This window comes from Pristis pectinata, chromosome 8 (assembly GCF_009764475.1).
Source record: "Pristis pectinata isolate sPriPec2 chromosome 8, sPriPec2.1.pri, whole genome shotgun sequence".
Classification (NCBI taxonomy): domain Eukaryota; kingdom Metazoa; phylum Chordata; class Chondrichthyes; order Rhinopristiformes; family Pristidae; genus Pristis; species Pristis pectinata.
The window spans coordinates 100,283,037-100,571,394 of NC_067412.1; the positions used below are offsets into that span (position 1 = coordinate 100,283,037).

General features: G+C 43.8%; 4 protein-coding genes across 16 annotated transcripts in view; 2 read left to right on the forward strand and 2 right to left on the reverse strand.

The window, feature by feature from the left end:
• The first annotated feature begins 706 nt into the window (after positions 1 to 706).
• Positions 707 to 127,339, forward strand: atp11c (ATPase phospholipid transporting 11C). Of its 11 annotated transcripts, XR_007956751.1 has the most exons (31): positions 709 to 997; positions 45,494 to 45,613; positions 47,622 to 47,711; positions 49,121 to 49,201; positions 49,529 to 49,636; positions 60,485 to 60,613; positions 61,762 to 61,865; positions 76,694 to 76,744; positions 77,344 to 77,408; positions 77,647 to 77,728; positions 78,691 to 78,841; positions 79,440 to 79,637; positions 80,291 to 80,464; positions 85,699 to 85,856; positions 86,200 to 86,271; positions 89,396 to 89,469; positions 89,651 to 89,754; positions 90,685 to 90,866; positions 95,915 to 96,181; positions 97,037 to 97,202; positions 99,235 to 99,337; positions 99,998 to 100,143; positions 104,846 to 104,905; positions 106,575 to 106,702; positions 108,778 to 108,913; positions 109,984 to 110,049; positions 112,119 to 112,222; positions 113,341 to 113,494; positions 121,749 to 121,857; positions 125,712 to 125,751; positions 126,137 to 126,234. XR_007956751.1 is itself a non-coding variant. In XM_052021002.1 (30 exons), the coding sequence occupies exons 1-29, from the start codon at positions 971 to 973 to the stop codon at positions 118,018 to 118,020; spliced, it is 3,390 nt and encodes a 1,129-aa protein (XP_051876962.1). In that variant the 5' UTR covers positions 708 to 970; the 3' UTR covers position 118,021; positions 126,137 to 127,339. The 11 variants fall into 11 exon arrangements, 9 of the variants coding, with proteins under 9 accessions (XP_051876966.1, XP_051876962.1, XP_051876965.1 ...); XM_052021002.1 differs by lacking the exons at positions 121,749 to 121,857; positions 125,712 to 125,751 and adding an exon at positions 117,931 to 118,021 and having other exon boundaries at positions 708 to 997; positions 126,137 to 127,339; XM_052021005.1 differs by lacking the exon at positions 121,749 to 121,857 and having other exon boundaries at positions 708 to 997; positions 126,137 to 127,339.
• Positions 127,340 to 134,865: 7,526 nt separating this feature from the next.
• mcf2a (MCF.2 cell line derived transforming sequence a) lies at positions 134,866 to 234,553 on the forward strand. 3 transcript variants are annotated; one of them, XM_052021009.1, is made up of 30 exons: positions 134,866 to 135,262; positions 148,270 to 148,353; positions 154,351 to 154,465; positions 158,771 to 158,861; positions 175,771 to 175,890; positions 176,930 to 177,046; positions 179,943 to 180,092; positions 181,384 to 181,499; positions 184,325 to 184,439; positions 186,736 to 186,855; positions 187,068 to 187,259; positions 189,878 to 190,069; positions 193,631 to 193,793; positions 199,600 to 199,688; positions 205,541 to 205,629; positions 209,363 to 209,429; positions 209,944 to 210,059; positions 210,148 to 210,217; positions 210,308 to 210,400; positions 211,051 to 211,143; positions 213,540 to 213,665; positions 215,192 to 215,413; positions 217,357 to 217,449; positions 218,731 to 218,809; positions 221,221 to 221,272; positions 221,471 to 221,580; positions 223,682 to 223,776; positions 226,634 to 226,746; positions 229,349 to 229,449; positions 232,325 to 234,553. In XM_052021009.1, exons 1-30 carry the CDS (start codon positions 135,175 to 135,177, stop codon positions 232,366 to 232,368), a joined length of 3,315 nt encoding a protein of 1,104 aa, XP_051876969.1. In that variant the 5' UTR covers positions 134,866 to 135,174; the 3' UTR covers positions 232,369 to 234,553. The 3 variants fall into 3 exon arrangements, with proteins under 3 accessions (XP_051876969.1, XP_051876970.1, XP_051876971.1); XM_052021010.1 differs by lacking the exon at positions 213,540 to 213,665; XM_052021011.1 differs by lacking the exons at positions 134,866 to 135,262; positions 148,270 to 148,353; positions 154,351 to 154,465; positions 158,771 to 158,861 and adding an exon at positions 169,824 to 170,144.
• Positions 234,554 to 254,713: 20,160 nt separating this feature from the next.
• On the reverse strand, positions 254,714 to 273,295 carry LOC127573113 (coagulation factor IX-like). The gene is made up of 8 exons (XM_052021012.1): positions 273,131 to 273,295; positions 264,856 to 265,016; positions 263,021 to 263,045; positions 262,173 to 262,286; positions 261,671 to 261,805; positions 259,386 to 259,645; positions 258,649 to 258,769; positions 254,714 to 255,539 (listed from the first exon to the last, which is right to left on the reverse strand). The coding sequence occupies exons 1-8, from the start codon at positions 273,228 to 273,230 to the stop codon at positions 254,992 to 254,994; spliced, it is 1,464 nt and encodes a 487-aa protein (XP_051876972.1). The 5' UTR covers positions 273,231 to 273,295; the 3' UTR covers positions 254,714 to 254,991.
• Positions 273,296 to 282,035: 8,740 nt separating this feature from the next.
• LOC127573827 (tripeptidyl-peptidase 2-like) overlaps positions 282,036 to 288,358 on the reverse strand; it is a 78,238-nt gene continuing 71,915 nt past the window's right edge. The window contains 2 exon segments of the mRNA XM_052022336.1: positions 282,036 to 285,029; positions 287,068 to 287,187. Coding sequence (XP_051878296.1) covers positions 284,940 to 285,029; positions 287,068 to 287,187 — 210 coding nt within the window. The 3' untranslated portion in view covers positions 282,036 to 284,939.

Below are 288,358 nucleotides of genomic sequence, written 5' to 3' on the forward strand. Positions count from 1 at the left end.
TACCTCCTCCCTCAAGGGTCTTATAACGGAGGCAGAGAACAATGGAAACCTCTGTGATAGCGTGAACAACAAGACACTGGGTGACACGGAGCCCGCATGGTACTGCGTGCCCCGCTGGGATCTGCCAGCCTTGTTTGTGAATGAGACGCGGTGCCAGCTGAGACAGGCTGGTGAATTACAGGCACAGGAGAGGCTGCAGGCGCTGGAAACGTGGAGCAACACAGACAATGCTGGAGGAACCCAGCGGGTCGGGCAGCGTCCGTGGAGGGAAAGGAACAGTCCTGACGAAGGGTGTCGACCCGAAACGTCGGCTGCCCACCTCCCTCCACAGACGCTGCCCGACCCGCTGGGTTCCCCCAGCATTGCGCGTGTTACTGCAGGCTGGTGAACGGCAGCTGATCCGTTTGCAAGCAGGGCAGCGACCAGAGAGTTTGCATTTCGGGTGCACGATGTCTCATCAGAACCGCGGCTCGCTCTGCTCCTAATTTCCACCGCTTGCCGCTTGCGCTCGGTGCTCCCAGCGCCTTCAGTGTGTGGAAGGCGGGCGCCGGGCTCGGCTGCAGAGGCTGGAACTACACTTCCCAGGGGGCGCCGCGCGGGGCCCGGCCCGGCCGAGCATGCGCAGTGGAGCGGACGGGGGGCGCCCCCGGAGAAAGGGCGGGCTCGCTGGGGCGGGGGGAAGGTGGAGCTGGCGCCCGTCAGCGTCGCAGCCTCCGTCCGCCGTGCGAGGAGCAGGCGGCCGGGGAGGGGCTGTGGGCAAGAAGTGGGCGGGGTGAACGGCCGAGCCCGAGCGGAAAAATAAAATCCTCCTGAGGAGAGGCGAGGGCCGCGGAAATGCTGGAGCGCCGACGGGTCGTGAGGGGAGCCGCCGCCGCCGCTGCCGCGCTGTCGGATCCCAGCGGCTGAGGAGGAGGAGGAGGGAGAGAGACAGACAGACAGGCCGGGCGGCGGGAGGGAGGGACAGCGCGACATGTTCCGCAACGCGATCAACCGATGGGTGAGTGGCCTCGCCTCTCCGTCTCCCGCCCGTGCCCCCCGGGGCAGCGCGCGTCCCCGGCAGACCTCGTGCCCCCGGGGCAGCCCCCCGGGGCAGCGCGCGTCCCCGGGCAGCCCCCGTGCCCCCGGGGCAGCGCGCGTCCCCGGCAGACCTCGTGCCCCCGGGGCAGCCCCCCGGGGCAGCGCGCGTCCCCGGCAGACGTGCCCCCGGGGCAGCGCGCGTCCCCGGCAGACCTCGTGCCCCCGGGGCAGCCCCCCGGGGCAGCGCGCGTCCCCGGCAGACGTGCCCCCGGGGCAGCGCGCGTCCCCGGCAGACCTCGTGCCCCCGGGGCAGCCCCCCGGGGCAGCGCGCGTCCCCGGCAGACGTGCCCCCGGGGCAGCGCGCGTCCCCGGGGCAGCCCCCCGGGGCAGCGCGCGTCCCCGGGGCAGCCCCCCGGGGCAGCGCGCGTCCCCGGCAGACCTCGTGCCCCCGGGGCAGCCCCCCCGGGGGCAGCGCGCGTCCCCGGCAGACCTCGTGCTCCCGGGCAGCGCGCGAGCCCCTGTGCCCCCGGGGCATCGCGCGTCCTGCCCCCCCCTCCCCCAGCCCCCGCGCAGGGCGCGTCCCCGAGCCGCGGGGCAGCGCGCGAGCCCCCGGCAGTGTGGGGCACGGGGCGGGGCGCCGACTGCCCCCCCGGGTCCGCGCCCGCACTTGCCGGGCGCGCAAAACTCGTTTGTTGCCCGACAATGATAACGCGCCGCCCTGCAAAGGACTTGTTACCGCAGGAGATCGGCTCCCGGACGGAAAGGCAGAGGTGCCGGTGCACGGACCGGGTGCACGCACTCCCCGCTGCAGCACCGCCTCCATCGCCCAGGTTCTGCTCGGGTGGTCTCCCGGCCACCAGCAGCCGTTGCTAGTGCCCCCGGGGTGCTTGCCCGTATGGGTGTGTAGTTGGTGGGTTACTTGCACCATTTGCAGTGGGCTTCTGCATCTTCCGGACTCGCTTGTCCAAATATCCCTTCTCCGTCCTGACTGGCTGTGGGTCAGTTTCCTAAAGGTTTTCCAAGGGGCGTGTGATAATCTTTGAAGCTGGCTTCCCGATCAGCCTTTGAATTCTTTCCTCTGCCTATTCCCTGGGAATCTCTTGTTATGCCAGAACCCAGCATGAAGTGTTTGTGTTTTGGGGAGTCTTGCTGTTGACATGCATCCAAAATCCTCCTCCCTTGGGAGCTGGCTAAGTGTGATCAGTGCTGGGGATCTTGGCTTCAGAGTGGATATTGTTTGTTGGGATGGAGTTGGAGGACTTTATGGAGACGTTGTAGATGATAACTCTTAGGTGCTCGGGAGCATGCTGCAAGTAGTCCGTGCCTCAAGTATACATAGTTTTAAAGTGAGTGGGGAAAGATTCAAAAGGAAGCTGAGAGGCAACTTCTTCATGCAGAAGGTAGTGAGTATATGGAATGAGCTGCCAGAGGAAGTAGTTGAGGTGGGTACAATAACAACATTTAAAAGACATTTGGACAAGTACATGGATAGGAAAGGTTTAGAGGGATATGGGCCAAACATGGGCAAGTGGGACTAGTTTAGATGGACATCTTGATTGGCATGGACAAGTTGTGCTGAAGGGCCTGTTTCTGTGCTGTATGACTCTGAAAACAGGGGTCACTACCTGGTAGACAGTAAACTTTGTGCCTGATGTAAGATGTCGATATTTCAATGCTCGTTTTCCACAGACAGCCAAAGACTGAATTTCATCAATGTCTGCCTTTACTGAGAGATTGTTCCAAGATATGGAACATGATCCACACTTTCTGAGTCGCCTTGTGAACCTTTGTTTGGGGTAGTGGAAGGTGGCATGTGCAGGTTCTTAAAGGACCTTTTAATGATGTTTAGTGTAAGGCCCATTCTCATGCATGTCTGTGAACTAGTCCCTGGTTACTTGGCCTCTGAGCACATACCAAAGTATCATCTGCATAATACAGCTTTGACTGAAGTTGGGATGACCTTGTTTCTAGAGTGGATGTGATGTAGGTTGAAAAGTTTATAGGAGATTTTTAGATATTAAGGGAATTGATGGATAGAGAGTTGGTGCATAAAAATGGTGCTGAGTTAAAAAAATATTGAGTGGCAGAGTAGCTACGGGGCCACATGGTCCAGTCGTCCAATTATTTTTCTTGTCACACTTGCAGTGAGCAATTCCTGTTTAATGCATACCCTATATACAGTGGCATGCAAAAGTTTGGGCACCCCTGGTCAAAATTTCTGTTACTGTGAATAGCTAAGTGAGTAAAAGATGACCTGATTTCCAAAAGGCATAAAGTTAAAGATGACACATTTCTTTAATATTTTAAGCAAGATCACTTTTTTATTTCCATCCTTTACAGTTTCAAAATAACAAAAAAGGAAAAGGGCCCGAAGCAAGTTTGGGCACCCTTCATGGTCAGTACTTAGTAACACCCCTTTTGGCAAGTATCACAGCTTGTAAGTCCTTTCTGTAGCCAGTTAAGTCTTTCAATTCTTGTTTGGGGGATTTTTGCCCATTCTTCCTTGCAAAAGGCTTCTAGTTCTGTGAGATTCTTGAGCTGTCTTGCATGCACTGCTCTTTTGGAGGTTTATCCACAGATTTTCAATGATATTTAGGTCAGGGGACTATGAGGGCCATGGAAAAACCTTCAGATTGTGCCTCTTGAGGTAGTCCATTGTGGATTTTGAGGTGTGTTCAGGATCGTTATCCTGTTGTAGAAGTCATTCTCTTTTCATCTTCAGCTTTTTTTTTTACAGACGGTGTGATGTTTGCTTCCAGAATTTGTTGGTATTTAATTGAATTAATTCTTCCCTCTACCAGTGAAATGTTCCCTGTGCCACTGGCTGCAACACAAGCCCAAAGCATGATCAATGCACCCCTGTGCCTAACAGTTAGAGAAGTGTACTTTTCATGAAATTCTGCACCCTTTTTTTCTCCAAACATACCTTTGCTCATTGCAGCCAAAAAGTTCTATTTTAACTTCTTCAGTCCACAGGACTTGTTTCCAAAATGCATCAGGTTTGTTTAGATGTTCCTTTGCAAACTTCTGATGCTGAATTTTGTGGTGAGGATGCAGGAAAGGTTTTCTTCTGATGGCTCTTCCATGAAGGTCATATTTGTGCAGGTGTCACTGCCAGTTGAACAGTACACCATCACTCCAGAGTCTGCTAAATCTTCCTGAAGGTCTTTTGCAGTTAAACAGGGGTTTTGATTTGCCTTTCTAGCAATCCTACGAGCAGTTTTCTCAAAGTTTTCTTGGTCTTCCAGACCTCAACTTGACCTCCACCGTTCCTGTTAACTGCCATTTCTTAATTACATTATGTTCTGAGGAAACGGCTACCTGAAAACGCTTTGCTATCTTCTTATAGCCTTCTCGTGCTTTGTGGGCATCATTTATTTTAACTATGCAGCTGCTTAGAGGAGCACATGGCTGCTGATTGTTGGGACAGGGTTTGAGGAGTCAGGGTATTTATAAAGCCTTGAAATTTGCATCACCTGGCCTTTCCTAATGATGACTGTGAACAAGCCATAGCCCTAACAAGCTAATGAAGGTCTGAGACCTTGGTAAAAGTTATCTGAGAGCTCAAGTCTCTTGGGGTGCCCAAACTTTTGCATGGTACTCCTTTCCTTTTTTTCACTCTAAAGTTGTACAGAACAAAAATAATACACTAATCTTGCTTAAAATGTTGAAAAGAATGTTTCATCTTTAACTTTATGACTCGTAGATCAATTCATCTCCTACGCACTTAACTATTCACAGTAACAGAAATTTTGACCAGGGGTGCCCAAACTTCTGTATGCCACTGTAGATCAGCATGACAGTTGCCAATGGGAGATGGTATCTCTGCTTGGATATGATGGAAGTGCATTTCTTTGTCACTACATGATCAGCTGCGCAAGTTTCTTTCAGTTTATCTTCATTTCACTCTCTAATTTTGGTCCTCTGGATTTTGGGTCTGAGCCATCCTTCACTTTCGTTGATCAATACTACATAAACATTTTTAATGGTATACTATAAAATGTGCTACAGAATTAAATAAATCTCCACATTTAATTATACTGGAGACTTGTGGTTAACTATGCATGGGTTTTTACATCAGTGATAGTAAAGTCTATAAAGATTAATCATGTCAACTACCTTTATTTACGTACCTTTGAAAATAAAGTTGTGATCTGTCTTAAGAATTTACTTTGAGCATAATTTATCACCAATAAAATATTCTTTGTTCAAATTTATTTCAGAAGAACTATAATGTGAGTTTAAAAATGTGTAGCTTTAGTGTATTAAATGTGGAAGATTCAGATTGAATTTTGAGTGTTTTACTTGTAATCCAGTTTAAGGAAGATTTAGTTGGAAACAATTCTGTGCTGAATGTTCTAACTCGTGCTACAGTGTTGTGACACTGGATGTGATTGCTTATCACCTTTTGAGTAACTATTAGTTCATGGATTAAAGGTTAGAAATATCCCCACTCCAAATTTCAAGGATTCTGGTTTCAGGATTTTGTTTCTGATTGCTGTGATGCACGAGTGCCAATCATCCTCCAATATTTGACCACTTAACATTTTGATGTTTCATGGTAACTTGCACATGTTATTCATGAAACATATATGCTTTGTAAAGTTAGAAAACAGTGGCGTTTAATGTACTCAAATATTACAGGCACTAACAAACCCTGTGTGTGTTCAGTATGGCACATTTTAAGTTATAGAACTTTGGGATGTTCACTAAATTTGTCATCATTGGCTGGGATTAATTTCGGAGTATTAATCTAGTTAATTAGAAAAACAATTGAAACGTAGCACAAATTGGGATAATTTTGTGCCAACATTAATGTTCCTGTTCATTTTTTTTGCACATTGGAAAGAAATTGGCAGCCTGCACAATAACTAACACAAGTTGATACTCTCTGGTCTGGCATTCTGTGATCCAGCAACTCCCGTGGTCAGGCATGTTGTAGATCTGTAGTACAGATCTATTAATTAGCTAATTCTAACTAAAATCTGTACTATTCTGTAGTTAATTAACCAGCCAGTGCAAATTTTGTGACCTCAGCTGACAGCATTTTTAAATTGCAAAAACTTCAGGTTACAGACAGTTCTTGGAACTCTGTGCAATCTGGAGAATATCTATATTTTTAAAAAAAGTTCTGCTCAGAGGAAGATGATTAGTGGGCAATTTCTGTGATCCAACATTTTCTGTGGCCTGGCACCAGTCAGGTCCCAAGGATCCTGGACTAGAGAGTTTCAGCCTGTAGTAGATATGTGCTGTTACTTTGCATGTAGCTGGAGGAACATCTGTAAATTGAGTTTGAGATGCCAAAGCCAGTGTGTGGCACTTAAGGAGAGGGAATTTGTGCCAAGGGCAAGATTTGATGATGTAGTTCATTGCCTGTGAATGCAGTAACCCAGATCAAACAGAAGAGGGTCTGTAGTTGGCTGAAGTGAATGATTAATTGGTGTGAGAACAATGCTTGCAGTTTCCAATCTAGACTCCATTGAAGATCTTGCACACCTTAAGATTTCTGTGCCAGCCACAACCTGATTTCATCTTTGATTGAGAAGAGTTCAATAAATGTAAACTTTATAGCAATGTGCTGAAAAATAGGATAGAACAGAGAACTGAACATGGGCAATGATGCAAACAAATTCATCTGCCTTTTCTGTGCTAAATGGTTAATACATAATACATTTGGCAGAGCAAGTCACAACATGCAGAACATGTGTTTATCTTCTAAAGACACAAAGAATGAGTAATGTTCATTAGTATTAAAATAACAAATTATAAATGGAGCTCCCATATGGCAGAAGGTACAAAAGCCTGAAAGCACCTACCACCAGATTCAAGGCAGCATATACCCCACTGTTATAAGACTATTGAACGGTCCCCTAGTACGATAAGATGGACCCTTGATCTCACAATCTACCTCGCTGTGACCTTGCACCTTATTGTCTGCCTGCACTGTACTTCCTCTGTAACTGTAACACTTTATTTTGCATTCTGTTATTGTTTTCCCTTTTACTACCTCAATGCACTGATGTGATGAAATGATCTGTCTGGACGGCATGCAAAACAAGAGTTTCACTGTACCTCGGTACATGTGACAATAAACCAATTTACCAATTTTATCAATTTAAAATTGTGTTACATAATTCCAAAAATTATTACCTCTCCTGAATGTTCAGACAAGTCTATTTTTACCTTCTTCCTTATCCTGAAAATGTTGAGACAACTTTTTTCTCCACCTCTAATTTTATCGAATCAATTGTTGCTGTCTCAGCCTGTTCTCTGCTCGTTTTTGGATATACTTGGAGCATTTCCTAGTAGGTACTTAATTTGATTTTTTTACTTTCACATCTGAACCTCCACCTTTGTGGTTGGCACTGTCTAAACTTCTCTCTCAACATGTATTCAACACAATGGTGGAGAAAAATAATTTCACTCGACTCCTTTGAAAAATTGAAAATGCATCCCGCTTTCGGGCACTAAATTTACATGGTATAGTAGTAGAGAACACTTCATCGTTATTACTTTAATGGATGTGAGTGCTGTTGATGAACTTAACTTGTTGGTCAAGGGACATTCCATCCAAACTGAGCAGCTAACCAAACAATAGTAACTGTTTAGGCACTAGCATGTCAGCTTTTAGCACAGGAGCTTGACTGACATTAGAAGTGACTCTGCTTAGAAAAATATCTGACAATTTGCATCATATCCAAGGTTAGGCTGTAAAGTGGATTTATCTTGCCATTTTACCTCTTTCAAAATTGGACTATTATATATCCAAACCAAGTAAAATTAACTTGAATTGCAATGGTCTTGTTTGCCCGTTGTGGTAAGTGGTCAACAGTGTGAGGTTTCTGTGAACACAGGAAGAGAATTTTGTAATTAGGAAGTAAGTTACATTTTTAAACTATAGATATCCTCTGTTTGTTCATATAACTTGCTCAGTTATCTGAGTTTTGTATTGAAAGTTGAGTTGGAATGGCACTTGAGCCAAACAGTGATTCATTGTTTTTTTTTTTGCAGTTTGTTTACATAGATTTGCAAACTGGGCGTCTCAACAATGTATGTGTATAAAGTTGTGTACCTGGGACAACTCAAGCTGGAGGAGTGAAGGAGCAAGAGGTTCCCTGAGTTTAGGGACATTGTATATGCTGAGTGATAATGATGTGCTGCATGATAGACCCCTTCTCACTTGATGAATCTCCTTCCATAGGGCAGACAATCTTGTAAAGGGATGCACCAACCAGGAAACCACAATCTACTCGCATTGGGAAACATTTGCGGTTAACTGAAGATCCTTGAGTGTTCTGGAAGGGGTCTATAGGTTCTGGGCTAAGTCACTGGCTTTGAGCAGCATGGCTGCTGGGACCAGAGGGGGTGGGAGAATGGTGGTGTTGGGTGATTGGTAAGAGTTGAGTGGTAACGCTCTGCGTATTGATGGAGCAATCAGCTGACAGCTGGGGAAGAGGTTCAGGTGGAGATGGGTGGGCAGTGTTTGTGAATTGAGAGGAGAAAGGGCTAAGCAGGAATGATGGTGTGTAGAAATGGGGCGGGGGGGTGGAGGAGAAGAGGAATTTCGGGGAAGGGGGCCAAATGTTAGGGAGGCTAAAGCAGAGAGTAGATCAGGTTGGAAGAGTGCAACGTGCAAAAGGATATGGTCAAGATTGCGTTTCCAGTGCACGGTTAGAGTGCATCTATTTGCTTAGTGTTTTCATCCATCATTGTGTGTGGTGGGTCTCTGCAATAAAACCAGGTCTCTGATTGTCTTGTACCTTGCCATTGGACCATGACCAGGTTTTGACAAGAATGTGTGTCACCCAGGTTAAAATAATTTGCATACATCTTTCATGTGCTCAGTCCTGATGATCTGCCTAACAAGTGGCACAAGCTGTATAGTTTGCTGGCAAGTAGGAGGGTGTATGGTTGTGATGTTCAGATGGTACTCTGGACTGCTGCTTTGTAAGGTCACTCTTGTTTCAGTATTCTGTGTATCAAGGTGCTCTAAGTTGGTCATGAGATCTTACAAAGGCTAATTATTCTTGACGTTTTCTCTCAATTTGCAGTTGTTTCATTAATTTCCTCAGAGTATTGACAGATTAATGCAAGGTCAGAAAGAAAAATAGGATGATTGTTTCTTTTTAGAAAATTATTCATCTATGATTTTGCTGATTCACATTTATAAAATTTGACAGATTTCCAGCAAATTGGAATTTGTTCATTCTGACCTGGATTTTAAACCATGTCGAACTTTGCATTCAGCGTATCCTCAATAGTTGTTGCCAATAACTAGTTTTCCCTGAATGAAAGGGTCTTTGTTGGAGTGATTAAAATTAGCATCTTGGTATCTGGAATCCACTAGATCTGAGGTCTTATAATGCCCTTGCTGCAGAATTAAGTGTTTAATTCATGAACTGGTTGTAAGCAATTTTGTTCTCTTCCCTTCAAACAGGATTTTTCTGCTCCATGTTATTGGTTGAGCATGCATTATCTTTTTTTTCTGACAGGTTGAATCTTTATCTGAACATACATCTTTGTCATGGCGTACCAAAAGCTTTATATAAATGTACTTTGTTTGCTTAATTTGGATTTTATTTCCTTTATTTCCACCAGCTGGTTCTTGATTTGGATTAAATACATAAATCATATTTGATTGTGTCACTGTGGTTTGGTTGTGATGAAAGTAAGTGAATGCTGAAGATTAAAATAGGATTGCAATATTTTGGTTCTGCTGCCAGTCCTGGTTTAGGATATCTTTGCAAAAGGATATGGATCACTCCTCCAAGATAAAAATTAGTCATTGGGTGAAAGAGGCATTTTCATTGGGATGAGAACAGATCTAGCTCTTCTAAATTGGAATCAAAGCTTCTTGGGCAAACAAATATTGAACAATGGGAGACCTTTTAAAGAAGCAATATTTTGGTTAGTCTAGGTACATTCCCCTGATGGGGAAAAGTATGGAAATTAAAGGCAGAACTTCATAGATGGCTAAGAGAGTGAAAGTAAGCAGAAAGAGAAAGCGTATGACAGCTACCAGAATGCTAATGTATGAGAACCAGGCTGATTACAGGAAGTTTGGAAATGGAGTAAGTTGGACAAGAAAGCCAGAGAGAGTGTGAGAAAAGACTAGCAGCAAGCATAAAAGAAAATCCAAAGAAATTTCATAGTCATGTGAAGAAGGGGATTGTAAAATGAGCAATGGGGTCCAACTGAGACCCAAAAGAAAATTTTTGGAGGGAATTGGTGAGATGTTAAATGAATACTTTACATCATTCTTCACCAAGAAAGAAGATGCCACTGGAGTCTCAGCAAAGGAAATATGCAATGTCAGATGCACTGCACTTCAAATGCATAAAGCACCTGTGCAAATGATATATTAGCTTAGTGATGGAACCTTTGGGAGCACTGCTGTAAGATGATGATGCCTGAGTGTTACAGGGTTTTCAGAGTGACCCTGACCTATACAGGAAATCAAGCTACGAACTTCGTAAAACTGTCAGGAATACCAAGAAACAATGCCAAACCAAAATAGAGTACTAGACCACCCATCATTTGTGGCAAAGCTTGCTATAACAGGCTGTAAGACAAAGCCATGCAGTATCACTGACAACAATGTATCCCTCCCTGATGAGCTCAGTGCATTCTATACACGTTTTGAACAGAAGAATAATGAAATGACATCAGACTCTGATGGACTTGTACCCACAGTCACTGTTACAAATGTGAGATCAGCATTCTTGAGAGTAAACCCATGAAAAGCATCTGGCCTGGATGGAGTTTCCAGCCATGTCCTTGGATTGTACATGGATCAGCTAGCGGGATTATTCACAGACATTGTTAACCTCTCCCTACTCCAGTCTGAGGTTCCCAACTATCACTATCATTCCTGGTGCCAAAAAAATAAGGTAACATGCCTTAATGACTACTGCCTGATGGCTCTGACATCCAACATAATGAAGTGCATCGAGAGGCAGGTTGAGGCACACATCAACTCCAGCTTCCCAGACATCCTTAACTCACTGCAATTCGCCTACTGCTGAAACAGGTCCACAGTGGATGCTATCTCTCTGGCCCTACACTCGTCTCTGGAACATCTCTATAACACAGACACCTATGTCAGACTCCTATTTATTGACTATAGCTCCACCTTCAATACCATAATTCCAAACAAACTTATCTCCAAAATCCTAGACCTAAGATTTGGCACCTTCCTCTGCAACTGAACCCCTGACTTCCTGACCAACAGACCACAATCAGTAAGGGTAGGCAGCAACACCTCTGCCACAATTATCCTCAACACTGGTGCCCCACAGGGCTACACCCTCAGCTCTTTATTGTACTCCCTATACACTCGCAACTCTGTGGCCAGATTCTGCTTTAAATCCATCTGCAAGTTCGCAGGTAACACCACCGTAGTGGGCCAGATCTCAAACAATGACACGACTTAGTACAGGAAGGAGATAAAGAGCCTTGCAGCATGGTGCCAATACAATAACCTTTCCCTCAACATCAGCAAAACAAAAGAGCTGGTCATTGACTTTAGGAAGTGGGGCAGCATACACACCCCTATATGTATCAGTGGTGCTGAGGTGGAGATGTTTGAGAGTAAATATCACCAATAGCTTGTCCTGGTCCAACCACATAGGCACTATGGCCAAGAAAGCACCCTAGTGTCTCTACTTCCTCAGAAGGCTAAGGAAGTTTGGTATGTTCCCAGTGACCCTCGCCAGTTCTTGTAGATGCACCACAGAGAGCATTCTATCCAGCTTGGTATGCAGCTGCTCTGTCCAAGACCGCAAGAAATTGCAGAGTTGTGAACACAGCCCAGTCTATCATGAAAACCGGCCTCCGCTCCATTGATTCCATCTGCACTTCCCGCTGCATTGGGGAAGCAGCCAACGGTATCAAAGACCCTTCCCACCTTGCTCATTCTCTCTTCTTTGTTTCCTTCTCCCCCACCCCACCAAACTTCCATCAGGCAGAAGATACAAAAGCTCAAGAACATGTACCACCAGGCTCAAGGACCATTTCTATCCCACTATTGTAAGACTCCTGAATGGAGCTCTTGTACAGTAAAGATGAACTCTTGATGTCTGTCTACCTCGTCATGGCTTTTGCGCCTTATTGTCTACCTGCACTGCACTTCCTCAGTAACTGTAACGCTATGTTCTGCATTCTGTTATTGCTTTTCCCTTTGTACTACCTCGATTGTATGTGTTTGGAATGATCTGCCTGGATGACATGCAAAGCAAAGTTTTTCACTATCTTGGAACGTGTCAATAATAAACCAATTAATCAATTAATCTACTTACAGATGTGTTGGTGTCCAGAAATGTTTTTGCAATATTTTCCCTAATCAGCTTTATGCCAAACTGCTCTGATTCCAACTGCTGGATTTTAAATTGGTTGTTACCTGACAACTTGGGTCTGCACCTGATCACAGACATTCCCTCTGTTCCCTTTCTCTCCCTGGCAATTTAACACACTTTTTTCACTATTCTAGTTCTGCTGAAGGGTTTTTAACTCTATCAACTCTTTCTCTTGTCCCTGGTGATGCTTGACTTTTTGAGTGCTTCTGGAATTATCTGTTTTTGTTTCAGATTTTCAGCTTTGCAATTTTTTTGCCCCAGATTGCATTCCTCTGATCTAATCGACCAAAGGTTAATTTAAAACGTTACATAGAGCAACAAGATCAACCAGTTACATTGCCAGGTTAGTCCCCTGGTGGGATCAATGCTTTCAAGAAGCAGACTGCTGTTCTGTTAATTGCATGGGAATCAGTGACATTGATAGCATTGGTGAGGGGAGGGGGGGAAGAAATGTCAGGCATTACTTATACCCACTGTGAATGATAACAAATTGTAAGCTTTAAACTTTAAGGGGAGCAAACAGAAATATTAGGCATATGTGAATATGGCTGACCTGCAGAAGGCTTTTCAGCCCATTGAGTCAGTGTCAGCTCTCAGTCTAACACACAGCACCGGAGGAACTCATTTGATGTGTTGGGTCAAGACCCTTCATCAGGACTGGAAAGGAAGAGGGGAGAAGCCAGAATAAGAAGGTTGGTGGGGGGCAGTGGCGGGGAGCACAGGCTGGCAGGTGATAGGCGAGTCTGGGAGAGAGGGGGAAGGTGGGTGGGTGGGAGAGGGCGGGGAGATATAAGAAGCTGAGAGGTGATGGGTAGAAGAGGCAAAGAGCTGAAGAAGGAATCTGGTTGGAGAGGGCAGTGGACCATGGAATAAAGGGAAGTAGGTGGGGAATAGGGCAGGTAATGAGGGTGGGGGGGAGGGGAAAAAAGGGGTGAGGGAGCCACAGGAATGATGGAAGGCAAAAGTGGGAGGAGGAGGGAGAAATAAAAGTGGGGGTGGGGGGAGAAGAGGGGGGGGGTTACCAGAAATTAGAGAAATCAATGTTGAGGCCATCAGGTTGGAGACTACCAAGGCAGAACAGTCCATGTTCCAACCCTACACTAGTAACACTCGCCAACACTTTCTCTGCTACACTGACAACTGCACTGAGGCTGCTTCCTGCACCCATGCTGAGCTTGTCAATTTCATCAACTTTGCCTACTTTCACCCTGCCCTCAAATTTACTTGGTCCACCTCCAGCACCTCTCCCCCCTTTCTGGATCTCTCTGTCTCCATCTCTGGAGACAGATTAACCACAGACATCTTTTACAAACCCACTGACTCCCACAGTTACCTTGACTACACCTCTTCCCACTCTGTCATTTGCAAGGATGCCATCACCTTCTCCCAGTTCCTCTCCCTCCTCTGTTCCTATGATGAGGCTTTCCTTTCCAGGACATTCTATCTATCACCTCTCACTTGCATCTCCCGCCCCCTTCCACCCACCAACCTTCCCCCTCACCTGGACTCGCCATCACCTGCCAACTTGTGCTCCTCCCCTGACCTTATTCAGGCTTCTGCCCTCTTCCTTTCCAGTCCTGATGAAGGATCTCGACCTGAAACATCGACTGTTTATTTCCCTCCTTAGATGCTGCCTGACCTGCTGAGTTCCTCCAGTATCTGCAGAATCTCTTGTCTCAGCAGTCCAATTCCATTTCCCTGCAACCCTACACCTTCCTTTGATTCTTTTTCCACTTATCTACACGAAGGGATAATTTACAGTTGCCAGTTAACCTACCAGAACATCTTTGGGATGTGGGAGGAAACCAGAGCACTGGGCTTAAACCTATGTGGTTAAAGGTAGAAAATGCAAACCACACAGTATCTGAGGTCAGGATCGAACCCTGGTCCTTGAAGCTGTGAGGCAACAGCACCAGCTGCTGTACCACCATGCTGCAATATCAGTGTGACATTGTGAAAAAAAATTAATTGACACAGAAGCTCCTGTGGACTCCCAGATGATGGATGAAGAGATTGTCTCCAGTTTGATAAGTTACACTGAAGATAATTTGGCAAAGATTCACACAGCCAGCATTGACTAGGAATAAAAATTGTCAAATCAGTACATGCCTTGCTTGGAGCAGTGAAGTTTTATTCAATTGAATGATCAAGAGATAATTTGGAGAAAGATTGCATTCTCATCATCTAACAGAAACTAATCATGTGAGGACCAAGCTTCATTAAGTACTATTTAAGACAGTAGTTCGGAAGATGCTGGAACCTATTGTGAAAGTGATAACAGGATGCTTAAATCAGGCTGAGCAGAATCAAAATTGAGTTTGGCATATGCACAAGTTACATGCATAGGTGCAATGAAAAACTTTTTACAGTAATATCACAGGCACATCATAACATGATAACAGTAGTGTTGATATGGATTTATGAATATTATAAAATTAAGAATATTAGTTTTGTTATAGATAGCAGAATAGATCAAGATGGAACCAGTGGATATGATGCCACACAAGGTTATTAAAGGTTTAATTAAAGCACATGGCTTTGGGGGTGATGTGCTGCTGTTGATTAAGAATTGTTGAACAAGCAGAGAACAGAATAGGAATGAATGGGTCATTTTCAGGTTGGGAGGTGATGACCACCAGGGTGCTATAGGGAACAGTGCTGGGCTGCAGCTGTCACTCTTCGGTGCTATGTCAATGATTTGGGGATTAAGATATGGAACAGGACTTTCCCCAGCACAGGACAGGCCCTTGAGCTGGGAAAAAGACTGTTACCATCCACCTTATCTATGCCTCTCATAATTTTAAACATCACCTATGAGGTCGCCCCTCATTCTCCTATGTTCCAAGGAATAAAAATCTAGCCTGGCCAACCTCTCCCTATAACTCAGGCCCTCTAGTCCTGGCAACATCCTTATTAATCTTTTCTCCACTCTTTCTAGTTTAACCACCTCTTTCCTATAATAGGATGACCAAAACTGTAGAGACAGTACTCCAAATGTAGCCGCACCAATGACTGGTACAACTGCAACATAATGTCCCAATTCCTATACTCAGTGCCCTGACTGATGAAAGCCAGTAGCCAAATGCCTTTTTCACCACCCTGTCTACTTGTGATGCTGCTTTCAACGAACTGTGAACTTGCACTCCTAGGTCCCTCTATTCCATTACATATCCTAGTGCTCTACCATTCATAGTATAAATCCTACACTGCATCACCTTACACTTATCTGTATTGAAATCCATACTCCTCTGCCCACTTCCCTAACTGATCGAGGTCCCTCTAATCTACGATGACCTTCTTCACTATCAACAGCACCTCCCAATTTTGTGTCATCTGCAAACTTGCTGAACAAACCTTGTGCATTCGCATCCAAATCATTTATATAAATAACAAGGGTCCCAACACCGTCCCCTGCGGCACATCAGTAGTCACTGGCCTCCGTTCCAAGAAACAAAATTCAACCACCACCCTCTGCTTCCTACCTCCAAGCCAATTTTGAATCCTCCCTGGATTCTATGGGTCCTAACCTTCCAGACCAGCCTACCATGCAGGACCTTGTCGAAGGCCTTGCTAAAGTGCAAATACGCAATATCCATTGCCCTACCCTCATCGACCCTTTGGTTACCTCTTTAAAAAAAACTCTAAAAGGTTTGTCATACACACTTTCCATGCAGACTTGTCCTAATCAGACTTTGTCTATCCAAATGCTGGTAGATCCTGTCCCTCAGGATTCCTACCAGCAACTTCCCCTCTACTGATGTCAGGCTGACTGGCCTGCAGTTCTCTGGCTTGTCCTTGCTACCCTTCTTAAACAATGGAACAACACTTTATTTGCTTCATTGTTAGCCACTTTCCAGTCTCAGGAACTTCACCAGTGACTAACGATGAAGCAAATATCTCTGCAAGGGCCTCTGCAGTTTCCTGGATTTTATTTCCTTTATTTCCACAGCTGTTTCTTGATTTGGATTAAATATATAATCATATTTGATTATGTTACTGTGGTTTGGTCATGATGAAAGGAAGTAAATGCTGAAGGCGGTGGGGGGGGGGGGGGTGGGGATGACTTGCCCGGCATATCTCCTTATTGTCTGCCTGTACTGCAATTGGTCTGTAACTGTAACACTTTATTCTGCATTCTATTATTGCTTTCCCTTGTACTACCTTAATGCACTATTGCAATGAAATGATCAGGGAATGCCCTGCATCGGTGGGAAGAAAAACAATCAATGTTTTGGGTTGGAGGCCTTTTGTCAGGGATTTTCATATAACATATGCAAGATTGCTGATGTAACAAAGCTGGGTAGTTAGGCTTTGAGGGACAGAACTAGCTTAAATTGTCAAATGCATAGGGAATGGTAGAATAAAAATAAAAGTTTTTTTTAAATGGTAACAAGTTGAAAGGTGTTGGTGTTCATAAGGGCCTGAGTTTCCCTAAGTTAACATGCAGGTTCAGCAAGCAGCTAGGAAGGTAAATGGCATATTGGCCTTTTTTATTACAGGACAATTAGACATTTTGCTCCAAGTATATAAAGTTTGGTGAGGCTGAATCTAGAATACTGTATACAGGTTTGGTTTTCCAATCCAAGGAAGGATGCACAATAAAACTTCCATAATCTACTGTCTGACCATTTGGAAATCCTGATGGTTTGCCATCCGGCTCACCTAGTAATGCATGCTTGGCTCCCTTCCAACTCGCTGGAGCCCTGGTTCCTGCTCTCCCTCTGACTTGCTGGATTCATTGGAAATATTATTAAAATACTGTGTAATGTCTTTTTAAAAAAAAAATACATAAAACGTCTGTTGGGTAGTAATAGGAAAATAACATCCGAAAGTCTGGAAAATCTGCTAGTCTAGCACCACCAAAGTCCCGAGCATGCTGGATTATCGTAATTTTACTTTAGTTAAGGTGGAAGGAGTTCTGCAAAGGTTCACTAACCTATTTGCAGAAGATGCTTTCAGAAGCAGGTTTGTAGAAAAGGTCAGAAAATGCTGCACAGGTGAGAATAATAGGGTTAACATTTCAGTATTACATCTGAATGTAGAACATCACAGAACAGTACAGGCCCTTCAGCCCACAATGTTGTGCCGACATTTTATCCTGCTCCAAGATCTATCTAACCCTTTTCTCCCACATAGCCCTCCATCTTTCTATCATTCATGTGGCTATTTAAGAGTCTCTTAAAAGTCCCTAATGGAGGCAGATACCTGGCAGTGTCTCAAGAAGGCAGCATTCATACTTAAGCATCCTCACCATCCAGGACATGCCCTCTTCTCATTACTACCGTCAGGGAGGAGGTACAGGAGCATGAAGACCCACACTCAATGATTCAGGAACAGCTTCTTCCCCTCCATCATCAGATTTCTGAAAGGCCCATGAACACCAGCTTGTTATTCCTTATGCACTACTTATTTATTTCTGTAATTTATAGATTTTTATGTCTTTGTTCTGTACTGCTGCCAAATTTCATGTCACATGTCAATGATAATAAATCTGATTCTGATTCAATTGGCTACTTTAGTTTTTTTGGGGAAAAAAGTCAATTAAAAATAAAAAAAAAATTGAAATAAATTTGAACTTTTGCTTTGCAACTAGAATACACTTAAGTTTCTGGTGCCAACTGGTCACAGAATTGCCCTAGAGTCATGAGCATGAATGTAACCTCAGAAGTAGACAGTATGGATGGTTGGAACCCTACCCCACACCAGACACTGTTCCAAACTAGTTGCCCATGCCTGGACCTGTGAATGACGAACCTTGTCACATCCAAGAGAATAAGGCAGTCCCCCAGCTGACCCACCATTGCCTCCTTTTTAAAATACTCATGCCCTTGGCTGCCCATTAGATCATAAACTTTGCACTAGAGTGCAACCAAAACTTCAGGACTATCCCCCATAAAATACTGAGTAGCTGTAACCTTTTGTATCCCATGGAATCTTTTCAGACCACAGAATAGTCATAGAATTGTACAGCACAAACGGGCCCTTGAGCCCACCACGTCCATGCCGACCTTTATGCCCATCTATACCAATCCTATTTGCCCACATTAGGACTGTGTCCTTCTGTTCCTGATCCAAATTAAAATCCATTTGCCATTCCTCGGCCCACTTATGCAGCTGATCAAGATCCCTCTGTAATTCCTGACAACCATCTTCACCGTCTATGACACCACCTATTTTAGTATCATCTGCAAACTTACTAGCCATACCTTGTACATTCCCATTCAAATAATCGACAGAGATGACAAATAGCAATGGGAATAGCACCGATCCCTGGGGAAGCACCAGCAGTCACAGGCCTCCAGTCCGAAAAACAGCCTTCCACTATCACCCTCTGCTTCCTACCATCAAGCAAGTTATGTATCCAATTAGCCAGCTCTCCCTGGATCCCATGCGATCTAACTTTCCATAGCAGCCTACCATACAGAAACTTATCAAAAGCCTTACTGAAGTACATGTGGACTGCATCTACTACCCTCCCCTCATCGACCTGTTTATTTTCCTGATATAGAGCATTTATAGTATTTTCATTTTGTTTTGGTATTATCAATATGCTTTGGGAAGATGTTCATGGTTACTTAAAGTCAAATAATGCAAGAAATGGTAATTTCCTTTTCAATCAAAAATAACTTTAATGACTGTGCACAATTTAAAAGGTTTAAAGAGAATAATATAATCTTTTCTCTTCAGTATCATATTTTTCTGAGCATTTTGTACATACAGAACTATCTGGGGAAATCTTTTAGAAAAGCATACTTCTGGCTTGATAGAATGTGGCACTCAAGACATTAAAAGTTAGCCTAATTTGTTTTTTTATAACTCGGGTTAGTCTCAACCTTGATTATTGTATTCAGTTCTGTGCATCACATTATTTGTTTGGAAGAATGCCATTTCCTTTTGAGAACATGAATTGTGTGATGGTTGTGTGGAGGGAACAGAAAAACTGGGATTTTCAAACTAAGAGTAGCAAACGTTAAGGGGCAAAGTTGAGAGATTTTGATGGAACAAATAAGGGGAGGGTATTTTCAATGGCAGAAGAGCCAATGACCAGAGGGTTTAAAGTAATTTTAACAGATTAGATGAGATGCGTTCTCTTTTTATTGTGATGAGGAGTACAATACCACCCCCCCCCCCCACCCCCCGAGCTCCCTACTCTACTCCCTATACACTCATGACTGCGTGGCCAGATTCTGCTCTAACGCCATCTACAAATTTACAGATGATACCACCGTAGTGGGCCGTATATCAAACAACAATGAGTCAGAGTACAAGAAGGAGATGGAGAACTTAGTGGCATGGTATCATAACGAAAACTTTTCCCTCAATCTCAGCAAAACAGAACAGCTGGTCATTGACTTCAGGAAGGGGAGCAGTGCACATGCTCCTGTCTACATCAACGGTGCTGAGGTCGAGAGGGTTGAGAGCTTCAAGTTACGAGGAGTGAACATTACCAATAGCCTGTCCTGGTCCAATCATGTAGACACTACGGCCAAGAAAGCTTACCCTCACCTCTGCTTCCTCAGGAGGCTAAAGAAATGTAGCATGTCACTGTTGACCCTCACCAATTTTTATCGATGCACCATAGAAAGCATACTATCTGGATGCATCACGGCTTGGTACGGCAACTGGTCTGCCGTGACTGCAAGGAACTGCAGAGTTGTGGACACAGCTCAGCACATCACAAAAACCAGCCTCCCCTCCTTGGACTCTGTCTATACCCCTCGCTGCCTTGGTGAAGCAGCCAGCATAATCAAAGACCCCACTCACCTGGGTCATTCTCTCCTATCAGGCAGAAGATACAAAAGCCTGAAAGCACGTACCACCAGGCTCAAGGACAGCTTCTATCCTGTTGTTATAAGACTATCGAACGGTTCCCTACTGCGATAAGGTGGACTCTTGACCTCACAATCTACCTCGTTATGACCTTTCATTTATTGTCTACCTGCACTGCACTTTCTCTGTAGCTGTTACACTTTATTCTGCATACTGTTATTGTTTTACCTTGTACTGCACTGTGTAATGAATTGATCTGTATGAACTCTTTGCAAGACAAGTTTTTCACTACCTTGGTACATGTGACAATAATATTTCCAACTCCAATACCTGACAATAGTAAAATCGTGTGGCTCTTAAGAAAGGCATTGATGGGCAATATATTTCAAAGCTTTGGGGAAAGGGCAAGTAAATAAGACTAATCGGGTAATTAATTCTTTCAGAAGTCCAACTCAAGTTTTTGATACTGGCTGAGAGGATTATAAACTAAATCATGGAGACAAGGGATGAAAGTTGCAAAGATGTAGTAAATCAAGTAGTAGATAGAACAGAACAGTTCAGCACAATACAGGCCCTTCGGCCCACAATGTTGTGCCGACCTTTAAACCTTGCCTAAGACTATCTAACCCCTTCCTCCCACATATCCCTCTATTTTAAATTCCTCCATATGCTTATCCAGTAATCTCGTGAATTTGACCAATGTACGTGTCTCCACCACCACCCCAGGCAGCGCATTCCATGCCCCAACCACTCTCTGGGTAAAAAACCTTCCTCTGATATCTCCCTTGAACTTCCCACCCATTACTTTAAAACCATGCCCTCTTGTATTGAGCATTGGTGCCCTGGGAAAGAAGTGCTGGCTGTCCATTCTGTCTATTCCTCTTAATATTTTGTACACCTCTATCATGTCTCCTCTCATTCTCTTTCTCTCCAAAGAGTAAAGCCCTAGCTAGTCTCTCCTCATAATGCATGCTGTCTAAACCAGGCAATATCCTGGTAAATCTCCTCTGCACCCTTTCCAACACTTCCACATCCTTCCTATAATGAGGCGACCAGAACTGGACACAGTACTCTAAGTGTGGTCTGACCAGAGTTTTATAAAGCTGCATCATTACCTCGTGGCTCTTAAACTCAATCCCTCGACTTATGAAAGCTAACACCCCATAAGCTTTCTTAACTACCCTATCCACCTGCGAGACAACTTTCAGGGATCTGTGGATATGGACCCCCAGATTCCTCTGCTCCTCCACATGGCAGAAGAGAGGCAGTAAAGGATAAACATGATGGTATGAAAGTATGAGTACAAATCTTTAAATAGGAGTAAAACTGCAGTAAGGCGAGAGGGTACAAAAGTAATAATGATAATACTTTGTGCTCTATCCGATAGCACTGAGTATAGGAAGTCCCCGGGTTACAAACGAGTTCCGTTTTTGAGACTGTTCGTAACCCAATTTTGTCTGTAACTTGGAACAGTGTCGGCGCATGCGCACTTGGCCTGGGGATCGCAGCCGCGCATGGCCCCAGCCACACATGCACACTTGGCCCGGGATTCCCCGGCCACACGTGCGCACTTGGCCCGGGGTTGGGCCAAAGAAGGTGTATCGCTGCCGTGGTAGGATCGGGGGCCGGGCCCGCTTACGTACCGAAGGTCATTAAGACCATGAAGGTCGGTTCGTATGTGGAGGCATTCGTAAGTCGGGGACTTCCTGTATATGAAACAAAACAGAAATGCAAATGGAATTAAGTATGAGCTGATAGTTTTTGGAGGTAGGATGACCTAGATTAGGACCAGGGTTTTGAAGGGTGCATTTAAGAAGGACAGGATGTAGTAGCGGTTTGGGTAGAGATAAAATAATAACTGCAGGAAATCTTTTGTGGGAGTGGTGTACAGGCCCTCTAACAGTAACCATTTCATCATATGGAGGAAGAAATAATGGGAACTTGCCAGAAAGGTGTGGTGGTAATCTTAAGACTGGTAATCTACGTAGACTGAAAAAAGAATCATAGGTAAAAATGGTAGCTTAGCTGAATACTCCATGCTGTTTTTGTTGTGGAATGGTTTCATAGAACAGCATATTCTGGAGCCAACGAGGGAGCAGACTAGTGAACCGGCAAATCAGGTTCAGGTTCAGCAGTGGCAGATATTTAAGCAGATTTTTGTTTAATGCACAGATAAATGCATTCAAATATGAACAAAAAATACAGAGAAAGAAGCCACAGTCAGTGGTTGATAAAAAATAAAGATATTATCAAACTTGAACATAGAACAGTATATCAATGTATGGGCCTTCCACCCAGGATGTCGTGCTGACCTATATCAACCTACTCCATGATCAATCTAACCCTTCCCTCCTACACAGCTCATAACCCTCCATTTTTCTTACATCCATGTGCCAATCTAAGAGTCCCTTAAATGTTCCTTTTGTATCGGCCTCTACCACCACCCCTGGCAGTGCATTCCAGGCACTCACTACTCTCTGCTTTTCAAAAAAAAACTAACTCCCCTAAACTTTCCTCCACTCATCTTAAAGGGATATCCCCTGGTATTGGCCATTGCCACCCTGGGAAAAAGGTGCTGGCTGGCCACTCTGTCTATGCCTCTCATAACCTTATACACCTCTATCAAGTCACCTCTCATCCTCCTTTGCTCTAAAGAGAAGAGCCCTAACTCACTCAACCTTTTCTCATAAGACACGTTCTCTAATTCAGGCAGCATCCTCTCTAAAGCTTCCACATCCTTCCTATAACGACACAACCAGAGCTGAACATACTACTCCAAGTGTGGTCTAACCAGAGTTTTATAGAGCCACAACGTTACCTTGAGGCTCTTGAACTCAATCCCCTGACTAATGGAGGCCAGCACAATAAATGCCTTCTTAACCACCCTATCAACTTGCACGGCAACTTTGAGGGACATTTGGACTTGAACCCCAAGATCCCTCTGTTCCTGCACACTGCTAAGAATCCTGCCATTAACCTTGTCCTCTGCCTTCAAGTTTGACTTTCCAAAGTGTACCACCTCACACTTTTCTGGATTGATCTCTGTCTGCCACTTCTCCGCCCGACTCTGCATTCTGTCTATATCCTGTTGTAACCTACAACAACCTCCACTATCCACACCTCCAACCTTTGTGTCATCTGCAAACTTACTAACCCACCCCTCTACTTCCTCATCCAAGTCATTTATAAAAAATCACAAAGAGCAGGGGTCTCAGAACAGATCCCTGTGGAACACCACTAGTTACCAACCTCCAGGCAGAATACTGTCCATCTACTATCACCCTCTGCCTTCTGTGGGCAAGCCAATTCCAAATCCATGGATCCCACGCCTCATGACTTTCTGGATGAGCCTACCATGGGGAACCTTGTCAAACACCTTACTAAAATCATATACATCGCATCCATTGCTCTACCTTCATCAGTTTGTTTTGTCACCTATTTGAAAAACTCAATTAGGCTTGTGAGGTATAACTGCCCCTCACAAAGCCATGCTGACTATCCCTAATAAGACCATGCTTCTCCAAATGCTTGTAAGTCCTGTCCCAAATAATCCTCTCCAATAATTTGCCCACCACTGACGTAAGACTCACTGGTCTATAATTCCCAGGATTATCCCTATTACCTTTCTTGAACAATGGAAGAACATTTGCCATCATCCAATCCTCTGGTACCACTCCTGTGGCCAAGGAGGACGCAAAGATAATCATTGATGCCCCAGCAATCTCTTCCCATAGGAATACTGGGGCATATCCCGTCTGGCTCTGGGGACTTATCTATCCTAAAGAAGTGTATAATTCTACAAAGATTTGTGGCAGGTCAAAAGATTAGCCAAAATATTTTAAAAAAACAAATGACTCAAAGATTAATGATGTGAAAATTAGAGTATGAGATAAAGCTGATGAGAAATGTGAAAACAGTAAGTATTTCTAAAGATTTTTAAAGAATTACCTTGTGGTGTTTGTGATTCTGCAATGATGTTGTTTGAGGATTTCTCAGTATTAATCCAATAGTAAAGAAATGGTAGCAATATGTCCAAGAATGTTGGATGATTTGGAAGAATGTGGATACTGTTGAAATTCCTGAGATGTTTCTGATCTTGTCTACCTCAGTAGCAGAGTCTTGGCATATAGAGGCACTGTCAAAGTTTGTGTGACATAGAGTGGCTTTTAATGGGCTGTATGTAAGAATTTCTATAGCTAGTTGGAAAAGAGTGATCCTACAGAGAATGAGATTGGAGAATTTAAAAATGGAAAATGAGGACGTGGCAGATGAATTGTATAGGTACTTTGCATCTGTTGTCACTTTGAAAGTACAACCAACAATCCAGAAATGGCTGTAATTGGGAACTAGAAGGGAGAGAGTCAAGCAGGAAAATTACAATTACCAACAAGGGGTACTGAGCAAATTGATGGAGCTATGGGCTGACAGGTCCTTAGACCTTCACTGATTTCATCTAAGGATCTTGCATTTTTTTAAAAAATGACTAGTTAGACACTTGCCACATGGTTTTAATTTTCCAAAATTCCCCAAGCAACAGCTTGATTAGAAAAGGGAGAGAGCACAGTGGAGCCAGGTGGTCTTAGCCTCAATGAGCGGAGTTCAATCCTGATTGCCATAATTATCTGTAAGAGTTTGCACCACCTTCCTATGATGGCATGGGGTGTCTTTCTTTCCTCCACCCAGATGCTCTGGTTTCCTCCCACATCCTGAGGATGTTTTGATTGGTAGCTTAATTAGATACTGTAAATTATTCCAGGTGTAGGTAGATAGGCAAATCAAGATGATGTCGATGGGCATGTGAGAGAGAATGCATAACGGGGAAATAGTCATGCAACATGGAAATATGTCTTTCAGCCCAACTCATCCATGCCAACCATGGTGCCCACCAAGCCAGTCCCATTTGCCTGCATTTGGCCCAGATCTCTCTAAACCCCTCCTATCCATGTACTTATCTAAATGTTTTTTGAATGTTATTATTGTACCTGCTTCAACCACTCTCTGGCAGCTCATTCCATATGCACACCACCCTCTGCATGAAGAAGTTGACCCTTGGGTCCTTTTTAAATCTTTCACCTCTCACTTTAAACCAATGCCCTCTAGTTTTTAGTTCCCCTTCCCTGGGAAAAAGACTGTGCTTTCACCCTATCTATGCACTTATTGATTTTATACACTTCTATAAGGGCGCCCCACAATCTCATACATTCCAAGGAATCAAGTCCTCCCTGCCCAAACTCTCCCTATAACTCGGGTTCTCGAGTCCTGGAGCATCCTCATAAATCTTTTCTGCACTCTTTCTGATCTAATGATATCTTTCTTATAACAGGGCAACCAAAACTGTACACAATATTCCAAGTGTGGTCTCACCAACATCTTGTACAACTGCAACATAATGTCCCAACTTTTATTCTCAGTGCCCTGACTGATGAAGGCCATTGTGTCAAATGCCACTTTCACCATCCTCTCTACCTGTGACGCCGCTTTCAGCAGATTATGTACTTCTAGGTCCCGCTGTTCCACAATGCTCTCCGGAGCCCGAACATTCACTGTATAAGTCCTATCCTGGTTTGACTTCCCAAAATGCAGCATATCGCACAACTGAATTGAAAGCCATTTGCCAATCCTCGGCCCATTTACCTAGCTGGTCCAGATCCCCCCTGTAATTTTTCATACCCATTTTCACTGTCTGTGATACCATTTATTTTAGTTTCATCTGCAATCGTACTAACCATGCCTTGTACTTTCACATCAAAATCATTCATATAAATAACGAACAACAAAGGTCCCAGCACTGACCCCTGTGGCACACCGCCAGTCACAAGCCTCCAGTCTGAGAAACAACCTTCAACCATCAATTTCTGCTTCCTACCATCGAGACAATTATGAATCCAATGAGCTATCTCTCACTGGATCCCATGCAATCTAACCTTCCAGACTAGACTGCCATGTAGGACCTTGTCATAGGCCTTGCTAAAGTCCATATAAGCGATGTCCACTGCCCTACCCTCATCTATCTTCATGGTTACCTCTTTGAAAAACTCTAGATTTGTCGGGCATGATTTCCCACGCACAAAGTCAAGCAGGCTAACCCCAATTAGACCTTGTCTAGCCAAACAACACACAGAAAATGCTAAAGATGTCTATCCAAATGTTGATAGATACTGACCCTCAAAATCCCTTCCAGTAACTTCCCCTCCAGTAACTTGCCCACCACTGATGTCAGACTCACTGGCCTATAGTTCCCTGGCTGTTCTCTGCTGTCCTGAAATAATGGTACATTAACCACCCTCCAGTCTTGCAGAACTTCACCTGTGGCTAAAGATGAAGCAAATATCTCTGCAAGGGATTCCACAATTTCTTCCCTAGCTTCCTGCAAGTTCCAAGGATGTGCTTTGGCAGGCCCTAGGGATTTATCCACCTAAGTACTCTTTAAGGACACCAATACTTCCTGCCTGGTATTTTGTATGTGGTCCAAGACATCATTCACTCCTGTTTTTCTTTAGCATCCATCATTTTCTCCACAGTAAAAACTGATGAAAAATATTCAAAATGTTGATAAGACCACACCTGGAATATTGTGTGCAGTTCTGGTTGCCATACTGTAGAAAGGATGCGATTAGGCTAAAGGGAAGTGCAGAAAAGAGTCACAAAAATTTGGCCAGGACTGGAGGGCTTGAGTTATGAGGAGAAAGTGTATAGACTGTAACTGTTTTCCCTGGAGCAAAGGTGGCTGAGGGATGATCTTATAAAGGTTTATAAAATCATGAAGGACATAGATAAGGTGAATGGTGACTTTTTCCCTCCACGGTATAGGGACCATACATTTAAACTAGAGGGCATAGGTTTAAGGTGAGAGGGGAGAGATTTGATAGGAACTTGAGGGGCAACTTTTTCACCCAGAGGGTGGTCAGTATATGGAACGAGCTGCCAGAGGAAGTGGTTAAGGCAGGTACATTAACAACGTTTAAAAGGTACTTGGACAGGTACATGGATTGAAAGGTTTAGAGGAAATGGGCCAAATGTGGGCAAATGGGACTAGTTCAGATGGGAATCTTGGTCAGCATGGACCAGTTAGGCTGAAAGGCCTGTTTCTGTACTATATGACTGTATGGTAAGGGAGTCTAAAACTAGAGGGCATAGGTTTATGGTGAGGGAAAAGATTTAAAGAGGACCTGAGAGGCAAGTTTTCCACAGAGGGTGGTGGGTATATGGAATGAGCTGCCAGAGGAAGTGGTAGAGGTGGGTACAATTACAACATTTAAAAGACATTTGGACAGGTACAGGAAAGATTTAGAGGGATATGGATCAAATGAAGGAAATGGGACTAGCTCAGGAAAACAACTTGGTCAGCATTAGTTAGACCAAAGGGCCTGTTTCTGTGCTGTATAACTCTGACTCCATGAAGTTGCCAAAGCAGGAAAATGAAAAAGCATCTTTTCTAAATGGTGAGAGATTGTGGAGCTTTAAAATGTATTGGGAGTTGTGTGTCCTTGTGAATAATTTGCAAAAGGCAAGTATATAGGACATAGAACAGTATAACACAGAATTAGGCCCTTTGGCCTACAGTGTTATGCAGAACTAATTAAACTAATGATGCCTCTTTACAGTAATCCCTTCTGCCTGCACATGGTCCATATCCCTCCATTCTATACATATTCATGTGCCTATCGAAGAGTCTCTTAAACGCCTCTTATCATATCTGCCTCCACCGCCACACTAGGCAGCACATTCCAGGCACCTACAACTCTGTGTAACAAAACAAAATTTGCCCTTCACATCTCCTTTGAACTTCCCCCCTCTCACCTTAAATGCATGCCTTCTAATAACAGACGTTAGGAAAACTAACAAATTGTTTATACTAGAATGCAGTAGTTACAGGTTTGCTTCATTAAGGACATTGGTGTGACTATTTATGGACTTGTTGGGCAGAAGGGCCTGTGTCCGTGCTGTATTGCTCTATGACTCTATTGGTTGCCTTATTCAAGAATGCAAATGCTCTGGAAGCTGTTTGTGGTCAGTGCATTATGAGGAAAGTTTGGACAGGTGAGACTTATATCTGCTGGAGTTTTGAAGAGTGGGTGGGGGCTTGATTGAAACATAATATCCTGAGGAAATTTTACAGGTTGATTGTGGTGAATCTAGAATCCAAGGCGCACAGTTTAAAAATAAGAGGTTGCCCATTTGATGGATGAGTTAATATTTTTCTCCAAGTTATGAGTCTTTGGAACTCTCCCTCAAAATGTGGTGGAAGGAGGGTGTTTGAATTTTTTTTGGTAACATTTTGCCCTTCCTGATCAGGGATGGATGGGAATGTGGAATCTGATCAGCAGTGGTATTGAATGGAAGAGGAGGCTCAAAGGGCCGAATATCTGACCTGCCCTAATACATACAACAAACTTAAAAGTGTTTGAATTTTATTCTGAAACTCCCCTGCTCTCCATAGTTAATTTTCCATCTGTTGTTGCCTTAAATGGTGTCTATTTTGATACAATGATAATTACAAAATGCTGAAGTGTATCAGCATAATAAGTAGTGATCCTTTCCATCTGATAATTAATAGATAACTTGCATTGTGGGAAAACCTCAAAGAATACACAATAACACAATGCTCAGTACAAACCCTAAGCACCATATAAATTATTTATGGTGAGGAATCCTGTTTCACTGCTTAAAGTTTTATGTATTATTACATTTCTTTAATTCCGTAGGCTTGTGTCAGAGATGTCACCTCCATGTATCCTCAGGGTATTGACATTTTACTACTACATTAATATGTAGCATGTGACAGGATCCTTTAAGATTGGAAGGAGTTCTTGGAATAATATTCTAGAGAACAAAATAAAAATTACAAGTTGACCTACATCCATGAACTCTTTTCTGTATTGTGAGAGTTACAACTGCAGTTGTCTTTCTAGACAATTACAGGAGTGATGGCATATTATATACTCATGACTGTGTGGCCAGATTCTGCTCTAACTCTATCTACAAGTTTGCAGATGATACCACTGTTGTAGGCTGTATCTCAAACAACGATGAGTCGGAGTACTGGAAGCAGATAGAGAGCTTAGTGGCATGGTGTCACGACAACAACCTTTCCCTCAATGTCAACAAAACAAAAGAGCTGGTCATTGACTTCAGGAAGGGGGGTGGTGTACATGCACCTGCCTACATCAACAGTGCTGAGGTCGAGAGGGTTGAGAGCTTCAAGTTCCTGGGAGTGAACGTCACCAATAGCCTGTCCTGGTCAAATCACGTTGATGCCATGGCCAAGAAAGCTCACCAGCGCCTCTACTTCCTCAGGAAGCTAAAAAAATTCAGTATGTCCCCTTTGACACTCACTAACTTTTATTGATGCACTGTAGAAAGCATCCTCTCTGGATGCATTATGGCTTGGTACAGGAACTGCTCTGCCCAGGACCGCAAGAAACTGCAGAGAGTTGTGGACACAGCCTACCGCATCACAGAAACCAGCCCCCCCTCCTTGGACTCTGTCTTTACCTCTCGCTGTCTTGGTGAAGCAGCCAGCATAATCAAAGTCCCCACTCTCCTGGGACATTCTCTCTTCTCTCCTCTTCCATCAGGTAGAAGATACAGGTGCCTGAAAGCACGTACCACCAGGCCTAAGGACAGCTTCTACCCCACTGTGATAAGACTATTGAACGGTTCCCTTATATGATGAGATGGACTATGACCTCACAATCTACCTTGTTGTGACCTTGCACCTTATTGCACTGCACTTTCTCTGTAGCTATGAAACTTTACTTTGTACTTTTATTGTTTTCACCTGTACTACCTCAATGCACTCTGTACTAACTCAATGTAACTGCACTGTGTAATGAATTGACCTGTACGATCAGTATGCAAGACAAGTTTTTCACTGTACCTCGGTACAAGTGACAATAATAAACCAATACCAATATCATTTCCTTGTCTTTAATAGTTGCTGCTTTATTTTAGAAGCATTCCTCACCTCAGTGGGGGGGAATCTATGCCATAGAGGGAGCGAGCCAAGATTCACTGTATCAGTTCCAGGAATAATCGATTTGCCATACGAGGTTCCAGTCCACTTGAACTTTAGAAGAATGAGGGAAGATTTCATAAAAACTTGCAATATTCTTAAACAGTTTAACAGGCTTAAATGCAGAGGACATGTTTCTTCTGACTGAGGAGTTTAGGACGGGGGGGGCAGACACAATTGGAGAATGAGTGTTTGGCAGTTTAGGACTACTGACATTAAAAGAAATTTCTTCATGCATAGGGTGGCAAATCTTTGTAAGATGTAAAGGTTCAGTTACTGAGTATATTCAATACCTAGATGGTTGGATTTTTGGATATTAAGGGAATCATGTGATGTGGGATTTGTACTGGAAAGTGACGCCGAGATAAAGAGCCACAATTTTGTGCAGGCATGGTGAGGAAGGAAAAAACGACCTACTCTGCCATTGTGTTCTTTCTCTAAAATGAGTCCTTGAACTTTGTTCAGATAGACGTGTTCAAATATAGATAAATATTTGTGTTTAAAATGCTTTATAAGAGTTCAAATGTAGACTAGAGTTTCATAATCGGCCCTCCCAAAAAGAACTGAGCACCCTGCAGCAAGATATGAAAATATTGTCGGAGTTAAGAATCTATGTTGGAATAGAATGGTAAGTGGTACGGACAATATTTGCATATGAAAAATGAGGAACCTAAAGTACAGTGAATGTTTATCAACCTGCTTTAACTTGTAACCATTCCCAGTGATTACACTTGTAGTTTTTGTTGTCATTTATTGACTGAGTAATTCAATTCAGGTGTTTTTTGAATTTGCCTAACTTGATATTTTCTTATTAATCATATGTGAATACTTTAGGAGTGTGTTGGAATGATTCGCCCATTTCCTCTGTAGATGCAAACTGAATTCCTTGTGTCTCTTCAGCCTGATTTCCCAAACAATTCATAACTTCAGCCATGGAAGAATAGATCGGACCTTGTACTTTCAAGTCTACAGTTAGCATGCAATTTATACTGCAACGTGAGTTATGCATTTCACCTTCCCCAAATTGGCAAGCTTTCCTGGTACAATCAAAAACATGTATCATAGTACCTCTTCCATTTTTGCAGCTAAAATCATTGACAGTCCTCTATTAATCCAGGAATCTGGGCCTTGTATATATTTGAACAAATTAAATTTGGAAGTCTATTGTTCCACATAAACCTTTTTAGGCCATTTTGATTGACAAAATGTTTTTTTTAATGTTTTTGCTATAAACCTAATTTCAGACTGGATAATCTGTATTATATAAGTTACTTTGTGAAATTCTGGCAAATTGGACTTTGCTCCCAAATTGTTGATGTGTTGTAAGAGCTATTTGTTTGTTCTTTGTCATGTGGGCAGAGGAAAAGTGATGAAAGGGGACTTTTTTTTTACAAACTGCATAGCAACTGTGGTGTCCTAATTACCAAAAATTTCTTCAGTTTGTTACAGAAACCAGTTGATATAAATGAGCATTTTTGTTCTAAAGATGTGTAAGTCCATCAGTCAAATTTTGCACAAGTGTAATACTATGACTTTTAAAGTTTATGACAAGAATGGGTAAGAAGGATGAACTTAGAGCCTGAATCAGTACGTGGAATTATGATGTTGTTGCCATTACAGAGACCTGGTCGCATGAGGGACAGGACTGGCAGCTCAATATTCCTGGAATTTGTTATTTTAGATGTGATAGAGAGGTGCTTAAAAAAGGTGGAAGGGTTGTACGACTGCTAAGGGAAAATGTCACAGCAGTACTCAGAGAGGACATACTGGAAGGCTCATCCACAAAGGCAATTTGGGTGGAACTCAAAAATGAGAAAGGTGCATTTGCGCTGATGGGATTATACTACAAGTCCCCCAATAGCCACTGAGAGGTGGAGGAACAGATATGTAGACAGATTATAGAAAACTGCAGAAGCAACAGGGTTGTCATAGTGAAGGACTTTAACTTCCCCAGTATTGATTGGAACTTCCCTAATACAAGAGCCTTGGATGGGGCGGGATTTCTTCAGTGCATCCAAGAAGGGTTCTTGAACAGTATGTGGAGAGTCCGACTAGAATAGAGAACATACCGGACCTGGTTTTGGGAAATGAGCCTGGCCAAGTGACAGACCTGACGGTGGGTGAACATTTTGGGAATAGTGACCACAACTCATTATGTTTCAAGATAGTTATGAGTAAGGATAAAATCAGATCTTGTCGGAAGGTACTAAATTTGAGGAGGATAAGTTATGTCAGGATAGGACAGGAACTGAGGGGCGATGATTGGGAGCAGCTGCTGTCGGACAAGTCTATGTCTGCTTAGTCGGTCTTTAACCAACTTCCACATGTCAGAGTTCAGGATCAGCATGTTCTGTTAAGGACAAGGATGGCAAGGTAAAGGAACCTTGGATGACCCAAGAGGTCCTAAATTAAGTCAGGAAAGCATACATAAGGTTTAGGAAGCTAAAATCAGACTAGGCCCTTGTAGAATATAAATATAGCATGGAAGTGCTCAAGCAGGTGATTATGAAGGTGAAAAGGGGCCATGAATGTTCTTGTCAAGCAGGATCAAGGAGAATCCCAACGCATTTTTTACTTGTATTTGAGTTTTTTGAGGAGGTGACAAAGGAGCTTAATGAGGGTAAGGCAGTGGACATTACCTACATGGACTTCAGTAAGGCATTTGATAAAGTCCTTCATGGTAGGTTGCTTCAGAAGATAAAGATGCATGGGATCCAGGGTGAATTGCAAGTTTGGATTCAGAACTGGCTTGCCCATGGAAGACAGAGAGTAGGGGTGGAAGGCTTTTATTCTGGCTGGAGGTCCGTGACCAGTAGTGTTCTGCAAGGAATGGTGCTGGGACCTCTGTTTGCGATATATATCAATGATTTGGATGAAAATGTAGACAGGTAGATTAGCAAGTTTGTGGATGACACCAAGATTAGTGGAGATGTGGACAGTGTAAAGGACTATCAAAAAATACAGTGGAATATAGAGCAGTTAGAGGTATGGACAGAAAAGTGGCAGATGGAGTTTAATCCGGGCAAGTGTAAGGTGTTGCACTTTGGGAGGTCAAATGAAAGGAGAAAGTATACAGTTAATGGTAGACCTGTTAATAGCATTCAGGTACAAAGGGATTTTGGGGTCCAGATCCATAGCTCATTGAAAGTGACTATGCAAGTGGATAAGGTGGTAAAGAAGGCATATGGCATGCTTGCCTTCATTGGTAGGGGTGCTGAGTGTAAGAGCAAGGAAGTCATGCTGCAGCTATTTAAAACTTTAGTCAGACTGCACTTGGAGCTTTGTGTACAGTTCTGGTTGCCGCATTATAGGAAGGATGTGGAGAGGGTGCAGAAGAGGTTTACCAGGATGCTGCATGGATTAGCGGGTAGAAGCTATAAGGAAAGGTTGAATAAACTTTAGTTTTAGTTTTTAGTTTAAATGTTTTTTTTTACGCAGGGTGGTAGGTGCCTGGAATAGGATACCAGGGGTAGTAGTGGAAGCAGGCAGTTTGGTGGAGTTTAAGAGGCTTTTAGACACATGAATATGGAGGGAATAAAGGGATATGGATGATACACAGGAGGAAGACATTTAGTATAAATTGGCATCAAGATCGGCACAACATGGTGGGCTGAATGGTCTGTCCAGTGCTGCACTGTTCTATGTTCTAAGAAATTGTCTTCCCACGTAGTTTTGTCAGTTTTATAAAATTCTTTTGTGGTAGATTTATTCATACCTTGCCTGCTTTCCAACTCTGTTTCTTAATATTAGTGCAAGGGATTTCAATGACATTTGCCGAGTAGAAGTTATATTGAATTAATATGATTTACGTTGTTCTGATATAAAAATATTTTCTTATTTACCATTTTACTTTCATTCTAAAACTAGATATTCTAACTGTAAAATGCTATCAAAGTTTCTCCTTGTTAATCATAAAACTTTTAAAACCTTGCTCAAGTATTTCTATAGAATTCAGAAAAATAACTAAATTTCAAAATGTTGATATGTTAGGATCGTTGGAAAAGATAACAGTACAGAAAAAAATAACAGTACAGAGTAAAGTGTCACAGCTACAGAGAAAGTGCAGTGCAATAAGGTGCGAGGTCACAACAAGGTAGATCGTGAGGTCATAGTCCATCTCATTGTATAAGAGAACTGTTCAATAGTCTTATCACAGTGGGGTTGAAGCTGTCCTTGTACGTGCCTTCAGGCACCTATATCTTCTACCTAATGGAAGAGGAGAGAAGAGAGAATGTCCCAGGAGAGTGGGGACTTTGATTATGCTGGCTGCTTCACCAAGACAGCGAGAGGTAAAGACAGAGTCCAAGGAGGAGAGGCTGGTGTCCATGATGCGCTGGGCTGTGTCCACAACTCTCTGCAGTTTCTTGCGGTCCTGGGTAGAGCAGTTGCCATACCAAGCCGTGATACATCCAGGTAGGATGCTTTCTGTGGTGCATCTGTAAAAGTTGGTGAGAGTCAAAGGGGACAAACCAAATTTCTTTAGTCTCCTGAGGAAGTAGAGGCACTGGTGAGCTTTCTTGGCTGTGGCTTCTATGTGATTTGACCAGGACAGGCTATTGGTGATGTTCACTCCCAGGAACTTGAAGGTCTCAACCCTCTCGACCTGAGCACCATTGATTTAGACAGGTGCATGTACACCGCCCCCAATATTTTCCACTCAAGAAGGTTGATATTTCATGCTATATTCATGAAAAGGTTTCTGGCACTGAAACGTGGCTTCTCAAGCTTTTCTTCCATTGTAGCCAGAATATCGCCGATGAATAGAAGATGCTAGAAATGATCTGCATATTGATCAGGACTTGTGGAAGATACTGGATATGCTGAATTTTGTTAGCATTTACCTCAGAAGTCGGGATCCACAACACTTCTGTTTTTGTACATCTCAGCATATTTTTGCTCTGTCTCCTTTTAGTCCCCTAAAGTAACAACTCGTTTGCTCATCTGTGGACCTCTCGATGACTTCACTGCAGTCATGTAATCAGTTATCACATGTACATCAATGGTGGTCCTCTTTACCTACGTATATATACCATCCCTCACAACATTTTTGCAGTCTTGGAATTTCCTTCAATTAAATTGAGAAGATGTCCTTCCCTACCCTAATCTAGATCTGTCAAACCAAAGGGTTGTTGACCTCATTCTTAATTGACCTTGTTCTTCCAATCCCTTTTAATTTCTTAACATGTAGACTGTACGTTTCTGTTTCCATAACATCTGTGCATGTTTATTTGAAGCGTTGTCCATGCTTTCAGCATTAACTATTCCAATGAGTTTCTGGCCAGTCTCAGTTTTTCCCAATGCTGTAAACCCAACCCCAAAATTTGCAATCCTATTCCTATCCTTGTTAACCTACATTGGCTACCAGTCTCCCCTTTGTAAAATTTGTATTGTTTAAATTCTCTCCTTAAACTCGATTTCCAGATCTCAGAACACTTTAGTCCTGCAAGCCTCCTCATCCTCTTTGTGCCTTTGTCTGTCTTCACAAGAGCACAGACATGTTCAACAATGAGGACCGTCATTTAAACTGTGTCCGTACTAGGCCAAAAAATAGGGGAGCTCTATCAGTAAGCCATGGTATTTGAACTGCTTCATTCAGATATTTTGTTTAAATGTGGTTTATACATCTACACCTCTTTTAAAGAGACCCCACCACTTTCTGAGTGATGAAAACATTTCTTCAGTCTTTCCACCAATGACCTTGTCTATGTTCCCACTAATAAACTTCATGCACCGTGATTAACAAGGGAGATTAAGGGAAAGCAACCTTATTCTAGCCATGCTCTCCTTATTACTAAAACTCTCCAGTACTAGCAACATACTTGTGAAACACTTTTTCACTCATTTATAGGATGTGAATGTTGCTGGCAAGGTCACTGGTGCATACGGCATCCTTCCTGTAATGTGGTGAGCTGAACTGTGAACTAGATGAAGTCCCAGACTGCTTCCCTATTCTTGAATTCTGTTTTTGGCCAATGATGGCAATATCCTGAATGCTATCTTAACCCACTTTATCTCCCAATCTGTCCACTTTTATTCTAGACTATGTTGTAATCAGTCCATCCTCCCCCTACTGTGCTGTGATTGTACCTTCCTCAATCTGTCTTTTTATAATCCTGTTTGAAATAATCTCTCTTGAGCAAGCTTTTGGGCATTCCCACCTTGGTTGCTATCCATTTCTTTTGTCACGCTTCTGTGATCATTAAGGGGTGTCTTGTGCTTTAAAATGTACTGTTATAAAAGCAGATTGTTTTCCATACAGTGCATATTTTTGCATAAATTATAAACTGAAGGAACAACATTGTGTATTTAAAAAGCACCTCTTAATATAGAAAAATAATCGTCAGGGCTTTGTTAATTTGCATAGGAGCTATTAGGATAGGTAACTAAAAGGTTCCAGTATTCAATACTCCTGAAATTCCTCTAGTAATTGTACTCTTCACTTACTGACTGAAACAAGTTTCTGTTTTTCATCCTCTACTATAGTTTGGCAAAGCAACTGGGTAATACCTTGTACCAGCTGGCATGAGCTTGTTTATAGACAGATCAGTGAAGCTGCACTAACAGTTTTGTTTTCATAACAAAAATTTTAGTCTTTTGAGAAAGTTAGACAATAAAGGTGACCCCCCCTCCACCCCCCCCACCCCGAGTTACAGCTGTGCTGTTTATGGAAATTCGTCTTTGCAGAATTCATAAATTACCACCCAAGAACTTGAGATACAGAATAAAATTGGCTCTCATGGAATTTTTATGTGGTGGTGGGGTAAAGAAGTAGACAAACACAAAATTTATAGTCTTGCATTTCTTGACGCATGCGCAGATGATGCGGCTTCACGGGCCGTTTTGTAGTAACGCAACCCCCTCCCCCTGTAACACAGGGGTGACCTGTATTATGATTTGTTTTTTCTCAATTTGTTCTTTAATGTACTTTTCTGCCTTCCTGAAAATAGGCATTTTCATATGCTTTGTCATTTTTATGATCAGATCCGTCAATGTTTGATCATACCCATCAATATTTTTTAAAGAAAATGTACTCTTAATCAGGAAACTGGGCTGTAAAGGATGATGCAAACTGCAGCAACTATATTAAAGTACTACTTTCGTAATATAATCTGCAATGTAACTAAATGTACATATGGAGCCCTACTTTTTTCTTTGCTATTCCAGTCATACTTGCAGTGAATATTTAATGACAACATTAATTCTAGAAGTTTTGTATCCGCACATCACTACCTGTAGCATCTCCAGTGCACTGAGGAATAAACAGTGTCATTGGGAAATGCACTACTTTAGTTAAAATGTCAATAATATTACATCAGCTATTAAATGAAACCCAAAAACGTCATGTATAGATACAGCTGTGGGTCCTTTGATCCCTCATGCTTTCTCTAGCACTTAATAACTTAATCTGTCGGAGTCACTTCTCTACACCAAACTTGCATCCCTTGATATTCCAAGCAGGGGTAATGTAAAGGTGAATAAATACAGAAAATTTTACATTCATTTTCCTAATTTTTATTTCTGAATGAAAACGTGTCCAACCGCACAGAATGTGCATAGAGGAAAGCAGGGTTGTATTTAATGTTGAAAATGTATTGCCTGATGAAAGTTATCAATATAAAATGTTTGGTCTGTTTTTCTAAACTGATTCACCCTGAGCTGCTGAGTTTACCCAGTCTTCTGCTTTCCCTCTGCTTTTTTGCAGTATTAGAAGTTTTTTTGATCATCAAAATAATAATCCATGGTCACTCATTATTCTGTACTCCTGCAGTTTGGAGGTTCTGTACAATGAGCCTCACAGAATCTGGCAGAGTAAAATGGTAGAACACTCTATAGGATTGTACTTTTTATACATCTTTTGCTAGCAAAATCTAAAAAGTGCAGACAGAGTTGAAAGATTTGTTATTACTTCCTTCAATCATACTTTAATCATAGAGGCATTATTTAATTGTTCTACAGTATTGTCTGTGTTTCTCCATGAACAGGTATCACATTGATATGAAAGTAGAAATGAATAGCATGGACTTGTTGGCAGAATGGTGACCTTACATCCTGCAATGATGCTATAACTTGCCATACTATTAGAGATGTATCTGCTGAAAGAACACAGAAAATTGTGATTTCATTGTTTGCTAATGCATTGCTATCAAAGATGGCACCATCACAGGCAACACTGATTCCTCCTGCAGCATAAAATACCAGTGTAGAAGCTGGTTTTAGTGACTTTATGGTGTGGGATTGACTACTTAATATGTCCATTTTTTCGCATTTACTGTCTTTTATAAATAGTATTCTGAAAAATGGTCGGAGAATTGAAGTGTGATTGTTTTTTTTACATGTGGAACTTTATGGGATAACTTAAGTTTATAATTTTATGAAACAAAGATTTTTCTATGTAAGCTTTGGATAATTGCACTTCACAATTGTAATTGTCCATTAAGAAATCAAAACTTGGCAGCTTATACTGGAATTTTGTGTTTACATTTGAAGACTCTTGTATTTATATTTTCTGCTATGTTTGGTTCAGTACTACACTACTTACAGTATGTGTCAGTGAAAGAGCTTTTGAGATATTGCAGTCCTATGCCAACAGCTTTGAACTTTTTGCCATCTGTCATGCATTTTGATATGGTTGTTGATGGGGACCAGAAGACTTGATTATAGCTCTTGAAAAAGAGCTGAGCATATTTTTGATCAGTTGGAAGGGCTGTTTGGTATTGGTTTAACTTTGTCATGCGTACCAAGATGCAGAGAAAAGCTTGTGTGCCATCCAGGCAGATTGTACCATACGTAAGTACATTGAGGTAAAAAAAAACGAAAACCAGAATGCAGAGCTTAGGTACAGAGTGAGTGTAGTGCTGGTAAACAAAGTACAAGAGCCCAGAGTTAGATTGGGAGATCAAGAGTTCATCTTCAGTGTATGTGAGGTCCATTCAAGAGTCTGATAACGTGGAATAGAAGCTGTCCTTGAGCCTGGCGATACATGTTCTCAAGCTTTTGTGTCTTCTGTCCTACGGGCGAAGGAAAAGAGAGAATGGCTGGGTGGGAGGAGGTCCTTGATTATGTTGGCTGCTTTCCTGAGGCAGTGAGAAGTGCAGATGAAGTCAAAGGAGGCCATTAATATTATCTCCACATCTTTAACTTCCTTGAAATTCACCTTTTTGAATAAACTTTTTATCCTCATTTACCTTTTTTAAACTTGCCCATCCATCAGATGTAGACATTGAAAGTATGAGTAATGCAAAGGCCACACGGCCCTCAAGCCTACTTGCCATATAATAAGTTCATGGCTAATTTGGTTGTTATCTCAACTCCACATTCGCACCTACCTGCTGTAACCTTTGCCCAATTACTTATCAAGTTTCTCTCGACCTCTGCTTCCATTGTCCTTTGTGGAAGAGTTCCAAAAACCCTCGGGAAGATTTTTGCATTGTGTATCTAAGTAGGTGACTCCTTTTGCTTTTCAGCAGTGACCCCTAGTTCTGGATTCTCTCTCAGAGGACACATTCCCTCCATCTTCATCCTGTCAGGACCCCTCAGGATCTTGCATGTTTCAATCCAGGGTAGAAAGAGAAGCCTGTCTACCATTTACTCCAAAGATTACCTGCCCACTTCAGGGTTATGCTGGCAATGCCAGCATTTACTATCCTTCCTGCCATTCCCTAGTGTCTGTTCACTCTAATCCTGTTGTGTTCTGTATTCAAGGCAAGGAGTTTTTTCATCTTTCTCAATCTGAAATGGCCAGTTACATTTAAATTTACATTAAGTGCATACATTTTAACTTGCACAATTTCATTTATCACAATTGCTCATTTTATATTTTGTGTAAATGTTTGAGTAGTCAGACTTCTTTGGAAGTAAAGTGTGGTAGCATATGTACAGTAAATGGTGGGGGGTAAGGAATGTTGATGAACAGAGGGAACTTGGTCCAAGTCCATGGTTCCCTGAAATTAACAACACAGGTAAATAGTGGTGAAGAAAGCATACTGCAAGCTTGGCTTCATAGGTCACGGCATAGAATATAAAAGCTTGGGTTGGGGAGTTTTAGTTATAGAACCATAGAACAGTACAGCACAATACAGGCCCTTTGGCCCACAAAGTTGTGCCAACCTTTAAACCTCGCCTAAGACTATCTAACCCCTTCCTCCCACATATCCCTCTATTGTAAATTCCTCCATATGCTTATCTAGTCATCTCTTGAATTTGACCAATGTACATGCCTCCACCACCACCCCAGGCAGCGCATTCCATGCCCCAACCACTCTCTGGGTAAAAAAACCTTCCTCTGATATCTCCCTTGAACTTCCCACCCATTACTTTAAAGCCATGCCCTCTTGTATTGAGCGTTGGTGCCCTGGGAAAGGGGCGCTGGCTGTTCACTCTATCTATTCCTCTTAATATTTTGTACACCTCTATCATGTCTCCTCTCATCCTCCTTCTCTCCAAAGAGTAAAGCCCTAGCTCCCTTAGTCTCTCCTCATAATGCATACTCTCTAAACCAGGCAGCATCCTGGTAAATCTCCTCTGCACCCTTTCCAACACTTCCACATCCTTCCTATAATGAGGCGACCAGAACTGAACACAGTACTCTAAGTATGGTCTAACCAGAATTTTGTAGAGCTGCATAATTACCTCACGGCTCTTAAACTCAATCCCACGATTTATGAATGCTGACATCCCATAAGCTTTCTTAACTACCCTATCCATCTGTGAGGCAACTTTCAGGGATCTATGGCTATGAACCCCCAGATCCCTCTGCTCCTCCACACTACCCAGAATCCTGCCATTAACTTTGTACTCTGCCTTCGAGTTTGTCCTTCTAAAGTGTACCACCTCACACTTCTCCAGATTGAACTCCATCTGCCACTTCTCAGGCCAACTCTGCATCCTAATTTCTTTCCATGGGGAGAAATTTCTGAATTGAGGCAGGGAAATGGGCTGTTTGGCCCATTGAGTCCACGGCAACCACCAAACACCCACTTGCACTAATTTCACTTTATTCTTCCCACCTTTCCATCAACTACCCCTAGATTCAACCACTCTTCTACAGTCTAGGGACAATTTAGAGGCCAACCCACACGTCTTTCAGATGCTACCATAGGTGGTGGAGGAATCAGATACGATCACCTAAGTTTAAGAGACATTTAGACAGGTATTAGAATAGATGAGGTATAGACGGTTAGGGACCTAATGTGGGCAAATAGGATTTGTATAGATCGGCAGAAAAGGTAGTCATGGACCTGGTGGGCCAAAGAGCCTGTTTCTGTGCTGTGCGACTGACTCTTAAAAAGGAGTCTACATATTACTCTGTTGTAACCCGTAAATACTTAACCAAATTATCCTTTGCAATGTCTTGTGTTGATATGAGGACAAGCTATATGTCATAAATTTGCCATTTGTGGAGACTCACCGTCTAGTCGGGCGAACCGGCTCGGCAGTCGGGTCGCGCGGCGTCGGAGCGACGAGGCCCAAGATGGCGGCGGGCCTCGTCTTTCCGAGCGACGGGGAGAACCCGCGCGCGGGAAAGTCCTGATGACGTAGGACTTACGTCATTGCCGGTTGTTTTGGGCGGAAACATTCTCCCTTAAAGGGCCCGCGCAAGGCGGAATAAAACAAGACTCTACTCGGAGGATTGCCAAACAGAACTGGTTTATTTTCCCGCCTTGCGCGGGCCCTTTAAGGGAGAATGTTCCCGCCCAAAACAACCGGCAATGACGTAAGTCCTACGTCATCAGGACTTTCCCGCGCGCGGGTTCTCCCCGTCGCTCGGAAAGACGAGGCCCGCCGCCATCTTGGGCCTCGTCGCTCCGACGCCGCGCGACCCGACTGCCGAGCCGGTTCGCCCGACTAGACGGTGAGTCGCCACACAACCCCCCCCAGAGCCGGCGAGACAGTCCCCAAGGTCCATGGGCTGTGCCAGCTGCCGCTTAGGGGGGCGGCCTCTGTGTCGCGGCGTGGCAACCCCGACAGGCCGCGACACTCGTGACAGGCCACCAGGTCCGCTACTCAATGCCGCCAACGGTCTTTCGGCACCCGTACGCTTCAATTACACTTTGGCGGCAGCCGTTTTACCTGGACCTTTACCCTTGCCACCGTCGCCCGACCACTCCTAGGAGCCGATTTCCTTCGGGCCCACAACCTGTTAGTCGACCTGCGAAGGAAGCGGTTAGTCCACTCTAGCACTCTCCAGACCTATCCCCTGGGAGAAATCAGCCCACCAGCCCCGTGCCTGGACTCCATTTCCCTTTCTGGCGACGATTTCGCCAAGCTCCTAGCCGAATTCCCATCGATTTTGGCACCTTCGTTTACAAATTCTAGGCCCACACACGGGGTACGACACCACATCATTACCACAGGGCCACCCCTTCATGCCTGAGCACGACGATTACCTCCAGACAAGCTTCGCCTGGCAAAGGAAGAGTTCCGTCACATGGAGGAGCTGGGGATTGTTCGCAGGTCAGACAGCCCCTGGGCCTCCCCCCTGCACATGGTCCCCAAAGCCACTGGAGGGTGGAGGCCCTGCGGCGACTACCGCAGGCTGAATGACGCCACCACCCTGGACCGCTATCCCATCCCTCACATCCAGGACTTCGCAGCGAACTTACACGGGGCCCGCATCTTTTCCAAAGTGGACCTTGTTAGGGGATACCACCAAATCCCGGTCCATCCGGATGACGTCCCCAAAACTGCGATTATCACCCCATTCGGCCTGTTCAAATTCCTTCGGATGCCGTTCAGCCTTAAGAACGCCGCGCAGACCTTCCAGCGGCTGATGGACGCGGTAGGCCGAGACCTGGACTTCGTGTCCATTTACTTGGACGACATACTGATCGCCAGCCGTAACCGCCAGGAACACCTTTCCCACCTCCGCCAGCTGTATTCCTGCCTCCGCGATTTCGGCCTCACGATTAACCCGTCCAAGTGCCAATTTGGACTTGACTCTATTGATTTCCTCGGCCACAAAATCACCAGCGATGGGGCAACACCCCTACCCGCCAAGGTGGATGCTATCCACCATTTTGCCCGCCCCGACACAGTCAAAGGCCTACAGGAATTCCTTGGGATGGTCAACTTTTACCATCGTTTCATCCCTGCAGCAGCCCGTATCATGCGCCCTCTGTTCTCGCTGCTGGCTGGTAAGGGCAAGGACATCACCTGGACTGACGAGGCTGCGGCTGCTTTCGTTAAGGCCAAAGACGCCCTGGCAGATGCCACGATGCTGGTGCACCCCAGGACTGACGTCCCGACTGCCCTCACGGTAGACGCATCCAACACCGCGGTGGGTGGGGTACTGGAACAGCTACTCGAAGGCCGCTGGCAACCCTTGGCATTTTTCAGCAAGCACCTTAGACCGCCCGAACTGAAGTACAGCGCTTTTGATCGGGAACTTCTAGCGCTGTATCTGGCGGTCCGGCATTTCCGATACTTTCTAGAAGGCAGGCCTTTCCCCGCTTTCACCGATCATAAGCCTCTGTCCTTTGCCTTCTCCAAAGTCTCCGATCCCTGGTCAGCTCGTCAGCAGAGACATTTATCCTACATTTCCGAGTTCACAACTGACATCCAACATGTCTCCGGAAAGGATAATGTCGTTGCTGATGCACTTTCCAGACCAACCATCCACAACCTATCCTTGGGTGTCGACTACACGGCCCTAGCTGACACACAGCAAGCCGACGACGAACTGCCCAGCTACAGAACCGCAGTCTCGGGTCTGCAGCTCCGAGATTTCTCGGTTGGTCCAGGTCAGCGGACCCTACTTTGCGACGTTGCGACTGGTCAGCCCCGCCCTATAGTCCCTGCAGCCTGGCAGAGACGCGTTTTTGACTCGGTACATGGGTTGGCGCACCCGTCCATCAGATCTACTGTCCGACTGGTCGCCAGCAAGTTTGTCTGGCATGGCCTGCGCAAACAGATCAGTGAGTGGGCCAGGACTTGTCCGCACTGCCAGACGTCAAAAATCCAGCGACACACCAAGGTCCCACCACAGCAGTTCGAGCCTACCCGTAGGAGGTTCGACCACATACACGTCGACCTCGTGGGCCCTCTGCCGGTTTCAAGAGGAGCCCGGTACCTCCTTACCATCGTGGACCGGTTCACGAGGTGGCCTGAGGCGACCCCCCGACTGACATCACAACTGATTCCTGCGCCCGGGCGCTGCTCACAACTTGGGTCTCACGTTTTGGCATTCCGGCCCACATCACTTCAGACAGAGGCACCCAATTCACTTCCAGTCTCTGGGCTGCATTAGCGAACCTGCTAGGGACGCAGCTGCACACCACCACGGCCTACCATCCTCAATCAAACGGGTTGGTGGAACGTTTTCACCGCCATCTGAAATCGGCCTTGATGGCCCGGCCTGAAGGGTCCTAACTGGGTTGACGAGCTGCCTTGGGTCCTGCTCGGCATACGCACTGCCCCCAAAGAAGACCTCCGCACTTCGTCAGCTGAGCTTGTATACGGGGCGCCACTAGTTGTCCCCGGGGATTTCATACCTGCCCTTCGGGACCAAGGGGAACAACCCCTAGCAGTCCTACAAAGACTGTGCGAGAAGCTTGGCGACTTGGCCCCGATTCCCACCTCACGGCACGGTCAAGCCCCATCCTGCCAGCCCAAGGAACTACGGGACTGTAAGTTTGTTTTCGTTCGCAGGGGCACACCTCGGGCGCCATTGCAACGACCATATGAGGGACCGTTCCGAGTCATACGGAATAATGGATCCACTTTTATTTTGGACATTGGAGGCAGGGAACAGGTTTTCACGGCGGACCGCCTCAAACCGGCCCATTTGGATCTGCAACAGCCTGTCGAGGTTGCCACGCCGCGACGCAGAGGCCGCCCCCCTAAGCGGCAGCTGGCACAGCCCACGGACCTTGGGGGCTGTCTCGCCGGTTCTGGGGGGGGTTGTGTGGCGACTCACCGTCTAGTCGGGCGAACCGGCTCAGCAGTCGGGTCGCGCGGTGTCGGAGCGACGAGGCCCAAGATGGCAGCGGGCCTCGTCTTTCCGAGCGACGGGGAGAACCCGCGCGCGGGAAAGTCCTGATGACGTAGGACTTACGTCATTGCTGGTTGTTTTGGGTGGGAACATTCTCCCTTAAAGGGCCCGCGCAAGGCGGGAAAATAAACCAGTTCTGTTTGGCAATCCTCCGAGTAGAGTCTTGTTTTATTCCGTGGTAGCAACCGCTACATATTTATGGATAAAAATGTGTAGTTGAAATTGATTTTAACCTTCATCTGACTTAGTGTTTGTAATCATTTGCACAGTACAAATTAAAGCATTGCCATACAAATTCATTTTCACTTCCTAATCAACTAAGTATTGTCTCTTTTTTTTCCTTCTAAGTGTGCTGGTGAGGAAAAACGAGTTGACAGCCGCACAATTTATGTTGGGCATCATCAAATTCCTGGAGTAGAAACGTTTCTCCCTCAAAATTTTTGTGACAATAGAATAGTTTCTTCAAAGGTAAGCCTGTGTCTAACTTGCCTCAAAGTCTTCAAATTATTGAGTTTTAAAGACCTACGTAAGTAATAGCTGTAGGGAGTGAACTATTTAGTATAGAGTTTCTTAAGTTAGTCTGAATACTTGTTTAGAAAGATAAAAAAAAAATGGAGGAACAAATGGCATTTTAAGAATTTTTAAAATGTTGCATACAGGTATTTCTATATCAGGGACCGGGCAGAAATAAAAGCTTGTGAATGAGTTGTCCTGATTTATTACATTGAGGAAGATTCAAAAAAAGAAAACCTTTATCATTTCAAGGCTTAGCTTTAAATATTAAGGAGAGTTTACTTTTTAATTGATTTAAACTGAAAGAAACTTAAATCATTTCATCATTACTGCTTCTGAATTTTTTTTTGGCTCCATGTACAAGTGTCATTGAATATTCAGTTAAATATATATGTGTAACAAGTGCTATTAGTTTTGTCATTAGCTAAGAAGTTAACCTGTGGCTTTACTACTTTTTATTTGGACAATATCTAAAATTTGGATACAATTCCGTTTCTCTGCTGGTCGACAGATAGCTTTTTGTTTTGCTTTGGCTCAGCACACCTCCATGGAAGGTTAAAGCTCATTTTGCCAGAACCCCAGGACTACTACTATTTATTTTGTAACTTATAGTAATTTTTATCTGTTTGCACTGTATTGCTGCCGCAAAACAACAAATTTCATGACACTTAAGTCAGTGATAATAAACCTGATTCTGATTCCTGATTATGACAATGTTCAGTTATACTCCTCCTCCCACGTGACTACATTTTCCTGTTTCCAATCCAAAACTGAATTCAAAGCAATTTTAAATTGTCTAATTCCTAACAAAATGGAATATTGCTATTAAGTTGACTTGAAATCCTGTAGGTGTGATGCTTTGGGTGTTCTTAAGAAATGTATGGTGATAGCATCTTGATAGCATATCAGTCTGCATTACTTAAGGGAAATTCCGCTCTACACTTTGTATGTGGGGATTTTTGTCTATGTTAAAGGTTCTTGTACATTTCTATAGCTGTTTTAAATTAATACAAGTCAAAACAGTTGTAACTTATGTTCTTTGTGTTTAGGTAGTTAAGGTAATTGCAGATGGTTATCACTTTATGCTAAAAGAAGCAAGGAAAAAATCGTTCATTTGCAGTCAGTTGTTGCAATCATTTCAATAAAATCATGGAGAGCCGTTTTTGTAGCTTGCTTCAGCAAATGCACTAAAATGGACCAAATGTTTAGAGGTTGTATGTGGCTCCAGAAAAAATATTGGGTACAATTTTTTTAAGCTCTTTGTATTAAAACCAGTTAACAAAGTAATGTGCTTAAAAATCATAATTAAGAATTTAATTAAATCCTGCGTTGATCTTACATTTGCCTATACTGTACTTGATCTTGCAATGCTTTGATGCAATATGCAACTTAAACTATGCCAGGTCAATGAACAAATATTTTATGATTTGCATGGCTTGAGGAATTTGGGGGAAAAACTCTTTAAGAAAAAGCTCAAAACCAACATATCACTGATATATTAAATAAAACTGATATGTTAACTTTCTCCTTCCACAGATGCTGTCTCACCTGATTATTTCCAGCTTTCTAGTTTCAGCAGTGTTCTGCATTGACGTTAATGTACTATTCTGACTACTGTCACATATCTGTTAAGAAAATGCTTTAAACATAAAAATCTGCTATCAGTGCACATAAGGATTAGCATGTTAATTAAAATAATACTTTTTTTTAATAGCCTATTCAAAGAAAACGTTACATGGAGTGTGGAGCTGATGCACTTAAGATCTTTAAAGTGGATCAGTATGATAAACATTTTTCACTGATAGCAGTGTCCTAAAATTAGAGCTAATAGAAATGCAGAAGCCTACGAAGTGTATTGGGTTTGGGGAATGGTTCTGTGCTTGAGTAATTTTGCATGATTGTTTGGATCAATCAGTCTTTGAATTGCTGATTAAACTTTTTATTGTGTCCATTTTCTTCACAGTATACATACTGGAATTTCATTCCAAAAAATTTGTTTGAACAGTTCAGAAGAATTGCAAATTTTTACTTTCTTATCATATTCCTTGTACAGGTAAGGTGAACTCAATTGCACTCAAAAACATTCAAATCAGGAACAAGAGTAGGCCACTTGGCCCTCCGAACCTGCTCTGCCATTTAATAAGATTATAGGTGATCTGATTGTAACTTAACTCCATGTTCCTGTTTATCCATAGTAATGTTTCACCCCCTTCACAATAAGCTTATCTACTTCTGCTTCTGATTTAAAAATATTCAAAGATGTTACTTCTACTGCTCTTTAAGGAAAAGGGTTTCAAAGACTTGTGAACTCTGAGAGAAGAAATTTCACCACATCCCTGCCTTAAATAGGAGATCCCTTATTTGTAAATTGTGATCTGTAGTTTAAGATTCCCCCACAAGCGGAAATGTGCTTTCTACATCCACTCTTCAGGTTCTGTTTCAATCAAGTTCTCATTCATCTAAATTCCAGTGAATACAAGCCTGGTCTACCCAACCTTTCTCAAGACATGCTCCACACTCCTTTCATTAGTATGATGAAACCTTCTCTGAACTGCTTCCAACACCTTTATATCTTTCCTGAGTCAGGAGCCAGTACTCCAGATGTGCCCTTCTATAACTGTCACAACCTGCGTACTTTTAAGTGGTAGAGGCGGGTACCATTATGACATTTAAAAGACATTTGGACAGGTACATGGATAAATAAGGTTTAGAGGGATATGGGCTGAATACAGGCACATGGGGCTAGCTCAGTTAGGCAACTTTGTTGGCATGTTTTCCATGCTGTATAACTCTATGATGCTATGACTTCTGTATTCAATTTCCCCAGCATTAATTGATAACATTCTGTTGCTTTCCTAAATATTTTGCTGTGCCTGCATACTCACTTTCCAAATGATGCTTTACAGCACCCAAATCCCATTGAATCTCAAAGCTCTGAGCCAATCTTAATATGCTACCACCATGAGATCTTACTTTCTGCAGTAATCTTTGAAGAGGTACCTTATTAAATGCCTTCTGGAAATCCTAAGTGTGTTACGTCCACTGGTTTTCCTTTATCCATTGCACATAGTACCTTTTTAACGAACATCAAAAATTCGATTAAATGTGGTGTTCCTTTCATGAAGTCTGTTGACTTTGCCTGCTTCTGACATTATCCCTATGACACGTTAAAGTAACCAACCTGTGGTTTCCTGTTTCGTGTCTACCTTTTTGAATGAAAGAGTCATGTATGCAATAAAAGAGTAATAAAAATTGAAGCCTTCATAGTAATTTCTGTGAGATAAACAGTGGTTTTATTGTGGGTCAGTGTTAAAATGTATTCATCTAATTGCTGAAGCAATTATTTTTTACAAGCAGATTATACTTTTAATGTAAACGTTGTGCTGCAATTTAAAGCACTGTCAAAATTACAGATATCCTAAGTAATGCAAGTGCTAAACTATATTTTTTTTAATTCCTCAGGTTATTGTTGATACTCCAACCAGCCCAGTAACAAGTGGACTCCCCCTCTTTTTTGTGATTATTGTCACCGCAATCAAACAAGTAAGATGAAAAATACACCTACTCATAATGGAATTACTGTCGATATGCATGTTAGGATTAAATATAAAAGCTCTGGTTTAATCTTAAGAAGAACAATTTTTTTTATTCTTCACAAAACCAGCTTCTGGTTTATTTTTTTACTGAAAAGTGGGTGGCTTTGGCAAAACAATGTTTAATTGTGTTGTATATTTGAATAATATGCTGATTAATTGTAAAGTTAAAAATTTCACAGATGTGTAAGTGTTCAGCATGACCACATAATTCAAAAATGATACAATTTACTAAGCCTATTGTTTAAATTTTACTGTGGCTTTGTACACATTACAGGGCTATGAGGACTGGCTCAGACATAAAGCAGACAATTCTGTGAATAAAAGCCCTGTCTATATTGTTAATAGAGGGCATATAGTGGAAAAACAAAGTGAAAAGATTCAGGTAAAGTTTCTGATGTTTTAAAGTCTTTCACAGTGTGGATGCACCATTTAGTTTCTTAACATTTCAATAATTAAAGCAATTTGGTGTCATACAAAAGTGTTTCCTCATTTTACTCCCATTTCTTGAAATTAAATCCTCATCCTTTTTTAAAACAAAACAACTGATTTCTAAAGTTGGGGTTTTCTCAGTAATGATGAGCTTTTCTGCTATTTTGTGAAAGGGTATGGAACACTTCTTTCTGTATAGTAATCCCTAATAACTCCAGTTTATATATAGAGATGTGTACATTCCAGTTTTAGTACCTGAAGAGGTGTGCTAAAATGTATTGTGTAATAAAAATTAAGTGAATGTTTCACGTCATGAAGAGGTTATCTTAACGAAAAATTAAGCAGATTGAGCTGTACAGCACAAAAAACAACCCTCCTATCACAAAGCCAGTTTTGGATCCAGTTTTCCAACAAACCTTCTGTGCTTTAACCTTCTGAACCAGTCTATCGTGCAGGACCTTGTTAAAAGCCTTAGTAAAATCCACATATATCTCATCTACCACCCTGCCTTCATCAATTTTCTTAGTTACATCCAAAAAAACTCAGTCAGATTTGTGAGACAGGATTCCCCCTGAACAAAACCACGCTGACTTCTCCCGAATCAGTTCTTGCCTTTCCAAGTGAACATAGATCCTTCGAATTTTTTCCAACAGCTTACCTACTACCAATGTAAGGTTCATCACCTAGAGTTCAGAAGAATGAGAGGTGATCTTAATAAAACAAAAAATCCTGAAGTTTTGTTAATGTTGATACTCTGTGGATGTTTCCCCTGATAAGGACATCAGGAGGGCATAGCCTCAGTATAAGGAATTGCCCATTTAAGACTGAAGAGAAGAAATATTTCCTTGCTCTAGTTTCACTTTTAATTTGTGCACAGCCTCCTCCCATCTTGGGAGCAATTTAATCAAATGCCTCCCCCTTGCAGGGGCCTTGCAAACACAGTCCACCTACCCCTTCTCGGGAGTGCCTGATTACAGTGGTCAGACCAGAGTCTCTCGGTACCTCATCTTACAACAAAGTCCAGAATGATTAGAACCTGTCAACTTTTATAGGGCAGCACAGTGGTGAAGCAGGTGGTGGTGCTGCTTCACAGCTCCCGTGCTTTGGGTTCAATCCTGACTTCTGGTACTGTTTGTATGGAGCTTGAACATTCTCCCTGTGACTGCGTGGGTGATCTGGTTTTATCCCATATCCCAAAGATGTAAGTTGGCTACTGTAAATTATTCCTGGTGTAGGTGGATGGTAGGAAAATCAGGAGGGGTTGATGGACATGCAAGAGAGAATAGGTTGCAGGGAATGAGATGGGATTGCTCTCAGAGCCAGTATAAACTCATGGGCCAATAACCATCTATATTTTAAGGAAGTTTTAGGGATAGGTTAATGGTTTGTAATGAAGTGATATCTGCTCAGTTTATCACTTTTAAAAATTGCACTAAAGATATTCTGAGCAATTTTATGATCATCAACAAGAGACCTGCTGAGTCCAGTACTAAAACTGGAATTTTTATAGGATGATAAGATGAACAGAATTGCTAACTGACATTTTTCCAAATCTTTGTGTAGGAGTCCATATGACCCATGGAATCCTGCTCCAAAACTGTTGGCCCTATTCCTCTTCTTTGTAACACTGCCATTTTTTCCCTTAAGATACCCCCTCTTAATTACACATGCTGGTAGTTTTAGCTCCACGTTTATGGCAAATTGATTTTTATTTGGTTTGGATTTAGTGATGTTTTTGTTTATAAGCAATACAATTAGTGTGTTTCTTCCTATGCAACTGAGCTATTACTTTTCATGGAATATATCATCTTGTTCATCCCTATTACAGTTTATTTCCATCATTTTAAATCTTTCCTATCTTAATGTTGCTATTCATTGTCAATTAAGATTTATTGTTCTTATTTATATGTCACCTATTGACCAATTGAAACCTTCAAATAGAACTTCATACATCTAAATAAAAACATCTTTCTTTGAAATGTTCCATCTGTAGTGGTAGTTTCCATTTAACTTGTCATTGAGTGATTATCTTTGATGATATTTTCCAAAGAGACAATACATTGACCTTAAGGCTGATTCCAACAAACTGAGATGAATGCTTGGTCTATATTCCAAACTGACGTCATTGTTGTTTCCATTTAGTTGTCAGCTGAAGGCCAAATTACTTCCATTCTAAATCTGCTGCTTTATTGTAAACTTGCATGGAAGTCAATGTTGAAATAAGTTGAAACCATTTTTTTGCATGTAATATAAACGAATAAAAGGAATGCAAAGCCTCCCAGGCAGATACCAGTTTTGGAAAAACCCTTGTCAAGACTGTATCTAATCTTCAAAGCCTATTTGGATAAATATTATAAATATATTCTAAGAATACTCATTATGCTTTGATGTCAGCATGTTTTTGTCATCTTCAAGATCAATATTTAGTTTAGTTTCTGTTCCTTTTTTAAATCTCTTCCTATTTTGTATATTTTCTATTTATTCCTGGATCTTTAGCTTGGATGTTTTAATAGCTTTAGTCAGTTTTTGATCATGTTTCTAAACAAAGCAGTTTCAGGTGGCCAATTCTTGACATTCTGGGCTTTTCGCAAATTCTGTCAAGCAGAGTAAAACACATTTTCCGATGCTTGATTGAGTGATTTAGGCCTACTGTTTTAAATTGAAAACGCTGAAATCACCTCACTGCTGCCAAATACTTCAGCTTGTACTATTATATCTCCACCCATTATTCTATCTGCTAACTCAGACCGATGGATGTTTGTAATCAGAGTGTCACACTCGGCCCTGAGCTGAGATCCAAACCCTATATTTTATCCATTGTATCAAGATCACCTACCTCTTCAGTATTGCCATTTCCACTGTGTCCTCTCTTTCCCCCATTGCCCTTTAGAGGCTTTGGATAAAGAACTGATGCTGCCTTTTTATTGTTTTTTTTGTTAAACCAGCCATCAACTTCTGAAATCAGATTTTGATCTGAAATATTATTTATGATCATCTGAAATGTATTTATCCTTCCATCTGGGACTCAAATCTATGAGCCTAGAAATGTAGCAGTGGATGTGTCTTCTGCGCCGTGAGATTGAATTGTAGCATCAAAATGATGAATGAACATGTTTGATGCTTTTTATACTATACATAATGCATAATGACACATTTTTGCTCGTGTAGTTCTGTGCACTTAATGCCAAAATGGTCCGGATAGTGTACAGAGCTTGCAGGGATTATATTAATCCTTGCACAATGACGCATAGCTTGTGAAATTCTGTACAAACACTGTCTAAGCAATGTTGGCCAGGCACAAGAAAATAGGTTTTCCAAGCAGTAAAAGTCTCTGGGTATGTGATTTGAAGGGATTTACTTAGAAATGTAAAAGGTATGAGTGGGCCATTCTGCCCTCTGAAGGCTTTTTAGCCATTTAATACAATCATGGCTAATCACCTACATTCAGCACCCTTTGCTGCTTTCTTCCCATAACCCATGATCCATTTAGCCTGATGAACTACATTTAATTCTTTGAATTAATTTAATCATTTGGCCTCAGCTGCTTTCTGTGGTAGAGAATTCCACAAATTCACCTTTCTTTGTGGGTGGGGGGGGGGGCGGGGTGGGGTGGGTAGTAATTACTCCTTAATGGCTTACCCCATTGTCCTTGTAATATGACCTTTAGTTCTGGATCTGCCCGTGTCTGTCCAGTCTACATTTTATAAACTTAAATGAGTTGCCCCATATTCTTAACACTAGCAAGTATAAGCAGAATCGTTCAAATTTCTCTCCATATGTGAGTCCAGCCATCCCAGGAATTAGTCTGGTGAACCTTCAATGCACTCCCTCCAAAGCAAAAATATCCTTCCTCAGATACGGAAACCAGAAATGCACACAATACTCAAGGTGTGGTCTCATCAAGACCTTGTACAATTGCATTAAGACATTCCTGCTCATGTACTATAAAAGCGAACATATAATTTGCTGCCTTAATTGCCTCCTGCATCTGCATGCTTGCTTTCATCAACCTGTGTACAACAGCAGCCAGGTCTCATTGTACCTCCCATTTTCTGAATATATGGCCATTGAGGTAATAATATGCCTTATCCAGTTAGCACTCAGACTATACGTAGTTTTTGTATCTCTTTCTTGTGCAGTTTCTTGGAATTGAGGATCACAGGCTTCCACTCCATTTCTGCAAATACTGAGATTCCTGATCCAAACCATCAGACTCTTCCAAAAGGCAGGCAAGGGGTGCTTGACTGGTCAAGTAGATGGGTAGTTTGGGAAATGGTGTCTTGCTGCTCCCCTTTACACTGAGATTTATGTGTGTTTCTGAGAGATGGGCTCTAGGTTCTCAACACCACCCTGAATGCTCCTTTTCCCACTTTGAGTGCTCGTAGACCAAGGCTACCCCTGAGTCAATGGAGATGTTGCATTAATTCAAGGAGGCCTTGAGAATATCCATGAATAATTCTCTGTCTGATGACCTGTATTCTTGATGGATATTGGAAGAGTGTTCCAGGGGTCTGGTGCTGGCTGTGTGGCCTGCCCACTGAAGCTATCTGAGTGCAACTTATTGCTGTAAATGGTAGCCTGAGAGAGGAAACAGATGTTGGTTTGCTTGGCCTCCAAGTTGATTTAGAGGATATTGCGGAGACAGAATTGTGGTATCTTTCCAATGCTTTGAGGTGTTTACTGCAGGTAGTCTCTGACAGTACAGTAGGACTGGAATTACCGCTAGCTGGTAGACCATGAGCTTTGTGTCACATTTAAGGCTTGTCTTTATGTATTCTTTTCCTCAGAGGGCCAAAGGCCATGCTGTTGCACTGAAGACAATGGTAAATTTCATTTTCAGTATCTGCCTATGTTGAGAGGAGGTTCACGAAACAGTGTGTGGTGCACACATTTGTGGACCTTTAATTATCAAAGGATAGTGTAAAGTGGGGCAGGTTATTAGAGGGCCTTGGTTGCGTGGAAGATAAATGTAAAGCACATTCTCTTGCATGCTTCAGTGAGTGAGTTGACAACAACCTAGAGGTCGGCCTCCAAGCTGGCTTGTGTTCAACTGTCTTCTGTGTACTGTAACTTGGTGACTGATTGTTGGGGTGAAGTTAGTTCTGGAGTGTAAGTGCTATGAGTTGAACCTTTTTTCCATGTGTCTGGAGATCATCTTCCCCGGCAGGATGTTTGTTGGAAGTGAGGTGCAACATTGTATTGAGAATGATTGCCCCAACACTGTTTCCCAATGCCAAAGGCCTGCTTTGACATTAGGTTTGTTGTGGACATGTCAGTCAAGATCACATTATGTAACAGACAGAAGGTGAAAATTTCTTGAGAGAGAACATTTGAGAAGGATGCTTCACAGTCCCTCTTGATTGACCAAGTTGAAAGCTTTTGTGTGGTCATGCCAATATATAGTGGTTGATGCTCTTCCCCGAATTTAATTTGAAACTGATGTTTGAAGAGATGTTAATTGCGTCTCCGAGATGGATTGAATCCAGATTGCAGTTTGGGGAGCAGCTGAGACGGACATCAAAGAGACCCCTTTTGTAGTTACCACAATTGGATTTATCTCCTTTTACGGAATATGGTCACAATTGCAGCATCTCTGAGGATCCCTGGCATGTCCTTCTCTTCCCAGATGGGGGAGATGAGATTGTGAATTTGTGACTGATGTTCCCCTCCATCTTCATCAGGAAAACTGTCTGCTCCTAGTGGCTTGCATTTGGGCAGCAGTGGAGGTTGTGACCTCTGCCAGCAGATGCTGGACTGTGGTTGACTCCACAAATGTTAACATGGAACTGGTTGTCATTTCCATAGTGGTAAGGATGGCGAGCTAGCTCTGTTTGCCTGGAGTCTGCCTTTCCCATGCTTTCCCAGGCTGCTCCAAGGATCTCCGTGTGCATCCTCGCCAGCTTTCATATGAAGCTTGACCTATTGTATTCTTCAAAAGTCCTCCAGAACAAAAGCAGTAAGCGCATTGTTTTCTGATAACTTATCAAGTGCAGATCTGCCTCCACACTATCATTTTCTGTTTTCAGACTGAATGTTTGTTTGAGGTGATGCTATTGTCATTTTCATTTTCTGGCAACTCGGCTACCAGGGCTTGGACAAGTGTGGGCTTTTAGTCTTTGAAGTGAGAAAGGAACAGAATATAATTGTGAGGGATTGGTGCATGTGACAGCAAAATAGCTCAATTATGTGCATGAAGATCATAAATGAGAGGGAAGTAGGATGCAAGAAACTTTACAAAAGAGGATAAGACAATCATCAATGATCTCTGGTTCTCCAGTGGCCCTGCCCATTCCAGCAGCCAAGCCCATGGTCACAAGCATCCTCTGGTGAGTAAACTGAGCTTGTGAGCACATCAGTCCGTTGCTGCAGTTGGTGCCTGTCACCCTCTGGGTAGAGTGTTAGTATATTGCCATTTGTGTGGTATGCTTGCCACAGTTTTGTTTATGCATACATGGCAATTCAGTGCAGATGAATATTAGGTTTACCTATTGCTGACTAGAGATGTGGTTGAGTGAAGTGGACATGGAGGATGAAGCAGGGAGTGATTGCAATTGTTGATAGATGGCCTTTGGTTCTCTGTACAGAGGTTGACTATACGTAAGGTTATTAAACTTTTCTTGGCACTCGGGTTAAGGTCTTGAGAATGACTTCTTTTATTGATCTCTCTGATCTTCCTCTCGATGAGACTTAGCTAAGCCAGGAAGCTAGCAAGACTTTTCAAGTGTGCTGGATGTCCTCAACAACGTTGCCTATTTCACTCTGATGTTAACCAGTTTCTTATTGTCGCATGTACCAAGGTACAATGAAAAAATTTGTTTTGCGTGCCCTCCATACAGATCATTTTGTCACAACGGTACATTGAGGTGGTAAATGGCAAAACAATAACAGAATGCAGAATAAAGTGTTACAGTTACAGAGAAACTGCAGTGCAGCCAAACGATAATGTGCAAGGCCTAAACTGTCCGAGGTAGACTGTGAAGTCTAGGGAACATCTTGACGTACTAGGGGATTGTTCAATAGTCTCATAAAAGTGGAATAGAAGCTGTCCTTGAGCCTGGTGGTACATGCTTTTAGGCTTTTGTATCTTCTGCCCGATGGAAAGGGGGAAGAAGAGAGAATATCCAGGGTGGGTGGGCTCTTTAATTACTTTGGCTGCTTTACCGAGGCAGCGAGAAGTGCAGACAGAGTCCATGGAGGGGAGGCTGGTTTCTGCGATGTGCTGAGCTGTGTCCACAACTTTCTGTGGTTTCTTGTTGTCTCAGGCAGAGCAGTTGCCATACCAAGCCGTGATGCGTCGGGATAGGATGCTTTCTGTGGTGCATCGTTAAAAATTGGTGAGAGTCAAAGGGGACATGCCAAATTTCTTTAGCTTCCTGAGGAAGTAGAGGTGCTAGTGTGTTTTCTTGGCCGTGGTGTCTACGTGGTTGGACCAGCGGAGGTTATTGGTGATGTTCACTCCTGGTGACTTGAAGCTCTCCGCCTTCTTGACCTCAGCACTGTTGATGTAAACAAGAGTGTGTGCTCTGCCCCCCTTCCTGAAGTCTCTTTTGTTTTGCTGATATTGAGGGAAAGGTTGTTGTCATGACACCATGTCCCTAGGCTCTCAACCTCCTTCCTGTACTCTGATTCATCATTATTTGAGATACAGCCCACTACGGTGGTGTCATCTGCAAACTTATAGATGGTGTCATCTGTGAACTATGAGGCTATAAGGAGAGAACTTGGGAGTGTAAAGTGGGATGTCCTTTTTGAAGGGAAATGTACCATGGAGATGTGGTCGATGTTCAGGGATCTTATGTAGGATGTTAGGGATAAATATGTCCCGGTGAGGCAGAGAAGGAATGGCAGGGTGAAGGAACCGTGGGTGACGAAAGAGGTGGAACGACTAGTTAGGGAGAAGAAGGCAGCATACATAAGGTATAAGCAGCAAGGTTCAGACAGGGCCCGTGAGGAATATAGAGTAGCGAGGAAGGAACTTAAGAAAGGGCTGAGGAGAGCTAGAAGGGGACATGAAAAGGTGTTGGCTAGTAGGGTTAAGGAAAATCCCAAGGCCTTTTTCAAGTACGTGAAGGGTAGGAGGATGGCTAGGGTAAAGGTAGGTCCGATTAAAGACAAAGGTGGGAGAATGTGCCTGGAGGCGGCGGAAGTGGGAGAAGTTCTCAATGAATACTTCTCTTCGGTATTCACCAAGGAGAGGGGTCTTGATGACGTGGAAGGGAGTGCTGGTAAGGGTACTGTTCTCAAGGTTGTAAATATCAAGAGAGAGGATGTGTTGAAGTTGTTAAATAATATCAAGACAGATAAATCTCCGGGGCCTGACGAGATTTTCCCCAGGCTGCTTCGAGAGGCGAGGGAGGAGATTGTTGAACCACTGGTAAGGATCTTTGAGTCCTCATTGTCCACAGGGATGGTGCCTGAGGATTGGAGGGTGGTGAATGTTGTCCCCTTGTTCAAAAAAGGTGGTAGGGATAGTTCAGGGAATTACAGACCGGTGAGCCTTATGTCTGTGGTGGGTAAGCTGTTAGAAAGGATTCTAAGGGATAGGATCTATGAACACCTGGAGAATCATGGACTGATTAGGGACAGCCAGCATGGCTTTGTGAAGGGAAGATCTTGCTTCACAAGCCTGATAGAGTTCTTCGAGGAGGTGACCAGGAAGATTGATGAGGGTAGTGCGGTGGATGTGGTCTATATGGATTTTAGTAAGGCGTTTGATAAGGTTCCTCATGATAGGCTTCTTCAGAAGGTCAGAGGCCAAGGGATCCAGGGAAGCTTGGCTGTGTGGATTAGGAATTGGCTTGCCTGTAGAAAGCAGAGGGTTGTGGTGGAAGGAGTGCCCTCGGATTGGAGGGTAGTGACTAGTGGTGTCCCGCAGGGATCGGTTCTGGGACCTCTACTTTTTGTGATATTTATAGATGACTTAGATAAGGGGGTGGAGGGCTGGGTTAGTAAGTTTGCGGACGACACTAAGATAGGCGGTGTTGTGGATAGTGTGGAGGGCTGTCAGAGCTTATAGAGGGATATTGATAGGATGCAGAGCTGGGCTGACAAGTGGCAGATGGAATTCAATCCGGAGAAGTGTGAGGTGGTACACTTTGGAAGGACAAACTTCAGGGCAGAGTACAGGGTAAATGGCAAGGTACTTGGCAGTGTAGAGGAGCAGAGGGATCTGGGGGTTCATATTCACAGTTCACTGAAAGTTGCCTCACAAGTGGATAGAGCAGTTAAGAAGGCCTATGGGATGTTAGCTTTCATAAATCGTGGGATTGAGTTTAAGAGCCGTGAAGTGATGATGCAGCTTTACAAAACTCTAGTTAGACCACACTTAGAGTACTGTGTTCAGTTCTGGTCGCCGCATTATAGGAAGGATGTGGAGGCGTTGGAGAGGGTGCAGAGGAGATTTACCAGGATGCTGCCTGGATTAGAGCGTATGGAATATGAGGAAAGGCTTAAGGTGCTAGGGCTTTATTCACTGGAAAGGAGGAGGATGAGAAGAGACATGATAGAGGTATATAAAATATTGAGAGGAATAGATAGAGTAGACAGCCAGCGCCTCCTTCCCAGGGCACCAATGCTCACGATGAGAGGGCATGGCTTTAAGGTTATGGGTGGGAGGTTCAGGGGAGATGTCAGGGGGAGGTTTTTCACCCAGAGAGTGGTTGGTGCATGGAATGCACTGCCTGGGGTGGTGGTGGAGGCAGATACATTGGACAGGTTCAAGATTTTGTTGGATAGGCATATGGAGGAATGTGAGATAGAGGGATGTGCGGGAGGAAAGGGTTAGATAGTGTGAGGGTGGTTTGATGGACGGCACAACGTGGTGGGCCGAAGGGCCTGTTTTGTGCTGTATGGTTCTATGGTCCTATGGAGTTAGAGCAGAATCTGGCCACTCACTAGTGTATAGGGAGTAAAATAGGGGACTGACGCAGCCTTGTTGGAGATGTTGCTGCCTATTCTTATTGATTGCAGTCTGCTGGTCAGGAAGTCAGGGATCCACTTGCAAAGGGAGATGATGAGTCCCAAGTCTGTAGTCAATAAATGCAGGTGTTTTTAGTGTCCAGGTGCTCCAGAGATGAATGTCGGGCCAGGGAGATGGCATCTGCCGTGGACCTGTCTTGGCAGAAGGTGAATTGCAGTGGGTCAAGGTTGTCTGGGAGGCTGGAGTTGATGTGTGCCATGACCAGCCTCTTGAAGCACTTCATGACAGTGAATGTCAGAGCCACCAGTGTTAAGGTCAGCATTGGTGAATTAGGGTGCCCTTTGCAGTGGCACCTTCCACCTTTTTGGTGCTCAAGAAATTGGTTTGTGACTTGCAGCAGTGGTTGAAATGAGTACTGTAAACCTCCACCTCTGGGAGGTGCAAGTGCAATAGGTTACTTTCGGCTGAAAATACGTGTAACTAATGTGCTACTGGGTAAAGAATCTTGACCGGCATCTCAGGAGCTAAAATCAATTATAATCAATTTGTGCTAGTCACCTATTTGAGCAATTTTAAGCAATTTTAATGTTTAAGCAATATTAAGGAAGTTTAATGTTTTTGTGGGTGATTGAATTTCTGGGGAAAGAAAATGAACATTGCATAACTTCAAAATTGTCATCGTGAGGCATTTTGATCCTATTTCCTTATTTCAGTCACAGGTTGTCTCTGGAAGTCTAGCATACAGTACATCAATAAATCAAACTTGGGTGGAAGTTCGGTATTTTAAATTGTTGGATTCAGCTAACACTCAGGTTGTATTGGAACTAATTAAATTGATGTCTGTGGGCTGAAGGCAAAATAATTCTTTTCATTTCTCTTTAGGTTGGGGATATTGTATGTGTGAAGGAAGATGAGACATTCCCATGTGATCTCATCCTTCTATCTTCAAGCAGGGAAGATGCTACATGTTATGTTACCACTGCTAGTTTGGATGGGGAGTCAAGTCAAAAGGTAAAGCATATCAATTGACAAAAGTATTCTGGAGTCTAAATCTTCTATATCTTTATTCTGTTCATTGGCCATCAAGACACTTGAGGCTTTGCAATAATTTCAATGCTACGGATCCAAAATATACCAAATATGCCAGCAGGTGCAATTCATCACAGACTTTGTACAGGACGGAAAAATTGCAGATAATCAGATAAAAGAATGTTTTGCTTACCAAATAATACTCCAATGGAAAATGAACTGTTTAAAGAAAACATTAAGGAATTATCAGTAGGTAGCAGTTTGACTCCCAGGTTTTGCTTTTCTTGGCAAATTTTGAAAAGGTACTGCAAAACGTTGTTGGTTTCTACTTGGTATGAGTACATACCATGTGCAGTATGCAACATGACGTGTTAGTTTCTGAACCAGTAGTTGTCTGAAATTTCATAATCTCAGTTTCACATATGTAATTTCAATCCAGTGAACTTTAGGCTCTGGATTCTTGCTGTTTAGTCTTGCTTTGCCTCTAGCTTTTATGAAGGTAATGAAATAAGCACTTTAGTTCCCTCTTGCCAGAAATGCCACTTCATAGCAAAGTGATTTTGTCAAACAGCAAGTAGGACTAGGAAACATACTATGTATAATTAGCTTTGCGTTATCCCCACCCAATAGTTTAGCACCCCAACAATTTTTTTTGCTGGTCTAAAATGCATCTGTGAAATGTCTGAATCATTTTGCTAAATTAAGGACATTATATAAATTGATACGTGTGAAATTATCACCTTTAATGTTGTGCCAATTGCTCAGCATGTTTGCTATTTGATTTACTATAGACACATGGCCCCTTATTTGTCTGGAACAGACAAGTTCTGAAATGGCTGTCTCCTGTGCTGTAAACTTGCATGATCCTGTAATCTACCATGTGTTTTCAAATTGCTAGTCTAGCACTTGTAAATTCTCCTTGCTCTCCTGCCAGTTTTTGACCTTGAATTGTTTATTTCTTATTCTGTGATCTGCTTGATTATCGACCTGACTTTTTTTTTAATCAGGTGTCTGACTTCCAAATTTTGTAACATTGTTTGGCTTTAGTTGTCTTTCAACTTGATTAGTTTAGTTTTTTAATTATTACTTTGCATATTAATTGTTAACTACTTTAAAAATTTCTTCACTAGACATATTTTGCTGTGCCAGACACTAATGCATTCCGTACTGATGTGGAAATAGATTCTTTGATTGCCACAATTGATTGTGAACAGCCTCGGCCTGACCTTTACAAGTAAGTTATTTTACATTTGCTATACATATTCTGAAGTCGGTTTTCAGTTTTATGCACCACCTCAGGAAGATCTGACTTTGATTTGACCTTGTAGAGCACAGATTAACAAGTAATGCTGGAGCTTAAATTGGAGGTTGAGATTCATGTGTTTTTTCTGTATTCCCTTGAGGATGAAGCTAAAAGCTTTGGGTGATCAAAACATTAAAACAAAAGAAATGATTTGATGAGTAGATTTAAAGAAAGCTTTCTTCTCTTGAGGGGAAAGTCAAGAACAAGGCTACGCAGCAGAAAAATCGGAAAACGCTTCTATAGATAGGGCAGAAGAAATCTGGTGCACTGCTTCCACCAACCCATAAAAGAAATAGCAGAGGGAAACCAAAGAATTGTGTTCTGAGAAATTGTTTGCTATTACATATACAGACACAATAAGGGCCTCATGGGTAAGCTGTATAGATCTACTATGCAATGCAATTCAATTAATCTAATGAGGTCATGCCAATAAAAGTCATTGAACCTATCGTTTGCAATGGATAATTCTTTGGCTAAGTATAGTAATTTTTTGTATATTTTCTCACCACTTGAACTGTGCAGTTGGAGTTAGAAATTTACCTGGCCTTGCAACAGGACTGGTTTCATTTGCACCTACTTGCATTTATGTGGTGGGTCTTGTATACAAGAACATCCCAAAGCACTTCCCAGTCCTGATGAAGGGTCTCAACTCAAAACGTTGACTGTCCAGTTCTCTCCATAGATGCTGCCTAACCTGCTGAGTTCCTCCAGCATTTGTGTGTTGCTCCAGATTCCAGCATCTGCCGTCTCTCGTATTTCCAAAGCACTTTGTGGGAGGTTAGCGAGGCACAAATTGACTCTGAACCAAGGAAGGCGTTTCAAAGTCTGCTTAAGGACGATTATAAACACAAAGTAGCTTTTGGGAAAGAATTTCCGAACTTGGGGCTTAAGTGGCTCACAGCTCTGATACCAGCAGCAAGGTGAAGATAGTGGGTGATGATACAAGAGGGCATAGTAGAAAGAAAAAAAATTATCTGAATATTGTAACCATGAAAATCTTGACATGTAGGAAAGACCATGAATAAATGTAATTACAACTGTGCATTAAGAAGCTGAGCTTTTGCAGCAAACATTGGTGATGGGTGAGAACAGTTATAGTGTAGCCTAGGATATGGCTAGCAAAGCATTGGATGGGTTCTAGTTTCTAGGAGATGGAAGGCTGACTGGGAAAACATGACTAGTCAATTCTGTAGATGGGAGTGTTTCAGCAGCAAATGGGGTGAGGCGGGGTGGGGGGAGGTGGAAATGGTCATTACTGAAGTGGAAATAAAGGATCTTTGCATTGGAGAAGATCTGGGGTCAGAATCTGGCTATAAAGAACATAGAACATGACAGCACAGTAGAGGCCCTTCGGCCCACAACGTTGTGCCAACATTTTATCCTACCCTAAGATCTATCCAGCCCTTCCCTCCCACATAGCCCTCCATTTTTTTTCTATCATTTATGTGCCTATCTAAGAGTCTCTTAAATGTCCCTAATGTATCTGCCTCCACCACCTCTGCCAGCAGTACGTTCCACACATCCACCACTCTCTGTGTAAAAAAAGAAACTTACCTCTGACATTCCCCCCCCCCCCCCCCCCCAACCTTCCTCCATTCACCTCAAAATTATTTCCCCTCATGGGTTAGCCATTTTCACCCTGGGCAAAAGTGTCTGACTGTCCACTCGATCTATGCCTCTTATCATCTTGTACACTTCTGTCAAGTCACCTCTCATCCTCCTCCTCTCCAAAGAGAAAAGCCCTAGCTCAGTCAACCTATCCTCATAAGACATGCTCTCCAATCCAGGTAGCATCCTGGTAAATCTCCTCTGCACCCTCTCTAAAGCTTCCACATCCTTCCTACAATGAGGTGACCAGAACTAAACACAATACTCCAAGTGTGGTCTAACCAGCGTTTTGTAGAGCTGCAACATCACCTCGCAGCTCTTGTACTCAATACCCCGACTAATTAAGGCCAACACACCATACACCTTCTTAACAACCCCATCGACCTGCACGGCAACCTTGAGGGATGTATGGAGGTGGACTGCAAGGTCCCTCTGTTCCTCCACGCTGCTAAGAGTCCTGCCATTAACCTTGTATTCTGCCTTCAAATTCAATCTTCTAAAGTGTATCACTTCACACTTCTCTGGGTTGAACGCCATCTGCCACTTCTCAGCCCAGCTCTGCATCCTATCAATGTCCTATTGTAATCTACAGCAACCTTCTACACTATCCACAACACCACCAACCGTTGTGACATCAGCAAACTTACGAACCTACACTTCCACATGCTCATCTAAGACATTTATAAAAATCACAAAAGAGCAGGGATCCCAGAGCAGATCCCTGCGGAACACCACTGGTTGCCGACCTCCAGGCAGAATACGTTCCATCGACAACCAGCCTCTGTCTTCTGTGGGCGAGCCAATTCTGAATCCACACAGCCAAGTTTCCCTGGATCCCATGCCTCCTGACTTTCTGAATGAGCCTTCCATGAGGAACCTTATAAAACGCCTTACTAAAATCCATGTACACCACATCCACTGCTGTACCTTCATCAATGTGCTTTGTCACATCCTCAAAGAATTTAGTCAGGCTGGTGAGGCACGACCTGCCCATCACAAAGCAATGCTGACTGTCCCTAATCAGCCTATACTTCTCCAAATGCTCATAAATCCTGTCTCCAACAATTTGCCCACCACTGAAGTAAGATTCACTGGTCTCTAATTCCCAGGGTTATCCCTACTCCCTTTCTTAAACAAAGGAACAACATTTGCCACTCTCCAATCATCTGGCTCTACTCCTGTGGCCAGTGAGGACACAAAAGTCATCACCAAAGGCGCAGCAATCTCTTCACTCACTTTCCGTAATAACCTTGGATATATCCCGTCCAGCTTCGTGACTTATCTATCCTAGTGTTTTTCAAAAGTTCCAGCACATCCTCTTTCTTCACGTCGACATGCTCTAGCATATCAGCCCGTTGTACACTATTCTCACAAATGTCAAGGTCTCTCTCACTGGTGAATACTGAAGCAAAGTATTCATTAAGGACCTCCCCTACCTCTTCCAACTCCAGGCACATGTTTCCTCTTTTATCCCTGATCGGTTCTACACTCACTCTGGTCATTCTCCTATTTTTCACATACATATAGAATGCCTTAATCCTTAATCCTACTCGCCAAGGCCTTCTCATGCTCCCTTCTAGCTCTCCGAAGTCCATTCTTAAGCTCCCTCCTGACTACCTTGTAACTCTCCAGAGCCCTATCTGATTCTTGCTTTCTAAACATTAGGTAAGCTTCTTTCTTCATCTTGATGAGATATTCTGCATCTCTTGTCAATCATGGTTCCTTCACTCTACCATCCTTACCCTGCCTCAATGGGACAAACCAATCCAGAACCCCATGCAAGTATTCCCTAAGCAACCTCCACATTTCCATTGTGCACTTCCCCAAGAACATCTGTTCCCAATTTACGCTCCCAAGTTTCTGCCTAATAGCATCATAATTCCCCCTCCCCCAATTAAATACTTTCCTATATCGTCTGCTCCTATCATTCTCCAAGCCTATGGAGTTAATGTCAAAGTTATGGAGTAAAGGTCAAGGAGTTATGGTCACTGTCTCCAAAATGCTCTCCCACCGAAAGATCTGAAACCTGATCAGGCTCATTGCCTAGTATCAGGTCTAATATGGCCTCTCCTCTCGTCAGCCTGTCCACATACTGTGTCAGGAATCCTTCCAGGACACTCCTAACAAACTCTGCCCCATCTATCCCCTTTACACTAAGGAGGTGCCAGTCAATATTAGGAAGTTGAAATCACCCATGACAACAACCCTGTTTTTTGTTTGCACCTTTCCAAAACCTGCCTCCTGATCTGCTCCTGAGTGTCTCTACTGTTATTGGGGGATCTGTAGAATACTCCCAATAGAGTGATCATTCCCTTCCTGTTTCTGACTTCCACCCACACTGACTCAGTGGACGATCCCTCCAGGACGTCTTCCCTTTCTGCAGCTGTGATACTATCAGCACTTTCTGCAGCCCTGATCAGCAATGCTATTCCCCCACCTTTTTTGCCTCCATCCCTGTCCCTTTTAAAACATCCAAACCCCAGAATGTCCAGCAGCCATTCCTGCCCTTGTGACAGCCAAGTCTCTGTAATGGCCACAATGTTGTAGTTCCATGTACTGACCCATACTCTAAGTTCATCACCCTTGTTCCTGATACTTCTCACATTAAACTAGACACATTTCAGCCCATCCAACTGACTGCAATTTTGCCCTTTCAACTGCCTATTCTTCCTCAGTCTTTCTACACTCTTCATCTACTTCTACACTAAATGCACCAACCTCTAACCTATCACTCGGATTCCCAACCCCCCCCCCCCCGCCAAACTAATTTAAACCCTCCCCAGTAGCAAATCTCTGCAAGAATATTGGTTCCCCCTCCAGTTCAGGTGTAACCTGTCACTTTTGTGCAGGTTATACCTTCCCGAGAGGAGATCTCAATGACCCACAAATCTGAAACCCTGCCCCTTGCACCAACTCCACAGCCACGCATTCATCTGCCAGATCAATCTATTCTTACCCTCACTGGTGTGTGGCACAGGCAGCAATCCAGAGACTACTACCTTTGATGTCCTGCTTTTCAACTTCTTACCTAGCTCCCTATATTCCCTCTTCAGGACCTCATCTCTTTTCCTACCTATGTCACTGGTACCAATATGTACCACGACCTCTGGCTGTTCACCCTCCCCCTTCAGAATGCTGTGGACCCGATCGGAGACATTCCAGACTCTGGCACCCGGGAGGCAACATACCATCAGGGAGTCTCTTTCACATCCATAAGAATCTCCTGTCTGCCCCCTTACTATATTGAATCCCCTATCACTGGTGCTCTCCTCTTCTCCCCCCTTCCCTTCTGCGCCACTCAACCAGGCTCAGTGCCAAAGACCTGGTCACTGCAGCTTTCCCCTTGTAGGTTTTCCTCCCCCAAACGCCCCGACAGTATCCAAAGTGGTATACCTGTTATTTAGGAGAACAGCCACAGGGGTACTCTGCACTACCTGCCTATTCTCCTTCCTTCTAAGCTGCAGGACGCAGGGAGCTGGGTGACTGTCAGGAGGAGTGACTGCCTCCCTGTAGCTCTTATCTATGAACTCCTCATTCTCCCGTAGGAGCCGAAGGTCGTCCAGCTGCAGCTCCAGTTCCCTAATATGATCTGCAAGGAGCTGCAGCTGGATGCACCTCGTGCAGTTGTAGCTGTCAGAGAAACTGGAGGTCTCTCCCACATCTCACAAGATGATAAGGCTCTGAACATTCAGATTCCCCTGAGTCTAATGAAATCAGTGGTGGGAAGTTTAATAGGCTGAAAACAACAGTAATTGCCTGTAAGTTTTTGTAGATGACAGTAATTTCAAAAATAATACCTTTTCTCAGTAGAAATTTTAATGCCTATCCATGGCTTCAATGAAGTTTTCTCATTTGTGTTAAGATGAACAGGTCTGCTTTTTCCTGTGAGGTTACAGCCACAATCTGCTCAAAATGATGTCAGATGTTGATAGTGTTAGACATCTTGTAAATTAACTGTAAAATGTCAAGTGATAACTTGTGGCTTATGTTTTCATATGTTAGTTTGGTTATTATACTTGCCAAATTTTATTTACTTAGCATTCATCACAAAAGATTATTGAATCATAAAATCTTGATAATATAGTTAACTCGTATCTCAGATTTCCATATAATGCTGACTCCTTCCAAATCAAAAATTGTATGAAATGAGTGATTTAACGTCAAGCATGAATAAGCACAATTTTATTTGTATGGTGCCTGTTCACTGTCTCAAGATATCTTCCCAGAGAAGTTCTTTGGAAATGTATCCATCGGTGCAAAGTAATTAAAAGATTAAAGTGCTCTTTAGAGGATGCTGCTATCAACAACAATAAAAAGCTTTTTAATTTAGCCTTAAGACAATTTTAATTCTTTGCCGATAATATATCAGCGTTATGACCTAATAAATTATTTACACTTTCTATTATCCTAAACAACAAAAAGTTCATGAATAGAGACCATGCCAATTCTGTTTTTTGGGCAATGAGGAAGCAGTTCGAGATGCATCTTTCCGCTCTGTGCAATTATCTTTTTCTTTCCTCTTTGAGAACCTATTTTGATATTTGAGTTTCTTTTAAGTTTTCCATTTCTGCATTTTGTTGGTTGAAGTGGTTACACAACTGTTGTGAATGATGTTACTGTGCCAGAATTACCAGAAATTTTTCACTTTGATGTTTTTAATTTTTAATTTTGGTTTCTTAGAGGATCCTGTAAATTAACAGCTGTTTGCAGTAGTTTTCCTCTGCAGCCATATATAAATAAGCTCCCATGAAATCGTTGATCAAAAATTATATTTACATAATTCAAAAAAATTGGATTAGATGGTCTTTATTTATACTTCATTTTCGTGTTTGTGAAGCTTGCCAATAAGTACAAGTCGACATTTCTGTTCTTCTAATGAATATAATTTTGGTTTGTTTAAAAATTCAGCAGGAATTTGGATGGAATTGTTAATTTACTGGACACTTGAAAGAGCCATGTGTTTTTTTATATTTACACTAACAAAGGCACTGATAAAGACTAGCTGTAATCATGTTGAATAAGAGAGCTGCTGAAGAACATATGTGCAAAAGCAATGGAAGTATATTGAGGCATCGGGCACTGAGCCTGCTCCACATTTGAATGAGATTGTGGCTAATTCTTAAGACGAGTATATGTTCCTTCATAATTTCCCAATCCCTCGAACCCCAACAATCTATCAGTCTTGGTCTTGAATATATATCAACAAGCCTCAAGTAAAGAATTCCAAATGTTTACACCCTCTTTCGTGCTTTCAATCCCACCTCCAAATAAAGGAATTGCCTCTTGTCTTGGTTCCTTGTTGCAGATTATCGCAGAACACTCCAGCCTTAGGAAATGGTGCCTGAATATTACTTGATCAAGCCTTCAGAAGTGTTTCAATGAAATCATTTCTTCTTCTAAATTCCTTTGAATATAGACCATTTTTTCTAAATCTCTCAAAGGGAATCTATCTAGAATTTGCACATTACTTCATTTTTATAAAACACGCCTTTGCACGTGGAGAGAAAAATTGCATTGCAGTACTTCTGATGTGGTCTCATCTGGATCCTTTATAATTACAGCAACACTTTTTTTTATCCCTGCACCGCATCCCCCTACAATCAAGTCCACCAATTACCTTCCCAATTGCTGCAATTAGAGCTTTAGTTTGTTTTATGTATCAGCCCACGCAGACACTTCTGTAGACCAATGTTAACTTTTTAAACCATTCCCGAAGAAATCCTAATACTCTTCATGCTGAAAACTTTACACTTCCACATGACACCTCACCTGCCATTTTATTGCCTTGTTTGCTTTCTTTCATCCTCTTAGCTTGTTTCTTGGTCACTTTTGTATTGTCTGCCATCTTGGATAAGTTTTATTGTTTACATCTGAGTCATCAGTATCAAAGTAATTAGTTGAAGGACTAATGTCAAACTTCATTTATACACTGCAAGTGACAGCTTACTGACCTAAAAAGGATTTATTTATCCCTACTGTTTTTCATCCATTAGCCAATTCTCTCCATGCTAATAATTTACCAACAACAACATGAGCTTTTATTTTATGTAACAACTCCATTCTGTTATTGTTTTCCCTGTACTACCTCAATGCACTGTTGTAAAGAAATGATCTGTATGATGGCATGCAAAACTAGTTTTTCACTGTACCCTGGTACATGTGACAATAATAAATCAATTTTTCAAATATTCTCCCGCAGTAGAGGTATATTCATGGCACACTTTTATTTATCCTGTTAATTATGACCTCATCGATTAATTCACTCATGTAACTATGTTGACTCTGCCTAACCGTATGATTTTTCTAACAAACTTCCAGGATTCCAGGATTTTCATGACAATTGACAGGCTACATTTGTCAATGCTCTACATTTCCCAATTTTCTCTCTACGATTTCTATCTCGTAACCTGGGACTGTCCCAAAAGCTTAAGAATTTGGTAGATCGTTATTAGTCTTTGCATGATCTCTGTAGCCATCTTGTAGAATTCAAGGATGCAGCCAATTGGATGTAGGGGATTTATTGACCTTTTAAATCCCTTAATTTCTCCAGCACTTTTTTAAACTGATTACTTTGTTCCCCAGTATCATTAGATTCTCTTGCCAGTACATTTGTTGTGCCTTCTACATTGAAGGAAGATTTATTTTATTTTGCCTCTAAGGGAACCATGTTTAATTTTTGCACATGTGGAGAAATTCTTACAAACTTTTCTCTCAGCACACTGTCACATTTTTTCGTATATCAATTTTTCGGTCAGTCATTGCTGGAAACCCTCTCAATCTTTGGGCTTGCTGCAGTAATCTTCAGCTGAAACTGGATGACTTCTTCTTTTTCATTTCCCGATGGAATATTTCTTTCTGAAGGACTTGTTTAATTGTATGTCTTCCTGCTAGTAAATCTGATGATCTAATCACCAAATCTCTTTTCTCCAACTGACTTCACATCAATTTAATTGCCTTAGCTTGTGTTCAAGACTTGTTTCTTCAGTGATTTGTCACATTTCAATCATAATATGATAACATTTTGTCTCTCTTCCCCAGAGGATCTACCCACTGTAGGAATTATTTTACTAAATCGTCTCTAAACCTTGCGAGGTTTTAAATTGTCCTCTCAATTTGTTGACGTGTTATTTGCAATAACTGTCTTCTGCTCTGAAAGCTCAAATCACAAAATACTCTGCTAATTTTGATTTTTCCAATTTATATAGATTATTTTCCCGCACAATTATTGCATAATTTTTGTTACTAGCTCTTCGTTTTTGATTAATACCATTTCAAAGAATGATGCTGGCGTCCACAGGAATGGATCTATAAACTACTGCACCAGCAATTTTTGTCTCTTGTTTTCTTTTACTCCACCCATTTCTCCTGTTCTTCCAAGCTAAGGTCATTCCTCACTGCAGTCCTTGTGTCATTATTTATTATTAGGGCTGCCTTTCCTCCTTTCTCATCTTTTTCCAAAAATCATGTAGCCTGGAATACTTAAAATAAAACAGACATTGGAAATACTCAGCAGATCAGGCTGCAGCTATGGGAAGAGAAAGAATTAACATTTTAGGTTGAAGGCCCTTCTTTGGAAATAGGAAGGAGAGAAAAGAAGCTCAATAAAGTGGGGAGGGTGGGGAAGAAGATGTCTCTAGGGTAAAACTGGGGTGACTATAGTGACAAGCTGTAAATAGGATTTTCATTTTCAGCCTAGGGTATTTAATTCTTAGCCTTGGTCATCAAGCAATCCACGTCTCTGAAATGGTAATTAGATCAAACCATTTATCTTGATGTATTAATTAAACTGACTTGTTATGGACACTTCTCCCATGGGGATAAATTGCCTTTGTTTTAATTACTTAACATTTATTTTTATTAATTTGGTTTTCACTGTAGTTAACATTAAGCTGTTGTGTCCATCTGTTGTACCCTGCTTATAATTGTCCAGATTTTTTCCTAAATTTATTCTTTTCCTATAGTTTATTGTTTTCTGTCTTAAAAGCTAGTATTAAGCAGTTAGTCCATTAGCTGGAAGTTAAATTTGGCTGGCTTTTGTAGCTCTGTTTTTATTCCAAATTCCCATCCTTGCAATAGAATTATTTCATGCTGAAGAGAACCTAAACATGATTCGCCTTTCGGGAACCAATTATGGTAATGTTTGGGAGTTATGTCCATCTTTAAGAAATGCTGTTATCTCAGGGATAACTGCAGGATTAACTCATCTCCGCACCCATATACTTGTCTTTTCATTATACATTGTATTATTTGTGTTTATAACTGTTTACCATCCTTGTCTTGATAATACAGTTCAGTCAAGTCATCAGATTGTGAAAAGTGGTGTATTTGTTAGTAACGAGACATTGGTCCATTAATCCAAGTGCCTGAGTTTTTAGTGTAACACTGGGAAAGCAGGACTTTAAGACTGGTTTGAGCATAAGGCAGTCACTGTATAGGCTGAAGTATCCCAAATGCACCAAGAGTAATCTTGGTCCAGTAGCTTTGGCCCTGTTAGCTAAAAATGTAGGTTTGTCTTGTAATAGTGAATCAACTTTGATTCACTCTCTGATGAATAGCGACACAACCGAAAGCCATCAACTTCAGTCTGATTTCAAGGAGGGACCAACCAGTGGCACCTTAATTATTCCATAATGCTTCATTACACACATTTGAAATGGACCACATCAATTTCTTTACATTTCACTGTCTTAAAGATTCATCATTTTTCTTGATTAAAATTCATTAATCATTAAATGTCAGCTCTGTTTCCCTCTCCACTGATGCTTCTTATCCTGCTGGTTATGTTCAGATTTAATTTCAGATTTCCTGATGCAGTGTTTCAACCTGAAACATGGACAGTCCTTTTGCCCCAAGATGCTGCTTGACCCACTGAATTCTCCAGCAGGTTGTTTGTTGCTCCAGATTCCAGCATCTGCACTCTCTTATGTCTAGAAAAAAGGATGTATGATAGCTGTCAGGTGGATAACATGAGTGAGAATCAAACTGAATCTGGAATTAACAGAGGATTTTCTTTTAAGTAAATGATATGGTTGGCAGCTAAAATGAGGGAATCAAAAATCATCCATAGGCTTGTAAATACATGTTGGTGGGTGGTTATATCTGATTAGAAGCTGAAGCTTAGAGCAGCGGGCATGGCAAAAGTACTAAAAGAGTACTCTTAACATCTTTGCTAGGGGAGAAGATGCTGCTAAAATAATAAAAGAGGATGTAGTTGAGCCTCTGAACATAAGTTGATAAATGGGAGGTATGAGAAGGACTGGAATTAGCAAAATTAGTCATGCATCCTAGGGATGTTGAGAAAAGTTGTGATCAGAATTGAAGAGATTCTTAACCGTATTCTTCTAATTCTCCTGTGGCATTGGCTTGGCACCTCAGATAAAAAAATTTAAACAAAAAAGTAAGGGTAATTTGATCTATAATTGATGGATTTAACTTTAGTGATGAAGGAACTGTAATTGAGATCAAAATTAATAATACTTTAGACCAGTATGGGCTTATAAAGGAAATTCTAGCAGAGATCAGTTAAAGTTGGATCATGCTCAAATAATGTAAAAGCAAGATGTTGTGGATGTTAACAAGCTGAATTATAAACAGAAAATAGTAGGTGGTGCTGAAAGCAATTGACTAGCTAGTTCCGGCTAGATGATTTTTCATCCAAACAACAATGTTGAAAGGTCATCTGCTTGAAATGTTCATCCTGCTTATTTCTCCAAATGTTGACTGGTCTGCTGAATAATTCTAGCACTTCTTTTCTTAACTAACTTCACTGAGATTTTTACTGAGATTAGTGCTCAATGTTATACATATGGACTTTTAAATAGCATTTCATAAAGTGCTACAATAAGCGAGAAGGAGCTAGTAGCAGCGTGAATGTGAAATAAACCTCAGACAGGGAATTGATCAGGCGAATTATTCTCAGGCGGGAGGAAGATATGCATTTGTCTGCTCCTGAAGGCCGGTAAAAAGACCACAGATTTTCTTTGTGTATAGGATGGGCACCCAAGTTTCGTCATCAGTAAATTTTGAAATGAGGTATTGTAAACTGAGAAGAATAATGATAGGATTCTAGAATATTCACTGATGGAATATGTGGATGCATGACTGAAGCAATTTAGTGCAATTAAGTGTAAAGTGATGTTTTGGAAGAAAGGATGAAGTGGGGTGATATATAATAAGAAACGATTGTAAACTGGATGTAGGAGCACAGAGACTTGGGAGTATCTTCAAAAGTAGTTGGAGAGGTTACAAAAGTAGTTTGAAAGATCCTGGGCTTATACTGATTATAAAACCAAGAAGGTTATATTGAACGTCAATTTATTTCTGGTCTAGGACAGACGTAAAGGGTCCAGAGTGGTTGGGTGGGCTGCAGAAAAGATTTACTGAAATGTTTTCAGGGAGAGAGACGTGGAAAAGGCTGGAGAACCTGGCATCATTCTCAATAGATCAGGGAAAGTTGAGAGATGATTTGATAAGTCCTCAAAATGATCAAAGTTTGATGAGACAATTAAAAAAAAAGATATGCTTGTCCCCATTGACAGAAAGATCAAGAGCTTGTAACATAGTGATTGACACAAAATGATGTATGCTGTGAGGAAGAACTTTATCACTAGATGAGCAGTCATGACCTGGAAGACACTTCCTGAAGAGATGGTGGAAGAAGATTAGGTCATCACTTTCAAAGGAGAATTGTGTAGAAAGCTGAGAAAATTGTAGTTTCGTGGAAGAGCTGATGAATGGCACCAACTGGTTGCTCTTAGTGTGGTACAGCCAAGTCATCTCCTTTCATGTCCTCACTACTCTGATTCTGGAGACAGCTTCCTGCATTTTTAATGTACTTCTGGCACTAGATCTATTAGCTTTTATTTTCTCTGGGAATATCAATTGAATTAATGTAATTTCACTTAATTCTAATTGGTTTCTTGTGGAATGTAATCAAGAAATGTAATAAAGTGCATTTGATATTGTACAGTGTGTTTCTCTTGCCATGAATAACAAATTAATAGTTGCTCTTAACCCCAGATTAGCACTGGCTTCTGTCCATTGCATCGATTGAACACAGAAACCCTACTTAAAATTTGACTTAAATTGCAGGTGCAACACGCTAGATTTTGGTACAGCAGGTTATCTTCTGTTAAATTACATATGTCCCTCCACCTTTCAACTCAGGTGACTTGGGCATTTATCAAAATCCACACTTACAACAGAATGATAATATGAACATGATATGATAATAACATGAAGCTTCCCACACATGCCCACCCCCTCCCTCGCCAGAGGCAATAGGGGCCAATTAGTGACAAATGAACCTACCATCTTGCCTGTCTTTGGGCTGTGGGAGGACAGCAGAGCACCCAGGGGAAATCTGCGCTGTCTCAGAGAAAACGTGCAGACGTGGTCAGAATTGAACCAAGGTCGCTGGAGCTGTGATGCAGCAGCTTTACTAGACTTTACTTTTCTGATCAAAAGCAGTTAACCACCCCCCTAACTGCTTTTGAGCAGAATGCTTAGCATCAAATACTATTTCTAGTTCTTCATCAAACCTAAGATTTGCTATATGGGTTGATGCCTTGGCATACAGTTCCCTGCAGAGCTTTCTGGAGAAGCCATGTATTACAGTTACAGTATTGGGTTATGCGGAACTAGAAAGCTGCAGGTTCATATCATTTGTGTTTTTTAACTGTTGTTAATTTGCAAGGATTGCATTTAGTGACAGAAAATCAAAAGCTTTTCTGCGAAGGAGTTATGATCTGAAACATTAACTCTTTCTCTTTCCGCAGAGGCTGCCTAACACAGAGTATTTCCAATATTTTCTGTTTTCATTTCAGATTTGCAGTTTTTACTAGTTTTTGAAAAAGAACTGTTCCCTTCTCCAACTGCAGTCTCATGAAGCTGCACTTCATTGTGGGAAAGGTTTGGTTTGAGCTGTTATGCTCCTGTGATTGATTTTACCTCTCCAAGCTGCCCCAGAACACTCTGCATTTCACTTTGTGTTTCGATGTACATGTGACTAATAGATATCTTACCTTATGCGTCAGCTGAAGACTGGTCATTTGGAGTAATGAACCCCTCTCTGGGTGGGGAGTGGGGTAACGGACCATTCATTATTCTCATTTACATGATTGGAAGAACAAAGCAAGTTTATAAAAGCATGCTTTCACTGCTGTGATAATGATGAAAATTAGCAGAAATCATAAATCAGTTGCTAAAAAAGAGACCCCAGAATTTCCATTATTATGACGTTCTTGACACCCAAAATTGTCTTGAGTTTTGAGTAATTTTTATAGTTCATACATTGTTGCTTTATAATCAAATGCAGCAGTGAATTTGACCATGACAAGCTCCTACACATGGCAAAAGGGATGAATATTTTTGATATTATTGGTTTTTGGACAAATACTGGCCAGGATGCCATGAGAAGTTCATGCCATGAAACCTTGCGTGTGGAGTTCAGTCAGTGTTGCATCAACTCTCCCTCAATATTGCTTTGAAGTGTTATTTTATACATTCATTTCCTGGAAAAGACTTTGAACCTACCCTTCCACTTTTAAACAAAGTTAACAATTGTGGCAATAGATAGGAAAAAAACAACTTTGCTGTTGGGTAAAGTAAATAATATTAAAGCAAGGGTTGAGAGCAATAAATTGGGATAAAGTAAAAGGCCAGAAAGTTAGATACAAGTGAAGTCTGGGAAGAATTCATTAAGGCATAGAGTGGATGCATTTCCAGGGTGAGTTTAAATATGAGCCACAACAGATGGATTTGGATATGATGCATAATCTTTATGCCAAGACACTATGCCAAAGCAAATCATTAAATGGCCACATCTGTAGGCAGTTGTTGATGATGCTACATGTGTATACAATTTCCATGGTTTATTGAGAGCCACATTACACTGAAAATTGGTCACTTACCACCAAGAATTTCTATTTTGTGTCTTGCCATTCTACAGAACAAATTAGCATGTATATTGCAGATCCAGAAACTTGAGATGAGGTCACTTCAATCCAGTGACTCGCCCAGTCATTGATACAGAAACACATCAATGCATTATTTTGGCAGCTGCCTTTACTCTCAAGGGGAGATGTATTTTGCTTTTGTATTTTTAATCAAATCTTGGGATTAAGAAACACTAATATAAAATTTGATTGCAGGTTTGTTGGACGAATTCATGTTTTCAGTGATAAACAAGAGCCAGTTGCAAGGTAAATGTTATATGTGAATGGTTGCTATATGCTTGTGTACTTTATAACTATCGAATAAAATCTTTCAGGTTTCTAAAACAGCTTACCTGGATGTATGCGTTGTCTTAAGTTTAAAAATAAAAGGTTGCACACAATTTTATTCAATATCTTAATCTGAACGAGTAATCCAATTGTTTAATTTGGCAATCCCCATTTTTCAAATGGTAGCTTTGAAAGCTTCATAGTGCAATCTAAAGAATTATTTGCTTGACTAATGTTCCTACAGTTCAATATTAATCTGAGGATCTATTGTGCAGATAAATTTTGTCTGCTGACCAAAATTCATCCAGTTAAATCCACCTTCAAAAACACAAATCCTTTGCACAGTAGGGTGCATTGGTCTTGCTTTGATTTGTGCTCTTTTGCAGCAGTTATTGGTGAAATGTTTTGAAATATGTCTACAAAGACTGAGTAACTTGGTCAAAGAAATTATTTTCAGAATAAAATACAGAGGCTCTTGCCCATGTTTCTTGCTTATTTGGATCAAGGAACATTTCAGCTGTTTGTTCAAATTGTCTTCTTCCTTAAATTTGAAACTGAGACATACCTATTTATCTTAGATCTTTGGGTCCAGAGAATCTACTGCTCAGGGGAGCCACCTTGAAGAACACTGACAAGATATATGGTAAATTTGTATATCTTACTATGGAAGTAATTTAACATGTGAAAAAGTGGAGAGACTTAAGTTGTCTATAATTTTTTAAAAATAAATTGGCTTCATTATCAGCTGGGTTAGGTATGGTAGCTGGGTAAGGACTGCATAATCCAAGAGGAAGTAAAACTGCCTTTCAAATTCTCAATGTTTATACGCTTGTGTGTACTGAACAATAAACATTCTTTTTTGACTATTGTGTGAATTGCAGGTGTTTCCATATATACTGGGATGGAAACCAAAATGGCATTGAACTACCAAGGAAAATCGCAGAAACGATCAGTGGTGGAGAAGTAATAGTTTTATCATTCCAATTTATAAATATAACTTTTTTGTGGAATGTTGTAATTGTGTCACTTAACAGTTTTGAAAGAATATGTTGACATACTTGTGCTAAACCTGAGTGAAGTTGGGAGATTTAATATATAATGTGCAAGCGATCCCCGCATCACAGCAGTTCCGGTAATGGAAATTCAGCCTTAGAGAATTCACAAATCACTACCAAAAAAATCTGAGATACAGAATTAAAATTCCCCACAGAATTTGCTGTCAATTTTTATTTTATTTTCAGCTCACATTTCTTGACAAGTGCAGATAATGTGGCCTCGTATTACAGAAAATTGCAATATGGATGGTTTTCTGAGAATGCTATCACCGCCCCCCTCATAACACGGGTCGCCTGTATTCTAACCTGTTTTTTTTATAACACCAGTTATGCATTTCAGTGTAAAGGAATTTTGTGGTTAATAAAGTATTTATCTTGATGATGCAATAAAATTATCTTTTTATCATTGGAAATCAAAAGAGATAATTTGATGCTGCAGCTATGTATATCACATTTTGGAAATTATTGTGCAATACTTTTAATGGGAACATTTTAATAAGAGATTTGTAGAAGGTCTGTGAGGATTACCCACAAGTTACTTTTTGTGTACGGTCGCAGATTGTGAACTTTAATAAAAAATTGAGGAGGAAGTATAGGAAAAATATGGAATGCAAAGAGAAATACCTCTGGAGTGAAGACCCTGAATGATGTGTTAATATACAGCAGGAGAATTGATACAGTAGTGAACCAGAGAGCAGAATGTTGAAATGCTGAACCACAGAATAGCTTGGGTAGTTGTGCAAGGGACAATGGAAAATATAACTGTCAGCAGTGGACTTGCTAATGGTTCCTTTGTATTTTCAAATATACCTGGCACAATCATTGAAGTCATTTTAACTCTCCCAATTTTTTTTTGCTGTTTCCTTGCAGGTCTATTAATGTGTTTTTAATTGTATATCTGGGCATATTGATCAGTAAATCTTTGGTAGGCACTGCATTGAAGTACATCTGGCAACTTGACCCTGCAAACGATGAACCATGGTATAGCTTAAAAACACTTAAAGAAAGAAATGCAAATAAGGTAATGGAATAAGCAGCATATTTGGTAGTTAAGTGTAGAAGATTTGTATTAAATCCAGTGGTGATGATTTTTGTATGGTAATTTTTTTACACTGTGGCAGTTGAGGGTGATTAACCATCTTACTGGTTCTGTATTTTCTTCAGTTCATTGTTTCATCAGTTCCTGAAGTGGAGTTGCATTTTCAATGACTTAAGGTTATATCAAATGCTCAAGACACTAATAACGCTAACCCGCAAAACGTTTTTTTTAAGTTATAAGTAAATTGGATTTCGCAACCAGGTGTTTTCCTGGAAGAGTTAATTCTTTTAATGTTGTGTCCTGGGCTTGGATTGATAGCAATTAAGGAGCCAATGGTCCTGATTTTTTTTATTATTATGCTGAGTGTTTTTGCCATAAATGACATAATTTAAATCAGCTTTCAGCAATTTTCCCTATTTCAATTTTCTTGAAGAAACAAAAGAATATTAGGCACACTGCACATTATAAAAAGTTTTGTATTCAAAGGTTTCAATGTATGGAAATGCACCCTTGAGTGCATTTTTTTTATACATGGAGTAACATTAAGTGTGCTTCTGTGTTTGATCTGTTCTGTTAACAGTTTGTCAAGATGTTCACTGACTTCCTCTCGTACATGGTACTCTTCAACTTTATTATCCCCGTCTCCATGTATGTTACTGTGGAGATGCAGAAATTCTTGGGTTCTTACTTCATTACCTGGGATAAAGATATGTATGACGATCATTTGGGTGAAGGCGCATTGGTGAACACATCTGATCTCAATGAAGAGCTGGGACAGGTCCGTATCAGAGTACATTTCCTGTTTATTCATAGCACAGAGAACAGTACAGCACAATACAGGCCCTTCGGCCCACAATGTTGTGCCGACCTTTAAACCTCGCCTAAGACTATCTAACCCCTTCATTTGTGATATGGTCATAATAGTAGTTTTCTTGTGGAATTGTCATTTAATATTGTGAGCACATTATTCTTAGACTAACATGGATATGATTTTACTAAGTGCAATTTCATTTTCATGATCTGATTTGATCTAAAGGGATTCGTGTAAATGGGTGCTCGATGGTCAGCACAGACCTGTTGGGCTGAAGGGCCTGTTTCTGTGCTGCATGTCCCTACAAGTCTGATAACAATCATCTTGTGCAATATGATATCCCTATGAGGGATTATTTTGTATCAAACATGCGTCCTGTATTAAGTTTTAATTTAACATTTGAAATTATTTTGTTTGTGCTAATTTCTAATCTTAAATTCCATTGTTGTTCAACTATTAATCCTCTCCCAAAAAACAACATTATCCTTTTTTGAAGTTTAAGCACTTTTCACTGTAGACAGCCCAATATGTTGCCTCAAAAAGTTCATACTTCCCATCTTCACTTAAATAGATCGTAAGTGTATGTATTCTGTTTTCATCCCCCAACCCACTGTTTACAGATCCAGTACGTGTTCACTGATAAAACAGGAACCCTGACAGAGAACAACATGGAATTTATTGAATGTTGTATAGATGGATTCAAATATAAACACATTGGAATTGAAATGTCTGTTGTGGATGGCCTTTCTCCGACTGATGGTCCTCATAGTAGAGTCTATGGAATGGCTGGAAAGGTAACAGTATCTTGCTGTCATTTGTAATTTTAAATATAGTTGTAATTGACTTTCTAACAATTTTAAACTAATCAACTGTGTAAGTATTAGGTCTTTGCAGTGAACTTGAAAACATGTTCATGATTATCCATTTCAATTATACCACTTGGCTCCTTACATAGCTGTCACTGATCGGGTCCACAGAATTCTTGAGTCGGAGGGAGAGCAGCCAGAAGTTGTGGTCCATATTGGCACCAATGACATAGGTAGGAAGGGGGATGAGGTCCTGAAGAGTGAGTTCAGGGAGCTAGGCAGAAAATTGAGGAACAGGACCTCAAGGGTAGCAATCTCAGGATTGCTGCCAGTGCCACGTGATAGTGAAGGTAGGAATAGGAGGAGGTGGCAGATAAATGTGTGGCTGAGAAGTTGGTGCAGGAGGGAGGGTTTTAGATTTCTGGATCATTGGGATCTCTTCTCGGGAAGGTGGGACCTGTACAGAGAGGACGGGTTACACCCGAACCAGAAGGGGGCCAATATCCTTGCGGCGAGATTTGCTAGGGTGGTACAGGAGGGTTTAAACTAGTTTGTGAGGGGGAAGGGAACCGGAGGAGTAGGTCAGAGGAAGAAGGGAATGGGGAAAAGTTAGATCAAACAGGTAGAGAGGCTTTGGGGAAGGAGAAGCAGAATACAGGCTGTAAAAGTAGTAAGGTAGATGGACAAGTGTGTTTACTTAAATGCAAGAAGTGTCAGGAATAAGGGGGATGAACTGAGGGCTTGGATAAGTATGGGGGACTCTGATATCGTAGCTATTACTGAGACGTGGCTGACGTCAGGAGAGGAGTGGATATTGAATATTCCTGGTTTTCGGTGTTTTAAGAGGGATAGGGAAGGGGGGAGAAGAGGTGGAGGGGTGGCGATACTGGTCAGGGACACTGTTACGGCTGTGGAAAAGATGGATGTTGTAGAAGGATCATCTCTAGAGTCCGTATGGTGGAGTTAAGGAACAAGAAAGGAGCAGTTACTCTACTAGGAGTATTCTATAGGCCCCCCGGTAGCAGTAGAGATATAGAGGAGCAGATTGGCAGGCAGTGTTTGGAGAGAAGCAGAAATAACAGGGTTGTTATAATGGGAGACTTCAACTTGCCAAATATAGACTGGAACCTGCTTAGTGCCAAAGGTTTAGATGGGACAGAATTTGTTAAATGTGTCCAGGAGGGATTCCTGACGCAGTATGTTGACGGGCCGACTAGAGGGAATGCCATGTTAGATCTAGTTTTAGGAAATGAACCGGGACAGGTGAAGGATCTATTGGTGGGTGAGCATTTGGGGGACAGTGACCATTGCTCCATAACCTTTAAAATTGTCATGGACAGGGACAGGTGCAGAGAGGACAAGAGGTTTTTCAATTGGGGAAGGGCTAACTACGAGGCTATAAGGAGAGATCTTGGGAGTGTAAATTGGGATGTCCTTTTTGAAGGAAAATGTACCATGGGGATGTGGTCGATATTCAAGGATCTTATGCAGGATGTTAGGGATAAATATGTCCCGGTGAGGCAGAGAAGGAATGGCAGGGTGAAGGAACCGTGGGTGACGAGAGAGGTGGAACGACTTGTTAGGGAGAAGAAGGTAACATACGTGAGGTATAAGCAGCAAGGTTCAGACAGGGCCCGTGAGGAATATAGGGTAGCGAGGAAGGAACTTAAGAAAGGGCTGAGGAGAGCTAGGAGGGGACATGAAAAGGCTTTGGCTAGTAGGGTTAAGGAAAATCCCAAGGCCTTTTTCAAGTACGTGAAGGGTAGGAGGATGGCTAGGGTGAAGGTAGGTCCGATTAAGGACAAAGGTGGGAGAATTTGCCTGGAGGCGGCAGAAGTGGGGAGAAGTTCTCAATGAGTACTTCTCTTCGGTATTCACCAGGGAGAGGGGTCTTGATGATGCGGAAGGGAGTGCTGGTAGGGGTAATGTTCTTGAGGTTGTTGATATCAAGAGAGAGGATGTGTTGAAGTTGTTAAATAATATTAAGACAGATAAATGTCCGGGGCCTGACGAGATTTTCCCCAGGCTGCTTCGAGAGGCTAGGGAGGAGATTGCTGAACCGCTGGTAAGGATCTTTGAGTCCTCGTTGTCTACGGGGGTGGTGCCGGAGGATTGGAGGATTGCGAATGTGGTCCCCTTGTTCAAAAAAGATAATAGGGATAGGCCAGGGAATTATAGACTGGTGAGTCTCACGTCTGTGGTGGGTAAGCTGTTAGAAAGGATTCTAAGGGATAGGATTTATGAACACCTAGAGAATCGTGGACTGATTAGGGACAGCCAGCATGGCTTTGTGAAGGGAAGATCTTGCCTCACAAGCCTGATAGAGTTCTTCGAGGAGGTGACCAGGAAGATTGATGAGGGCAGTGTGGTGGATGTGGTTTACATGGATTTTAGTAAGGCATTTGATAAGGTTCCTCATGGTAGGCTTCTTCAGAAGGTCAGAGGCCGAGGGATCCAAGGAAGCTTGGCTGTGTGGATTAGGAACTGGCTTGCATGTAGAAAGCAGAGGGTTGTGGTGGAAGGAGTGCCCTCGGATTGGAAGGCAGTGACTAGTGGTGTCCTGCAGGGATCGGTTCTGGGACCTCTACTTTTTGTGATATTTATAGATGACTTAGATGAGGGGGTGGAGGGCTGGGTTAGTAAGTTTGCGGACGACACTAAGATAGGCGGTGTTGTGGATAGTGTGGAGGGCTGTCGGAGCTTACAGAGGGATATTGATAGGATGCAGAGCTGGGCTGACAAGTGGCAGATGGAGTTCAATCCGGAGAAGTGTGAGGTGGTACACTTTGGAAGGACAAACTCCAGGGCAGAGTACAGGGTAAACGGCAAGGTACTTGGCAGTGTGGAAGAGCAGAGGGATCTGGGGGTTCATATTCACAGTTCGTTGAAAGTTGCCTCACAGGTGGAAAGAGCAGTTAAGAAGGCCAATGGGATGTTGGCTTTCATAAGTCGTGGGATTGAGTTTAAGAGCCGCGAGGTTATGATGCAGCTTTACAAAACTCTAGTTAGGCCACATTTAGAGTACTGTGTTCAGTTCTGGTCGCCTCATTATAGGAAGGATGTGGAGGCATTGGAGAGGGTGCAGAGGAGATTTACCAGGATGCTGCCTGGATTGGAGGGTATTGAATATGAGGAGAGGCTTAAGGTGCTAGGGCTTTATTCACTGGAAAGGAGGAGGATGAGAGGAGACATGATAGAGGTATATAAAATATTGAGAGGAATAGATAGAGTAGACAGTCAGCGCCTCCTTCCCAGGGCACCAATGCTCAAGACGAGAGGTCATGGCTTTAAGGTTATGGGTGGGAGGTTCAGGGGAGATGTCAGAGGGAGGTTTTTCACCCAAAGAGTGGTTGGTGCATGGAATGCACTGCCTGGGGTGGTGGTGGAGGCAGATACATTGAACAGGTTCAAGAGCTTGTTGGATAGGCATATGGAGGAACGTGAGATAGAGGGATATGCGGGAGGAAGGGGTTAGGTAGTGTGAGGGTGGTCTGATGGACGGCACGACACGGTGGGCTGAAGGGCCTGTTTTGTGCTGTATGGTTCTATGGTTCTATGGTTCTACATCTGTGCTGCTGATAGCTGATCTGCATTTAATATCATTTCCCAATGCTATTCCAACAAAGTGTTTCATTCTTTCATATATCCATCCAGTTATGTGTAGGGCAGTGATAAGCAGTTTTAGAGACGGAGACTTTGCATTGTTTTCTTTCCAAGTTTCTTTTGGCAGGAGGAGGAGTGAACCTGGATAAAGGTGGATTAATTTTTCTTGGTCCATTGTTGTTCTTCTGTCACCGGTTTGAAAGTTTCAAACTGGTGTAACTTATCTAAGCAAGCAAAGTGAACAACCTTTCAGATTGATTGGTATTGGTTTATTATTGTCGCTTGTACCGAGGTACAGTGAAAAGCTTGTCTTACATACCGATCATACAGGTCAATTCATTACACAGTGCAGTTACATTGAGTTAGTACAGAGTCCATTGATGTAGAACAGGTAAAAACAATAACAGTACAGAATAAGTGTCATAGTTACAGAGAAAGTGCAGTGCAATAAGGTGCAAGGTCATAACAAGGTAGATCATGAGGTCATAGTCCATCTCATTGTTTAAGAGAACCGTTCAATAGTCTTATCACAGTGGGGCAGAAGCTGTCCTTAAGTCTGGTGGTACGTGCCCTCAGGCTCTTGTATCTTCTACCCGATGGAAGAGGAGAGAAGAGAGAATGTCCCTGGTGGGTTGGGTCTTTGATTATGCTGGCTGCTTCACCAAGACAATGAGAGGTAAAGACAGAGTCCAAGGAGGGGAGGCTGGTGTCCATGATGCGCTGGGCTGTGTCCACAACTCTACAGTTTCTTGCGGTCCTGGGCAGAGCAGTTGCCGTACCAAGCCGTGATACATCCAGATAGGATGCTTTCTATGGTGCATCGGTAAAAGTTGGTGAGAGTCAAAGGGGACAAACCAAATTTCTTTAGCCTCCTGAGGAATTAGAGGCGCTGGTGAGGTTTCTTGGCCATGGCATCTACGTGATTTGACCAGGACAGGTTGTTGGTGATGTTCACTCCCAGGAACTTGAAGCTCTCAACCCTCTTGACCTCAGCACCATTGATGTAGACAGGTGCAATTTACACCGCCCCCTTTCCTGAAGTCAATGACCAACTCTTTTGTTTTGCTGACATTGAGGGAAAGGTTGTTGTCATGACGCCATGCCACTAAGCTCTCTACCTCCTTCCTGTACTCCGACTCATCGCTGTTTGAGATACGGCCTACAACGGTGGTATCATCTGCAAACTTGTAGATGGAGTTAGAGCAGAATCTGGCCACACAGTCATGAGTGTACAGGGAGTAGAGTAGAAGCCTTGTGGGGCACCAGTGTTGAGAATAATCGTGCTGGAGGTGTTGCTGCCTATCCTCACTGATTGCGGTCTGTTGGTTAGAAAGACAAGGATCCAGTTACAGAGGGAGGTGTTGAGTCCTAGGTCTCGGAGTTTGGTGACAAGCTTGCTTGGGATTATTGTATTGAAGGCAGAGCTGTAGTCAATAAACAATAGTCTAATGTAGGTGGCTTTACTGTCCAGATGCTCCAGAGCTAAGTGGAAGTCAACTTACTTAATAATCCATTTTGACTATCTTAAAAAATATTTCAAGACCGATAGAATCTTGTATTTTTTTAATTTATGTATGTTTGTTGAAATCTCACTTTTGGTGCAATTAATGTGCTTTCAGGAAAAAGAAGAGCTGTTCCTTCGTGCTTTGTGCTTATGCCACACTGTTCAAGTAAAAGAAGAGGACAAAGTAGATGGCTTGGTAAAGCAGCAAGAGAGCCAGTGCATGTACATCTCATCCTCTCCTGACGAAGTTGCTTTAGTACAAGGTGCTAAAAAGTAAGAATTCAGACATTTAAAAGTGGGGTCAAAAAGAATATTTAGTTTGTTGGATTGGTTCGGCACAACATTGTGGGCCGAAGGGCCTGTTCCTGTGCTGTACTTTCCTATGTTCTAAATAGTTGAGTGTGATATTGAATATCTAGGGCCTAGATGGGAACCATAGAGCTATTCCTCAATCTTACTTTGTATTATTGGAACAGTATAGGAGGCCAAAGAGGAAATCAGAGAGGTCACAAGGGTCATATTTAATGTTTCTTGATTTCAGTGTTGTGACTTAATAAGTAGTTCAGATGCTTAATCTTCCTTGTGTATCAATAAAACACTTTACTTTCCATAACAGGTTGGGCTTCACGTTCAAAGGAATGGAAAAAAACTGGATGAAAGTACAGAACAGAGACACAGAAATTGAAGCGTATGTATTTCCTTCCCTTCATTGCTACATCATTTGTTGTTATCCATAAAATTTAACCATTTTGTATTACTGTATCATTGAATATGAATTGATTTAATAGTTGCTAATACAATATCCACTACAACCTTCCAGCACTGACATGACCAGCTTCTACCCCTGAAGCAATGTTTTTTTTATATACATATGCTTGCTTCTATTTGTGTTTGAGCATTTCCCTTGTTAACGTCTGGTCAGATTCCGTCATCAACCTATACCTGACTGTTGTCTTGTTCTTACTGTACACAGGCATGAGTTGCTCAGATTTCCAGCATTGTTTTATTTCCTGCCTTTGTTACTGAAGGGCTTGGAATGTGCACTTAAGTTCAGCCTTACGATGCATTTTGATCACTATTGAGAGAATTTGTAATAAATTGAACTGTATTAATGGTATACAAGACAAATTTTTCACTGTACCCCAGTATGTGTGACAATAATAAACCACTTTACCAATTTATTTACCAATTTCCATTGGCAAATTACAAAATTAGCTCATTGACATTCGTGTGATGTACAATATTCTAAGTATCTCTTTACCTCTGGGATTTTAGTTTGAATCCAACAAAAAAAAAGAGTTTGATGACAATGTGACCATGTTACTGCCCTTGTAATCCATAGGCTTGGCCCTGTAATTGGCTAGTGAAAGGGTAGCATGATTTCAAATCCCACAATGGCAAGTATGTTCTAATGAAATGCTGAAAACAAACATCAACGTATTGAATGAAAGGTAAACTGTGCTGCAGTTTAAATCGGTCCTTGGCATCTGACATTGTTTACTGACAGCTTTAAATTCAGTTGATTAAATAAGTTCTGGAATACAAAGACAGTATCAGTGTGGTGACAATGAGAACATTTTTAAAATCTGATTCACCAGTAGTCTTTGGGGAGGAAATCTGACACACTCACTCAGTTTGACCCACATACAACTCCAGACTTACAGCCATGTAGTTAGCTGCCCTTTTATGGACTTTAAATGTCAGCCTTGCAACTGATGCCTAAATCTTGCGAATGTAGAAGATAGAGTATGTAGCAGGTGATGTTGTGACAATTTTCGGTTAACAGATGATTCATATTGGTGTTTTGAGTTTGAAATTCATTCAGGTCAGGTTTGTTCTAGGCTCTGTATGGTTCTTAAAACAAGAATGCATCTTTCATACCAAAATAACATTATTCAGGACTGCAGCATTTTATTTTACTTTAATGATTCATTTTTTTGGAATGTGGATGTCACTGGCAAGGCTGACATTGCCCATCTCTAATTGCCCTTGAGATGGTGATGAACTAATTACTTAAGTGACAGCAGTCTTACTGGTGAAGTTATCCACACAATGCTGTTAGATAAGGAGGTCCCAGTAATAAAGATTTAGACCCAGTAACGAAAAAGGGACCACGGTTTATAAGTCAGGATGGTGTGTGATTTGTACGAGAACTGTAGATGGTTATGTTAAATTGTGTTTGCTGCCCTTTGCCTTGAGGATGGTAGAGGTGGCGGGTTTGAGAGGTGCTGTCAGAGTAGTCTAGACAAGTAACTAGTCAGTTCTGTTAGTAGTATATACTGTAATATGGTGCGAAGGTCATGTAGGGAATGAATATTCTGTGTGATGGACGAGGTGCCAACCAAGTGGGCTGCTTTGTTATCGAGTTATTTGAATGTTTTTGCAGCTGGCAAGTAAAGAGTATTTTATCACACTCCAGACTTGTGGCTTGCAAATAGTGAAGAGACTTTGGGTATCAGGAAGTGAATAAGTCACAGCAGAATATCCAAGCTCTGACCGACTCTTATAAGCATAGCATTTGTGTGGCTGGTCCAGTTGAGCTTCTGCTCAACGGTGATTGCCAGGATGTTGATGGTTGAGGAGTTGGTAGTGGTAATGCTGTTTAGGTTAAATGGGTAGGTTCTCTCATTGAAGATGGTCATTGCTGGCACTTTGAAGCATGAATGTTGCTTGCTGCCTATCTGTCCATGCCTGACAGTTGTCCTGCTTCATTTTCCAAATGGAATTAACATTCAGTTATCAGCAAATACTCCCCTCTTCTGACTTTATAATGGAAAGATGAAGTAGCTGAAGATGTTTGCCCGAGAATAAGAATAGAAAATGCTGGTCACACAGCATCCGTGGGTTGGAAACGGTTAATGTCTCAGGTCAAAGACGCTACATCAAAACTGGGAAAGAGGGAGAAAAAGTTTTTTTAAGTTGCAGGGAGGGTTGAACAGGACAAAGAAATACTTCTAAGGTGAGGGTAGGGCTGCCCAGTTTAGAGCAGCTTTTTTTTTAGCTTAAAAAGGCCAAAGAAAGGAAACAGACAAAAGGTGTGGAAAGCTGAAATGCAGGTTGGAGATGTTTCTGAAACATAAAACCTAAAGCAAAATACTGGAAATACCCAACAGGTCATTCAGTGAATTTGGAAAGCAAAACACTGAGTTAATGTTATGATAAATAACTTTGTAGCAGAACCATCCAGTTTTGGTTCTGCATAGTGGTTACCATATCTGCATTTGATTTCTCCTATTTAAAGGAGACCACAACATAGGTACTGGCTTCAGAATAGTAGATTGGAAGGAATGCAAATGAATGCTTGGGTCCCTGGATGGTAAGACAGGATGAGGTAAAAGAGAAGGTGTTTCATTTGCTGAGGCTGCATGGGAAATGGGAGAGGTTGGTTGGAATGGGAGAGTGGACCGGCGAGATGGAAGGGGAGCAGTCCTGTTAGAATGCTTAAAGGGAAGGAGAGGGGAAATGCATAGTGGCGGAATTTTTAGTAAAATTTGGTAAGGTTGTGAAAACTCTGAAAGGTGGTCCTTTGAACATGGAGGCTGGTGGGGTAGAAGGCCCAGAGAACTCTATCCTTGCTCTGGGGAAGGAGTGAGTCAGTTGTATCTTCCTGCAATTCATTGTACATTGGCAGAAAAAGGATGAAGGTCAGAAATGGAGAAAAATGACAGTTGATATAGTCTCCAAATGAATTATGCTTATGGTTTGGGATTATCCACTTTTTCAATTGGTAAATTTCAGTTTAACTAAGTATGTGTGTCAACTGTTGTTATCTTGTTTTTGGGGTGGAAAAAATATGCTTTCTCTGGTTACAGGTATGAACTTCTGCAGATTCTTAGCTTTGACCCTGTTCGTCGACGCATGAGTGTGATAGTGAAAGATCGTTCAGGTAGTGTGCTTTTTTAATGTAAAAACTGCATTTGCATGCATCCTAAGGAATTATATAAAATTTTGCACAAAATGGGTAAATGTCTAGCTTTATTTTGAAATGTTGATTAAGATTTTTTCTTAAATTTCTGGTTCCTATCCAATTCCATTACTTCTGGTGTCTTTATTTTCTTTTACAATAGGAAAAATTTTCCTTTTCTGTAAGGGAGCAGACTCTTCAGTTTTTCCAAAGGTGAAAGCTGGAAAACAAGAAGAAATAAAATTACATGTGGAACACAGTGCAGTGGTAGGATCTGATGTTCTAATGTAGTCTTTATAAATGATGTTCTTGGGAGTTAGTTAACATTTAGTTTTGTGCTTTTGTATTGAGATTTGTTCAGTTCTTTACTATATGCTGTGGGTGACAAGATGAAATGTTAAGGAACTTTTCAGGTAGGCATTACTTCAGTTATGCATTGCTGTTTATGGAATCCTCTTCTTTTTGCACTTCCTCCCCACCACCCCAAAAAAGGAAGGTTACACTTTAAGAATGTCTTGATTGTTTTCAGTCTTGCATTTGTCAAAGTTTGAATTGCAAGTTCAAGGTTAGACTAGTGTTTGAGGGTGGAGGGAGCAGGCGGAAGCAAAATTTTCCTTAGGCCTTTGAAGATCCTTCTTGGAGTGAAGATCATGTTGGTTACAGCTGAAGATTTATTTTGGAAAAATTTTTTTTTGTATGATTTAATTTCCCCCTTCCTGCACTTGGAAAAATTACTGGCTTAAAATTTATTTTCAAGGCATTGGATAATTCTGAAATTGAAATAGATTGCAGAGCTCTAGGGAAGTACACTTACAGGTGCCTGTGTTGAATGGCTTCCCAGTTGGCCGTGACTAAATATATCTTTGGTCAAAGTGAAAATCATCATACCTTAACCCTGTATGGCTCGTAAAGGTCTTGTGCTGTAGGTTATGAGTGAAGACAAAGTGTACGTCTTCTAGGGTGGAAACAGACATGGAATTGTTTTTCCATTTGGATCCCAATACTGACTGCCTTTTCATAAATTAACAGTTAGCTTTTTGAGTGCAATCTATATATTTTGAACTGGCCAAAATGCAGTAAAATGAGGTACTTAAAAAAACTACACAAAGTGAGCGATATATGATTTACATACATGTAATAACATTAGATGAAAAAAGTTCCTGGTGCATGATTTGTGTTGCAATTACATATTTCCAGGATGGTTTAAGAACACTCTGTGTTGCTTATAAAGAACTCGCTCAGGATGAATATGACCAGATTAGCGCACAGCTTCATACTGCCAAAATGGCCCTAACGGACAGAGAAGAAAAGCTAGCAGAAGCTTATGATGATATTGAAAATGACTTGCATTTAATTGGGGCAACAGCTGTGGAAGACAAGTAAGTCTTTTGAGTGATCAGTTATGTTTATACTCCAATTGTATAATCTATGCAAGCAGCCTTTGTCCTTGGATATGTCTAGATGGATTACATATTTGTTCCACCACTTCATCCATCAGCTGAAAGGTGAAAGGAGGTGATATGAAGGCTTGGTGATAAACTTCTATCTTCCTGCTTTCCCGTATGGATAGCAAACGACCTTTGTTAATGTTCTTTATTTGAAAGAACAGAAACTTAAAAGGCAATATGATTGTATATGGAGAAGAAACCAGTTAATGTTTCAAGTCAGTTGTTTCAAAGCATTGATTTGCATGTTTAACTGTTTCTCTCTCCACTACTGCTGCCTGACTTTCAGTGTATTCCCAGCATTTTGTGTTTTTACTTCAGATTTCCAACATCTGCAGTATTTTGATTTTGCACCCTCAGCATTTTTAGTTACAATAGCACCATGTATTGGTATTGCTTTATTATTGTCACTTGTACCGAGGTACAGTGAAAAACTTGTCTTGCATACAGATCAATTCATTACACAGTGCAGATACGTTGAGTTAGTACAGAATGCATTGTGGTAGTGCAGGTAAAAACAATAACAGAGTACAGAGTAAAGTGTTACAGCTACAGGAAAGTGCATTGCAGGTAGACAATAAGGTGCAAGGTCATAACAAGGTAGATTGTGAGGTCAAGAGTCCATCTCATCGTATAAGGGAACCGTTCAATAGTCTTATCACAGTGGGGTAGAAGCTGTCCTTAGGCCTGGTGATACGTGCCCTCAGGCTCCTGAATCTTCTGCCTGATGGGAGAGAAGAGAAGAGAGAATGACCCGGGTGGGTGGGGTCTTCGATTATGCTGACTGCTTCACCAAAGCAGCGAGAGGCATAGACAGAGTCCATGGAGGGGAGGCTGGTTTCCGTGATGCGCTGGGCTGTGTCCACAACTCTCTAGTTTCTTGCGGTCCAGGACAGAGCATCCATATAGGATGCTTTCTATGGTGCATCGATAAAAGTTGGTGAGTGTCAAAGGGGACATGCCAAGTGCCAATTTGGCTGTGGGTGATGCACAGCATAATGCAGTCTTTCATTTGAGAATGGAGCTTTGGTTACAAGGCTGTATTTCTTGCAGATTTAAAGTGCCTTGTGACTAAGCTAACTCCTCCTTTTCTCTCTCTGTCCAGTATTTATTTAAGCTTTTCTAGCTGCTAAAGGTAAACAATGGGAATTTGGGCTGCCATGCTCCACACTTCTCACTATTTTGAACCTCATTTTCAAATGGAAGGTTTAATACACATTTTAGCAAAACCATGAAAGCAGTTGAATTATTGCAGATGGTCTTCTCTCTCCATCATTAGAAAGACTTGGTGGGGTTTGGGAGGGTGGGTGGAAGGAGGAGGAGGGAATCGTGATGGTCCTTTATGATGGTGCCATTGGCACTTGGGCCAGATTTCAAGTGATAAAAGAAGATCAAAAAATTGCAGATGCTAGAAAACTGAAATAAAACAGAAGATGCTAGAAACACTCAGCACATCAGGCAGCACCTGTGGAAAGAGTAACAGTTAATGTTTCAGTTCTGCCTGCCTCTTTGTTGGTTACGTTGAACATTCTCTGTTCCAAGCCTACTCTGGCCTCACTCCTCAATTGTTTCTCCACTATATCGACGACTGCACCAGTGCCACCTCTTGTACCCGTGCAGAACTCGACAGTTTCATAAATTTCACCACTAATTTTCACCTTGCTCTCCAATTCACTCAAACTATCTCTGACACCTCTCTCTCCTTCAATCTTTCCGTCTCCATCTCAGGAGATTCCTTATCCACTGACATCTTCTACAAATCCACTGCTACCTCGATTACAGCTACTCCCACCCTGTCTCTTGCAAGGATGCCATACCTTTTTCTCAATTTCTCTGTCTCTGTCACATCTGCTCCCATGATGAGGCTTTCCAGTCCAGGACATCTGAGATGTCCAGCTTCTTTTCTAACTGGGGCTTCCCCCGACTGTGGCCGAGGGAGCTCACACCCGTATCTCTGCCATTTCCTGCACCTCTGCTCTCACCCGCACCCCTCCCAGACCCAACAAGGATAGGGTCCCCCTTGTCCTCACATTTCTTCCCACCAGCTGACATATCCAACACATTCTCCACCACTTCCGCCATCTCCAACAGGTCCCCACCACCAAGCATATCTTCCCCTCCCCACCCCTTTCTGCCTTTTGCAGGGGGCCGCTCTCTCTGCAACTACCTAGTTCACTCCTACCTGCTCCGCCCCCCCCCCCCCCCCAATCAATCCCGCTCCCACCCCAGGAACTTTCTACTGCCCCCGCCATAGGTGCAACACCTGCCCCTACACCACCTCCATCCAGGGACCCAAACAGTCCTTTCAGGTGAGACAGAGATTCACTTGCACCTCCCTTAATATCATCTACTGCATTCGGTGCTCCAAGTGTGACCTCCTCTACATTGGTGAGAACAAATGCAGACTACGTGATCATTTCGCAGAACACCTATGCTCTGTCCGTAACCGCGATCTGCATCTCCCCATTGCCAGTCATTTCAACTCCCCCTCCCACACCATCACAGATATGTCAGTCCTCAGCCTCCCCCACTGCCAGGAGAATTCTAAGCGCAAACTGGAGGAACAGCACCTCATTTTCCATCTTGGAAACTTACAGCCTAACAGCATGAACATTGAATTCTCCCACATTAAGTAATCCCCACCCCACTTCCCCACAACCCCACCCCTACACCATGCTTCTTCTCTTCTTCCCTTTCCTAGCCTCTCTTTTTCTACATTTTTTTTCTTTTCTCTCCTTACCTTTGACCCATCCCTGGTGTATCTGCTCTCTCCTCCTACCCCGCACCTGCCTATCACCACCTTCTGCCCACCCCACCTCCCCACTTTTGCCCACCTATCACTGCTCTGCTTTTCCCTCCTATATACTGGGCTTCCCCTTTCCCTATATTCAGTCCTGAAGAAGGGTCCTGACCCGAAACGTTGACCGCCTGCTTTTCTCCACGGATGCTGCCTGGCCCGCTGAGTTCCTCCAGCATCATCGTGTTTTTCATCTAGATTCCAGCATCTGCAGTCCTTTGTTTCTCTAACGTTTCAGTTCTGGGCTCTTTCCAGCTGTGTTGAGTATTTCTGGCAATTTCTGTTTTATTTTAACTGGTTAGGTGGTTGATTAACTAGATTTGCTGTATTAACAGGATTTTTTTTCTGCTTGTGAAATCTTCTTTCAAACAATAATTTGGATGCAAATAAACCGCCATTTGCTGAATCAGAACTAAAGATAACGTTGTTTGCATGTTAGGTTGGTGAACAGGTATAAAGCTAGGTCTGAAGGGTGCACACATGAAACAATGCCACATTTTCCTTCAGAAAGGTTGATGACCTGTATGTATCTGACATTTGAAGTTGCTGGTTGGGGCGTGCTTTTTATGGGAATCTGAATGTTACCAAGTCTTTCCATGCTTTTAACAGCCACCTCAAGCATTACAACTAACCAATTGGAAATGTACAACTGCAAAACAAAATAGCTCATCATATCTTTTGCTATCATGTAATGGAGTGGTGTTGCATAAGGACATAACTTGTAGCACAGGACCAAAGCCCAGTGGAAATATTTAATCAGAAAACCTAAAGATGCCTGATGATTTCAAAACCCACAATGGGCAGTTAAATAAATCTGAACAACAACAAAAAATACTGATTCTAATTTAATAGAATTGAAATTACTGGACTGTTGTAAAAACCCAAATGGTTCATTAATGTGCTTAAGTGAAGTAAATCTCTTGTCCTTAGCCAGTCTGGAGTTTGTGACTCCCAAACAGCACCAATGTGGTTGATCATTAAATACATACAGAAGTGGCTTGGCATGTCTAGCAAGGGCGACAGGGTATGAGCAGTAAATGCTGGCTTTGCCAGAAACAATCATCCTATAATTGGATAGTAAGTCAATTGCACAGAAAACAGGAATCCTCAATATTTCACTGTAAACCATAAATAAACACCCCTGCCACCAATGGCTGACATAGCTATCGTATTGTCTATTTAAATTGTAGGAAAACTTGATTAGAAAAATATTGATTGAAGGAAAATATTCCAATACTGAAATGCAGCAGCTCATTTGAAAATTCCCATTTTTAATTGCTGCATTGTTCCGTTGTTAGGTGGAAGGTGGTGTGCGAAGTCAATCCAGCAAGCATCACGTCATCCATCAATTATTTATTTCATGAATGATTATATTTAAGCCTATTTCTGGATGTACTCATTCAGAAATATTCCTCCTTGAATTGCTAGTGCCTTTGCTGAATCAGGAACTGATGTAATGAGAGGGATAATCAAAAATTTCTAAACTCGGCCCGGATATTAAGTATTGAGTGACAGTAATCACCTTAAAGGGGGGGGGGGGGGGGGTAAGGTGATCAGAAGGAGTCGGCTGTGGCATACACAGAGATCAGGGCAGAGGTTATTAGGCTAACCTCTTGTGAACTCTCCTCCTTTCTACCAAATAGCACCCCTAGGGCATGTACCTGTTCAGCTTGCTAGCAATCCATCCCAATAACAGAATCTTCAGTTTGCGTACCAAGTTTGTTTTAAAAAATATATAGTGATACAGAGGCCTGGTAATTTGAAACAAAAGTTAATGTTGGAAAGGCAGCATGTAAGGCAAGGAAGCAAGCATGAGCGATTCAGGTGAATGAACATTTGTCAGCAAATTCTGGTGAAGGATCATTGTCCTGAATCTCTTAACTCTCTCTCCCTCTCCCCACAGACGCTGCCTGATCTGCTGAATGTTTCCAGTATTTTATTTGCCTTTTTATATGTGCTGTAAATAAGTAGTATCTGCTTTCTGCCATGAGTAACTATTGGAGAAAAATCCATGGGAAAATATTGTTGGAAAACCAGAATCAAACAAGTATAATAACTACAACTACAGAGATATTTTGTCATAAATATTTGTCCGTTAAAGGAAAAAACTGTAAATTCTTTTTCTTGGTATATTTAGATTTTGCAAATCAAATTTCTGATAGTTGTCTTTTTTTTCTATGGCTAGACTCCAAGATCAAGCTGCAGAAACTATTGAAGCCTTGCATTCTGCAGGTATGAATGTTTGGGTGCTCACAGGGGATAAGATGGAAACAGCAATGGCCACGTGTTTTGCCTGCAGGCTTTTTCATACCAATATGAAGCTTTTAGAGCTGACAACCAAACACATTGAGGAGTATAGAGCCAGAGGTGCAGAGAAAGTGCATGAACTGTTGCTGGAACTTCACAAAGTGGTTGTCCAAGATAAAAGATGTTCTTCTGCAAGCCTTTTAAGGTATGACCTTTTAAAACTTCTCTCCCAAGTCAGCAAGTTATTGATTCAATTCTTAGTCCAGATTCTTTAACATAGATAGAAGTTGACACCCCACTGCAGTACTGAGGAAGTATTTGCACAGTGCTGTTTTCAGGTGAGACCTTCAATTGAAGTCACATTGTGGTTGATTTCAAGGTCATATCCACTTGTGGATGACTCCCATGCAGGCAGAATTTTTTTATTTGTCCTATCGATCCTTTCAAAAGCCTTAATCACCTTTTATAGTCTAGCAAATTCAGATCTAGTTTATGTAATTTAACTCTCAAGTTCAACATTGAATTTGATTACATTGGGATTACTGATAGTTAAGTGTTTTTATTGTAAGGCGCATATTCCCCTTCCTTTGATCCACCATTGGTGGCTGTTCTTTAACTGCCTGGTCTTTCAATTCGGGAACTTCCTTCAGTCACTCGCTAAATCTCTCTGATCAAGCTTTTGGTCACTTGCCCTAATATATCTATGAAGCTCCATGTCAGATAATACTCCTGTGAAGCATCTTTATTACTGTAAGGAAGCCAGATAGATGAAGTTTTGTCGTGAAATGTTTTCTTCATTGTGAATTCATTGTGAACTCTGGGCATGAATATCAATATCTCTAGTGATTGTTCCAGTTCAAAGCATCAGCAAATGCTGGCTCAGTGTGTGAGATGCATTGGCATCTAGTGGCAGAATACATGAACTGCATCAAAAGTTATGCTGATCACACTTATCTGATCACATCAGTGATTTTCCATTTGGGTGGGAGGAGACCTTTTCTATTGGAATTCTGTTGTTCATGACATTTTAAAATAAGATTTGCAACAATTTCTGTTCTAGAAGTTGGTCTGTTACGCAGGAATATGGCTTGATCATTGATGGTGCTGCTCTGTCTATAATACATGGTGATGGTGGTACGAGTAACTATGAAAACCTGTTGTTGCAAATATGCCAGAGATGTACTGCTGTCTTGTGTTGTCGCATGGCACCGTTACAGAAAGCGCAGGTATACTGACTTATTGCTATTGATTAATGTCTGCCTATTCATCTATAAATCCTTCATTGCCTTTGTTATATGCATATGGGTAACCCCATATAATACATTTGTGCTTTGTCAAAGGTGTGTAAAGAGTAGTACTTTGTTTTTTAAAAAACATAACTTGTAGGCGCATAAGAATCTTCTGTCTTGAAACCACAAATAAAGTGTATACTGCTGGGAGGTGTACTGAATGTGACATTGAAAGGGCATCTTTAGTCAGCACTTAAACATCTTTACTTTGTTTTTGACCTCTGACAATCTTAAGATTATCTCTGTGCACCTTTGTTTTCAACAGTTGTCTTTTTTTAAAGGTATGTTTAAATCATCTATATATCCAGTTGCAAAATTTTGCATTGCCGCTTGCCATTCCTGCTGCAGTGAGTGCCACCACTGGAGATGTGCTTTGATCTTTATATTTTTGTTCAAAATGGGTATATTCAAAGTATTTCCCTGCCACATCTGGCAGGATAAGGCTCTTCATCTGATGGCATTGCAGATAGTTTGTCATGACTTCCTAAGGGTTTTGCTCATTATAACCTCGAGACCCTTCTTATCTGATTTTTGCTAACAAATTCGGCCTCCATTTCTTGGAAGGCTTTACAGAGTTTCTTGATAATGTAGAAGCGTTTCATAGAGTCATAAAGTCCCATAACACAGAAACAGGCCCTTTGGTCCACCAAGTGCATGCTGCTCATTGCACCTATCTACACTAATCCCATTTACCCACATTAGGTCCATAGTCTTCTATGCCTTGGCGATCTGGCATACTTGTCTAGATGCTTCTTAAATGTCCTGAGAGTATCTGCCTCCACCCCCTCTTCAGGCAGTGAATTACAGACTTAAACCATCTTTTGTATGAAAAGATTCCATCAAATCCCTCTAAACTCCTACCTCTCACTTTAGATCATAACCCTTTTGTCTTAAGCACCTGCAATATGGGATAAAGATTTTTACTATCTATCCTATCTGTCTCCCTCCCTTCAGGTCACCCTCAGCCTCCTTCACACCAGGCAAGACAAACCCAAATTCTCTGGTGTAGGCAGCATCCTGGTGAATCTGCCCTGTACCTTCCCCACCATTCTTCCTATAGTGCCATAACCAGAGTTACCTTAACAGTACCTTAGGTGTGGCCTAACCTGACCTTTAAGCAGTTCCTTTTGACTTGGTAGCTCTTTCCAATGCAGGTGGGTGTATTGAAAAGAGCTACAAAGTCAAAAATACTCTCCTTTTGGTACAAGTCTGCTTGCCCATTGAATGCTTCCTGCTCAGGTACTGAATTTTCTGAATTTATTTTCTCTTAAATACTGACTTTCATATGTAGAGTAAACTGGCTTCTGAATGATGTCCAATGAAGTTGATTAGTCTGTTTTTGAAGTTAATTTTATGTTTGCTACAATATACTTAATCACAAAAAAAATTACTGATTAAAATCCAGAATAATGCCAGAGATTCAAAGAAGTCCCAGACACAGGAAATCTGAGATGAAACAGAATGCTGGAAATATTCGGGTCAGGCAGCATTGGTGCAGAGACAAAGGAAGTTAATATTTCAGATCCAAGACCTTCAACAGAATTAGTGCCAGTGATGGTTGATACTAAACTTTTCTGTTCAGTAGGTCTTCATCACTAACAGAGATAATTTGTTTGGCTGATGATGATCTCCACCTTCCGCTGGCAAGGTCAAACAATCTCCATAGTCAGTCTACCCAATCCCTCTTGATCATGGTATCCACTTCTTACTCCCATGACTTAATTTCTAAAAAATTGCTGTCCATTAATTCTGCTTCTCTGGTTTGCTTTGAGCAGAGTGTAGAATGAGCTATAACTTGGTCCCCACCAAGACCAGTTTCATACCATATTTTTGGAAAACCTGTTGCTGCTAAAGTTACATGGTAGCGCAATTTATATCGTTCTATATATATGAATTGTAGATCTTTCATCCTCATGAGGATCTTTTAACAATACAGAGAAACAAAAGCACCTTCATCCTTTTATTTCAGATTGTAAAAATGGTGAAAAACACGAAAGATCATCCCATAACTTTAGCCATTGGTGATGGTGCAAACGATGTCAGTATGGTTCTGGAGGCGCATGTTGGGATTGGTAAGAAAATAATCTAAAGTCGGAATAGAACAAAGAGTAATCACTAACCAGTTGGCAACATTATTTGTAAATAATTTATGATTTCATCTGTAGCCTTCACTGTCATCCATTGTCTTCATACCATCAACATTTAAACAATACACTTAGTCCAATGAGCTAGTCTGTTGAAGCCAATTATTGGGATCTATTGGGAACACTGTATATATAAGCCTTTTACATTCTGAGGTATTTGTGTAGTTTTGGTCTCCTGAGGATGGATATATTTTTAAAGAGGGGTGCAACAAAGTAGCACCAGATTGGTTTCTGGAATAAAAGAGTTTCTTAACATAGAGTTGTGAATCTCTGGAATTTTTTTATCCTGGGGTCTTTGGATGATCTGTTTTTGCATATTATCAAGGCTAAGATTTGTGGATTTTTTTATATACTAAGTAAGCTGAAGGATGTAGATCAAGTGAAAAAGGTGAGGGAAAAAATCAACCATGATATTGAATGATGGGGCAAGCCACAATAGAACTTGTACCTGCACTTCATTCAAAATTCCTATGAAGTAATTTTGTCCTTGGGCCTTAATATCCAGCAGGAAAACAGTTTTTTTTCGATTACTTAAGGAAGTCGTGCGTATACACCTTGAAATGCTTTAAATCTCTTCTTTTATTTCAGGTCTGAAGGGCAAAGAAGGACGTCAAGCAGCCAGAAATAGTGATTATGCAATACCAAAGTTTAAACACCTACAGAAACTTCTGCTTGTTCATGGACATTTATACTACATCCGGATAGCACAACTTGTGCAGTATTTCTTTTACAAGGTTTGCACTTTAAGACTGGATATAAATGTGAATACATGTTTTATTGTACTATTTTGCCTGTTTTCCCTCCACAAATTTCATTCCTGTTTCTTGTCTCCTGGAGTCACAATATCCTTCACAGACCCTAATTCAGCAGTTGCCACTTGCCCTAAGACAAGAAGCCATACTGAGTAAACAATCAGTGTTGACAAATTTGTTCGTCAACAGTGCCGCTGGAGCCAGGTCTAATCTTGCTTTAGTCCAACAATGACATGGGCATATTTTAAAATCTCTTGAAATGGGGTGGAGCTGGCAAGTTCATTAAGGTAGAAGTGGACTACCACTGTTCTTACTGTGGCCTTGTGTGGTGGTGTTTCTACATTGATAGTTTGCAAATTTCATGATATAATTCAGTAACATTAAACAGTAGCAGTATATGTCCAAGGATAGTGGATTATTTGGAAGAATATAGATTTTTTTATGCCTATGAGTTGCTGTGCTTGTCTCTATTGTAAAGGTTGTGGCATACAGAGGCACTGTAAAAGTTCATGTAGCAAGTCATTACTGTGCATTATGTAGTTAATGTATGCTTCAGGCACAGTGCGGATTTTGACGGACTGCACACAGGATTTCTATAGATAATTAAAAAAACGTTGGTCCTGTAGAAATGAGGCTGAATTAATAATGGAGAGATGAATTAAATGCATGATTAATCAGAAATAGCTGTAAATCAGGAATTGGGAGGTGGGGGGAGCAGAGTCGATGGAATTACTGTCACAGGGAAGTAGTACTGAACCAGTAGTTGGAGTTGCAGTCTGGTAGGGCTTTGTGTACTGATGGATTTCATCTTTGGCGTTAAGAAGAAGCAGCTGGTGAGCTGGTTCATGTTAGTTTTAAATTTCCAAAGTTCCTTGGATTCCAAAATTCCATGGCCATAAAAAAAAATACAAAATATAACACTATTCAAAAAGGACGGGAGATGGTAGGAAACTGCAGGCCAATTAGCTTTACATCTGTCATAGAAAAAGTGTAAGAAGTTTATTATTTAAAGACGTTATAGCAAGACAAAGTAAAGGTTGTCAGGTGAAGTTTTTGTGAATGGGAAATCAGATTGGTCATTTATTGGAATTACTTGAAGCAAGCAGAGTGGATAGAGGAGAACCAGTGGATATACTATATTTCCATTTTCAGAAGATATTTGGTAAGATGCTATATCAAAGGTTGTTGTGGAAAATTAAAGCTTGTGGTGTAGAAAGTAACTTATTGGCATAGATGGAAAAGATTGGCTGGCTAACAGGAACAGCAGTGAGCATAAATGAGTTTTTTTGCTGATTTGCTAAACTGTAGCAATGTGCCACTGGGATTGGTGCTGGGGCCTCAACTTTTTATATTTATATAAATTATTTAAAGTCAAAGATACAGTTGCTAAATGTACTGTAGACACAATTATGAGCAGGGAAGTTGTGAAGGGAACATCAGGAAGCTGCAAATAGATGTACATAGTTCAGTGAGTGGGCACAAATCTGGCAAATGGAGTATAATGTGGGACAATATGAAATTGTGTGTTTTTGGCAGGAGAAGCATACAGTATTATTTAAACAGTGAGAGCCTGTAGAGCTCTGAGATATTGAGGGATCTGGGTTTCCCACTGCATGATTTGCAGAAGGTTGTATGTGGATATAATAAGTAATTAGAAAAGCTAACAATGTATTATTTATTGCTGAGGGAATTGAAGGCAAAACATAGGTTATGTTTCATTTATGTAAGGCAGGTTGCCTTGAAAGATTGGACCGGCTAGGCTTGCATTAGACAAAGTTCAGAATTCTGAGAGGGCACTTAAACACTCAACATTCTGAGGGGTCTTTACAGGGCAAAATCTAGAACTATCATTTTAAATGAGGGATCTTTTATTTTAAGACATAAGGTTATATTTCTCTCTGAGTCATGAGTTCTTGGAAGTCTTTCAATATCTTTAAGGCAGAAGTAGATAGGTACTTGATATGCAAGCCATTGAAAGGTTACCACGGGTAGACAGGAATACAGAATTGTGGCTACAGTCATATCAGTCGTGATATTAAACAGCCAAGCAGCTTTGAGGGGCTGAGTGGCCTGTGTGTTGCTAATTTGTATGTTAAGTTTAGCAGCAGAGCTGGTTAATTGAAGTGCTCTGTCTTGAATAATATCAAGGGTCTTGAACTTTCTTGCAGCTGTTCTCGTACTGTCAGTTGGTAAGTATTGTATCACTCATCAGATCTGAGTCCAGCAGCAGGTGCAAAGATTTTGAAAAGATCAGAATCAGGTTTATTATCACTGACATATGTTATGAAATTTGTTGTTTTGCAGAAGCAGTACAGTGCAAGACAAAGACATAAAAATGACCATAAGTTACAAAAATAAATAAACAGTGCAAAAGAGGAATAATGAGGTAGTGTTCATCGGTTCACTGGTGATGCAACCAATCAGAATGCTCTCCACCGTACATCTGTAGGATTTTGCAAGAGTCTTTGGTGACATATCAAATCTCCTCAAACTCCTAATAAATTAGAGCCGCTGGCGTGGCTTCTTCGTTATTGCATCAGTGTGTTGGGCCCAAGAGAGATCCTCTAAGATATTAACATCCAGCAACTTGAAGCTGCTCACCCTTTCCACTGCTGACCCCTCAATGCAGACTGGTGTGTGTTCTCTTGGCTTCCCCTTTCTGAAGTCCATAATCAATTCCTTGAACTTGCTGTCATTGAGTCTGAGGTTAGGTCGGTTAATTACCTGATCTCTACCCTGCTCTTTCAACCCAATTGTTGGTGTGGTTGTTTCAGTTAATTTTCTGACTAAATGTGTACACCCGTTATATTAAAGGCAGAGGTCATGGTATTGGTGGTACCACTGATAGTCATTTATAATGGTTATTACCTGTGGCAAGAATATTTATCTGCACATCAGCCCTGGCTTAATGTTCAGTGGAAACGACAGATTTATTGACTCGAAACTCTCAAATTTGGCTGCAGAATTTGAACTTGATCTATGCGTTATGAATTCAAGTGGATCAGCTAGATAATGAGAAGGCGCTAAAATGTTTAGTGTTTTTTTTATCAAAGCTGCTGAGACATGTTGCAATGGATTTATCTTGACACTATTTGAGTGTTTGGCTCTGACTCTATTACTCACTGCCTTATCTTTGCACTAAAACATTTTGGAAAATTACAAATGGATATTTGTGTTACAGTTAATTGCTGCTGAATTGTAGCAACACAGAACTTTATAAATATGTATGGGCTTACAGCGGCATTCACAGTGTGGTCTAACTTCTGAGACTATTGTAGCTGAGCTTGTTCTGTTATCCTGTTAACTTTTTAGTTTGTAAATTATATTTAGAACCTTGTAATAGTTCAGTTGCTCTGTAAGCCATATGCGCCTGCCTGAATCATATTAATGTGGAAAATGCAACACCCAGTTTTTCCACACAGTAAGTATTCCAGCACCATCTCATAATCCAGCTGATCTGTTTGAATTCATAAACACAGTGGTATCCTGCAAACAAAACCAAAAACAATTTGGATAATCTTTTGAGGGTTCAAGTTGGCCAGAATACTGGCAAGTACTCCCTTGTTTTTTATAATAAGGCGCTGAGTATTTTTATGTCCATTTGAAAGGGAAGATCAGACTGTAGTTTGATACCTTGCATTGGCCAGACAAAATATGTGCTCACATCCCTGAATGGATAGACGAACAACCTTAGGATCTGGAAGTGAGAACACAGAGGCGGCTCTGTACTCACTCAGATACTGCCAATTGCAGTTGCAGCTTTATGGGTGCTTTCCAGTACCATGTCAACACTTAGAATGTGGGTTTCTGAATAAATTGGCACTTTGAAGGTATTTAAAGATTTTGGTAAGAATTCTGCTGCCTCTTTGTCTAGGACAACAGGTGAGTGATTTTAGTAAGTCAATTAGGATATAGTATGTAAACTGGATTTTATAGATAGGGAAGGGGAACAAGAAGCAAGGATGAATGTACTTGCATTGCTATGAAAAGTCGTGATTTAAAATTGAATGGTATCCACTTGTTCTTTCTGCAGATTACAGATCCATTATCGTGCTCTTGGCCTGGGGTTGGTATTCGGAGGGAGGGGAGTGGATAGAGGAAAAGTGTAGGGAGGAGGGAGGAATTTAATGCAAGAAACAAAAACAAAATAATCGAAACTTAACACTTTACAGCTTGCTGATGTATTTGCTTGGCCAATGTGAATGCATTACTTCATTGGTGCAGTATGTAACGATCCCTTTTAAATTCGATGCAATTAACTCACTCGTTCCCAGGAACACATGTTGGGTGCTGAGTGAAATACCAGTGTATGTGTTTTGATTAGCATTGTCACTAATAGTGAAATTTCTTTCTGTTGCTGTACGTGAGCTGAAAATAAACAAAACTGTCAATCCAAGGCTGTTGGGATCTTTTCTGAAACTGCCCAGCAGTCTTTAGGTTAAAAATGTGAATAGTGAATTTATATTTGTTGATGACATGCTCCAATAATGTAACAATATGATTTGTGTACAAATAACTGCTCACTGTGGTACCTTTGAGGGGTGTGACGAAGAAAAATTTTCCCATGATGTTATGATCTAAATCAATTGAATAATTTGCCTAATACTACCTTTTTAAGGTAACAAAACATTAAAGTTATCTTTGTGAATTGCAAAATTTATTTTGTATTCATTTTATTTTGCAGAATCTTTGCTTCATTTTACCTCAGTTTTTATACCAATTCTTCTGTGGATTTTCGCAGCAGGTTAGTATGCCCTATCAGTTTGTGGTACAGATTGGTGGGGAGAAAGACTGACTGGCTGGTTTTTGAACTTGCCCTCGACCCTATAGAAGATTTTTGACTGCCGGGAACCATGGTTCTCAAATTAAACCTAAATCATAATATCACTTCACATTTTGGGGACCCAACCAGTTCCCCTCCTCCGTCTGGCGGAACTGGTACTCACCCTTAACAACTTTTCTTTCGACCCCTCCCACTTTCTCCAAATTAGAGGTGTAGCCATGGGTACTCACATGGGCCCAGCTATGCCAGCCTCTTGGTCGGCTTCGTGGAACAGTCCATGTTCCAAGCCTACACTGGTAACGCCCCTCCCACAACTCTTTCTCCGCTACATTGACGACTGCATTGGGGTTGCCCTCACCCCCTCCCCAGCCGACATAACAGGGACAGGGTTCCCATTGTCCTCACCTACCACCCCATGAGCCTCTGTATCCAACACATCATTCTCCACAACTTCCACCACCTCCAACGGGATCCTACCACCAGGCACGTCTTCACCTCACCCCCTCTCTCCTCTTTCCGAAGGGACCGCTCTCTCTGCAACTCCCTTGTCCACTCGTCCATCCCCACCGATAGCCCCCCTGGCACTTATGCCTGCAAGCGCACCAAGTGCTACACCTGTCCCTACACCTCCTCCCTCACCACCATTCAGGGTCCCAGACAATCCTTCCAGGTGAGGCAGCCCTTCACCTGTGAGTCCGAGGGTGTCATTTATTGCATCCGGTGCTCCTGGTGCAGCCTCCTGTACATCGGTGAGACCCGACACAGATTGGGTGACCCGCTTAGTCGAGCCCCTTCGCTCCATCCACCGCAACAGCCAGGACCTCCTGGTGGGCACCCACTTCAATTGCACATCCCACTCCCATACTGACATGTCTATCCACGGCCTCCTCTACTGCCACGTTGAGGCCAGACGCAGGTTGGAGACACAACACCTCATATTCCACTTTGGCAGTCTCCAACCTGATGACCTCAACATCGATTTGTCTAACTACCCTTCTTTTTCTCCCCCCCGCCCCCACTCCTTTTTCTTCACTTATTCCGTGGCTGCATTCCCCTACCTTGATGACCTGCCCATCTCCTCTCCTCCCCTCCTTCATCCTTTATTCCATGGTCCACTGCCCTCTCCTACCAGATTCCTGCTCCTTCAGCCCTTTGCCTCTTCTACCTATCACCTCGCAGCTTATTACATCTTCACCCGCTCCCCCACCCACCTACCTTCCCCCCTCACCTGAACTCACCTCTCCCCTGCTTGCGTGTGCTCCTCCCTCCCCCCACCTTCTTATTCTGGCTTCTGCCCTCTTCCTTTCCAGTCCTGATGAAGGGTCTCGGCCCAAAATGTTGACTGTTTATTTCCCTCCATGGATGCTGCCTGACCTGCTGAGTTCCTCCAGCACTTTTTGTGTATCACTTCACATTTCGTCAACTTCAGAATAAATTAAATGCTTTACTACCCACGCCCCAACTTCCTGTTCCCAGACCCTTCTGTAAACTGGAAACCTAAAACTGAGCAATTTAGTTTACTTGATTTTTTTATTTATTGCTTCAATTGCAGAATTTTACACTCAATTACTTTTTATTTTCTCTCTCTCTCTCCCCTTCTCTCTCTCTTTCTCTCTCTCTCTCTCACAAGCCACTCTATGATGCAACTTATCTCACACTTTATAATATCTGCTTCACTTCTCTGCCAATCCTGTTGTACAGTCTGCTGGAACAGCATATAAACATTGAAATGCTGAGAAAAGACCCCTCCCTCTACAGGTTAGTAGCAATTCTGTTTATTTATTAAAGATTTAATTGCAGTTTCCTGATGTAGATTGTGAAATTAGCTGACAAATACCGTGACATAACACACACAGGGCAGCAAGGCTCGAGGGCCACCAAACCTGTTAAGCTGGTTGTGACCTCACTGTGCTTTTTTAAGCATACTCACATTTTAGATTATTTTTATAAAAAGGGTGTTTCCTCGGTTACTCCCTAATGGTGGCAGCTTGTTACAAAGATCTTGCTCTTCAAGTATTTTAATTTAATTGAATTAATCTGTTGGAAATCCAATTTGTGATATTCTCTAAATTTAAAATATCTTATTGAGAGATTCACTGATTCACTGTGGAGATAAATGGCACACCCAGTGGGGAAAGAGGATAACATGCTTCAGTACCTTCTAAAGTTCACCGTAATTGTCACCTATGAAGAGACTTGTATTCTCTACCAACAAAATTTGGGCCTGATTTGAAAGCAACGAGGAGACCCAGAAGCCGATTGAAGCAAACACAAGGCATTACTGAATTGGAAGCTTCGCCAAGCCTCGAAGGAAAAGAAACAACTCTGAAGGCTGAGTTCTAGAGATGAAAATAAGCCAAAATGGATTGGTGTAGCGTATGGGGGAGAGGTGGTTCGAATATTCGGCACAAATGGGTAAAATACAGTTGAAGACACAAGAGATTCTGCAGTTGAAAGTGTTTATGACTGTACCAGTATGAATCATAAGTTTGTTTCACCCCTGCTGATGTCCAGCAGAAAACCTGTGACCTAAAATACAAATGGTGTGTAGAAAGAGGGCAGGAGGCCCAACAGCTCAGTGACAGGCAGGATACGTACGTGCAGATTCTTCAGCATTGGTGAAGGCCATCCATACACTCAAGGCAAGTACTTGAGAATGGAGGCAGTCAATGCTGGCTGGAAGGAATATTTTGAAGTCTTCCTCAATTGCAACCTTGTCCTTTAGTGACAACTTCAAGAAATCCACAGGAAGTGGCTTCAACCACTATTTGTGCCTTTGTCAACTTTGCCGAAACCTTTGACTTTTTTCCAACCAAGAGGAGCACCTTCCTCAGATTCTGCTTTCCACAGAAATTTGTCTCCACCACACATTTACTTCATGTTGGTATGCAACAGACCCAACCTTGGTGAGAACTAGTGTAAGGCAAGGCTCTGTTGTTGCCCTGACACGTTATTTAATCTTTCTCTGCAGTCTCTTCTGAGGAGCAGGAAGAACAAGTTTTCTTTCTCTCATGCTGTCACACTGGTTCTCTTATACTCCTGCTCAGTCTCAGTCTACCTCCTAATGCCATTCCAATTCCTGCACCTGTGATCTCACCAAGCCCATCTGTGCTTGGTCTTTGAGGGAGACTGGGCAACACTTGCTCTGTTTTTCAGAACTTCCTCCAGTTTAAGAGGATTAATTTGCCCTGGATAATTAGCAATTTCTAACTTGACGATTTTTCTATAAACAATCCATTTAGCTTGAGCATGAACTGTGAAACTCAATTTTAGAGGGAGCACTAAAGAAGTTAGAAGAATCTTTGAGAAACTTTTAGAATATTGTTCAATGGAACTGCTGCAGCATGAACAGTTTGTTTGTCATTCACAGTTGTGGTGTAGTCAAAACAAAATGTTGCTGCTAGTTTGTGCTAAATTTGCACAATTACAGTTGCAGATTTAATTTGGGAATCAAGTATGATAAGGCTGTTTGATATTTTGGATTTCTTAAAGCAATTCTGTTGCTTAATGGCCCTCATTACCCTGATGTGTGGCATTTGTTTTATTTTGCATCGTGCCCCTAATATGTTTACATACTTCAGATGGTCTATCAGTTTATCCATTGTAGGTTTATTAGTGGTTGTTCTACTGTTTTAAGAAAGAGACACATGCAAAAATCACAGCCCTGCTGGTTTTTATTGATGGCTAAGTGTTGACTTTTTAAACCATTACAAATAAATGTCTGCAATATATGCCTTTACATTTTCTATCCATATGTTTAGTAAAGTTTTGAAGGAATCTGAAATCCTATTGGAGATGTGCCACGTGCATTACTTTACTTTTATCTTCTGCAGGAACATCGCCGATAATGCATTGCTTCAGTGGAAACCTTTCCTTTATTGGACCATTCTCGGGCTCTTTAACGGGCTGGTGTTTTTCTTTGGAGCATATTTCCTTTACGATAATTCATTACTTTCAGGGAATGGGCAGGTCAGTACAGAAATATTTTCATTAGTGACAGTGTAATTTTATCAAGTTTGATCATTTAAACTGAACAAACATATCTGTTTAAAAATAAACATGAAGTGACTATCTTGCTGTGTTATATAAATATTTTGTATTTTCATTTATTAACAGCACTTGGAAATAAAAGGCCGATATTTTAACTGGCCTTTCAGAACCATTCCCAAGTACTGTCATAAAATTAAATTGAAGCATTTGATGTGGTAGGCAGATACAGCATAGTCAGTCCCATAAACAGAAAACGTGTGATTAGTTAATCTCTCGAGTTAATTGGATGTTATTTCAGGACATTGGGAGCAGTCCAACCACTCTCAATAGTCAGGGATCTTGTATTTTCCATTTGAATCACAGAAATAGATGAAGAGTTCATTTAATGTTTCATCAAATGGTTGTGCTGAGCCTTAGAATTTATGTCATGTGTCACTGAAGATTTCATTACCTTGAATATTATGGATTGCTTGTTGATGTATCCTTTGGTAAAGCTACTCTCTTGACATTTTTTAAAATTGCTTCAGGCTGTGAGTGGACTACAATGAAGGTGATGAGTGAACTGTTCTTTGGTCTGCGTTGGTCTTGATTTTGACCTAGCCGCCAAATTGTGTAGGAGTGAGAATGTTCAGGTTCTCATTCCGAGCAGTGGTGTGCCCAGGGGATTTAGTTATAAGCCTGTGTATTACCTTCTGTGCTGTTCGTTAAACAAAAAAGTTAAGTTTGAAATTGTAATTCAGTACAGCACATTTTAACATTATGTACAGTTCAAATTTGGCAAATGTGCCCATTCAGTCTGGTGCATTTCAGTGCAGAGGGTGATATATGGTTATTTCATTCCCATTGCAACTTGTATTCATGATGTTATTTTCAGTGAATATTGTTAGCAACAATGAGTACTTTGTTATTTTGTGGACAAAGAGATTTTAAAATTATTATATTTTCAATCTATTTAATTTGGGTTTTAAACAGAATTAAATGTTGGCTACATTCCTATGTGATCTTGTATTCAGTTGATGTTTAGTGTTTGATTTTGTCATCTATTACAGGTTTATGGAAACTGGACTTTTGGTACAATTGTCTTTACGGTTTTGGTATTTACAGTTAATTTTAAGGTCTGTGCATTTTCTAATTATTTTGCCCTGAATTTTTGGCATTTTGAAGAGTTTGATTTTCATAACTTTCTTGCAAGGGGTCCCAGCTTAATTTCATTCCACACTTATCAAAGTTAAGTGATGTCCTAAGATCAGGACTGAGCCATGTAGCCCTTGGAGCCTGTCCACAATTCAGTGAAATTGTGGCTGATATATGACCATATACATTTGCCCATATTGATTATAATTTCAGATGCATCATCTACCATGTGTTGCTTGTAGGTGAGTCAGCTAATATTACTCCAGAAAGGACTAGCTCTAATTATTAGGCTCTGAACCCAAAAGCAAAAATAACTTTATTTATCAAATCAGTTCCCTTCAATATTTCAAGAGCTTCAATGAAATCGCTCATTAGCGTAACATCCAGGAAATACAACCCTACTTTTTTTTAATTACTCCTCATAGTTGAAGTCCTGGTATTATTTTGGCAAAGGTAAACTGCGTTCTCAAGCAAATGTCTGAACAACAGGAGAATTGAGAGCTTGGGGACAGAGCAGGAAAATAGGGTTGAGTTTGTGATTTGATCAGCCACCACCTTATTGAATGGTAGAGCAGACTCAAGGGATCGCAAGCTAGGGCTTTTCCCTTTGGGGCGACATAGGATGAGAGGTGACTTGATAGAGGTGTATAAGATTATGAGAGGCATGGATAGAGTGGACAGCCAGCACCTTTTTCCCAGGGTGGCAATGGCCAATACGTCCTCTGATCCGTTTAAGGTGAGTGGAGGAAAGTTTAGGGGAGGTGTCACAGGTAGGTTTTTTGCACAGAGTGTGGTGGGTGCCTGGAACGCACTGCCAGGGGTGGTGTAGAGGCTAATATAACAGGAACATTTAAAAGTCTCTTAGATAGGCACATGGATGTAAAAAAATTGAAGGGTTATGGGCTGTGTAGGAGGGAAGGGTTAGATTGATCATGGAGAGGGTTTATATAGGTCAACACAATATCATGGGCCAAAAAGACCTGTACTGTGCTGTACTGTTCTATGTTGTAAGTGCAGGTTGAGTCTGGAAAACTATTATGAAAACTCTTTTGTTTGAACCCTTCAAAGCATTCTTGAGCAATACATGCACAAATACATGTGCATGATGCAGGAATCCATGCCACAGTGATGAACAAATGGGGCATTGTACTAAACACATTCAGCCATGTATTGTTTTGGTTTGCGGGAGGGGGGTTGGAAGGGGTGGAGGGCAGCCAGTTGGTGCCTGATGGTGGAAGAGGTTAGGAAAAACATGAGCTACTGCTCTATCTCATTGACCACACTATACCTCCCTTTCTCTATCCTTTTGCCTGGCATTAGTAAACATAATCCTTGACATGGAAACTGGCAATCAGTTCCTAGGAGATTGCTTAGTCAGCTCTTAGATCGTGGTACTGCTGCCAATGAAGGCGGCTGAGATCTTGAGGTATTGGAAGGGTCTGCCTGTCTTGACTTTGCTGGGGATCCATTTGCCAAAGTAATTGCTTTTGTGCAATGAACCCAAGAATAAGAACTTAGACTGGGGTCCCAAGATGACCTTGTGTTCTTGCCTTTTAATGTTTGGGTGGTCAGTGGTGCAGATGTAGGAGGAGGGTGGCACTCCGGGCATTTGTCATCATCACTTTAAACTAACCATTGGTCACTGCCTTGGGTTCCCATATTGTAGTTTCATTAAACATCTGTTGGAAGTATTTCTATGTAAACTCATTTCTGTGTAACTGAGCACTTGCAATCTCAAACTTGCCCCTTTCCCAGAATATATTGGGAATCGATAAATTTTATGAGGCAATTCCTAGAGTAAACATGCTTTTACTAACTTGTACACTGATTTGGTTGGAAAAACATATACTCTGATGGTTTTGACTTTAGAGTATGCAGATATTTGCATTGTATTCCAGTTTTTCTCGATAGTATCTTTTACTTGAGTAACAATTTTCCAGCAATTTTGTTTGGGTATAGAATGGCATTGAAAAGTAATGCATGTAAGCAGCTGTAGTATTTGGTGTTAATTATGTAGCTTTCATATTTCATTGTTTTATTGCATTTTCAGCTGGTATTGGATACTCGATACTGGACATGGGTCAACCATTTTGTAATATGGGGCTCTCTAGCCTTTTTTGTCCTTTTCTCTTTCTTTTGGGGTGGCATTATATGGTAAGTAGATGTGAATATTTGCAACTGTATTTAAACAAGCTTCATATTGCCAAAGTTGCAGGTGCATTTACCAAATAGTATTGGAGTGATTTGAAGAAAAATTCCAAAATGTAATTGTTAATTGCTGTTTTAATTCCATTTTTAAACAATAATAGTCATCAATGAGAAACATTATCTCTGCTTTTCTCTTCACAGATGTTGTCTGACTTGCTGAGTGTCAACAAAATTTTCTGATTTTAATAAATACAATTTGCTATTGTGGGTTATAGTTTCCAGTTTTGGATGACAGTGAATTAGTGAATGTTGTCTAAAGAGAATGCAATGAATCCCTGATCTAGTAGGGCATTTGTTAATCATGATAGATCAAAGTTGAGTTTATTGTCATATGCACAGGTGCAATGAAAAATTTGCAGCAGCATCACAGGCACGTAGCATCATACAAGCAGCATTCACAAGGAAAACCTAAACTAAACATAAATTACACACAATTTTTACAAGAAAGAACACAATTAAATCAAAAGAAAATCAAAGTCCATTTTAGTTCGAAGTGGTCACAGTGATAGATGAAAACAGTGTAATAGTTCCACGTTTATATCTGTGAAATATTGCATCGGAAGTCCATTGCATTGGAAGCTCATGGATTATGAAAGAATGTTTACCAAGATGGTTTTCAAGGTTTTGAAAATTTGAGCTTTTTGGAATGTAATTGGTTGTTTTTATTTCCTGCTAAGTATTTCAGTTTAAGTCACTGAAGTGTACTATCTTACTGTGACGTAATTTTCCATTTGTAAAATGTGTTTTGCTAAATGCTCACACACCATTTATATTTTAAAGGGACTTTGTATTTGGGAATCTCTGCCAGGAACATTATTTTGTGTACTAATATTTGTGTAGAAGCTGACTTTGTGCAAATCTAAACATCTTCATAATGCAGTGCTGCATCCACAGTCTTGTGGCTGAAATGGATAGTCTGTGGATTATGTTAGTTAAATGTGGATTTCAACAGTAATCCTTGCTAAATTGTCTAGGCTTTCATATTATAACTATATCAACTTTGGCATATGATTTGTACGTAGCCTGAAAATACTGAATTTATCATTGTAATTTCTTTTTGATAGGCCGTTCCTGAAACAGCAGAGAATGCACTTTGTGTTTGCACAGATGCTGACGTCTATTTCAGCATGGCTGACTATAATTTTATTAATAACTATTAGTTTGGTGCCTGATATTGTGGTAAAGATCTTGAAGAAGCCAGACAGAAGGCAGCTGCAGGTACGTGTTAAACACACAGAATGTGACGGATTGATCTACTTTTATCTGACTGTTTTTCTCATTCATAGTGACTATTAGAGAACACTTGTATTAACCAGTTGACCCAGGGAATGCAGAAGTAGCTGTTACAATACTCAAAAATTGAAACACTAATTGTTGCTTCTGCAAACTAAACTGATAATTTACTTTGTGCGTTACTTCTGCTGGAAACTTGATCTTCTTAAAATGCACTAATAAGCAAACAGGACAGAAGTTAACAATGGGCAATTAGCTGTATTCTTTTGTGGTTGATAGCTCTTAGCAAAAATTCTCTTGGTAATATGAATTATTGAAGAACAAAGTTTTTTTTCAGTGGGTCTCTTCATTCAGTATGACTTCCTAGAGTGTAAGTGAAATTTATGTGCATTAATTGTAGATTTTCTTTTTGTGAAGCACTGCAAAACATTAATTCTCTTAATCACATTGATTTCCTAAAAAATCTCAAGGGTAATATCTTTAGCTTTCATGTAAGATTCTCTAGAAAAATCTGGAAAAGTTATGTTTCAGTGACCGAATGTGATTTTCTTAATTACAGATTTCTTTCAATTACACTAATTAAAATACAGGAATTCTTTGTGGATTTTTGAAGCACTTCCTAGGTGAAAATATTTTCATTCTTGGAATAGTGATCTATGATGATCTCTTAATTAATATAACAGCAGAATAAATTATTTTTCTCCTAACCCTCAAACTTTATATATAAAATAACTAAGCCTAGCAACCCTGAAGGAGTAATGTACACATTTTGTGCTGAGTTTTTGATGATTTGGAGCATTAAAATCTAGCTTCTGGAAAGACCACTTTCTGTTCTTGGAACTCCAGGCTGAACTCTGGTTGGCTAGCATTTTAGAGTCAGAGTGATACAGCACAGAAATGGGCCCCTTGTTCCAACTCGTTCATGCTGTGAAGCCTTTCTATACTAACTCCATTTGCCTGCATTCACTTCCTATCCAAGTACCTGTCCAAATGCCTTTTAAACATTGTAATTGTATCTGCCTCCACCACGTCCTCTGGCAGCTTTTTCCATATAGCAACCACCCTCTGTGTGGCAAACCTTGCCCCTCAGATCTTATTTAAATTTTAACTGTCAATCGTCAGTAAAAAAAACTAACGCTTAAACATTATTACAATAGGTGCTCACTTGCTGAGAGGAAGTGGGTTTAAAATACAGAATCTAGACAATAAAATTATGCAGTCATTTTCTTTAATATATTTGATTGTTTGCATGTTTTGAAGTTCGTAGGCTATTTTAGTCCTGCCTTGCCTGTAATGTTTTTGCACAGGGCTGTGCACAGTAATCTAGATGTAGCCAGGTGGTAAGTCATCCTGAAATTTGCAAGCAGCAACTTATTGACACCAAAACACAATGTTGAAAACACTCAGAAGTTCAGGCAGCATCAGTGTGGAGAGAAACGGTTGTCATTTTGGATCAAGAGCTTTTCGTCAAAACTGGAAAATGACAAGAGACAAGTGTGTTTTAAGTTGCAGATGGGGAGAGGTGGAAAGATTGCCCGTGATGGGTGCAAACCAAGGTTGTCAAGGTTACGGTTACTTTGAAAGCTGCCAGTTGGGGACAGAAAAGAAAAATAATTGAATCAAAGGTACATCCATGGGAGGGCACATTTTGTGCTGACTTTTTGGTGATTCGGAGCATTAAAAACTAACTACAAAAGAATTGGAAGGTTATTTTCTGCTCTGGGAATTCAGAAGTCACAAACTGAATTCTTATGGTTTGAAGGTATGCAATGAATCCAGTAATGAGGGTCAATGGCTATAATATACCCAGATGAAAGATGACATACCATTCTTTGATCTGTTGTTCCATCATTCAAGAAGGGAAACAGGGATAATCCTGGTAACTATAGACCGGTGAGTCTCACGTCAGTGGCAGGGAAGTTACTGGAGAAGATACTTTGGGATAGGATTTATGAGCATTTGGAAAACCATTGCCTAATTAGGGACAGTCAGCATGGCTTTGTGCAGGGCAAGTCATGCCTTACTAACTTGATTGAGTTTTTAGACGAGGAGACGAGAATGATTGATGAAGGTAGGGCTGTGGATGTTGTCTACATGAATTTTGGTAAGGCATTTGACAAGGTCTCTCATGGGAGGCTCATCCAGAAGATTAAGATACATGGGATCCAAGGTGAATTGGCCGTTTGGATTCAGAACTGGCTTGCCGGTAGAAGACAGAGGGTAGTGGTCGATGGGACTTATTCTAGCTGGAGGTCTGTGACTAGTGACGTTCCTCAGGGATCCATACTGGGACCTCTGCTGTTTGTGATGTATATAAATGACCTGGATGAAAATGTACATGGGTGGGTTAGTAAATTTGCAGATGATACGAAGATTGGTGGTGTTTTGGATAGTGTAGAAGACTGGCAAAAGATACAGCAGGATGTAGATCAGCTGCAGATATGGGCGGAGAAATGGCAGATGGAGTTCAACCCAGCCAAATGTGAAGTGTTGCACCTTGGGAGATCAAATGTAAAGAGACAGTACACTGTTAATGGCAAAACCCTTAACAGTATTAATGAGCAGAGGGATCTTGGGGTCCAAGTTCATAGCTCCCTGAAAGTGGCTAGACAGGTTGATAGGGCCGTAAAGAAGGCATATGGCCTGCTTGCCTTCATTAGTCGAGGCATTGAGTTCAAGAGTCAGAAAATTATGCTGCAGCTTTATAAAACTTTAGTTAGGCCACATCTGGAGTATTGCATTCAGTTCTGGTCGCTCCATTATAGGAAGAATGTGGAGGCTTTGGAGAGGGTGCAGAAGAGGTTCACCAAGGTGCTGCCTGGATTAAAGAGCATTTGCTATGAGGATAGGTTGGACAAACTTGGGTTGTTTTCTCTGGGAGCAGCGAAGGCTGAGGGGAGATCTGATAGAGGTTTATAAGATTATGAGAGGCATAGATAGAGTAGACTGGCAGCATCGTTTCCCCAGGGCTGAAATGTCTAATACCAGAGGGCATGCATTTAAGGTGAGGGGGTAAGTTCAAAAGAGATGTGCGGGGCAAATTTTTTACACTGAGAGTGGTGGGTGCCTGGAATGCACTGCCTGGGGTGATGGTGGAGGCAAATACGATAGGGGCATTCAAGAAGCTCTTTGATAGGCACATGAATGTGAGGGAAATGGTAGGATATGGACATTATGTAGGCAGAAGGGATTAGTTTAGTTGGACATTTTATTATTAATGTAATTGATTTGGCACAACATTGTGGGCCGAAGGGTCTGTTCCTGTCCTGTACTGTTCTATGTTCTAAAGTTGGGCATCATTAGAGTAGGATGGAGAATTTAAGTAATAGGGGACTGGATACTCAGGATCACCCTTGTGGACAGAAAGGGAGTCCTGTAAAATGATCACCTAATCTGCGTTTGGTTTCTCCAGTGTAGAGGAAACCACATCGTGAGCAGTGAGTGCAAAAATTAAATTGGAAGAAGTCAAGTGAATTGCTTCAGCTGGGGTGACTGTGTGGGTTCCTGGATGGTGGGAAGGGAAGAGGTCAATGAGCAAGTGTTGCATCTCCCACAGTTGCATGGAAAATTGCTGTTAGAAGGGGGATAGTTAGTGGTGATGGAAGAGTTGGGTCCTGGTTGCAAAGGTAATGATCCCTTTGGAATGCTAAAAAAGGAGTAAGAAAAAGGTCTGGTGGTGGAATCTCATTGGAAGTGGCAACCCACTGAATTCTGCTTTGGGCTGCAATGATGAATGAAGTGTTCAACTGACAGTCAAATTGCTTACATGCACTTTTTTTAACCAGAAATTTCTATTGGAATTTCTTTAATGTATCAGATGGTTTGATATGCCTATCTGAAATATTTGATTGTTTAAAATGGATCTATTTGCAGTCTCAATCCTAGATCACAATTCCATTAATCAAAATGAGGCAAACTTAACAATTGGGATGTAACTAAGTTTCCTGAGGATGCACTAATGAAATACCTGCCCCCAAGTACTCTCAGTTTCTAATATGGCATTAAGCCACTTCTGAACTTAACTGTAAAAATTTCCATTAAATAGCACACCTGTTGATTTTTCCTAGATTTTTCTGGTAATTAAAATAACCAACCTTTCCAAAGTGGAAATATTTTCAAGCAAGATAATATTTTAAATGCTAAATTTAAGATGACAATTAATGTTGCAATTATTCACAGTATTTTCAATTGCATCTGAATGGAGGCGATGATCAGAAGAATCCGTGCCGTAATAAGTTTTGTGGTATTTAATGACTGTTCAAAGATGTGTTGATTTGTGGGATGTTCTCATGCCACATTTTGATTTCTTGTACTTCTTTCCTTCTTTAAAATCTTCAAACGTACTTCTGCCTGAAATATTTCTGATAATCCCCTTTTGGGTCTCTCTTCTTTCCCCCTCCTCCTTTTCCACTCTGAACCAGGCAAGGCAGCACTTGCCTTCTTCCAGGCAGTCTACAGTCTTTATGCTCTCCCAAACCTCCAGCAACCAGAGTTTCTCTTGGAATGATTGAGGTGATCTCTCTTCCTATTCCTGCGTAACTTGTTTAATTATTTTTCACCTGTTGTGTACTGTATTTATACCACCTTTTATTTGATGGATTCTATGTGCATGTTTGCTTATTTAGATGCACACCACTGAATAAGACCTATCTTACATGTGTATAAATTTTTTTTTTGAAAAGCTAAGCCTACACTTTATTGAAAAATCTGCTATGCTAGACATTTCAAGTAATCTTAGTTGATAGCTTGTAAGATAAGGCTGCTTTTATATTTTAGTTTGGATTCTAAAAGCCAACATGTCTATTCTCTGTTGCCTGATAGCAGTCCAGTAGTTTTAAGTGCTGCAGGATCTACAAGCTGCCATCAAGCTATCAAAAGTAGATTTCTGCCATTTATATTGTAATATTTACTCACTGACAAAACAAATTTATAAGCAAGGAAATGAATCCTGAACAGCTGGTCTGTATTCACAAGTAGCACAATGAGTAACTACTGAAAAGTAATGTCAGTATAACAGGATAATTAGATCTGGTAAATTGTTACAAGGATTTCCTTCCTGATATTTCAAAAGCTAAATGGGTTCATCATTAAGTGTTAGCTCATTAAAACTAGCACTAAAACTGGGGAAGTCCTATACCTTTCATCATGCAACGTGTACCTTGGTATACAAGAAGAAATGCTAGGTACAGTGTTGTATTGGGTAAATGGAAGGTTATTAACACTGGATCATCTGTTTTGTTTTGGTGCCCCAGTAGCTTTTGGAAAGTACAGGAATGTAATTTAAGCAGTATCATTGTTATCATTTCACTTTTCATGTGCATTTTAAAAGCATGTTCAATGTTAAGTTTCTTAAACGTGCCTTGCTATTGTATGTGCTTGGCTGTTTGCTTTGCCAGTCATGCCTCACACTAACAGTATATTCAATTTTTAAGAGTTTCCAGTGCAAGGGAGTGCCAACATCGGTTTGACTCATAATTCTATTGATTTTAGGTTGATAGATAACGTCAACATGGCAGAAGCTGGCTACTGGTCAAACTGGCTAGATATATAAGCCACTGCTTTTCCATTCTGATTCTTGGATGATGATAGTAGTAGTTATTAGATGCATTTCAACACACACTAGCCATAGCTAATAATGCCTCAATGGGAAAAAGACGGGTGTGTAGCAAAACAACTTTGCTTGCCTTGTAATACCAAGCTGAACAAATGTGAGAGCTCTGAGCTTGGGGACCAAAGTGTTAGCTAATGACCTGGTATAAAATTTGACACTCATAGCTGCTAAGTTGCCACTCTAAGCTGCAGCCAGTGCCATCACCGTTGACTGGTATAGCGTATGTTTATGCTATCATCGGAAGGATGATGGCGTTGCTCCTGCATTATTTGTTGCACTGATCTCCTCACTAACCAGGTTGTAAAGAACACGCTTGCTTTCCAAGCAAGAATTTATATGAATAGTGTTTATTACATAGCGAACTAGGACTATGCCCACAGTGGATGGTGACTCAGAGTTGGTGAATTGTTAATCCAACTTGCTATGGCTAATTCAGCCATAAGAGATGGGAGCAGAAGTAGGCCACATTTCCCCTCTGCTCCACTTCCCTCCCTGTTCCCTGCAACCTTTGACTCTCCTACAGTCCAAAAGTCAGCCTGTCTCAACCTTACTTTGCTGCATTTTCCCACTGTGTTGGGATGGAGAATTCTAGAAATTCATGATCTTCTGAGAGAAATTATGCTCCCAATCTCTGGATGCACTCATAAGGGGAAACTATCTTAGAAAATATCTTGTTAGAATCCCGCAGAACCATATGCTTCAATAAGGTTTCAGCTCCTCTTTTCCTCCCTCCCCCCACCCCCCTGCCCCACCATTCTTCTGAAATACAATGATTATAGGCCCAGCCTGCATAATTGTTCCTCGTGAAACAACACTTCTGTCTGAGGAATCCAGCAGATCTGCAAAGGTTCAGGTTAGTCTTGACGATTAACAGGCTGGGATATCACTGAAGAAAAACCCGAGGTCAGAGGCAGAAATTCTTCCCAAATAACCACATAATTTAGGAAGTCAGAGCTAAGATGGCACGGCAAATCAGTCAAAAGAAGGCTTGCTCTAGCTCTGTAAGGAATTAGTCTGAACTTCTGGTTAAATACCTGCGCTAAAACGCACCCACTAAGGCAGTCTAAATTCTCTTCTTGGGTATATGGAAGATTTCTCATATAAGAAAGTATACCAAGCATTCTAAAGACAAGATTGATCCTGATGCCACTGAATGGTTTGAAAGCTCTTGGTCAATGTCATTTGAAACAGTCACCAAGCTGAGCACTTGAAATTTGAGTTGAGCCATTAAACAAGAGCAGCATGTGATTTTTTTTAAATTACCTATGCCGGCAAAAATATTATGAAACGTAAATGCATTTTCTCTGTTCAAATGTTTAATCAAGGTCATATCAATTTATCCGCTACAGTTAGTGTTATACCATCTGTATGGCCAAACAATAGAATCGCAATATGTGAAAACCCATTCAAAATCCCACAAAACACAAACTGTGCCATTTAAGATCAACCTAGATTGCAAGTTGAAAAATTGACTAAGAATTAGATTAATTATTTGGTGTTTGCATACAGGAGACTTCAATAACACCTGGTCATTAGATTATGGACCAGATACTGCATCATGCTATTGTAATGTGCTGGATAAAACTATGCTATTAATGGACAGATTTAGCACAAGGTTCTTATGAACCAGCTGACCATTAGGTAAAATGTTGCAGTGGTAAATTTCTCCAGTAGCCAAATTTCCAGTTTGATCACTTTGTTGAAAGTGAAATATCAGCCATGATCTTGTTAAATGGCTGAGAAGGTTTGAGTGACAATTGGCCTACATGCAGTAATTCATTTGTTTGCAGTTTTTTCAAATCTAAAATATGGTGATTTTTTTTCTGATAGTGCATTGGAAAGCCCAATGCAAATTTGACAGTGTTTGTCCTTTGAAACTAAAATGAGTTGATTCGAACTGTCTCCAAGCTAATCTAGCTAGCATATTTCAGTGAACAATCTAGTATATCCTAACACTTATAATTTAGCATGGCAGAGATCTAGAAACAAAAAGGACTCTAGCTGCTGCCCAAGGTAGCAATAGGGTTATATAATATGTCTGAATGCTCTTAATTTAAACAAAATTATGCAAAACTCTAGATGGGGATATTTGGTCAGTGAGCTCTGTTTGAGTGAACTAAAGTTTGGGATCATTGATTATGTATTTGTTCTTGGAACAGCTTGATGGCTCTCCCAATTAATGCTCTAATGTGACCAATGTTCTCATCAGTGAAGTACCAAGAGATCAATGTTCAGAAAGAGTGAAAGTGTCCAGAAACAAGGGTTTTAAATGTGCTCTGTTCACCTTGAAATCCCTAACTTTTAGTTTCAAAGTAAAGGAATGGATTGGTAAACTCATGGCAACTTTAGACATTGAACCAGCTATTTGCATATTTTAAGCAATTTGATTAATTCGCACTTGTACTACTAGGTGCAAAACTTAATACAAATTAAATTCAAAGGGAGCCATCCACTCCCCTCAGTTTTTCTATATTAACTCAGGTGTTTGTGAAAGGTATTCAGATTTATTTTCATTGCAAACTTAAAACTGAAAATACCCTTTCTGAAGTGACTTAACTCCCAGATAATTATTACCTAACACAATCTGTGTTATTCAAGTATTCTAAGTTTCTCACCTCATTGTTACAGAAATATTTGGTCTATAACAAGGCTGCTGATTCAGTTACGACCCCCAGATCCCCTGTTGAACCTCTTCTTGCAAGATCTTTCTCAATTGAGTCATGATTGACATTGACAGGTACTGGTATTTTGGTAGTTATCTCCTAGTTTAAGCTTTCATTTGGATTAGTTTTAATTTTTTTTTCATTTTAAGGTGTTATCTTTACCATGATTCTGAATGCCTGTAAGCAGGTTGATGATTAATGGTTATATCATATCAAGAATAATTTATGCAATATATCAAACCATATCTCTGGGTACAGATGAATAAACAGCTGCTGGGCTTCAGTTTTACAAAGTTGCGCAAGCTTTTTGTTTACTGTTGGTGTGGGGCTTGTTGCTGGTGCATTATACATGAATATGGCTTCGGCTATGTCTGCTGCATGCAAAGCTGCTTTGGTAAATGCCGGATCTGTTCTGAAGAGAGGCACAATAATCCAGCCTAGAACATTTCTAAGCAACCATCATGTGCATGTCATTCGTTACCTCCGTTTATGTGGTGTCGTATTATGTTACGTGTGGTGTATTCTGAACTAATGCATTAAAGTGATATTTAAGATTTCAGGGAAAATCCACTGTGAAGAATTTAAAATGTAAAATGAACAGGTCATAGGTAGATTCTAGGTGCACTAACTTTGGTCATTTGGAGATGGGGTGTTGGGGGGGGGGGGGTGACATAGTTACGTCCTTGTGCACAGTTAACCATTTTTTATTCGTCAATGAAATAGCTTTGCTATTGAACCCCATCATGCACATCCCCTGTGATCTGTATGGTCAGTGAGCACACTCATGGCTAGTGGAAATTGACTTCATCCCCTATAATTCACCATTTGCTTAGTTGATGGTAACTCAGTACCTGTGGGATCAGGGAACCTCATGTTAGAATGCCTTCCCCACCACCACCCCAGATACAAAAGTAAATGTTTAAATGTCTTATGATGGATCAAGTGCTGAGTGGGGACCACATTCTGATCCTAAATAAAAACAGAAAACACTGGTAATACTCAAGTCAGGCAGCATCTGTGGAGAGAGAGAAACAGTTCACATCCTGCCTGACCTGAGTATTTCCAGGATCTTCTGATTTTATTTCAGATTTCCAACATCTGCAGCACATTTTCCAATATATTTTACCTATGAACTTGCTGACCCAAACTGTATACTGTTAGATATTACAGGCAGTGCTATTTTTAATCACATTCTAGTAGGGTCAGCAACCTTAAAATCAATTAGGCTTCTGCCCAATTTAAAATTATTCTGGGTTTGCATCCCACTCCTGAACTTGGTGGATCATCTGTCTCAATGTTCCAATGAATTACTGAGAAAGTACTACATCATTAGAAGATTAACCTTTTGAAAAAAGTTTGATTTCGAGTGAATGTTGAAAACAAACTTCCTTATTTCAATAGAACACTGAAAGCTTTAACCTAATTATTCTCTCAAGCAGTATTGCCCTATTAATTATTTATCTTTTAAATATGTGAATTTCTTTGTGCATTGATAGGTTGGCTCCTTCTCCATATAATGTTGTTACTTTAACTTTGAAGTAATTTGATATCTGCCATTTGTTTTCAACTATTTTTGAAGAACAAGGTGCAAGTCTTTTTCTGCTGATTGTTTTCCAAAGATAAAAATCCTAAGCTATCTGTAATGTCAATAAACTGTCTTTTATTTAAAATTGTTACTTCCTATTTAAATCACTTAATTATATTTCAATTAAGATTTTAATTAATGTTGCCTAGAATAGTCCACTCAAAACTCTCCATCCATCATGTTATAAGCCAGTTCCCCATTGTCCACTTTGCTTCTTGGCAAAGCTGTTGTTCTGTTTTACCTTTGATTCTCATGTTTTACACCATCAGTTAATTGTAATCATTAGCTTTATTTTAAGTGTCTGAAATTAGTCAGACAAGATTTTCTTTTTGAAGCTGTGTTGTCTGTCATTTCCCAAGTTATTCTCACAAGAATATCCTGATGCAGCCTAAGGAACCATGATGCAGCCTAAGGAAAAATCTTGAAAGGGTTTATGTCACACCGCCCTCTTCTCAACGACCTCAGGATTTGGGATAACCCATTTAGGACTGAGATGAGGGGAAAGTTCTTTACCTGAGAATGATAAACCTGTGGTGTTCTCTACAAGAGAAGACAGTTGAAGTCCGATCATTAAATATATTCAAGAAGTAACATATGGCTAAAGAGATGAAAGGTTATGAGGAGAAAGCAGGTACAGGGTACTGAATTTGGGTGATCAATTTTATCCTTTAGTACATTTATTGTTTTAGACATACATTTGATGATCATTTAGATGCTGTCATCTAGATGAAAAAGATGGTATAATTCTAAGGTGTTAAAGTGAAGTAAGGTTGGCTGGAGAAAAACCGTTGCTGCTGACTGGGGAGTCCGGTACTGGTCAGTATGATCCAAGGAATTAGACTTGCTGGGGTGAATTTAGCAGACACTTCTCCACCGACAGGTTGAAACTCTCCTTTGTGAACTACAATTGAGCCAGATAAACTCATTTTAAGTCTGAGATTGACAGGGCCTTGTAAACCAAATATGTGGAACAGTATGGGCAAAGGAAGTTGGCTCCATTTGCAGTTCAAGCGACAGAAACTTCACAGAACGCTGCAACAGATTCAAGGGTTGAAATGGACGACTCTAATCGAGAAAATAGGCAAATAGCGTCTTGCACAATAAACTTCCATTATTTTATAACAGCCAAGTACTTAAGAGAAAAAGATAGGAAATGGGGTGGGGAAGGGTTGACAAAAGGTCCAAATTCAAACTAAAAGCCAATCTGATCTTGCTCTTGATATTGCCCTGACATGAATGTTCTCATTATTTTCTCTTGCTGATTTTGATTTGCTTGGAGCAGTGGGTATCCCCATACTAACCAGGAAATAGGCCAGTGTTAGGAATGTTTCTCTATGGCTTCCTATTCTTAAAAAAATAGAAGTATTTTGTTTTTTAAATTGAGTTGTGTGTAGTTGGGAAAGTATTGGATTGTGAATTATTGAGGCTGAGAAGTTTGCATTATGGAAGATGCATTGATGCAGTATTTTAAAGAAATTAAAATTTAGCACACAGATTACAGCAAAATAAAGCAATACTATCCCTTTTGTTAATGATCCATATTCTATGAAATGCAAGGGGTTGTAGTATTTTAGCTGCACCAGAAGATATAAACTGAAATTATGCTATGAACTGAGATGCAAATAAATTTTCAGAGGAATATAATCTGTTTAAAACAAATTAGTTATATGTTGGAAATTATAGGAATTTCAGATGATTCCAATCTTCTTGCAATCTAACAGCATTATCACAAAGTCATATTCCTTAATTAGGAATACTGATTAGTGAATTAAAAGTTGGGAATTGCTGGAGTAATTAAAGGAATAGAAATCTTGAACAAAAAGTCTAATAAGGATTAAATCTCTTCTACCCATCAAAAAAAAATGTCTTGCACACAGAGCACAAATGATTTTAACATTCTTTTTCAAATGCTATATAAATTCACACATGCATAAGCTGGGAATGTAACTGATTCCTCTGGGTGGATTCGCTTTGGAAGTCCTGCTGCATGCACTGCAACAATTAACACTTAACACAGGGCCAGACCAGAAAGAGCTCCCCCTGCTTCCACTTTAAAACTGCCATTGTTAAACATCAGGAAAATTTATCCTCATCCACCTAATTGTTGAATCCTCTGAAACAGAAATATTTTCTACCCCACCACATGAAAACCTAAATGCTAGGCCACACCTTGGCCTTCTCTAGTTTGACTACTAGTAAATTGAGTGATGGAGTACTGCCCCTGCTTAGCAGATCTTTATTTTGCTGTACAGGCAACTATAACAGGCTGGGGATTCTAATTACCGTTTAACCTTATTCAGGGGCGGTCCATTAATAGTTTGTCTCTTTGTTGTCCTTCCCTAGCATGTGGCAAGACTTTGTAAAATTCAGTCAAGGTTTCACAGTAAGTCCTTTGAATTAAATTACAATTATCCAATAATTTCCAATATTTAAAAAAAATAAGTTTGGAATTGACAATGAGCTCCTGTTACTGATAAACATGAACCATATATGTCACACAGTTAATAGGAACCTTGCTAAATGTAATAATTCCATAAACTTCTTAAAAAATGTTCTTTTTAACTAGAGCAAGTGCCCAGGTAGTGTAACTTGGCTTCCCATTTGCTAGTAAACAAACTTATCCACTTGGAATAAGTAAAATGAGTATCCTTATGTCCACTGACCTTTTCATCATTTTCATGATAGCTATTAGTTATCTTTTGTATATATGTATCTAACACACCAGTTCAATATAAGATGAAAGTAACTCTTTGTGTTCCTCTTTACAGAGTGTAAGATTTGAAGTGCCTGAATTGCTGGCATTTGGATATATTAACGATGGTTCTTTCATCCCAAAATCTGATGATTCGAACAAGCTCTGAAGAAATAATTAAGCAGTTGGATTGATAAATCCATAATAAACCACTTTCTACACAATAGTGCCTCTGATATTAAAAGTTGGTGGTAACTGCTTGAAAGTAACCCTAAATGGACATCTGAAGGGTATCTGGATATGAATTTTACTTTGGTGAAGTGTTTCTGGTGACTCAGAAACCATAAAGTGTTCTGTGTTCTGAGAATGCACTTTTAATTTAATCAGTGAACTGAGTTTCTCTTGTTTTATGGCTTTGTAATGCAGTGCATAACACAATTTTGGACAAAAAAGTCTTGTAAAAACAATTTGACATTACTTATCTGAATTGTCATTTTTCCATGACATTTTATCCTCCATTTCAGTAATCAGGGATTGTCGAATTTATAAGTAGGTATTGCAAGTTACTGTGCTTGAGTGATATGTTGCCTGTAAATGAATGCTACTTTTGAGTGGATTAAACTGTTTGCTAAATCTGGGTTAGAGTGATGCACAAAGAAATATTCCTGGCAAGTTTTTTTTTACGTATTATTTTCTCCTAGTGCAATTTAAATGTTTCATGGTCTAAAATCAATAGTCTGGACAGATGGGCAAGGTTTTTTAATGCTATGCCAATGATCATGAATACTGCTGAATGAAGACGTGTTTCCTGTCTATACCTCCAGTGGAATTAATTAGTTTTATGTAAAACCATCTAATTGAAATTAGTAAAGTAGCAATTGAGGTGAGCTCTAAACTGTGGTAACTGTCTTGAGCATGAATATAAGCCAGCATTGTTCACTTTTTTTCCTACAAGGAAGTCTGATAATGTTTATAATTCAAAAGAAATAGGAGTCTATAAGATGTAGTCTAGTTATTAAGAAACCACAAAGTCTGGATCTTAATTGAACTACAGTCTGATAAATATATATGCTGACATTATATCATTTTATTTATATATATATTTACAGTATATATTACACACTATACTGTAAATATATAAAATATATAAATAAGCTGTATAACAGGAATAAACTTACTCTTAAGAAATATTTAGTTTATAACTTGTCCATTTACAACTTAAACTCTGGTGATTTGTCATTTTGCCACAAACAATAAAGGCAGCAGCTTTTCATGATAATGCAAGTGGTTCATGAGTACATGGTTGTGATGCACTTGGCTTGGGGTTGGGCTGGGCATTGTAATTTATTATACTGTTTAAACTTTATTTTTGTTTATGGAGTTATTCAGCATAGAAATGGGCCCTTTGGCCTTCTGCGTATTTGCCGACCATCATTCCTGTGGATACAAATCCCATTTACTGCATTAATTCCATATCCCTTTATGCCCTGCTCATTCAAGTACCTGTCCAGATGCCTCTTAAGTCTTGTTACTGTCCCTGCCTCCACCACCGCCTCTGGGAGCTCTGTGGAAAAATTTACCCCTCAGATCTCCTTTAAACCTCCTCCCTCTCACCTTAACTTGTGCCTTCTGGTTTTAGACATCCCTACCATGGGAAACAGACACTGGCTACCTATCCTACCTATGCCTCTCATAATTTTTTATACTTCTATTGGGTCACCCTTCAACCTCCTACACTACAGAGTAAACAGACCCAGCCTATCCAATCCCTCCTGATAACTCAAGCCCTCCAATCCAAGTAACATCCTTATGAATCTTTTCTGCACACTCCCCAACTTAATCACATCCTTCCTGTAGTGTGGAAGCCAGAACTGCACACAATGCTACATGCAGCTCGTCCAACATTTGTACAACTATAACATGACATTACCAACTCAGTTATAGTCAGTGCCTCAGCTGATGAAGGCAAATGTGCCATACATTATCCTCACCACCTTGTCTGTGTTCCAGTTTTCAGGAAACTGTGTACTTGTACCCCAAGGTGTCTATTCTACAACACTCTCCAGGGCCCAGCAATTCACTGTATGACCTGCCTTGGTTTAACTTCCTAAAATGCATCACTTGGCAGATGGAATTTAATTCAGACAAGTGCCGTTGCCTTGCCCACTTCCCCAGTTGATCTGTACCCTGTTGTAATCTTGGACAACCATCTTCACCGTCCACCATACTTGCAATTTTGGTTATCATCTGCAAACTTACTAAACGTGCCACCTACATTCTCATCCAGATCATTAATATATACTGTATGACAACAGAGGACCCAGCAACAATCCCTGTGGCACAGCACTGGTCACCAGCCTCCAATATGTAAAACACCCCTCCACTACCACTCTCTGCTTCCTACCACCAAGTCAATTTTATATTCAGTTTGCTAACTTGCCCTGGATCCCATGTGTTCTTACCATAAGGACCAGCCTACCATGTGGGACGTTTTTAAGGGCCTTGCTAAGTCATTACAAAGTGGATTGTTTTGCTTCTGACATTTCAAGAGTATAATAAATTTAATGTTAGTAATCTCATATTGAAGAGCTGAATTGTCACACCATTAGATATCCATTGTACGATGTGCTGATGTATCTGATCTGTACATTTATATTTTACTGCTCTTCCTCCTGATACCTTACTTTTCAGCTCCCCACAGGAATAGGAAAGAGTCTGCCAGTACTCCTCTCATTCTGATAATGCTATTTCAGTCTTGGCTTTGATTCTGCAATGTCAAATGTTTGTCTTCCCCTGAAAAAATACAAATATTACCATTCCAGGCAGAGCCACACATAGATCAACCCTTTATTTTCAGAGGCAATATTGCATAAGTCATAAAAATTGCAATACAGAATGGTCTTATGGAAGTAAACATTATGAAAGTAAACTTATGAAAGTGTTTTAGTTTTTTATATATTCTTCCTTTTCGAATAGTCATTCTTTTCTGTTCATTGTTGCTCTCTACGCCTATTGGTATTGGTTTATTATTGTCACTTGTACCGAGGTACAGTGAAAAACTTGTCTTGCATACCGGTCGTACAGGTCAGTGAGGTAATCCATGTCCTAGTAACCCTCTGGCACTTTCAAGCACCTTTCCTCATTTTTTGTAATCTGCAGTCTTGTGCTTGTTAACCAGTCAAAACAATAATTGTGCTCTCAGATACTTTCCATAGATTGTGAATTAAGTTCACCCTTCCATTTCTGTCGAAGGAGAAATACCTTGTTCTTGGGAGCTTTGATTTACCTGACTTTTTTAATCAAATGATCCAGGAGGTTGAAGGGTTTCAGTTACAATTGGAGAAATTCATTGGAACAGCAAAGATTGAGAGGTAGTTTAATATGGAAGTATTCAAAACATGACTGATATAAGCAAATAAAGAACTGTTCCATTGATGGAATAGTTGAGAATATGAGGATGCAGAGTTAAGGTGATAGACAAAAAAGGCAGAGATAACAGGAGGATCATTTTTGTAATGTAACGAGCAATCCTCATATGGATTTCATTCCCTGAAAGGGTGGCAAAAATGTGTTCAGTCATCACTTTCAAAATGGGCTGGAGTGGTCTATAATTCACAGGTGACACCATTGATGTCAGTAAAATCTCAGATGGCAACGAGGAGGTATACAGGAATGAGATACATCGCTGATTGAGTGGTGTCACATCAACAACACTCAGCATCAGCACTCAACATCAGCAAGACCGAGGAATTGATTGTGCACTTCAGGAAGGGGAAGTCGGGAGAACAAACATCAGTCTTCATTGAGGAGTAAGCGGTGGAAAGGCTGAGCAGCATTAAGTTCCTGGGTGTCAACATCTCAGAGGATTTATCCTGGGCCCAACACATTGATGCAATCACACCAGCAGTTCTTCATTAGGAATTTGAAGAGATTTGGTATGTCACCAAAGAATCTTGCAAATTTCAACAGATGTACGGTGGAGAGCATTCTCACTGGCTACGGAGGCTCCAATCTGCAGGATCACAAGAGGCTGCAGAGCATTGTAGACTCAGCCAGCTCCATCACGGGCACAGCCCTCCCCATCATCGAGGACATCTTCAAGAGGTGGTACCTCAAGAAGGCAGCATCTATCACTAAGGACTCTTGCAATCCAGGAAATGCCCTCTTCTCGTTACTACTGTTGGGGAGGAGGTACAGGAGCCTGAAGAATAGCACTCAATGCTTCTTTCCCTCCACCATCAGATTTCTGAACAGTCTATGAACACTACCTTGTTAATCCTCTTTTGCACTATTTTGGTAATTTATAGTAATTTTATGTCTTTACACTGTACTGCTGCCGCAAAACAAATTTCACGACATATAAGACAGTGATAATAAAACTAATTCTGGGCTGTTCCTGGAGCCAATGTGAGCTCAATGAGCCAAATAGCCTCCTCCCAGACTGTAATAATTCTATAATTGTCTCATTTCCAATGGCATTATACTGAATTGTTTGCTTTGGCCTTTCCATAGCTCAGATCTTCCATGATGTATTGTTTTATTATTGTCCAACGGGATAGAAGTCTTTGTATCCCAGCTTTGTTAGACCCAAGGATACGTGACAGAGAAGGCTTTTTGTTGTAAAGCTATAAATCTCAAAATTCCTGGGATGCTGCCTGACCTGCTAAGAATTGCTAACACGTCCTGTTTTATTCCTGGGATTACGGGGTTTGGTGCCTGATCTGGAATGGATGTGCCCGTCAATGCCCGTCTCCAGTGGAATAAATTGAAGCATGTCAGTGCCTGTTTCTTGTGGTTTGCTCCGTCCCAAACACCTTGGTCAGGATCACATCCTGTGCCTCTGCTGAAATTCCCACATTGCTGGGGAGACCACCCATGTGGATGAAGGATGTCCGGGTGGTACAGAGAGAGACTTCCACAGCATGTAGATATAGCATGTTCACATTTGTCAGCATCCCCAAGTGCTTTGTGCTTTTTGACATCAGTGGGTTCTGATGTTATGCTTTCGACAATATTTCTGTTTCCTGCCGTATAGACGCTGCCAAACCTGCGTCAGCGTCCACTTTCAGATGCCAGTTGTTTGCCTTATAGTTGATTGTTAGAAAACTGCCATTTCATATGGGATCTGAAGGTGACACAAGAGACTGCCGATGCTGGAATCTGGAGCAACACACAAGATGCTGGACCAACTCAGTGGGTCAGACAGCACCTGTAGAGGGAAACGGACAAGTCGACATTTGGGGTCAAGACCCTTCATCTGGACTGGAATCTGTGGATACCTGTTGATGTTACTACAATCGTGTTTTGGTGAAACCCATAGGTAGTAAATCCTTCCAGAAGACCCATGCTTCTATTTATCTGAATCTTCAAACAAAGGCGAGGGAGAGCTCTTGGGGGATAGATGCAGTTTGGAGTGTCAGTGAACAATTGTGTTTCTGTTGATATTGTTCTTAAAATCCAGGATTGTTATGGCCAATTTAGAGAGTCATCAACATTTTCACAATTCAAATCAAATTGGCAAAAGGTTTAGAAATAGTCATTGAATCCAAATATCACAATGGCAAAGAATGTGTGGAACTGCCTGTGCTGTGATTTACTACAAGGACCCTGTGAGTTCCTGAGGCACACCTACTGAGCTAATGATCATTGGTCTAATTACTGGTCCCATGATATTTGTAAAATGAAGAAGAGTGCAGAACGGCAGCAGCAGAGACTTGCCCCATTATTGACCAGGCTTTCAGCTTCCAGATTTCCCCATTGAAACTGCTCGTTTCTTAACCCTCACACCTTTTGTTTTCATGTATGATCTTACTCATCTCGAGGTCTGCAACAACATAGGAGAAGCTTGACGTTGTCCTTGGAAAAAGCTGTTGGTTTTTCTGGTACCCCTTCCAGACCTGGTCAACAAGATTGATTTCCTTCCTTAGAGGACCTTGGACAACCCACTGTTTTATCACACTACGTTATGGGGTGATGTGCCTCAGATTATCCTGAGGTGGTGAAAGGGGCTTCATTGTTACTTTATTGTTCAAAAAAAAGTATCCTTTGAACTTTAAGCTAGGGATACATTTTTATTAAACCTCTTGGTCTTTTGCAACCTGTACAACATCCAATTTTTGCAAAGCAAGTTATAATAGGCAGGAAATCTGCCTTCATGATATTGAATGCAGGGGGACTTTTCATGATACATTCATGAAGAAGGCACGCCAGCAGCTCTATTTCTTTAGGGGTTTGAGGAGATTTGATATGTCACTAAAGACCTGCAAATTTCTGTAGATGTACGGTGGAGAGCATTATGACTGGTTGCATCACAGCCTGGTATGGAGGCTCCAGTGCTCAGGATTGAAAGAGGCTGCAGAGGGTTGTAGACTCAGCCAGCTCCATCACTGGCACAACCCTCCCCACCATCGAGGACATCTTCAAGAGGTGGTGCCTCAAGAAGGCGACATCCATCATTAAGGACCCTCACCACCTGGGACATGCCCTCTTCACGTTACTGCCATTGGGAAGGAGGTACAGGAGCCTGAAGGCCCACACTCAACAATTCAGAAACAGCTTCTTCCCCTCCGCCATCAGATTTCTGAATGGTCCATGAACCCACAAAGACAAACTCGTTTATTCCCCTTTTACACTATTTTTGCACTTTAGCAATTTTTATGTCTTGCACTGTACTGCTGCCACAAATCAACAAATTTCATGACATATGTCGGTGATAATAAACCTGATTCATGAGGGAGAGTGCCCTTTGAAATAAGTAGACACAAAATGCCCAACATTAAGAGGGCAGACAGGACCTTGGTTTAATGGCGCAGCTGAAATGTTTGCACCACTGGTTCAGCACTCCCTCAGTACTGCAGTGGAAATGTCAATATAGATTTTTCTCTTCAATTATTCATCCATGAGACGTGGATGTTACTGGCAGTTATCCATCTCATTGCCCCTAAGCTAGACGCAGTTAAAAGTCCTTCAAGTGTCAGTCTCGGGTGTTACACAGGCCATTCGGGGCAGGGAAGGCAGATCTCTTTCTGTCAAGAACCTTTGTGAGCGAGGTTTTTTTTTATCACAATTTGGTTACTCCTCACTGATCTAGATTTTTATATAATTCCAGATTTAATTTTTGATGGTTAAATTCCCATGACTGGATTTGAACCAGTCTCTGGATCTATCTGTCTCTGGTTGTTGATCTAATAACTTCACTGGGCTGCAGTTTAAACCTCTGGAGTGGTATTTGAACCAACTCCAGATCAGGACCTCCAACTTGACCTCAGAAGTTCACGTTCACGGAAAGTTTCCCTGTGTTGGCTCTGACGTAGACCGCGTGTAGCAAAGGAAAGAGGGCAACTGAGAGAACATCTGGCACCTAACCGAATGCCTTAGTTCTTTATAAAGTTATTAATTGCAGTGTTGTAATGTGTCTCAGCTCAGCTGCAGTATAGAGTAGCAGTGATAGAGAAACATTTCAGGTCGCAGACCTTTGGTCAGAACTTTGTAGAATCCATTGGAGGCCGTGTTTCCTGTTCAAAGAATTATTTTTAAAATAGAAAACATCCTTTAGCCTTTTATCTAAAAATCAGTAAGGCGGATTAGGTACCTTTGCCCTGTTTTATTAAGGGGTGTTGAGTCCAGTATTCACTTTATTTTAGTTAAGCTGCTCGATTTTGTCACAAATAATCAAAAATCTAAATGCAATGAAAACAGCAGCATGGAAAGGAGACTGTTCGGCCCTTCATGTCCATGCTAGCTCTCCAGCAGAGCAACAGGACTTGCTTTAATTAGTAGCACAGCATATATAAAGTGAACAGCCACAGTCGTGTTCCCCCAGGGGAGAGGAGTCCAAAACTAGAGGGCACAGGTTGGAGGTGAGAGGGGAAAAGATTTAAAGGGGACCTGAGGGGCGAGAGTTTCACACAGGGTGGTGGGTATATGAAACGAGCTGCCAGAGGAATTGGTTGAGGTGGGTACAGTTACACATTTAAAAGAGAAACACAGGACTGCAGATGCTGGAGTCTAGATGAAAAACACGATGATGCTGGAGGAACTCAGCAGGCCAGGCAGCATCCGTGGAGAGAAGCAGGCGGTCAACGTTTTGGGCCAGGAGCTACGGGCAATGTTTGGAGGGAAGTGGGACTAGCTGGAGTAGGTCGCGGTCGGCATAGGCGAGTTGGGCCGAAGAGCCTGTTTCATAGAAAATAGAACAGTACAGCACAATACAGGTCCTTCAGCCCACTATGTTGTGCTTTAAACCTCACCTAAGACTATCTAACCCCTTCCTCCCACATATCCCTCTATTTTAAATTCCTCCATATGCTTATCTAACAATCTCTTGAATTTGACCAATGTACCTGCCTCCACCACCACCCCAGGCAGCGCATCCCATGCCCCAACCACTCTCTGGGTAAAAAACCTTCCTCTGACATCTCCCTTGAACTTCCCACCCATTACTTTAAAGCCATGTCCTCTTGTATTGAGCATTGGTGCCCTGGGAAAGAGGCGCTGGCTGTCCACTCTATCTATTCCTCTTAATATTTTGTACACAAAATATCTGCCTGACTCTACAACATTAATTTGTTGCAATTCCCAGGATGTCCCAGTTCTCTCCACTCCTTTTCTCCTGGAGTACTTTGTAAATATTTGAAACTTGCCTTTCGCCGTATAGCAAAGCGAGTTTTGGTTGAAGGTGTGTGTGTCGTTGACGATGACTCATGATGCGTGTGTGATCCTGGCTGATAACGAATTGGAAGAGGAGGGGTGAGCGGAATGTGGGGTGTTCCAGTCTCGGCCAGGTACAGCGCCGAGCCACAGCCACAAAAAGCTCGGGGCGGGCGGTACCAAACGCCAGTCATGTGTTCCCTTCCTGCAGCCGTGTGCGCAGTGAGGGCAGCCCTCTGATTACTGCGGGTCTGCCGAGATATTCCAGCGGCGCTGGCACTTCACATCCACGCTAACCCCGCAGACATGGGGTCTGTGTTGGCTGGCCAGGTACTTGATCTATTCAGGGTGACTGGAAGGTTGCCAGATTTCCGCCGGAGCGGAGTTCCATTTTAAAATGAAGACACTTCACTGAAGGATCTGCAGGTTGAATGGTGATCTAAGTGGATTCCGGGCACGGGAGACATGACAGCGCTGAAGATCTCCGAGGTTGAGATGACGAACTATTACCACCTCCAGGAAGCCTGCTTACTGCTGGAATCCACAGTCAAAAGTAGGTACCAAAACTTTGTGACTCGACCCAAGTCCGAGTTTGATAAAAGCGAGAGCCCTTGTGGTTTTTTTTAAATTTAAGTATTTAACTGCACGGCGGTGGATCATTTTAATTGCACTGTACGTGATCATGTGGCTTCAACAACCTGTGTTTAAAAATAACTTGTCTGATGTTCGGATGTAGCAAGTCTGCTTCTGAATATGTAGATGGTTCTCAGTGAATAATGCATGAGGATGAAAGTTATAATTTCATTCAAAAACGAAAGTGTAAAAACCTGCTACAGTGAAAGACAACTAATAATATTTAATTATTGATTGGGAATTCGGAGTATTAGAACCCTAGAGCGTGTTTATTTCTCGCTAGCCTTTAATGTCAACACGATACTTCTGTAAGATTCAGCAATTGTGTTAACTAAACGTCTCTAGTTAAGACCTGCAAGAGTGCAAGGAGCCATATAGTCTCTCGGGGTTTGCTGGGGTCCGCTGTGACTTGGTACCACCCTGCACTGTGTGAATCAGCAGGAGGACCCGGGACCGAGTCCCTGGAGTGGAGGGAGCCTGCTCTCATGGCGAGAGTTGGGCAGCTAGTCCTGCTTCATCGCGTGTGTTGCAGTTGAATCTGCAACCAGCGCTGGAACAGGCGTTGGAAGGGAGAGGCGTGCGGCTCCCTGAAGGAAGAAGATGCCATTCCTTCTTCACTTTGTTGTGTTTTTGGGCCTTCACTTGCTGCAAGCTGAGAGCTGGTTCGAGTTCGTTGCTCATACAGATGTGTTAGTTGCAGTTACATAGCGCCTTTCACAACCCCAGTATGCGCCCGAAGCACGTTTGAACTTTAGCTCTCATGCAGAAAATGTATCAACCAGAGTGCACAGCAAGCTCCCACAATTTGGTTAAGGAATTAAATATAAGAAAAACAGGTTACAGGCCTTCCGTGTCTACGTGAGAGCGGTTATTTTTATGTCTGATCTAAGAACTGACGACCTTTCTTAGGATGTGGCTCCCTCTGCACCGGCGTCTGCAATGTTTAAATGACATTTAGAGAGTTGGCAATGGGCAGTCATCTCTTTCTCTGCTGACTAGGCAGGCTTTTCACTTTCAAGTTGGCAGCTCCTTATTTGAATTTTGCTCATTTATTACAACGCAGAAAGAGGCCATTCGTCAAGTCTGTGCCAGTTCCAACAGAGTGATCCCATCAGTCCAATCCCCTCCTCCTCCCCCTGTAGCCCTGCATTTTATCCTCTCAAACACCATTATTTTACCACATCTGGGTAAATTCCAGCGGCCAATTAACCCACTGCCACATCTTTGAGATGTGGGAGGAAACCGGAGCAACCTGAGGGAACCCAAGTGCAAGCTGCACACAGACCACCAGACATTGGGATGGAACCTGGGTTGCTGGAGCCACATAGCAGCAATGCCACCACAGAGTCACACAGCACGGAAACAGGCCCTTCAGCCCAACTGCTCTGTGCCGACCAATGTGCCCATCTGAGCTGGTCCCATTTGCCCATGTTTGGCCCATATTCCTCTAAACCTTTCCTATCCCTGTACCTGTCCAAGTGTCTTTTAAACATTGTTAATGTATCTGCCTCAACCACTTCCTCTGGCAGCTCGTTCCATATACGGACCACCCTCTGGGTGAAGAAGTTGCCCCTCAGGTCCATTTTAAATCTTTCCCCTCTCACCTTAAACCTATGCCCTCCCCTACCCTGGAAAAAAGACTGTGACCCTCATGATTTTATAAACCCCTGTAAAGTCACCCGTCAACCTCCTGCACTCCAAGGAAAATAATCCCAGCCTCTCCAGCTTCTCCTTATAACTCAAGCCCTCCAGTCCTGGTAACATCCTCATGAATCTTTCCTGCACCCTTTCCAGCTTAATGACAACTTTGCTATAGCTGGGCAACCAGAACTGAGCAGAATGCTCCGAGTGTGGACTTGTACAAGTCAACTCTTTCTATGCGCTACATTCTGTACCAATGTAAGAGACAGAAGCAGGAGTGGGTCATTTGGCATCTCAGCCAACATCACCGTTCAATAAGATCATGGCTGATCCTGCACCGTGTCCCCTTTCCCAACCCCGATATCCCTTGATTCCACAACCGGTTAAAACCTTGAAGGTACTCTGACTGAGAATCCTCTGGATTAAAGAATTCCAAAATTCTCTGGTAGGGGGAAAAAAGCTCCTCATCTCACCCTTAGATGACTGACTGATCCTGAGACCATGCTTCTGGTACCCGACTCTCTAAGTTGAGGAAGCATCTTCTATCGAAGAGATCACCTTTCATTCCTTTAAACTCCAGTGAGTGCTGGACAGTTTTATTCAATTCCTCCTCACAGGACAATCCTCTCATACCAAGTAACCAGGAGCTCTCCACTGCACTGACTCCAGAGCAACTGTCCCTTGAGTACAGAAGCAACAACGGTGTACGGTTCTCCAGGTGAGATCTCGCCAAAGTTCTGGACAACTGTAGACTTTGTTTATAACAAAGGTCTACATGGCATTTGCCTTTCCAGTTGCTTGCTGTTTGGTTTACAAGCATTTACCAGCCTCCCACTATTTAAACAAAATTCCTGTTAATCTATTCTTAGTAAATGACTGTGTGTTTTCCCACACTCTACTCCATCTGCCATCTTCATGCCCACTCACCAGTCTTACACAAGTCAACCGAAGCAGTTATCAGCAAGTGTTCCTTGCACTTCCTGTTTGACTTCAGATTTCTGGCAGTTTTTGATTTTCATCTTCAAACCCCAGCCTTGCTGGTTTCTGCACTCAGCCAGCTCATTATCTGTACCTGTCCCTCTAAGGCCATGTCCTCTTCTCGAGAATCAAACACTACTTCAGTTGAGTAGTTAATCAGTGTTAACTATCAATCATTAGTTAATCACTGTTCACTAATCTGGTTTATTTTTCTTCCTTTAATAATCCAATTGGGCAGCACAGCTGGTAGAGCTGCTGCCTCACAGCGCCAGGTGCCAGGTTCAGTCCTGACCTCTGGTGCTGTCTGTGTGGTGTCTGCATGTTCTCCCCGTGATCACACAGGTTTCCCCTGGGTGATCTGGTTTCCTGACACATCCCAACGAAGTGAGGGTTGGTGGGTCAATTGGCCACTGTAAATTGTCCCTAGCGTGTAGGTGAGTGGTAAGGGTCTGGGAGGAGTTGATAAGAATGTGGGGGAGGAGGGAATAAAAAATGGGATTAATATAGGATTAGTGTAAATGGGTGACATGGTCAGCATGGACTTGATGGGCCAAATGGCCTGTTTCTGTGCTGTCTGACACCATGACTCTAACATTCTCTTATTTGAACTGAAGATTCCACATAACTTTCCTTCCCACTGTCCTACACCTCTTGTAAGTTCTTCCTGCCATTTCTTCACACTCCACAGGTATTAAATTCTGTGTGCTTTGTGTTCTGTATTTCACTGTTTGGGTACCCTTGAGGTCAAATTTCTGAGTTCTGCATCACCTGCAGACTTTGAAATTGGTGCCTGTGTAGCCAGATCTATATTATTAAGATGCATCAAAGAGAGCACTGGTTCTGATAGTGACCTGTGGGGATCAACACTCTTTACTTCCCGCCAGTCAGAAAGCAACAGTTCATCACTGCTCCCTGTCTCTCAGCTAACTTGTATCCTCACTGCCACAGCCACTTTTTAATCCCATGGCCTTCAACTTTACTAACTAGCTTATGTTGGCATGAGAATTGGCTTTTACCTGGCTACACATTCATGAGTATGGGGTGTTGTTAACTCTTGCTATTTTGGGAATAAATCTTACGAGTGAAATTCTCCTTCACTGGGTGACCCCTGGCTGTTTGCTTCTTCAGTGTGAAATGTTGCTAGATCATGCAGCCTGACAAACATTGCAAGGAATTGAATGAACTTGTATCTCCAAATGAAATCTCCATAATGTCTTACACAAGCTGGAAATGTTCCAAAGCACTTTTCAACCAATAAACCAATAAAGTGTAATCATTGTCGTAATGTTTTGTATACAGTGAGTTCCCACAAACTGCAGTGTGATACCAAGCAGATTATTAGTGTCTTCCTGTGGTATTTATTAGGGATCTCTGGATCTAGGAGACCAGGGACAACTCCCCTGTTCTTTGTGAATCTTGCATGGGTTGCTTCTGAAGTTTGCTAAACTCAATGATTGTTGTAGAGATCTTTCTCCTTGGTTGGAGCAGCTGGGATAATCCAATGAGCAAGTAGGTCACAGAGGAAAGCCATGATATAACCTCTGCACCCAAGGAAACTGCAGCAGGCAGGGACTGGCAAGGTGAGGCAGCAGCTGGTCAGTGGAGACTAATGCAGAGTAGTGAAGCTGTTGGGTGTATAACTGTTTGCACAGCACTTACAGATAAAAGTTTTGAGATAAGTGGAAATCAATAACATTAAAGTTGAATGACAAATGAAAGCTGAAGAGCTGATATCTGGTGAATTGGCATCCTGGACCTGTGAGATAACCAGTTTAATAATGTGTAGTTTCTGGGAGGGGATCAGCCACCTCTGAAAGTATGGAAATGTCTTCGGTTGGGTCCCACAGTGAACTTCATGAATTGGGCAAGGTGTCACACAACTTTCTCTCCTGTTCATTAGAACCAACCAAATAGGTGTTGCAGAACACAAATGGCTCCTTTTAATATTTCTGGGCCAAGTTTGCTGTTGAATGCAGTGACCCTTGTTGCCCTAAGTGGAAGCGTACATTGATATAGCACAGAGTGAAGCCGTTTGGCCTGCCCTGACCTTGTTGGCCATCCCATGAGCCCCTCTCCCCCTCTCTTTCTTCTTATATTCATCCAGTTTTCTTGTGAAAGTTATAATCACTGTTTCTTTACTCATTCAAGCCATGTGTTCCAGATCACAACTTGCTGCATTAACACAACTTCTCCTCTCTTTTAGTTCTTTACTCTTGCCCATGCTGGATGCCCACCGTCCTTGCCTTCCCACCCGCCAGCATTACCCCCATGTGTTGCCTTGTGTTCTGAGGATAGGGAACAACTGCCTGCCCTGTTGGGATTGGCTGTGGCTCAGTGTGTTACACCTGTGCCTGGGACAGAAGATTTCAGGTTAAGGCTCCACCCAGATGCTTAAACACAAAACCTAGGTTGCTATTCCAATGCAGTATTCGCTTGGATGTTCTTCCTTTCAGATGAGATGTTAAACTGAGGTCCCACCTGCCATCTCAGGCTAACAACAACAACAACAACACCCTTACCATCAAATCTATACAGGCAGACCCAGGTTATGTATGGGATTCCGTTCCTGACAACTGTCTGTAAACTCATGTTCCCATAAGTCAGAAACAAACACTGAGGGTCGATTAACATGAACATTTATTTATTTAAGGCCCTGTGTAGTTACAATGATACAGAATTGGAATGTTCCTCATCCAATGGGTCAAGAAAGCTCACCAGCGCCTCTACTTCCCCAGAAGGCTAAAGAAATTTGGCATGTCCCCATCGACCCTCACCAACTTTCATCAATGCACCACAGAAAACATCCTATATGGATGCATCACAGCTTGGTACGGCAACTGCTCTGCCTGGGACCACAAGAAACTGCAGAGAGTTGTGGACGCAGCACATCAGGGAAACCAGCCTCCCCTCCATGGACTCTGTCTACACTTCTCACTGCCTTGGTAAAGCAGCCAACATAATCAAAGACCCCTCCCACCCTGGACATTCTCCCCGCTCCCATTGGGCAGGAGATACAAAAGCCTGAAACCTGTCAGAGACAGCTTCTATCCTGCTGTTATAAAACTATTGAACAGTTCCCTAGTATGATCAGATGGACTCTTGACCTCTCAATCTACTTTGTTATGTACCTTTCACCTTATTGTCTGCCTGCACTGCACTTTCTCTGTAACTGTAACACTTTATTCTGCATTCTGTTATTGTTTTCCCTTGTACTGCGTCAATGTACTGATGTAATGAAATGATCTGTATGAATGACATGCAAAACAGTACCTCGGTATATGTGGCAATAATAAACCAATTTACCAATTTAACTTGAATGGCCTTAAAGTATCAATAGATGTTGACTGTTTGATAATGTATTTTACAAATGTCACTAGAAGAGACTGCCTTGTCAGTTTCCAAAGCAATTCTCTTATGTGGCCTCCCACTGTGAACTAGCACCTGCTTTCTAAACAGGCAAAGATGTCTGTTTGATTACTGCAGGGAGATTTCATGTAAACAGTTCTGTTTAGAAAACTGATTGTCTTTTGAATTAACTAGCTGTTACTCCTATTCCATAACTCCTGAAGAAGTTTGCATTTCCCAAGTTTCCTATCTTGAAAAATCCTTTAAAAATTTATGGGAGAATTCTCGTGAAGTCCGATTTCCATTTGTCAGATCTTCAGTAACCCAGGGAGCCCTGGTGGTACTTATTCAAGTTGTTTCTCCTGCTGCCATAGCTCTGCTCTGAAGGTCAGCTGAGGTTCTAGAGCTGGATGTCTCCCCACCGAGCCAGTCTTGACATCATTAAGCTGGCTGAGCAGCCAATCACATTGAAGAATTCTCATTGCCAGCAGGAGAGGAAGAAGAAAGCATTCCCTCATTTAATAAACATTTGTCCGAGTGCTAAAGAAGGAATACATGCCCCAGATTAAGGTAGAAACTGGAATAGCAGGAAAAAAAACCTTTAAGGAAGATGGATGCATTTAAAATATTTTAAAATTTATCTGAGGGAATCACAATCCATATACATACTTTTTTAAAGATCAGAGAGGTTGCTTGGCAATAAGAATAGTTTAAACTGCCAGTAAAACTCATTTAGACCTGATGCATCTAAGCACAAGGAAGTTTTGCAACATAAATGATTAGCAAAGGCCTGATTTTTTTGTCAAATCACTGACTTCTTCCAATTGCACTGGAGAGGCTGTAAGACGAATACAGCCAGCAGCACATTGTGAATCGCGGTTGCCAACTGTGTGATTTCTGTGTTAAGCTGCTCAGGCACAGCAATCCTGCAGCTCCTGTCAGGTTCGTGATGCATTGACGGTGAGTGGTGATGGTTTTGGCATGAATTCAGTCACAAAATCCAGCCCTATCTGTCTGTGTCGGGAGAGGGCTGGCTAGTTATGGAATTAATGGAATGCTGAACCTCTTAATAAGTCAAAGTTGATCCAATACTCAATTCCTACTGCATGCTCTGAAGGTCAACAATCTGAAGTTTGAATCTGTGAAAGGAAATGGATGGTTTCGGGTCAAGACCCTTCATCTCTGAACCGAAGGGTCTCGACCCGAAACAGCAACTGTCCATCTCCCTCCACAGATGCTGCCTGACCCGCTGAGTTCCTTCAGCATCTTTTGTGTTGCTCCAAATTCCAGCGTCTGGGGTCTCTTGTACTTCCATAGAGTCATGGAGTTATACAGCACAGAAACAGGCCCTTCGGCCCAACCTGTCCATGTCGGCCAAGCTGCCTATCTGAGCCAGTGCTATTTGTCTGCATTTGGCCTGTATGCCTTGAAACCTTTCCTATCCATGTAACTGTCCAAATGCCTTTCTAAATATCATAACTGTACCCGCCTCGACCACTTCCTCACCGCCCTCTGTGTAAAAAAGTTTCCTCTTGGGTGCCTTTTAAAACTTTCCCCTCTCACTTTAAACCTATGCCGTCTAGTTTTGGACTTCCCTACCCTGGAAAAAGACGATAGCTATCCCATCTATGCCCCTCGTAATTTTACAGACTTCTATAAGGTCACCCCTCAGCCTCCTACACTCCAGGGAAAAAAGTCCCAGCCTGTCCAGTCTCTCCTTATAAATTAAACCCTTCTGTCCCGGTAACATCCTTCTAAATCTTTTTTGTACCCTCTCCAGTTTAATGACATCCTTCCCCAGCAAGGTGACCAGAACCGCACACAATACTCCAAATGTGTCCTCACAGACGTCTTGTACAGCTGTAACATGATGTCCCAGCTCCTGTGCTCAAAATCCTAACCAAAGAAGGCAAGCATGTCAATGCCTTCTTCACCATCCCCTCTAACTGTGTCGCCATTTTTGGGGAACCACATAGCTGTACCTCCAGGTCTCTCTGTTGTACAACACTCCCCAGGGTGAGTGGGTGAGGGCTGGGCATTGTCTAGTTGTGGTGATGTGAAGCATTTAGAAGAATGTGGAGCTTACAAACAGCAAGATTTGGCAAACCCCATGAGTGGACTGATGACCATGCTTTAAGTCCTGGAGCAGGAACAATACAGAGAGTTGTGGACATGTGAACCTTTTCAGCTGAGTGTGAAGGCTCTCCCTACAACACAAGCTCTAAGCTGAGGCTCCTGCTTTGAACAGAGACCACCAAGGAAAAGTACTGTTACTGCCACTACAAACATAGGAAATGCTACTCTATGGATCTGTGATGTGTTGGCTTGTAAATTTATATTTTGTCCTGTGCTCGTTCCAATAATTTCCAACGCATTCCAATGCATTCAATCTACATCTGTGATACCGATAATTGGCTGGACTTGGTTTTGGGTCTGAGATCATTCAGGCTGCTTTGGACAAGAAGTGGGAACAATTTGATCCAACAAGAATATTCATTTCTTTCTCCACAGATGCTACCTGATTGGCTGAGTATTTCCAGCATATTCTGTTTATCTTCCACCAAGGATATCGTTCAATTTAATGATTAGTCTATCGTTCTCATTTAAATGTAGAACTATGGAATACTTGTCTGTGGCTTAAGCTCACATCATCCAGTTATCTTCTAAGTCCAGCCAATTATCGGTATCACAGATGTAAATTGAACACATTGGAATGAGTTGGAAATGACTGGAACAAGCACAGAATAAAATACAATGTTTGGTTACCTTCTATAATTGCTTGCCACGTTCACCCAAGGTTAGTGTAAAGTCCAGGTTTTGTGGTCGTAAGTCCCATTTCTGAAACCGAGCAGAGAAATCCATAGTGACTCTGGTTCTCCACTGTCGGAGTGTCTTCTGGTCGAGACATCTGATCCCAGGCCATTGTTTCAAGGACAAAGGGCAATAGAAATCTCCTTGAGTCCTGCCCAATATTTATCCCTTCAGCAACTCCACTGAACCAGTGATCTGGGGATCATACTGAACGTTACTGGGTACTCTGCTTCCTGCCTTATAACAATAACTATGTTTCACTGGGTGCAGGGCACTTTGGAATGTCCTGACCACATAGAAAGTCACCTGCAAGTGCAAGCTTTCCTTTAATTGTGCATGTTGTGGTATGGAATATGGATTCTGGTTGTGCTGCAGATATTTTAATGAAATGCTTCAATGTGGATGACGATATCATGGATCTAAGCGTAGATCTGGATACTGTAAACATAGTTTGCTTAAAATATCTGATTTGTGTTTTACAAGGCCATTACAAGGAGTTATTTATTTACATTATGTACACATGGGGCATTGGTGTATCGAGTGTTTGACATTGGGGATGGTTGGTGGAGCTGCAGGGAACAAACAATTCCCCTGGTTAAAACCTGTTCTTTTTCAATTGAGTGTTGACTGGAGGCGTGACCTCATTTCTTTACCACAAACAATAGAAGGCTCAGGCTCCAGTGAAGGGGTTTACTGGAAACCTAATACAACCGAATGGAATGTGCAAACAGATGGAACCTGTCAACACCGTTCATTGAGACAACGGCTGACCTTTGCCCCAACTCCGAATTACCAGTGATTGGGGACAATTGCTGGATGACATTCCCCAAGTGTCACCTGCTGGGGTAAGATGGTGGCTAGGAAGCGCGGGATGGATGTGTCCATTGGTCAAGGATGGGAAAGTGGAGGTAGGATCCTTTTAGGCATGTGATGAAATCTTCAGAGAGATGTCCAGCCAGAGTCAGTGATCTAACCCACGGTGAGTTCCATTGAGTAGAGTGGGCAGTGAAGAAGGCTTAGCAGATTAACTTATTCTGGAGTGGAGAGGGTTAAAAGGGGACAAGACTGAGGTATATAAAATGATGAGGGGTATAGACAGGGTAGACTGCAGGAAGCTTTTCCCCATATCAGAAGAAGATAAAACTAGAGGACATAAAGAGATTTAAAGGGAAGATGAGGGGGACCTTCCTCACCCAGAGAGTGGTGAGTACCTGGAACACACTCCCCGAGAGCGCGGTGGAAGCTGGGTCACTGACAGCACTTAAGAAGTGTCTTGATGAGCACTTGAATCACCCAGGCATACGCGGGCCACGGACCAAGTGCTGGGAGGTGGGATTAATATGGAAGGGTGTCCACTGGTTAGCATGGATGAGTTGGGCTGAATGGCCTGTTTCCATGCTGTGTGATTCTATTAAGATTAAGATATTTATTTATTAGTCACATGTACATCAAAACACACAGTGAAATGCATCTTTTTTGCGCAGTCATGGGGAGAACATACAAACTCCTTACAGGCAGCGGCGGGAATTGAACCTGGGTCGCTGGCGCTGTAATAGCATTACGCTAACCGCTACAGTACTGTGCCACTGATGACTATAGTCGTTCACCAATATCCTTGGATGGGCAATAAATGTTGGCCTTGACAGTGCTGCCAGTAACTGAATACAAAAAAATAACTAATTTCTCATTTCACCTAATTCCTCACTCCTATCCAAGCACACGGTCCCTGGCTGAATTTGGATTAGTGCACTTATTAGGGATGAAGACTGAAGATAAAGCTGCTTGGAAGCCGATGTTCCTGCTTATAAATGTACAAGTACTTAACTGGATAAATGGGATTTAAAAGGATTTTATTGGCTTTCATAATAATACTTGGACATGAGAAATAATTAATTACACAAATCCTGGGAGTCATATTTAAATTACAAGGCCAGAGAATTTATACATTGTGGTGATCGATCTCAGTGGGAATGTGACCAGACCTTGAATTTTAAGCATCTCTTTTAGCCTCTCCATATGAGAATCCATATCTTTCAAACTAATCCTTATGTAAGGGTTTCAGTATTAACTCTCCAATTTTTTTAGATCTGTGACGCAAGGATTTCAAAGTCTCACTTGAAAGCCTCAGTAGGGTTTCCAGAGTCAGATTTTGTGCAGTAACCTAACTTTGGGATAAATTACTTGCCTGCATTTCTCTTAATTCGGACTGTCTTTATGCCAGGGACTTTAACAGGCAAAAGCTCTAATGTCAAAATCGAGTTTATTGTCAGATGCACAAGTCCATGTGTGAACAGGTGCAATGAAAAACTTACTTGCAGTAGCATCACAGGCACAGAGCATCAGATAGAACCATAGAAAACTACAGCACAGAAAACAGGCCATTCAGCCCTTCTAGTCTGTGCTGAAACATTATTCTGCTAGTCCCATTTACCTGCCCCCAGCCCATACCCCTCCAGACCTCTCTCGTCCATGTATCTATCCAATTTACTCTTAAAAGTTAAGAGCGAGCCCGCATTTACCACATCAGATGGCAGCCCATTCCACACTCCCACCACTCTTTGAGCTATGCTACTCATGAGAAAGGAATTGTCACGTAAAATGCTTCAGGAAGCAGTTGGTCTCAGAATGGTCAATACCTTCATTGGAGCAAATGAGGCCCTTTCCTAATACATCCACTGGGGAACTCTCAGCTCTGCAGATGTTATTGTGGGACAGTTCTCCCACCTTCCTCCCTCCCAGACCTCATCAACAAATACTCTCCTGCCCAGACCTGACTCCCACACCCCGCTCCCTTTGCCTGCTGACCCACACTGTCTTGTGTTCTCGCAATGCCTTGATTTTAAAATTGTCAGCCTTGCAGTCAAACCTCTCCAAGCTTACACTCCTGTTTATCTCTGTAAATTGCCCCATCCACTAAACGTCCTGAGGTCCCAGCACAGGTACCCCCTTATATGTCCCCAAATTTACTCTCACCCTCACAGAGGCCCTACCCTCAACTGTCAAAAACTTAAGCTTCGGAGTTCCTTCCCTCAACCACCCCACTTCCCGTCCTGCTTTTCAGATGCTCTTTAAAACTGTCGCTGCACCCTGGGGCAGCAGGTAGAGCCGCTGTCTTGCAACGCCAGAGACCAGGGTTCAATCCTGACCTCGGCTGCGACGTGTGTGGAGTCTGCACGTTCTCCCTGTGTCGGTGGGAATGGGTTTCCTCCGGGTGCTCCGGTTTCCTCCCACATCCCATAGCCCTGCAGGTCAGTAGGTTAATTAGCTGCTGTAAATTGTTCCAGTGCATAGAATCTGGGGTAATTGAAGAGTATGTGGGAGATTAAAAACTGAGATTAATGTGGAATTAATGGTTGATGGTTGGCGAGGATCAAGGGTCTTTCTCTGTGCTCTATCTCTCTATGACTGTCACCCTCCACCTCTGCACAATGTCTCCCTGCTCCTTCCTCCAGGAGGCTAAAGAAATTTGGCATGCCCCCTTTGACCCTCACCAATGCACCATAGAAAGCATCCTATCTGGATGTATCACGGCTTCGTAAGGCAATTGCTCTGCCCAGGACCACAAGAAACTGCAGAGTGTCGTGGACACAGCCCAGCATGTCACGGAGACCAGCCTCCGCTCCAATGACTATGTCTACGCTTCTCGGTAAAGCAGCCAGCATAATCAAAGACCCCACCCACCCCAGACATTCTCTCTTCTCCCCTCTCCCATCAGGTAGAAGATAAAAAAGCGTGAAAGCACTTACCACCAGGCTCAATGACAGCTTCTATTCTGCTGTTATAAGACCATTGAATGGTTCCCTAGTACGATAAGATGGACTCTTGACCTCACAATCTACCTCATTATGACCTTGCACCTTATTGTCTGCCTGCACTGCACTTTCTCTGTGACTGTAACACCTTATTCTGCATTTTATTATTGTTTTCCTTTGTACTACCTCAATGCACTGTGTAATGAATTGATCTGTACGATCGGTATGCAAGACAAGTTTTTTACTGTAACTTGGTACATGTGACAATAATAAACCAATTTACCGATGTTATTTGCCAACAGTCCTCAGGGTGCTGTGGTATTAATGCAGTTTGTTATAGTTGAGCTGATTAAAAGAATTGGTAACGTTACGACTATCATACATGTAATATTTTTTGCAGATGAACTTACACCAGAGATCCTCAACTCTGTCAGTGCAAAAAGCATCAGTGAACATCTGAAGAAACAGTTTGTGTTTCTCGCAGGTAAGCTTCACGACTTGAGTGCTGTCCAAAAATTAATGTGATATCAGGCTCTTAGTTGCTTTATTATTGTTTCAAAATGTGATACCCAGTAGCATTGGAGATTGGCAACTCATTAATAATAGGTTAACTAATAAGGCAGTAGGCCTGATGGGACTGTTGAAGCAATCAGCAATTAATGTGCTTTATCAGTTTACTGCCTTGCATCGTCTGCCAAAGCAAAGCTACTTGCATTTGTCTCTCCTTGAAAATAAAAAGGTGATTGGGCCGTGTATTGGGATTTGCTTTTCTCTTAACCAGAATTATTGCCTTTTAGATTCAAGCATTGTAAGTATAAGCTGAAGGATAGAATTAGAAACATAGAACATAGAAACATAGAAAAATTTACAGCACAGTTTAGGCCCTTCGGCCCACAAAGCTGTGCCGAACATGTCCCTACCCTAGAAATTACTAGGCTTACCCATAGCCCTCTATTTTTCTAAGCTCCATGTATCTATCCAACAGTCTCTTAAAAGACCCTATCGTATCCGCCTCCACCACCGTTTCCGGCAGCCCATTCCATGCACTCACCACTCTCTGAGTAAAAAACTTACCCCTGACATCTCCTCTATACCTACTCCCCAGCACCTTAAACCCATGTCCTCTTGTGGCCACCATTTCAGCCCTGGGGAAAAGCCTCTGACTATCCACCCGATCAATGCCTCTCATCATCTTATACACCTCTATCAGGTCCCCCCTCATCCTCCAAGGAGAAAAGGCCTAGTTCCCTCAACCTGCTTTCATAAGGCATGCTCTGCATTCCAGGCAGCATCCTTGTAAATCTCCTCTGCACCCTCTCTATGGCTTCCACATCCTTCCTGTAGTGAGGTGACCAGAACTGAGCACAGTACTCCAAGTGGGGTCTGACCAGGGACCTATATAGCTGCAACAATACCTCTCGGCTCCTAAATTGAACTCCATGGTTGATGAAGAACAATACACCATATGCCTTCTTAACCACAGAGTCAACCTGCGCAGCCGCTTTGAGCGTCCTATGGACTCGGACCCCAAGATCCCTCTGATCCTCCACACTGCCTAGAGCCCTACCATTAAGACTATATTCTGCCATCGTATTTGACCTACCAAAATGAACCACTTCACACTTATCTGGGTTGAACGCATCTGCCACTTCTCAGCCCAACTCTGCATCCTATCTATGTTCCTCTGTAACCTCTGAAAGCCCTCCATACTATCCACAACAAATCCAACCTTTGTGTCATCTGCAAACTTACTAACCCATCCCTCTACTTCCTCATCCAGGTCGTTTATAAAAATCACAAAGAGTAAGGGTCCCAGAACAGATCCCTGAGGTACACCACTGATCACCAACCTTCATGCAGAATACAACCCTTCAACAACCACTCTTTGCCTTCTGTGGGCCAGCTGGTTCTGGATCCATATTGCAATGTCCCCTTGAATCCCATGCCTCCTTACTTTCTCAATAAGCCTTGCATGGGGTAACTTATCAAATGCCTTGCTGAAATCCATATACACTACATCTACCGCTCTCCCTTCATTGATGTGTTTATTCACGTCCTCAAAAAATTCAATCAGGCTCGTAAGGCAGGACCTGCCCTTGACAAAGCCATGCTGACTATTCCTAATCATATTATACCTCTCCAAATGTTCATAAATCCTGCTTCTTGGGATCTTCTCCATCAGCTTACCAACCACTGAGGTAAGACTCACTGGTCTATAATTTCCTGGGCTATCTCTACTCCCTTTCTTGAATAAGGGAACAACATCCGCAACCCTCCAATCTTCTGGAACCTCTCCCGTCTCCATCATTGATGCAAAGATCATCGTCAGAGGCTCCGCAATCTCCTCCCTTGCCTCCCACAGCAGCCTGGGGTACATCTCATCTGGTCCCGGCGACTTATCCAACTTGATGCTTTCCAAAAGTTCCAGCACCTCCTCTTTCCTAATATCTACATGCTCAAGCTTTTCAGCCTGCTGCAAGTCCCCACTACACTCCCCCAGATCTTTTTCTGTAGTGAATACTGACGTGAAGTATTCATTAAGTAGCTCCGCTATTTCTTCCAGATCCATACACACTTTCCCACTGCTGCACTTGATAGGCCCTATTCTTTTGCATCTTATCCTCTTGCCCTTCACATACATGTAGAATGCCTTGGGGTTTTCCTTAATCCTGCCCACCATGGCCTTCTCATGTCGCCTCCTGGCTCTCCTAATTTCCTTCTTAAGCTCCTTCCTATTAGCCTCATACTCTTCCAGATCTGTAACATTACCTAGCTCTCTGTACCTGTTGTAAGCTCTTCTTTTCCTTTTGACTAGATTTATTATAACCTTTGTACACCACGGTTCCTGTATCCTCTCATGACTCCCCTGTCTCATTGGAACATGTCTATGCAGAGCTCCACACAAATATCCCCTGAATATTTGTCACATTTCTTCCATACTTTTCCCAGAGAACATCTGTTCCCAATTTAATCTTCCAATTTCCTGCCTGAGAGCCTCATAATTCCCTTTACTCCAAGTAAACGCCTTTCTAGTCTGTCTGTTCCTATCCCTCTCCAGTACTATTGTAAAGGAGATAGAATTATGATCACTATCTCCAGAATGTTCACCCACTGAGAGATCTGACACCTGACCAGGTTCATTTCCCAATATCAAATCAAGCACAGCCTCTCCTCTTGTAGGTCTATCTACATACTGTGTCAAGAATCCTTCCTGAACACACCCAACAAACTCCACCCCATCCCAACTCCTCACTGTCTGGAGATGCCAGTCGATGTTTGGGAAATTAAAATCCCCCATCACAACAACTCTGTTATTCTCACACCTTTCCAGGATCTGCTTCCCTATCTGCTCCTCAATATCCCTGTTACTATTGGGCAGCCTATAAAAAAACACCCAGTAAAGTTATTGACCCCTTCCTGTTCCTCACCTCCACCCACAGACTCCGTAGACAGTCCCTCCATGATGTCCACCTTTTCTGCAGCCGTGACACTATCTCTGATCAACAGTGCCACTCCCCCACTTCTTTTGCCTCCCCCCCTGTCCTTTCTGAAACATCTAAAACCCAGCACTTGAAGCAACCATTCCAGCCCCAGAGCCATCCAAGTCTCCGTAATGGCCACCACATCATAGCTCCAAGTATCGATCCAAGCTCTAAGCTCATCCGCCTTGTTCACAATACTCCTTGCATTAAAATAGACACATCTCAAACCGGTCTGAGCACGTCCCTTCTCTATCACCTGCCTATCCTCCCTCTCGTACCTACTATTAGCTTTCTCTATTTGAGAGCCAAACGCCTCTTCCCCAGTCTCTCCAGTTCGGATCCCACCCCCCAACAAATCTAGTTTAAACTCCCCCCAGTTTAAAAGGGGTGCAAGAACAATTAGACCAGGGCAGCAGAGACATATGTGTCAGTGATGGTTGTAAATGTTGAGAGGCTGCCTTTGGAACCAATGTCTGTATGGGGCCCTTGCCTTTATAAATAGGGCAAGTGGATTGTGGTTAAAAACTTAGCTGGTTCACTGTTGTTCTTTAGGGAAACCAACCATTCTCATGCAGACAAAAGAGCTGGTCATTGACTTCAGGGAAGGGGGTGGTGCACGTGCTCCTGTCTACATTAATGGTGCTGAGGCGGAGAGCTTCAAGTTCCTAGGAGTGAACATCACCAATAGCCTGTCCTGGTCCAACCACGTAGATGCCACAGCCAAGAAAGCTCACCAGCACCTCTATTTCCTCAGGAGGCTAAAGAAATTTGGCACGTCCCCCTTGACACTCACCAACTTTTATTGATGCACCACAGAAAGCATCCTATCTGGATGCATCATGGCTTGGTACGGCAACTGCTCTGCCCGAGACCGCAAGAAACTGAAGAGAGTTGTGGACACAGCTCAGCACATCATGGACACCAGCGTCCCCTCCATGGACTCTGTCTACACTTCTCACTGCCTTGGTAAAGCAGCCAGCATAATCGAAGACCCCACCCACCCCGGACGTTCTCTCTTCTCCCCTCTCCCATCAGGCAGAAGATACAAAAGCCTGAAAGCACGTACCACCAGGCTCAAGGACAGCTTCTACCCTGCTGTTATAAGACTATTGAACGGTCCCTAGTACAATAAGATGGACTCTTGACCTCACAATCTACCTCGTTATGACCTTGCACCTTATTGTCTACCTGCACTGCACTTTCTCTTTCATTTTTTCATGAACCAGCAACAAAAGAAACACACTGAGTCATGAGTCAGTGTTAAAAACTATTTTATTAATCACTACTTATAATAATATGAAAAATAGAAGTAAAAATGTTAGTATGTTAGAATTAAAAATGTTAAACCTTGAACATTAACCCCACAACTAAACTCTTCGTGTGTGTGTGTGTGGCAAAGTCCCAAACTCCAAGTCCAGGAATGGTTCTTAAAGTTCAGTTCCGCAAGCTATAAGGTGAAACATGAGCAAAGGCTTCTTCAACAACCACCGTTGTCTGAAGATAAGATGTAGATGTAGAGAACATAGGGAGAGTAATTATGAAATCCAAATGTTCCACAATGGAACCCAAACGACACTTCAGTGTTTACTCGGTAGTGACTTCCTCACCCCAAAAAGCATCCGAATCATGGTCGTCCACACACAAATACCTGTTTCCTTCTACAGGTCAGCAACAAAGTGAACTCCACTGGATTACTTCCAACTTCCATACATGGATTTCAGTGGCAGACACAGTTATTTTTTCATATCCATCAATAGAGAAGCTAGCAGGCTAGTGTCTCTCTCCCTTTTCTCTCTCTCTCTCCCTTTGACTGACCTCTTCAACAATGTTATTACGTCCTTTATCTTCTATTGACGTAAGCACACCACACACACACACACACACACACACACACACACACACACACACACACACACACACACACACACACACACACACACACACACACTCTATCTTAAAGGGACATTCACTGAGTCCGTAACACACTGTGACACTTTATTTTGCATTCTGTTATTGTTTTACCTTGTACTACCTCAATGCACTGTGTAATGAATTGATCTGTATGAACAGTATGCAAGACAAGTTTTTCACTGTACCTCGGTACAAGTGACAATAATAAACCAATTCCAATTCCAGATGCTGTAAGCGATTAAGAGGGCAAATGATTTGTTAGCCCTGAGTGGTGCCTTTGTCATATATTGGTAGAGAGAAGCAGCACAGAATCAGAACCTTTGGCCCACTGACCATCAAACAGCCACACCAGGAGCACTGTGTATTGGAGACACAAGAGACTGCAGATGCTGGAATGCTGGTTCTGATGCAGGGTTTTGACCTGAAACATCTACAATTCCGTTCCTCCCACAGCTGCTGCTCGAGCTGCTGAGCTCCTCCGGCAGATTGTTTGTAGCGCTGTGTAGCACTTATAACATTGATCTCTGTATCCGTAGCCACAGAGGGAGTGGAGTGAAGGTTCCCCAGACTGGTTCCAGTGAGGGTGGGTTTGTCATATGAGGAGAATTTAAGTTGACTGGGACAGTATTCTCTCGAATTTAGTAGCATGAGAGGAGATCTTATTGAGACCTTTTACAGGGCTTTATGGTGTGGATGCAGAGAGGATGCGCTGAGCAGTCTAGGGTACACAGTCTCAAAATAAGGGGTAGACCCATTTAGGACTGAGATGAGGATGTTGTCTCAGTCCCTTCACTGAGACAACAGTGACCTTTGGAATTATCTAACCTGGGTGGCTGTGGAGGGTCAGTCAGTGAATTCATTCAAAACAGGTCAGTAGATCTGTTATGGGAGGGTCGGTATATCCCCCTCTAGATATTAAGGAAAGCAAAGATTAGAGACGGTGCTGGAAACTGGTGCTGAGATAAAGATGAGCAGTGCACTTAATAAATGCAGGAGCAGGCTGCTGGGGCCAAATCTTTCCTTTTAGTAGTGCCAGCTGTCCAAGGAACTGTAGGTGTTGGACTGATACTTGTTGTTGTCTTCTGCAGGCGGACGAGGTAAAGATGATGCGGTGATTTTAACCTTTCCGGACTACCCCAGCTTTTGTGCCGTTTCAGACGAGGTTGTAAAGCAAGTCCTTGTGTACCTGACCACCATTTCAAGGTATGCACTGAAGCCCACAATGTGGTTCCATCCATCTCTCCTCTTCTGTGCCTTATACTGGAGCTCAGTCCCATAGACTCTGGGGCCTCCGACCACACATTCTGCACTGAAGGAAGTTTGTGAAAATCGGCTTTTCCATGGAATTCCCCAGAACCGTCCAGCATTGAGTCAGGGCTGTCTCACCTGTGCCCCATGAGCTCCCTCCATCTACCTCCTCCTCCAACACCGTTTCCTTCAAATCCTTTCCTCCTCAAGCTTTGGTTCAGCTTCTCCTCAAAGGATCTCATTGCTGATGGTCCAGAACCGAGACACGTTCCCCCTGCTCTCCCAGTGGACGGTGTAAGCAACAGGTCACATTTGGCTTTCATCTATTGAACACTTTAAAACTCATTAATACCAAGGGCCACCTTCCCACCACCTACTGGTCTCTCCACTCCATACCATAATGCCAGCTGAGATTCCCTCCCTCCTCACTACCTCCCCCCCCCCCCCCAACCATTGGTACCCCTCCTCTCCAAATCCCCTTTCCTAATCTCCAATTACACCACACTTCCCCGAGGCTCCAGTCAGGCCTCCCTCCCACTGTCCCTCTCTCCCCATCCCACCCTCCCCCAGATACAGCATTCGTCTTGGGAAGCACATTATCATTCTCAGCAAAGTACAACACCCTCTTCCTTGGGCAGGACTGCAGACCCACGTCTAATGGAGACCAAAAGTGATCTCTGGACTTGAACTCCGATGTCCGTCTGTTCATTAACATTCCTCAGCACCCTGCCATTTACTGCGTAAGTCCTAACCCTATTTGACTTCCCAAAATATATCACCTTGAGCTTGTTGGGATTAAATTCCATCTGCCAATGCTCTGCCCAACTTTCCATCTGATCCATATCCTGCTGTAGGCTTAGACAACCTCTCTTGCTGTCCACAACACCACCAATCTTCATGTCCTGTGCAGCTTTACTTATCATACCTCTTACGTTGCTCCCTCTGTACCTCCTGCTGCCTTGGTGAAGCAGCCAGCATCATCAAAGACCCCACCCACCCAGGTCATTCTCTCTTCTCCCCTCTCCCATCGGGACATGTTCCCCCTGAATATGCAGGAGCCTGCGGGCATGTACCACCAGGCTCAAGGACAGCTTCTATCCCACAGTGATAAGACTATTGAACAGTTCCCTTATACAATGAGATGGACCTTTGACCTCACAATCTACCTCGTTATGTCCTTACACCTTATTGTCTACCTGCAATTCATTTCCCTGTAGCTGTGATACTTCATTCTGCATTCTGTTATTGTTTTTACCCTGTACTACCTCAGTGCACCGTACCTCAGTACGTGACAATAATAAACCAATACCAATACTAATACCAATACCCATACATTCATATCCAAGTTGTTCGTACATATGACAAATGACAGGCTCCCAGCACCGATCCCTGGGGACACCACTGGTCACAGACTTCCTATCAGAAAAGCATCCTTCCACCACCAACCCCTGCCTCCTATCACCAGACCAATTTTGGTATCAATTCGCCAGCCCGCCTTGGATCCCATATGACCAGCCTGCCATATCAAATGCCTTACTGAAGTCCATATAGACAACGTCTACTGCCCTGCCTTCATCAACCTTCTTAGTTACGTCCTCAAAAAACTTAAGTTAGTGAGGCAGGATTCCCCCGCACAAAGCCGTGCTGACTATCCCCGACTATCCCCGATCAGCCCCTGCCTTTCCAAATCTACATAAATCATACCCGTTAGGATTTCCCCAGCACTGGCCTGCAGTTGGCATGCCTGACCCTGCAGGTCTGATGCAGGGTCTCAACCCAAAACGTTGACCATCCCCCTGCCTCCATAGGCGCTTCCTGACCCGCTGAGTTCCTCCAGTGGTTTGTTTTCTCTGCTCATCCCTGCTTCCCTTCTTGAAGGATTGTTAGTTATTCTTCAGTCTTCTCGAACCTCTCCTGTGGCTAACAAAGATGCAAAACTATCCATCAGGGCTCCAGCTTTCTCCTTGCTTGCTTCCCAAAGCAACCTGGGATAGACCTCATCCAGCCTTAGGGATTTAGCAACCCTTATGCATCCCATAACAACTCACATCTTCTTAACACCAACTGCTCCAGATTATCCACAAAGCCCTTCCTGAACTCACTATCTTCCACATCCATCTCCTTGATGAATACAGATGGGAAGGATTCATTTTGGCCCTCCACTACATCCCCTGGATCCACACACCACATACATTAACCCTTTGGTTCGCAGGGGACCCCTCTTTCCCTGGCTATCATCTTGCTCCTGATAAATATAGAGGGGTGAGTTGTGGAAGAGTTGGATCTCACGGTCCACTGAGAAGCCATGACCCCTGTCCTTCTGAGACATGAGCTACCTTCAGCAGGCACTGGGAAAGATACTCCAGCAGATCCTCTCCCAGGCCAGCATCCCCAGCACCAAGGTTCTAGTCACGTTCAGCTGTCTACGTCAGGCAGGACATGTCATCTGCAGGCCTGACACCAGGCTCCAGAAACAGACACTCAGTTCCAAGCTGTGTCATGGGAAGAGATTGGCAGGCAGGTGGAGGCTAAGATTCAGGGATGCACTCAAGGTCTCCCTGAAGAAATGCCACATCCCCACTAACTCGTGGGAATATCTGACCCATGACTGGAGAAGGAGCATTCTGGATGGTGTTGTGAGCACACAGGAGCCCAGTGTCAGTGGGAAGTGGAGTGCACCACCTCACCTGCCACCCACCTGCACACCCTGTTGGCCACCTCCTGTACCATCCGTGGAAGTCTAGAGTTATGCAGCATGGACACTGGACCTTTGGCCCAACTCCCCATGCTGACCAAGATGTCTGTATGAGCTTGTCCCATTCGCAGTTCCCACATTGGTCTCATGAGTCATCTGAAGTGAAAGCAAGGGACTGCCTCAGAAGAAGAAGACACCATGTAGCACAGTGTGCTCGGTTTAATGATCTTCAAAGATAACAGATAGTAAAACATAGTAGAATTGGGGATACCGTTCACTGTTCAAATAACTTTCCCTAAACAATTATTGTCACACAAAGCATTGAGAATGTTGGTATACCAAGCACTGAGTGAATGTAGGTACAGAATCTGTAGATATGTGTGAAAGGGAGATGAGTATTTCCTCTTGAAGTAAGAGAAGATGTGGTGAAGGCATCTCGCTGGCAGTACACAGCTTGGCATCTCCTGTGGAGGTGAAGTTGTTATATTGAAGCTAGTTCACATCGAGAATGAGAAGCAACACCGACCTGATGTTGCCTGGACATAATTCCATTCACATATCTCACATTTTCTTACAGCATTGATGGAGGCCATTCAGCCCACAAAATCTGTCCCAGTTCTCTGAGCAATCCCATTCCTTCACCCATTTCTCTGTAACCCGTACTATCTCAGCTGCCCAAAACTCCCCCAACTTATGCCAGCCACATACACCTGGGGTTGTTTACAGTAATTTACAATTTTGGATGTGGCAGGAAACCAGAGCAGCCAGAGGAAACCCACATGGTCACAGGGAGATCATGCAAACTCCACACAGACAGCACCGGAGTTCAGGGTTGAACTTGGTCACTGAAGTGGGGAGGCAGTGGCTCTACCAGCTGCATCACTGGGCAGAGTGGAGCTGTAACTTTCTTCTGAAACCACCCAGTGGTAAAATCTGTCACTGTTCAAGGTGTCTTCACTGGGCACGAGGGAGGGGTGGTACATGCCTGCCTCACATCCTGAGAATTAATACCTTAGTAAAGAACAAACTGGAGGTTGAGGAGTAGAGATGTGTTGGTCATAAAAACATAAAAAACTAGGGGCAGGAGTCAGCCATTCGACCCTTCAAGTCTGCTCAGCCTTTCAATACTATCATGGATGATCTGCCTCAGCACTCTTTTCCCACACCTGATATCCCTCGATTCCCTCGATAACCAGAAACCTATCATCCCTGAGCCGCCACAGCCTTCCGGGAGAAAGGATGCAAATGTTCACCATCCTCTGTGTGAAGACAGTTCTCCTAATCTCAGTCCTGCATGGCCCACCCTTTACACTGTGACCCCCGATGTTAAACTTTTCATCCAGGGGAAATACTCTACCAGCACTCGGCCTGACAGGCTTGGTGAGGTTCAATGAGATTTCCTCTCATGGTTCTGAACTCTACAGAATACAGACCAAGTCTACTCTCACTGTCCTCCAACGACGAACCTGCCGTCTCCAGAACCAGATACTTCGGCCCCTCAGGAAGAGAAACTTTATGCTCATTACTAAGCTGGTTTGACAGACTTTCTGTCTCTTTTCTCACAGCCTACACAAACCCGAGATGAAGTTCACTGTTATTTTGGACAGGCGGCTAGATTCCTGGACCTCTGTCAAAGCAGCACTCAGCCGGATAGCAGTGAGTATTTCACCTTCAACCATCCATCTGTGCACCAGTGATTGTAATAGAGTTCAAACACAGCAGTGTTTACTGTGCTATCTAATGGAACTAGCTCCAGACACTTACTACAGGACGATATTGAACAGGTCAGTTGGCCTTTTAAGCAATTTCCCTGTTGGTTTTAATGTGTTGACTGCATGAGGCAAAGCGATTGAGAGTTTGTTCCAATGATTCAAATCACACAGCGGATATCGTGTGGAGAGTGGGCGAGGTGAAAGTTGTGAGCTCCCTGCTAGACTTGGCTGCTCTCTCCATGAAAATTAATGTTTCACATTTTCCGGGGAGGACTCAGACATTTAATTTTACTGTGGGAAGGTGTCTTGTTCAGAGTTGCAGACATGGTTCTTCCAATTGAAAATTAAATAAAATGTGGATACTGGAAGTCTACAGTATGTACAGAGAATGAAGAGGTATGGACCTTCTGTAGGCAGAAGGGATTTGGTTACTTACTAGTTTAATTAGTTCAGTAGAACATTGTGGGCTGAAGGGCCTGTTCCTGTGCTGTACTGTTCTACATTCTAACTGAAATAAAAACAAAGAACACTGGAAACACTAGGCAGGTCAGGCAGCATCTGTGGAGAGAGAAACAGTTGATGTTTCAGGTCCCAGACCCATCGACAGAAGTGAGAAGGAGAGAAAACAATTTAATTTTAAATTGCAGAGAGGGTGGGGGAGGAATGGATGGGATTTCTGTGGTGGGGGGGGCTAGGGTTGCTATGGTGATAACAATGTTTCAGAAGCCGTCTGGTCGATAGATTGGTGGGTGCAGTTTGAGGAGGAGGAAGCAAACAAAGGGACATGTTAAGGCTTATTTATCTAGCTTTCCCTTAGGAGGTGATCTCCATCGCCATCCCCATGCTGAAACCTGAAACCAAAAGGAGATATAGAGTCATCAGTACAGAAGCAGGCCCTTCAGACCACTGAGTCTACATCATGCCTGTGTAGGGGTAGGAATAGTGTGGGATTATGTAAATCCTACACTAATCTCATTCTATTCTCCCCACATTCCACCACTCACCAACCCACTGGGGACAATTTACCGCGGCCAATTAACCTACCAACCTGATGTCTTTGGGATGTGGGAGGAAACCGGAGCATCTGGGGGAAACCCATGAGGTCAAAGGGAGAACGTGCAAACTCCACACAGACAGCACCGGAGGTCAGGATGAATCTTGGGTCACTGGAGCTGTGAGACAGCAGTTCACTTGGTTACTGAACTGCTCGAATCCCTGATCCATTCACTGAAGAGACTTGTTACAACTGTTCCCATTGATATACAGTTTACCTTGACTTACCTGGTGAGATCATGAAATGTATTTCTACTTCGCTGTGACAAAGAGGGATTCTCACATCTGGAGGAGACACGTGGAGTCACAGCCTGCTACAGTCTAACTGTGTTACCTGGAGGGTCCCATGTCTCCCCTGACATCCTGGATCTCTCTCCTGCCATCTGTCTCCCTGATGAGAATACTGGGTTTTTTTTACTAAATTGAACAGCTCTCTTCATCTCCCCTGCAGCACCATTGTGTGGGTTGCTGATGTCTGTGGTGGAACGTGCCTGGTGCACGAGTCCAGTGAATGACCCCATTTATAAAATATTTAATATTTTATTATTTAATGTGGATTTTCCAAAAAAAACTGAATCGACAATACATCAATTTCAGTCTTTAAAACTGAAAATATTTAATTGGAACCTTCACTGTGTTTATCAATCCACTGTGGACACTGTTCCTGTTCTAATCATTTACCCCAAATGTTTATCTAGCTTTCCCTTAGGAGGTTATCTCCATCGCCATTCCCAATAATTCCCAATTAAGGAATGTCTTTGAAATACCATACGACCATAAGATATAGGAGCAGAATTAGGCCATTCAGCCCATCGAGCCTGCTCCACCTTTCAATTAGGCCTGATGTTTTTCAACCTCATTCTTCTGCCTTCTCCCCGTACCCTTAACCCCCCTACTGATCCAGAACCTATCCATCTCTGCCTTAAATACACCCAATGACGGCCTCCACAGCCCTCTGTGGCAATGAATTCCACAGATTCACCACCCTCTGGCTGAAGAAATTCCTCCTCATCTCAGTTCTGAAGGGATGTCCCTTTATTCTGATGCTGTGCCCTCGGATCCGAGACTCTCCCACTGATGGAAACATCCTCTCCACATCCAGTCTATCCAGGCCTTTCAATATCTGGTAGGTTTCAGTGAGATCCCCCCTCATCCTTCTGAACTCCATTGAGTACAGGCCCAGAGACATCAAACGCTCTACCTACCACGACCCTGTGCCTACCCCGCCTACCCTCTTTGGTCCACCTATCACTGCTCTGCTTTTCCCTCCTATATATTGGGCTTCCCCTTTTCCTATCTTCAGTCCAGAAGAAGGGTCCTGACCCGAAACGTTGACCGCCTGCTTTTCTCCATGGATGCTGCCTGGCCTGCTGAGTTCCTCCAGCACCATAATGTTTTTCAACCACTCTTTACATCTGTTTTTATGTGTAACTTGTGCATGAGAACTGTAACGTGTGTTGTTCTGAAGAGTTTGCGTCAATTTTTAACAGGTGTCCGCTCCAATCCTCGTTAACATCCAGGTTACTTCCTGCTAAGTCACCAACATGCCCATCTTTCTGCCATTGATAGAATTTCATCAAAAACTCACAACCTACAGCTTCAGTTTTCCACTCAGTGACTCAGCAAGAACAAAACCATGCAATGAGTCAGGAACAGTGTACAATGAGAGGGTCCCCACCGGAGAAAGGGTTTGTTGAACACCGTCCTTGCATTCAATTTCTGTGCTTCCCTTTCAATCCCCTGAGGCCAATCACAGCATCTCTGTGACTCAGACCAAGGCACTGCGATCTGTGCTCCCTGGGATCCTGCGGCTTGCTGGGTGTTGAGGCCACTGGCAATGCGGAACATGATTGGTTTGCCCCACGGGTATGGAGGTCCCCATGAGGAGACTCGAGGGAAGCTGTCTCTACCTCCAACACCGCCTTCCCTCATCTCCTCAGCGGGTGTAAGGTGACTGCTGTGGAGAGAGCAGTGTCATGGAGCTGACTGGTGTCCCAGTGCTCAGTCTGGGAGTGATCCAACAGCTGTGGAGAAACACACAGGTTGAAACCAGGAGAGTCACTTCATTGGTGACCTCCAATTTGGTGACAGCAGTATGTGTAAAAAAACTTTAAATAAAATCCAATTTCCAAGCAATCATTTCCAATTAAATGTTCTCACGGTCTTTGGTATTCCTGTGGAAATATTCCCAGAATCCCATTTCATTTACATTGGATTCATCGGAAACCATAAAGAGAAGCAGAAGATTCATTCCGCCTGTCCATGGTGGTCTTCAGAATCTCCCCAACATCAGCATTTCTTGCAGCTGAGCCTGTGTTGATGTTGTTTAAAGTTTCAAGTGGCACATTTTGTTTCTGATTATTACAGGGATGTTGTGAACATCAGCAGTGCTGCCTTTTAACCATCTATGAGAAAGCTTCATTTAGCAATCTAGTTCTTTAACAGATTGCTGATGAATTTCCCTGAAAGCAGCGTCACAAGTAGACAGGGTGGTGAAGATGGCATTTGGCACGATGGCCTTCATCAGTCAGGGCACTGAGTATAGGAGTTGGGATATTGTGTTGCATTGCATAAGGTGTTAGTAAGGCCAGATCTGGAGTATTGTGTACAGATCTGGTCACCCTGCTGTAGGGAAGATGTCATTAAGCTGGAAAGAACGCAAAGAAGATTTACGAGAATAGAACATAGAGCATAGAAAACCCACAGCACAATTCAGGCCCTTCGGCCCACAAAGCTGTGCCGAACATGTCCCTACCCTAGAAGTTACTAGGCTTACGCATAACCCTCTATTTTTCTCAGGTCCATCTACCTATCCAAAAGTCTCTTAAAAGACCCTATCGTATCCACCTCCACCACCGTTGCCTGAGTTTTAGGGAGAGGTTGGAGTGTAGGAGACTGAGAGGTGACCTTATAGAAGTGTATAAAATTATGAGGGGCATAGATAGGGTGAATGCACGCAGACTTTTTGCCAGGGAAAGGGCATAGGTTTAAGGTGAAAGGGGAGAGGTTTAAAAGGAACCCGAGGGGCAACTTCTTCACACAGAGGGCGGTGAGTATATGGAACGAGCTGCCAGAGGAAATGGTTGAGGCAGGAACAATTGCAACAATTAAATAACATTTGGACAGGTACACGGATAGGAAAGGTTGAGAGGGATATGGGCCAAACGCAGGCAAATGGTACTGGCTTAGATGGGAGTCTTGGTCAGCTTGGAAGGGCCTATTTCTGTGCTGAATGACTCTATGACTCTGAAACAGATAAATGTATTTGTAGTTTAATGAGTCACTGAGGTTAATGCCCAGAGAAGGATGTAACAAATTAATGAAATGTACGGACCTGGAGCTGCTGCCTGTGGGTGGGAACAAGAAATGTGTCAATGAGCCAATGAGCCCTTCCTGTTTGGTAATGGGGAGCATTTTCCAGCGACCATCCCAGGGGTCAGGATACAGGCGGGTGTGTTAGAATGAAATGCAAATTGTGGAATAGTCACTCAATACACCTTCCAGCAACGTCAGAAGCCAACCAGTTCACTCTTTGGGTCTGGGCATTGCTGACCAGCCCTGTATTTATTGTCTGTGTGAAGGCAGTGGTCAGTGGTCCTGAACCAGTGATGTGTTCTGACACAGCTAGAGGGTTGGATGTGCCACCTCAGGAGTCAGGCTGGCTGATGTGGGACTGATGTTAGAGATGTGTCAGACCAGGGAAGGGCAGCTCTTTTATTCTTTCGTGAAGGACATTACTAAACCAGTTGAGTTTGAGTACCATTGCTGAACAATGAATTCTCCAACTTCAGGTGAATTGCTCTCCCTCTGTCCCTTTTCTCCCTCCTCCCTATCTACCCAGTTCCTCCTCCATCCTCTCAGCCCTCCATTACCACATTTTCTCCCCTCCACCACCCATCTGCCCATCACCCATAGACTCCTCCCACGTAGACGCCATGGCCAAGAAAGCTCACCAGCGCCTCTACTTCCTCAGGAGACTAAAGAAATTTGGCATGTCCCCTTTGACTCTCACCAACTTTTATCGATGCACCACTGAAAGCATCCAATCTGGATGCATCACGGCTTGGTACGGCAACTGTTCTGCCCAGGTCCGCAAGAAACCGCAGAGAGTTGTGAACACAGCCCAGCACGTCACAAAAACCATCCTCCGCTCCAATGACTCTGTCTACACTTCTCGCTGCCTCGGTAAAGCAGCCAGGATAATCAAGGACTCCTCCCACCCCAGACATCTCCCTTCTCCCCTCTCCCATCGGGCAGAAGATACAAAAACCTGAAAGCACGTACCACCAGGCTTAAGGACAGCTTCTATCCCACTGTTATAAGACTATCGAACGGTTCCTTAGTACAATAAGATGAACTCTTGACCTCACAATCTACCTCGTTATAACTTTGCACCTTCTTGTCTACCTGCACTGCACTTTCACTGTAGCTGTTACTCTTTATTGTGCATCCTGTATTATTTTACCTCAATGCACTGTGTAATGAATTGATCTGTATGAACGGTCTGCAGGACAAGTTTTTCCCTGTACGTCGGTACAAGTGACAATAATATTCCAATTCCACTGGGTCCCCTCCCCCCACTGTTCCCACCTGCCCTCCTCACCTCCCTTATTTGGTCCCAGGCTCCACCTTCCTCTCCTGTCAGATTCCATCATCTTCAGCCCTGTGTCACCTCCACCCATCACCTCCTGGCCTCTGTCACCATTCCCACCCCTCCCTCATCCATCTGTCTATCTCCCCTCCTCACCTGGATCCACCTCTCACCTCCCAGCTCTTGCCCCTCCCCACCTCTTTACACCAGCTATCTCCTCTCTGCTCTTTCAGGCTAGATGAAGAGCCTTGACCCAATACGTTGACTGTCCATTTCCCTCCACAGATGCTGTCTGACCCGCTGAGTTCCCCCTTGTTTGTTGTGTAGCAATGTGTCAGCTTCATCACATTTATTTTTTACTTCCATTTTTAAATAAACTGAATTCATTTCTGCGTAGGATATGTGTTCTGGAGGATTAACAACCCAGGCACCATGCACCAGGTCCACAGTACAGTCACTGCCAGTCTACAGTGATGCTGTGTTCAGCAGACAGACTGAGGTCAAATGTTCAGAGACTGGTTTTAACCAATGAGAAATCCTGGTTCCATCCCAGCCAGCTGTGCAAGGTCACAGCGATCAGTTGCAGTCAGTCCTTCCAAGAAAACGCTGTGCACAGTGTGGCAAGTTTGTCCGTGTGGTGACTTAAATAATCCTTAGTCAACTTGGTCAGTTTTGTCCCCAGGTGCCAGCCACTAACTTGAATGGTTTGGGAGTGTTAGTGTTACCTGTTGATTTCAATGGATGGGTGTGTTCCAGTGTTACCTGTTGATTTCAATGGATGGGGACTGTCACCTGTTGATTTCACTGGAGGGTTTATTACAGTGTTAGCCATAGATTTTATAGGTGGAGAATCTTACAGAGTTACCTGCTAATTTCACACAATGGGAACTGTTAATCTGATATCTGATGTATCTTGTTGTTTCAAGATATCCAGGATTCTCACTGACTGCTTATGATGAATATTGAAAGAGTAGGTTAAAAGATATTATTGGCTCATGAAGAAAGTGAAATTTTAACTGATATTGTGCAAATCAGGCAATCCCTAGCTTATGGCAGGGTTCCATTCCTGAGAACTGTAGGTTGGAAATGAACACTGTGTGGGAGAGGGCCACGGCAACAGCAGTGACAGGAGAGTGAACAGGAAGAGCGGCCACCAGCCGCTTGACCCAGCCCCTGACGCTTGTGGCTTGGCGAGGGGGAGGGATGGGAGAGAAGGCACATGGAAATGTCCCATTCCCACCCAGCAGAAGATACCTGCAGCCCTACAGCAGCCAGCAAATCCATCCCCATCCCCATCCCCATCCACATCCATCCCACCAGTCTCCCAAATGCTTGTTTGTATGTATGGAGTGTCCAGAAGTCAGGTGTGGGAAATCCCGGGGAGGGTTTGTAATGGAAAGTGAGAAGCCTGTATTTGGTAGTTATCTGATTGTGAACCTCACTGGAAGTTCATAATCAAATAAACACCAAATATAGTCTTCTACAGTTCAGAGGGATATTGGCCAAACGTGGGCAAATGGTACCAGCTTAGGTGGGCAGAGTGGTCGGCACGGACCAGTTTCTGGGCTGTATTACTCTATGATTCCATCCTTGCTTAAATAAGGTGGTCAAAACCATGCACAGTACACCAGATGCGTTTTCATCGACACCCTGTACAATTGCAACAATACTTCCCTATTTCTAAACTCCAACTACCTTGCAATAAAGGCCAAGGTAACATTTCTCTCCCTAACCACTTGTTGCATCTGTCTGTGTACTTACAATTTGTGGTCAGGAACACCCAGATCTGCTCATGGTGTAGTGCTTAACGTGGCGCTATTATAGCACCAGCGACCTGGGTTCAATTCCCGCCACTGTCTGTAAGGGGGGTTGTACATTCTCCCTGTATCTGCGTGGGTTTCCTCTGGGTGTTTTGGTTTCCTCCCACATTCCAAAGACGTATGGATTAGGAAGTTGTGGGCATGCTATGTCGGCGCAAGAAGCGTGGCGACACTTGCGGGCTGTCCCCAGAACATTCTCAGTAACACAAAAAGATGCATTTCACTGTGTGTTTCGATGTACATGTGACCAATAAAGATATCTTATCACCTGCAACCTTTCTCAATTTGGACCATGGTCTGCCCTTAGATTTCTCTTACCAAAGTGCATAACCTCACACTTTTTCACATTAAACTCAATTTGCCAGGTTTTTGTCCAACCGATCTATATCCTGTTGTAGAGTCCAAGTGTCCTTATTGCAACCACCTACTTGTATGTCATCAGCGCACGGTAGTGTAGCAATTAGCATAACGTTACTACAGCGCCAGCAACCCGGGTTCAATTCTGGCCACTGTCTATAAGGAGTTTGTACATTCTCTCCGTATCTGTGTGGGTTTCCTCTGGGTGCTCCAGTTTCTTCCCACATTCCAAAGATGTATGGGTTAGGAAGTTGTGGGCATGCTATGTTGGCGCCGGAAGCGTGGCAACACTTGCGGACTGCCCCCAGAACATTCTCAGTAATGCAATAAGATGCATTTCAGTGTGTGTTTCAATGTACATGTGACTGATAAATAAATATCTTATATCTTGGGTACCTGCACTCTGCTTCCCTCCTCTGGGTCATTAATGTCAATAGTAAATAACTGAGGGTCAAACTGATCCTTGGGGCACGCCACTGGTTACAACTTCCCAGCCTGATAATGACTCATTTATTCTGACTCTGTTCTCCTCTGTAATAAATTTAATCTTCAATCCATGTTAACACACTTCCTCCAATATCATGAGCTCTTGTGCACCAGCCTTTTATATGGCACCTTGTCAAATACTTTCTGAAAACCTAAACACATCACATCTACAGGACCCCCACTATCAACCCCGCTCATTACATTCTCAAAGATCTCCAGCAAACTTGTCAAACATGATTTACCTTTGATAAAACCACGTTGACTAGGGTTTGACTACATAGAGCTTTTCTAACTGATCAGCTATTTCTTCCTTGATTACACACTCCAGCATCTTGCCAACAACAGACATTAAGTTTCCCAGTTTTTGTCTCCCTCCCTTCTTGAATGTGCCAAATGCCTTCTTCACCACCCTGTCTAACTGTGATGTCACTTTCAGTGAACTATGTACTTGTACTCCTAGGTCCCTCTGTTCCACATTCCCCAGGGCCTGAACATTCACTGTATAAGTCCTACCCTGGTTTGACTTCCCAAATTCAACATCTTGCACATCTGAATTGGTATTGGTATTGGTTTATTATTGTCACTTGTACCGAGGTACAGTGAAAAATTTGTCTTGCATACTGATCGTACAGATCAATTCATTATACAGTGCAGTTACATTGAGTTAGTACAGAGTGCATTGATGTAGTACAGGTAAAAACAATAACAGTACAGAGTAAAGTGTCACAGCTACAGAGAAAGTGCAGTGCAGTAAGGTGCAAGGTCACAACAAGATAGATCGTGAGGTCATAGTCCATCTCATTGTATAAGGGAATTGTTCAATAGTCTTATCACAGTGGGGTAGAAACTGTCTTTAAGCCTGGTGGTATGTGCCCTCAGGCTCTTGTGTCTTCTACCTGATGGAAGAGGAGAGAACTCGGGTGGATGGGGTCTTTGATTAAGCTGGCTGCTTCGCCAAGGCATGGAGGGGAGGCTGGTTTCCATGATGCACTGGGCTGTGTCCACAACTCTCTGCAGTTTCTTGAGGTCCTGGGCAGAGCAGTTGCCGTACCAAGTCGTGATGCATCCAGATAGGATGCTTTCTATGGTGCATCAATAAAAGTTGGTGAGTGTCAAAGGGGACAAGCTGAATTTCTTAAGCCTACTGAGGAAGTAGAGGCTCTGGTGAGCTTTCTGGGCCATGGCATCTGCGTGATTTGACCAGGACAAGCTGTTGATGATGTTCACTCCCAGGAACTTGAAGCTCTCAACTTCAATTGAAAGCCATTTGCCAATCCTCAGCTCACTTACCTAGCTGATCAAACCCCCCCATAATTTTTGATAACCATGTATGATACCACCTATTTCAGTATCATCTGCAAACTTACTAACCATGCCTTGAACAGCCCTCTTATACAATAAAGATGAACTCTTGATCTCTCAATCTACCTCATTATGACCTTGCACCTTATTGTCTGCCTGCACTGCACTTTCTCTGTAAAGGTAACATTTTATTCTGCATTCTGTTTTATTTGTACCACCTTGATGTACGTATGTATGGCACGATCTGTCTGGATAGCACACAAACAAAAGCTTTTCAGTGTATCTTAATATATGTGACAATAATAAACCAATTACCAGTTGTACATTCTCATCCAAATTATATACACCAGCACTGGAGTCAAAACAAAAGAGAATCACTGTGCTAATTTCTGAGATGAGAGTTATACTATCATGAACAGCCAAAGATGTTGGATCTGTGTGCTTTGGAGTTGAGGAGAATGAGGGTGAGCTTGTTGAAACTCACGACTTCCTTGGGGGGTATTACAGGGCAGGTGTTGAGATGTTTCCACAAGTGGGGGAGCGTCTATTGAAGGGACATATTTACAAAATTGGGCGTGATCATTTAAAACTGAGATGTGTAGGAACTTCTTGCACAGGTTGGTGTATCTCTGGAATTCTGTGCCGTACGTTGGAGGAGGAGGGAGTGATTGTTTGGCTCGTTCATATTTTAGAGTCAGAGAGTGGTTCAGTACGGAAACAGGCCCTTCGGCCCCACCACATTCATCCTGACCATCAACACTAATCCAGTTTGTCTGCATCAGGACCGTACCCTCCCATGCCTTGCCTATCTAAGTGTCTGTCTCAATGCCTCTCAAACATATTGATTGCATCTGATTGCACCACTTCCTTTGGCAGCGAGTTCCAGATATCAATCACTCTCTGAGTTAAAAACTTACACCTCCAATCACCCCTAAAACTCCTTTTTCTCACCTTAAACCTGTCCCCTCTTGTTTTTGCCACCATGTACACCCACATATTAACGCACTCTTTCGCTGTGCTCAGGCTGCTGAGAAAGTTTGGGAAGTCAGTTCAGTAATATCACTTAGATTTTACAGCAAACACATCATAATCGTAATGTAGGTGAATTTCAAAATGTGCCTGGAATTTCCCTCACCTCTGATGGGATTGCAGTACCAGGAGGGGCCGAAGGTCCTGCTTTGCGCCGGGTGGTTCGAACCTAATGCTAAGTCTAAATGTAGGGAGATAGTCAAGAAGGTTGTTGAGAGTTATCTACGCCTGAGCAATAAGTCTTCCTGCGTTGCTGGCGTGTGTTTGAGGGAGCCGGTGTGTGTGTGGATGTGCGGGGTGACGGTGAACATTGCGTGCTCTGCCCGGGCAGCGTTGGTCGCTCCGTCAGTACCTGGGTGCCGGGACAGAGCGGTGGGCTTCAGTCAGGCAGCTGGGTTTTGTATCTTGCAGTGAGTGGTGGGCAGGGAGGTCTCTCCGTCAGCCTCCCACATCTATGCCCAGGAAGGAAGCTCGGGCAGGGTCACCGCTCACCCATGTGTGCCGGGACATTGAGTAGGGCCGAGCAGATGTCAGGAACATGGCAGAGGCAGATGTCCACAGGAGCAACAACAAGTCTAAGAAGAATGCGGTAAGGCCCCCGCTAGCGAGCTGAGCCGGGTTCGGGAGATGGAGACTGCGGCAGCTCTGCCGGGACAGGGAGAGAGCGCAGAGCTCCCGCAGTGTAGGTTCCGCAGAGCCGCTGGCCCACAACTGCGGGGGGCTCCGGGACCCGAGGCTGCGGGTACGCGGGGCCCGGAGATGTGAGCTCAAGGTGCGACCGTGGTGAAGGCAGACATTTCCCCCGGTTCTTTAACCCATGCCTGGTTGCTGCATTGTCGAGTCCGCCGTCCTCTGTAGAGGACAGGTGCACCTTCCATTTCCAAAATGCAGACGTTTATGGGTTAAATATCAAGCGCAAACACGTTTTTTGTATTGGCCACAAATCCTTTTCTGCTAGTCCTTCATTCCAGTCACACCTCTGGATTTGGGGTTGGAACCCCGGGAGCTGGGCATAACCCAGGAGCGCCAGGCATTGAGCTCTTATACCTCCACTTTGGAATTATTTCAAGCAGCACTGTCGAGGGAAGCACTTATCCCACAAATCAATATCCCTAAAGAGGGTTTTTAAGTCATTATTAATTGTGAGATCTTGTTGTGTGCCGATAGGTCTCTGTATTTCCTACATTGCGCTTGTGGCCTGGGGTCATGGAATGTTCTTAAATAAATGCACATTGTAGTTAAACAGAACAGTGTGGGGTGGGTCAGTGGAGGGGTGGCGATTGTGTGCGTGACTTATTCAGATGGGCTGAGGGTGCGCTGGTATGGTGGTCACAGTGTGTCTCTAACACAAGGTCGACCCTGCTTCCATCAGAGACAACTTGATCAGACCCAATCTGAGGCTCCCAGCATTGCACCTCAGGAAGGACAAATAGAGGGTACAGCAGAGATTAAAAGACCTATAGCAGGAATTAGAAATGAACTTACATTGTGAGCAGAGGGCCCATAAACCTGACTTGCATTCTCTTTGGAAGAGATAGAGAGATAATCTCATCAAGGCATTTATCATTTTCTTGAGGATTCCTTGGGGGAAAATGGAATAAGAGATTGAGACACAAGAGACTGCAGATGCTGGAATCTGGAGCAGAAGAAACCAAAGTTCTGGAGGAACTCAGCAGGTTGAGCAACATCTGAGATGCAGGGTCTCGAAGTGAAACATCGCCCATCCTTCTGCCTCCACAGATGCTGCTCAACCTGCTGAGTTCTTCCAGCTGTTTGGTTTTATGCCCCAGATTCCAACATCTGCAGTCTCTTGTGAAATCTCTTGGAGCCGGCTCATTCAGGAGGGAAATCAGGAAACATTTTTCCTACATAGGGCTGTACTGTTATGGAATTCTAACCTCAAAAGCCTGGGAATACTGGAGGGAGGGGAGGAGCCACTTGGAGCCTTTGAAGACGAGGTAGATGGACTTTAAAAGTATCAAGGGTTGAGGACACAACTAGAGTGTGGAGATGAGGCAGAGGGTCAGCTGGGGACTGACTGGAGTAAGCCCACAGGGTTGATGAAGACTTAGTCATAGAATCATAGAGTCACAGAACCATACAGCACGGAAACAGGCCCCTCGGCCCAACTGGTCCATGCCGACCAAGATGCCCACCTGAGCCAGTCCCACTTGCCCACTTTTGGCCCATATCCCTCTAAACCTGTCAAAGTGTCTTTTAAATGTTGTTAATGTACCTGCCTCACCCACTTCCTCTGGCAACTCGTTCCATATACGCACCACCCTTTGAGTGAAAAAGTTGCCCCTCAGGTTCCGATTAAATCTTCCCCTCTCACCTTAAACCTATGTCCTCTAGTTCTTGATTCTTGGGAAAAAGACTGTGTGCATTCACCCTATCTATGCCCCTCATGATTTGATACACCTCTATAAGATTACCCCACACTCCAAGGAATAAAGTCCCAACCTGCTCAAACTCTCTCCATAACTCAGTCCCTTGCTGATGTTCTGATCCTGTGGTCTGAAGTTTGGTGCTGAGATGGACACTTCCTCAGGGAGGAGTCATGGGTTGTCAGTCCCCAGAAATGGAATCTAGGGACATTATTTAATTAACAATCCACAGACCCACATTAATAATCCAAAAGTATATAGGTTCAAATCTCACATTGGGAAATAGAGAAGTTGTATTCAGCTTGGGGGGAAAAAAAACAGCCAATAAAAAAATCTGCTTGTCCAGCAGTCTGATTGTTATAGCACACCAGCACCTCTCCTTTCTCAGGAAGCTAAAGAAATTTGCCATGTCCCTGTTGACCCTCACCAATTTTTATAGATGAACCTTAGAAAGCATCCCATCCAGATGCATCATGGCTTGGTATAGCATCTGCTCTGCCCATGACTGCTCAGCACATCACAGAAACCAGCCTCCCCTCCATGGACCCTCACCATCCAGGATACTTCTCGCTGCCTCGGTAAAGCAGACAGCATAATCAAAGACCCCACTCTCCCAGACATTCTCTCTTCTCCCCTCTCCCATCAGGCAGAAGATACAAAAGCCTGAAAGCACGTACCACCAAGCTCAAGAACAGCTTCTATCTCACTGTTATAAGACTATTGAACCTAGTATGATAAAATGGACTCTTGACCTCATAATCTACCTTGTTATGACCTTGCACCTTATTGTCTGCCTGCACTGCACTTCCTCTGTAGCTGTAACACTTTGTTCTGCATTCTGTTATTGTTTTTCCTTGTACTACCTCAATGAAGTGTGTAACAAATTGATCTGTATGAATTGTATGCAAGACAAGCTCTTCACTGTATCTTGGTACATGTGACAATAATATTCCAATTCTAGTGACAGCCAGGCAGTTCACCAGTGTGCTTGAGGAAGGAAGACCTAGTTTCCTGGCCTGGTCTGTGCCTTTGTGTAACCCTGACTCCAGCTCCACCCCTGTGTGATCGACTCTGAAGTGGCCATGCAGCACATTCAGTTTTATCGAATGATTCAGGTCCTTCCACCAGGGGACCTGGGATGGGAAATAAATGCTGGCGATGTCCCTGGTGTCCATACCCTGAGCACCAGAATCAGGTTTATTATCACTGACATATGTCATGAAATTTGTTGTTTTGTGGCAGCAGTACAGTGCAAGTCATAAAATTACTATAAATTACAAAATAAATAGCGCAAAGTAAAGGAATACCAAGGTAGTGTTCATGGGTTCATGGACCGTTCAGAAATCTGATGGCGGAGGGGAAGAAGCTGTTCCTGAATCATTGAGTGTGGGTCTTCAGGCTCCTGTACCTCCTCCCTGATGGTAGTAATGAGAAGAGGGCATGTCCCGGGTGGTGGGGGTCCTTAGTGATGGATGCCGCCTTCTTGAGGCACCGTCCCTCGAAGATGTCCTCGATGGCGGGGAGGGTTGTGCCTGTGATGGAGAAGGCTGTCTACAACCCTCTGCAGCCTCTTGTGATCCTGTGCATTGGAGGTTCCATACCACGCGGTGATGCAACCAGTCAGAACAGTTGACCAACAGTCAAAATACGTAGTTATGGAGTTTTTATTTTAGAGTTGGATAAAGGCCAAATGCTGCGTGAAGTTCCCATCATGTGGTTCTGTCAACAATAATGTGGCTGAGTGCAGCTTGATAGTAATGTTCATGTTCTTTAATTTCCCAGCCTCTTCTCTCCCACTACCTCCCCCTCATTGATCTGTTGATGCAGCTGTAAGGCTCTGCTTACGCAACCTCTGACACACGAGCAGGAACGATCACTGACACCACAATTTGAACCAACTTCTTCTCCTGACTGGCACAAGCAGCTCAACTGAGTGATACTGTGGTTACGTTTGTATTTGATAGGATTGCGTTCAGTCATCATACGCCAACCCTGTCAACTGATTTCAGTGCTAATACAGTTACCAGCTGTCTTGCAGAGACTGGAGCAGTGGTGTTTGATATTTCAGGATCAGGGGAGCTTGTTGGTAATCGCCAGTGAAGTACAGAATTAGGTAGAATATAAATTGTCCTTGGCCACTGCTTGTGTTCTGGCTGCTCTTGGATTAGGCCTGAGCAGTGCCCTCCCTGCAGTAAAGGTGATTTTCAGTTTATTGTGATGAAGCTACCAGATTTTGACAGCATTGCACTGCACACTCTTGTTTTGATCACCCTAACTGCTCAGTGTAGAAATAGAATCTGGCAAATTACATGACAGATATGAATTGTCTAAAGAACCAAACAATCTGCTGGAGGAACTCAGCATCTGTGGGAAGAAAGGAATTGTCGGCGCTTCAGGTTGAAACCCTGCGTCAAAATTCAAAGCATTGTCAATTCCTTTCCTCCCACAGATGCTGCTCGACCTGCTGAGTTCCTCCAGCAGATTGGTCGTTGCTCCAGGTTGCAGCATCTGCAGCCTTGTGTTTCCACTTAATTGCCTCAAACTTGGTGTGTTTAAATTAGCTTAACTTGCTGGTGGCACCCATGCCTCTGAGTCAGGAGGTCAGAGGTTCAAATCCCAATCTAGAAATGTGAGATTTATTCAATGCCCTTACACACATGTGCAATTTGTTTAAACTGAGCCAATAAAAAATTTCCCAAACAAATGTCTTTGAATCTTTGGACTTCCCTGCTCCGGGGAGGAGTTGATGCTCAGTCCTCGACTGTATCCAAGCTGAGATTTAGGGATGGTGATGAGATAGAATGTGATTGTTTACTGGCAGACTAGACTTGAGGATCTGTGGATGGGGAAGTTGAGTCTGTGCCTGAGCAAGTGCTGGTTCAGTGTTACTCTTGCAGCAATGTTCACCCATTGGCGTTGAAGTGCGAATACGAGTGTGTGATATCGGTGTGGAATCTTGCTGCGATGTGATGTAGCTTGTGATGTGCACGAGAGGCAGATCTGGGAATTTGCTCTGGACTATTGGGGGCTTTGTGTTGTATGAAGCAAATGAACAAAGTCAAAGTTGAGTTAATTGTCATATGCACGAGTACAGGTGTGCACAGGTGCAATGAAAAACTTACTTGCAGCAGCATCACAGGCACATAGCATTAGAGACACAACATTCACAAGAAAAGCATAAATTAAACAGAAATTATACAAGAAAGAACAAAATTAGAAAGAAAAGTCTATTATAGTGCAAAGTAATCAAAGTTGTCATAGTGTTGCTATACTGAGGTAGTGATTAGATAAGATATCTTTATTAATCACATGTACATCGAAACACACAGTGAAATACATCTTTGTATAGAGTGTTCTGGGGGCAGCCCGCAAGTGTCGCCACGCTTCTGACGCTAACATAGCATGCCCACAACTTCCTAACCCGTACATCTTTGGAATGTGGAGGAAACCGGAGCACCCGGAGGAAACCCACACAGACATGGGGAGAACGTACAAACTCCTTACAGACAGTGGCCGGAATTGAAGCCGGGTCGCTGGTGCTGTAATAGTGTTACGCTAACCGCTACACTACTGTGCGGGTTGAAGGGAAGTAGCTGTTCCTGGTGGTGTGGGACTTCAGGCTTCTGTACCTCCTGCCCGATGGTAGCTGTGAGAAGATGGCATAGCCTGGATGGTGGGGATCTTTGATGATGGATGTTGCCTCCTTGAGGCAGCGCCTCCTGTAGATACTTCCGATGGTGGGGAGAGCTGTGCCCGGGATGTATTGGGCTGAGTCCACCATTCTCTGTGGCTTCTCTCCCTGGTGTTGATGTGTTTTCTCTCCCCAAGGTCTCGTGTGCGGGGAACCTGCAGCTGGTCCTGGTCCTGCGACCTTCGGGCTTCCTCCAGCGGGCCATCTCCGACATCAGCTTCCGGTTCAGCCAGGATGAATTTATCCTGAAACTGCCAGTAAGGAGCCGTTTCCTTCCATCCACAGCGTCGCCTTTCACCCCTCCCTGTCCCCCCTCCCATGCATTTCACCTCCTCTCCCTGTCTCCCTCCTCTCCACGTTTCTCCATCTCTCTTGACCTCCCTCCTCCTCCCTCCTCCTCACTTTTTATTGTCTCTCCTACTTTCCGTCTCTGACCTGCTCCATGGCCTGACAATGTCCCAAGGTCTTTCACAGGCAGGGAGGTGCTTTTCAGATGCAGCCTTTGTTAAAGCAAGACTGCAACACCAATGCGATTCATCAAAGGTGGCCATCTGGCCCATTGTGCCTGTGCTAACCCCTTGTAGAGCCGTCCCATCCGTGCCGCTCCCCCTGCTCTTTCCCTGTGGTACTGCAGTCTTCCCTGAACTTCCAATTCCCTTTTGAAGGCCACGGTGGGATCTGCACCACCCCACCTTCAAGCAGTGTGTTCTGGAGGGTGATTCACTGCTTTGAAACACAGCTTTTCCCTTTCATCAGCTGGTGCCTTTGGCCCAGTCTCATTCTCCTGCCCGGTAACACCTTCTGGGGTGCAGTTGTGGTGTGGTGATGTGCTCGTGGTGAGTCACACAACCGACAGATATCGGCCCACTACTGTCAGCCCCAGCCCAATGATGGATGGTCATGTGTCTGAGCCTGACGGTTGTGGGTCAAAGCCCACTTATGTCGACCACCACACCGTCAGAGGTGATGTCTTTCCGACAGAGCATGAAGCCCAGGCAGATGTTTTTTGGGGACGATGTTTTCCACGCCCACATCCAGTACTTGGGGAAGGGCAGGACACTTCTCTCCGCCTTGTACTCCTCAATAACATCACAGTGAACACATTATTAGGACAAATTGTGGGAGCTTGCTGTGCACAAATTGACTGCACTTCCTACATTGACTACTCTTCCAAGGTTCTGAGGTGCTTTGGGACATAATATGTTGTGAGAAGTGCTGTAGAAAAGGCAAGGGCTCTTGCCTGGGGCGTAGGGGACGTGAGGTCCACTGCTGGTGTTGGTCTTGATGTTCCCACAGGTCGTTATGCTGAATTCGGTCACAGAGCTGCTGAAGTACATCGATGAGACCCACCTGACGCACGAATTTGGCGGCACCCTTGACTACTGCCATGACGAGTGGATCCTGTTTCGCACGGTACAGTTTGTTCTACGTGTGTGACATGGATTGTCTGTCCATATGGTACATGGTTATCTCAGCTGCTGTGTTAACACAATGCCATAACACCACCATAATTCAACATCTGTTAGGGTGGGTACAAAGGAGAGGCTTCCATCTGTGGGGAGACCAAGACTAGGGGACAACAATATCAGAGGGTTGACTATAAATCCAATGGGGAATTCTCAAGAAGCTTCTTTATTCAGAGTCTAGGAGGAACATGGAACTCACTCCCAGAGGGAGCGGTGGTGAATAGCTCGGATAAATTAATTGGGAAGTCGGATAGAGAGGTCAAAAGAACATGTTGGCAGGAAAGGTGAACATACGGATATGTACAGATTCAGAGCAAGGAGATCACTCAGACCCCCTGACACACCCCACTCGTTGATAAGGTCCAGGCTGTAACCATGAGTCTGTATTCCCGCTCACCCACAGTAACCTTTCACCTCTTTGCTTGTCAAGAATCTACATACCTCAGCCTTACAATTATTCAAAGCCGTTGCTTCCTCCATCCATTGAGGAAGGGAGTCCCAAAGACCCTAGCCCCTCTGAGTAACCATTTATTTTTAGACAGTGATGCCTTGTTCTTGACTCTCCCACAAGAGAAAACATCCTCTCCATATCCACCCTGTCGCGATCCTGCAGGATATTGTGTTTCAGGCAAGTCCCCTCTCACCCTTCTGATACAAGTCTAGCCTCATTGATCAGTACAGCACAGGAACAGGCCCTTCAGTCCACCACATCCATGCTGACCCTTTTGCCCATTCACACTCAATCCATTTGCCTGCATCAGGACCATATCCTTCTATGCCTTGCCGAATCAGGTACCTGTCTAAGTGCCTCTTAAACATTAAATTCGACTTCACCACTTCCCCTGGCAGTGAGTTCCACATCTCAACCACTCTCTGTGTGAGAAACCTTACCCTCAGATCCCCTTTAAATCTCCTCCCTTTCACCTTAAACCTATGCCCACTTGTTTTTGACATCCCTACCATGTGAAATAAAAGTTCCATATACCCTACCTAAGCCTCTCATAATTTTATATTTCCTTTACCAGGTCCCCCCATAGCCTCCAGGGAAAACAAGCCCAATCTCTCTTTATAACTAAAGTCCTCCAATCCAGGCAATATCCTGGCAAAGCCCCTTTGCATGCTCATTCTACACATTTGTCCAATGAACTTTCTGTGAACTGTTTCCAATGCATTACCAACCTTCCTTACATGGGAGACCAATATTGCACACTGTACGTAAGATGCTGTCTCATAAGCATAACCTTCCTACTTGTGTATTTAATTCCCCTTGCAATAGCTGGTAACATTCTGCTAGCTTTTCTAATTCCTTGCTGTACCTACATAGTAGCCTTTACAAAACATGACCCAGATCCCTGTGTACCTCATTGTGTTCTCCAGTCTCTCACTATTTGGATATGTGGGGTTGTGCTGAGTTTTGTTGAAGCCTGTCTCCATGAGGTTTGCTTGGCTGGTCCATGGTTTATCAGGCGGCTTGTGCTTCTCTGTTAATGGCACTTGGCTCAAGAAGCTCAATGATTGAGCAACTCTAGCCATCGTGAAACTCAGGACTTTGAAACTTCTTTTGTTTTTGCATTTTTGAGTGAAGTAATTGAGAAAGCTTGAAGTTCTGGATGGTTTTGAGAGATTAGTACCTGGCACGTTTATGACCCAATCCTCTCTCTCCATGTTTCCAATGTGTGGTTTTCTAAATGATCTAAAATTAACCAGTTAAAAAGACAAACAGGACCGACTCTTGCATGATTTCAGTTTCAAGCTCCTCATCAGGGAACCGTGGAGTCCAGGACCATGTCATCAGTTTGAATTAAATTAGTCAACTGAGGATAAAAATCACTTCAATTGCTTAATCTCTAAATATTCCCAGAATTGTTAGTTCAAAAATAATTTTCAGGTCCCACTGGACAGATTTTTGGACAAGGGAGGAGTTGAGGATTATAGGGATCAGCAGGGAAGGTCAAGTGGATCAGCCATCGTCTTTATAGGCTTCAGAAACCACGTGACCTATACCAGTTCCTATTTCTTTAAAGTTAGGTATGACCATTCTACACAAGTGCATGTGTTAGCCCAGCTGATGGAACTGCAGTGGGACTGCTATTTCTTAGTGTGATGCTACGTTTTCTTGGATCAAGCTTTCTGGAAAGATAATGCAAATTATCTTTAGCTCATTCCTTTCCTTTTACTGAAGCATGGTGACTATATATTTATAAATCTTTTGGAGCATTCTGTTATTATTTGACCTCAGCAAAAACTGTCTATCTGACCCACATATTTTGTCCTAGTATTTAACATGAGCTTCATAGAAAACGGAAATATGGCGCTTAATTAATCATGGAATGTTGGTACATGCTGATTTATAACAAGACAGCAATCTTCCAGTATTTTAATTTCCTCATAACCAAGCTGGCCCAGTTGTTCAGTAGAATTCCCCTTTAATGATGAGGATTTTTGAAGCTTTGATTTTCTTCAATGTTTTTTTCAACCCCTGGGTCACATCCAGCATCCACTGAGGCCAGTTCTCTCTGTGTTTATGTTCCTGTTACTTCCTGTTTTGTCCTGTTTGAAGTTTGTCAAGCCCAGAGGTTTGATAAGGGCTGATGCTGTTTTCTCTATCCATGAAATTGTCTCCTTAATGGATATGGGTCTGGAGTAAAGTGTTTTTGGGGCATGGACGGCTTTTGGAACACATTGGCCTATCCACTGGATCGTGCCTGAGCGAAGTTGGAATGAGGCTGTTGGTTGTTGTGAATGAGGCATGGTCTCACTGCGAAAGCAGGGATTTAAATTTCCACATGAACTCTCACCTCACTGCTTTGTCATTGTTCACGCCCAGCTGTTCTTGTGTTCAGGCTATCGAGAGCTTTGCTGTGATGGTCAAGGACATTGCCCAGATGTTGCAAGCGTTTGGCACCGATCTGGCCGAGGCAGAACTGCCCAATGATCTGCACTCAGTGGAGGACCTGCTGTCCACCCGAACTGAAAAATACTGCCAGCTCAAGGTAAGCTCACTTAGTCATCCAGGCCATGCAACCCTGTGTGGTCAACCGATGGATAAAGGAGGAACTGGTAAAGGGACTGAGGGGAAAAGCAATGGAAAGATATTTGGTGCAAGGCACTCATGGGGTGTGAGGCCAGACTGGTCCTTAGCTGTTGACTCAATGTGAAGTACAAAATTTAGGTGAGAGGAGGTGTAGTGGAGTGGTCCCAGGGATGGGGACTTTAGTAACACACAAAGGAGGAACTCAGCAGGTCAGGCAGCATCTACGGAGGGAAATGGACAGTTGATGTTAAGAGTCCCGACCCAAAATGTTGACTGTCCATTTCCCTCCATAGATGCTGCCTGACCCACTCCGGATGTCTGTTGTTCCAGATTTCCAGCATCTGTAGCCTCTCATGTCTCCGTAGGGACTTGTGATGTGACAAGGTTCTGGCGATCTGGCGATGCTCCCCTCAGAGTAGAGAACGTTAGAAGACAGGAAGTTGGATCGAGGCTCACAATCATGAAATGTAAATAAAGAAAAGATTCCATTGGCAAGGAGTCATGGACCAGAAGGTGCTGATTTACAATGATTACCAAAGTGCTGGGTGAGAGAGAAGGACTTTGTTTCAGTACAGGGAGTAGTTATGATCCAAATGCAGTGCCTCAAACAGCAGATTCAACAAAAAGGGAATTGGATAAATGTTTAAAAGTGAAAATTCTGCTGAAGTTGGGAAGGGGTGATATAGAGAGACTAATTGACCAATTCCTCCTGCCCTGATAGACTCTGATCCTTGTGTTACTCTGCTGCAGAAAGGACCAAGGAATCAGACAAAAATGGACCAGATAGTGTTGGGGAAAAAAAGAACCATTTTACCAGTGTTGTGGCAGGGAAGTACGGGCAGCCCAACAAAATGTCACCCTCTGTAACTTACCCATCTGACCACACTGAGTGAACCGCTCTGTATTTATAGGATTTGAGGTAACTCTGTACAGATGCAGGTGTCACTATCAGGTCACTCATTCAGTCAAGGTCTGCCTGCCCTCTTGGGTGAAACTAAAACATCCTCAACTAATTTCACACAAAAGTTGATGGATCTGGTCAACTCACCTCCTACATTCCAACAACAATCAACAGTCCTTCTTCAGTGCATTAACATCATATAACCATAAAGTGCTTGGGGAAGGAGATGATAAGAGGTGCTATACAAATGTGTGGACTTTCTTTAAGATGCCTAGGCGCTGAGGGTTTCTGGTGAGGGTTGGAAACCTTTTGACTAATTTGTTCAGCTACTGTTTCTTGCTGTGCACAGAATGATGTACAAAGGGTGATCAAAGAGGGGGAGCTGCTGCTGACCAACCTCATGGAACCTGTTAGCAATGCTCAGTCAAGTGCGGAGAAGGATGGAGATCGAGCGACAGTGAAGAGGTGGGCCTGTGAACATGCAGTTTGATTCCACTGTGCGCGGGATGTCAAAAGAGCATTTGGTTTAAATTCGCTTTCTCCTTAATAATCTACTTAAAAACACACACACACTCACACACACACTCTCACACACACATAGACACTCTCACACACACACACACACACTCACACACACACTCTCACACACACACACACTCACACACTCTCTCTCTCTCTCACACACACACACACACACACACACACACACACACACACACACACACACACACGGGGTTTTCGGGATCTGTAATGGATTAGAGGAATAGGAGGCCATTCAACCCATTAAACCTGTTCCACTGTCAATGAAATCATAGCCGATCTGTTTCTAAATTCTTCTGCCTTTCTTGGTTCCCTTCGTACCTTGGATTTCTGGACTAGTAAAAATCTTAGATTTGAAAATAATTGATGCAATTTATGAAGAAATGTTTCTAAAATTTACTTGTGAGAGAGCTGCCTCTGATCATGATATGTCCTCATCTCCACTGGCAGAAATTTAAAAGTCCATAAAGCTCCATCAGATCACCCTTTCACCCTTCATATTTCTGTCACACTCTCTCCCGGCTATTTTGCAGTCCAGTTGAATTCTGATGAGGCCGGTATTTAATTGGTCCTGCATGCAAGAAGCAAAGACAAAGAAATACACACTCTGGTAACCCCAGATTGAGATTCATTAATTTTGATGGAAGGCTATCGAGGTGAAATGCTAATCCCGTTTCTCTCTATACAGATGCTGTCTGACCTGCTCAGCATTTTCAACATTTTCTGATTCATTTCTGATTTCCAGCACCTGTGGTATTTTGCTTTTGGCTTGGTTATTGCTAAATAAATGCATGTTGTGGTGATTTTGGACATTCTGTTTATTGTCAGCCTGGGATTTGGGGTTGTTGTGTAATTAATGGGAACAGGGCTGCTGGTGTGAAAAGCAAAGGCAGGAATCTTTCCTGAAAAATCAGGAAGATTGGGATGTGCAAATAATGCAGGAAAACGCAGAGGAGAGAACAAAAGTGAAAGTCTCTGACAGAATGTTATTGATGGAGATGCTGGTGGAATATGAGAGAGTGATAACAGGGCAAGAAAGAGGCTGGCCCAGTGAAAGAGTAAATGCAGTTGTTACCTAAAATCTGTGTTGAGTCTGGAAGGCTGCGACATGTCCAGTTGGAAAATGAGGTGTTGTTCTCTGGAGTTATATTGTGTTTCATTGGAGGTCAGTGGCAGATGTGAGAGATGGAGATTTAGAGTAACAGATGAGCTGAAGTCTGGGGTCATTGTGAGCAGGGGTGCTCCACAAAGTGGCCACCCAATCTACGGTTGGGTCCTCCAAAGCAGAGGAGGCCACATTGTGATCAGTGAATGCAGTGCACTCGTAATTCACTGCTTCAGGTGGGGAGCGTATGTGGCACTCTGGATGTGAGGAGGGAGGAGGTAAAACAGCAGGCATTGGGTCTCCTGTGCTGCGTGGGAAGGTGATGAGGGAAGGGGAAGCTGCACTGGTGGCGATGGATGAGTGAACCATTGCCTCAGAGGGAACGGGCCCTGTGGAATACTGAAAGGGATAAGGAAAGGAGGATGTGTCTGGTGGTGCGATCAAAGATGTTGCAGAAGATGGAGGGTGATGCCTTGAATGTTGGGGTTGGTGGATTGGAAGGTGAGGACGAGGAGAGTCCAAGTCTAGTCCTGGGTGGGAGAGAGAGTAGAGATGCTGAAAATGAGACAGATATTGTTGGTTTCTGCTGAGAATGGTGGGGGAGAACCTTTGGTTGGGATAGAGGAAGGTGCATTGGAGGCCCTATTGGCAGGGTCACAGGAGTGTTGGTTATTGAACTTGTGGCCGTAATCGGGGGTACTGTTGCTTGGTTACGGGATTGGTTGTGGTGGTTCCGGAGATTATGATGGTTGTGATTGTGCTGGTTATGGGAGCCGGATTTTGGTTGGGTAAGTTCTAGAAGTTGTTTGTGCCAATAGATGTGCTGGAGTTGTAGAGTCATAAGGCAAGGAAGCAGGTCCTTCAGCTCACCGAGTCCGTGCTGACACCGATCCCATGATATTACCATCAGCTTCTACCACTCACCTAGTCACTAGGGACAATTTACAGCGGCTAATTAACCTGCCAACTTCTTGGGCTGGGATGTGGGAGGAAACCGGAGCACCCGGGGGAAACCCACACAGTCACAGGGAGAACGTGCAAACTTCACACCGACAGCGCCGGAGGACAGGATTCAACCCGGGTGTCTGGGGTTGTGAGACACAGTTCCACTAGCTGTGCCTTGTGCTGTTTGCCATTCGGATGAAAGGGTTGTCAGTTTCCAGCAGCTATTAGCTTTAGGGCAATGCGCAGTGTTGGTTGTAGTTATAAAACTGCTGGTTTTGGGATGAATGAAACTGTTGTTACCACATTGTAGGGAGCACGGTAAACCAAGCAGTTCACCTTTATATTAGAACTGGAGTGTGTAACATGCCTTGATCCAAGGCACACAGCTGACTCCACCTCACCATGATTCTCCGCTGTTTAGATCAACACATTTGTGCTTCAGGCAGACTTTCAGAAGCCATGAACCTACTATGTGGGATTGTTATGTAGGGCTCTGGTTTTGGGCAGTTTGTAGTTGTTTAGGGAGATGGAGATAGAAGAATATATTACAGATATTAGGGAGATGCCAGGTCTTTGTGTGGACAACTAACACTGGCAAAGACCTATTAATGTTCTTGAAAAATTCATCATTAACATGACTGAAGATTGGTTGACATGGTTTAAATGGTTCATCGCCCTTTCACACTGCTCTGTCTGACAGACTCCTAGCCCAGCTACATGACATGGAGACTGCCTTTGATGGATTTTGGGAAAAGCATCTGCTTAAGCTTGAACAATGCCTGCAGCTCTGGAGATTTGAACAAGCTTTCCAAGAGGTAATCACCTGGTCCCTTCAATCTTTGAATGATATAATCAAGATATGAATTCCCCCAAAGCACCCATCATCTTTAAGTCAGAAGTTTGATGAATCTAACCACTCACTGGGGACCCCAGCACAAAATCTGGTGCAGTACAGAGGGTGTGCTGCATTACCAGAGGAGCTGCCTTTCAGACAAGGCATTGAGTCAAGTCTATGTCTTCCCTCTCAGGTGTGAGAGAGAGAGATTCCAGGACATTGTTTTACAGCAGAGCTAGGGAGTTTTCCCCAGCCTCCTGGGTAGATTTATCCCTCAACCAAGCCCTTTAAAAAATCTGATGAATCAGCCATTATTTTGTTGCCTTTTGCGGATCTGGTGCAACATCACACCAGTGATTATTTGTTGAAAACCAAACTATTTCATTGAGCGGGAAGCACTGAAGCTGTGAAAGGTGCTACAGAAATGCAAATTCTTTTATTTCTTTCCAGTTATATCAGGAACTCAGGGATTTCTGACACTCTTGGTCAGGAATTCCGCTTCAGGCCGGTGGGGAGAGGTGGGATAAAGCTGGATTTGTCAGGCATTGATTTTTCTTGGTAGTTTCAAGTGAGTCTTGCGCAGATAAAGTGCTGCTCACAAACCTAGGGCTGTAATGGAGAAAGATCCAGCGGAGCAGCTGGTGGGAATGGGTGGGGGGGGGGGGGGAGTTTGGTCTGGGAGAGGTGGGGTGGACAAGCTAGTTCCCTCATTCGTTGGTATTGGTATTGGTTTATTATTGTCACTTGTACCGAGGTACAGTGAAAAACTTGTCTTGCATACTGTTCATACAGATCAATTCATTACACAGTGCACTGAGGTAGTACAAGGGAAAACAATACAGAATGCAGAGTAAAGTGTTACAGTTACAGAGAAAGTGCAGTGCAGGCAGACAATGAGGTGCAAGGCCATAACAAGGTAGATCGCAAGGTCAAGAGTGCATCTTATCGTTCTAGGGAACCATTCAATAGTCTTATAACAGTGGGATAGAAGCTGTCCTTGAATCAGTTTTCAAAGCAGAGCTGGGGAGAGGAGTGAGGTGTGAGACAAAAGACCAGATGCAGACAGGTCTGGTGAGGCCACACATGGAGTGTTATGTTTGGTTTTGGTCACCCTGCTGTAGGAAAGATGTTATTAAACTGGAAAGAGTGCAGAAAAGATTTACAAGGATGTTGCCAGGACTTGAGGGACTGAGTTATAGGGAGAGGGTGGACAGGCTGGGACTTCATTGCTTGGAGTGTAAGAAACTGGAGGTGACATTATAGAGGTGTATGAAATCGTGAGGAGTATAGATAGGGTGAATGCACTCAGTCTTTTTCCCAGGGTTGGGGTATCAAGAACTAGAGGGCATAGGTTTAAGGTGAGAGGGGAAAGCTTTAAGAGGAACTTGAGCGGCAACTTTTTTACACCAATGTTGGGATCTATGTGGAATGAACTGCCAGAGGAAGTGGTTGAGGTGGGTACAACAACAACATTTAAAAGACAACTGGACAGGTACCTGAATAGGAAAGGTTTGGAAGGCTATGGGCCAAATGCCGGCAAATGGGACTAGCTTGGATGGGCATCTTGGTTGGCATAGACCAGTTGGGCCAAAGGGCCTGTTTCTATGCTCTATGACTCTATGAATCTAAATAAATAAGTTTATAGAAAAATTGATAATATCATCAAATAAAGATAAGGACAGATTGTATGAGTTGGAATAAGTGATGTTCCCAACTTATTTGTGAGTTTTAATAAATGGGAATGAATTAAGACCTTACAGCTCAGCCATATTATTTCACCTGTGGCCCTGACAACTCTACAGAAGCCGGGAGGTGGGCTCTTGATACAGAACATGTCTTGTGGAGAGAGTGCACAAGTAGTAATTGTGACATTAGCTTCCTGTAAAATACCCAGTAGGCTGCTTTACTTTTGTACCTCCTGCAACATTTCCCTGTCCACATTTCATTCTTTTCCAGAGTAGGTTTCCTTTAATTTCTCTGGAGATTTTACCCTCCTGTTGGAGGGTCACATCTCAGGGGAAGGGGTAGATGGTGAGCATTGTGCTCTGAGGCAGAATGGGTCAGCTGGTATTTTCCTGACTGCTCTTTTTGTAATCCTCCTCATATTGCTGTAAAGTGTCCTGTCTTTAAATCAACACTGATGGTAGCTTCATCTGACACTTGTGGGGGAATGTTTGAGGTCAAGTAGAAATGGAGAAGAATTCTTGAGTTCTCTTTGGAATGGTTTCCCCAGTCACACGTTTTGTGAATATATTCAATTTAATTTGGTTCTGCAGCTAAAGATGGCCCTGGATTATTTGTCATCTGAGGAGGGAGACATCCCTGAGACAGGGACCAGTGTTGCTCAGTCGGAACAAGCTCTTCGTGAATTAACTAACTTGGATGAGCGATCTCAGGTAACGTATACAAGCTTCTATTGAATAGAATCACACTGACATTCAGCAGCAATTAATTTGCAGAGGTTGATGAGGGCAGGCAAGTGGGACAAATCGATTAGCTTTCAAAGAGCTGATAACATAGAGGCTAAATCCAGTGCTGTACATTCAGTGGAATCAAAGACCCGAGGTATCCTGAACCACACTCAAATTGAATCATGTGTCCTTCACAGGAATTAATTGGAAATGCCCAGGCTCTGGTCTTGCAGGGTGATCGGTTGATATCTGACCACCACTACGCAGAGGATTTAATCTGTGAGAAGTGCAGTGAACTCCGCCACCACTGTAAGGACTTGGTTGATAACATGAGAAACAAATGCATCACGCTGAACAAATCATTGGAATTACACATCAAGCTGCAGCAGGTAAGCTAACACTGAGCTTCGCTTTGGTTACAGCTTCTCAAAATTTACTAGCACCAAGATTAGAATACCTTGACTGTGCAGATTTTGTCAGATGCTGTACAATACTTTCCCTGCAGTGCTTGGAGTCGAACCAAAATACTGGAAATACTAAGCATCTGTGGAAAGAGAAACGACATGAACGTTTCAGCAGGGTGACCTTCCATCAGCACCACTATTGCTTGAGTCAGTCAGTTCACCCTCTCACTGACCTTCCTGTTTGTTCACTCTGCCCCTCCCTCCTTCTCTGTGACTTAAAACTTGTATTGTTAACTTCTTCCAAGTCTGATAAAAGGTCATTCGCCTGATACGTTGACTCTGTTTCTCCCTCCACAGATGCCGCCTGACCTGCTGAGTAATTCATGCATTTTCTGTTTTTCTTTAAGATTTCAAGCAAATGTGCGCTTTTGCTTTTTGCTTAGCGTTTGAGGAACAGATTGCAAGGAAATCGCTAAGTGAATGGGAAATTGTTCTAGAACATGCCACCTCCAATTCCACATTAGACAGAAGGTCATGTTCACAGGGGTGGAAGTAAGTCGCTGTAGGTTGGTACAATGCGCTGGTGAGAAATTGAGGTAGTACAAGGGAAAAGCAATGATAGAATGCAGAATAAAGTGTTACAGTTACAGAGAAAGTGCAGTGCAGGTAGACGATAAGGTGCAAGGCCATAATGAGGTAGATTGTGAGGTCAAGAGTCCATCTCATCATACAAGGGAACTGTTCAATAGTCTTATAGCAGTGGGATAGAAGCTGTCCTCGAGCCTGGTGGTGCGTGCTTTCAGGCTTTTGCATCTTCTGCCCAATGGAATGGGAGAGAAGAGAGAATGTTCAGGGTGGGTGGGGCCTTTGATTATCCTGGCTGCTTTACCAAGTCAGCGAGAAGTGTCGACAGAGTCCATGGAGGGGAGGCTGGTTTCCATGATGTGCTGAGCTGTGTCCACAAGGACCACACTGGTAAGGAATCCTGGGCATTTTCACCCCTGCATGATCACCAAAGCAATGTCTGTGATAACTTACTTTGAAAAATATTTTACCAGTTTTTGTCATGAACTGGCATTGCCAAAGTTTACAGTAAAATCATTGGTAAGTTTTTGAGTTGTAAAACATAGGAGATCCATGCTCCCTTGAAATTCACTGGGCTAGCTGGGTAATGTATGGGACTACTGCATAACATCCAAAAAAAGTGAAGTAAAGATGTGTTGGAATATTATTTTTTTTTAATAACATCCAATAATCTGGAAAATCTGCCAGTGTAACCACCAAAGTTCCAAGGGTGTTGGATTGTCAGAGTTTTACTGTAAATCCTGGGCAGGTATGAGGTGTTGCATTTTCGTACGTTAAGCAGGGCAGGACTTGCACAGTAAATGGCGAGGGCCTGGGGAATGTTGTAGAACAGAGAGAACTAGGGGTATAAGTAAATAGCTCCCTGAAGGTGGTGACATAAGTAGACAGACTGGTGAAGAAGGTGTATAGTACACTGGCCTTCATCGGTCAGGGCACTGAGTACAAAAGTTGGGATGTCATGTTGCGGCTGTACAAGATGATGGTGAGACCGCACTTGGAGTACTGACGGTGTGTAGATCTGGTCGCCCAGCTACAGGACGGACATCATTAAGTTGGAAAGGGTGCAGGAAAGACTCATGAGAATGTTACTGGGACTGGAGGGCTTGAGTTATTAGAAGAGGCTGGACAGGCTGGGACTCTTTTCCTTGGAGCATAGGAGGCTGAGGCGTGACATTATAGAAGTATATAAAATCAGGAGGGGCGTAGATAAGGTGGATGGTCACAGCCTTTTTCCCAGAGGAGCGGAGTCCAAAACTAGAGTACATGGAGTTGTGAGAGGGGAAGATTTAAAGGGGACCTGAGGAGCAAGTTTTTCACACAGAGGGTGATGTGTATATGGAACGAGCTGCCAGAGGAAGTGGTAGAGGTGGGTACGATTATAACGTTTGAAAGGCATTTAGACAGGTACGTGGATAGGAAAGATTTAGAGGGATATGGATCAAATGTAGGCAAATTGGACTAGCTTGGATAGATATCTTGGTTGGCATGGATGAGTTGGGCCGAAGGGCCTGTTTCTGTGCTGTGTGACTCTGTGATGTTGTGCCACTGAGCACTATGTCCATTTCTGATCACAGCCCCAGCAGAAAGATAGAAATCGCGGTAAGGATTTGGTGGAATGGTCCTGCAGTGATACAGAGGAGTCTCCCTCGAGCAGATTTGAGAGCAGGTTTGATACGTTTACAGAGGCATGGTTATCAAGGAAAGCAAACTGTGTCAGAAGGCTTTGGGGGCACAAGCATAAATTGACTGATTACAAATCGCCGCCCCCCCCTCCCCCCCCCCACCAATTCTCACTCAGTACTCCTCACTGTTCGATGAAGGGAAAATTGGGCAGAATGTAAGACTAGGCACTGATTTGCTCACGGCCATTTCATGTTATCATCCAGACAGCTGGCTGAACAGAATGTGCATGAGTCCATCCAATGTCCTGCTTCTCCTGAGCAGCTGGGTGCATTCCAACAGTGGGAGGAAGGAATGAATGAGTGTGAAGGTGCAGTAATTTGTGCTGCTTCCCACAGGTTCTGCAGTGGTGTGACGAAGGCGCTTATCTCCTTGCCTCTCAGCCCATGGACAAGTGTCAGTCACAGCAAGGAGCAAAGCAAGCTCTGCAAGAAATTGACAAGTTTCTAGAAAACTCTAGAAATTACCTGCAGTGTGACACTGAAGAATTGTTCAATGAGTTTGGAGACATTCTTACAACACCCATTAAGGTATTTAACACTCACCATCAGTACTGTGTTCTAGCAATATCGAACAGGAGTAAATGGGCCAATTCATGGTGGGACTGTTCCTAATCTTTTCCACCTACAGTTCCCTCTTTCTCAGCAACACCCCTATAAACCCTGACCCTAGTTATTCCACTACGAATGTCTGTCCTCCTCCTCTTCCTCTCCCTCTCCAACCTCTCGCTCTCCCCCTCTCCCTCTCCCCCACCTCTCTCCTTCTCTCTCTCATAATTGGCTGCAAACACTTTAGATAGAGCCTTACGTCCTGAGAAGAAGAACTGTGGAATTGCAGTGTGCCATGGCCATTCAGCCTGACTGGTCCAAGCTGGTACAAATGCTGACCCTGAACCCCTCCCACAACTGTATCATTGGACCCCACTTCCTCCCTGATGTTCATCCAGCTTCCCCTGCAATGGATCTCAGCAATTCCCTCGACCTGCAGAACTGAGGTCCTGTCACTCTCAGGGGTAGGATGTTTCTCCAAAATTCCCAGCTCTGTTTATTAGTGACCGTCTTCTAGTTCTGGTCTCTGGCTTCCGTCCTCCTAAAAGTGGAAACAATTTTCTGATAAAGGTTCAGTGTTCTGAAACCGTGAGAGTTTCTCTCTTCATGGATGCTCTCTGACCTGAGTATTTCCTGCACTTTCTGCTTTTATTTCTTTGCATCTGAAATATTGAAAGTTGAGTTATGGCAGCTGAAGGGAATGAATCATCAGTTGCACTACTCACGTCAGCTCACACTGACAGACGTTCTGTGGCTGTTCTAATACTGTAGCCTGTAATTTTGGAATATCACACACACACAGAATCATTTCCTCTTAACCTGCCACTTCTGGGTTTGTTGAATTACAGCAAGTACAGACTGTTGCAATTTTGGTCACACTGACCACAGCTACAGAGCATGAGTGAACTCTAAGCACTAGGGTGTGCTTGGGCTCTGACAGTTCAGATACCAAACACCTCCAGAAAACGTGTGATGAGAGTGTTGACCACTGACTGTGGTGACCAGTGATGGTTGTGGGGGCAGATACGTTAGGGACATTTAAGAGACTCTTAGATAGACACATGAATGATAGAGAAATGGGAGGCTGTGTTGGAGGGAAGGGTCAGATAGATCTTAGAGCAGGATAAAATGTCGGCACAACATTGTGGGCTTGAAGGGGCTGTACTGTGCTGTAATGTGTTTAAAAAACAACTGTGACCACAGAACAGTACAACACAGGAACAGGCTGTATGGGTCACGGTCTGTGCTGAGCACGATGCCATATTTCACTAATCCCTTCTGCCTGCACATGGTCCATATCCATCCATTCCCTGCATGTTCATCCGTCGATCTAACAGCTTCTTAAACACCACCATTGTATCTGCTTTCACCACTATCCCTGGCAGCCTGCTCCAGGCACCCACCACTCTCTTGCCCCACACAGCTCCTTCATTTGCTTCCTACTTACACTGGCCCCAGACGTGTTTTATGATTCATCACTATCCACTCTCAGTCAGCACCACCATCACTTCTGCTATTTGGTCTCCATCCTATCACTGAAATTCCTTTTTGTTCTCTACATCCCTCCCTGCTTCTCTGAACATGAAACTTGTTATATTATTAACTTTTTCCAAGGTCGTTGACATGAAATGTTACCTCTGTTTCTCCCCCCACAGATACTGCCTGACCTGCTGAGTGTTTCCAGCATTTTCTGTTTTATTTCAGATTTGGTAAATTTGTTTATTATTGTCAATGAAAAACTTTGTTCTGCATGCCATCCACACAGATCATTTCATCACATCAGTGCATTGAGGTAGTACAAGGGAAAACGATAACAGAATGCAGAATAAAGTGTTACAGTTACAGAGAAAGTGCGGTGCAGGCAGACAATAAGGTGCAAGGCCATAACGAGGTAGATTGTGAGATCAAGAGTTCCGCATCTGCAGTATTTTGCCTTTGGGTTCATTGATACGTTCCTCCGGGGAAAGGACTGACAGTTCTAACCTATAGGCAACTCCAAACCCTACACCAGTTTAGTTGTCCTTTATCTGAAGAGACTGAGAGGCAACTTCCAGTTCTACAAGATGGGATGGGTTGGTGATTGTCACTGACGCCCAGGCCCTGAGTGACAATATTTATTCTTGTCAAGTTGCCTCAGGCGGATTGGAGTGTTTGTCAGTTTCATGTCTCACCGGGTGTCTCTCAACTGCAGCAGAGCATTGGGCCGGTGTGGTGTGTGTGCAACGCACCTGTACTGTGCTGAAAGTTATCATCTGAACCTTTCGTGATTATCTTAACCGTGGCAGTCCATTTGTCCATTCCAGATATTCCAATGTTTTTGAGAACTAGTTGGATCTACACATTAATTGTCACCAGAAGGGAGGAATTTGCACCATTCAGTTTTATTCTTAAATGTTCTTCCTGATTCTTCTAATTGCTCTTCCTAGAGATTGTCAGATTTGATACGTTTTCTACCTTTCCACTTATGTCCCTTTATCTCTCTCTCTGTTAATCGCCTCTCCCTCTCTTTATTTCCCTTCCTGTTCTGAATTTGCCTATAATTCACGGTAGTGTAGTGGTTAGCGTAACGCTATTACAGTGTCAATTCCGAGTTCAATTCCGGCCGCTGTCTCTAAGGAGTTTGTACGTTCTCCCCGTGACTGCGTGGGTTTCCTCCGGGTGCTCCAGTTTCCTCCCACATTCCAAAGACGTACAGGTTAGGAAGTTGTGGGCGTGCTATGTTGGCGCCGGAAGCGTGGCAACACGAGCGGGCTGCCCCCAAAACACTCTATGCAAAAGATGCATTTCACTGTGTGTTTTAATGTACATGTGACTAATAAAAAAATCTAATAAAAAGCCCCGGATCCCCGGTGGCCTCAGTTGCACAGGGATAGAGAGATATCTTTATAATAAGAAATTTCTTATCTTTATAATAAGAAAAATAGGGGGCTATGTGGGAGGGAAGGGTTAGACAGATCTTAGAGCAGGATAAAATGTTGGCACAACATTGTGGACCGAAGGGCCTGTACTGTGCTGTAGTGTTCTATGTTCTATCTTTATCTTTATTGGTCACATGCACATCGAAGCACACAATGAAATGCACCTTTTTTTGTGTGGAGTGTTCTGGGGGCAGCCCGCAAGTGTCGCCACGCTTCCGGCGCCAACATAGCATGCCCACAACTTCCTCACCCGTATGTCTTTGGAATGTGGGAGGAAACCGGAGCACCCGGAGGAAACCCACGCAGACACGGAGAACGTACAACTCCTTACAGACAGCGGAGGGAATTGAACCCGGGTTGCTGGCTCTGTAATAGCGTTATGCTAACTGCTACACTACTGTGCCTGCCCTCCAGCAAGTTATAAACCAAGTATTGTCAATTTGAAGGACATGGTGACAGTCTAATGGCAAATTTGACAACCCATTGATATAATTTAACTCATTAATTCCTTGTATCATCCTAGTGAATCTTTTTTTTTGATTGTACTTCTAGTGATTCTCTAAGAAATTCAGGATCAGAAGGTCAAGGATATCAGCGCTTCATGCTGTCTGCTGTTATTTCACAGGCCCAGATTCAGGTGGTTCATGAGAAGCTTGACAACGTGTACACAATGTTTGAGCAGCGCCAGTCATCCCTCAAGAAACTGGCAGTCAGACACATCCGACCAGTGCAGCCTGTGGCTCCCCGTCCTGATGTGGTGAAAAGCCCTTTGTTTTCACCAAAGCAAGGTACTGGCATGGTTGGGTGAAATGTGGTTGGGTGGCACTGTGGCAAAAGGGTGTCATCCGTACTGAAGGATGGGGCAGAAGCATTCACCTGTGCCTTCCATCAGTAACAAAGTACTGATGTAGTTTGTTCCATCAAGATGGAACGAAAGATTTGCATTTCTATAGCATCCTTCACCACCTCAGGATGGCCTAAATACTTCAGAGTCACAGACTTTTGGAGTTATACAGCAATGAAACTGACTCTTCAGCCCAAATGGTCCAAGTTGCCGACCTGAGCGAGTCCCATTTGCCTGCATTTGGCCCATATTCTTCTAAACCTTTCCTATCCATGTACCTGTCCAAGTGTCTTTTAAAAGTTGAGCTTGTAAGTTAATGAAGTTCCTTTTGATGGATTCCTTTTTATTAAGGACAGCAGGTTGGTACCAATGACATAGGTAGAAAGAGGGATAAGATCATGTGCAGTGAAAATAGGAAGTTAGGAGACAACCTAAGAAACAGGACCTCGATGGTAGTAATCTCTGGATTACTCCCAGTGCCATGTGTGAGTGGGGGTAGAAATGGAAAGATACCTCAGGCGAATGTGTGGCTGAGAAGCTTGTGCAGGGGGCAGGGATTCAAGTTCTTGGATCATTGAGATCTCTTCTGGGGTAGGGGTGACCGGTACAAGAGAGACCTGAACTGGAGGGGACCAATATCCTGCCTGGGAGATTTCTGAGTGCTACTCTGTGCAAACTAGAGTGGCAATTGGGTGGGGCCCTGAGCAGTAGAGAGGCTAATAAGAAATCAGTGGATAATACTGCAAATTTAGTTGTCAGGATAGACAGGAGCACAGTAAAGGGAGAGGAAAGATCATTGGTTTAAACTGCATTTATTTCAAGGGCAGGACTGGCAGCTCAACATTCCAGGATACAGATGCTACAGGCGTGACAAAGATACAGGTTAGAGAGGAGGGGAGTTCCTTCTTGATGAAAGAGGATATAACAACAGTCCTTGGAGAGGATACTCTTGGGGGATCATCCAGAGAGGCCTTATGGTAAGCACTTAGAAACAAGAAAGGGGGTGGTCACTCTGATGGGATTGTATTATAGGCCCCCCAATAGTCAGCGGGAATTGGAGGAGCAGGTACGTAGAGAGTTTGCAGCCAGTTGTAAACATAATAGGGTAGTATTAGGGGGAGGTTTTAACCTCCCAAATATTGACTGGGCCAACCATAGTGTAAAAGGCTTGGACAGAGTGGAATTTGTGAAAGGTGTCCAAGAAAATTTCCTTTATCAATGTATAGAGGGACCTACTGGAGAGGGTGCAACACTGGACCTCGTCCTGGGGAATGAAGCAGGGCAAGTGGCAGGAGTGTCCGTCAGCGACCATGGTTCTATTGGTTTTTAAATTGTTATGGGGAAGGATACAACCAGTTCATGGATTAAGGTCCCGAACTGGGGCAGAGCAAATTCTGGAGCCATTAGGCGGGATCTTGCAGAGGTTGATTGGGCGAGATTGTTTGCAGGGAAAGGACCGTCTGCCAAGTGAGAGGTGTTTAAAAGTGTGATGCCAGGAGTTCAGGGCCTGCATGTTCCTGTTAGGGTGAAGGCCAAGGCTGGTGGGTTTCGGGAACCCTGGTTGATGAGAGAGATTGGGATTCTGGTTAAGAAAAAGATGGAAGCATAGGCAAATGGGAACTAGTGAACCTCTTGATGACTACAAGAAATGTAGGAGTGTACTTAAGAGAGAAGTTAGGAGGGCAAAAAGAAGATACAAGAAGGATCTGGCAGGCAAGGTGAGGCAAAATCCCAAGAAGGTCAATAGGTATATTAAAAGTAAAAGAGTGGCAAGGGAGAGAATAGGTCCCTTTAAAAATCAGCATGGCCGTCTGTGTGTTGAACCAAAGGAAATGGGAGAGAATTTTAATGAATATTTCTCTTCAGTTTTTACTATGGAGAAAATGATGAGGCTAAGGAAATGGGGGAAATGAGTGGTGATGCTTTGGACCATACATGAATTAGCAGGGAAGAGGTATTGAGGGCCTTAAAGTGCACGAAGGTGGATAAGTCCCCAGATGCACCTGGTGCATTTTCGGATCCTGTGGGAAGCTGGAGAAGAAACTCTGGAGGCCTTTGCAGAGATTTTTGCTTCATCTCTGGTGACAGGTGAGGGTCCGGAGGACTGGAGAGTGGCTAATGTGGTGCCATTGTTTAAAAAGGATGGCAAAAACAAGCCAGGAAACTACAGGCCAGTGAGTCTGCCAGTGGTGGTGGGTAAATCGCTGGAGGAGATTCTGAGGGACAGGATCTACTAACGTCTGGAGAGATAGAAGAGATTCTGCAGATGCTGGGATCTGGAGCAACACACACACAGTGCCAGAAGAACTCAGCAGGTCAAGCAGCATTTATGGAGGGGAATAAACAGTCAACGTTTCCAGTCGAGAGCCTTCATCAGGACTGGTTGGAGGAACAACAATCAGACACAGGTTGGAGGAACAACACCTCATATTCTGCATTGGGAGTCTCCAACCTGACAGCCTCAAAATCGATTTCTCTGACTTCTGGTGACCCCTCCCCTCTTCTTTCCCCCCACCTTTTGTTTTCATCCCCCCTACCCCCCTCCACCCCCATCTTCCCTCATTCCTGTGGCCCCCTCACCCCTCTTTTCCCTTCCCCCACCCTCATGACCTACCCATATATTCCCCACCCCTTTATTCCATGGTCCACTGCCCTCTCCTACCAGATCCCCTCTTCTTCAGCCCTTTGCCCCTTCTACCCATCACCTATGATAGCTTATTACATCTCCCCTCCCCCACCCACCTACCTTCCCCTCACCTGAACTCACCCATCCCCTGCCTGCGTGTGCTCCTCCCCCTCCCCCAACCTTCTTATTCTGGCCTCTGCCCTCTTCCTTTCCAGTCCTGATGAAGGGTCTCGACCCGAAACGTCAACTGTTTATCTCCCTCCATAGATGCTGCCCGACCTGCTGAGTTCCTCCAGCACTATTTGACAAGGTCCCTCATGGCAGGCTAGTCTATAAGGTTAGATCACATGGGATCCAGGGGGAGATAGCGGATTGGATTCATAATTGTCTCAGTGGTAGGAAGCAGAGGGTGATGGTTGAGGGTTGTTTCTCGGACTGGAGGCCTGTGTCTAGTGGTGGGCCACAGGGGTCGGTGCTGGGACCTTTGTTGTTTGTAATTCATGTAAACAATTTGGATGTGAAAGTACAAGGCATGGTTAGTAAGGTTGCAGCTGATACTAAAGTAGATGGTGTTGTAGATAGTGTAGAAGGTTATGAAAAATTACAGGGGGATCTTGATCAGCTGGGTATGTGAGTTGAGGATTGGCAAATGGCTTCTAATCCAGATAAATGTGAGATATTATATTTTGGGATGAAAAACACGATGATGCTGGAGGAACTCAGCAGGCCAGGCAGCATCCATGGAGAAAAGCAGGAGGTCAACGTTTCGGGTCAGGACCCTTCTTCAGGACTGAAGATAGGAAAAGGGGAAGCCCGATATATAGGAGGGAAAAGTGGACAAAAGAGGGGAGGCAGGGTGGGCACAGTGTGGTGATAGGTAGATACAGGTAAGAGTTAGTGATAGGCACGTGCGGGGAGGAGGAGAGAGCAGATACACCGGGGATGGGTCAAAGGGAAGGAGAGAAAGGAAAAAAAATGTAGAAAAAAAGAGGCTAGGAAAGGGAAGAAGGGAAGAAGCACGGTGGGGGCTGTGGGGAAGGGGGGTGGGGATTACTTAAAGTGGGAGAATTCAATGTTCATGCCGTTAGGCTGCAAGGTTCCAAGACGGAAAATGAGGTGCTGTTCCTCCAGTTTGCGCTTGGAATTCTCCTGGCAGTGGAGGAGGCCGAGGACTTTTGGGAGATCAAACCAGGGTAGGACTAGTACAGTGAATGGTAGGGCCCTGGGGAGTGTTATGGAACGGAGAGACCTGGAAGTGTAAGTGGATAGTTTGCTGAAAGCAGCGTCACGGATAAACAGGGTGGTGAAGAAGACGTTTGGTATGCAGGCCTTCATCAGTCAGGGCCTGAGTATAGGAGTTGGGAAGTTATGATGCAGTTAAGTAAGACATTGGTGAGACCACACTTCGAGTATTGTGTCGAGTTTTGGTCACCCTGTTGTAGGAAAGACGTTATTAAACTAGAAAGAGTGCAAAAAAGATTTACCAGGATGTTTCCTGGACTTGGGGGCCTGAGATACAAGGAGAGGTTGTGTAGACTAGGACTTTATTCCCTGGAATGTAGAAGACTGAGGGGTGACCTGATAGAGGTGTACAAGATCATGAGAACTGGAGGGTCTGAATGCCTCCCTCCGAATGACAATCATGGATCAAATGTTTGGAACGATCGCAGCTTCTGTTTTCTTCCAGCTACTCCTCCAGCTGAAGAAACGCAATGTGAGTAAATGTAACTGTGGACCGAACCACACACACATTCTGTGGGCACGTTAGCAGTGGTGTTCACTTACAACGTCTTTGAAATATGAACTGACTTCAAATAGCTTGAGTTTTAAAGCGCCACCTATTATTTACCTAAATCAACATCCATAATTAATAAGGGGAGACATTCTTTCTGTTTTCATATTCCTGGAATGGATTTGATTTCTGGTTTATTGTTTCAGTCTGATTTATGTGGTAGGCTAGTTCATTCTTTCAAATTAAAACTGAGTCGGAACTGTTGTTGCAAAATTCTTTTGCTCCACCACTTAACCTCCCAGAATTTACCGCTGGTTCTGTTAATTAGCTTCTGTTTCATGGCATCCACTGTAAGATGAGGAGCAAGGTGTTCACTGGTAAATAGATTGACGCTTCCATTAAACTCCATGGTGGCTCAGTCACACATCATGTGTCTTTGGTTCTTAGAGGATATATGGCGGAAGGTGTAGGTACAGGAAAGTAGGTTCGAACTTTGGAAGAGACACCCAGCATCATGGAGTGCTGGTAGCAGGGTGGAAGGGATAGGGAGGCCAGTAGAAATGGAGGAGGGTTGGAGGGGATGGAAGAAGAATGGAGGATAGGAAAAGTGCTTGTCTTCATTGGTTGGTGCATGGAGCCAGGAAGTCACGTTGCAGCTGTATAAACCTTTGGTTCGGCCGCACTTGGAGTATCGTGCGCAGTTCTGGTCTCCCCATTACGGGATGTATGTCGAGGCTTTGCAGAGGGTGCAGAAGAGGTTCACCAGGATATCCCCTGGATTAGAGGGTATGAGCTATAAGGAGGGGTTGGACAAACTTGGGTTCTTTCTCTGGAGTGTCAAGAGGCTGAGGGGAGGCTGAGAGATGAGAAGTTTATAAAATTATGAGAGGCATAGGCAGGTAGACAGCCAGAATCTTGTTCCCAGGGTAGAAATGTCGAATACTAGAGGGCAGAGGTTTAAGGTGAGGGGGGAAGTTTAAAGGAGATGTGCGGGGCGAGTTTTTACACAGAGAGCGGTGGGTGCCTGGAATGTGCTGCCAGGGGTGGTGATGGAGGCAGATATGATAGAAGTGTTTAAGAGGCTTTTAGATAGACATATGAATAGACACATCCTCACAGAGAATGGAGGGATATGGATCATGTGCAGGCAGAAGGGATTAGTGTAATTTGGCATCATGGCCAGCACAGACATGGTGGGCCGAAGGGCCTGGTCTATGTTCTAAAAGTGGGAAAGGAGTTAGGAAGGTGCCCTAAAGGTGATGTGCTTGGGGGAGATCTGTTGGTGGTAAAATAGGTAGTGGAATGTGGTTGGTTTGGGAAAGGAGGAGGGGATGGCAAGGTGAGCGGGGAAACTTCACGGGAATTTTTCAAGTGCATCTGTTTATTTTCAAGGCGTGGATTCCAGTTCCGGTTCGAGGTTCCCATTTGACATATCACTGTATGGAAAAAGGAGCTCCAGAAAGCCACAGAGCACAAAGAAGGTAATTGGTGAAGCTGGAACAACGGTTGTAACTATCTCAACATATTGGGGCTCCCTGACATCACATTCCTGACACGGTGCTACAATGGACTCTTATAGACAGTCAAGAGCAGAGGGAAGATATTCTTTTCAAAGTCAAATTCAAAGTTGAGTTTATTGTCAAATGCATAAGTCCATGTGTGCACAGGTGCAATGACAAACTTACTTGCAGCAGCATCACAGGCACAGAGCATCAGATAAGCAGCATTCACAAGAAAAACATAAACATAAATTAAACAATTTTTACAAGAAAGAACACAACTAGAACAAAAAAAAGTCCATTTTAATGCAAAACGATTAAAGTGGTCATAGTGTTGCTAAACTGTGGTGATTAGGGTTGTGCCGGTTGGTTCAAGAACCAAATGGTTGAAGGGAAGTAGCTGTTCCTGAACCTGGTGGTGTGGGACTTCAGGCTTCTGTACCTCCTGCCTGATGGGAGCTGCGAGAAGATGGCACGGCCCGGATGGTGGGGATCTTTGATGATGGATGTTGCCTTCTTGAATCAATGCCTCCTGCATTCTGTCAGGGAATCAGATGGGGTAGGGAACTGGAGCAACAGCCATCCAAAAGAAAACCATCAATAACCATTAATTGGAATTGGTTTATTATTGTCACTTGTACCGAGGTACAGTGAAAAACTTGTCTTGCACACTGTTCGTACAGATCAATTCATTACACAGTGCATCGAGGTAGTACAAGGGAAAACAATACAGAATGCAGAGTAAAGTGTCACAGCTACAGAGAAAGTGCAGTGCAGGCAGACAATAAGGTGCAAGGTAATAACAAGGTAGATTGTGAGGTCAAAAGTCCATCTTATTGTTCTAGGAAACCAATCAATAGTCTTATAACAATGTGGTAGAAGCTGTCCTTGAGCCTTTATTCCCTGAAATTATGATTAATAACAGATTTCATTGACGTTTTCAAGATACTCAGGGCAACTGGTAATTGTGGATGGAGAAAAACTATTTCCATTGGTTGGGAACAGTGATGCAGTAGTTAACACTGCCATTTCACAGCCTCCAGCAACCCAGGTTCAATCCTACCCTCCAGTGCTGATTGTGTGGGGTTCGCATGATCATCCTGTAACTGTGTGGGTTTCCCCGGGTGCTCTCGTTTCCTCCCACATCCCAAAGACGTGCTGGCGGATTAATTGGCCACTGTAAATTGCCCCTTCGTGCAGGTAAATGGCAAAACAATCAAAGGGGAGTTGATGGGCTTGTGAGAGGGAATAAGTTGTGGGGCTCCAGGGAAATAACGAGAAGGGGAGTGGGATTGATGGGAGCCAGAATGGGCCTGATGGGTTGAATGGCTGCTGTGTTGTAATAAATAAGTAAAGGGAGTTTAGGACTGGGCGACATTGACCAAAATTTAGAACCTAACCTTGCAGGAATGGAGTTAGGAAAGCTGACAGAAGAAGTTTCATCTCCTGAACACTGGGTCATTGTTTATTTTAAATCTGCTGTAATTGGTCTTAGTTTATTATTGTCACAGGCACTGAGATACAGTGAAAAGCTTTTGTTTTGCGTGCCATCCAGACAGACCATGCCGTACATATGTACGTTGGGGTGGTACAAAAAAAACCCAGAATGCAGCAATGTATACCATTGTTTAGCAAAAATCAAAGGTACAGGAGCAGGTAGATGGAGCTGGGTCACAGAAACAATCTAACTGAATGGGAAAATGGGCTGTGGAGCTTGAATGATCTGTGGAGTGAGAACTGTGCCTTCAGGTGCTGGGTGGACATTTTACCCCAGAGTTGTGGATTTTATTTCATTGGGAGAGGCAATCCCTTCCCTGTATTATCACTCAACACTCTTCTGCAAGAACTTTTATGCACAACTCATCTTTACAAACAATGCTGAACAAAAATGAAATGACTTCACGTGGATTGTAGAAAGTGGAACCTACAAATAAATTATTTATTCCCTGATAAAGGATCTCCAAGCCTAACTGCTCGTGTGTGCCCGAGTCACTGCAAGCGGAGATGGTATTATGTGGATGTGTAACTGATACCAAACTCCATTCCAATCTACACATTGCACTTCAGTGATGCCTTATTTATCACTGTGGTTTTATTGACTGTGACCCAACGCAAGGCAAAGTAAATCCTTGTGCTGATGATCATTTACTCTTACTTGGCTTCAGTGGCTGACATTTGATCAGACGACAGTTGCAAGAAAAACAAGGTTGTGATAGTAGGTGATTTTAACTTTCCACATATTGACTGGGACTCCCAGACTGTAAAGGGATTGGACGGGATCGAGTTTGTCAAATGTGTTCAGGAAAGTTTCCTTAATCAATATGTGGAGGTCCCAACCCGAAAGAAGCTCAATACTGGATCTCCTCTTAGGGCATGAGACAGGGCAGGTGACAGAAGTGTGCAGGGGAACACTTTGGATCTAGTGATCATAATTCCATGAGTTTCAAGATAATTATGGAGGATAGGACTGGTCCTCGGGTTGAGATTCTATATTGGAGTAAGGCCAGGTTTGATGGCATCAGAGGGATCTGGCAGGCGTGGATTGGGATAGGCTGTTTCTCCGGCAAAGAGAAGCTTGGTCAGTGGGCGGCTTTCAAAAGTGAAATATTGAGAGTACAGAGACCATATGTTCCTGTTAGAATAAGAGGCAAGGCTAACAGGTTTAGGGAACCTTGGTTATTGAGAGATATTGAGGCCCTGGTAAAGAAAAAGAAGGGGGCACGTGTCAGGTATAGGCAGTTAGGGTCAAATGAGGCACTTGAGGAGTGTAAGAAATGCAACTTAAGAGAGAAATCAGGAGGGCAAAAAGACGACACGAGGTTGCTCTGGCAGACAGGGTGAAAGAGAATCCCAAGGGTTTCTACTGCTATATTAAAGGGTAGCAAGGGACAAAATTGGTCTTCTTGAAGATCAGCGTGGTTATCTGTGCGTGGAGCTGAAAGAAATGGAGGAGCTCTTAAATGAATTTTTTGTATCCGTCTTTACTCTGGAGACAGGCACAGAGACTATAGAACTGAGGAAAAAGAGCAGTGAGGTCATGGACCGTATCTGGACAACGGAAGAGGAGGTGCTTGCTGTCTTGAGGTGAATTAAAGTGGATAAATCCCCAGGACCTGACAAGGTGTCCCCTCCGACCTTGTGGAAGGCAAGTGCTGAAACAGCAGGGGCCCTGGCAGAGATATTTAAAATGTCCTTAGTCACGGGTGAGGTGCCAGAGGACTGGAGGATAGCTAATGTCGTTCTGTTGTTTAAAAAAGGCTCTTAGAATAAGCCAGGAAATTATAGGCCGGTGAGCCTGACGTCAGTTGTGGTTAAATTATTGGAAGGCATTCTAAGGGACAGGATATATAAGTATTTGGATAGACAGGGCCTGATTAGGGATAGTCAACATGGCTCTGTGTATGTTAGGTCATGTCAAATAATCTTGTAGAGTTTTTCAAGGAAGTTACCAAGAAGATCGATGAGGGAAAGGCAGTGGATGTTGTCTGCATGGACTTTGACAAAGTCCCACATGGGAGGCTGGTCCAGAAGGTTAAGTTGCTCGGCATCCAGGATGAAGTAGTCAATTGGATTCATCGTTGGCTTAGTGGGAGAAGCCAGAGAGTGGTAGTAGGTGGTTGTCTCTCTGATTGGAGGCCTGTGACCAGTGGTGTGCCACAGGGATTGGTGCTGGGTCCATTGTTGTTTATCATCTATATTAATGATTTAGATGATAATGTGTTAAACTGGATCAGCAAATTTGCTGATGACACCAAGATTGGGGGCGTAGTGGACAGCGAGGAAGGCTATCAAAGCTTGCAGCGTGATCTTGAACAGCTAGGAAAATGTGCTGAAAAATGGCTGATGGAATTTAATGCAGACTAGTGTGAGGTGTTGCACTTTGGGAGGACACACCAGGGTAGGAATTGAAAAGGCTCTGAGGTGTGTCACAGAACAGAAGGACCTGGGAATACAGATCCATAGTTCCTTGAAAGTAGTGTCACAGGTAGATAGGGTCATAAAGAGAGCTTTTGGCACATTGGTCTTCATTAATCAGGACATTGACTAAAGGAGTTGGAATGTTATGTTGAGGTTGTACAAGACGCTGGTGAGGCCAAGTTTGGAGTATTGTGTGCAGTTCTGGTCACCTACCTACAGGAAAGTTATCAATAAGCTTGAAAGAGTGCAGAGAGAATTTACGCAGATGTTGTTGGGACTTGAGGACCTGAGTTACAGGGAAAGGTTGAATAGGTTAGAACTTTATTCCCTGGAGCGCAGGAGAATGAGGGGAGATCTTATAGAGGTATACAAAATTATGAAGGGTATAGATAGGGTGAATGCATACAGGCTTTTTCCCCTAAGGTTAGGTGAGACTAGAATTAGAGGACATAGGTTTAGAGTGAAAGGTGAAATATTTAAGGGGAATCTGAGGGGGATCTTCTTCACTCAGAGGGTGGTGGGAGTGTGGAACGAGCTGCCAGTGGAAGTGGTGGATGCGGGTTCAATTGTAACATTTAAGAAAGGTTTGGATAGGTCCATGGATGGGAGGAGTTTGGAGGGATATGGTCCGGGTGTAGGTAGATGGGACTAAGCAGAAGGTCATGTTGGCATGGACTAGATAGGCCGAAGGGCCTGTTTCTATGCTGTAGTGCTCTATGACTCTATGACCTGGCATCAAATCACAGAATTGTTATGACACAAAAGACCATTTGGCCCATCAAGTCTCCTGGTTCACTGTGAATTGGTAGCTGGTTTATTAGCATCACAGGTACTGAGATACAGTGAAAAGTTTTCTTTTGCATGCCATGCAGACAGATCATTCCAAACAGTAGTACATCGAGGTAATACATAGGGAAAAACAATAACAGAATGCAGAATATTGTGTTACAGTGAGGAAAAAGAAATAAAGAGCAAGGGCCATGCCGAGGTAGATTGAGAGATCGAGAGTTCAAGAGTTCATCCTTATCATACAAGAGGTCCGTTGAAGAGTCTTATAACAGCGGGATAGAAGCTGTCCTTAAGCCCAGTGGTTCATGTTCTCAAGCTTTTGTATCTTCTGCCTGATGATAGGGGGGGAGGAGAGACAATGTCCCGGGTGGGAGGGGTCTTTGATTATTTTGGCTGCTTTCTCGAGGCAGCGGGAAATGTAGATGGAGTTGTTGGAGGGGAGGCTGGTTTTTGTGATAAACTGGGCTGTTCACAACTGTCTGCAGTTTCTTGTGGTCTTAGTCATTGTTCTTGGAATTTCCATTAGAAGGCATGGATGCAAAATCTGGAGACAAGCTCCATGAAGGGCTCTGGGAGAGACAGTGCAGGGTTAATAAATTATGAAATGCAATCACTGACCTCAGAAAATCTTAGAGTTCTTACATACGCATAGTGTGGTCTGGTCATCTTGAATATGGCTGGGTGAATGTGTTGTAATTAAGTTGAAGGTTCATGAACAGTGTGTGTTTTTGTTGGAGAGGAAGTTTTTCTCAAACATATCTCATTGAGTTTGTATTAACAGCCAGCCCTCTGAATCACATTGTTGCCAGGAAATTGACATTAGAGGAATGAACCCTTTGGAATCTTGTTATTGTTTTAGGCTTTCCTGGAAAGCATTGGATTTTACTGCCCAAAACTGGAGAGTTGGAGCTGAGTTTTGGGGAATATCCCACGTGTTAATTGGCGAGTTAGTGTGCGTGGGTCCATGTTGAAGAGTTGTACTGACTGTCACCTTCGTTTACTTCTCAAATTTTGCCAAAGCTCTGGGATATTGACACTAACCCGAGTGATACGTGATGCTACAAAAGGAAATGCTTAAATTGAACTATGCGTGAGATCGAATCTCCCTCCTTCTCTCCCATGTACAGATTGAAGTCATGCATGAAGTCAGCCAAACAAGAAATTCTCTGCACTCCCTGAAGCACGAAAGCGAAAGCAGCTTGGCAATCCTGAAGGGGTAAGAGTCTGAAAATGTTGCAAAGGGTTGTTGAAAGGTTCACGTAACCTGTACAGTTTGCTTATTTCAAGCACAATGTCTGAGTTCTTTTTCTTTAAACTCTCTTTTTCGGGGTTATGGACTGGGTGCAGGTCAATGGGACTAGCAGAATAAAGTTTCAGCACAGACTAGAAGGGCCGAATGGCCTGTTTTCTGTGCTGTAATGTTCTGTGGTTCATGAGTATAAAACGAACGTTATTGGATCCGTAATTCATTACACATCTCCTGGCTGGAGTCAGTGGAAGGGGGGAGGACTCAATGATGGTTATCACTAAATTTCACAATCACCTGTAGACGAAATCAGCCCAGTTATTGTTCACGTTTTTGAAATAAATTAATAAATGATTACAGGATTCATTTCTGATACCTCAGAGACCACCAAAACATAAATGCAATGTGTTGTACGACCTGATCTACACTCTGCAGGACATACTAACCTTAGCCCCTTGTTCAGCACCTGGTACCACACCCCGTCTTCTCCATTACCCTTCTGTTATAATATGTGGGGCAGCCGGGAAGGGAACAAGTATTGAGGCTGTGAGGTGGGGGATGGTCTGAAGTACCTCAAGCTTGTTTCTAGTCCTGTTGCAGGGTATCGACCCAAAACGTCGACATTTCCTCTCCCCCCTCAGATGCTGCTCAACCTGCTGAGTTCCTCCAGCAGGTTGTTTGTTGCTCCAGATTCCAACATCCATAGTCCCTGGTGTCTCCAGCTTGTTTCTGTTGGTTATACACAGTGAGTTTTCCCTCTGTGGAACAGAAAGGAAAGGAAGAACTTGCCTTTTCGTTCCACTTGTTTGAACTTTAGTCATTGTTTCACAGCAAGCTTCCACAAATACCAAGTAGGCAATCAAATACCAAGTAAGCAGTTCAATTCTGGGGCTCAAAAATATTGCTTGCAACAGCACAAAGAATTCCCCCTGCTCTCCTCCAGGTAGAATGGAGAGATATTTTACGTGACATTAGAGAGGGCAGACGGGATCACTTTATTGAGTTTATCAGTTATTGGGCAGCACCTTCTCAGTAACACACCAGGAGCAAAGGATTTATGCTCCAGGGTGGGATTTGAGCTCAGGTCCCACTGAGCTTAGAGCTTCATGACTACAGGCACAAACACAATGGTGTAAACCTGCCCAGGTGTGAAAGAGGAACAGTGGGCTAGTAGGGGAGGCTGTTTTGCCAGTTCACGAGGTCACGGCTGAACTCCATGCCCAGGAGGGACAGGTAGTCAGAGCTCCTGCTCCTGTGTTACCTCAGGCCTTCAGATGTGTGACATCCATGTGCTTGAACACAAAAATGTCCAATCTGATGTCTATCGTCACGGGTGAGGAGGTGAAGTATCTCACTGGTGTGAATAGTTGCTGCTGCTGCCTTCCTGTCCCTTCCCCAGCCAGCAAACAAAGGCATGAAGTGGGGAAAGCGGGAGGTTGTGATGAATATCATGAATTTCCAGGTGCATTTATTAAAAAGCAAGAGGATTTATATCAAAATCAGAATCAAAATCAGGTTTATTATCATGACATATGTCGTGAAATTAGTTGTTTTGCAGCAGCAGTACAGTGCAAGACATAAAGACATAAAATTACAAGAAATTACAAGAATAAAGAAATAGCGCAAAAGAGGAATAATGAGGTAGTGTTCCTGGGTTCATGGACCGTTCAGAAATCTGATGGCAGAGGGGAAGAAGCTGTTCCTGAATCATTGAGTGTGGGTCTTCAGGCTCCTGTACCTCCTCCCCGATGGTAGTAACGTGAAGAGGGCATGTCCCGGGTGGTGAGAGTCCTTAGTGATGGATGCTGCCTTCTTGAGGCACCGCCTCTTGAAGATGTCCTCGATGGTGGGGAGGGTTGTGCCCGTGATGGAGCTGGCTGAGTCTACAACCCTCTGCAGCCTCTTTCGATCCTGCACATTGGAGCCTTGGTACCAAGCGGTGATGCAACCAGTGAGAATGCTCTCCACCAAACTTCTGTAGAAATTTGCAAGAGTCTTCGGTGACATACCAAATCTCCTCAAACTCCTAATGAAGTAGAGCCGCTGGCATGCCTTCTTCGTGATTGCATCAACGTGTTGGGCCCAAGACAGATCCTTTGTGACGTTGACGCCCAGGAACTTGAAGCTGCTCACCCTTTCCACCGCTGACCCCTCAATGAGGACTGGTGTGTGTTCTCCCGACTTCCCCTTCCTGAAGTCCACAATTAACTCCTTGGACTTGCTGATGTTGAGTGCAAGGTTGTTGTGACACCACTCAACCAGCTGATCTATCTCACTCCTGTACGCCTCCTCATCACCATCTGAGATTCTGCCAACAACAGTGGTGTCATCGGCGACTTTATAGATGGTGTTTGAGCCTCGATTCCTCCAGAATATTCTAGCACTCTCCTGAACCCCCTCCCATCTTGTGCTCTTCATAAATGTAGAGCATGCTTGAGTTATCACCAGTGTCCTGACCAACACTTCTCCCTCCGTCAACAGTACTAAAACTGTTTGGTTGGTGTTACGGACCAGGTTATTATTGGTGAATGTCCTTTTAAGATAGAGTTGTGTGTGTGTGTGTGTGTGTGTGTGTGTGTGTGTGTGTGTGTGTGTGTGTGTGTGTGTGTGTGTGTGTGTGTGTGTGTGTGGGGCGCGATGACGTCAACAGAAGATAAGGACGTAATGACATTGGTGGAGCAGTCAGTCGGAGTCAGTGAGAAGAGAGAGAAGAGAGAGGAGAGAGAGAGAGACAGCAGCCTGCTAGTCTCTATCGATGGATAAAAAACAGTAACTGTGCCTGTCACGACAATCCCTGAATGGAATTTTGGAGTAATCCAGTGGAATCCACTTTGTCGTTAACCTGTAGAGGGAAACAGGTATTTATGTGGATGGCGACATCTCGAATGCTTTTCGGGGTGGCAGATACTTTGGAACAAAGCAGTGGAGTTCACTTTGTTGTTGACCTGTAGGAGGAAACAGGTATTTGTGTGGACGGCCACGATTCGAGTGCCTTTTGGGGTGAGACAGATGCAGTGGAGTGGTCACTGCTGAGTAGACACTGAGGTGTCGTGTGGGTTCCATCATGGAACATTTGAATTTTGTAATTACTCTCTCTATGTTCTCTACATCTACGTCTTATCTTCAGTCAACGGTGGTTGTTGAAGAAACCTTTGCTCACGTTTCACCTTATGGCTTGTGGAACTGAACTTTGAAAACTATTCCTGGACGGAGTTTGGGAATTTGCCACACACACTCTACGAGTTTAGTTTTGGGGGTTAATGTTTAAGATTTAACATTTTTACTTCTAACACTCTAACATATTTACTTTTACTTTTCGTATTATCATAAGTAGTTATTAATAAAGTAGTTTTTATAAGCGATACATGACTCGGTGTGTTTCTTTTGTTGCTGGTACGAAACATTGGTCACACTGTTTGTGGGAGCTTGCTGTGTGAAAATGTTTCACAGGCTGCAACAGTGCAAATAGAAAACTGGAGGCTGTGAAAAGTATCATAGAAATACGTCTGCTTTTTGTGTTGGAGGAATTTGACCTTGTCCTCTGGATGCGTCCAATGAAATAAACCATTCTGGTCATGTGAAATATTTCCTTAACTTCTCTCAAGTGGCATGAGATGTTTTGCAGCATTAAAGCTCCTGCATTGTAGAAATACAGTTAGTCATTGATGGACTGTTGCTGAGTAACCAATTGCTTATTTTACAGGCACGTCATCAATGAGTTAATAGATACAGAGCGACTCTATGTGGAGGAGTTGAACAGTGTTCTGCAGGTAACATCTGTAAAGCCTTGTGTTATCTTGACATTGACTAACCTTGACAGATACCTTGTACAGTACTAGTCATCGGGAAACATTCAATTAACCCAGAGCAGAAGGTGAGGAGAGAGAGGAATCTCACAGAGGTTTGAAAAGCCGCAGACAGCTGTGCGAGGGTAATAGGGAAATGACCATTCCAGGGAGCAGAGTCTGAAGGTCCCCATTCAATAAACGAAGGGGCATTTAGAGGACAAAGTGGGGAAAATTCACTCTTGCAGAAAAATTTAAATTTGGAGGGAATAATTTAAAATTGTGAGCTTGTCTCAGGGCAGTTCTGGGTGCTGATCTGCCAACATCTCGGGAAGGACTCCTGAAGCATGTTGGTGGCCTTTTTATGCTGATTAGGGTCCTGACACTATTGGTAGGGTCCCAGGTGAAACTAGTCTTTGATTGGGCAGTGAGAACGTCATGAGGACCTCTGCTCTTTGTCTCTGTCTTGGCTTTAGTGGATTTCATCTGTGAATTGCAGGGTTACCAAGCAGAAATGGACAACCCAGTCATGATATCCCTCATGCCTTCCATCATGGAGAACAAAAAGGAGGTGTTGTTTGGCAACATGTCAGAGATCTATGATTTCCACAGCAGGTACAGCTTCCTCCATTCCTCTTTACAGACTGCAGCAGATAGTTCCAAGGGTAAAATTGCTTTTATTAACAGTTAATATCTTCATTAGAATTTTTCTCAATGATCTTCAAAACTGCATCACAATGCCAGAGAAAGTCGGGTCCTGCTTCCTTGAAAGGGTGGGTATAGTCTTCACCCATTTCACTCTTTGGATCTACCTTTGTCTTAAACTGCATTTCACGTAAATATTTTTCACTCTTGTCCTTCAGAGGGAGAACTTCCAAATGTACGTGAAATATTGCCAGAACAAACCGCGCTCTGAGGATCTCTGGAGGCGATGCTCCGACTGCCCGTTCTTCCAGGTGATCAATTATCAAAAACTGATATCGAAACAATTGAAATAAATGAAGTGGTACAATTGTAACTTGAGATTTGAGAGGTATCTTCTCTTATTTTAAGGCTGTTGAGGAGGCAGTTAGTAGTTTTCAGACTAACTGTTGTTACTTAAGATTACCAATTCAATCGTAAAATCACAGAAATTTATGGCACACACAGAGGACACTTGGTCCGTTCTGTCCATGGCAGCCAAAAGAAAGAACGATCCAAACTATTCCCAATTCCCATTTCTTGGTAAGTTATTGCTCTTAAAGTGTTCACCTGTGTTGAGGGCCTTTGTCTCAGCCTCCTATTTGGAATGAGTTCTAGATCCCAATCTCCCTGGATGAAAAATTCCCTAACACCTCTCTGATTTTTGTATCTATATTCCATAGTTACTGACCTGCCTGCTAAGGGAAAAAGGACCTTCCTGCTCACATTCTCAAGTGCCCTCATAATTTTATACACCTTGAGTAAGTCCCTTCTATCTCCACTGGTTTAAAGAAAGCAATCCCAGCTTCGCCGTGACTGAACCTTCCAGCCCTGGGATCGTTCTCTGCACCCTCTCTGGGCTTTCAGTGCCTCCCTGAACCATGCACAGTCCTCCAGCACTTCCTCACATCTGGATCTTTTCCAGGAATGTCAGCGTAAACTGGGTCACAAACTCGGACTGGACTCGTACTTACTGAAGCCCATCCAGCGACTCACAAAGTACCAGTTGTTACTGAAGGTACATCAGGGTGGTGCTACTTCGGGGGGAGGACACTGGATTGTATTCTCATGGGGCATGATACAAATAAACCATAGTATCCAATCTTGCGAAGGAAGTGCTAGCAAAACGTGATAGATGATTGGAACGGGAGGAAGCCATTCAGCCTTTGAGCTGATCTGATCCTCAGTTGGACCATAGATCATTTGTATATCTGCTTCACAATCAGAATCAGATTTGTTATCACTGACTTATCTGACGTGAAATGTGTTGTTTTGCAGCAGCAGGACAGCGCAAAGACATAAAATTACTATAAATTACAAAAATAAATAATTAATGCAAAAAAAATTTGCTTAATTTACTCAAACTGTACTCCACGTCCCTTGGTACCTTGACCTGGTAAAAATATATCTACCTTGGTCTTCAAAAGGTGCCTAATATCCATGGGGCTGAGGGTTTCATATTTCTAGCTCTCTTTGGGTGAGCTGAGGTAGCTCGGGCAAGTAACACTGAGCAGACCTCATGGGCACTGTGAAGATCTGCGTCTGCACACGTGGCTGTGCTTGGCGATGACCACAGATGCATGAATGAGAATGTTGGGAATTGTGCCCTAACGTGCTTTAGGCTCCACTGTACACATCCAAGTCAAGTCGAGTTTATTATCATGGGTGAAAAACTTGCTTGCATCAGCATCACAGGCACATAGATGTGCACTGTGTAATGAACTGATCTGTATGGACGACATGCAAAACAAGGTTTTTCACTGTACCTTGCTACACGTGACAATAATAAACCAATTTACCAATTTAAAAAAAAGTTAATGCACAGCCCTAACCCTCCCTCAGCAATAGAATACTATGGACCACCCTTTGCAATACCCTGAATTTGTCTTTGAATGTGTCCTTGTTTTGTTTTGCACAGTCTTGTTTTCACTGTATGATATAATTTTGTGTATAATTTATGTACAATTTATATTCTGTGTGTTGTCTCTACATAGAAACATAGAAAAACTACAGCACAATTCAGGCCCTTCGGCCCACAAAGCTTTGCCGAACATGTCCCTACCCTAGAAATTACTAGGCTTACCCATAGCCCTCTATTTTATTCAGCTCCATGTGCCTATCTAACAGTCTCTTGAAAGACCCTATCATATCCATCTCCACCACCATTTCCGGCAGTCCATTCCACGCACTCACCACTCTCTGAGTAAAAAACTTACCCCTGACATCTCCTCTATATCTACTCCCCAGCACCTTAAACCTGTGTCCTCTTGTGGCCACCATTTCAGCCCTGGGAAAAAGCCTCTGACTAACTACCTGATCAATACCTCTCATCATCTTATACACCTCAATCAGGTCCCCCCTCATCCTCCGTTTCTCCAAGTAGAAAAGTCCGAGTTCCCTCAACCTGCTTTCATAAGGCATGCTCTGCATTCCAGGCAGCATCCTTGTAAATCTCCTCTGTACCCTCTCTATGGCTTCTACATCTTTCCTCGCCTCAGATTCAAAGACAAATTCACGGTATTGCAAAGGGTGGTCCATAGTATTCCATTGCTGAGGGAGGGTTAGGGCTGTGCAGGTAACTTTTTTTTAAGTTGGTAAATTGGTTTATTATTGTCACATGTACCGAGGTACAGTGAAAAACCTTGTTTTGCATGCCGTTCATACAGATCAGTTCATTACACAGTGCACAAGGGAAAACAACAACAGAGTGCAGAATAAAGTGTTACAGTTACAGAGAAAGTGCGGTGCAGGGAGACAATACGGTGCAAGGTAACATTGAGGTAGATTGTGAGGTCAAGAGTCCATTTTATCGTACTGGGGAACCGTTCAATAGTCTTATAACAGTGGGATAGAAGCTGTCCTTGAGCCTGGTGGTACGTGCTTTCAGGCTTTTGTATCTTCTGTCCGATGGGAGGGGGGAGAAGAGAGAATGTCCGGGGGGTGGGGGGGGGACTTTGATTATGCTGGCTGCTTTACTGAGGCAGCAAGAAGTGTAGACAGAGTCCATTGAATGGAGCTGGTTTCCATGATGTAGGATCCAAACATGGAGCACCCAGAGGAATGATTGATCATAAGTGCCCGATTTTCCATTGTTTCATTGAACGTAAATGACACGCAGATAAAACCGTGGCATTAGATGTTTCAGTTTCTGGGCAGTCATTCTTTGAATCCCTGCAAACCCTGCTCTCTGCTCCCCCCCTGGTGGCACTGCCTGGTAAACCTCCCTGCAATGCCTGAGGGTAGAAATGTTCATCAAAACCTGTTCGTGAACGCCCTGTTGCTGTTAAGTTAATCTCTTCCTGCTCACGGTTTGAGGGAGGTGTTGACATATTTAAAAGTAGATGGAAGTGTTGTGTAACCGAACTCGATAGACTACTGATGCACCCATTTTCACGTTGCTGTGTATCCTGACAGGAGTTATTGAGGTTCAGTAGCAACAGCAATGGAACTCAAGAGTTACAGGAAGCTCTGGCAGCCATGCTGAACTTATTGAAGTCCGTCAATGACTCCATGCACCAGATCGCTATAACAGGATATAATGTAAGCATCTGTCTGGGCAGCTGAGACTTGCCCTTTGGATTTATTAATGAAAAGAATTCCAATACTATTACACTTTTGTACCCATAACATAGGCAGATGTACAAAGTACGATACTGGAGATGTCACACTGAGTTAACCCTTGCTTTCCACAGCGTGTTAATCCTTCTCGTACATCGTGCACCCTGTGCCACCTTTCCACTAACTTATCAGTAACTTTACAGTTTTGGTCGCCCTGTTATAGGAAAGACGTCATTAAACTGGAAAGAGTGCGGAGAAGATTTACGAGGCTGCCAGGACTCGAGGGCCTGAGTTATGGGGAGAGGTTGGCCTGGCTGGGACTTTATCCCTTGGAGCATAGGAGATTGAGGGGTGATCTTACAGAAGTGTATAAAATCAGGAGTGGTATAGATAGGTGAACGCACACAGTCTTTTTCTCAGGGAAGGGGAACTAAAAACTAGAGGGCATGGGTTTAAGGTGAGAGGAGGAAAGTTTAAAGGAGATGTGTGGGGTAAGTTTTTTTACAGAGAGTGGTGGGTGCTAGGAACAGGCTGCCGGGGGAAGGGGTGGAAGCAGATACGATAGCAACATTTAAGAGGCATTTAGACAGGCCCCTAAACAACCATGGAATAGAGGGATACAGACACTGTGCAGGCAGATGGGATTATTTACAATGGCATCATGGTCGGCACAGACATTGTGGGCCGAAGGGCCTGTTCCTGTGCTGTACTGTTCTATGTTCCATGTTCAGTCTGTGCTCACCAAGGGTACCTGTTTGATCGGTTGGACAGGTTTTATTTGCTCTTTTGTTTGTGCTTTTGTAAAGAGAGTGAATAGAATAAAACATCTGGACATTCCTACAGCACCTGGGCTCTGCTGTGAAAGAAGGGCTCATCACGAATTCCTCTCATGTCTTGAGCTTTCAGAAAGGGATACATGGAAGACAGAAGTCCAAGTTCATCGATCCTTGATAGTGACTGCATAGGTTGACAGGGTGGTAAAGAAGGCATATTGGCATACTTGCCTTTATTAGTCGAGGAATTGAATTCAAGAGCCAGGAAGTAATATTGCAGCTTTATAAAACTCTGGTTTTAGGTCACAGAGGGGGTAAGTTCAAAGGACATGTGTGGTGCAAGTTTTTTACACAGAGAGTGGTGGGTGCCAGGAATGCACTGCCAGGGGTGGTGGGGGATGTAAATACAATAGAGGCGTTTAAGAGGTTCTTAGACAGGCACATGGATGTGTGGGAAATGGAGGGATATGGACATGGTGCAGGCAGAAGGGATTAGTTTAGTTGGGCATTTGATTACTAATTTAACTAGTTCAGCACAGACATGGTGGGCCGAAGGGCCTGTTCCATGCTGTACTGTTCTATGTTCCATGTTCTAGTGGTAATGACAGAGTTAAATGATTGAAGCTGTATACTTTTGTTAGTGCTCTTATTGAATTGACACTCATAAATATACTGTGACAGCTGGCAAAAGGATCAATGCAGGATTAATTTAGTGTGCCAACTTGTGATTGTCAGGGAAACCTGCAGGAATTTGGGCCGGTGTTGATGCAGGGGTCTTTCAATGTCTGGATAAATCACAAGAAAGGCCCCACCAAAATGAAAGACCTTGCACGCTTCAAACCAATGCAACGCCACCTCTTCCTTCACGAGACCGCACTTGTATTCTGTAAGAAGCGAGAAGAACACGGAGAAGGTTACGACAAAGCACCCTCCTACAGCTTCAAACATTACTTAAAAGTAAGGTGGACAACCTGATCTTTTACAGTCTTGGTATTCCCCAGTGCTACAGTATAAATTCAGTCGTCCTGGATGCTGTGTCACTTGCAGGTCACAATTGGGTCAGAGAGTAGCACGGTCTTGTGTAACCCTGCCTTCAGCCCGGGCTTCCTTTGAACAGTGTCCCTCTGGAATCTGCTGCTGGTGGGGGTGGTAGGGGTTTTCCAAGTGGACGTGGACAGGCTGTGAAAGAGAACTTGCAGGGCAATGGGAAAGGGAAGGAAATGGGATTATTCCAAGCGGTTTACCAGGAGTCAGCATGGAGCTGAATGTCCCCTTCTGCACCATAACAATTCTGATTCGGCAGAAAAGCAGAAATCACATTATTAGAACGTAGAACATGGAACAGTACAGCACAGGAACAGGCCCTTCAACCCACCATGTTGTGCCCAACTAATTAAACTTGTAATTAATGCCTAACTAAACTAATCCCTTCTGCCTGCACCATGTCCCTATCCATCCATTCTCTGCACATCCATGTGCCTGTCTAAGAGTCTCTGAAATGCCTCTGTGGTATCTGCCTCCACCACCACCCCGGCAACATATTCCAGGCATCCACCACTCTCTGTGTAAAAAAAAAACTTGCCCTCACATCTCATGGGGTCATAGAGTCATAGAACTCCTCCTCTTTGAATCACCTCCTTTGAACTTACTCCCGTCACCTTAAATGCTTGCCCTCTAGTGTTAGACGCTGTGACTCCGGCTGTCTATCTGTGCCTCTCATGATCTTATCAACTTCTTTCAGGTCTCCCTTGTCCTTGTTTCTGTTCTGTTATTTTCCACATTCCCACCACTGCCTCCTCCTTGTTTCCAGATCCACACAACAGCACAGGGTGTAAATCCCTCAACCCACTTCGCCCGCCCTAGTGAATTATCATGGGCAGGTTATATCCCCATCACAGGACTGATTTAACCCTATCCCTCTCCGTATTCAAACATTCTATTGTTTCTGTTGTTCCACAAGAGGGCTACCCAGGCAAAGTGCCGGTGTGACAGCCTGCCCCACTGCCTCAGACTCAGCTCTTCATTCAAATCCCCTTCCAGTACGGCTGTGGGAGTGCTGCACTGTTGCAGGTGTCAACTGTTGGTTGAAAAGTTAAGCATCAGGTGGATGTAAAACACCCAAACGCACTTTCAAGGGTGACAGAGTCAGAGAAGGCCATGGACCTGATGTGGGTAAATGGGGAGAGAACAGATGGGAGCAGCAGTCGGTGGGTTGGAGGGGCTGCTTCTATGGGGTACAGCTCTATGACAAGCTCTTGGACAAAATTTGTCCTCCAACAAAGTCAAGAATCACCCATTGTGTTTCCCTGGCTGAGTGTATCAGAATCCAAATCAGAATCAGGTTTATTATCACTGTGTTATATGATGCAAAATTTGTTGTTTTGCGGCAGCGGTACAGTTGCAAAGACATAAAACTTTATAAATATCTATAAAGGTATAAATTTCTATAAAAATCTATAAATGTACAGCATGAAATTCCATGTGATGAGGGTGGCCACAGTGTCAAGTTTAGATATTTGGAGATAAGGGGTTAGTACAAGATTGTGGCACTGATCTCAATGAATGAGAGAGCAGGCACGAAGGGGAGAATGGCCCACATCTGGTTCTGTTTCTTAAGTTCTTCCGATGTTGTTGGATGTAGAGCACTTCACACAGGGGTCTGTAATTCTAGTCTGAAGTAAATCCACTGCAGATGGAACACCACCTCAGGCATAGGCAGCAGATCAGAGAAGAGAATCAACCAATGCAGCTTAATGATTCTGATTCTGTGCCAGACCTCCTGAGCTTTTACATTTTCCTCTTGTCACTGTAGTTACTGTGCAGAGACTTCTGATAGAAATTCAGTGCAGTGACTACCTACCGGAGAAAAGCAATGTTATCTGTTGTATTTCACTTGGCAGATGAATGCTGTTGGCATCACTGAGAACGTGAAAGGGGACATCAGGAAGTTTGAAGTCTGGTATAGTGGGCGAGAGGAGGTGTACCTCATTCAGGTATGGTCCTATTGTTCACATGTATGAGTAGGGTTTGACCAACCTCTACCCGACGGATGTAGCAAACTCACTTCTTCTAAACATTGAATTCTAGGATTATTTATTGCTGGCATTTACTGCTCATCCAAAAGTGGCCCTTGGGACGGTGGTCGTGTCCTGCCTTTTTGAACTTCCTGGTGAAGGTGCTCCCACGGTGCTGTTGGGGAGGGAGTTCCAGGGTTTTAGACCCAGTGATGATGAAGGATCAATGGTATATTTCCCCATTTGTTGCAGAGAGGAGCCACCAGGATGATCCTGGGTAAGGAGAGGTTGTCCTCTGAGGAAAAGTTAAACTAGTTAGGACTCTACACATTGGAGTAACACATAAGGTGCTGGAGGAACTCAGTAGGTCAGGCAGTATCTGTGGAGGGAAATGGGCAGTCGATGCTTTGGGTCAAGACCCTTCATCTGATCAAGACCCTTCAATCAGTCCAGATGTAAGGTCTCGATTGGAAATGTCGATTGTCTATTTCCCCCATAGGTGCTGCCTGACCTGTTGAGTTCCTCCAGCATTTTGTAGCCTCAGAGTTCAGCATCTCCAGCCTCCTGTGTCTCTACTCACTGGAGTTTAGAAGAATGAGAGGTGATTTTATTGAAATGTATAAGAATCTTGGGGAGCAAGATAGAGTAAATACTGGGGGAGATGTTTCCTCTGATGAGAAGAGTCCAGAAGCAAACGGTAGGGTCTCAGAATAAGGGGTGGCACATTTAAGGCTGAGATGAGAATGCCTTCTCTCAGAATGTTGGAACTCCCTGCTACAAAGGTCTGTGGGAGCACGGTCCTTGGGTATATTTATGGCTGAGGTCGATAGATTTCTAACCAGTAAGGGAATCGAGGGTTATCTGGATAGGGCTGGGAAAGTGCATGAGGAATGCTGGACCAGCCACAACCCTATTGAATTGTGGAGCAGGGTCGATGCGCTGAGCTGTCAATTCCTGTTTCTGCTTCCTACAGTCTGATGGGTCTATTGGAGGAGTCAAGGTCCCCGATGTATGAGGTGACTAGCACTTGGATACATAGGAGAAACCATCACTAATGTTCCAAACACCCAAGTCAGTGGGTAACTTGTGACCTTTCTGTGATCTGTGACCCTGCCCTTATATCCAGTGAGCTCAAACACGTGCCCAGACAGTTGTCCATTTTTCTGTCATTAGTATGATGTGAGCTATATTTGAACAGGTTTGTAATACAACGTAAGGAGCTGGTTTGATGCACGTCCGATATTCTCTGTCCATCCTCAGGCTCCAACCGTGGATGTTAAGATGGCCTGGTTGAGTGAAATGAGGCGAGTGTTGACGAACCAGCAGCGACTCCTCCGAGGTACCAGAAATGTTGTTTGCTGTGATGTTGAAAAGCCACAACTGGGTTAGGGAGCTGCTGGTCACCACACAACCCATCGAGTCTCCATTGCCTACATTCTAGATCTTTCAATGAACACTCATTCCAATTCTCAAGATGCTGGAGGAACTCAACGGGTCAGGCAGCATCTGTGGAGGGAAATGGACAGTCAACATTTTGGGTTGAGACCCTTCATCTGGACTGCAAGATTAGAGGGGAGATGGTCAGTATAAAGAGGTGAGGGGAAGGGGTGGAGCAAGAGCTGGCAGGTGATAGGTGGATCCGGGTGAGGAGGGGTGATGGACAGATGGAGTGGAGATAGTGACAGAGGCCGGGAGGTGATGGGTGGAGGTGACAGAGGGCTGCAGGTGGTGGAATCTGAGAGGAAAGGAAGGTGGAGGACGGACTGAAGGGTGGGAGGTGGGGAGGCAGATGGGAGCAGTGGGGGAGGGGAACCAATGGGAGGAGCGTGTTGGTGACGGACAGGTGGAGTGGGTGGGGGAGGGGCGTGAGACGGGGAGATGGGGACTGGGTGATGTAGATCAGGAGGACAGAGAAAAGGGACAGAGGGGGAGCAGGTTACTGGAAGGTGGAGAATTCAACGTTCACGCTGTGGACAATCCACGTGGAATATGAGGTGCTGTTCCTCTAGTTTGCATCCACAGATGCTCCCTGACCCACTGAATTCCTCCAGCACCTTGTGTGTTGCTCCAGATTCTCCTGTCTCTCTCATTCCGTTTCTGCCCTGTTTGGGCCAAATTGCTCCATTACAGTCGGATCTAGAACGTTTGATATTCACGTTACCTGACGACTTAAATCAGGATCATGGGTTCAAAACCTAATGCCATACAAAACAGTGAGATCTGATCCATGATTTATGAATGTCTCGCATTCCTTCACCCGCTGTTAGCTGAAGGAGGAGCCCAACACCTCCACAAACACACGGCCTGTGGGGAATGTACATGTACAATGCGTGGAGGGCTGTGATCGAGAATGCACTGCCAGAAAGGGCAGTGGCAGTGGAACTTTCAAAATGGGAATTGGATAAAAAACCAAAAGGAAAAATTCACTGGGCTCTGGGGAAAGAGCAGGGAAATAATCAGGGATCACTGTAAAAGAGAGAACTTTGACAAATGGACTCCTGTGTTATTCTAACAAATGTTTAGGTGTATGGGAGGTTAAACTGTATCCAACCAAAATTTGGGATTTGAAAAGAAGGATCTAATCTCGACGGGTAGACATTAGAGGTTCTTCCGTGCTGGCCGACATCTCAGAGCAAACCCAGGTTCTACACCAGGCCACTGGAGGTGGAATTCTGTTTGGAACAAAGCCCAGGAGGTCAGACAGAGCAGGTCTTGTGCACTGTCTGTGGAAAGTCCTGTTGTAGGTCAGGGGTTGGGGGGTGGTGGGATGGAGCAGTGGGGTCCGGGTTGAGTTTATTGTCATATGCCCAAGTATGTGTAGGTACAGGTGCAATGAAAAACTTAGAGAGACATGAGAGACTGCAGATGCAGGAAATCTGGAGCAACACACACAAAATGCTAGAGGATCTCAGCAGGTCAGGGCAGCTTCTATGGAGGGAAGGGTTTTTGGAGGGAAGGATCTTTGGAGAGAAGGAGGATGAGAGGTGACAATAGAGGTGTACAAGATGATAAGAGGCATAGATCGAGTGGACAGCCAGAGACTTTTTCCCAGGACAACAATGGCTAACACGAGGGAACATAATTTTAAGGTGATTGGAGGAAGGTATAAGGGGGACGTCAGGGGTAAATTTTTTACACAGAGAGTGGTGGGTGCGTGGAACGCACTGCCGGCAGAGGTTGTGGGGGCAGATACATTAGAGAAATTTAAGAGACTCTTAGACACATGAATGATAGAAAAATGGAGGGCTATGTGGGAGGGAAGGGTTAGATAGATATTAGAACAGGATAAAATGTCGGCACAACATTGTGGGCTGAAGGGCCTGTACTGTGCTCTAATGTTCTATGTTCTATAGACCTGATGAATTTTCTTGACCTGAAACATCGACTGTCCATTTCCCTCCATAGATGTTGCCTAACCTGCTGAGTTCCTCCAGCATTTCGTGTGTGTTGCAATGAAAAACTTATCTGCAGCAGCATCACAGGCACACAGCATCAGATAAGCAGCATTCACAAGAAAAACATAAATTATACACAACTTTTACAAGAAGGAGTGAGAGAGGGAGGGCTGAGTCCACAGATTTGGAGGCAAGAGTTTTCACATCAAGTCACTGGTGAAGCTGGAACCTTTGTTCTCAGCACCTCCATGTCGGGGTCCATTTGTTTCATTGAAAACTTCATGAAAAGTAATAGAGAAACAGAATGAGTGTTGTATCATCTCCTGATAACCACTTCCCTCTGTCTCTTTCGCAGAAGACAGCCAATCTCCTCATCACCATGCAGATCAGATTCTTCTGTCCCCAGGGTAAGTGTTAAGATCGCCCATCGGATGACAGATGCTGGGTTTGGTGTGAAGTAGATACAATTGTTTTTACATTCAGTTAGTGCAATGTGAGAGGTACCACTGGTGCTGCTGCCCGAGGGGTTGAAAGTTTATCCACAGCAGCAGGATTCATCCATAACCCACCTAAGGTCACTTTCTGATTCATCTTTTCCCCTACAGGAAACAGAAGAGAGCCTCTGTGAGTTCGGAGGAGAACGATTCCGATCTCACAAGACCTGTGGTTTTAGAAACCTTCCCTCTGTCACCACAGCACCTCTCAACACGGACAGGTACTGCAGACCACCTGTTTCACCTCTCTGGTCTGGCCAGAGATAGGCACCTCTTACTCTGCTGGTTTCACACCCTCCTGCAGTTGAGTACAAGCCGCTGCATTGAGTCATCTTTAGATAGCAGCATTGCAGTTGCTGCTGGTTACCCTCTGACTGCATTCTTGGAAATGTCCATCTGTGTGAGGAAAGCAGTTGGTCAGAGCATTTCCTTCCTTTGGTGAGCTCTTTGTACTGGAGAGAATGCTACCAGCATTGAAGAACATAGTGTTATGTTTGTCAGAGGAAGTCTGCTCTGCTATTTCCTGCAATGCAAATCTAGTTTTGTCATCATGCAGTTCCGAGAAAGCAGTCTATTTAGAAACTCTACCCCCAGTGTAACTTTGTTTAAAGATGATTGAACATTAGTGAGAAACAGGTGCATTACACATTGTACAATCTGATGTTAAATAGACCCCACCGGGAGCTTACAACATATCCCTAGAACCACTCTGCTGTTTGGTCTATTGTGGTTGAACCCTCCTCTTCACGGGTGTCACATGTAGTTCAAAGCCGTTTGATCCTTCTCCTACTTCAGTAAATCAGTGGCCTGCTTCCTGCTGCAGACGGTGTTTTGTTAACCCTGGGTGGCCCTTCTCCTGCCCACTCTGTCCTCTACTCTCCAAAACTCTGCTGCCCCATGTCCTCACTCTCACCAGCCCACTCACCCCTGGGTGTGCTCACTCCACCGGCTCCCACTTACACAACATAGAATAGTGCAGTACAGGAACAGGCCCTTTGGCCCACCATGTCTGTGCCGGCTATGATACCAATTTAAACTGCACATCTGCATGCACATGGTCCGTATCCCTCAAGTCCCTGCCTGTTCATGTGTCTGTCTAAATGCCTCTTAAATGTTGCTGTGGTATCTGCTTCCACCACCTCCCCTGGCAGCCTGTTCCAGGCACCCACCGCTCTCTTGTGTAAAAAAACTAGCCTCACAAATCTCCTTTAAACTTTCCCCCTCTCACCATAAACCTGTGCCCTCTAGTATTTGAAATTTCCGCTCAACAGGACTGACTGTCTACCCTACCTATGCTTCTCATCATTTTATAAACTTCTATCATCTCCCCTCAGCCTCTGACACTCCAGAGAAAACAACCCAAGTTTGTCCAACCTCTCCTTATAGCTCATGCCCTCTAATCCAGGCAGCATCCTGGTGAACCTCTTCTGCACCCTCTCCAAAGCCTCCACATCCTTCCTGTAATAGGGTGACCAGAACTGCACACAACTGCACTTAAGCAATGCCTTAATTTATTTTTAATCAGAACTTGTTTTCAAATTCTTCCTTAGTCTTGTTCCTCCTTTTCTCTGTAATTCTCTGAAGTATTTGCACCTCTACAGCTCTGCCCTCTTCATCGTCCTTGAATGTAATCACACCACCACCGGCAGCCATGAATTCCGCCCCCCCCCCCCAAACCTCTCCACCTCTCAGATGGTCCTTTAAACCTACCCCCATCAAATCGGCTCTTAAGCTCTGATATCTCCTTATGAAGCTCAGTAGGATTTTTTTGGGGTAACATTTCTGTGAAGTTCACCAAGGTAATTTAATTCAGTTGTAAGTTGCAAATGACTTGAAGTGATTGGTAGTGTTATTGGGGGTGTTATACGTTGGACCAGTAATCACAGAGGTAGTGCCAGTGCCCTCTTCGAAGAGGAACACCGTACACCTTTTCAGTTTCTCTGTTGACCACAAAAGATTATTTGTGTTAAATCTTTTTGGTTATTTTATTTCATTTATTTTTGATCCAGGTCAATTTCGGGGAGAGTTTCCCCATGGTGTAGGGACAGGAATAATATATAGTCCTAGACTAGGCAAGGAGAGCAGGCGTCCTGTCCTAAACAGCATTAGTGAATTAGTTTGGTATTCCCAACAATCCAACAGCTTCACACTCACTGGAACCAACATTTCATTTCCAGACTTTTGTTAAATCTGAGTTTCCCTGGTAGGACATAAATTCTCCACTGCCATAGAAGTGGCTCTCTGTACCCCCTCCCACAATAAGTCTCAAGGTGTGATCGGAATGATGGAAGATCCGGTGAGTTAATTGCCTTCCTCCTGCAGATTGGGCTGGAACATCCCGGTGTTTTGAAGGATCGGAAGGAAACGAGGGCTGGTCGAGCAATAACGACACCGAGGAGGAGGATGCAAACCAGCTGGTGAGCAGCTCCCTCTGATACACTGTGTGAACACCAGGGTTTTATTAACCTTTAAAATCCACGTAAAGCTGATTCTGAATCAGTCTAAATAGATAGTTCATCAACAGCTGCTTGACATTCCTGGGGAATGGTGGAGTCTAGATATTTGGAAGGTATGAAGACCCCACTTTGAGTATTGTGCTCAGTTCTGGTCACCTCACTACAGGAAGGATGTGGAAGCCATAGAGAGGGTGCAGAGGAGATTTACAAGGATGCTGCCTGGAATGCAGAGCATGCCTTATGAAAGCAGGTTGAGGGAACTCTGCCTTTTCTCCTTGGAGAGACGGAGGATGAGGGGGGACCTAATAAAGATGTATAAGATGATGAGAGGCATTGATCGGGTAGATAGTCAGAGGCTTTTCCCCAGGGTTGAATTGGTAGCTACAAGAGGACACAGGTTTAAGGTGCTGGGAGTAGGTATAGAGGAGATGTCAGGGGTAAGTTTTTTACTCAGAGAGTGGTGAGTGTGTGGAATGGGCTGCCGGAAACGGTGGTGGAGGCGGATACGATAGGGTCTTTCAAGAGACTGTTGGATAGGTACATGGAGCTGAGTAAAATAGAGGGCTATGGGTAAGCCTGGTAATTTCTAAAGTAGGGACATGTTCGGCACAGCTTTGTGGGCCGAAGGGCCTGAATTGTGCTGTAGTTTTTCTATGATTCTATGTTTCTAAGCGTTGGACGCAGAGGCCCAGACACTCTGAGTGTGAGCACTTTCGCTCTCACTCAGAAGGTTGTGTGCAGATGAGTACAAACATCTGTGACACACTAGTGCACTCTAGTGGGAGAGCAGGGCAGTGAGAGTTAAGCAAGAAATTAACTGCTGGAGAACACACAAAAAAGCTGGAGGAAATCCATGTGTCAGGCAGCAACTGTGGGGGGGGGGAGGGGGGGGAAGGAATTGTTGACGTTTGGGGTCAAGGCCCTGCATCAGGACATAAGGAGAAATTAAGATAAGATATCTTCATTAGTCACGTACATCGAAACACACAGTCAAATGCATCTTTTGCGTAGAGTGTTCTGGGGGCAGCCCGCAAGTGTGGCCATGCTCCCGGCGCCAACATAGCACGCCCACAACTTCCTAACCCATATGTCTTTGGAATGTGGGAGGAAACCGGAGCACCCGGAGGAAACCCACTCAGACATGGGGACAATGTACAAACTCCTTACAAACAACGACAGAATTGAACCCGGGTCGCTGGCGCTGGAATAGCGTTATGCTAACCACTACACCCCTCTCTATATCTCCCTCTCAGACAGACGTTAAAACACCTGCAGAACTGTTCTAAAAAGAGTGTGCAGGATGGGGGTGGGGCTTTAGATAATCCTGGCTAACACTTATCCCTGAATCGATATCACTAAAGCTGGAGAGCAAAAGAAAACTACAGATGCTGAAAATGTGAAATACAAATGGAAAATGCCAGACACATCGAATCAGTCAGCCTCTGTGGAGAGAGAAACAGAGTGAACGTTTCAGATCCAAGACCCTTCACCTGATCCATTTCCATTTCTATTACTGGTTATCTGGTCATTGTCACGTTGCTTGTGGGATCTTGCTGTGTGGACATCAGCTGCTGTGGTTCCGATGTCACATAAGTCACCACACACCGTTGGCAGACTAAATGAATCAGGAGGACTCCTCGGCCACCGCTGTGGCCATGTGGAGAGAGATCCCCCCCCAGCTCGGTCCCTGGGCTAACAGGACATGGGTTCAGCTCCCGTGCCAGAGGGTTTAAGCCCTGCTATCCCAGCCAGCACTCCGTACCTCGGATTGGTGGGTTTCAGTGTGGTGATCCAGCATGAGGGACTGCACCTGTTGACTCTGCAGGTGAGAGACCGGATGTGAAGGAGAGCAGGACTTCAGCCTTTAACCGATGAGAGGAAAGACAAGTTAACTGGTCAATCCCCTGTTTGTATGTGGGATCCTGCTATGTACGTGGTTGCTTGCTCAACACCGCAGGAGGGCTCCCCTATTTCCCCTCGTTAAAATGCCCTCAAAACCTACCCCATCAATCAAACATTTGGTCACCTGTCCATATACTGGTGCAGCAGTGGGTAGGTGCTGCTGGCTCAAGCTCCAGAGATCCGGGTCTAATCCTGACCTCTGGTCCTGTCTGTGTGGAGTTTGCACATTCTCTCTCCAATCACATGTGTTTCCTCTGAGAGCTTCGGTTTGCTCCCACGTCCCAAAGACGCGCAGGTTAGAGGGTTAATTGGCTGCTGTATATTGTCCCTTGTGTGGGGAAGCAGGGTGCAGTTCATGGGCGTGAGAGAGAGGATGGGTTACTGGGAAGTAAGTGGAGGATGGATTGACCTGACTGCTAGCATACAGTCGATGGGCCGAATGCCCTTTTTCTATGTTGTAAGGACCTGTAAGGATACAGTGCCACTCCCGTGTTAGAAGGGTTGTGTTCTTAGAAAACCGTCTGTATTGCGATCTTCCGTAATACGAACCCTTGATAAAATTTGTTGTTTCTTTTGCATTTTGTGTTTATTTAGTTATTTTTTTCTCACATAAATTCCATCAGGGCAAATTTTTATTCCATATCTCAGATTTTTTTGGTAGTGATTTGTGAATTCTCTAAGGGCGAATTTCCATCACCAACTGCCATAACGGAGGGTACAATGTAACATAAAACTTCTGTGACTTGCTCCAGGGATTTTAATTCTGGAAAGGAACTAAATAAGTTCAACTTGTTGCCGTGAAATGAATTAGGAGAAAACATGGGAAATGCAGACAAGGAGCATCTCCAAAGGATTGGCTTCCTCTTGTTTTGCGTTACATTCTAATTGTACTGTGTATTATCTGTTTCTGACTCAGTCCCCTGGAAGGTATAAAGCTCACACTGACGGTCGAGCCCAGGACTCTGAGGAACTGCTGATTAAAAGTGGGGATGTGGTGCAGCTGATGCACGAAGATGGTGAAGGGCAGTGGTAAGTTTGACCAGCAGCTTCCAGTGAAGTGGGAACAGGAAGAGATCACTTCCCATTCTCCGGTTATCCGGTTCAACCTAACTTCAGCCGTGTCAGGATGCAGGATGCCTGAGCTTTTGCTGCAGGGCCAATGTCAGACTTTGCCTCGACAAGTGGTGCTGCTCCCAGTCACGTTTGTACAGGACTGGCTGCTGGGGCACTGACGATCTTGTCAGGCTGGTCGAGTGAGTTACCTCCTTCCTTACATTTGCAAATTCAGGTAATTAAGGAGAGTGGTAACACCGAGAGCCGTTCAAAGTCCCACTGTCCCTCAGTTGGAGTCAAACTGACTGGAACAATTTGGGAGGTTCAGGGATCCTTTAAGAACTGAGGTCTGATTTCCACCCTCCCCCCCCCCCACACACACACCCACCCACCCACCCACACACACACACACACACACAAACACACACCCACCCACACACACACACACACACACACACACAAAAACCACATCATCAGGAGCTAAAGACCAGACTCTGGGTGACCTTATCTCAAAGTCAAAGTGAAAGTCAAGTTTATTGTCATCTGCACAAGTCCATGTGTGCAATAGAAAAACTTACTTGCAGCAGTATCACAGGCACATACCATCTCCAAGAGCTCTTGAAGACCAGCTGTAGACACGGGTGCTGATGTCTGCTGCGATCACTGGCATTTTCCTTGTATTTTTATATTTTCGTACAACAGCATGGAGGCCATTCGTCCCATTGAGTCTATGCCGGTTTCCAGGGCATTCTCATATTTCACTGCGATTTATTGTCCCTCTCATTCCCGTGATCTCCCCCAGATTCTACCACTCTCCTACACAGTGGGGGCAACTTACAGCGGACAATTAACCTACCAACCCGCATGCCCTTGGGATGTGGGGAGGAAACCAGAGAACCTGGGGGAGAAACCCAGGCGGTCACAGGGAGAGCGTGCAAACTCCACACAGACAGCACCAGAGCTTGGGCCTCCGGCACGGTGAGACTACAGCTCTGCCAGCTGTGCCTCTGTGCCTCTCCTGTGCAGAGGCCTTGCTGGGGACAAGGTTGGGCTGCCTCTTGCTAAGCCCCTTCTCCTGTTCTTCTGATGTGTTGCTGACTGACTCCAGTGTGGGGCTGAGGGACCAGAAGGAATCAACTCAGTATCCAGTTCCAGTTCTTCCCTAGAATTTTTGGATTTTCCACTGCTCCTTGCATTTCCAGATGTATTACAGAATCTGTTGGTGTAGATTACCAGGTATCTTACGGTCCCACTGGCTCCTTCACATTGGACTGATTGATGCTCGCTGTACGTTCTCATGTGGCTGTTTCACCCTATGGCACCATGGAACATCTCAGGGTGCCTCACATGGGTGCTGGACAAGCAAAGTTTTACAGCTAGCCACAAAATAAAAGGTATTGGGCCTGGTGAAGAGAACAGAATCGGACTCAGGGTTATTATCACTGACTTAGATGTCCTGCAATGTGCTGTTTTGTGACAGCAATACAATGCAAAGACACAAAAATGACTATAAATTACAAAATAAATAAATAATTCAAAAGAAAAGGAATAACAAGGCAGTGTTCATGGGTTCATGGACCGTTCAGAAATCCAATGGCGGAGGGGAAGAAGCTGTTCCTGAATTGCTGAGTGTAGGTCTTTAGGCTCCTGTACCTCCTCCCCGATGGTAGTAACGAGAAGAGGGCATGTCCCGGGTGGTGAGTGCCCTTGGTGATGGATGCTGCCTTCTTGAGGCACCATCTCTTGAAGATGTTCCTCGATGGTGGGGAGGGTTGTGCCCATGATGGAGCTGGCTGAGTCTACAACCCTCTGCAGCCTCTTGTGATCCCGTTTGAATCTTGTTCAAAGCAGGAGGTTTTAAGGAGCATCATAAAGGAAAGCTGTTGTCCTTATTTGGTTTGGCCTGTAAATGAGTTCAGAGTCTCAGCATCTTGTAGCCATAGAGTCATACAGCACAGAAACAGACCCTTCAGCCCATCTCATCCATACTGACCGTGTTGCCCAGCGAGCTCGTCCCATCCGCCCGCATTTGGCCCGTAGCCCTCTAAACCTCTCCTATCCATGTACTTATCCAGATGGCTTTTAAACATTGTTAATGTGCCCGCCTCAACCACTATTTCTGACAGCTCATTCCAAATATGCACCACCCTTTGTGTGAAGAAGCTTCCCCTGAGGTCCCTTTTAAATCTCTCACCTATGATCTTAAATCTATGCCCCCTTGTTTTTAGCGCCCTGGGAAACAGACTGTGTGCTTTCACTCTGTCTATGCCCCTCACGATCTCATACACCTCTATCAGGTCATCCCTTAATCTCCTCCGTTCCAGGGAATAAAGTCCTAGTCTACACAACCTCTGCTCTGAATATTAAGCAGGGGATTAATATTCCAGAAAGGTACTCAGTTTGGGGGGGATTTAATCATTTGCCACAGGGTTTGAGGTGATGTACTTGCACCTCATCAAAGGGGGTGTGAGTAAATATTTGAATTCCATCCTGGGCAGTGCAGAGGAAGCAGGCAGTGAGATTAGATTTGACGATGAAAGCACCTTAATGACCAACACTTCCCCTCTGCTGTTCAAAGGTTTGTGAAGAACCTGAACCGAGGCCAGCAGGCTTGGATTTCCGTCAACAGTTTGCAGATTATCGTTGGTGACTGTGGATCTCAGACCTCCAGCTCAGCAGGTAAGGAGAAGTGCCAGGGCTCGGGTACCGGACTGCACATTGGTGCTGAATGTGATATTGTAGAGTGTGTCCTTTACTGCAAGAGGGTTGGAGTTTGGAAATAGGGAAATCTTGTGACACATATTTTGAAGATTAGATAAGATCTTTATTAGTCACATGTACATCGAAACACACAGTGAAATGCATCTTTTATATAGAATGTTCTGGGGGCAGCCCGCAAGTGTTGCCACTCTTCCGGTGCCAACATAGCATGCCCACAACTTCCTAACCCGTACGTCTTTGGAATGTGGGAGGAAACTGGAGCACCCGGAGGAAACCCATGCAGACACGGGGAGAGCGTACAAACTCCTTACAGACAGCGGCTGGAATTGAACCCAGGTCGCTGGCGCTGTAATAGCGTTACACTAACTGCTACACTACCATGCCATGTGTACAGGGTTCTGGTGTAATATGTACAGTTTTGGTCCCTTTATTTAAAAGAGGATTTACTGGCATTAGAGGCATCCAAAAGTGATTTAGGCGGCAAAATCATGGGACGAGAGGGTAGTCCTATCAAAAGCAGCTAAAGAAATTAAATCTATATTAGGGGAATGAGGGTTGATGTTATTGAAACATCTAATGTCCTTCTGGAGGATGACAAGGTAGATGTCAACATGTGTCCATGAAGGAGAATTTTGAACGGAGAGGGCATAGTGACAAGATTAGGGGATGATCATTTAACACCAAGGTGCGTAGGCACTGAGAAACATAGAAAACTTACAGCACAATTCAGGCCCTTCGGCCCACAAAGCTGTGCCAAACATGTCCCTACCCTAGAAATTACTAGGCTTACCCATTGCCCTCCATTTTTCTGAGCTCCATGTACCTATCCAACAGTCTCTTAAAAGACCCTATCGTATCAGCCTCCACCACCGTTGCCGGCAGCCCATTCCACACACTCACCAATCTCTGAGTAAAAAACTTACCCCTGACATCTCCTCTGTACCTAATCCCCAGCACCTTAAACCTGTGTCCTCTTGTGGCCACCAATTCAGCCTCTGACTATCCACACGATCAATGCCTCTCATCATCTTATACACCTCTATCAGGTCACCCCTCTTCCTCTGTCGCTCCAAGGAGAAAAGGCAGAGTTCCCTCAACCTGCTTTCATAAGGCATGCTCCGCATTCCAGGCAGCATCCTTGCAAATCTCCTCTGTACCCTCTCTATGGCTTCTACATCTTTCCTCGCCTCAGATTCGAAGACAAATCCACGGTATTGCAAAGGGTGGTACACAGTGTTCCATTGCTGAGGGAGGGTTAGGGCTGTGCAGGCAACTTTTTTTTAAGTTGGTAAATTGGTTTATTATTGTCACGTGTACCAAGGTACAGTGAAAAACCTTGTTTTGCATGCCGTCCATACAGATCAGTTCATTACACAGCGCACAAGGGAAAACAATAACAAGGCAGAATAAAGTGTCAGGGCCCCAACAATCTCCTCCCTTTCCTCCACAGCAGCATGGGTTACATCTCATCTGGCCCTGGAGATGTATCCTCCCTTAAGCCCACTAGGACAGCTAATACTAACCTTTAATGTTCTCTCTCATATATTCAACGTAATATATCCCTGGCACGTGAAACCTCTCTTCAAATTTAAAGCCTTTTAGAGTCATCGTCACAGAGTCATACAGCACAGAAAGAGGCCCTTCAGCCCAACTGGTCCACGTCAACCAGGATTTCCATCTAAGCTAGTCCCATTCACCTGCATGTGGCCTGTGTCCCTCTAAACCTTTCCTATCCATGTACCTCTCCAAGTGTCTTTTAAATGTCGTTAATGTACCTGCCTCAACCACTTCCTCTGGCAGCTCGTTCCATACACTGACCACCCTGTGGGTGAAAAAGTTGCCCCTTAGGTTCCTATTAAATCTCTCCCTTCTCACCTTAAACCTGTGTCCTCTGGTTCTTGATTCCCCAAACCCAGGAAGACTGTGTGTGTTAATTCTATCTATGCCCTTCACGATTTTATACACAGTATTAGCCTCAGGATTAGTTAAATAAATCTGCCCTGAACAACCGGTGTGTAGTTCCTGAGACGTGGTGCCCCAATGGGATTTACGCAGAGCTTCATACAACTTCCACTCCTTCATGGTTCTCCACCCCTCCAAACCAACATTCCATTAGCCTTTTGAACTACTTGTGCACCTTTTCACAAGCCTTTGGCTGATTTACTTTACTAAGTAATTTTCATTTCCCTGAACGAAACCAATCCCACTGAAAGCTGATGAATGGACCAGAGGCTTAATGTCCCATTGCATCAGCTCTGGGCTCCTCCTTGAAGTATTAAAGCTTGTGTACAATGACCTTATAATGGGAGGAGTCTCCAGTCTATTCAGCCCCTAGACAATATGCCCAGGGTTCAGTGGACATGATAGTGACCTGTTCACCACCTCAGTTGCTTCTGCCCATTTGTGGTGTGCTGCTTATGCGAGGCCAGTCACAAACTGAAGTATCTTACAGCTGGGGGTTCAACCCCTTTAGTCTTTCAGGACAAGCCTCCTCCAATGGCCAACTCTTTCTGGAGAGCTGTTTAACACAAACTTCAAGGGTGGCTGTTGGCCCAGTCAGTTTGCACATTGGGATCCCACAAACAGCCAATCTGATATTTACCTTTGTGCCCTTGTGTGACAATTGGTTTTACGTCCGTGAGTTTAATCGGAGCCATTAACCTAATTAGATAAAAGGTTTGATGCCTGAGTTAAGCTGGTGGGGCAAGGGAGATGGTGTGGGAATGCATGTAAGCAATTGTCTGTCAGTAATGTAGAAAGCAGATGTCCTCATGAGCTGCCTACAGACTACAGTTTCAATGTGAAAAGTGCAGTGTTTTGTTTTGTCTTTCAGGATTGGATTTCCATGAGATAAGGAAAGTTAGTTCTTCACTTTGACCTGAATGATCCTGGAGATCTGGTCCTGATCCTCTGGGTACAGTTCCAATCTCTTCCTTCTCGGTTTCTCCACATCTCCACTTCATTTTATGTTGGAGGAGCTTTACAGGCTGAATGTTTGTCCATCTCTGCTACATGCCTCTCACCCACGGGGACCTATGATGTCCATCTCATGATAAACATGCGAGGGGTGGCATTTCTTGGAGCAGTCGTGTAAATAAACTCAAAGAGTCTTGATGGTGTGAATCAGAATACAACACCAGGAATTGAACCTCTTACAACACTGAAGCAGACACACGTTTACAGCCATTTGCATGGATTTGCTCCGTTCTCTTGACTGAATTCTTGGGTTCTCAGGTTGAAGGATTTTGACGTATGGAGACAATCCTCCTCTAATGATTGCTGATTATTCTGTGTGTGGACGCCAGATCGTCCTGAGGAGATGAGGTTTACATTATCCACATTTTTAATGTTAGTTTATCATGGAAAAAAAATCGCTCGTACACTGTTTTCATTGACATGTTTACACTGTTGACAATCATCACCGATATTTATATGTGATTATAACTGTCACAAGGCTTCTTATGGAAGCGATTAGTATGTTGGTATGTTTTCATACTTCACTTGTGTCCACAGGGAATTGCAAGGGATCACTGTGCTCCCAATGGCACCTTATCCTTGCAATCGGCAGCTGACATTGTTCAAGTCACGATCTGTTGACAGGGTAATGGGCGCGGTGACTTTTTCCAAAGCTTGTGTCCTTCATTTCTCTCTGCTGTGCATCAGTCCATTCTTTCTGAGATCATCACTCGATCAGATTCAGGGTCACTAAAGCTCACAGGAAGTGCGTGGAAAAAGTGGGACCAACCATTCTACAAGTATTAGTTTTATTACGTTTGTTGATGAGCTGAATCCGCAAATGTTCACACCTTCCTTTCTACACCAGGGTGCATTGCTTCAACTTTTATCAACTTTCACATCACAATTCTAGAGAATTGGGTGCAGGGATTTGTTCCAAGCTGCTGCTAACGTGTGACCTAACAGTGATTGCACCTTGTCTTCTGGTTCCAAGACTGAGTTCTATTAACCTCGGAAACACAGTGTGCATGTGTGTGTGTGTGTTCAGTGAGAAAGACAGTGTAAACTCCTCTCTCTCTCTCTCTCTCTCTCCCCTCTCCTCTCCCTCTCTTGCATCCCCTTTCTCCCTTCCCCCCACCCTCCTCTCCCTTGCCCCCGCCTCCATCTCCATCTCCGTCCCTCTCCCCTCCCCACCCTCTCTCTCTGACACACTCTCCACCGTTCTGAGATGGATCCGTTGCTGCTAATGCCAAGCAAACCACAAAGTGCCGGTGACCTCACTGACCCAAAGTCATCAGATCATTAGCTCATCACTCCTGTGCTTGGTTTCCAACTTTCCCCGAGGCTGTCTACCTTTTATCCCATCAAACCCATGCCAGCTTTCAGCTTATTTGATCCCCTTGGCACCACTTGTTAGCTTTGCTGTTTAGCGAACACCAATCCATAAGAATGAAGTAACTTCCCACACACTGAAGAGCTTGCAGTCACGTCAGCAGACTTTCAACTCCAGCGAAACCCACCACGGCCGCGGACTGAGAACAGGATGGCGTGTTGCTTCACTCCACATCTGATGATCTTTAGAACCACATGTAGGCAGTGCAAATGCAAAACATCAAGGTAGAACCAAGTTATTAGCATGTTAAGCTCCAATAGTAATAGCTGTTCATTCAACATTTGTATTACGCAGAGGACAACTTCCAGGCTACAACCTCAAGAACTTCACAATGCACTATAGAATTCCCTCAAGAGCAACTGCATTACAGGCTAGAATGGGTAACTGTCGCCAATCAAATTGATTAGTTAGTCCTTGCCATTTATTTATCTATTTATATTTAACATTTTGTTTCTTATATTGTGTTCAGTGTTGCCCCTCCTGAGCGGTCTACTCTCAGAATGGTGGTGCTGTCCTTTGTTTACACAACTTCATGCTTTGTTTGGCATCTATTGCTTTACTCCTTGTGGTCCTGAAGTGAGTAGTGTTTGGCATCACTATAGAGAAAAGTTAGGAGTCACTTGGTATAGGAACTGGAATCACCTATAGCCCAAACTAGGCAAGTTTCCTTCCCTAAAAGAGGTTGTTTCACTGCAACAACACCCACAAAATGCTGGAGGAACTCAGCAGGTTAGGCAGCACCTGTGGAGGGAAATAAACAGTCAATGTTTCGGGTCGAGACCCTTCAAGACCCAAAGCGTCGACTGTTTATTTCCCTCCGTAGATGCTGCCTGACCTGCTGAGTTCCTCCAGCATTTTGTGTGTGTTGCTCCAGATTCCCGCATCTGCAGAATCTCGTGTGTCTCCAGGTTGTTTCACTGATTGGATTTCCACAACAATCTGGCAGCTTTACGACCACTCTACCATGACCAGCATCTCTTTTCCAGACATTTTAAAGTGAATTCCAGTTCTCAGACTGCCAACTTAAATCCTGCTCTCAGGGTTATTCGTTCAGACCTCTGGATAACTGGACAAGTAACAGCACTAGACCACAAGTAAGTTGCTCTTTTAAACTGAACTCAAATCCTCTAGCTTCCATTCTCTGGACTAATGTGGCATAATCGCTGGGCTACCTTAACCAAAGCTGAATGAAAGGAAAGTTTACTCGCTGAATTTGAAGCCTCCACCCCAGACCTACTGGCTAGCTCCAGCTGCCAGTCATTTTCTTAATGCCCTGCCCTTTTGAAATGGTGTAGTTGTTGAAAATGTTCAGGCCACTGCAGTATGCACCCCATTCTGCACAGATCAGAATGTAGATCCTTCACTTTTGGTCCGTGTTGCTGAACTTAGTATTGGTGGCATTAAAACAGCTCCCCTTCCACCATCACAAGTTCCAGCCCTCACTGCTGGTGTGTCCTCGAGCTGGGAAACCTGCCTCTGCCACCATGACCTCCTCGCCATTCCAGTTATCCTCTGCAGATGATCCCAAAGATTTTTACTCAGCCCTTCAGGTGACTAGTTTCAACAGTGACTCAGGTTTGCAAAAGGGTTTATAAAGTGAACCAGCTGAGTGGTGGGCAGACTGCTCTACTCTGAAGATCTGTCAGGGTATTATATTCATTCTCTCTGATGTGTCCGTTGTAAATCAGTTGAGGGGGTGCTCTGTGCTTGCTGAGAACATGGTTTGACTGATGATGTAGTTCCTCCTCTTTCCTTGAGCTCAAAGCATGTTCCTGCTACCACCAGTGGGCCGTGTGAGGGCTACAGATGTTCTGCACTGGGACAGCTGTGTCCCCATGTCAGGTTGGTCTGGGGTACAAACATCTCTGATGCATGACAGAAGATATTCGTTACAACAATGTACAAGGCGCTAAATCCAATTATTGCATACTTGTTTTAAATTCATTACCTTTGTCACTTAATCCACGTACAGCTGACTATAGCACCTTCACTGAACAGGCAAAGTCTGTACATAGTAGTAAATAAAACTCAAAGATTCCCCCCTGAATTTCTTGTTTTTCTTTTCTTGTCAACTTGTTAAAGGACAACTTTCTTTTCCAGCCTAGATAAATTTTTATATTTTATTTACAGCGTGGTAACAGGCCCTTCCGGCCCAACGAGTCCGCGCCGCCCATTTTAAACCTACCCGTACATCTCTGCAATGTGGGAGGAAACCCACGCAGACATGGGAGAACGTACAAACTCCTTACAGACAGCGACGGGAATCGAACCCTGATCGCTGGCGCTGTAATAGCGTCGCGCTAACCGCTACACTACCGTGCCGCCCCATGCTCCGGATCTTTGTTCCTGACCACCAGCTTATGGACATAATGAGCAGGAAAAGACCAGCAGACCCCTCGAGTCTGACCCATGCCCCGTCCTGAGCAGAGTCTCTCTACCCAACCTCGGCTGCATCAACCCCACTATAGTCTTTTGTTTTAGACGTGAGTGGTCTTTTCCCCAGGGAGGGGGTGCTAAAAACAAGAGGGCATAGGTTTAAGATCAGAGGTGAGAGATTTAAAAGGGACATCAGGGGCAGCTTCTACACACAAAGGGTGGTGCGTATTTGGAATGAGCTGCCAGAAATAGTGGTTGAGGCGGGAACATTACTAACATTTAAAAGCCATCTAGATAAGTCCATGGATAGGAGAGGCATAGAGATCAATGGGCCAAACGCGGGCAGATGGGACCAGCTCGCTTGGCGATACAGTTGGCATGGACAAGGTGGGCCGAAGGGCCTGTTTCCGTGCTGTATGACCATGGTCTTCCACGCCCAAAGGCCCAGAGAATGGCCAAGCAGAAGTGGGGTAGAAATGGTGTTGGCTGGCCTGTCAGAAAGAGCTGGGACCATTCTGTCCCTCATACCTGCTCTGCCGTTCAACGAGATGGATCTTTTTCCTCAGCTCCACCTTGTACTGACACTGGATCCCTTGATTCCCTTGACCTATTAATCTGTCTGAGCGTCTCAGTGGCTGAGCTTCCACAGCCCTCTGAGTGGAGGATTCTGGGTGAAGAAATTTCTCTTACCTCTATCCTGAATGGCTAACCCTTAGCTTGAGCGTGTGACCCCTGGTTCAAGACACTCACTCCAACATTGGTGCACAGTGGTTGCAAAGTGCACCATCTACAAAATCAAAGTCGAGTTTATTGTCAGATGCACAAGCACATGTGTGCACAGGTGCAATGAAAAACTTGCAGCAGTACCGCAGGCACACAGCATCATGTAAGCAGCATTCACAAGTACATCAAAACACACAGTGGAATGTACCTTTGCATAGAATGTTCTGGGGGCAGCCCGCAAGTGTCGCCACAATTCCGGCGCCAACATAGCACGCCCACAACTTCCTAACCTGTATGTCTTTGGAATGTGGGAAGAAACCGGAGCACCCGGAGGAAACCCACGCAGACACGGGGAGAACGTACAAACCCCTTACAGACAGCGGCCAGAATTGAACCCGGGTCGCTGGCACTGTAACAGCGTTACACTAACCGCTACGCTACTGAATACTCTCCATCTACTACCAGCCTCTGCCTTCTGTGAGCAAGCCAATTCTGAATCCATGCAACCAAGTCTCCATGGATCCCATGCCTTATGACTTTCTGGATGAGCTGACCATGGGTAACCTCGTCAAATGCCTTAAGATCCATGTACACCACAACCACCGCTCTACCTTCATTGTTGTTTCGTCACCTCCTTGAAAAAGTCAATTAGGCTCGTGAGGTATGACCTGCCTCTCACAAAGCCATGCCGACTGTCCCTTATAAGACTATGCTTCTCCGAATGCCCATAAATCCTGTTCCTAAGAATCCTCTCTAAAAACTTCCCCAATTAGCCAGTTTACCAGAGTACCAGCCCAGAGATCCAGACTAAAGGTCATCGACCTGAAACATTAACTGCGTTTCTCTCTCCACCGATGCTGTCTGACCTGCTGAGTGTTTCCAGCATTTTCTGATTTTGTATTTCCAAAGATGTGTGTGCAAACCTCACTGTGGCAACTTTGGAATTTAAATTCAGCTTACATTCAGGAAGTTAAAACAAATATCATTGGTAGTGATGACCACAGGACTACTGGATTGTTGTAAATACACAGCTGGTCACTAGTGTCCCTTAAGGGAAGAAATCTTCACTGCCCTTTTTTTTGTGACTTAAATGCCTGAAGTGCCCCAACTTGCCTCTCGGTGGAAGAGTTAGGGATGGAGAATGTGTTGGTCTTTCTGATTCTGAAAAATAACACAAAGTGCTGGGGAAAAAGGTTTACCTTTCAATGACATTAAAACTATTTTAAAATTCTAGTACATTTGAAGTCATGGGTTACCGTTCCATTGTGAGCCAAAGAGAGCCATCAGCCTGCCCAAGCCAAGGTTCCCTGGATGGATGGAGGAAGGTGATGCACAGGCAGAGGATCCTTCCCCTGTGTCCTCAGCCTGTGATAGATGGATCTGGTGTAACCAGAAGCCTTGAAGGTTGAGAGAATAGGGGGAGTTAAGGGAGGATCCATAGTGAAAGGCTCCTCAGAGAACCCACAGTATTGCCTTGTGACTTAAGGGTCTTGACCTGAAACGTCGACTCTTTATTTCGCTCCATAGATGCTGCCTGACCTGCTGAGTTCCTCCAGCATTTTGTGTGTATCACTTGCTGCAAGAGTTAACCTTAAGAACTCCCTTGTGAATTAACAACATGGAACACAGAACAGTGCAGCACAGGAACAGGCCCTTTGGCCCACAATGTTGTGCTGAACTAATTAAGCTAATGATGCTTAATTACACTAATCCCTTCTGCCTGCATATGGTCCATATCCCTCCATTCTCTGCTTATCTAAGAGCCTCTTAAACCCCTCTATCGTATCAGCCTCCACCACCACCCCCAGCACATTCCAGGCACCCACCACTCTCTGTGTAAAAAAAACTTGCCCCTCACATCTCCTTTGAACTTTCCCCCTCTTACCTTAAGTGCATGCCCTCTAGGATTAGACATTTCAACCCTGGGAAAAGTATACCTATCTGTGCCTCTCATAATATTATAAACTTCTAAATGTGCAAGGACCCAGGTTAATGTTTTCAGGCTTTATGTAATTCTTGGTGGCTGGGGATGAGAGGGAGAGGTGAAATAGTGTAAGAACATGAAGAATCGACTGAACTGGAGCAGAGATTTCTAAGGGACAATTTGTGTTCAACCAACTATACTTGGTTTGAAGTGTTGAAGGGGCAAATAAAGGATCAGGAACGGAGATTGTAAAAATCTGCCCAATAGTAATAATTCCATGACAGTAGCATTAAAAAGAGATCGGAAAGGAGGGGATTGCTGAGCTTTTAGGAAATTGGGATTATTCAGAGACAACATAAGAAATAGAAGCAGGGCTCGGCTGTTTGAGCTGCTCTATTCAGTAAGATTCATGGCCAATCTGTTGCCTCAGCACCCCATCCGTATCCCTAAATTCTGTTAATATCCAGAAAACTTTCAGTATCTTTAGTAAGGTTTAGAGAGATATGGGCTAAACATGGGCAAATGTGGTTAGCTTAGATAGGCATCTCGGTTAGCATGGACAAGTTGGGCCGAAGGGCCAGTTTCCGTGCTGTGTTACTTTATCTGTTTTGAAGGGAGGTCCCTTTGTGCTGCCCATCCAGAGATGAGACGGGGAGGTGTAACCTCAGTCAACCCAAAGGGTCAGTTCGCTTTTGGAGTGGGTCTTATTGTTGTGGACAGGATGAGGGGGTGAGTTTGTTCACTGCTCCCCACTCTGCCTCTCTACACTGCAGCTGCTCACCCCTCCAGCACGCTCGCTTTTCATTTCTGTTACCACCGCCCTACTTTGCTTTGCTGAGGGAGTCCAACTGCTGTCATCCAGCTCAGTACATGGAGAGGGTCAAGGGATTGAATGGAAGCTTCGTGTTCCTGTTCCTTCAGCTCTCACACTCACACCACTTGTTCCTGCATGTAGCAGCCAGAGGACACTATCACCCCTCAGCACCTCCCCCCTCCCGATTGTCCCACCTCACTCCAACTCCTGCCTCAGCCTTGCCATCTCCCTTTACCCACACCACTCCTCACCCACCGTATTCTCTCGTACCCTCCCCATTCGACTTTGGGGCAACACAAAGAAAGCTGTCTGGAGTTTTGGTACTGAAGTTGCTGTGATTAACTGCGTTTCCCTGCACCTTCTTGTGGGGGAGAGAGTGCGGTCGGAGTGACATTTGGTGCATTAAATCCTGTGGATCGCTTGTGTTCCGGGTCCACATAATTATAATGGAGAGATGCGGAGTGACACCTCAACAGAATGTGCAGCACTGGCAAGCTGGGAGCAAGCTGCCTTTGATAATGGAAGGAATATGGAATAGAAATGTTTTTCAAACAGTTGCTATAAATATCTATTACATACTGTTTTACCCAGTCTATTTTTTGCAGACTCAGTAACTCAACAAGCCGAGTCCCTTGGATTACTGCATTGCAGTGCTCAGACCTGGGTTCTTTACAAGTTCACAATAAACTATATCACTTCCAGAAATCGGAGAGGGCCAAAAGGGATTATGTTAGCAATCAAATTTAAGGCACGTTTGAAAGGCAATGCACTCAATTGATACGCAAGAAATACTTGGCAGGTCAGGCAGCTTCCGTAGAGGGAGAAGGAAGCCATGTGGGAGAAGATGGTGAAGACAAGACCCGTGGCTGTAGTAACGAGTCTCGGTAAGGACGTGGTTGAAGTGCTGGAGAGCAGTGGACACCACAGAGGGGGAGCAGTGAGAGAGGATCTCACAGAACTCCCATCAGAGAGAGGAGGAAATCTTCAAAGTGGGCATACCTTGAAGAGACTTTGCAGTGGAGTAGTACAGTGGACACACGAGAGGGAGAAATAGAGGGAGCAATAGTTCTGTAGAGGGAGAAGTAGTTCAGGTTCCAGGCCAGTACTTTACTTGTCAGAACTTCACAAACACCGGCCCCACAAATCACATTTCCTGTAGTTGTTCCACAGTTAGACCTTGCAGGAGTCGGGACCTGGAGCGAGATTTGAAAAGATTCAAGTCCCTGCACTTGTGTTTGCGAGTTTCACCTTGCAGGAGCCTGGAAGAGGCACATTTGTGAGTTGTAAATAGTTGATGGACTCATTGGCTAGTTAACTGCAGCCAATAAAAAGAAGTAAGGGTCAAGCAGAGCAGCTATTTTGGAGTGGCCATTGTGAGAGTGGGCCAGTGTTAGAGTGGTGAGAAGAGTTGGAGGCTGAGGATTTGGTGACTTGGAGTGACGGTGGGAGATTTGAAAAGAAGTGAATCTCCTTGCTTGTGAGTTTCACTTGTAGGAATTTAAGTTGGCTAATTGATAGTTAATAGGTGATTGGCTAATTAGCTAAGAAAAAGTCAGTGTCAAGCAGAGCAGCCATTTTGAGATGAACACCAACCTGTGAATACCAGGCTTCAGTGAGAGGGTGAACAACACTAAGGTGAGAGTAGGTTCTTATTCATTTTTCTGTCTCTTTATTTTCCTTCAAAGCTTTTCAGTCCTGGTGGGTGAGCTCAGACCCATGTCATGCTCCTCCTGCACAATGTGGGAACTGTGCAGGCTGCCAGTGCCCCTGATGACTATGTGTACAGGAAGTGTGTCCAACTGCAGCTCCTGACAGACTGCATGACGGCACCGGAGCTGCACGTGGATTCACCTTGGAGCACCTACGATGCTGAGAATGTTGTGGATAGCACACTTAGTGAGTTGGTCATACTGCAGATTAAGGGCCTAGGGAAAGATGGGGAATGAGTGACCAACAGGCGGAGCTGTAACAGGAAGGTAGTGCAGGAGTTCCCTGTGTTCATCTCCCTCCAAAACAGATAGACCGCTTTGGATACTGTTGGGGGAGATGGCTCATCAGGGGAAGGTAGCAGTAGCCAGGATCATGGCACTGTGAGTGGCTCTGCTGCACAGGAGGGCAGGAAAAAGAGTGGGAGGGCTCCAGTGGTCGGGGATTTCATGGTAAGGGGAATAGACAGGGGTTTCTGTGGCCGCAAACAGGACTCCCGGTTGGTGTGTTGCCTCCCAGGTGCGAGGGTCAGGGATGTCTTGGAGTGGCTGTAGGGCATTCTGGAAGGGGAGAGTGAACAGCCAGTTGATGTGATACATGTAGGTACCAACGATATAGGAAAAAAGTGGGATGGGGTCCTACAAGCTGAATTTAGGGAGCTAGGAGATAGATTAAAAAATAGGACCTCAAAGGTAATAATCTCAGGATGAATGCCTGTGCCATGTGCTGGTCAGAGTAGGAACAGCAGCAGAGTTAGGGTTAATATGTGGCTTGAGCAGTGGGGCAGGAGGGAGGGTTTCAGATTCCTGAGGCATTGGAACCGGTTCTGGGGGAGGTGGGACCAATACAAAACGGATGGTCTACACCTGGACAGGACTGGGTTCAATGTCCTAGGGGGATTGTTTGCTTGTGCTGTTAGAACATAGAACAACACAGTACAGGCCCTTCGGCCCACAATGTTGTGCTGACATTTTACCCTGTTCTAAGATCTATCTAACCCTTCTCTCCCACATAGCCCTTCATTTCTCCATTATTCATGAGTCTCTTAAATGTCCCTAATGTATCTGACCCAACAACCTCTGCCAGCAGTGTGTTCCCCGCACCCACCACTCTGTTTTTTTTTAAAAAAAACACAACAACTTACCTCTGACATCCCCCTTATACCTTCCTCCAATCACCTTAAAAAATTATGCCCCCTCGTGTTAGCCATTTTCGCCCTGGGGAAAAAGTCTCTGACTGTCCACTCGATCTATGCCCCTTATCATCTTGTACACCTCTATCAGGTCACCTCTCATCCTCCTCCTCTCCAAACAGGAGGGGAGGGTTTCAACTAATATGGCAGGGGGTGGGAATCCACGCAGAAAGACAGAGGGAAGCAAAGCAGAGACCAGAGCAAAAGTTAGGAAAAAGAAAAGTAAGAGTGGAGAACAGAAACATCAAACACAACGGTTACTAAATTCTAAAAGCACAATGAGTGTAAGGGCACTTTTTCTGAATGCCTGTAGTATTCAAGACAAGATCAGTGAACTTGTGGCACAAATCAATACAAAGAGGTAGGATTTAGTGGCCATTACAGAAATGTAGTTGCAGGGTGGGGATGAGTGGGAATTAAATATCCAAGTGTATGAGGTAATACGGAAGGATAGGCAGGAAGGTAAGGGAGGTGGGGTAGCGCTCCTAATTAAGGATGAGATCAGGGCGATAGTGAGAGATGATATAAGATGTAAGGAGCAGAATGTTGAGTCCATCTGGGTAGAGTTAGGAACAGTAAAGGGAAAAATCACTGGTGGGAGTTGTCTCTAGGCCACCGAATAATAACATCACAGAGGCACAGGCAATAAACCAAGAAATATCTGATGCATGTAAGAATGGAATGGCAGTTGTCATGGGCCTAAAGGTAGACAAGTCCCTGGTCCTGATGGGATGCATCCCAGGGTACGGAAAGAAATGGGGGAAGTTATAGTAGAGGCATTTGTGATAACTTATCAAAATTCTCTGGGCTCTGGGCAGGTTCCAGCAGATTAGAAGACAGCAAATGTCACGCCATTGTTTAAAAAAGGATTTGGGCAAAAAGCAGGTAACTGTAGACCAGTTAGCTTAATGTCTGTAGTCAGGAAAATACTTAAAACTATCATTAAGGAAGAAATAGAGAGACATCTGGATAGAAGTGGTTCCATCAGGCAGACACAGCATGGATTCAGGAAGGGCAGGTCCTGTTTGACAAATTTACTGGAGTTCTTTGGGGATATAATGAGTGCAGTGGAGAGAGGGGAACAGGTGGCTGTTGTACACTTGGATTTCCAGAAGGCATTTGATAAGATGCTGCATAAAAGACTCCTTCATAAGATAAGGATGCATGGAGTTGGAGGTAATGTATTAGCATGGATAGAGGATTGGTTAACCAATAGAAGGCAGAGAGTTGGGCTACATAGGTGTTTCTCTGGTTGGCAATCAGTGGTGAGCAGGGTGCTGCAGAGGTCGCTGTTGGGCCTGCAACTGTTCACAATATACATTAACGATTTGGAAGAGGGGACAGTGTTGCGTGTCTAAGTTTGCTGATGACACTAAATTGAGTGGAATTATGCAGAGGATGTGAAGAGTCTGCAGAGAGATATAGATAGGTTCAGTGAGTGGGTAAGGGTCTGGCAGATGGAGTACAATGTTGGTAAATGCGAGGTCATCCACTTTGGAAGGAAAAATAGAAGATCAGATTCTTATTTAAATGGTGAAAGATTGCAGCATGCTGTTGTGTGGAGGGAGTTGGGAGCGCTTGCGCATGAATCGCAAAAGGTTGGTTTGCAGGTGCAACAGGTTATCAAGAAGGCAAATGGAAGGTTGGCCTTCATTGCTGGAGGGATTGAATTTAAGAGCAGGGAGGTTATGCTGCAACTGTACAGGGTACTGGTGAGGCCACACCTGGAGTACTGCGTGCAGCTCTGGTCTCCTTACTTGAGGAAGGATATACTGGCTTTGGAGGCGGTGCAGAGGAGGTTCACCAGGTTGATTCCGGAGATGAGGGGGTTAGCCTATGAGGAGAGATTGAGTCACCTGGGACAATGCTTGCTGGAATTCAGAAGAATGAGAGGGGATGTTATAGAAACATATAAAATTATAAAAGGGGTAGATAAGATAGAGGCAGGAAGGTTGTTTCCACCGGTAGGTGAGACTGGAACTAGGGACATAGCCTCAAGATTCAGGGGAATAGATTTAGGACGGAGATGAGGAGGAACTGCTTTTCCTAGACAGTAGTAAATCTGTGGAATTCTCTGCCCAAGGAAGCAGTAGAGGCTCCCTCATTACATATATTTAAGACAGTTAGATAGATGTTTGCATAGTAGGGGAATTAAGGCTTATGGGGAAAAGGCAGGTAGGTGGATCTGAGTCCGCGGCCAGATCAGCCATGATCTTATTGAACGGCGGAGCAGGCTCAATGGGCTAGATGGCTGACTCCTGTTTCTTATGTTCTTAGTTGTGATCTGTGAATCCTATTATGAGATAACATACCATGGCCGAGAATAGCATCCTCACTGAGCTCACATGCTCACAGGGTGCTGTGTTGGGGAGTTTATTCAGGCCTGCAGGAGACTGACTGCTGTGTGTAAGATGCAAGGAATCACTTCATGGCTCTGTTCCACCGTTGTGCACGTTAACCAATTTCAGCAGTTGCTCACGGACTGTGGACTAACTCGTGATATCCTGCATTGGAGGGAGGTGTTAAAGGGTCAGGTCTCAAATGGACACCCAGCTCAAGGTGGGTGTGGGTGTGGAGGGATGACCTGACATGAACAGTGCTTAGACTAGACATGAGATCAAGCACCCTGCTTCTCCAACCCAGACACAGAGGACCAGAATGGTTGGACCTTTCCCACCAGGTCTCACCTGAATACTGAGCAGTAATCTATTTCATCTTTCCATCGCTTCCTTCTGCCACAGACTCCTCTCTGACAATGCAGGGAGGGTCAATCCTTTGGGTCAAACTCAGGTGGGCTTCAAATCCTCTGGTGCCTGCTTTACTGGTTGTGATCTACACATTTCCTCTGCTCCACACCCAAGGTGTAATGTAGCAGCCACAATGTCAAACATGCAATTAATGTTGATGTCCTTTGTGCATCAGCGAAGTCTGTGAAGTAAAGTTTCATGTACACTGTAAAACTTCAATTGAGTTTGGCAATCAGTTTTGCTCTGTGGTTTACTCGTAGAAAAGGTGCACAACTGAATTTCTCTATGCTGCTTGTTCCCATAAACAGCAACCTGTTTTTAGAATGGAATGCAATATTTTATATAAACTGAACTCCTCTTTAAAACAGCAATAACAATACCAGATTTGGATTCTTTATAGAAAACAAAAAAGGAAAGTGCTGGCAACACTCGTCAAGCCAGGCAGTATCCGTGGGGAGAGAAACAGAGCCGACGGCATCAGAACTGGAAAAGTGAGACAACAAATGTGTTTAAGTTGCAGAGAGGTTCCAGAATTTTCTGTTTTTGTTTCAGATTTTGGGCATTTGCAGGTTTTTGTTTCAATGGGACTCTTTTTCCCTGCATGTTTTGTCACTGTCTAGTTCTGCTTCTCATTACTACCATCGGGAGCTTGAAGACCCACACTCAACAATTCACAAACAGCTTCTTCCCCTCCACCATCAGATTTCTGAACGGACCATGAACACTAGCATCGTTATTCCTTTTTATTGCATTATTTATTTACTTTTGTAATTTATAGTCATTTTTATGTACTGTACTGCTGCTGCAAAACAACAAATTTCACATCATATAAGTCAATGATAATAAATCTGATTCTGTCTGTCTCTGTAGGTGGATCATGTGCTCTGTGGATCCAAGTGCACCATTCCTGTCTAGAATTAGTGACAATGAAAGATCACCTGACATTTAGGCTCCTGAACACGCCTCTCCTACCTCATCCAGGCAAGTCCTCCGTCACATTCCTGATGTGTCCTGTAGATGGTGGAAAGGCTTTGAGGGTGTCAGGAGATGAGTCAGTCACTAGAGGACACAAAACCTCTCAGCTGCTCTTGTAGCTACAGTATTTATATGGCTGGTCCGGATGAATTTTTGATCAGCAGTGACCCTCAGTGAAGACCGAAGTAAAAATCGTGATTAATATCTCAGCCACTCCCTCTGGCTGCCTGAATGAATTTCCTTCCTTGTCTCTGACTGACCCAACCTGTCCTTTCACTACTCTGCCCATTCACCTGCTTGCTGCCAGTCTTTGTTCATACTTTCCCTTGGCTACCTCATTCCCTGTTTCCCTTCCCCTATGACCCTCCTGCATCAGCCCACCTCTCGTGTTAACAACCTGGAACCTTTCCTGTGCTCCCTCACTCTGCTTTGACTCTCTACATTTTTGGTCATTCACTGATCCCCTGTTTTTATTTCCCAGTCTTTTCCCACACTCAGTGCATCTAAAACAAACTTATTAAAATGAAGTTTATATCCATTGAAGCTTCCTACATACAAAACTGCTCTCAATGTTAGTACCCAGGTCCATATTTATAATGAACACTGTGTACACTACACGATCTAATTTGCCGACAGTACCAATACAGCTGCTCTGTTTTGTGCATCCCAACTCTTGATGTGAAATCACTTTGTTCCAAGGAACTCAACAGGCCAGGTAGCATCCATGGAGAAAAGCAGGCAGTCAATGTTTCGGATCAGGACCCTTCTTCAGGACAGAAGGTCCTGACCTGACCCAAAACGTTGACCGCCTGCTTTTCTCCACGGATGCTGCCTGGCCTGCTGATTTCCTCCAGCATCATCGTGTTTTTCATCTAGATTCCAGCATCTGCAGTCCTTTGTTTCCCTTTGTTCCAACCTACAGTTCCCCAGACTGCCATAATTCTCCAATGAATAACTTTAAAATAAATAGTTTCTCCAGCTTCACATACAGAATGCTGGAAGAACTCAGCAAGTCGGGCAGCATCTGTGGCGGGAAATAAACATTTTGGGCCGAGATCCTTCATCAGGACTCTCGACCCAAAACGTCAACTGTTTATTTCCCTCCATAGATGCTGCCTGACCTGCTGAGTTCCTCCAGAATTTTGTGGGTGTTGCTCCAGATTCCCGCATCTGCAGAGTCTCTTGTGTCTCGGTATTTCCAGCTTGCAGTCTGTGCAACTGTGTAAAGGAAGTTGGGGATCAGAGGATCTTTTACCACAGGCAGAAACACAAATTAATTTGAACCACTGTGTTCAGAGAGTACTGCATTGCCAAGGTGACGTAGCAAGAGTATGCTGTTGGTTGAGAATTTGGTTTGGAGGATCATCTGGAATAGAGTACAATTCCAGTCCCCCCAACTTCCACTAGTCAGTAGGGTTACTTGGTCTGGAACACACTGATCAGTCAAGGTTACTGAACCCAGCACAGATGGTTTCTCAGTTGTCATAGTCAGACTTACTGTTTTGATGCCACTTCTTGTCCATGGAAATTATGTGGCAGTAAGTTGTTAGATGACTAAGGCAGGAACGATGTTCACAGGGATGGTACAAGGGAAGAAGGATTTCAATTCTGTGCAGCAACTGAAACTATGCTTGTTCCTGGAGCTGAAGGTCTAAAGGAAGAGAGAGGATCACAAGAAAGGGTTTCAATGAAGTAAATAAGAATTTGTTTTGTGTGGCAGATTAACTGGTGACCAGAGGTAACTAGAGCAAAGAGGCAAAGGAAGTGAACAAAGTTTAAAAGAATTGTTTAACCATGAGTTGTAACCTGGAACATGCTGCCTGGAGGGTTGGTGGAAACAGATTCAGTATGAATGTTCCAAAGGGAATTGGGGAAATATTTGAATGGTAAAATACTCAGGATATGAGGAAGGAGCTGGGAAGTAGAACCAGTTGGGAAGCTCTTTCAACATACCAGCACAGCACAAGGGGACAAATGGCCTCCTTCTGTGCCATTAGCTTCTTTGAAAAGTCAGTAATATCAGCCTAGGAACTAAATCTACTTTTGTGGTTTTAAAAAGCATTTGTTTACCATGAGGAAAAAGGGGGGACCATGTATGTCTGCCTCATTTACTTAAAGTTCAATAATTGAAAAGGAAATGCTGTTGCTATAAATCTGGAATATAAACAAAATGCTGGGAACACTCAACCAGTCAGGCAGCATCTGTGCAGAGAGAAACAGGGTGAATGTTCCAATAAAACTAGGAAAAGTTAGAAAACACAAACTTTTTTAGTTGCAGAGAAGGAGGGATGGCGAGGACCAAGGGAATGTCTGTAATAGGATGGAGACCAAGGAAAAGTGAAAGGCATTCACCACTTTCCCTCGGCCAACACCAGTCTGTAATATTCTGTATCCCTTCGCCTCCACCTTACCACCAACATTCCCTTTGTTCTCTCCACCCCTTCTTCTCTACAACTTCAAATGTGCCAGAGTACTTTGCCCATACCCCAAAGCATCTAGAAGGAATGAACAGCTTCAATGTGCTTCCCAATGGGAATTCTGTTGTCCAACATCGAATCAGAAGCTACGTGGGCTTAGGGCTGTGTGTGTGAGTGATGCCAGGGCTAAGGATTGTAATCACACTTATGGTGTGGGATTTGTGTCCATTTAGTGTTGACTTGTATGTTTGGGTGTCCCACCTTGAGGACCATCAGTGCAGTCACCAACATAAATTTGGTAATTGGTTTATTATTGTCACATATATCAAGATACAGTGAAAAGCTTTGCTTTGCTTTGCATTGCTTTGCGTGCCATCCAGACAGATCATTCCAAACATAAGTACATCGGGGTAGTACAAAAGGACAAACAATAGCACAATGCAGAATATAGTTACAGGGAAAGTGCAGTACAGGTAGGCAGATAAGGTGCAAGGGCCACGACAAGGTAGATTGAGAGATCATCTTTAACGTACAAGAGGTCTATTCAAGAGTCTTATAACAGTGGGATAGCAGCTGTCCTTGAGCCTGCTGGTATGTGTTCTCAAGCATTTGTATCTTCTGCCTGATGGAAAGGGGGAGAAGAGAGAACGTCTGGGGTGGGAGGGGTCTTTGATTTGGAAGTGTAGACGGAGTCAGTGGAGGGGAGGCTGGTTTGTGCGATGGCCTGGGCTGCGTTCACAACTCCCTACAGTTTCTTATGGTCTTGGGCAGACCAGTTTTGATACCAGGCTGTGATGGGATGGTCTCTATGGTACATCTGTAACAACTGATGCAAGTTACAGAGACATGCTGAATTTCCTTTGCCTTCTGAGGAAGTGGGGGTGTCTGGTGTACAGTGTTAGTGCAATCAAGGAAATTCTAGTATCTGGAAGACAAAATGTGTTGATTTCAGTTTGCTTGTTCAAGATATGTGAGCTTCAGCAGAATTGATACTGCTTGCTGTTAAGTACAGGAGAGCAGTTACTGGGATAGAAATTCATCCTCAACTGGCTTCAGTGCAATCAAATTTCGGAAATGGATTCAACATAAAACTGCTGCCTGCTGTGTGCTTTGAGCATCAACTGGGGTTAATTTCAAACCTGTTGTTTTATACCAAAAAATATTTGAAAATGTTTGTGGTAAACTCGGATATTGTTAAATGTACCAGATTACTGAATTATACATGCACTGTGGTTGTATGGTAAACCTTCCCATTTATACGTGAACATTGCATTTTGTCACAGCACAGTTTCTGGGCTATTACTGCAGCTCAGTGTCACGGTGCATACTCACTGACTGCAGATTTGTATTGAAGTAACAAATACTGGAAAGACACAGAAGGTCCATAAATTGCTGCCAACCGTGGGAACACAGAAGCTGTTCAACTCCTCAAACTGGTTCCACTGTTCAAATAGATGGCAGGTGATCAGAACATTAACTTTCTCTGCCTTGGTCTATCATCCTCGTTCATCCTGCCCAACTTCTGTCACGTTCAGTTTCAAAAGTTTCAGTTGACCCTTAGCCTCGACAGGGAGAGAACTCCAAATTCCCACTGCCCTCCATGTAAGGAAGTGCTTCCTGAATTTGACTGTCCTTTGAATGGTTTTAAGGTAATTGGTTTATTATTGTCACATGTACTGACACAGTGAAAAGCTTAGTTTGCATGCCATTCAGACAGATCATTCCATATGTAAATACATCGAGGTAGTAAAAAGGAAAACCGAGTGCAGAATATAGTGTTACAGTTACAGAGTGCAGTGCAAGGTCATGACAAGGTAGATTGTGAGGTCAAGAGTCCATCTTTATCATATGAGAAGTCAGTTCAAGAGTCTTATAACAGTGGGATAGAAGCTGTCCTTGAGCCTGGTGGTATGGATTCTCAAGCTTTTGTATCTTCTGCCCGATGGGAGGGGGGAGAAGAGAGAATGTCTGGGGTGGGTGGGGTCTTTGATTACGTTGGCTGTTTTCCTGAGGCAGTGGGAAGTGTAGACTGAGTCCAGGGAGGGGAGGCTGGTTTGTGTGATGGACTGGGCTGCATTTAGAACTCTCTGTAATTTCTTGCTGTCTCAGGCAGAGCAGTTGCCATACCAAGCTGTGATGCATCCAGATATTTACATCTGTAAATATTGGTAAGAGTCATCAGGGAATGCCGAATTTCCTTAGCCTCCTGAGGAAGTGGAGGCACTGGTGAGCTTTTGTGGCCGTAGCATCCACACAGTGCAGGAGGCTGAAGACAGGAAGATCAGAGTGTGCATGGGATCTTGTCTAGTGCCTTCTAATCTCTCACACCTTTCCCTTTGGTCTTTCTTCCCATCCCTGCTTTTGCTTAAAACCTGTTAAATGTGTCCAAACTCTCCCCATTCTGATAGGGTCTTTGACCTGGAACTTGCACCTTGTTTTTCTCTCCACAGATGCTGCCTGACCTGCTGATCACTTCCTGCAGGTTCTGTTTTTATATCTATTGTCTCATTAAGTAATTGTTTTCCATTTGCAGTGCCTTGGGATGTTTATGCCTTTCAGGTTGCAGTATAATTGCAAATCATTGTTTAAACTACTCCTTTTAATTTAAACGTGAATTTCCTGTCTAGAATAAGTAGATCAGGAGGCACTTTAGCGCACCGTTCCGATCCGGCCTCTGGGAAAGAACTCTCCATGTACAGTTATCTCCTTCCCCTCTTCTCTCCCAGTCCCATAATGTTTCATTTTCCAATATTTATACAAATTCATTCTGAAAGTTCCAAATGAATCTGCTGCACTGTCCTCTCAGGATACTAACAGCACAAGGAATGGAAGTAGGTGTTGTCCATTTGGCCCATTCCCTGCCTTTCAATGTTCATATTAACCTTTTACTTCAACCTCACTTTCTGATGCCAACTCCCTATCCCTTCACTCCCTTAATGTCCAAAAATCTGTCAATCATGGGTTGAATATTCTCCAGAACTGAACTTCCATCGACCTCAAGGGTACAGAATCCTAAACATTTCTTCTCATCTCAGCCTTGAATGTCCAACCCCTTACTTTAAGAATTGACCCCTGGTTCTAAGTGCCCCAACTGGGGAAACATTCCTGCATCTACCTTGTCCAGTGTGTAAGAAGTTTGTAAGTGACAATGAGATCACCCTTCTTGTAGACTCCAGAGAACATAGACCCAGCTCCCCATATGACAGACCTGCCATTCTAGGAATTAATCTGGCAAAACATTGTACTCTTTCTGTTTCAAATATATCCTACCTTAGGTAGTCAGAACAGACCTGTGCAAGTATTCAGATACAACACATAGGATGCTGGAGGAACCTAGCAGGTCAGGCAGCATCTGTGGGAGGAAATGGACAGCCGACATTTCGGGTCAAGACCCTTCATCTGGGCACAGTGCAGGTGAAGGATCTTGACCCGATACATCAACTGTCCATTTCCTCCCACAGATGCCACCTGACCCGCTGAGTTCCTCCAGCATCTTGTGTGTTGCTCCAGATTCCAGCATCTGCAGTCTCCACAATATTCAGGTGCAATCTCACCAGTACTCTATATAATTACAGTAGATGGGTTTACTCTATACTCAAATCCTCTTGCAATAAAGGCCAACATGTTGCTTGCCTTCCTAACTGCTGGCAGACTCTGATTTGTGTACAAGATACATGGATTCCTCTGGCCAGCGAGACCGTTCATTCTCTTGCCATTTAAAAAAATACTCTGCCTTTCCATTTATTTCTGCCAAATCTCACATTTTTCCATCTGTCGCACTCCCCTCCATTCACTTATCCTGACTATCTCTTGCAGTTTATCGATCTCTTTTTTTAACGATCTTAGTAACTGATCAGCTCCTCCAGGGGAGAGAATTCTAAAGATTTCAAATACATTTTGAGTAAAGAAATTTTTTCCACGTCAGACTCCAAAACATCTGCCCCTTCTGCTCAGAGTGTGTCCCTTGGCCCTAGACTCCTCAGCCAGGAGAATCATCAGGCCTGAACAAATCCTTTAAGAATTTTGTAAACTTTGATGTGATCTCCTCTCATTCTTCTGAACTCTTGAGAAGTTGACACCTTGGGAAAGAAGCCAACATAATCAAGGATTCCTCTCACCCTGGTCATTCTCTCTTCTATCCTGTCCTGTCAGGCAGAAGATACAAAAGCCTGAGAGCACGTACCACCAGGCTTGAGAACAGCTTCTATCCCACTGTTATCGGACTCTTGAATGAACCTCTCATATGCTAAAAGATGAACAATCTACTTTGCAGGTGGTCCTTGCTCTTGGTTTACCTCCACTGCACTTTCTCCAAAGCTGCTAAACTATATTCTGCATTCTATTATCTTTTTACTACCTCAAAGTATTTATGTATAGCATGATGTGCCTGGATAGCACACAAACAGAAGTTTTTCGCTGTATCTCGGTACACGTGACAATAATAAACCAATTCCATAAACCCACCATCCCAGGAACCAGTCTGCTGAATCTTTGCTGCACTCCCTCTATGGCGAGGTCATTCTTTTTTTAGATGAGGAGACCAGAACTGTCCATAACTGATCGATCACAGAAATAAACTGCATAACAATGACTCCTCTCATCTTCATCTTCCCTTTGGAGAAATTGCTAATTACTTTAATTCTGTGTCCTTGGTTACTGGCTGTCCTGGCAGACCTGCCTTGATTGCTTTCTCAAACACCCTCCTCAGTTCAAACCTCATTATTCCATTTCCAGGGGAAAGTTAGAACTTGTTGCTGAAAACCAACAACTCTCGTTGTTTCCAATCTATCTCACAATGGCAGTCTCTGGGGAAAGGGGATCAGAATAGGATTGATTAATTACTTCTACCAATGAACCTGCACAGACAGTCTGGTGACTGGCCATTCTATGCTGTAACATTCTCAGAGTCATAGAATGAAACAATGTGGAAACAGACCTTTCAGCCCATCGAGTCCTTGCCTACTATCAAGCACCCATTTAATACTAATCCGACCCTAACTCATTTTATTCTTTGCTCCGTCCATCATTCCAGCCGGGATCTCCCGGTGAACAGGCCATTTTAATTCCACTTCCCATTCCCACACCGACAGGTCTGTCCACGGCCTCCTCCACAGCCAAGTTGAGGCCAGATGCAGATTAGAGGAACAGCACCTCTTATTCTGCCTTGGTGGTCTCCAACTGGATGGCATGAACATTGATTTCTCCAGCTTCCAGTAACCACTCCTCTCTTTTTCCCCTCTTATTCCACAGGACCCATCACCTCGTCTCTTTCCCCTCCCCCACCCTCTGGATCTACCCATCACCCACACATTCCTCCCACCGGTTCCCCTCCCCACCTCCTTCCACATCCCATGGGCCACTTTCCTCCCCTATCAGATTCCATCATCTTCAGCCCTTCGTCGCTTCCACCTACCAACTCCCATCATTCCCCCTCCCCCCCTCCCCACCTGCCTATCTTCCCCCTCTCACCTGGATCCACCTATCAGCTGCCGGCTCTTGCACCACCCCTTCCCCCCACCCTTTTATAATGGATATCTTCCCTCTTTCTTTCCAGTCCTGATGAAGGATCTTGACCTGAAACACCAACTGTCCATTTCCCTCCATGGATGCTGCCTGATCGGCTGAGTTCCCCCAGCATTTTGTGTGTTGCTCTGCATTTCCAGCATCTGCAGTCTCTCTTGTGTCTTCATTTTATTCTCCACACATTCCTATCGACAACAATGCCCCCTACTCCTCCTGCCCCCTCCAACTCAAATATGCAGTTGCTAGTGGAGAATTAATCTACCAGTCTGCATGTCTTTGGGATGTGGGAGGAAACCGGAGCACCCGGGGGAAACCCACATGGTCACAGTGAGAACGTGCAAACTCCACACAGACAGCACCGGAGGTCGGGATGGAACCTGGGTCTCTGGAGCTGTGAATTAGGGAGCCAACCTTGCTGGCCTGAAATCAGGAATCAGGTGGATCTCCTGTGGAATCATGAACAGATATTGGCAGAATAAAGGTCACATGGACAGATTTATTTTATTATCAAAGCCTTGTCCAATACAAGAGTCTGGCACAGGTTTATACAATTCAAATAAATCCAATTCCAAAGACTAATGAATAATTACTTGCAAGCACCTCCAAAAATTATTCATATTTTTCATGCCAAGCCACAGAATTAGCATCAGCAGGAAATCTTTGTGTTTGATCTTGGATATTAGAAATATTCCATTTGTGAAAGCTTTGGGCTATTGAATGCCAAGCGTGTGTTAGTGCTGCTCTTTGGTGTAAATCAAATCCCTGTTTGTTTTTTAATCCAGGCATAATACTTGGATACCCTGGTGTAGAATCCATACCTCCCGGCCACTGCACAGCCGTCTCCCCAGCTGACAATACCTGTTAGAAACCAGGTGTTCTTGTACCTGGTGACATGAGGTCCTCCGCTGTCTCCCTGACAGGCATCTTTGCTTCCATCGGGAAAGCCAGCACAGAACATGTTCCCGGTCACACTGAACTTGCTGGACTCCTTGCAAATACTGCGATCGACATACGGGATGTCGATTCTCTGAAGGACCTGCGGAAAATCCCCCAGCGTATACAGTCTCCCCCAGCCGCTGACCGTCCCGTACGATTGTGCCATCAACACCCGTTCTGCAAAGTGCTTCTCCGGGAGGCAAATGGGGATGATGAAGGGGGTGAAGTTGATGGGGGTCTTCAGCAGGATTAGAGCAATGTCATGGTCGTACCGGCTTCGGTTGGGGTTATAGCTGGGGTACAAAGTCACGTTTTCTACACTGTGGTACTGCTCTGTGTGTTCAGGTTTGCGGATGTTATGCTCACCTGTTGCAAAATAATAAATGTTAGAGAGTACCAAAGCAGAAGGTGGGGGGAGAGGGAGAGGAAACAGGCCTTTCGGCCGAACTCGTCCATGCCGACCAGGGTGCCTTCCTGAGCTGGACCCACTTGTCTGCATTTGGTCTATATCCCTACAAACTGTGTACCTGTCCAAATGTCTTTTAAACATTGTAATTGTACCCGCCTCTGCCACCTCCTCTTGCAGCCCTTTCCATATATCCACCACCCACTGGGTGAAAAACTTGCCCCAGAGGGCAAGGCAGAATTGAGGGGTAGATGGAGCGTGATACAGAAGTGGGGCCAGTTGCAAGGGAGAGTAAAGCGGGAGATTGGTAGGAGAAGGGAGACACAGGTTCTGGAAAGTGCAGAGGGAGTGGATGTGCACGGATCTCTAAACATGCCCAGGACAGGTGGTTAAATGGCAAGGTGGCAACATTGCCTGTACCGGGCAAGGCACAGAACACAACAGATAGCAAGGCAGGCTGGAACTACGTAAAGCGCAAGTAAGACCACAACTGGAGCACCGTGCACAGGACTGGTCACACTACAGGGAGGGTGAGACAGCACGAGGGAGGACGTGGAGGACATTTACGAGGGTGTTGCCAGGGTTGGAGATAAATGAGGAGATACTGGGTGGGCTGGTGCTGATTGTAACCGAGTGGTCCGAGGAAAGAATTAACTGAGGCTTCTGCACCGGGTGAAGGAATCACAGGTTTACATTAATTAGTCAGATCAGAGAGGAATTGAGAAAAAGTGACTTTCGCTGGCCCAGTGGCTGGTGGGGGTCAGAACTCACACTGGACGGAAGATGGAGGTGGACACCTTCACTGCATTTAGAAAGCTCCTGTTAGAGCACTCGAGGAGCCTCAGACTGCACGGCCATGGATTGAGCTGATGTGGAAGCAAAGGGCATCCCCTTTCTGTAAGGTTCAGTGGTCCTGTGAGATAAGGAGAGGGAAAAGAGAGGGAGAGAAACAGAGACACTGAGGGAGACAGGCAAAGTCAGAGAGAGCGACAGAAAACAGAAATAAAAATGGAGAGGGAAAGACAGGAGAGTAGAGAGACGGGGAGAGGCAAGCAGAGAAAGCAGAGCAGTGTGATGAGACAATGGAAAACCAGCTGTGAGTGTGGATGTGTGAGAGAGAGGGGGGGAGTGAGAGAGAGGAAGTGGGGCAGAGAGACAGAAACGAAAGGACAGGTCAAATGGAGAAGTTAGGATGCATGGTGAGGTATAGAGAAAGAAGAGAGAGAGAAAGTGAGTGAAGCGAGGTACAGAGTAAAAAAAAAGTGTGTGAGAGAGAGATTCTGAGAAAGACAGATAAGTACTGAGACACCGAGGAAAGAGAGAAGTGGGAACAACAGGAAGGGAGAGAGGAACCCAGAGACAAAGCTAAGAGTAGTATTACAACAACTTTCACAAGTGCAGAGCACCCTGAAGAACTTTACAGACATAGAGTCATAGTGCGATAGCAAGGGGTAGGCCATTCGGCCCACTGAGTCTGTGCCGACCTTCAAGCACCCACTTAACACTCCCCCTTGTCCTTCCACTGTCCCCACATTCCCATCAGCTACCCCCACCCCCAGACTCTCCCACTCACCTCCACACTAGGGGCACTGTACAGCAGCCAATTAACCTGCCAACCTGTACCCCTTGGGATGTGGGAGGGAACAGGAGAACTCGGTGGATACCCATGTGGTCACAGGGAGAACGTGCAAACTCCACACAGACAGCACTGTGCCACCTCTAGACCATGAAAGACCTCTTTCAAATCTGGTTATTCTTAGATCGGAGACAACGCAGATGTGTGTTAATGCAAGCGATCACCTGGGTTGGCAATGAAGATCAGATGAGGTGTGTCCGTGATGATGATTGAGGATAAACAGAGGCCCAAGGGAGAACTCCCCTCCTCTTCAAAATAGAACCATGGACTCTATTACAGCCAGCGGGTGAATCAGTCTCTGCAGCACTCTGTCAGTACTGCACTGGGAGTGTCAGAATACCGTGCAACACTGGGGGTGTTAGCACTCTGTCAGTGCTGCACTGGGAGTGTCAAGATACACTGCAAGCACTGGGGATGTTAGCGCTTTGTCAGTGCTGCACTGGCAGTGTCAGGATACACTGCAGCACTGGGGGATGTTAGCGCTTTGTCAGTGCTGCACTGGGAGTGTCAGGATACAACTGAAGCACTGGGGATGTTAGCGCTTTGTCAGTGTTGCACTGGGAGTGTCAGGATACACTGCAGCACTGGCATGTAGCGCTTTGTCAGTGCTGCACTGGGAGTGTCAGGATACACTGAAGCACTGGGGATGTTAGCGCTTTGTCAGTGCTGCACTGGGAGTGTCAGGATACACCTTAATACAGAGTGCTATATAAAAACATGAAAAGAGTCTATAGCAACAGTGACAGACGCTCCTTCATCGTCATTTGGTCTAAACCCTGGAACAGCACTGTGGGAGCACGTTCGCCAGAAGGACTGCAGTGGTTTGAGAAGGCAGCTACCCCACCTTTGCAGGACAATTGGGGATAGGCAACAAACACTGATGGGTGACCCCATAATCTGAGAAATGCAGAAATAAGAGCACAGTAAAATGGACCACCACTCCCTCCCTTTCTTCATAACCCACTGTAATTGAGGACAGAGCTTTGCTTTACCAGGAGAAATCATTGCAGTATTTAAATATTTACATCTAAAATTAATTTCTGTCTGAAATGGCCAGCAACCATTCAGCTATATCAGAAGTGAAAATGAGATGGGAATTAAAATGGAAGGGTGTGTGGCATCACTTGGATCTGCAGATGTCACTCCCAGCCCTGTGAATGTTCGTCCACAGGAAGGAATGGGGAATGAGCGGGGAGATCATTTAAAACCACAGCCTGACGTGATCACATCCTGTAGTCAATGTGCTAGACTCTGTCATCACATTGCCTGGGTAGGTCCTGTCCAACGATTAGACAGCTCCAGGTGAGATGGGGGCACTGTGGTGTCAGGACAGAGGAAGCACGTTCTGAACGTTGACTCCTGACTCTATGCAGTCTCATATCATCGACGGCCTTAGGCCGAGAACAGGAACCCATGGTCAAAACAATACTCACCAACAACAACCCTAAACTCAACAGGATCAACAAAGCAATGGGCTGCTGTGACGACCCACTTTTCATTCAGTATGGTTCCACCACAGAATGTTTCATTCTTGAATTCATTCAGCAGCATGGCCTGAGACAAGAAGCAGAGATACATCACAAACTACAGGCTGTATACAGTTCAGTCAGTGTGACAACAGGCCAGGTACAGGAGCATGTGGCTAAGTTACCAGACAAGTACTCAGAGCCCTGGGTAGGGAGTCATGCCCACAGTCCAGTGCCCAGCCTTCCCTCAACACTGAGGGGCCCTGCGTAACCTCTCAAACTCTTCATGGTGTGTTGTGTGAGGAGAAAACATGTGGTGTTGATGCATTGTAAGAAACTTTACTGCAATGATTGGTATAACTTAGAGAAAGATGTATAGATCCAGGATAGGGGAGGAAATCCGGTGTAGTGCCTAGGGTAGGGGAGGAAATCTGGTGTAGTGCCCAGGATAAGGAGGGAATTCCAGAGTGTGGAGCCCAGGCAGCTGAAATTGCCTTTAATGCAAATGAATGATGACTTGTTTGATACAAATGTCTAAAATTAAAGCCCAATCAACTTCACTGAAACAGATTGCCCCATGGGAGTTAGCTATGCATGTCCCTCTGCAGTCCCTATAAGAGTTTCTAAGCACTTCAATGAGTTTCAAGGTGTCCTGAAGTGTCCTACAGAAACACAAGTCTACCTTTAAAAGGTAAGGCCCATACCTGCCAGGGACACTGTCCCTTTCTACATTCTTCACCACCCACTATTCTGGTGTGATCAGCTGCCGATTCTTCAATGAAGGTGTAGTTAAAGGTCGTTGTGACATTACTGGGATTGCGCACAGTTGTCCTTTTAGGTGAACGAGGTTCATCTGTAACGGTACTGAAAACTGAGTCACGTGCATCATTACTCCTGGCTCCGAAGGTGACATCAAGTGATCGTACTGCATTGATATCTGCAATTCTTCCACATGGCTGGCTCACTGTCAAAAAAAATGGAGAGGTTAATAAACACTTATCTTACAAGATGTCCTACTTTCTCCAGATACCCTCTACTTTTCTCTTTCATCTGGCTCTGGCTTCCTTTGCCCTCCCTGTTCAATGCCCTGGGGTTTTCAGACCATCTCTCACCCAGGAACCCCACATGATTTGCCCATTATGACATCTTCAAAACCTCCTCTAACTTTAAAACACTGTCTGTTTGAGCTTAACTGGGATATTTAATTTCATGAAGCCTGTTCCATAAATGTATGCAAATGTGCATGAAATCACTGACCATAATGAAACACTAAATTAATATTTTATAACACCACTGCCAGTAATCACTAGCTCCATTATTGTTTTATGAATGTGCCTGGCAGTTACAGCCTCAGGCAAGGCCTCATGTGTCTTTATTTTGTCTGGATCCCCGAACTGCTCTGTTTTCCACTGCTGGGAGTTCAACTCCTGCCCAGGTCTGCTGTAAAAGAATTAATGGAGACATGTTCCTGGGATCAGTCAACACCTTCACGACTAGGATGCTGGAAGGCAAAATAGACAGGACTGGATATAAATACTTCAAAAAAAAGTCCAAAATACTTGGACATTAAAAATGGAGACAATGTGTTATTATTAAACCAGTTTCAAGGCTACTGGTCTTCAAACATTAAATAGTTTGATAGGTCAGCATAGAGGAGATTGTTCCTCCTGTGTGGAAGGTGAAGTATCAGCTGCAACTATCAGGAAGTCACCAATCAGTCCAATTAGGAATTCAGAGTGGGGAGATTGTGGAGCTGGCCCCCACATGTGCAAGTATTCCATAAGCAAGTGTAGACACACTTCTCGCTGCCTTGGTAAAGCAGTCAACAAGACCCCACCCACCCCAGACATTCTCTCTTCTTCCCCCTCGCATCAGGCAAAAGATACAAAAGCCTGAAAGCATGTACCACCACGCTCAAGGACAGCTGTTATAAGACTATTGAATGGTTCCCTAGTACGATGAGATGGTCTCTTGACCTCACAATCTACCTCATTATGAGCTTGCACCTTATTGTCTGCCTGCAGTGCACTTTCTCTGTAACTAACACTTTATTCTGCATTCTGTTATTGTTTTCCCTTGTACTACCTCAATGTATTGTTTATTGAAATGATCTGTACGGTGGTATGCAAGACAAGTTTTTCACTGTACCTCAGTACCATAGAACCATAGAACCATACAGCACAAAACAGGCCCTTCGGTCCACCATGTTGCGCCGTCCATCAAACCACCCTCACACTACCTAACCCCTTCCTCCCGCAAATCCCTCCATCTCACATTCCTCCATATGCCTATCCAACAAGCTCTTGAACCTGTCCAATGTATCTGCCTCCACCACCACCCCAGGCAGTGCATTCCATGCACCAACCACTCTCTGGGTGAAAAACCTCCCCCTGACATCTCCCCTGAACCTCCCACCCATAACCTTAAAGCCATGCCCTCTCGTCTTGAGCATTGGTGTCCTGGGAAGGAGGCGCTGACTGTCTACTCTATCTATTCCTCTCAATATTTTATATACCTCTATCATGTCTCCTCTCATCCTCCTCCTTTCCAGTGAATAAAGCCCTAGCACCTTAAGCCTCTCCTCATATTCAATACATGTGACAATAATAAACCAATTTACCAATTTAAGGAGCAATGGGATACACATGAAGGAAAAAGTCCCGATACAGGGTTTCAAGCCGAAATGTCGACAAGTCCTCTCCCCCCACAGATGCTGCTCGACCCACTGAAATCCTCCAGCAGATTGTTCGTTGCTCCAGATTCCAGCATCTGCGGTCTCTCGTGTCTCCAGGGAAAAACTTAAAGCAAGTTAGGATGAAAGGATTGTGGGGATGTGTGGGGGGATGTGTGTGGGGGTGGGTGGGGGGCAGAACCCCTGTGTTGAGCAGCTGAGCTTCAGGCCTGTGTCTGTGTTGTGGACCTGGAATAACTCACTGTGATATCGCAGAGGTTTTGGTGAAGTGTAACATGACAAACACTATGGCCTTACCTGCAGGGATACAGGAACGTTGGTCAGCACCAAGTATGTAGGTTGGAGCACACACACACCTCACGCCTCTCGCTGCGTCCTTTTTGCAGAAATGGTGACATCCGCCATTTTCCAAGTGGCAGAGTTTCAAAGGTTCTGCGTGGACACAATGATATTCAACAAACGGTGCACACAAAACTTTGTGCCGTGCAATTGGGAGTTGACCTTTCAACAATCAACTTACATTTCCAAGATCAAACTGTTTGAGGTATTCTCCTTAAAGCAAATCTCACACAGCAAAGCAATTCACGGTCATGCCTTCCTGATGTTGGAAAGGTGCAATGGAAATGCAAGTTTTGCCTACTTTCACACTGCTCACTGGATTCTGCATTCTGCTTTTTTGTACCACCTCGATGTAGTTACGTGTGGCATAAACAACTAACAAAAGCTTTTCACTGTATCTCGGTACATGCGACAGTAATCAACCAATTACCAATAGTGTTTCTTGGGAAGTTCTCCTTACCTATCTCACAGTTTACCCCTTGGAAACCTGGTAGGCACCAACAAGAATAGGAACCAATCCCATCTTTGCATTCACCTTGGTTTAGGCAAGGATTGGACTCACATTGGTTTCCATCTGAAAATGAATCAGCTTAATTTTAATAAGGTAGACACCACTCAAGGTCACCAGTTACTACAACCCACAGAACTTACAAAGCTACAGTCACATCACAGATGGAATGAAAAGTAAGGAGATGAATTTCATTACAGAAAACAACCATGTTTACGTTGAGAAGTGAGGTGAAATTATAAGGTCTGAGACCACAGACGGTATTGATCATGTATGACAAAGAACTGACAGGATCCATCTCTTGACACATCTGGTCCAAATGAGAATCCTTTGATGTACAAATCAGTCTCCCCCTTTTCTCCAGACTTGGGAGTGGGGGATTGGGGAAACTACCCACTGAAGAAAGTACCAGAGATCTGTTAATGCAAGAACCGTGGATTCCAATTTCTATCCAAGATCAACTCTTGATGATAAGATGGATTCTTGACCTCACAATCTATCTTGTTATGGCCCTTGCACCTTATTGTCTGCCTGCACTGCACTTTCTCTGTAACTGTAACACATTATTCTGCATTCTATTATTGCTTTTACCTTGTACTACCTTGATGTACTGATGTAAATAAATGATCTACATGGACAGCATGCACAACAAGGTTTTTCACTGTACCTCAGTACATGTGACTATAATAAACCAATTTACCAGTTTACCTCACACTAAACTTTGACGTTGGGACAGGAGGATACGGATACAAATCAGTAAATAATTAATTAAGAAGCGATTACATAAAAAAACCTCTTACCTATATATTCATTCCAAAATGCAGTCTATAAAATAAGAGAACAATTATTAAATTATACATTTTTGTAGAATCATATTAAATTATGGTTTAATGGCTCATTCTGAGAGACTGAACTCCCTTGGAACCACACCAGAATTTTTGCTTGAAGGAGGCCATTTGGCCAGTCATGTCCATGCTACTCATAAACAAACTTCAGGAGCTCTCAGGAAGAAGCCCTGATGGTCACAGCTCTTTGAGTGTTAACTATCAGAAATGATTTGGACACTGTTCAGTACATTCTGCGAATTGCCAGCACAGCAAATGTGTTATCATTCCCAAGACGTGTTTCTACCTTTCCCAGAGTCAAACCAGCTACCAGCGGGAAGATTATGGAAGGATCTTGGGGTCCAAGTCCATAGCTTTCTGAAAGTGGCTGAACAGGTTGATAGGGTGGAAAAGAAGGAGTACGGCCTGCTTGCTTTCATTAGTCGAGGCACTGAGTTCAAGAGTCAGGAAGTTATGCTGCAGCTTCATAAAACTTTAGTTATGCCACATCTGGAGTATTATATTCAGTTCTGGTCGCCCCATTACAGGAAGGGTGTGGAGGCTTTGGAGAGGGTGCAGAAGAGGTTCACCAGGATGTTGCCTGGATCAGAGGGCAGGTGCTATAAGGAGAGGTTGGACAAACTTGGGTTGTTTTCTCTGGAGCGTTGGAGGTTGAAGGGAGACCTGATAGAGGTTTTTAAGATTATGAGAAGCATAGATAGAGTAGACAGCCGGTATCTTTATCGCAGGGTTTAAATGTCTAATAGCAGAGATCATGCATTTAAGGTGAGAGGGGGTAAGTTCAAAGGAGATGTGTGGGGCAAGTTTTTTTTACGCGGAGAGCGGTGGGTGCCTGGAATGCGCTGCCAGGGGTGGTGGTGGAGGCAGATACGATAGAGGCATTTAAGAGGCTCTTAGATAGGCACATGGTTGTGCAAAGAATGGAGGGATATGAACATGGTGTAGGCAGAAGGGACTAGTTTAGTTGGGCATTTAACTACTAGTTTAATTAGTTTGGCACAAATTGTGGGCTGAAGGGTGTGTTCCACGCTGTACTGTTCTGCGTTCTATGTTCTATTTTCCATTATCAGAGGTGATGGAAGGTTGGTTGAAAGAGTCGGGTGTGACAAGTCTTCCAAGAGAGAGGAACATTGCAGCGATGAGGAGGGGCTCAGGAAGGAGTTCAAGAGTGCAGGGAAATAATGGCTGGAGCCAGGCTGGGAGAGCAGGGGGTGAGGAGTTGGGAGGGCATATGTGGAAGGCATGTGCTTAAAGGCTCCCGCTACACCAGCAGGTTGTAGGAGGAGGTGAAGGAAGTCTCAAGAGGCAAGTCAAACCCCTACGAATTCCCCTCTTACCCCAGCCTCTTCACTTTGCACAAAAACAGATACAACCGAAAGCATGTACCACCAGGCTCAAGGACAGCTTCTATCCCGCTGTTTTCAATAGTCTTATATATACTTCAATAAGATGGACTCTTGACCTCACAATCTACCTCGTTATGACCTTGCATCTTATTGTCTGCCTGCACTGCACTTTCTCTGTAACTGTAACACTTTATTCCGCATTCTATTACTGTTTTATCCTGTACTACCTCAATGTGCTGTGTAATGAATTGACCTGTACGATCGGTATGCAAGACAAGTTCTTCACCGTACCTTGGTACAAGTGACAATAATAAACCAATTTACCAGCTGCAGCATCTGAATGACTTCACTCCACCACCAAAATACGCTGCACATTGCCTTCACTTCGCAAATGAGTTACTAAACATCTATGTGATTGTCATTGGGTCTGTAAAGGAATCTTACCGTGAGTTCTTTGTTTTCAAATATTTCCCGTGCTTCTTCGAAGGAACACTTTTCCTCGCGGCACTCTCTCTCTATGTTACCTCCCTTGATCTCCTCGAAAACAGCATTGGCTCGCCTCTGCCTCTGTAAAATGCTGTTGGCATCTTTGTTTTGAAGGAAGACTGAATTGAAAAGAAACAAAGCAAAAACTAGAAGAGAATATTGACTCTCTTGTGAGTCTCCATGAAGCTGTCAAACTCTGATAGAAGTTTATAAAATTATGAAGGCATGTATAAGGTAGATAATCAGATAGTCCTGCCAGGGTAGAAATTTCAAAACGAGAGGGCATGCTTTTAAGGTGAGGGGGTGAAAGCTTAAAGGAGATGTGCAGGGCAAGTTTTTTTGACATAGAGAGTGGTGGGTGCCTGGAACGGGCTGCAGGGATGGTGGTGGACACAGATACGATAGTGGCATTTGAAGGACTGAGAGAGACACATGAACATGAAGGGATATGGATCATGTGCAGGCAGAAGGGATTTAGTTTAATTTGGCATCGTGTTTGGCACACATACCATGGGCCAAAGGGCCTGCTCCTGTGCTGTACTGTTCTTTGTTCTATGTTCCTGGCCCTCATAAAGCTGCTTGTGAATAAAGACTCTTGTCTTTGACCCTGGGTTTGGTCCACATGCCCCAGAACACTGGAAGCTGCAGCTGACATGGAAATGTAATGGAGAGGAAGCTCCAGATTAGGGAGGGTGTACAGACTGCAGTATTAAAGGTAATATAAACTAAAGGGCACAAATGTACAAGGAGGCAGGAACAGAGAGACCTGGGAGTGCAGGCATAATGTGACAGAATGGTCCTCTAGTACGATAAGATCGACTCTTGATCTACAAGCTACCTTGTCACGGCCTTGTGCCTTATTGTCTACCTGCACTGCACTTTCTCTGTAACTGTGACACTTTATTCTGCATTCTGTTATTGTTTTCCCTTGTACTACCTCAATGTACTGATGTGATGAAATGATCTGTATGGACGGCATGCAAAACAAAGTTTTTCACTGTACCTCAATACACATGACAATAATAAACCAATTTACCAATTTAATTTATTAAATGGACAAGACGATGGTTAAAGTGCATATGGGATTCTTGACTTTAATAACTGGAAATAGAGGCTTAAAGCAAGTAACTCACAGGGTGGTCAGGGAGATAGTCAGTCCCCTTAGAGATCAGCAGGGCCACCCATGTCTCAAGCCGCAGGAGATGGGTGGCTTGTTTAACAAATACTTCTCATTGGTGTTTACTGAGGAGAAAATCATAGTTGCCCAAGAGATAAGGGAAACAAGTGGAGATGTTTTGGAGGACATTCATACTACCAGGGAGGAGGTATTTGCAACCTTACAGCGCATTAAGGTGGATAAATCCCCAGGACCTGACCGAGGTGGATTCAAAATTAGCTCAGAGGTAGGAAGCAGAGGGTGGTGGTTGAAGGTTGTTTCTCGGAGTGGCCGGTGACTAGTGGCGTGCCACAGGGGCCAGTGTTGGGACCCTTGTTATTCGTTATTTTTATGTTTTGGATGCAAATACATGAGGCTTGATCAGTAAGTTTGTGGATGGCATGCAATTAGGAGTTGTTGTTGATAGTGAGGAAGGTTATTGTAGATTACAGGGGGATCCTGATCAGTTAGGGAAGTGGGCCGAGGAGTGGCAAATGAATTTTAATACAGATACAGTAAGTGTGAGGTGATGCATTTTGGAAAGTCAAACCAGCGTAGGACTTATACTGTGAATGGTAGGGCACGAGGGAGTGTAATGGAACCACAATGGGTTTAGTGTACAGTTTACAGTTAACTATGCCTCAGTGTACAGTTTTGGTCACCTTGTTATAAGAAAGATGTGATTAAACTGGAAAGAGTGCAGAGAAGATTTACGAGGATGTTGCCAGGACTCGAGGGCCTGAGTTATAGGGAGAGGTTGGCCAGGCTGGGTCTTTATTCCTTGGAATGTAGGAGACTGAGGGGTGACCTTATAGAAGTGTTTAAAAATTATGAGAGGCATAGATAAAGTGGATGGTAACAGTCTTTTCCCCAAGGTAGGGGAGTCCATAACTAGGGGTCATAGGTTTAGGGTGAGAGGGGAAAGATTTAAAAGGGACCTGAGGGGCAACTTTCACTGAGGGTGGTGAGTATATAGACAATAGACAATAGACAATAGGAGCAGAAGTAGACCATTCGGCCCTTTGAGTCTGCACCGCCATTTTGAGATCATGGCTGATCCTCAACAATCAATATCCTGTTCCTGCCTTGTCCCCCATATCCCTTGATTCCCCTATCTATAAGAAAACCTATCTAGCTCCTTCTTGAAAGTGGCCAGAGAATTGGCCTCCACTGCCCTCTGAGGCAGTGCATTCCACAAATTCACAACCCTCTGGGAGAAGAAGTTTTTTCCTCAACCTCTGTCCTAAATGGCTAGCCCTTATTCTTAAATCATGCCCCTGGTCCCGGACTTCCCAAACATCTGGAACATATTTCCTGCCTCTATCTTGTCCAATCCCTTAATAATCCTGTATGTTTCAATCAGATCCCCCTCTCAATCTTCTCAATTCCAGCGTGTACAATCCCAGTCTCTCCACCTCTCAGCATAAGACAGTCCCGACGTCCCCAGAATTAACCTCGTAAACCTACGCTGCACGCCCTCTATAGCCAGGATATCCTTCCTTAACCCTGGAGATCAAAACTGTACACAATACTCCAGGAGTGGTCTCACCAGGGCCCTGTACAAATGCAAAAGAATCTCTTTGCTTTTGTACTCAATTCCCCTTGTAATACAGGCCCACATTCCATTAGCCTTCATCACGCCTGCTGCACTTGCTCATTCACTTTCAGTGACTGATGAACAAGGACTCCTAGATCCCTTTGTATTTCCCCCTTACCTAACCCCACACCATTCAGATAATAATCCGCCTTCCTGTTCCTGCTCCCAAAGTGGATAACCTCACACTTATCCACATTAAACTTCATCTGCCAAGTATCTGCCCACTTACCCAACCCATTCAAATCACCTTAAATTCTCCTAACTTCCTCTACACATGTCGCACTGCCACCCAACTTTGTATCATCAGCAAACTTGCTAATGTTATTCACAATGCCTTCATCTAAATCATCAACATAGATGGTAAACAGCTGTGGTCCCAGCACCGAGCCCTGTGGCACCCCACTAGTCACGGCCTGCCATTCTGAGAAACATCCATTCACCCCTACCCTTTGTTTCCTAAAGCCAACCAGTTTTCTATCCATGTTAATACCCGCCCCCCAATTCCATGAGCCCTAATTTTACCCACCAATCTCCTGTGCGGCACTTTATCAAATGCCTTCTGAAAGTCGAGGTATACAACATCCACTGAATCTCCCTCGTCTATTTTCCTGGTTACACCCTCAAAAAACTCCAGTAGATTAGTCAAGCATGATTTGCTCTTGGTAAATCCATGTTGACTCGACCCAATCCTATCATTGCTATCCAAATATGCCGCTATTTCATCCTTAATAATGGAGTCTAGCTTCTTCCCCACCACAGATGTTAGGCTAACTGGATGATAGTTCCCCGTTTTCTCCCTCCCTCCTTTCTTAAAAAGTGGGATAACATTAGCCATTCTCCAATCCTCAGGAACTGACCCCAAATCTAAGGAACATCAGAAAATGATCACCAATGCATCCACAATTTCTAGAGCCACCTCCTTTAGTACCCTGGGATGCAGACCATCTGGACCTGGGGATTTGTCAGTCTTCAGCCCCATTAGTCTACCCATCACCATTTCTTTCCTAGTGTCAATCCACTTCAGTTCCTCTGTCACCCTCTGCCCTTTGTTCATCCTCACTTCTGGGAGATTTCTTACGTCTTCCCCCGTGAAGACAGATCCAAAGTACTTATTAAATTCGACTGCCATCTCCCTGTTTCCCGTAATAATTTCACCCGATTCGGTCTTCAAGGGCCCAACATTGTTCCTAACTAACTTCTTTCCCTTCACATACCTAAAAAAGCTTTTGCTATCCTCCTTAATATTCCTGGCTAGCTTGCCTTCGTACCTCACTTTTTCTTCCTGAATTACCTTTTTAGTTAAATCCTGCTGCACCTTAAAAATTTGCCAATCTTCTATCTTCCCCCTCAGCTTGGCTCTGCCATACTTCTTCCTTTTTAACACAATGCTATCTCTGACTTCCTTTGTCAGCCACGGTGGCCCCTTTCCCCTCTCTGAGTCTTTCCTTCTCTGGGGAATAAACTGATCCTGCACCTTGTGCGTTATTCCCAAGAATACCTGCCATTGCTCTTCCACTGACAATTCTGCTAGGATGCCCGCCCAGTCAACTTTAGCCAGCTCCTCCCTCATGGCTCCATAGTCTCCTTTGTTCAACTGCAAAATTGACCCTTCTGATTTGCCCTTTTCCCTCTCCAATTGCAGATAAAAACTTATCATGTTATGGTCACTACCTCCCAATGGCTCCTTTACTTCGAGTTCTCTTATCAAATCCTGCTCATTACACAGCACTAAATCCAGAATAGCCCTCTCCCTGGTCGGCTCTCGTACCAGCTGCTCCAAGAATGCATCCCGGAGGCACTCTATAAACTCCCTTTCCTGGGGTCCAGTACCAGCCTGATTTTCCCAGTCCACTTGCATATTGAAATCCCCCATAACTACTGTGACATTACCCTTGCCACATGCCAACATTAACTCACTATTCAGCTTGCACCCAATATCCATGCCACCGTTCGGAGGCCTGTAGATAACACCCATTAGGGTCTTTTTGCCCTTACAGTTCCTCAGTTCTATCCACACTGACTCTACTTCTCCTGATTCAATGTCCCCCTTTGCAAGGGACTGAATCTCATTCCTCACCAACAGGGCCACCCCACCCCCTCTGCCCACCTTCCTGTCCTTACGATAGCATGTATACCCTTGAAAATTCATTTCCCAGGTCTGATCTCCCCGCAGCCATGTCTCCGTTATCCCAACAACATCATACTTACCCATTCGTATCTGAGCTTCAAGCTCGCCTACCTTATTCCTGACACTCCGTGCATTCAGATATAGGATTTTTAACCCATTTCTCCTCTCTCCATTCGTATTAATGTTTCGAAATTGTGCAGTTCCTACCTGTCCTCTACCCTCCATCTCGCTATCCTCTCTCTCATTCTGGGTCCCCTCCCCCTGCAAATTTAGCTTAAACCCCCCCGAGCATCATTAGCAAACCTTCCTGCAAGAATGTCAGTACCCCTCCAGTTCAAGTGTAAACCGTCCCGTTGGAACAGATCCCATCTTCCCTGGAACAAATCCCAATTATCCATAAACCTGAAGCCCTCCCTCTCGCACCATCCCCTCAGCCACGTATTAATCTGCCTAATCTTCCTATTCCTCTCCTCACTTGCATGTGGCACAGGCAGCAATCCTGAGATTGTTACCCTGGATGTCCTGCACCTCAACTTAGTACCTAACTCCCTGAACTCCTTACGCAGGACCTCCTCTCTTTTCCTGCCCACGTCGTTAGTCCCTACATGGATCACAACATCTGGGTTCACGCCCTCCCTCCTGAGAATAACCTGAACCCGATTGGAGATATCCCGGACCCTGGCGCCAGGGAGGCAACAGACCATCCGGAATTCCCGATCATCCCCACAGAATATCCCATCTATCCCCCTGACTATAGAATCCCCTATCACTACCGCTCTCCTCTCTTCCTTCTTCCCCTTCTGAGTTGAGGGTCCACTCTCGGTGCCAGAGACCAGACTTCCGCAACTAGGTCCTGGTAGGTCATCCCCACCAACAGTATCCAGAGCGGTATACCTATTATTGATGGGGACAGCCACAGGGGTGCTCTGCTCTCTCTGCCTGCTCCCCTTCCCTCTCCTGACAGTTACCCAGTTACTCTCCTCCTGTTTTATCGGTGTGTCTATCTCCCGATAACTCTTATCTATCTCTGCCTCCACCTCCCGAATGATCCGTAGTTTGTCCAGCTGCCGCTCCAATTCCCTAACTCGGTCTGCTAGGAGCCGCAGCTGGACGCACCTTTTGCAGGTGTGGTCATCAGGGACAACTGTGCTGACCCTGACCTCCCACATACCACATACGGAGCACATCACTGCTCTAACTGTCTCCCCGATTTGTTATAACAAATCAAGATAAAAAGTACCCACCACACCTTACCTTATATCTCAGCAGCACGTACTCAGGCTTACCGGCTTCCTCTTAGCGAAGTCCCTGTGTGCCGAAGCCCCTTGTGCCAAAGCCCGACCACTCTGCTTCCTTCTCACTCCGCTGCCCGCTCCGACGCTGACCGCTCTAGAGGCTGTTTGCCTTTTAAGCTGCCCGCCAGAACGAGCTGCCAGAGGAAGTGGGTGAGGCAGGTACAACAGTATCATTTAAGAAGCACTTGGATAGGTACATGGAGGGGTGGGGCTTGGAGGGATATGGGCCAAACGTAGGAAATTAGGACCAGCTGGGAGGGCACCATGGTCGGCATGGACTGGTTGGGCTGAACGGCCTGTATCCATGCTGTATTGCTCTATGACTGGTTGGGCCTGAACTGGATTGTTCCCAGTTTCGGTCATTGTACTTTAGGAAGAATATTGTGCTCTGTTAAGTAAGGAATATTATAGAGTTATACAGCATGGAAACAGGCCCTTCGGCCCAACTCATCTGTGCTGACCAAGGTGTCTTCCTGACCCAGTCCCATTTGCCCGCGTTTGGCCCATATCCCTCTGAACCTTTCCTATCCATGAGCCTGTCAAAATGCATTTTAACCATTGTAATTGTACCCACCTTACATTTCATAGCACCTTGCACAGTCTTGAGGTGTCCCAAAGAGCAGTCATTATTGCAACGTGGGAGCTAATTAGTGCTCCACAACACTCCACAAATCGCAAATGATTATCATCAGATAATTGGTTTCAGTGATGTTGTTTATAGGAACGAGACATTGAGAATAATACTCCAGATGTTCTTCAAAATAATGCAAAGGGATTTGTCACACCACCGTTGTCAGATGATACCACCGTTGTAGGCCATATCTCAAACAGCGATGAGTCGGAGTACAGGAAGGAGATAGAGAGCTTAATGGAATGGTGTCATGACAACAACCTTTCCCTCAATGTCAACAAAACAAAAGAGCTGGTCATTGACTTCAGGAAAGGGGGCGGTGTACATGCACCTGTCTACATCAATGGTGCTGAGGTCGAGAGGGTTGAGAGCTTCAAGTTCCTGGGAGTGAACATCACCAACAGCCTGTCCTGGTCAAATCATGCAGATGCCACAGCCAAGAAAGCTCACCAGTGCCTCTACTTCCTCAAGAGGCTAAAGAAATTTGGTTTGTCCCCTTTGACTCTCTCCAACTTTTACCGATGCACCATAGAGAGCATCCTATCTGGATGTATCACGGCTTGGTACGGCAACTGCTCTGCCCAGGACCGCAAGAAACTGCAGAGAGTTGTGGACACAGCCCAACACATCAAGGACACCAGCCTCCCCTCCTTGGATTCTGTCTTTACCTCTCGTTGTCTTGGTGTAGCAGCCGGCATAATCAAAGACCCCACCCACCCAGGACATTCTCTCTTCTCTCCTCTTCCATCAGGTAGAAGATACAGGGGGCTGAGGGCACGTATCACCAGACAAGGACAGCTTCTACCCCACTGTGATAAGACTATTGAACGGTTCCCTTATACAATGAGATGGACTATGACCTCACAATCTACCTTGTTGTGACCTTGCACCTTATTGCACTGCACTTTCTCTGTAGCTGTGACACTTTACTTTGTACTGTTACTGTTTTTACCTGTACTACATCAATGCACTCTGTACTAACTCAATGTAACTGCACTGTGTAATGAATTGATCTGTACGATTGGTATGCAAGACAAGTTTTTCACTGTACCTTGGTACAGGTGACAATAATAAACCAATACCAATACCAATATCAATACCATCTGAGAAAGAAGAGGAGCTCTTGGTTTCATGGCTCATCTGAGAGAATGCACCTCCAACAGTGCAGCATTCCCTTGGTACTGCACTTAAGTAGTGGGCTCGAACTTTTGTGTGAACTCTGGAGGGGGATTTGAACCCAAATCTTTCTGGCTCAGAGGCAGGAGGGCTCAATCACTTATGGCTGAAATTTAGAGAGAACACATGGGGAAACTGGGAAATGGTTGTTGAAAATGGATATCAGACAGATAAAGAAAAATGATTTTGAACTAATAAGTTGTGGAGCCTGGCGCTTTTTACATTTCTTTGAGACATGAAAGCGGCTTACCTTCACTGGGACTGCAGTTGGTGACTCCCAGAAGACTGGCGACTATTAACAAGCTGATTTCTCCCATTGTTCTTGGTCTAAAATTTAAAATATAAAGCATGAACTAAAGGGAAAGGGGAAAAGCTGGAGTTCAATGATTAGCTAACACAGCCGAGTGGTTTGCTGTGTTTTATTTACCGTGCAGTTTACTCAGAGACCTGGCTAGAAATCAACTCTCTGACAGCTGGGTAAGTCCTAAACGGCAGCTAATATCAGGAAACAACCTAAAAATCAGGACTTAAAACCTTAAAATGTAATCTCCCCTCCTTGCACATTTCTCCCTTATCAATTTGAATTACACATGAATAAAACTAACAATTCATTTTTCACCTTTAATAGTTCTCTGATAAATCAACACTTGGTGGCCAGTTTTAGCTCTCTCTTTATTAACCAAAATGCAAACACAGAGAGAGTTTGTCATTCTTTTCTGTAAATGCAAGCATTTCAGAACATAGAACATTACAGCACAGTACAGGCCCTTCGGCCCACAATGTTCTGCTGACATTTTATCCTGCTCTAAGATCTATCTAACCCTTCCCTCCCACATAGCCCTCCATTTCTCTATCATTCCTGTGTCTATCTAAGAATCTCTTACATGTCCCTAATGTATCTGCCCCCACAACCTCTGCCGGCAGTGCGTTCCATGCACCCACCACTCTCTGTGTAAAAAACTTACCCCTGATATCCCCCTTATACCTTTCTCCAATCACCTTAAAATTATGTCCCCACATGTTAGTCATTGTTGCCCTGGGAAAAAGTCTCTGACCGTCCACTCGATCTATGCCTCTTATCATCTTGTGCACCTCTATCAAGTCTCCTCTCATCCTCCTTCTCTCCAAAGAGGAAAGCCCGAGCTCGCTCAGCCTATCCTCATAAGACATGCTCTCCAATCCAGGCAACATCCCGGTAAATCTCCTCTGCACCCTCTCTAAAGCTTCCACATCCTTCCTATAAGGAGGCGACCAGAACTGAACACAATACTCCCAAGTGTGGTCTGACCAGAGTTCTAAGGAGCTGCAACATCATCTCGCGGCTCTTGAACTCAATACCCCAACTAATGAAGGCCAATACACCATACATCTTCTTAACATCCCTGTCGACCGGCACAGCAACCTTGAGGGATCTATGGAAGTGGACCCCATGTTAGCTGCTAACCAGCTGTTCTTGAATGTAGTGCTATGTTTAGAAGTTAATAGAGAATTTCAAAATCTTGAAGGGTTTTGACAGAATGAACGAGCAGGTTTGGTAACCAAAGGAGATGGAGTGAGAGTCATTGGCAGAAGAACGGAGGGGAGACTCTTCATTGAGCTGCTGTGGTCTGGAATGAGCTGCCCAGACAGCTCATGAGAGCAGGAATCAGCCACTGCCCGCCATTCAATACGATCATGGCTCATCTGTCCCAGGCTTCATCTCCTCTGTACTAGTCCCCCATACCTCTGAATTCCTTGAGCTTTCAAAGATTTATCTACTTTAAATACCTTCAATGACCTAGTCTATGGTGGAGAATTCCAGAGATTCACTACCATTGCAAGTAGATTCAACTTTTCAAGGAGAACAGGATGGAGGCTGCGGAAGTGGCTGGACTCTGGGGAAAGACCAGGTGAGCAGAAGTAATTGGAGGACTCTTGTAAAGACAACAGCACCGGCATGATTGGTGAAATGGCTCCTCAAGGCTGTGCGATTCTGTGGTTCCATGGTATTAGGGCCCATCTGACAACCATATTTTTCACTTGTTCCACAGCATGCACTAATGCAGGTTAATAATTACCTTTTCAGAAAGGCAGAGTTTTGCAATATTTACTGCCACTCTCTCCATTCATAGACATATGTTTAAATTCTATTCATTTTGGTAACATCTGCCAATATCCCATTGCTCAAATAAATAGCAAATGACTCTTCCTTAACAGATTCGAGCTGCCTGGTCTGAGATGGTTGACTTGGTTTCAGTAAGTCTGACTGTCAGTGAACAATAACCTTAACCAACCTTCCATCTCCTAACATCCAAAACAACTTCAAGTCAGAGTGCCTGGTGTTATGGAACAAGGTTGGAGAAATGAAGTAGCTACATGAATCAACGGAATAGGATTCAAAAGAAGAACAGTCTTGCGGGGCTGAATGGCCTCTTTGTCCTCGTTGCACGTTCTCCCCTCTGTGCTTTCTACTTCTCATTTTCTCTGCATGTCTCCATTTCTCTTGTGCATCATCCCCTGTAGAGCAGGCCATTTGGCCCTTCATGCCTGCTTCACCATTCAGTACTGTGCTGGCTGACCTTCTGCCTCAGCCACCTCCTTTTAACCCATATCCTTTAATCTCCAAAAGTCTATCATCTCTCTCTTGAAAATACTCAGAACCTCTACGTCCTCTTGGATAGAGGATTCCGAAAATCACCGAACTCTGGTGAGTAAAGATCTCTCCATCTCAGTCCTGAATGGCTGATCCTTATCCTGAAACACCCTTGGTTCTGGACATCCCCACTGGGGAATCGTCCTCCCTGCCAAGCCTGTAAGAACTTTATACACTTTAGTGAGATCACTTCTTGTTCTTCTACACAAGAGAGTGTCAGCCCAGTGTGCTGCTACAACAAACCTGATGTCCCAGGACACAAACAAGTGGACATTTGCTGCACTCCCTCCATTGGAAGTGTATCCTTTCTTATGTAGAGAAACCAGACATAACCACAACATCCCAGGTACTGTCTCAGCAGGACTTTATATAACTGCATCTCTCCACTCTGTGCTATAATCCTTGTCTTCCTAATAGCTCACTGAACCTGCCTATTAACGTTCAGTCACTTGTGTGCAAGGACACCCAAATCCTTCTGAATATCAGTACGTCCCAATCTGTCATCACGTAAAACATGTTTCCAAGGATTTTGTCTGTTCTCCAAAGCAAAAATGTGCCTTGGCTTTCATTAAAACTTCACCTGCTTTTACACACCGATGTTTTTAAACACTGTAGACTGTAGATGCTTGAATCTGGAGCAACAAACAATCTACTGGAGATACTCAATGAGTCAAGCAGTATCTGTGCAAGGAATTGTCGACATTTCAGGTCAAAATCTTGATGCACGTATCCTCACATTGCTCTTTTTAAACACTATTTATTACATCTCCTTTTGGAAATGGAGGTGATAACTGTTCAACACAAAGCAACACGAGATTTAGATCATCTGCACCCAATGTGTTTGAAATATCTTCAGTCACCTTTATTCATAGATGTCTGGGATGTACACCCACAGGTTTCACAACCCTAACATATTGAAAGAAAGCATCAAAATGAGAGATGGGAAGGTAAAATATTAACACTAGAGTAAGGTCAGTCTGTGGCCCGAAGGACAATATTCGTGGTTTCCCCCCCACTAACCTTCACTTCTTTCATTTATAACTTACCCAAGGAAACTCAAGTCTGCAATTCCTGATGATGGGTCCTTGACGTGAAACCAGAGTACTTGGGAGAAGTCCACTTGGTTACAGGGAGACTGTGCAAATTCCACACAGACAGCACCAAAGGTAAGGATTGAACCTGGTCTCTGGAGGTGTGCCATTGTGCTGCCTGTACTCAGTTAGTCCAGTAACTTCCTCCTGCAATCCCTGTACAGAGAGCTGAATGTGGTCATAGTGAGGGCAATAAATATTATTCACAAATTGGATTTATGATTCTTTTTACAAAGATACCCATGAAACAGGACAAGGTTGGATGTGTACAGTACACTTGTCCAATTGAATGCCATCACTATCTGAACAGTTCATACAGCTTCTATCCACTGTTAACAGACTCTTGAATGGATCTCTCATACGCTACAAAATTAACTCTTGATCTCCTTATCTACCTCGTCGTGGCCCTTGCACTTTATTTGTCTGCCTGCACTGCACTTTCTCTGTAACTGCAATGCCATATTCTGCACGGTTTTCCTTTTACCACCTTGATGTACTTATGTACGGAATGATCTGTCTGGATAGCACACAAAAGCTTTTCACTGTATCTCGGTACAGGTGACAACAATAGTAAACCAAGAAGTGAAAAAACCAATATTGCCAATTGTAGAAGCTCAGAAGGCAGAGGAGGGCAGTGCAGCTGCTGAATCTACTGTGGCCGAGCGGGTAATGTTTCCTCCTGGGTCAGAAGGTCCTTGACTCACGGCACACCCGAGATTCCAGCATACAGTCCGTGTGGATACTCCAGTGCAGCACTCAAGTCAAGTCCAGTTTATTGTCAGATGCACCAGTACATGTGTGCACAGGTGCAATGAAAAACTTACTTGCAGCAGCATCACAGGCACATAGCATTAGACACAACATTTACAAGGTAAACATAAACTAAGCATAAATTATACAAAAGTAGGACACAATCGGAAAACAAAAAGTCCATTATAGCACAAAGTGCTCATGTGCTGCACTTCCAGGTAGATGTTGAACTGACAGTGCCTTCTGGCCACTCAGGTTGAGACATCTCATGTCAAACAAGAGATGTTGAATTCTCCCTGGGGTTCTGGCCAGTGCTTGTTCTTTAACTCACATCAATGAAACAACAGATTGTCTTGTTCTGGACAAAGCCTTTGCTGTGTTTGCCGATTCTGTAATTCAAGAGGTACTAACTGGTTGGAAGGAGCTCCTGGACATCAGGCACTTTGGATGGTGTCTCCAATGGCATAGCCTTTAGTCTGTCAGTACTACACCCCGTACTTGGGTGGTATAGTGGTACAGCTATAGAGCCATAGTCTCATGGTGCCAAAGAACCTGGGTTCAATCCTGACCTCCGGCACTGTCTGTACAGAGTTGAAGTATTTTCCTTGTGACCCTGTGGGTTTCCTCTGGGCGCTTCGGGCTCCAGGTTGGTAGGTTAATTGGCTGTTATAAATTACTCCTAGTATGTAGGTGAGTGGTAGAATCTGGGAAACGGATGGTTGATGGTCACTACATAGACAGCAGCATAGTCGTACAGCACAGAAACAGGCCCTTTGGCCCAACAATGGGCATTTTGGTTGGTCCATACCAACCAAAATGCCCATCTAAGCTAGTTCTGTTTGCCCGTGTTTGACCTATATCCCTCTAAACCTTTTCCTATCCATGTATATGTCCAGGTATCTTTTAAATGTTGTTATTGTACCTGCCTCAACCACTTCCTCTGGCATCTTATTCCATATACAAACCACCCTCTGTATGAAGAAGTTGCCCCTCAGGTCCCTTTTAAATCTCTCCCCTCTCACCTTAAACCTGTGCCATTTAGTCTTTGATTCCCTTTCCCTGGGAAAAGGATGTGTACATTCACCCTGTCTATGCCCCTCATGATTTTATACATCTCTACAAGGTCACCCCTCAGTCTCCTACGCTCCAAGGAATAAAGTCCTGGCCTGGCCAACCTCTCCCTATGACTCAGGCCCTCGAGTCCTGGCAACATCCTCGTAAATCTTCTCTGCACTCTTTCCAGTTAACCGCGTCTTTCCTATAACAGGGTGACCAAAACTGTACACAATGATCCAGGTGTGGCATCACCAACAACTTGTACAACTGCAACTTAATGTCCCAACTCCTGTACTCAGTGCCCTAGCTGAAGGCCAGCAGGCCAAGCAGTTTAAGATGGCTCACCAGCACTTCTCAAAGGTAATTCAGGATGAACAATAAAAGTTGGCCTTGCCAGCAAGACTCACATCCTCCAACATGACTAAAGGCAACAGTTTGCCCTGACACTGTACTGTTTAAAGGGCCATCACTTAGCTTTGCCCTCACCGAGAGGCAACCTCAAACGCAGACTGACGTGGCTGGATTGCTCCGCTTGTGGGGGTCAGTGTCAGGGTCAATCTCTGCTCCCTTAGCTCAGGGACATTGCAGGCTGTTGCCACTGCTCTCTGTGTGAGGGAGGACACTCCAACTCCAAAAGCAAGGAGGAGACCGTTCATATTATCTTCGGCCCAAATGAACGGCCACAGCCATTTGCGGGAACTGCAGCCTTCCTCATAGCACAGGCATTCAGAGACTCCAGCCCTATAACATTACCCCTTAGACCTCCCAGTCACCTCCCACCAGATGCTGTTGTCTTGGGGGTCTATGTATAAAGAACATGGCTTCAGCTGGCACTGTTCTTCACCAGTCTATTCTGGTCCTGCCTGTTGTTTGGGAACAGTCTCCCACACCTTCCCATTGTTGCAGCAGACATACCTTAACCCAACAGTGGTGCTGGAAGAGAGCTGCTGGCACACTTCCTTTAACAGCTGGCTGGTGAGGCCGCATTACTGGATTAGACCTTGCAAAGGTTTAAACTGATGCCACGCTGAAACTGGCAGAAGGTGGTGTTACGCTGGGAAACCCGAGAGTGCTGATTTCTGACCCTTGCAACTGAAGGTCACAGTTTGTAAGGGAACTTTTACAAACAGCTTTAGGGTGACCCGCAGCACAATTTTAACACCATCAACATTTGGAAAACAACTCCTAGGCTTCTGTTTGCTTTGATCCATCACCTTCAACAATTTGCGTATGATTTGATCCAAGCAGTGGGATAATCAGCTTGGAATTTAGAGATTTAAATTAAAACCTGCAGAATTATGAACATTATGATTAATTACAAACAAATGCAGCCAGCGAGAACATTGTTGGCGACACAGTCTATCATGTTGCTGTTGATTGTTTCAGTACACTGAAAGGCGAAGGGGGTTGAGTTGATTTATGTTGTTATCATTAAGTAAGAAAAGCCCAGCTGGAGAGCAGGGTACAGGTTGTGCACATTATCAGACTTCAGCAGAGGGTACTGGTCAGCTCTTTGGTGCTTGACTTCATGCTAGCTTCATGGTACGACTGCCAGTCAGGCTATCCTCTTGTGCTTCCTACTCTCTTCAATCTTGGGATATTCTGCTGTGGCCACATAGAGATTACCCTTGGAGCTCCCTTCCCAAAAAATGTGCTTGGTCAGTAGAGGTGTCAAAATGAAGATTAGGGACCATTGTTAAAAGACTGAGAGGGTTGAAGAGTGGATGATGTGTATATGACCTTTCCAAAGGCTCTTGACAAAATAGCTCATAATAGAAGTCCATAGGATTACAAGCCTGCCTACAAATTATAGACAAGAGTCATACAGCATGGAAGCAGGCCCTTCGGCCCAACTGGTCCATGCTGACCAAGATTCCCACCTAAACTAGTCCCATTTGCCCGCGATTGGCCCATATCCCTCTAATCCTTTCCTGTCCATATACCTTTTAAATGTTGTTAATGTACCTGCCTTAACCACTTCCTCTGGCAGCTCGTTCCATATACTGACCACCCTCTGGGTGAAAAAGTTACCCCTGAAGTTCCTATTAAAACTCTCCTCTCACTCTAAACCTATGCCCTCTCGTTCTTGATTCCCCAACCCTGGGCAAAAAACTGCACATTCACCCTATCTATGCCCCTCATGATTTTATATACCTCCGTAAGATCACCCCTCATTCTCCTACGCTCCAATGAAAACAGTCCCAACCTGACCAACCTCTCTCCAAACTCAGTCCCTCGAGTCCTGAGAACATCCTTGTAAATCTCCTCTGCACTCTGTCCAGCTTAATGGCATCTTTTCTATAGCAGGGCGACCAAAACTGAGCACAATATTCTAAATGCGGCCTCACCAATGTCTTGTACAACTATAATGTGACACCCCAACTTCTATAATCAACTTCTACAAACTGGTGAAGGGACAGGCAATGGAGCTGAACATTAGCTTGACAGATTACTGGGAAGTTCACAGTGCTGTTCTCCTGGAGGTGACATGAGGAGCACTGCCTTTTTTGAGTGATGAATCTGGATACGTAATGTTCGGTCATAACATGAAAATCAGGAGTGTACTAGAATAGTACCAGGAATGAAGGTTATAAGGAGATTTAATAGAAGGGCTAAGCCATAAGGAATTGGATAAGAGGAGAAACATGGTTGGAAGGGTTTGTAACAACTGGTCATTTACAAAAGAACCAGAAGCATATTTGCATATAAAAATTTGGGAGTTGGGATTTAGAAAGCCTTATTGGGCAGTGGAGTTGCCTTGGATATGGCAGCAGCAGTTAAATAGCTCTTTTAATTGACCAGTACAGAACAATGAGCCAAATGGCCTCTCCTGCACTGCAAGTTTCTAATATCTGAAATACTGTAACGTTTTCTGTGAATCATCATTTCCAGGGAACAGATACATAAATCAGTCTTTTGTTAAACAATTGATGATTTATTTGGTTTGAATATTCAGTAATTTTTGCAGAATGCATTATCACAGTTGTCAGAAAGTTTACATGAAGTAGCAGTCTTTCCTTAATATCACAGGGCAACAGATTTCCTCTACCAATGAGAAATGAAGTCAGCCAGTCATTAACCAGCACACTGAATCATTAATCGATAAACATTGATATGCATCTACAAAAGGCCGCTCCATATCTGAAGGCACAAAGGGGACTATTCTTTATTTCTTAGGGCAGTATAAAGAATATATTTGTCTTGTTCTGAAATAATGATCATGTAAAAAGCAACAACATGCAGTTCTAGATATAATTAAACAGCATTTATATAAATAACAGCTGAAATTATTTTCATATTAAAACCTGCATTGCACAACAAAAGCAACTTAAAAAATATTTATCCAATTCTATCGAGGACCTATGGTGTTTTCACTGGCTGATGGATTGTCTCATGACTCAGTTGGAATTGAGTTCTGTTTGTCTCGGACGGACTACTTCGGCCAGAGTCTCATGTGTTTGAGACTTCTTCTCAACCTTCAGGGAAGCTGGAAGGGAGTGGGGAACCAGCTGAGAAGGGAGAGAGGAACCAGCAGAGAGAAGGGAGAAGGGAGAGGGGAACCAGCAGAGAAGGGAGAGAGAACCAGCAGAGAGAGAAGGGAGAGGAACCAGCGGGGAGAAGGAGAAGGGAGAGGGGAACCGGCGGGGAGATGGGAGAAGGGAGAGGGGAACCGGCGGGGAGATGGGAGAAGGGAGAGGGGAACCGGCGGGGAGAAGGGAGAGGGGAACCAGCCGAGAGAAGGGAGAAGGGAGAGGGGAACCGGCGGAGAGAAGGGAGAAGGGAGAGGGAACCGGCGGAGAGAAGGGAGAAGGGAGAGGGGAACCGGCGGGGAGAAGGGAGAAGGGAGAGGGGAACCGGCGGAGAGAAGGGAGAAGGGAGAGGGGAACCGGCGGGGAGAAGGGAGAAGGGAGAGGGGAACCGGCGGAGAGAAGGGAGAAGGGAGAGGGGAACCGGCGGAGAGAAGGGAGAAGGGAGAGGGGAACCGGCGGAGAGAAGGGAGAGGAGAGGGGAACCGGCGGGGAGAGGGAGAGGGGAACTGGGGAGAAGGGAAGAGAGACAGTTCTTTGGGTAATAAGGAAAGATGAGTTCTGAGCAACAATGCGGTAATGGAACAAGGAAGCGTACGGCAGGATTGGTGGCAAGCAGCACAATTCACACAGCTGTGACTACTTACTGCGTATGTTTATTTGTCCCGTGGGTGTAAGGGTCACTGGTAGAGCTGCTGTTTGCTGTTCTGCACAGGTGGTGGCTGCACTGAATGCTTTGCTGGGCAACTTCAGAGAAGAGACTCAACCATGCTGCTGTGGTTCTAGAGTCAGATATGGAACAAACTGGGACAGCTGTGAACCAGTTGCGTCTTTACAACAATCCCAGCTTCATGATTACATTTACTGACACGTTTCCAGGACAATGTGGCCACAAAAAAAGTAGAGACACAGAGACTGCGGAATCTGGAATCTGGAGCAACAAACAATCTGCTGGAGGAACTCAGCGGGTTGAGCAGCATCTCGGTTCTGGGACCTCTACTTTTTGTGATATTTATTAAAGACTTCGATGAGGGGGTGGAAGGCTGGGTTAGCGTTTGCAGATGACACAAAGATCAGTAGTGCTGTGGATAGTGTGGAGGGCTGTCGAAGCTTAGAGGGATGCAGAGCTGGGCTGACAAGTGGCAGATGGAGTTCAATCCGGAGAAGTGTGAGGTGGTACACTTTGGAAGGACAAACTCCAAGGCGGAGTACAAGGTAAATGGCAGGATTCTGGGCAGTGTAGAGGAGCAGAGGGATCTGGGGGTTCATATCCACAGATCACTGAAAGTTGCCTCACAGGTGGATAGGGTAGTTAAAGTTTATGGGCTGTTAGCGTTCATAAATCGTGGGATTGAGTTTAAGAGCCGCAAAGTAATGATGCAGCTTTACAAAACTGTGGTTAGACCACTGTGTCCAGTTCTGGTCGCCTCATTATAGGGAGGATGTGGAGGTGTTGGAGAGGGTGCAGAGGAGATTTACCAGGATGCTGCCTGGATTAGAGAGTATGGATTATGAGGAGAGACTAAAGGAGCTAGGGCTTTACTCATTGGAGAGGAGGAGGATGAGGGGAGACATGATAGAGGTATACAAAATATTAAGAGGAATAGATAGAGTGGACAGCCAGCACCTCTTCCCCAGGGCACCAATGCTCAATACAAGAGGGCATGGCTTTAAGGTAATGGGTGGGAAGTTCAAGGGAGATGTCGGGGGAGGTTTTTCACCCAGTGAGTGTTGGTGCATGGAATGCGCTGCCTCGGGTGGTGGTGGAGGCTGATACGTTGGTCAAGTTCAAGAGACTGTTAGATAAGCACATGGAGGAATTTAAATAGAGGGATATGTGGAAGGGGTTAGATAGTCTTAGGAGTGGTTTAAAGGTCGGCACAACATGGTGGGCTGAAGGGCCTGTATTGTTCTATGGTCTATCTGTGGGGGGTGGGGAGGAATTCCAAGTCCTGATGCAGGGTTTCAACCCAAAACATCAACAATTCCTTCCCCGCCAACAGAGATGCCGTTCAACCTGCTCAGTAACACCATTCGATTGTCTGCTGGCAGAAAAGAATGTTGCACAGGAGGTGGGAACGGACCTGGGCACAACGGCGCAGGGCCACTCGCACCCAGCTGAAGCTGTGGAGTGGGCACAATAAATAGGAAATGGCCATCATTGTTCCCACAGAAAGTTTGATTTGCAACTGTGAAATCAAAAACAGCGTTTTGCAGTTGAAGTTTCAGCATACCCGTTCACACAAAGGCAGAGGAAAGGTGAAACATTTTCCCACCCTGCCACAACAGCTGGCAATGCTGAGGGACAATTTTCAGATTAACATAGGTATGTTTTTGATGGGCAAAGATCGTTTAGGATTATGGAATAAAGGCAATCACAGTACAGCTCAGCCTTGATCTAATGAATGGTGCACCAGGTGGCAGGGATGACTGGCTTGCTCCTGACTGTTTCTCCCTGGATATCCCCCTGGTCTGCTATCATCATTTCAGATGTCCCAGCTTTCTGTGGATCAGCCTCTGACCACACTGTGGAAGGGCAGGCTCCATTACACGGGCTCTGCTTGCAACACAACAATGCCACCTTTGGATGAATTAACATTACTGAGCCACAAATCCCAAACAGACTGAAGAGCTTACTCCTTGCAGTTCTGTGGGAAGGAGAAAAGGAGGCATGGAGAAATCTACTGGGATTGAAGGAAGAATGTGGGATGGCCAAGGACCCCCTCTCACTTTTTCCATGCCTGGAATGTGAAGCACACAATCCGGGCAAGGTCACAATGTGAGGAGAAGCCTCGACAGCCAGCAAACAGGACCTGAAGATTTTATGACACTAACCACAAACAGTCATCTCGTGGATTCCTCAACAGTCCTACCATTTTTTTAAACAAAAGGAGACAGGTGAAAATAACCTAAACACAAAGTCCAACCCAACCATCTGTCAGGGTCCTCCGAGACCAATCCTGAATAAATGCGCTTGGATATTCTTCATTCCATAGATAACATTTAGAATGGAACATAATCTGGAGGATACATCACCAGCAGTGAGTTCTCGTAGAAAGAGGCACAGTGCTCCCATCCCAGGGACCTCATCACCTGTAAGAGAAAACACGTCAGCTGACACAACGATCTCTCAATGACCCAATACTTCCAGTAAAGTCGTCAACAATGAATAAAATCCAATGCAAACACTTTTAAAACTGGCAGTATGAAAAAAAAAGTACATGTGGTCTTGTGTGAAATTACCCATCTCATCCCTTGAGTTGATGTCTGAGAGCCAGGGTCGCTGGGGTGGGGAGAGATGGGGTCGCTGAGGGGGAGTGGGGGAAGAGACGGGCCAGTATCTCTGAAACACCACAGTCTCAGGCCATTGTGAAGCTTGGGGGCTGGGGCTACTTCAGTAAATACAGCAGCCAGGAGTGGCACAGGAGTGGCTCCCCCCCCGGACCTCCCCCTCCAGCACCTCCTCACCTCCACATGGCACCTCACCATCCTCCTCATCCCACGCTCGACACCCAGCACCAGTCCCCCCCCACCCCAACCAACCAACCCCCCCCCCTTTCCCCCACCCAGTACCAACCTCCCCTCTCCCACCTGGCATCAACCTTGCCCTCGCCCCCACCCAGCACCCAACTCCACCTCATGTGCAAACTCCTTTCCACACAGTGCCACCTCAGCCTGACACCTTCACTCCCGCCCCCTCCACGTCACACACACCCTCCACCTTCACTCAAACCCCCTCCACCTCCACTCCCACCCCCTCCACTTCAGTTGCCTCCCCCTGATCTTGCCAGCTGCCTTGCTCAGTTACCTCTTGGCATCACTGGGTGCAGGGTGCGAGGGATGTGCAGCTAAATGCTGGCGTGCCTCGATGCTGCTCCACACACTGACACACAACTCAATGGTGGTAGAAGAAGATAACACAAAAGCCTTTGATTTATTCAGAGTTTAATGGGATAAATGGGGTCATACCAGATAACCTACGCCCGCTCTCCCAGCCCATTTATCAGTCTCCTCTGCAGATACCACTCTGAACATTCCCTGCTTCTCCTATAATTCACTACCCTCTGGTCACACAAATTAAGTCTGTGCATCAGCCTCCCCTCTTCTGCACCTGGAACTATATAAAACCAGCTGGGATAACATAGACTGAACGCTGTGTGATCTCTGTGATACACCAGCTGGGTACTGATTTCATCTTCCAACTTTAATTTGCTTTTAATTTAACATAAATGTTAGCAGGAAGCGATGAACAGCAGATGCCAAATCTAACATCACTAGAATTCTAGAATGGTACAGCACAGAAACAGGCCCTTCAGCCCATCACCTCCATGCTGACCTTTTTGTCCATTTACACCAATTTCATTTGCCTGCATTAGGATCCTATTCTTCTAAGCCTTGCCTATTTCAGTACCTGTCTAAATGTCTCTCAGATCTAGTGACTATATCTGACTCCATCATCTCCTCTGGCAGCGTATTCCAGGTATCAGCCACTCTGTGTAAAAAAAATTTTCCCCTCAGATCCTCTTTAAAAGTCCTTAAACCTCTGTCGTCTTGTTTTTGATACCCTTACAGTAGGAAAAAAAACATTCTGACTATCTACTACCTTATCTATGCCTCTTATAATTTTATATACCTCTATTGGGTCACCCCTCCGCCTCCTTCACTCCTGGGAAAACAAGCTCAGACTATCCAATCTCTCCCCATAACTCAAGTCCTCCAATTCAGGTGAATCTCCTCTCCCCAATGCAACCACATCCTTTCTATAGTGTGGTGACCAGAACTGCACATGTTGCTCCAAGTGCAGCCTAACCAACGTTTTGTAAAGTTGGAAAATAACATCCCAACTTTTATATTCTAAAGTTCTATACTTCTAAAGCTCTATATTTCTAAAGCAGAGTCAAAGGTCGCTGCTGCTCATTGACCACCTTGCCTTTACCCTTTATATCTTCACAAAGATCACCCCAAATCCCAGCTTCTACAGTCTCCTCACAACACAGGGGGAGCCAGTTCCCCACCTGTCTGTGGCAAATGTGTGTGGATGGTGGGGTAAGTACCTTCGGCTGTATCGCGTGAAGGTGGCCTGGATCAGCTTGCCTTTGGTCACTTGTGAGGGAAGGACTTTTGTACCAACCTGAATACAGTTGCTCCAGTTTTCCCGACTTGGCTTGTTATCAAACATTTTTGTAGCAAACTTCAACGCACGTCCAAAATGTTGCTTCACCAATGCATGCTTGTAAGCAAATGTCAGTGCCTGGAAACAGAAATATACACAAGGTGGACTATGAAACACCAACACTCCACAAAACCTACCTGAATGGAATGCCTTCCCCATTAATATATCCTTCCCTCTACTCAGGATGAAAATAAGTCCCTTGAAGAGAAATACCAGGAATGTAAACAAAAGGCACTGATGAGCAATGCTCTGGAAAGCTGCATGCACAAAAGGCCTGACATGGTAGATCCAAAGTTGATAGTTCCCCTGTGTAGAACCAGGGTAACAGTCTCAAAATAAGGTGCCAGCCATTCAGCATAGAGATAAGAATTTCTACACCCAGAGGCGAGCAAGTCTTTGAAATTCTGCACCCAGGGGAAGTGGAGGCTCAGGTGCTGAGTATAGTTGCTGGATGCGGAGGGTTGACCTGATAGAAGTATACGAGAACTTGAGAGGCATAGATAGGGTAGACAGTCAAAACCTTTTGCCCATGGGAGGGGTATCAAAAACAAGAAGGCACAGGTATAAGGTGGAAGGAGCTTTAAAGGGGATCTGAGGGAAAGATCCCCCACAGAGAGTGGTTGATATCTGGATCTTGCTGCCAGAGGAGCTGGTGGAGTCAGATACAATCACAATGTTTAAGGGATAATTAGCCAGGCACTTAAACGAGCAAGGCATAGAAAGATAGGGACCTATCGCAGGCAAATGGGTTCAGTGTAGATGGTCAAAAAGGTCAGTGTGGACGTGGTGGGTCAAAGGGTCCATATCTATGCTGTATGACTATGACTTTATAGTCACGTTTGAGACTGACAGATTTTTAGATATTCACGGGATACAGTTAATACAGGCACTGAGTTAAACGATCAGCCATGATTTTATTGAATGGTGAGACAGGCTTGAGGTGCTGAATGGTCTACACCTGCTTCCAGTTCTTATGTTATTCTATACTGTGAAATGAAGCTACTGCTATTTAGACAACGTGGCAAGTGTTTAGACCTAAAAAAAATTCCATTAAGATGAATTACTATTTAACAGCTTTTGGTGTGTCAAGGGGAGATTTATTATTCAAGAGAATACCCTACCTGTAGAAAGTAGGGCAGGAAACATGGCAGAGGGAAGATCTGCACTTCTATTTTACCTTTGCCACTCTTAGAATGTTTCAAAGTGCCTCACAATAATGAGTATAACGTCATCGCTATATCATTGCTGC

Coding starts and splice junctions, on each gene's coding strand:
- mcf2a (XM_052021009.1), top strand. CDS start 135,175: ATGACAGCGCTGAAGATCTCCGAGGTTGAGATGACGAACTATTACCAC. Junction 210,060..210,147: donor ATCTATGATTTCCACAGCAG/GTACAGCTTCCT, acceptor TATCTTCATTAG/AATTTTTCTCAATGATCTTC. Junction 223,777..226,633: donor AGGAGGATGCAAACCAGCTG/GTGAGCAGCTCC, acceptor TTTCTGACTCAG/TCCCCTGGAAGGTATAAAGC.
- LOC127573113 (XM_052021012.1), bottom strand. CDS start 273,230: ATGCTTTATATTTTAAATTTTAGACCAAGAACAATGGGAGAAATCAGC. Junction 259,646..261,670: donor ACGTTCCTGTATCCCTGCAG/GTAAGGCCATAG, acceptor TTTTTTTGACAG/TGAGCCAGCCATGTGGAAGA. Junction 255,540..258,648: donor TGAGTTTAGGGTTGTTGTTG/GTGAGTATTGTT, acceptor ATTTTGCAACAG/GTGAGCATAACATCCGCAAA.
- atp11c (XM_052020998.1), top strand. CDS start 971: ATGTTCCGCAACGCGATCAACCGATGG. Junction 97,203..99,234: donor CACCGTTACAGAAAGCGCAG/GTATACTGACTT, acceptor CTTTTATTTCAG/ATTGTAAAAATGGTGAAAAA. Junction 112,223..113,340: donor TTTTGGGGTGGCATTATATG/GTAAGTAGATGT, acceptor TCTTTTTGATAG/GCCGTTCCTGAAACAGCAGA.